The following is a 241,250-nucleotide window of genomic DNA, read 5'->3' on the forward strand; positions in this document are numbered from 1 at the left end:
GTGTAAAGGGAATCCTAACTCCACGGAGAAGGGAAACGGGCGCAGGAGAACAATGACTAATGGGGATTAGAACCCAGGTCTCCTACCGTGGTATCCCCGCCCTCTCGGCGCCGGCTCGGAGCTCCCCCCACGTACCCGCAGCCCTACCCGGGGCCAGGTGAGGGCTCTCCCCGCCTCCCATCGCGGGGGCAGAGATGCCCCCCACCTGGGGCCTCCAGAAGGCTGAGGGGTCCCAGGTGCGGGGCGGGGTCCGAGCGCGCCCGCGATTGGCGCGCGGGGCGGCGGGGGAGGTAAAGGCCAGGGGCAGAAGGGGGTGGGAAGAACCCGGCCGCCCCGCGCGCCCCCGCTGCCGGGGTGAGCGCACGTGGGCGCCGAGCGCGGGGCCGCGCGCCCACCATGAACTCCAGCGGCCCGGGTTACCCGCTCGCCTCGCTCTACGCGGGCGACCTGCACCCCGACGTGACTGAGGCCATGCTCTACGAGAAGTTCTCGCCCGCTGGCCCCATCCTGTCCATCCGTGTGTGCCGCGACGTGGCCACCCGCCGCTCGCTGGGCTACGCCTACATCAACTTCCAGCAGCCGGCCGACGGTGAGCCCCTGGGGGAGGGGGGCGGACCGACCCACCTACAGACAGGCAGACAGCATCCCAGCCACCCGCGCGCGCTTTCATCTCTGGCTAATCCTGCAAAATCTTCCATTTTGCAGCCAGGGAAACTGAGGTCCAGAGATACAAGGCCTTGGAAGGGGCTCCGAAAGGCCCCGGGGACAGGAACTAGCAGTTAGTGTGCTCCTACTGTGTTTTACTGGTGCTCCGTTTTCCGGAAGAGCTGTTAAGACAGTGAAAACAGCCAAGGGCTTTGGGGTCAGCCAGACCTGGGATTAGAAAGCCGGCAGCTGTGCGGTTTTGAACAAATGAATCATTCTGAGCTTCAGTTGCCTGTCTGCAAAAGGGGGGAGGTACCTGCTTTGTAGAGTGATTGGGAGGATGAGCAATTGAAAGCACCCGGTGAGGAAGATGCCCGAGAAGACACGGGTGATGAGCGGGGCAGCCGGGAGAGCTCAGCCTCGGGCTGTGGCCTTTCCCGGCAGCCGGACCCGAGGTCTGCACCAGGCGCCTCCACCTTCGGGAACCGAGAAAAGCTGCCTGCGCTCCAGGCTCCACGACCCGTTTCTCGGAGCTGATAGGTTTAGATCAGAGCTTGTCAGCTAGGTGTTGAGTGGAGAGGAGAGAGATTAGAGCGCAGGGTTTTGTTGGAGCTCTGCCACTAGGGTGCGAGCTTGAGCAAGATTTCAGGCTTGGCATCTCTTCATCTGTAAAGTGGGGCTAAGCGTTATTACCCAGTAGCATGGAAGGAATGGAGGGCTTTGTCTATGAAGTAGCACCTGTAACACGTGGTACATTGTAAGCCCTCGGTAAGTACTAACCCAAGAAAAATCATAATAACTATAGCGTTCAGGTGTAAGACTCCAGAAGTATAACCAAAAAAACCTGCCCCAGCCAAGTCCAAAAGCGGGTGCCTTTACTCTGAGTCTCCTGGGAGGATGGGGAGGTTCCCTGATCTGGGAGTTTGCTGTGATGGTTCTGCCGGTTTCCCAGCAGGTGGTAGAGCTGGATTCCTGGGAGCCTTCCCCTCTGCTCTGCTTTACCCACCCACTGCCTCTTGCCATCTTCCTCCAAGCCCTGTGCAACCTGACCTTTTTGCCAGACTTCATAGATGGAGAAACTGAGCTCCAGACAGCAGAAGGATTTTACTCCTGGATGTTTATGGCAGGACTAGGTGGAAAACCCAGACTTCTTGAAACTTGCCCACTGAGTATTCCACAGTTCCCCTCCAAACCCTCTGAAACCAGAGGTGTCCCTGAAGCAGGGGACAGCATACCACCTGACAGAAGGGTGGGCATAGGCTGTTGTTTTTAGACATACTACTGTTTACCAGACACCTATTTTGTGCCAGGCACAAAGTACAAGGCGCCTTGCACACCTTATTTAATTTTCAGTCTGTCTGACAACCTGGAGGCAGGTGGTATTCTCTCCCTTTGTTAGATGGAGAAAGGTGGGTAATATTGTCATCATCCCCTCTTTACAGGTGTAGAAGTGGGCTCAGAGAGGTGATGTTCACTGCCCCGAAAGCCATATTTCCTTGGGATCAAATCTCAACTCTGCTGCTCAGCACCTCTGAGCTTCAGTTTCCTCAAACTGCTGCCACCCTTGTCATAGGGACCCTCCTGATCTTTCCCCTTTCTGAGCCTCAGTTTGCTCTTCTGTAAAATGGGGATAGGAATTCCTGCTCACGTCATTATGGTGAAGAGTTGAAGGAGATCCTACCTGGAAGGTGGGAGGAGCACCACACACATGAATTCTTTCTGTTTATCCCTCCTGAGGCTTCAAGCTCTTATCCCAAGTGAGACCCAGACAGTGGCTCTTTTCTTTTTTCTTTTTTGGCTCAGTTCCCAACTACGCTCCTTGGGGCTCAGGGAAAGAAAATCCCCTTCACTAGCTCCTTTCTCTCCTCTTGTCCAGCGGAGCGGGCACTGGACACAATGAACTTTGAGGTGATCAAAGGCCAGCCCATCCGCATCATGTGGTCCCAACGAGACCCAGGACTTCGCAAGTCGGGTGTCGGCAACATCTTCATCAAGAACCTGGAAGACTCCATTGACAACAAGGCCTTGTACGACACCTTCTCCACCTTTGGGAACATCCTCTCTTGCAAGGTGGGTGTGCCTCTTGGGGGGGGGTCTGTGTTAGACACCTGTGTGGTGGTAGAGGGATACCAAGCAGCACCTCATCGGTAAAGAGCCAGGTTCAGCAAGCACCTGAATGGTAGTTGTTCTCAGCTGTAGCGGTCACCTACGTATCAGCTGGCTCTTGCTGTGTAACCACCTCCTAACTTCGTGGCTGTCAACAACTGTGATTTATTCCGCTCGTAATTCAACCGTTGGCGGTTGGGGCTGAGTTCAGCCGAGCAGTTCTTCTGCTCTTGGCTGGGTTCCTTTGTTTGCCCACTGACAGCTGGATGGCTTTGCTTCTAGGGAGTGGGTGGTTGTCAGCTGGACCGACTCGGCTTTCCTCCCTGTGGGCTTTCATCCTCCAGCAGGCTAGCCCAGGCTATTCTCATGGCAGTAGCAGGGTCCCAGGAGACAGAGTGGAAGCTCACCTGGCCTCTTGAGACCTAGGTTCAGAACTAGCACACTGTCATTTTGTTGCGTTCTACTGACCAAAGTAAGTCATGAGAACAGCCCGAATTCAGAATGAGAGGGCAGTAGAAATTATAGGAGAAAGCAAGTAGATACAGGAAGGCCATGATGGCAATGGACCAGACCTTGTCTGTAACATTTCTCTTATAATAGAATGGAAGTTTCCTAGGAGTAGGGATCTTGTTCTTATTCACCACTGTATCCAAGTACCTGAGATGTGAAAACATAGTAGGTGCTCAATAAATATTTGTTGAGCTAATGGCTGTATCATCATTTGGGAAGGGCTGTGATCATTTCTCTGACTTTGTAGTTGAGGGTCAGGGGCCATGCAGCAGATCAGTCTGTCCTGACAAGGCTTAACCCTGGGTGTTTTGCCCGCTAGATTTTATAAGGGTGGCTGGTCAGTTACCCTGCAGCCTTTGGCATGTCCAGCCTTCTGGGGAGGCAGCAGGGGGGATGGGGAGTGATGGCATCCTCTGTGTTAGAACTCTTCCTTGACTCCTACTATGTGCTAGGCACAGTCCTGCAGTTCTCAAGTGAGGCCTCACCACCTCCCTGTGAGTGAGGGGATATCCCTGTGACTCAGAGGGGCAAACAGACTGGAGGAGGTGCAGCAGCTGCGAAGGGCATGCCATGATAGACAGAAAGGGCTGTTTCCTTTCTTTGAGGATCAATGGAAAAGAGAGAGAGTCTTAACTGTGTGCTAGGTTCTTACAGTGATAACAGCAGATTTATCCAGAACTTTCTATGTGCTAGATTTTCTGCATACACATCCTCACAGAATTTCCCAAAATGTCCTCTTAAGATGCAAACAGGAGGATCCCGGAGTTACCCTGGAGGGCGGAGAGGCTCAGAGTTGGTGTTACTTGTTCACAGTTATATATTATAGGGGTGGGAGGTCAGTGGCCAAGGCAGGATCTGAACCAATGGGTTTGCTGGCTTAGGTGAAGCTAACTTAACAGGGAACAGTATGTCTGTTCCCATTATCCAGGCCTTGAGGCTTCCTCTGGGCCACTGAGGATTGGACAGAAAGTTCTGTGAGACTCGGGCAAGTCTTTGCAGGCCTAGTGAAGCCCTGTTATGGGCCTGGTTAGGTACAAGGCGTTCAGTGTGGTCCGTTCCCCTGGTGTTTGCTTTTAGGTTTTATGAGGATGGCTGGTCGGTTACCCTATAGCCTCTGGCATGTCCACCCTTCTGGGGAGATGGCAGGGGTAGGGGGAGAGGTTGGGAGTGATGCCTCCCTCTGTGTTAGAACTATTCCTTGCGTGCTACCAAGTGCTCTCAGACTGGTTGGAGATGGTGAGACTTTTAGGAACAGCTGGACATTGGGCTCTGAGGGGAATGCATGGGGATCCGGGGAGTCAAAGACCCAGAAAGGAGAGTGCCCTGGGGCTGAGGAAAGGTTTCTGAGGCACTGTGGAACTCCACTAGGCTTGGGGTCACGCCACTCAAGTTCAAAGATCAGCCCAGCCTACCGAGCAGAGAGTCAGCATGACATAGTCAGCCAGACCTTGGACTTTGGGGCCAAGTGTCCTGGGTTCAAATCCTGCCTCTTCCACTTCCTGGCAGTGTGGCCTTGGGCTGGTTGTTTAACCTCTCCATACCTCAGTTTCCTCTCTATAAGGGGGGCAGTGGTAGAACCTACCTCTTAGGGTGGCTGTGAATATATATTAACTCACATAATCTTCACAATATAGATAGCCCTCGAAAGAGTAGCGAGCATCTCATTAGGCATCTACAGGAATCAAATAGTTACTTCTGCTGGCTGGCCGACCTCGGACAAGTCATTTTTTCCCATTTTCCCCAGTCGGGCAGCTGGGGCTCAGAGGTTAAGAACTGCCTGGAAGGGTTCTGATGACAAATATAACAGTATGTGATGCCCTTAGCAGGTGCTTGGCACAGAGTGGAACCCAGTCAATGTGATTAAATCTGAATGACAGGCCTGGGCTTGAGTTGAAAGCAGAGGGACCCTGCTTGGGGCTGGAGGGGTGCGTGTTGGGTGTGGACTTGGAAGCAGGACTCGTGAAGGGCCAATTGGAGAGCCTCAATGCCACGTTGGTATAGTTCTGTGGATTGTAGGAGCTACTGGAGATTATTCCCAGAGGGACATGATCACAGTTACATTTTGGAAAAAGCGTCCCAGTGGTCAGCCCAGAAGCTGGGTTGGGAGGCTGGGGTGGTGGTCGAGGCAGAAAATGTCACTTAGTTGAGCCGGGGCGGTGGCTGCAGGGATGAGTGGAGCCGTGGACCCCATGAGATGGTCATTAGGGGTCTTAGTGCAAGTTCAGCCAGAGGGACAGGAACTCTGTGAACTGAAGATCTTTCCCATTCACGAGGTCTGTCCTAACTTGAGTTGGGAGCCCTACAGAATGGGGGTAGTATGTTTGTGGGTCTTTTCAAAATTTGAAACAAGTTTGCTGTTGAAATAATAGATTAATTGGTAAAGTTTAAACAACCTGGAAAGGAATAAAGTAAAAAAGCTTTCGTCGCTTTCAACTCTAGTTCCCGGAAATAATTATTAACAGTTTTGTGTGTGTCTGTTTTAAAAATTTCCCTGCCAAGATATGGAAGCAACCTAAGTGTCCATCAATGGATGAATAGATGAAGACAATGTGGTTTATATATACAGTGGAATACTACTCAGCCATAAAAAAAAGAATGAAATTTTGCCATTTGCAGCAATGTGGATGGACTTGGAGGGCATTATGCTAAGTGAAATAAGTCAGACAGAGAAAGACAAACACTATATGATATCACTTATATGTGGAATCTAAAAATTACAGCAGACGAGTGAATATAATTAAAAAAAGAAGCAGACTCACGAATACAGAGGACAGATACAGAGAACAAACTAGTGGTTACCAGTGGGGAGGAGGACGAGGGGCAATATAGGGGACGGGGAGTGGGAGGTACAAACTATTGGGTTTAAGATAGGCTCCAGGGCTTCTCTGGTGGCGCAGTGGTTGAGAGTCCGCCTGCCGATGCAGGGGACACGGGTTCGTGCCCCGGTCCGGGAAGATCCCACATGCCGCGGAGCGGCTGGGCCCGTGAGCCATGGCCGCTGAGCCTGTGCGTCCGGAGCCTGTGCTCCGCAGCGGGAGAGGCCACAACAGTGAGAAACCTGCGTACCGCAAAAAAAAAAAAAAAAAAAAAAAGATAGGCTCCAGGATGTATTGTACAACACAGGGAATCGAGCCAATATTTTGTAATCACTGTAAATGGAAAGTAACCTTTTAAAAATGGTATATAAGTGAAAAATAATAATAACCATCCCACACTTTCTCTCTTCCTGCTTTCCTTCCTTCTTTCTTTCCCCTCTCTTCCTCACTTTCTCAATCTTTCTCTATTTCTTTGTCTCTCTCGCTCTCACTTTCCAAAAGTTTCCCCTAAATATGTATTTCTTGTGTTAGCGGAAACACAATTGAATGTTACCAAAAAATGCCAAAAGGTTTCTCAAAAGCATAGATGCCCACTTTAACCCAAATGGGCTTGATTTTTCCCCCCACTTAACAGTATACCTTACAGGTCACCCTGCCAGCCGTGAAATCTACCACATTCTCTTCAACTATGCACATACAGCAGACCAAGATGAATATACTGTAATTTACTTAACCAGTCTCCTCTGGATGGATCTCGGGTTGTTTCTAACTTGCAGTTAGAAACGAAGATGCAGAAAGGGGGGAAGGTGGCTGGAATCTAATCCTTTTATCCATTGCTTTAGGAAGATCATTAAAAGCTGGTCTGTGGTATAGATGAGATCTGTGTTCAGTTTGAGGACTCTATCCCTCCTTACTGTGTGATCTTAAGCAAGTAGATTGACCTCTTTGAGCTTTCGTTTTCCATCTCTAAAATAGGGCTGTTGTGCGAGATAGGATTGTCTTCACAGGCACAGAGCAAGCACTCAGATGTTAGTCGTTATTGCCGTTGCCATTCTTGTTCTCTGTTGGATGCTCTTCATGTCCTGTTTCCCTGTGGCCCAGGTGGTGTGTGATGATCATGGCTCCCGAGGCTTTGGCTTTGTGCATTTTGAGACCCACGAGGCTGCACAGAACGCCATCAGCACCATGAACGGGATGCTGCTGAATGACCGCAAAGTGTGAGTGGTGGGATGTGGGTGGCGCCAGGGCTAAAGGAGCAGAATCACGGTACCACCAACTTAGGACCCGCCCACCGTCTAATGGGCGCCTGGCACTGAGCAGCTGCTGGTACTCTTCCTGGCAGTATGACCTCGGACGTGTTGCTCCATCTCCCAGGGACTCCCTTTCCTCAAGTACAACATGGGGCTGCTGGGATGCATTAGAGGAGTTCTGAGTGGCAAATGGGGCGATGCTTTAGAAATTCTAGCAGGAACAGCTAATGGCCACATCATCAGTGGACAGAGTGATTTTTGTCTGTTTTCCAACCTTCTCAGCATGGCTGTGAATTTTATTAAACCTTTTGTTTCCTGAGATCTGGGGACAGGAAGGAAGGTTGGCATATGCTTAGCCTGCCATTTTCATGCCTTTAAGTTTGGCATCATCCCCACTTTATAGATGGGAAAGTTGAGGTGCAGATGCTGGAGAGAATCTGCTCTGGCTGTTGCCTCCCCCAGTTCTGATTCTGCCCATCAGATGGCCCAGCCCCATGCCCGAGACTGAGCAGTGGAGGAAGCTTTGGGGTGGCAGATGCACCCAGAGTCATTTTGTCCAGAGGTTCTCAGGGTAGCCTCCTGTCAGTGAACCAGAACTTTGATGGGCTTTTCCCAGTTCTCTAGAAGTGTGTTTCTATCTTTGTCAGCTTTCAGTTTGCCTGTTTTCCTTTGTCACTCAGTTTCCTTCAATTTTTGGTGTCATCTATCACTCGTTTGTGCTAAATGTCTTATATCGGGTCCCCAACCCCCGGGCCGCGAACCGGTAGTGGTCTGCGGCCTGTTAGGAACCGGGCTGCACAGCAGGAGGTGAGTGGTGGGTGAGTGAGGGAAGCTTCATCTGCCGCTCCCCATCGATAGCATTACCACCTGAACCATCCCCCCATTGCTCGCATTACCGCCCAAATCATCCCCACCCCTGTCCGTGGAAAAATTGTCTTCCACAAAACCGGTCCCTGGTGCCAAAAAAGTTGGGGACCGCTGTTTTATAGGTACCATCAAATTTTCTTATGCTTGCTTTGTTTTTCTTAATCTAGGATACTTTCCTAGATGTGTTTATGTGGACTTGGAAATTACAATTTTTAAAATTCATAATGTATTTAAATGATTTCAGTGCCCCCCTCCCCCACCCCAGCAATACTGGCATAAACCACATCTGGTTCTCTCACAGCCACTGCACCCAGTATGTGTTAAATGAATAAGCAAATCCCTGTGATGTGAGTTTGATCCCCAGTTTTACAGGAATGAACACTGAGGCTCAGAGAGGTTAAGTAACTTGCCCAGGGTCACACAGCTTGGTAACTGCAGACCGAGGATTCAAGCCCTTGTCTGTGTGACTCCCAGATTTGTGCTCTTATCTCCTGAGCACTCAGCTGCCTCATTTGCAGTAGGAGATCCTGTGCATTTGCCCCAAGAATGAAGTCATCTTAACCTTACGCTGGAACATAGAAGCTTGGCTGTTGGAAGTGGTCAGTCCTTAGATGTATGCCATCTAAGGAGCATTGCCCTGCCCAGTCCCTTGATGAGGGGTACAGAGATCCTGGAGGCCAGCGGCAATTGACTCAAGCGACCCAGGCTTACTGGGTGGGCCGGGGCAGGGATGGGGGTGGCCGACGGCAGCCATAGGCAGCTGCCTACCCTGTTGGCGTGTCCACAGCTTCGTTGGCCACTTCAAGCCCCGACGGGAGCGGGATGCAGAGCTGGGAGCTCGGGCCATGGAGTTCACCAATATCTACGTGAAGAACCTCCACGTGGACGTGGATGAGCAGTGCCTGCAGGACCTCTTCTCCCAGTTTGGTGGGCGTGTTCCCCAAGGGAGTTGGGGATCACTTCTCTTCTACTCCCAGCTTGGGTGCCCCCTGGGGCTTCCTGAAGACTTGGGAGAAGGGAGGGGACATCTCAGGGCTTGCCCGACTCCCCTTTGAGACAGGTTGCCCTTCCTAGGGAAGATACTGAGTGTCAAGGTGATGAGGGATGACGGCGGCCACTCCCGCGGCTTTGGCTTTGTCAACTTTGAGACGCATGAGGAAGCCCAGAAGGTAGGAACCTCCCTATGGCCCTGTTTCTTGGAGGAGGTGCGGAGCCAGGACTAGGAAGAAGGGAGATCAGGAGCAGAGGGCTCCAGCTGCCTGTGGAGGAAATAGTCCCTCCCCAGCATGGGTCCACACAAGCCAGGGCCCTTCCTGCCTGGGGTGAAGGCAGACCCTTCAGCCTCCTCCGGTTGCTTCCATAGCCTGAGGCTGGCTGGCTTTTCATAGAATCTTGCAGCCTGGGAGCTACTAGGGGCCTTTGAGACAGCCATCACCCTCTTGTTGAATTGATCGTGGGATTGAGGCCAGGGAGGGGGAGTGCCGTGTTATTTCTTGCTTCCAAGACTTTGAACATATTGTTTTCTCAAAACACTTCCCCTCCCCTACTCTTTAGACCAATGCTGTCCAATAGAAATGTAACATGAGCCACATGTGCCGTTCAAAATTGTGCAGTAGCCACATTAAAAAGGGTGAAAAAACCCCTGCAACTTTAATAATATATTTTATTTAACTTATTCAAATTATCACTTCAATGTGGTATAATGTTGGTATAATTGATTGTGATGTAATATTTACATTGATAAAAACTGAGATTTTTACAGTCCCTTTTTTGTACTGCGTCTTTGAAATCTGGTGCCTCTTGTCCCTGTCCGTGCAGACTAGCCGTTTCTCAAGTGTTCAGTAGCTGCGTGCAACAAGTGGTTGCCATGTTGGACACGCAGCTGTAGATAATTGACGGGTCTCAGCTTATACTTTTCCCTCCTTCAGGAAGCCACCTCTTCCTGTCCTCAGTGCTTCTGACAAGGTGCCCCTCCTGTCTGTCTCCATCATTAGCTCAGATCTCCACGGATAGAACCGAGGGCAGGGGCTGGGTCTCATGTCACCATTAAATCTCTAGCATTTCACTGCTGGTAGGTACCAGATACATATCTACTGAGCAAGGGAACGGTACAAGGTCACCGCGTGAGTAACAAAGCAGGGATAATGTCCGATCTTGCCTCCCACCGTGAAGCTCTTTCCGTAGCTCCTGCCCCATTAAGATCACTGGTCATGGGAGAGCTCAGCTCATAGTGGATTCTGGATGGAGACCTGGATCCTGGGGCCACCTCGATAGCAGCCACTTCTCACTGAGCACTTACCACAGGCAAGGTGCCACCTGATTTTGCAGACACTGTCCTGTCTCCTCCCACCAGTGTGGGCTCTACTGTGGTTATCAGGTTCCACCAGCTTGTAGCTAGGAGGAGAGAGCACTGGGATTAGAACCAACTCTTTCTGGCCCTGAAGTTTCGTTCTTAAGTAAAGGGCTCCTTTGAAAGGTAACTTCTTGTGTCTCCTTGGACATGTCCCACCCTCTCTGTAGACTTTGGTTGCCCCAACTATAAAATGACAAGTTGGAGTAGAGCAGTGAAGCTGGCAGGGGAAACCGTAGACTCCAAGGTCTTGGAGACTTCGGTAATGACCTGTTTTTTGCGGGTTTTTTTAAGATTTATTTTTTATTTATTTATTTATTTTATGCTGTGTCGGGTCTTAGTTGTGGCACACAGGATCTTCGTTGAGGCATGCGGGATCTTTCGTTGCAGCACGTAGGCCCTTTGTTGTGGCGCACGGGGTCTAGAGTGTGTGGGCTCTGTAGTTTGTGGCACGCGGGCTCTAGTTGAGGCGTGCAGGCTCAGTAGTTGTGGCGCACGGGCTTAGTTGCCCCACTGGCATGTGGTGTCTTAATTCCCTGACCAGGGATCTAGCCCACGTTCCCTGCATTGTAAGGGAGATTCTTTACCGCTGGACCAGGGAAGTTCCCTGCCAATGACCTTTAAGACTGCTACGGATCAGGCAGTTCTTGGGCCCCCAGAGTGTTTTTACATATATTTACATACGTTTGCATGTTAAGTAGGGAAGCAAGTCATTATATGAAAATATTTACTAATGAACTGACCACTTAAAAAGTCAGTTCCCTTTTAAATATTTCTCCTCCCTAACACCAATGTCTAATCCAAACCTTTGAGTCAGTACTCACGTGGGTCTGATTTTTGCAGATAAGTCAATGCCGATTCAGTTCATTATTAGTGGATTGCAGAGAGACATTGCACGTCTGTTTTTTTTTTTTTTATGTGACACCAGGTTGGGTCACCGCCCCTGAACAAATTTAGTAAAAATTTCTCTCTCCCTCCCTTTTTTCTTTTATAATTTATCTTTATTTTTATAGTGGAGTATAGCTGATTTACAATGTTATGTTTCTTTCTGGTGTATAGCAACTTGATTCACTTACACAGAGACATCTATATCTACATATTCTTTTTCAGATTCTTACCAGTCTTATACATTCTTTTTCGGTGATTACAGTGTGTTGAGTCAAGTTCTATGTGCTATACAGTAGGTCCTTATGGATTAAGACATTGCACGTCTTGCAGAAGATGTAGGAATTCATGCAATCAAAGCAACTGACGGTTTGGGGTGTGGCAGGCTTAGGCCAGTTAACTGAAGAAAAGAAAAATCAAGGGTTAAGAAGCAAATGTTTCTAAAGTCCTCATAGCAAAAACGGTTCTCTGTGCTGTGAAACCCAACATGAAGGATCTTGATTACGCCATCACGCCCTTTGGAAAGAATTATGCTTGTTGCTTTGTTCTAATCGTGTGTGTAGTTACAGTTAGAACCTAAATGTTAAATCATGGGAAACTTTGCAAGTTTCAATTTCACTTTTTCAAGTAGAACCCAAATCAATTTTTTAAAATTCTATAGTTTACTCTGAAATTCTGTCCCATGTTTTTAAAAAATGAATTCACTTTAAATGGCCTGGATTCTGGTACTAATTATTCTCAGCTAACAAGGCCAGCCTGGCTTGCAGGTGGCCCCGTCTGGGCCCAGAAGATGGGACTGGAGGACAGGGCTAAGGCCAAGGCCTCATGGGGGTGGTTACCAAGCCCCCTGGCTGCCTCTTCTCTGCACAGGCTGTGATGGACATGAACGGGAGGGAGGTGAGTGGACGGCTGCTCTACGTAGGCCGGGCCCAGAAGCGGGTGGAGCGGCAGAATGAGCTGAAGCGCAGGTTCGAGCAGATGAAGCAGGACCGGCTGACCCGTTACCAGGTGAGGGACAGGCTTCCTGTGGGGCAGCTGCTTCGATGTGAAAGTGTCTGTGTGTGGGCAACCCTGAATGCGACTCCCTCCTCCAGCAATCCCGCTTCTGGGAACTTGGCTTTAGAGATGCGGGGAGTGGGGAGGGGCTGCACCTTCCAGGTGATGGACTCGCTGAGTGATGGGTGAGGTGCAGGGGTGCTGCATGAGACTGAGAACTGGAGGCGTGGTGGGCGGGGCTTCCAGTGCCCCCTTGGCCCATGTAAGCCCCTCCCCCCACCCCAAGTCATTCTGGGGCTTGGAGGGGGAGGGGCACATCTAGCAGGTATCCTTTCCTTCTAGGGCGTGAACCTATATGTGAAGAACTTGGATGACTCCATCGATGATGAGAAACTGAGGAAAGAGTTCTCTCCCTATGGAGTGATCACCAGTGCCAAGGTGAGGGCCGGGGGCACCCACAGGGGATCGGTAGCCTTCCCCTCCCATCCTCACTGCCCACGCACACCCCCATCCCCGCCCCGGGGCTTCCAGGGATTTGGTGCTGCGCTGCTCCTTCTGGAGTTTGGGAGCTGGGTCTGACCCCATTGGAGTCTGTCGTCCATCTGCAGCCTTGTCTGGGCTGGAGGGGAAGAGGGTAGAAATACAGTCCCAGTCGCACAGCTGGACTTGCTGGGGCTCGCTGTAACCGAGGTTCATGCAACAAGCATTTATTGAGTGCCTACTGTATGCCAGATTACAGATGTTTGTGTCTCAGAATTTCCATTGACTTTTGTTGTCTGGCCTTGGCTGGTGACATAACCCCTTTCCGGGCCTCAGTTTCCCCATTTGGAAAATGAGAGGCTTGGGCTGCATCATTCTTCACTCATTCTTCCCCACGTATTGAACAGCTACCGTGTGCCCTCCTAGCACCAGAGATGTGATGTTGGCTCTGTGACCTTGAGCAGATGTCTTCCGAGCCTTATCTATAAGATGAGGGTGGGCGGTGGGCTCCCTGGATGGTTCTGAACCCTGGCTTCTCATTAAAATACCGCGGAGAGCTCTTAAATAGACACCCGAGTCAGAGAAACTGAATGTAGAGCTCTGGGCATCTTAATTTTAAAAGCTCCCCACGTAATTTTAAGAAGACCTAGTGTTCGTTCATTCCATACTTGAGCACCTGCTGTTTTGCCAGGCCCTGTGGGAAGCATACAGGAATAAGTCAGACGTAGTCCTTGCCCTTGAGTAACTTATAGTCTAGTGGGGAAGTCGGATGCATCACTAACTCAAATCTGCTGTAGGGTGGGGTGGGGTTGGGGTAAGTGGAGGAGGCAGAGCTGCGGGAGCTCAGCAGAACAGGAAGGAGGGCTTCCTATAAGAAGTGGCAGTGGCAGCAGCGTTTGACTTGACTGTGAGGAGGTAGGGAGCTGCGGGTGGGAATGAAGGACTTTCCAAAGAGGTCAGTGTGGGTGACGGGGCTGAGGACCTGCACGTGTGGTGTGATGGTTGGGCTCTTAGGACGTGGTCTAGAAGTTCTTTTGCCTGTTGAATTCAATTTAAAATGTCCTTCAGGGAGCCTGGTATTTGGGGAAGAGGTTCTAATAATTTTTGAGTTAAGGACGTTTTCCCCAAAAAAGTGACAGAGAGCTGTGGGACATGTGAATTAAGCATCAGGAAATCTGATTAAATTTATCAATCAGTAATTGATAAATCTGATTTATAAAAAGCTCTGGGCCCTCTTTCCTGGCAAATGCATACTTGGTGTAGTATTATGGTTGGAAGCTGGGATTTTAAAGTTAATCAGAAGTAGGTCTAAATCCCAGTCCTACCATTAACTACCTGTAGAGCCTGAAGGAAGTGACATTGCCATTTGGACCCTTTTTACCCATCTGTAAAATGGGAGCAACATGATCTACTTCTAGAGGTGTCCTGAGAACTAAAAGGCCTGCAAGTGGAGCACCTGCCCACGATAAGTAGTGAAATAATGATCTAGTTGTTCACATACCTTGCATATAATTTCAGGAGATTCACTGACCTCCTTGAGGACCCCTTGAATGAAGGGAATTGTACAAAATCTGGATTGCTTAAGAGTTGACGCAGAGTGGGGTGGACCATCTTGTTATAAAATGGGAATTTTACATAAGTTTATATGTACTTATAAAATTTAATATATTTTCTATTTTATAAAATAGTGATTGAAAATGAGATAATAGTGTTATAAGCACTTTGTAGAGATTAAGTTCATAGTAAGCTCTGCATGAGTATTTTTTATTATTTATTTTATTTATTTTCTATTGTTTAGGCTGCATTGGGTCTTAGTTGCGGCACGGGAGATCTTCACTGAGGCATGCAGGCTTCTTTCTAGTTGCGGCGTGCGGCTTTCTCTCTCTCTAGTTGTGGCGTGTGGGCTGCAGGGTGCGTGGACTCTGTAGGTTGTGGCACGTGGGCTCTCTTGTTGAGGCACGGGCTCTCTAGTTGAGGCGTGTGGGCTCAGTAGTTGTGGCATGTGGGCTTAGTTGCTCCGAGGCATGTGGCATCTTAGTTCCCTGATAGGGCTCGAACCTGTGTCCCCTGCATTGTAAGGTGGATTCTTTACCACTGGACCACCAGGGAAGTCCTTGCATAAGTATTAGTTGTACTAATTTTATCTTCTTTAAAACTACCTAACAGAAGTTCTTATTAATTTGCTAAGACAGTATTTTTTTGCCAAGAAAATTTGGCTGTCTCATAAAGCCTATGGACCCCTTATCCTATGGAGGATATGTTTAAATGCATAAAAGAAAACTCATAAGATTACAAAAAACAGTTGGATTGAAATATATTTGTTAAAATATGTTCTGCTTTATTAAGGCAGCAAACTATAAGATCTAGGGGAATTCCCTGGCAGTCCAGTGGTTAGGACTCCGTGCTCTCACTGCCGAGGGCCTGGGTTCAATTACTGGTCAGGGAAGTAGGATCCTACAAGCCACGTGGTATGGCTGAAAAAGGTAAAAAAAAACAAAAAACAAAACTATAAGATCTAGTGAAGTAGTGATGAGCCTAAAAGATTTTGAGATCAGCAATAATTAATGTGATATGAAAATATTCTTCTTGACAAAGTCACAAGCACAGCTAATGCTACTGTATTTTTTCTTTGCCTATATTCAAAATAGAAGGAAATGCTAATGTAAAAATAAAGATGCCATTTTCCCCCCATCTGAGTTCACAGGCCTCCAGAATTCTATCCATTGACCTCCCTGAGGGGATCTGTGAACGCTCAGGTCGAGGCCCCTGTATGAGTAGCAAAGTGCAGCTGAAAATCATTGATGTTAGAGCATGGGCTCTAATAGAGCAGATTTAAAGTGTTCTCAGCTCAAGTCCTCATGGAGTCAGGCCAGTGTCTCAACCCTAAAAAAAGATCAAGAATCGTATATGCAATATGGATGGGATCCTTGAAGAGAAAAATGTTAGAAAGTCCAGTAAAATCCAAATGAAATCTGCAGTTCAGTTAATAGCATCGTAGATAATAATAGTATTGTACCAATCAGTCGGTACTGTAGTTCTGTCCCACTGTTAACATGGTACATTTGTCAAGCTAGGTGAAAGATATACAGCAACTCTGTACTATTTTTGCAACTTTTCTATAAATCTAAAGTCATTCCACAATAGAAAGGTTATTTTAATAAAAATTTTTTTTAAAAAAAGGCTAAGAACCTCTTCCCCAGACTCCTAAAGAATGTGGCTCTGTGCCTTGCCGAGGCAGTGGAGGTCTACCAGCACCGTACATTAGGTTTGAGCTGTGGCTAATGTATGACCCACTGCCTAGGTGAGTCATTCTTTTTTTTTTTTTTCTCCATAATAGTAAGGAATTTTGTTTCTATCGCAAAGAAAATTAACACAATAAAGCACCAAAAATACAAATTCAAATTATTTTCCTATTCCATACAAATCTCTTTCATGGAGTCTCTAGGAAATACAACTCTTAAGAGCATCTTACTTTGTCCATAATTCACAAATAAAACCCGAGGAGTAGTTGAAATGCAGAGTTTTCATTATAGTGACCCCTACAGAAAGGTTTAAGATTGTAGCCTGGCCGAAGAACCCTGCCCCTAGATATTAACCTGTCCCAAACTACCATCCCACTTCCTTTTAGCCGCACAGGCGAAGGCAGATACAGTAACGATTTAAGCCGGCTTTCCATCACCGCTTAGGAAGATCTTTTCAGAAGGAAAATTTAGAGATCAAAATTAACTCTGAAATGCAGCTGTTCTCCCTGATTTTGGGGAATGGTCTAGTAAACGATGAGCAGCCCTCATTAGCAAGTGGACCGGTCTTGGACAAGTCACTCTGAGCCTCACTTCCATCACCTGTAAAGTGGGCGTGGCCATGCCTCCCTGCTCAGGTGGCTGCACCTGTCGAGTAAGAAGGCGTGTCACATCTTCTTTATCCATTCATCCGATGATGGCATCTGGCATACTGTGGGCCTCAGTAAATGTGTGGGTGAGAGAGGACCCCCCCCTTAATCGCAGTTTCTCCTGGGTACCCTCAGTACTGGGCTGGGCCCCCCAGGGGGTGGGGAGCGTGGCCCCGGGAGTCTTCCTTCTCCACCCCCAGCAGCCCTTGTCTTGTCTTGCTTTTAGGTGATGACAGAGGGTGGCCACAGCAAAGGGTTTGGCTTTGTGTGTTTTTCCTCTCCAGAAGAGGCGACGAAGGCCGTGACAGAGATGAACGGGCGCATCGTGGGGACCAAGCCACTGTACGTGGCACTGGCCCAGCGCAAGGAGGAGCGGAAGGCCATCCTGACCAACCAGTACATGCAGCGCCTCTCCACCATGCGGGCCCTGGGCAGCCCCCTCCTGGGCTCCTTCCAGCAGCCTGCCAGCTACTTCCTGCCCGCTACGCCCCAGGTGACCTCCTGTCCGCATCCCTTCCCTGACAGCCAGGTGGGGCAGGAAGATCAGAGCTTCACAGGCAGACAGAGATTCCCAACATGCTTCAGCTGGAAGCTCACTCGGCAGGCGGCCGTTGTCACCCCATCTCTAACAGGGGTAATTTTGTCCCTGTCAAGCAGTGCTTCCCGATCTGGGAGAGAATCGTGAATGTTATGCTGAAAGATTCTCTGCAGTCAAATACGTTGGGGAAATATTGCATTAAGCCAAAGAAGCCTTGATTTCTTTACTATGTACCTTCTTCTATCCTGATATGCCAGTAGGCACCATGACTTTCCCAAACTGGCAGAGTACGTAGCATTCCCCCAGCTTAGATGATCATTTTTGTGGGACGCCTGCTAACATCTCTCCTGTATGCTAATGTTCTAAGGGGCCTGGTTTGGGGAAGGAGCTTGTGTGACCTGGAGGGAGTAGAAAGATGTCTGTAGAAAGATGAATGGCTCCGAGGATGGGAACATTCCTCCCCCTTAGCAGTTCCTCAGGCTGGCACAAGTAACAGTGGGATTGTCGCCCTTTTATCCAGGTCACTGGGCTAGTAGTACTGATCATCAGGGGCAAGGATTGAGCCTGAGATCTTGCCCTGAAGGGGTCAGGGCTAATGGACCTCCTGATATGGGAAGCAGGAGCCTTAACCCCAGCTTTGTGGGTCTATAATGACCAGTCCCCTGTAGGGGACAGTGGAATTCCCATAGTGGTGTCCCTGAGGGAATGCAGTTTCTCACCTCCCCTGCTGCCAGCCCCCCTCACTCTAGGTCTTTCTGTCCCACACAGCCTCCAGCCCAGGCCCCATACTATGGCTCTGGCCCACCTGTCCAGCCTGCCCCCAGGTGGACGGCCCAGCTACCCAGACCCTCGTGTGAGTGACCCAGCCCCTGCCCTCCACATGGGTCCCGTGGGGCAGCGTGTAACACGGTGGGTTAAGGACACGAGCTTGGGGGTCAAGCCTGGCTCTGCCACTTCCCAGGGTGTTAATTTGGGTGGGTCACGTCACCTCTCTGAGCCTCGGTTTCCTTTTGTGAACGTGGGCCTGAGTGAGATGTGTGTAAATCACCAAGGACAGGGCCGAGCCCGTAAAAGACACAGACGCCTGTTACCTTCCGTGAGCTCCGAAGGCTCTCCTGATGTGTGACGGTGAAAATTCCTGCAAAGCTGAAAAAATAATACTCCTTTGGCACTACTGTTGATGAATGGTCCTTCTCTAAGAGTGACATTCACCCTGACCTGAAGCTGCCCTGGGGGACCAAGCTCTGTGGTCCTGGTACCTATGCTTCTTGGGGTCCTGGGTAGACAGAAGTTGGCTTTGTAATTGCAGATTTCCAACGCCCTCCCCTGGAGTTCTGGGTCTGCCAGTGAATTCACTCCTCTTATCTGCTGCAGAATGTTCTGGTTCCCCTTCCCATCCCCTTCCTCACCCCAGAACTGTCAGGGTGCAGTGCCCGCCTGGTTGTCCCCCTCCACCTAAACTTTCTCCATGTTCTCTATGCCGCAAGCCGCCTACCCGCCTGCGGCCTCGGTTGTCCAGCCAGCAGCCGTGTCTCGGCGCCCCTCGTTCCCCATCGGCAGTGCCAGGCAGATCTCCACCCACGTGCCGCGCCTGGTGCCCCACGCCCAGGGAGTGGGTGAGTGTGGGCAGGGCTGGGAGGAATGGAACAGAGGGGGGGTGCGGTGGTGGGTAGGGGCTTGCTCCTGGCAGGGAGTCAGAACCGGCTTCCACGGTGACCCTGCCGCTGGCCCCCTTGGAGGGCAGTGCCGGCATCTGAGGCCGTGCAGTGGGCTCCGGGGTCAGGGTCCTCCCGACCCAGTTCCGGGGCTGACTCTCTGTGGTCATGCTACCTACTGTACCTGGTATCCTCTTGTCTAAAATCTGGGTGAGGGACTTCCCTGGCGGTCCAGTGGTTAAGACTCTGAGCTTCCACTGCAAGGGGCGTGAGTTCGATCCCTGGTCGAGGAACTAAGATCCCACATGCCACGCAGCACGGCCAAAAAAAAAAAATCCAGGTGAAAGCAGTATTCCCGTCGTGTTATGCGGGTGAAAGTGATCATACGTGCAGGGGCGCAGCACCAGATCTGAACCTAAGTACTGCGGCAGCTGTGAACGGGGGAGCAGGTTTGGGCTCTAAGGCAAACATCCGTTCCTTCATTTGGCAGGTGTTTGCACGCCTGTGTGCTGACCCTTTACTCGGTGCTGGGGATTCTACGTGAATGCTGCTTTTGAGGTGTCATGCCTTTGGGTTGCTGTCGGCCTTACCATCCCTGCTTATCTCTTACAGCCAACATCGGTACCCAGACCACAGGGCCCGGTATGGCAGGATGCTCTTCACCAAGGGGGCCTCTCCTGACACACAGATGTTCCTTGGCAACACACAACACCCACCGGGTAAGGCTGGCCCAGCTGCCCACTGAGTTTGGGCTCTGGGGGTGCTTGGCTCAGAACCCTGTCTAAGGTGCCGGCCCTGTCTGGGCCTTGGTTTTCTTTCTATCCTTGGCTTGTAAAGTTTCCTTTATGAACATGTACCATCAGAAGAGATATCCCCACCCACCACCCACTAACAGAGGGGAAAAAAGACCAGGATCACATTTTGTTTGTTCATCACAATTTGCTTCGCCTGGGTTATTACCAAAATTAACTTGGGTTTCCTTAGTATTTACTTAGTAAGCAGCGAGGATGTGATCACTCTGCAGAACAGAACTGAAAATATCTTCTGTAATTAAGAGCTGTGTATTTATCTTCCTGCCCCCTAAAACACTCTCCGAGTCAGCATTTTCAGATCCTGTCTAGAATTTCTGTGGGTATACTTCAAACTATTTCTTGCAAAATGAACAAGAGGAGGCTTTAGAGAGCAAAATGGTTTTAAAGTTGCCAAGATGCGAAAGGGTCAGAAATGATGCTGGGGATGCGGCCATAAAGCTACCTGATTAAAAAGTGCTTTCTGTAGCACCAGGTGGTCAGTAACGTGTGGCTTTCACTTGACAACACGCATAGGGTTCCTAGCACCACGGAACACGTCTGCACTAGGACGTCACTTTGTCGTCTAGTCCACTGTGCCCTTGTTAGGGATTCTGTCCCGCCCGATTGTCCATACCTTGCCCCCTGCTCCCCCTCTTCTAGAGCCTTCCTGGAGGCCTGTGCTCACCCGACGAGGGTAAGTGTTTTGAGGCCTTGCCCATCCATGTGGTTAAGGGATGTGTCCCCGGCACCATGTGCAGGTCCAGGAGCCTGCTGTGTGTGTCCCCGGACAGGAGCCCCTGACTGCGTCCATGCTGGCCGCAGCGCCGCTGCACGAGCAGAAGCAGATGATCGGTGAGTGGCTGGTTCCTCGACCCTGGAGCAGGAAGGGGGCGCCACCAGCCGGCTTACCTGGTGGGAAGTGCCTTGAGTGGAGGCCAGACGTGGGGACGAGGTTCCCAGCCTCGTGCTGACCCACCTGCCGGGTGGACTTGCCCAAAGGGCCTTTACTTCCCAGGACCCTGTTCATCTTGTCTTAAGACCCTGGTCAGACCAGATGGTCCCGAGATCTCTTCCAGCTCTGCTGTTGTGTGGCTTCGACTCAGGCTGGGAGAGACCCCAGACGTGGGGAGATGAGGGGCCAGGAGGGGGAGCAGAAGGGTAGGGTCTTGGGTTTCTGCCAGGAAATGGCCTCTAAGGTGGGTGCTGTGGTACCTCACACCTCTCGTGATGGGAAGAGGCTGTCACCGAGTTTCATCGGTCTCCCAGTGCCCACGGCAGGGAGGGAGAACATAAACGTGTCCTGGGAAACAGACATTGTTCCCCCTGGCCCCTGATCTCCCGTGCAGTCCGTCTCCACCCCGGCCTCTGTAGCGGGCCCCGCTTAAGGAGGCCGCTACCTGCTGAATGAGTGAGCGAGCTTGCTCTGGTTCCCAGGCTCTTTCCTTCACCTAGACCTCCAGACTCTTCTCGGAAGGCCCCCAATGCCACCACGCCATTGTTTGCTCGGCTCGCTTGGGGTTTTGCCACTTTACTACCCACCCCCAGAGAAAAATTCTAAATGGGCTTCATGGCGGTAGAAGGCTCTGTAAGCAGTGCCCTGGAAACATCTTCACTCCCCTCGTGGGAGAAGCCCTCCCCCACCACTGGAGGCACCTCCAGCCCCGGCTGCACCCTCCACACGTTGCCCAGATTGGCTGACCACCACCACTAGGCCCCGTCACTCGAAGTGCCCAGTGGTGGAAGGGAAGTTTATCTTGTGTGCTTGGCTCCCCTGTCCCTCCAAGAAGTCAAGTTCAGCATTATCGCATCCCGTCTAGAATTTCAATGAGATCCTTCAAGTGATTTCTTGCCAAATGAACAAGAGTAGTCTTTAAAGCAGCAACCAACCTCGTGTCAGAGCCTATGCAGTGTACTTTACATGTACCGTCAAATTTGATTCTTTACACTAGCCTCCAAGGCGGGGTTGGCTATGCTCACTTGGGGAAGAGGCCCCCAAGAGTGTTCAGTGACACGCCTGGAGGGAGCAGTTCTGGGACAAAAACCCGGATGCCCCCTCTGCTGCGTTCCACAATACCACCTCCGCCCTGGGATGCCCGGGCTGTCCGCCAGGTGTGTGCATAAGCCTCAGAGGCTCTTCCGCACAGGTGAGCGTCTCTACCCCCTCATCTACAATGTCCACACCCAGCTGGCTGGCAAGATCACGGGCATGCTGCTGGAGATCGACAACTCGGAGCTGCTGCTCCTGCTGGAGTCCCCAGAGTCCCTCAGCGCCAAGGTGGGCTGGAGCCTGCGAGGAGCGGGGAGGCCTGGGGGCAGAGGAGGGTTACGGATCAAGGCCTCTCCTAGGCGAGCTGGTAGGCTGCTGCTTAGACAGGTGAAGTGTATCTTCTTGCTGAAATCAGCTAACACCCGCAGAATGTGGAGGTGGCAGAGGGCCTTAGTGAGGGGCCGGCTACTTCAGCCCCTGCGGCCTCCCTGCAGCTCCCCAGGCAAGACTGTGCGACAGGGCGCTGTGTTCTGACCCAGCCCAAGGGTTAGGGTTCCCCCAGCCGTCTGGCAGTGTAGAAGGTGGCCGTGGGTTTCTGCCATGGGAGCCAGTGAGCACAGTCAGAGGGGGCGGCGGGGCTGGGCGCGGGCCTTCTCGTGTCCGGTGGGCCAAGGCGGGGAGGCAGGGCTCTCCCAGGACCCTGCTGGGGCAGCTGCACCAACCCCTCCCCCGTGTGTCCCACAGGTCGAAGAGGCCCTGGCGGTGTTGCAGGACCACCAGGCCACGGAGCAGACCTGAGTGCACGTGCGCCGGGACCAGGTGGGTGGTGGTCAGGGGAAGGGTGCCGAAGCAGCCGAGCCCAGAAGCTGTACAGAGCTGGGAAGGGACGTTCACAGACTCCCAGAGACCGCTGTGGTGTCACTGGCTTATCTCGGAGGCACCAAGGGGTTCAGGGGAAGCTGTGACGATCAAAGGCAAGGAGGACAGACTGCGTGATGGGAATTGGCGTGGACTCCAGTGCCGAGTGGGCCGGCCGGCCGCCCGCCCTGGCGGCCTCACTCAGAATAGGCTGGCCTTCCCCCGGGCACCGCCTGGCCCCACGCAACCTGCCGGAACGCCTGGCTTGGGCTCGTCTGTGTCCTTGCTTGAAGACTGGGTGTCTGCCATGCTTTAGAAACATTTATTTTTTTCATCCCCAGAAAATGGACTCCTTACTCCCTTGGCTGACAAGAGAACCGCGTTTCCTGCTCTTGGCTCTAAGGCCCTGTGAACCGTAACTTCCCAACTGGGCTGTATCTGCACTTGAGCTTTTTGTGGAATGAAGGCTGGTCGCCCAGCCAGCCTCTTACCTGTTGCTTTGTGCATTAAAAGTGCTGCAAACTCCGTCTTGTCTCCCAGGAGGTCTTCTTGTGTCAGAGGGAGGTGGGCAGAGCAAAGGGTAGCCTTGACTGGGCTGGGGCTTTGGCTGTAAGAAACAGGAACAGAAACCCAAAGGCGCGCTGCGCTAACGCACACAGAGGGCGTGTAAACCGTGCACCAGACAGAGCAGAGCTGCCAGGAGCTGAGCAGGACGACCTGTAAGGGCCCCAGAGGAGCAGCCGCCACCCACCAACCGTGCGGCAGGGGGCCAAGCGGTCGTCACACAGCACTGAAGCTGCTGGTGCCCACGTGTGCACGGGGGTTCTGGGTGCCCGGCCCGAGCAGCCTGCAAGGCAGGGTCCTCTGGAAGCAGTGACCGCTTCTTCGCTCTGGGCCGGCTGACCAAGGCGTTGTGTCACAACTCCACTCTTGTAGAAAGGCTTTCGGTTACCTTCCCAGGTTGTGATTTCCAGGTTATGCTGGTCTACCTGCCTCCTGTGTTTTCATGAGGAAATCAAGCTGCTTGCCTTGCGGGCCTCAAGAAGAGAAAGTCAGTCTGTTGTGACTAGATGGCATCTCTAAACCTGCCTAAAATCGGGTGAGCGTCATGCCTGCTTGCGAGGCAGCAAGAAAAGGGGGTGCAGCTGCTCGCTTTGAGATGGTCCCCAGGCCGGGCCCCTGGAGTTTCTGTGACTCTAAAACCTGCTTCAGCCTGGAGGTCTGGTTGCTCAGAGACTCGGCCCTTGGAGGGGGCGGAAGCAGCGTGCTAACAGCTGAATGTTGCCCAGAGCCGAATGGGATGGGGGAGCAAAGGGACAATACGAACCCTGTCTGCCCGGCTTTCTGGAGTCAAACTTCTCCGTTAAGATGAAAACAATTTAAGCTAAGACGCAGTCCGGGCAGGCAGGGGAGGCGCCCCAGCCTCACCCATACCACACCTTGTGAAGCTGAAGGGCGCTCCCTGGCCCGGTCCTCCCAGCAGAGGCCTTCCCCAGTGCTGTTCCGTGTGCTTGGATTGGTCTTCCCTCCCCTCTTCACCTGCTGTGATCCCCACATTAGAACTTAATTCAAACTTGACTTCCTCAGGGACCCCTTTTCCTCCACGGGGTCAAACCTCCCTAGTTGAGGAAGGTGTTGCGACCACTCCTGCAGAACACTTAAGCCGGCCGCGGTTTCACTCTTGTGTGAGTAACTTCCTGCGTCCCATGGGACAGTCAGCCCTCCGAGAGCAGGGACCGTGTCTATTTACTCACCGCTGTTTCCCCAGCACTATACGTAGGGCCTGGCCCATGCAGACATTCCAGTAAATCTGATCAAAGAATGGATGAGTGCTCCATAAGCAGTCTTTTTTTAAAATTATTGCAAAGTTCCAAAATGAACCAAAACTGAAAAAGCATAAATGAAAGTACAACAGACGTTTATGTAGAAAACATTAATGCAGTAGCTTCAACACAGGGTTCAACAGAATCAGTCAGTTCAGTTCAGATTAACGTCAGCATATTACAAGGAACTAAGAAGCCTCGAGGGGTCCCTGCCCGGGACGGAAGGACACTGGCTTCCAGGGGGCCTTTCTCCCTGTCTCGCCTTCCGAAGTGGCAGCCACACCTTCTGGCTCTTGAAACAGCTCAGGCGCCTCCACGCAGGGGGCGGCAGCACAGAGCCACAGACAAAGCCGGCCAAGGGCCAGGTCCTGCATCCCCACCAAAGGAGGGCTCGGCCAAAAGGCACTGGGGCTTAGAACACAGAGCGCTGTGCCAAGGACCGGGCAGGGACAGCAGCGCTGGAGACCAGCTCAACAGGCTGCTTTGGGTGTAGGCGGGTCAGGGCTTCCCGGTGCCCCCCACGCCCCAGCCCAGGTTGCTCAGGTGGACCACGGTGAGGGTGCCTGGTGACGCTGGAAGGGCAACTCGCTCTGGAGCGTGCTGGGCAGAGACAGAGCCGAGGGCTTTGCCTATGAGGACCTGTCTGTGTGACCCGCTCGCTGTCTGCAGCACAGGGAGTTCGGAACAGGGAGAGACCTTTCCAACAAAACGTCTTGTTTTTGACTACACTGAGCTTAATGTGAACAGGCAAGTCCTCTTGAGGGGTGGGAGGCCACCACATCTCCGAGGGGCAGAGGAGGGTGCTTCGGAGCTTGCCCTGGGGCATGCCGGGTCCCGGGAGCAGGCACGGAGGAAGGTGGTCAGGCAGAGGTGTCCTGCTGCCCCTCTGGGTTTTCAGTTTAAGCTCCGGTTAACCTCCTGCCGCAGCTTCTGTGCGGGACCGTTCCTGGGCTCAATCTGCAGGAGGTTGTTGATGTCCGCAAAGCTGGCTTTATAGTCCTGAGAGGAGAGAGAGGGTGTGGGGATGGAGCCCTGGCCCAGGGAGACCAGGCGGGTGTGGGGACCGCTGCTGAGCCCGCAGAGGGTTTCTGCACCCCAGGCTGGAGGCCTGCCTGGAGCACCCGGGCCCCTGGACCAGAAGGCACGTGGCAGGTACGCCTCACCTTAGCCGTGCTCTGGAGGTGCCAGCACAGACACAACTGGCTGGAGCCCTGTTGGTGCCTCCGGCCAGAACCTCTTTACCTTGAGTGCCTTGTAGGCTTGAGCCCGTCTGTAAAACGCCTTCACGTTCTTTCCGTCCAGCCTGAGGGCTTCCGTGCAGTCCTTCACGGCCTCCTTGTACTGCTTCAGCACCAGATGGCAGAGCGCCCTGAGGGGAAAGAGCGGGCCACGCAGCGGTCTGAGGAGCGCCCTGCGGCTCCCCGAACGCACCGTGCTGGGTGCTTCCTACCTCCCTCAGTCCTCACAGCCACCCAGCCCCCTTCTGCAGAGGTGACGCGGCTCAGAGGGTTGAAGGGACGCACCAAGCTTCCACCACTACAGAGGGGCAGACCTGGGACTCAACCCGGGCTCGAATGACCCGAGATCCTGACCCTGTTCGGTGCTATTGTTCTCTCCGCCTTACACTCCCACACTGTACTCTTTCAAGCTATAAAAGGCTTCCCGAAACGCTCCCCTTGATAAAAAATTATCTACCTCAAGAAAAAAAACAAATACACAGGCTCTAAGTAAATAGCAGGCATGCTGACGTGTTAGGGGCGAAATGTAAAGATGTCTACAACTTACGCATCAAAGATGATAAAGTGGATCAATAGACGGCTATAGTGACAAAGCAAATATAACAATATTCTTTTTAACTGAAGCGTACTTGATTTTATAACAATGTTTATGAATTTAATTGGGAAGTATATGGGTGTTCAATACATAATTCATTCAACTTACATTTTGAAAATTTTCACATTCTGCATCAACTGGGCGGGGGGAAAGTATATATTTGTATCTCTCTCATTCAATTTTAGTCCTTTCCCCCAAAGATAATCACTAAAAACAAAACAGATATCCATTCCACCTCACTTTTGAATGGATACGTAGTATTCACTTGTATGTACCATAATTTATTTTATTAATTCCTTATCAGTAGACATTTTTCACTGTTTCCAGTTTATAAATAAACGATGCTACCATGAACATCCTTGCGCATAAATCTTAGACGCCTATGAGGAGGGACTGCTGCATCAAAAGGTACATACATTTACATTTTTGATTATTACCAAAATGCTCTCCAAAAACCAGCTGACCCTTGAGGAACACGGGTTTGAACCGCGCAGGTCCACTTATATGCAGATCTTTTTCAGTAACAAATTCTACAGTATTACACCATCTGCATTTGGTGGACTCCATGGATGCAGCAGAACCGCAGATGCGAGAGGACGACTGTGAAGTATGCTGAGATTTTTTGACTGCAAGGAGGGTCAGTGCCCCCAACAGCCGCCTTGTTCAAGGGTCAAGTGTACTTAAGAACAGTTACTAACAGAGACTATTTTCCTGCAACTGTACCAACCCTGGGTCTCAACCTTTAACTTCTGCCAATATGAAAGAAAATAGCATCTGTTTTAATGTAGTTGCTTTAAATACAGGTAAAGCTGAGTGTCTTTATATAAGATTTTTAAATCTTATGAAATAAAATTTATCCAACTTCTTTAATGACTTCTGTGGGTCCCCCTCCACCACCACCAAATACCTTCCCCACTGCAAGACAGTTAACCCACACACTGTTCTAGAACTTAATGGTTTTACTTTTTACATTTGAAACTGTGATCCACTTAGAATTTATTTTAAAAAAAGGAGTGAGGGTAGGGATTCGGGTTCCTTTTGAACTCTCTCCAGCCAACCCAACACCATTTATTGGATAATTCCTCTTTTTTTCCCACACTTTATCATATCTAAATTCTCTTATGCTGTTATTCTTTTCCTGACAAATTATGGAATTATTACCAAAAATGTAAAAAAATTCTAGTATTTTCACTGAGATTGCATGGAACTTATAAATCAACTTAGAAAAAGCTTCTCCTTGTAACCATTTAAAAGCAGGCACAAATTCTGTGGCATTCTTCCCATTGAAGAGGTCCTATGTTCTTTCCTCTTGAATGTAGGCAGGTTCTGTGACGGTTCTGACCAATGAGTACAGAGGAACGTATGAGTCCCAGTGGTCGGCTACAGGGGTCTTGTAGCGTCAGCCTGTTCTCTGGGAACACCTGCTCTTGGAGCCTTTAGCCGCTATGCGAGAAGCCAACTACCCTGAGGCCACCATGCTGTGAGGACACTCAAGCCAGCATATGCGACAAGGCTGCCAGGAGAGGAGAAAAAAGGCTCCAGCTTGCTCTATCAGTTCCATTCCCCAGCCATTTCAGTCATCCCAGCCCTGGTGCCAGATATGCAGGAGAAGTGTTTAGATGACTCCAGTCCCAGCTACCATCTTGTTGACCCTGAATGACAGACCCGGAGTAAGAACTGCCCTTTCCGAATTCCTGGCTCACGAATCATGAGCAAAATAAAACAGCTGTTGTCAGCCACTAAGTTTTAGAATAGTAGTCCCTGATCTAAATTTGAACATAGAAGAATTCTAAGGAAACTAAAGTGTTCTCTCAATGGACTCTGGTAATTTAAAGAATTAGCCAAATTTCTGGGAAGCAGAGGAACCACAGTATAAGCATTAGGTACTATTTGGTGACTTCCGAATATAAATGTTGCAATGAAAATAACATATGCACTCCAAAGATTATATTCAAGATGTGAAAAACGCATAACTTTGGCCTATAAAATAAACACCCTTGGCTTTTGGTAAACAGAATGATTTTGTATCCAATCAGAAGGGTTTTCATTATGAAGGAGACAAGACAAGTGAGTGAAAAGGAACTCAGGCTTTGGAGTATAAACACCTGACTTAAATCGCAGCTCCACCATGTATTAGTTGTTTAACTTTATGATCATTTAATTCTAAAATTAAATGATCTGGGACCATGACCTAACCTGAAGGACTAACCTGAAGGACTGCTGTGAGTACTAAATGAGACTCTTCGGAGGTCCATTCAGGGCCTGGCAAATTGTAGGTGCCAAGTACCTGACAGTGATATCCACTCAGGTATCAACTGTACAGACAGAACCGGAGCCTAAGATGATGCACTGGTCCATACAGATGCATATGTACGAAGTGGAGCATTAAAATGGCATCCAGGATGTGGTATATTCCGCCACAATGGATAGGAAATTGATCTGTATAAAGTTTTCAGTCTTCTAAATTAAATTTATACAATCAATGTAATTACATTCAGTCTTCTAAATTAAATTTACACAATCAATGTAATTACAATGTAATTACAACCAAAAGCCCAACAAGATACGGTTTGGAATTTATCACAGTGAACCTAAGGTTTAGCTAGAAGATCAAAGCTGGGAAAATAGCCAGGGATACTCTGATTAAGAAGATTAAGGAAAAGACCAGCCCTACAAGATATATTGCAAAGCAATAGTAATTAACAGTGTGGCACAGACATATTTGCATGAAAATCAGTATTTAAATAAAATCAGTATTTAAATAAAACACTGTCCTGAATGTGGTAAAAATCCAGGAAAATGGGTTAATAGAGGTCTCCAGCAACATGAGGTAATAAGCAAGGCCAGAGAGCCCACAGAAAGAGGAGTTAGAAGATGATGCTGGACTTCCCTGGTGGTGCAGTGGTTAAGAATCTGCCTGTCAATGCAGGGGACACAGGTTCGAGCCCTGGTTCAGGAAGATCCCACATGCCGCGGAGCAACTAAGCCCGCGCGCCACAACTACTGAGCCCGCGTGCCACAACTACTGAAGCCCGTGTGCCTAGAGCCCATGCTCTGCAACAAGAGAAGCCACCGCAATGAGAAGCCTGCGCACCGCAACGAAGAGTAGCTCCCGCTCGCCGAAACTAGAGAAAGCCCGCGCGCAGCAACAAAGACCCAACACAGCCAAAAATAAATAAATTAAAAAAAAAAAAAAAGATGCTGCTGCACAAACATGAACAAAGGGGCTGCAGCCCTTTTTCCCGAGTTAGCCTGGCTGACTGAGGCACCTGGGTCCAATTGGCCAGTAAAACCACAGATCCAAAATGCCAAAATCCATGCTTTAAAACTAAAAGTTCCCTTTTCAACTCATTTGGCAGCAAAACCTGACCTGAACTTACATGAGGCTGCTTAGGCTTTCTTTACACCATTCCATGTGATCCTGGAATTTCCGTATGTTTCACTGCAGAAACACTTAACGATGAACTTCCGCGAGATGCCCAGACCCTGCTGGAGTGTTATGGGACTCAGCATATGCACTATGATACCTTCCTAAAATCGGAAACACATTTTATCCCAAGAGTTTTGGGTAAGGAACGGTGAGCCTATAGGAGACCCAAGATTTCTGAAATAAAGAGTAATGATGGGAAGGAGAAACAGACTCACAAGATTTATTAACGACTTATAACAAATGTTTGGATCAGATCTGGTCCCTTGCTGAATGTTTCAAGCTTCTGACAGTAAAACTAACAGATCTCACTGGAGCCAGGTTCCAATTGTGTCTCCGCCATTTACCGGCTGGGTGAGCTGAGGAAAAGCCCTTCCTGCTCTGAGCCTTGGTTTTCTCAACATTAAAACAAGATGAGCATCTACTACCAATACCTTTGAGGGCTACTGCTGAGCAGGGACTCCTACACAATAAAGAGACAGTACCCTGGCTCCCAGGCTCTCACTGTTGGTGGAAAGAATCACCGACCACTGGCAGCAGCTCAGGGCGCAGGCCCTTCTATAGCGCCGCAAGTCCAACCCCTCAGGCTAGACTGGACCCTTCTCTCTTGCTCAGGCCAGGCAACAGTTAATCCATACCCTGGGTTCTGCCCTGGTCCTCGCAGACAGACAGTGCCAAAACTTCTAACCAGAGGGTCTTGGAGAAGCCCACGGGGTGAGAGTCGGGGAAGGTGCAGAGGCTTTGATACTTGTGTTGGGGGTGTGTTTGCATAGCAAGCCCATAGCTTTTACTCACATCCTATGTTTTTCTGGTTAATGAAAATTTGGGGGGTGGGGGGGCGAACAAAGCCCAGGCTCCCCATGGGCACCCCTCAGTTTCTGCCCTTTAAGAGAGTGAGCGCCACTGGCAACGCCTATCCCAACGTGACCAGAGTGTGAATGCACGTTTTGAGCTGTAACACACAGGCATACCTCGTTTTACTGTGCTTCACAGATATTTTGCAGATATCAAAACTGAAGATTTGTGGCAACCCTGCATCGAGCAAGTCTACTGGCACCATTTTTCCAGCAGCATTTGTTCACTCATGTTGATAATTCTCACAATATTTCAAACTTTTCATTATGATTATACTCGTTACAGTGATCTGTGATCAGTGATCTTTGATGTTACTACTACGACTTGCTCACATGATGACTGGCAATTTTTAGCAATAAAGTATTGTTAAATTAAGGTACGTACGTTGTTTTTTAGACATAATGCTATTGCACATTTAACGGACTACAGTATAATGTAAACGTAACTTTTAGATGCACAGGCAAACCCCAAAACTCGTGTGACTCGAGTTATTGCGATATTTGCTTTACTGTGGTGGTCTGGAACTGACCCTGCGATATCTCCGAGGTATGCCTGTAACTGACTAAATGCTGGGATGCAGAGCCCATCACAGTCTAAGAGAAGACTACGGGAGAATGTTCAGTGTCCTGAAATCTCCCAGGCCAGCCGTGTGGAAGGTACCTGTTGCTGTACGTGGCGGATTCCAAGTTACTAAACCAGAGGCTCTCATTGTACTTCTCAATCGCTTGCTTATGGTTCCCCTTCTTTACAAGCTCATTGCCTTCCTCCTTCAGAACTCTGGCTCTCTCCACATCCCCAGCAGAAGGCACTAGATACAAATTCAGAAGAGGAAAAAACCATGGAGCAGGTGCCCAGCTGAGCTCCAGGAGATCTCTTGGGCAGCGTCTCTTCTAAGCCGTCTACAACACTCTCTCCCCAGAGCGTTCCTGCACCGTGTAAAGCATCCTGCCTGAGTAATGAGACCCCCGATCAATGGCTTCTGGGATATTAAACAGTTTTTCCTTTGGAAGAGATTGGGATTCCTGATATAAACATACTTTTACACACACAATGATAAATACACAATAAAAAGTAACCCAGGTTCTGGCCTCAGCACTGCCACTCAGTAGCTGGAAGTCCTGTGTGACCTACCTAATGCTTCTGGACCTCAATTTGCTCGCCAATACATTGGGGGCAATATCTACTCCACACAGGGCTACTGTTAGGATGAAATGTGAGAAAACAGGAGAAAGTGCAGAGCACCCTATAAACTTAAAGTAGGAGAATAAGTGAGAAAGTATTTAAATAAACAAGCATCTGGTAAAAATGGGTGAAGATCCTGCGCTCCCAGAAAAGGGCAGAGGTATCTGCTACTCCTCAGTTGTTTTGGTCTGAGCCTGTGAGTGTTCTCCCCAACTCGACACCTGCAGCTGTGCCCCAGCCTTCGGGGTGGCGGGGTGGGGAGAGGGAGAAAGGGAGAAAAAGAGAGAACAAGGTGAAATGCCAGCTGCTCCACCTGGCCTTGGGGCCCTCCACTGCACTGCCCCAGTTAATTATTCCAGCCCCAGCTCCCATATAACCTGCTTTTTCAATTTTTAAAAACTATCTTTATAAAATACTCAATACTTATGACAAGGGTAAGGTTTTAGGAATAAAACTAATACCCTTGAACTCATCCCTCACCTTAAGAAACAGAACATTTACTAAGACCTTTGAAATCCTGTGAGCCTCTCCCACAATCAATCCACCCCAGGAGGAAACCATCGTCCCCAGTTCTGTGCACACCAACCCCCCCGTTTTCTTGGTTAGTTTAACTATATATACAATCGTATCTATAAACTGTTTATTGTTTACGTTGTTTTAGAACTTCACATAAAGGAATACATAGTTCTATGTATTCTTTTTCCCCTCAAAATTATATTCCTGAGATGCATCTGTGTGGATGCACACACCTGTAACTCCTTCATTCATTCCCACTGCTGCAATGCAACTGACTTATCCGTTCTACTGTTTATGGAGACTTGGGTTATTTTGCTTTTCGCTCTTACCAAATTTTTTTAATTAAAAAAAATATATTTATTTATTTATGGCTGCGTTGGGTCTTCGTTGCTGCACACGGGCTTTCTCTAGTTGCGGCGAGCGGGGGCTACTCTTAGTTGCGGTGCGCGGGCTTCTCGTTGCGGTGGCTTCTCTTGTTGCGGAGCACGGGCTCCAGGCACGCAGGCTTCAGTAGCTGTGGAACGCGAGCTCAGTAGTTGTGAGGCACGGGCTTAGTTGCTCCGCGGCATGTGGGATCTTCCCGGACCAGGGCTCGAACCCGTGTCCCCTGAATTGGCAGGAGGATCCTTAACCACTGCGCCACCAGGGAAGTCCCTCTTACCGAATTTCTGCTCTGAACGTCCTTGTACATGCCTCCTTGTGCACACGTGCAGGAGTTTCTCTAGAAGCAGAGCCAGTGGGTTGCGATGTGCACACACCCTCAGCTTCACCTCGGCTCTGCAACGCACCCCGCGCTGCCCCGCGCTTGTCCCCGCTAGCCACCAGCGACGCCCCACCACTTCATTCTCTCACTCCTTCCACTGCCTCTGCCAGAAACCCCCTTCCCTTCGCGCCTGAAGAGCTCACCCTTTCAGGCCCAGCTCAACCTGTCACCTCCAGGAGCCTTTCCCCAGCTCTCCCAAGCACACTGATGGCAGTTCCCAATTTGAATTCCTCAAACATTAGAGACTCTAAAGCACCTGTTCTTCCTCCTGTATTTTATTATTTTTTAAAATTTATTGAGATACAATTTATCTACCATAAAATTCACCATTTTAAAGTGTACAAATCACTGATTTTAGTGTATTCCCAAAGTTAGGCAACCATGACCACTACCTAATTCCAGAACGTTTTCATCACCTCCAAAAGAAACCCCATACCCATTAGCAGCCCCTCCCATTCATTCCCCTACCCCCATCCTCGGTAACCACCAATCTACTTTCCGTCTTTTAGGATTTGCTACCGTGGACATTTCATCTAAACGGAATCATACGATATGTGCTCTTTTGTGACTTCCTTCACTTCGCATAGTGTGTTCAAGGTTCATCTGTGTTGCACCATGTATCAGAATTTCCTTCCTTTTTATGGCCAAGTGATGTTGCACTGTATGGATATACCACATTCTGTTTATCCATTCATCATCTGAGGGACATTTGGGTTGTTTCCACTTTTGGGCTGCTATGAATAATGATGCTGTGAACATTTGTGAACAAGCTTTTATGTGAACGTGTGTTCGATTCTCTAGGAGTGGGACTGCCGTCGCGTAGCTCTTAAGTGTATGTTCGTTTTAATGCATCTCGTGTGAAGCCCTTTACACACATAAAGCTTTCAGCCCCGGCTTGGGACTTGAGTGAGCAGATAGGAACCTATCTCACCAACAACACGTGGTGGGGTCCAAGTCAGCTGGAAAGCCCAGCCAGAGTCCCACTGGCAATTCTCTTTCCTCTCTCCCGTGCCCTGAGAGGCTCGATGGCTCCTTCAATTCAAGATGCTGTGTATTTGATGACAATTCAGAGGGCTGGCGTAGGGGAAGTGGTGGCGGGAAAGTTTCTGTTGACACTGATTGTAAGATACCTCCTGATTTTAAAAAGTTAAATTGTTTGGGGGAGGGGAGAGGGATTATTGCATTTTTAGACTTGGGGAGATTAGTCTTACATTTAAAGGTTACCCCCAGAGGCCAACCCAGCATTTTTATAGAGGAGGAAAAGGAGGGATGGCTCCACAGCTTAGACAACAGTGCAGGCCAACCCGTACTGCTGAGGCTGCAGAGAGAAGGGGGGTAGACACAGAAGCAGCAGGCAAGGCTGGGCGGTGGTCCCTCTACTGAGCATCTCTGATGTGGCCTCCGGGGGCAGCCCGTGGAGAGAAAGGTTACTCTGTGCTACGTCAGACACTAAGCAATAGGGACCTGCTCCTTAATTCTCCACACCATGGTGTCACAGGAAAGGCTGAGGAGCTCCAAGGGGCAGAGCCCAGAGAACCCTGGACTCCGAGCCCAACCCTGTTCCTTCCATAAAGCCACGTATTACTTCACCTCCCTGGGCCTTGGTTTCCCGATCTGTGCCGTCAGGAGAGTGATCCCTTCCCTGCCTGAGTCACTCTGTCATTATCAGGACCAAACGAAATGAGTTAATAGGGAGGTGAGCATTCTTTAAAATGACGGACACGTGGGTGATGACGTATCATGGGCCTGCATTCATTTAAGCTCATTGGTCTATTCATGCCACAGATATTAATAAGCACCTGGTTAGAGTTCAACCTCAACTACCTCTTAAAGTAACTACCACTACATTTTTATTACCTACTGTACGCTTTGTTTATCTAAGTCACTCTAACCTCAGAAGAAGCTCCTTAGGCTTCCCTCCTAGTACTCATGCCTCCTACTCCCTGCCCAATACTCACGCCTTCCTGAAACCTGGGTCTTTACAGTGGTCTCCTTCTCGGGACTCTTTCGACGCATTAACGTTTTGGCCTTCCTCCTGTATTTTAAATTGCTCTGTTTAGGCGTCTCAGTCTCTCACTGGGCCGAGAGCGTCCCGAGGGCCTCTCTGGGCCACACTGCTCAGCACAGGGCCTGGGACACACCTGGCTGTGACTCCAACAAAAGAATGAAGTAAATGGTAGGTGCACTGAAGGCGTCGAGTTCATTAGCGCCCCACGTTCTCGTTCTAGGGAGGGAATTCTCCCCACGGCCAGATAGGTTTCCTCCTGGGAAGGGGAACGACTCCTGCCCTCCTGTATACCCGATGCAAGGCTCCAGCCCCGCCTCCTCAATACCTCACCTCCCATCCTCAGTACCTCACTTGCTGGGCTGGGAGGACTCCCCTGGAGCATTTAAAGAGTTTCCAGTTGCCCCTGCCTGAAGAAGGGCCTCTTGTTTTTATAGAGCTGAGGTGGACAGTCTCCTGTTTGGGGCTACCTGGCTTTGATCTTCCGTCTCTTACTCATCCTCCTCCAGGGACTCATACAGTGTGTGCGTTCCTCTAGCTATGGAGGTGGAGCAGATGGCATAGAGCTGAGCTCATCACAAAATCTCAAGCCCTGGTCACAGTGACTAGTGTAGGGAATGGCCTGTGACCACATAAGGCCAAAATGAATTAAGAAAAGAGGAGCTAGGGATTTGGGGGAAAGAAACCCTCTCTTAGGTAGCTATCAGAAAAAGAACTCTTTCTCTCCCTCTGGGTCATGAGGCATGGCACATGGATGCGAGTCAGTGAACTGCTACAGCTGTTGTACTACTTTGGAGGGAAGACTGCCTGCAGACAAAGACGATACACATTAGAGAAGAGCGCAGACGGAAGTGCAGAGAAATGGAGCCAGAGTCTGATGATGTAGTGAGCTGCTGGAGCAAGCCATGCCTGAACCTGAACTCCAGGCCTTTCAGTTATATGGGCCAATAAATTCTCTTTATTATTTTTACCACATGAAGTTTTTCTGTTCTTTCAACCAAAAACATCCTACATGATACATCCAAATGCTGCCGGAGGGATGAGAAGGGAACGAACACCGGATACCTGTGCGCCAGGCTGGGAGCTCAACGAGCCTCACATCACCTAATCCCTACACCTGTGGGGTAGGCTGTCTCATCGCCCACTGTAGAGCAGAGGAGACAATCTCTAGGAGGTTAAGGCCTTTTTGTTTTGTTTTTTACTTTGTTTATAGGATTTTTAAAAGAACTCATCTTACACGAGGCCAATTTTTACAGGATTACTCTAAAGAAAGTGGCTCTGGGGAGACTGGACTCTCTCCGGGCAGGAAGTCACAGCTTACCTCTGCTCTTCGTAGCTGTGGTTTCTTTGGATTTGCTTTTAGCTGTCTCTTTGCAGTCTCCCGAAGGCATACACTCCCACCTCTTCTGAGCGGAAACAGGCACCAAGGGGATAGAGGGCAGCTTCTGGCGCCACTCGGGCCCAAAGGAGTCCATAAGAGCTCTGGTCATTCTGGAAAGGCAGGCAGGATCACAGAGAGGTTTCCAGCTGGGTCAGGAAGATATTCCTCCTCTCATAAGCCCAAAGGAGGTATACGAGAGCCAGTTATCATCTGCCCCTGGTTTGAACCATCTCTTTGTACCCTTCTGACTCGCAGCAGGAAAGGAACAGGAGCCTGCCACCATATACGTCTTCTCAGGTCTGCCACCACGACACCCCCTCCCTGCCTGGCCCTCGCTTGTCACACTATGTTAACTTCAAAGGGATGATCTGGTGCTTGCTAAGGTAACTAAACCTGACCCCCAAGGGACCATGCATGCCCCAAGAACCACATGTTTTATATTTTCTTAATGCATCTATTACAAGGCCATGCAAAAACCTGACATTTGATTAACGCTCAGAGATTTTTTTTTAAAATGCAAATCTTACGTCATTCAAATTTTAAAATCTTTCAGTGGTTCCCATTTCACTAGGCTGGCAGGGCCTGAGGCCTGGTGCCCTCCCACCCCTCCGTTTTTATCGTGTGCCACACTGCCTCTCAATCCTCACGCTCAAGCCTTTGCATGTGCTCTCCCCTCCCCCCAGAAGAATCTCCTCCACTTCCCATTCCCCACTCCCACCTTCTAGGCTCAGGGACCATGCTGGTTTTGTTAACTGAACTCCAGCACCTGGCACATTACCTGGCACCCACGAGGGCCCATTAAGTAGGTGCTGAGTGAGTACATGAAGCTGACTGTAACTTCTGCTCCTACAACAGTGTTCCTGTGTTACTAGAATGAAGAGCTCACAGACTGGTATCACTAAATACTCAGGGGCTCTAAGCCCCCAAAGCTGTTGTTCTGATCGGCCCAGCTGCTTCAAAACTCTACCCTCCTCCACCGTTCTCCCTAACCCTCCACCTTGGACTTCCTCACACCCTAAACACAAACCTACCTGCACGGGCACACAACAATTCCTATTTCTCTCCCATCAAAACAGAAGAGCCGACAGGGCCAATCCCTCCACCTCGGCTCGGGAGCCATCTTTCCCTGCCTCTCTTGGGCCGCACTCGGCCGGCACCGCCCTCTCCCACACTTGCATTCTTTCTCTCTACCGACCCCAAAGCTCAGCAGCTAGCTCCCTCCTCCCGGACGGACCCCTGACGCGGCAGCTACACTGCTCTGCCCCTTCCCAGCCAGGCTCCTTAGGCCCACTGCCATTTGGCTTCGGATCCCATTGAACTGCTTCCATCAGAATCACCAGTGACTTCATTCCTAAACCCCGAGTCTACGTAAGCTCATCGAAACACCTGATCTGAATGACGTCTTCATCCCCCTGAAACGCTCCTGCCTCCGTGATGCTAAATGCTCCAGTGTCCTCCTCCCGCTCCCGCTGCTGTTCCTCTGTACGGCCCTCAAATGCTGGATTCCTCAAACTCCATCCTCTTCCCCCCACACACTTGCTGTGGTGCTCTGTTTTTTCCCCACAACCTCAAGCCGCCCCTATGCTGATGACCTTCAGATCTCTATGTTCGGCCCGTATTTTTCCCCCTTTGCTCTGAATGCATGTAAATGCCCAGCCGGCTTCTTGCTTCTCTGGTCTCTGCCCCACAGTCACCTCCCACTCAGGGTGTCAACCACCTGGACGCCTCCTCTCTTCTTCCCTTCCCCCCACCCTCCAACCGCCAACACTTGTTGAAATACCACCTGAGTGTCCCTGAATTGGTCCCACTGTTCTCTATCCACCATCTCTCCTGGATTACTGCCCGCCCCATTCCTATTCTGTTCTCCTTCATGGTCGACACAGCGGGCAGCCACTCAGCTTTTCTCTCAAATCTGCTCATGCTGCCCCCCTGCTAAAGACCCTTTCACGATGCCTCACTGTCTGGGTTAAATCTAAGCCCCTGGACACAAGGCCCTGTGTGATCTGGCCTCACCATCCTTCTTGAACCGAGCCGCTCGCGTGCAGCGCCATGAGCAGTGGACTTCTCGCAATCCCTCTAAGGCCTCCTACTCACCCACCTCGCACACGCGGCCCGTGCTCCTTGCTGGCCCCTGGCCCAGAGCACTACTCATCTCTCTGTCACAGCTCACCTTCTCTGGAAAGCCCTCTCTGGACTCCCCCTGGCTGTTAGGTGCCTTCTACCACAGCACTCATCACACTGCAGGTTTGCCTATGACTGACTGCCGTCCTCCTGGAGACCAGGAGCTCTACTAGGGCAGGAAGAGGTATGTCTCAGTCATCGGCCCAGGCCCTAGCGCAAAGTCTGGTACATAAGTGGCAGATTTTGTTGAATGACAGAGACTAAAAGGAAGCAGAGAGAAAACAAGTCAAGCCAGAAAGGACGCACTAAACAGATACCATGGAGTCCTGTTCAGGGTTTCTGTTAGTGTGGTGTCTGGCTTTCTAACAGACCATGCAAAGAGGGGAAACATGACCAGTTACCCAAATGAGGGCATCTGCTCAGAAAACCAGAAAGACATTTCACCTGACGGGCCTTGTGAAGGGGTCACAGTACAATATACTGAACCATATCCACAAACAACAGCCCTACAGCCTGGGGTGACAGCTGCTTGTTCTGTGTCTTACTTTCCCCACTCTAGTTAGCTCTTTGGAGCAAGTGGGGTCTACCTCTTTTTTATATTGGTATTCCCCACTGAACCCGGCTGAAACAGAGCTCAATTAAGTACGACTGTGTGAACGCATTTGAGCATCTAGGCAAAAAAAAAACACAAAAAAACCCCCAAGACCCCCACAACTCAGTAATTCTGACCCCTTAAAAACCTGCTAAAATACAACAGCAGACTGTCCTTCCACACTTTCTGCACATGCTCATTAGGAGTTTCTAAGGCTAGCCCAAAGGGATCCTCCCAGAAGACGACCAAAGCAATGGTTCCAAGCTAATCAGGGAGGACAGGACATCTCGGAGAGACTGACCACAGTGGCCCAGGCTCACCTGCTGCTGCCTTCCAAGGCTGACGTCACACGGTCATCAATCTGCAGCACGGTCAGGTAGTCCATGTAGGCCAGGGTGTACTTCTCCAGGGCCTCGTAGGCCGACGCTCGCCGCAGCAGGGGCTTCATGCCAAAGGGAACCAAGGCCAGCGCTCTGGGACAGGAGGCAGAAATGTCATCGGGCTGCTGAGTCACCAGGGCTCCCCGCCGCAGTTCCTGCCAGATAGGGCATCTGCAGCACTCAGTACACGGGAGGTCATTTCTGACAAGACAATGCTAGACGGTGAAGTCTTAGAAGAGGGACTTTTCAACTTAGACTGAAGTGGAGTAGGGAAAGAGGGCAGAGAACCACTACTGTTGTGAAACGTGTGCGCGTGTGCATCGATCTTCATAGCTGCAATCCCCCGAAATCAAGAATAAGTGTCTTGTAGCTTTCATGCTTCTATGTTTCTATAGAGCGTGGCCAAGTGGGAACGACAAACAGGCTTTGGAGTCAGACGGAGCAGTGTCTGAATTCCACCTCTGCCACTAACCACGTGACCCCAGGCGAATCACTCTACAGCCTCAATCCTCCACAACCCAGTTCTAGCCTGGGAAGGATGGCTGACTTACCCCACAGAGTGCTTATGAGCGCTCCACGAAGGAAACCTAGCACAGGGCCTGGTAAAACCAACTGAGCACAGGCTCCACGAGCATGCTCACCCTTCTCCTCCTCTCCCACCCATCACCAGGGCATGAATCTAAGGCAATGTCACAGGATATCAGATCTGAGAACACATTAAGGTACATGTGCTAGTTTAGTGATGACCACGCAGGCAATCTCAGATTGGCTTGAAGAAGAAAGTATGAAAAACTGTTTAACGTCCTCTACACCTGGTCATTGCTTACTTCTTTCGAGGCTATCTATTAAGCTCCATCCCTCTTTCTTTCTCTCCCTCCCTCCCTCTCTCACCCACATCCACCCCAGAAAAAAACCTGAGCAAGCCAGTCACTAGTCTGCAACTCCACCTCATTCCCAGGTCCCAGATCTCACAAAGCCTTAAAGGCCTACCTCTAACTGCCCACCCTACTCCTTTCAGCAGCAGAGCTGAGGCTCCAAAGACACAAGTCAGGGGCCACAAGGACCAAAGACAGCTTCCTATTCTCAGTGACCTGCTGACACTTAGTGACAGTTCCTAATATCTGTCGCAGAGGTAACTTGGTGGGACCAGAGAAGCCCAGCCTCCCCTCCCGAGCCCCCAGCACCCCAAAGTCAGCCCTGCCCGCTCACGAAGTGCAGTCCTTGATGCAGTCTATGCAGTTCCCGTCCTTCAAGTGGCATGCTGCTCGGTTGGAGTAGAGAACACTTTCTTTTTCTCGGTCTGAAGAACCTGCCCAAGTGGAAGCAGAAAGTGCACTATTAACAGGCTGGGAAATGGATGCCTCAGGATATCCGGAGTGCATCCACACCCTGAGCTCTCTGGGCTTTAGTAAACGGCAGCAGAGATGACTGTAACCCCATCAGGCTTGGTGGTCTGATGGGCTGGCAAGTCTGGCAAGGGAGTGAGAACACCCAGCTTCCTGCCATTCACAGGGCATCAAGCATCTGCTCACTCACTCAGCTCAGCACTGAACGTGGTACCAGGCCAAAGATCAAAATGAAATAGCTCAAAGAAATCCACACTGTAACTACCTGGTGTGTGTGTGTGTGTGTGTGTGTGTGTGTGTGTGTGTGTGTGTGTGTGTGTGTGTGTGTGTGTGTGTGTGTGTGTGTGTGTGTGTGTGTGTGTGTGTGTAAATCCACGTTGTAACTACCTGGGGTGTGTGTGTGTGTGTAAATCCATGCTGTAACCACCTGGGGTGTGTGTGTGTGTGTATGTGTGTGTGCAAATCCATGCTGTAACTACCTGGGGTGTGTGTGTGTGTAAATCCATGCTGTAACCACCTGGGGTGTGTGTGTGTGTGTATGTGTGTGTGTAAATCCATGTTGTAACTACCCGGGGTGTGTGTGTGTTAATTTTAGTACAAGAAGCGTGTAAATCCAATAAAGAAGAAAGAGACGAAAATGTCATAAATGCTATGATAAATGGATCGAACAAGTGTTATGGGGACACAAAAAACTAATTCTACCTTCGCAGAGAGGACTCTGCCAAGTCCTCTGGGTCTGGCAGGACTACAGAGAACTTAATCAGCAGAAGGGCTCAAGCTATGCCATGGGGAAGAAATCATTACTGCCTTTCCCTAAAGGCAGTCCTTACCCTTAGGAATCTCAGAAAGCTCTAGTCCTTTACTGTGGCCACAAGGATTTTCATTTCTAAAAATAATTTTTCAACCACTTCATACCCACTAGCATGAGCCATAATGAAAACAAAAAGTGGAAACTGTCAAGTGTTGACCCAGTGATTCCGATCCCAGGCACATACCCAGAACAGAAAACAAGCTCTCCTTTGAAAATTGTGAAACATATGGAAACCAGTATAACAGACAGTTGATATTCATCACTAAACTCAGCATACAATCTATTTGTTTCCACCTTTTTGTTTTTGATATGACTAAAGCTCCACTCATCCCCACCCTTTTCCCTTTGCCCGCTTCCCAGTCCCCCAGAGGTTGGCATAATCCTGAACTTGGTATGTCACATTCTCATGTATGTCTATCTTTATTACATAGGTATTCACAGGCAAGACACAATATCACTTTCTTTCTTTCTTTTTTTTTTTTTTTTGGCCATGCCGCACGGCATACGAGATCTTAGTTCCCCGACCAGGGCTCAAACCCTCACCCAGTGCAGTGGAAGCGCAGAGTCTTAACCACTGGACCGCCAGCGAAGTCCACTTCCTTTTAAAGCTTTCCCTAAGTGGCATAACCACTGGACCACCAGGGAAGTCCCTGTCCTTTTAAAGCTCTTCCTAAGTGGCATCATATTGCCTCTCCTGCAGCTTGCCTTTTTCACTAAGTATCATGTTACCATACTGATGCATGATCTCTTTCATTCAATACCAAATATAATAAAATTATCTTCTTTTTTCTCTTATTTTTGCCAGGCCCCGAGTGAGATAGCAAAGTACAGAGATAAGTAAAATACATCCTTGCCCTTAAGAAGCAAGCACAAGTATTCAAAACTTGCAATCCATCTCAAGTTACCAGAGCACGGTTGCTCAGAAAACAGCAGTGGTGTGGTGGAAAGGGCATCAGAACCTACAATCCAGCCTGCGATCCTGCACAAGTCATTCAATCCCCCTGATCACATGTGCTCACCTATCGGATGAAGGTATCATTTCACAGACTTGCTGGAAGGGTTTGTTGTATTAGGTTGCTGCCTGCTCTCCTTTCAAGATCAGGGAAACTGATGAGAGAAATCAAGGGACTTGCCCATAAATTACCTAGAAAATCAGTAGCAGGATCAGAACCAAATTCTGGTCCCCTGCTGAATCCAGACATCAGGCCACCTCTTCTTGGGGCCCAGAATAAATCCATACAAAAAGACAAGTTTTTCCAGGCCAGCTGGGGTAGGATGAAAGAAGAAGGCAGAAATATCAATACCTCACATTCCTCAACAACTTTATTAAGTTGAGATGAAGAGCTGGGCCTACAGAGAAGTGTTCTAGAAAAAAAGACAGGGCAGTGGAGCAAAAGAGTGGCTTGAAACTGCAAAAATTCAAACAAAAAAGACTGAAACTTAGAGAGGATTTGGAAAAAAGTCTAGCAAAATGATTAAAAACTTGGACTTGGGAATCGGAGAGACCCACATTCAAATTCTGCCTCTGACATGTCTTCACTGTGTCAGCCCAGAAGAGGCAATTTAACTCTTCTGGATCCCTCATCTATAAAGCGTCTTACCCATAAGTTAGTATGAAGATAAAAAGGGGTAATGTCGGGCTTCCCTGGTGGCGCAGTGGTTGAGAGTCCACCTGCCGATGCAGGGGATGCGGGTTCGTGCCCCGGTCCGGGAGGATCCCACGTGCCGCGGAGCGCCTGGGCCCATGAGCCATGGCCGCTGAGCCTGCGCGTCCGGAGCCTGTGCTCCGCAACCAGAGAGGCCACAACGGTGAGAGGCCCGCGTACCGCAAAAAAAAAAAAAAAAAAAAAAGGGGGTATTGTCTATAATGTCTAGCAGGTACTCAACAAATGCTAGCCAAGGAAATGAGAAAGAGGAGGAAGGCAAAGGGAAAGAGGTACCAACGAGGGGCTGAAAGGGGTTCCAATGAGGCTCTGGGATAAGACATTCTGGAGAGGCTTTGGGCAAAAGGCTGTTGTTGGCTGAAATGAGCCGGAGGCTGGGAGAACTGGTAACAAAAGGTTACTCCTCTGTTGAAAATCCTCCAGTAGCTTCCCATCAGGAAATAAAACCCAAACTCCTTATCATGAACTGCTATGTAAAATGCCTACACAATAAGGTTCTTCCTCTGTAACTGACCAAGTCTTACTACTTCCTCCACTGGCTCCCTGTGCTTTGGCTCCTGGAACACACCCGCTGATTCTGTCTGAGGCCTTTGAAATTACGGTTCCTTCAACCTGGAATGCTCGGCACCCAAGACTTTGTGCAGTTGGCTTCTTCTCACCATTCAGATATCACCCCAAATGTCACTTCTGCAAAGAAGTTGTCTTTGACCTCCCATTCTTCATAAAGGAGTTCCCCAGTCAAACCTATCACAGCATCACATCTGTCTTCTTCAACAGCCCTGATCATTATTGCACAGTTGTTGTTTGCTATTTACTAGCTTAAGATCACACCTGTGGCTCCCTCACCAACAAGGATGTATGACCCTTGAGAGGAAGGACCTTCTCCATCTTATTATACACTCATTACATACAGGTGCTGAACAAATGTTAATTTAAGTAAAGACTGACCCGTTGAGGAGAATGAGAGTTGCCTCAGGGATCAGAATGAGGCCTAAATATCAGAATGGGGTCCAATAGGACAATTAAAAAGCAGGCAGCTCACACACCTATCAGGATGGCCACTATTGAAAGAATAGAAAGTAAAATGTGTTGGTAAGGATGCTGAGAACTTGGAATCATTGTGCCCTGCTGGTGGGAATGTAAAATGGTACAGCTATTATGGAAAACAGTATGGAGGTTCCCTGCCCCCTCAGATTAAAAATACAATTACTATCTGATCCAGCAATCCCACTTCTGGGTATGTATGCAAAAGAATTCAAAGCAGGGCCTCAGAGATATCTGCACATTCATGTTCATCATAGCCAAGAGGTGGGAGCAATTCAAACGTCCATTAACAGATGAATGGATAAAGACAATGTGGTATATCCACACAATGGAATATTATGCAGCCATAAAAAAGAACGAAATCCTGTCACATGCTACAACATAGATTATAATGTCATAGAGATTATTCAGTCACAAAAGACAAATACTGTATTATTCTACTCGTTTGAAGTACCTAAAGTAGTCAAAATCATTGACATGGAAAGCAGAAAGGTGGATACCAAGGGCTGGGGGGAGAGGGGGAATTAGTGTTTAGTGGGTACAGAGTTTCAGTGTTGCAAGAGGAAAAAGTTCCAGAGATTTGTTGCACAACGACGTGAATATACTTAACTCTACTGAACTCTACACTTACAGATGGTTAAGATGGTAAATTTAATGTTTTTTTAACCACTGTAAAAAATGTTAAAACATCTATTAATATGGAAATATGTTCCTGTTATGTCATTAAGTAAAAAAGAACCAGGAGGTCTTCCCTGGTGGGGCAGTGGTTAAGAATCCGCCTGCCAATGCAGGAAACACGGGTTCGAGCCCTGGGCCGGGAAGATCCCACATGCCGCAGAGCTACTAAGCTTGTGTGCCACAACTACTGAGCCTGCAAGCCACAACTATTGAAGCCCGCGCTCCGCGACAACAGAAGCCACCGCAATGAGAAGCCCGCGCACCACAACCAAGAGCAGCCCCCGCTCGCTGCAACTAGAGAAAAGCCGGCACGCGGCAACACAGCCAAAACTAAATAAATAAATTAAAAAAAAAATCCAACAACACACAGACACAAAGAACCAGTAATAAAACCATGTTACAATAATAATAATAATAAAAGTGGAAAGAAAGGCTAAGGAAGTTTCTCGTAGGATGCCCAAGCTGGGGGAAGGGGCAGGAATGGGCAGGTGGTGGGAGGGCCTGGTTGGCCAGTCGGCCTCGGGGTAAGGAAGCCCTAGGCCGACAGGGCCAGAGCGACGTCTGGGTAGCTGGGGCCGGGGGAGACAAGAGGGAGAAGGAAGCCTGGCGGCGAAATGGGGGGCCGGGGTCGCACCTTGCGCCTGCAGCATCCGTAGCGCGCGGCTGTAGAGTGTGGCGGCCTCGGCGAACTGGCCATTGCGGAAGCTCAGGTTGCCGGCGGCGCGGAGCTCCTCCACAGAGTCTGGAAGTTTGGGGGCCATCCTGGCGCCGGACAGGTAAACTGGGGGCTGGGCCCCGATTCCCGGCGCCGAGGCGTGCCCAACCGCGTCTGGGCGGAAGCACCGGCTGCGACTATTTGGGTGCAACGGCTACCCTGGCGAGGAGAGGGCGGGACGGAGCGGGGCACGGGCGGGGCCTGCGCGAACCCGAGGCTCCTAGTGCCCCTCCCTCTGCGCATGCTCAGTTCTGACCTAGCGCGGAGCTGCATTGGGGTCCCCGGAGATGCGCTGGACGTTTTGGCTTGCTAGAACCCTAAGGATGAAACCGTGAACAGGTCCCTACTTGCCTGGTGTTTACATTCTAGGGGGGCCTGACTTGTAGTTACCTCATGAGCAGATGAGGGCGATAATCTCATAATGTGTTTAGTGCTATAAGGAAAGAAAACAGTAATACCATAGAAGGTGACCACGTGGAGACTTTATAAGTAAGGGGGGTGGGGAAGGCGTCTCCGAGAGACTAATAATTGAGCCGAGACCTGAGACTATTTAGGAAATGCTGTTTCAGACAAAGGGTTAGCAAGTGCAAAGGCACTTAGGCTGGAAACTGGCACCTAGTTATCTATAGATACTGATTTTATAAATGAATGCAATGATAGATTGATGTAAATCTTTCGCTGACGGAAACTAGCTTATCTTCAGACTCATTTGACTTCACTCTATGCCCCACTTACAGCTCCAATTTTTTTTAAGCTGCTTGTTGCTACCTGTGCATATTAAGCTGTTTCTTTTGCTTCTTAACCTTTGCTTATGCTCTCCTCTTCCTGGAATTCTTTTCCACTTTTTTCTCTTCCGTAATCCTGACTCAACCACTAATCAACTCAGACATCATCTCCTCCATAATCTCCCTCCTCTGCTCGTATTGCTCCCGGATTTTACTCCTAATTTAGCTCTGATTCTGTGATTGTCAGTGTCGATGAAAATTAATCAATAGTCAATCTGTGAAAAAAGTGGAAAATTTTATTTGAGCCAAGTTTGAGGCGCAAACCTGGGAACAGCACCTCAGCTCTGAGAACTGTCCCCCCATTAGAAGTCAAGGCACAGTTATATAAGTTTTTTGAGACAGAGGGCAAGTGTCATTGTGACCCCCTACAAGATCAAGAAGGAATGTTATCTTTTAAGAAGTTGTCTTTATGCTAGGAGAATGTTGCTGTTTATGGTTGAGCAGGTATTTCTGCTGATGGGGAGGTTTGGTTGATGCATAATGCAGATACACAATGCTCAGTAGCGGGGAGAGAGGAGGCCAAAGGGCAGAGAAAAATTTTTATGTTCAAATTTTTGTCTTGCCATAAAATATGAATTTTATTTCACATCAGTTTACAGTTTTTCTCAGACTGTGAGGTCTTTAAAGGCAGGAAGTAGGTCTTCTTTATTTTTCTCTCCCCAGACCTAATAGGATATGGCACCCAACATGCACTTATAAAGGTTTGTTGACAAAAACCTGGTCTCTGCCATCAGGTATTTAGTTATACAATTGACCCCTGGACAAGGAAGGAGTTAGGGACAACCAACTCCTGCACAATTGAAAATCCGTGTGTAACTTCACTTGGCCCTCCTTGTCCAAGGTTCTGCAGCCTTGGATTCAACCGACCTTGTGTTGTGTAATACTGGAGTATGTATATATATATATATTTGGCTGCATTGGGTCTCCATTGCTGCACGCAGGCTTTCTCTAATTGTGGCGAGTGGGGGCTACTCTTCGTTGTGGTGCGCAGGCTTCTCATTGTGGTGGCTTCTCTTGTTGTGGAGCATGGGCTCTAGGCGCGTGGGCTTCAGTAGTTGTGGCTCACAGGCTTCAGTAGTTGTGGCTCGCGGGCTCTAGAGCACAGGCTCAGTAGTTGTGGTGCATGGGCTTAGTTGCTCTGTGGCATGTGGGATCTTCCCAGACCAGGGCTCGAACCCATGTCCCCTGCGTTGGGAGGTGGATTCTTAACCACTGCGCCACCAGGGAAGCCCTGTGGTACATATATATTTTAAAAAATCCGCATGGACCCATGCAGCTCAAACCCATGTTATTCAAGGGTCAACTGTAATTATTTGTGTAAACTCATAACCCAACCAGACCTTAAACATTCTGAGGGTAGGGTGGCTCTTGCATCCGAATCCCCTTGCAGTCTGAATTTTGCCTGAGATTCTCCTGGCCCAGAAAATGGATCAAGATTTCTGTAAACCAATCACAATAATCTCATTCTTTTGCCAGTGATTGGGCAAGGGGTGAGCATGTGACCCTGATATAGCCGAGGAGATAGGAGGATGTGTGCTGGGTGCTTATGGGAAATTTTTCCTTCCCTGATAAGATAGAGACACAGGACGTCAAAACAGCCTTTTTTGCTCTTTTTCTGTTGGGTTAAGGACATGGTACCAGGAGGTGTGGCAGCCATTTTGCAATTGTGAGTCAATAAGCCCAAGTATGAAAAGCCAACATGCTGAATCAGGCCAGAGAGGAAAGATGAAATCGATGTGCTTGTGCCCCTGAATCAACCCTACAACTGCTGACTTCTGGACTTCTTAGTTATAAACAAGATATGCTGTAAGGTCAGGCCACTCAAGATGGCTGTTCTCTTGCTCTCTGTACATCCCCTGGCGGACCAGGGCCTGCTGCACCTATACCCTACTCACATGACTGACCTTCCTCCGTACTTGTCCTAGGCCCCGGCTAATCATGGCTTATCAAAGGGGTGGTGAGGGGCATGCCCCTCTGCTGGTTTCCCCAGTAACTAATGAGCCCACCTGACATCAATTCCCCTATAACTGGTAATCCCCCCCCACCCCCCCAGCAAAGACTGCCACTATGTCCTGCCTGCCGTGAACTGCACACGGGTGGGGTGTCACTCCAGGACCTTGCTTCAGGCATGTAAGCTCCCCCATCCATCAAACCATTGATGTCTCTGTTGCTGATTCCAGGTTCTTTCTTCGGTCTTGAAGCTGGGCAAGCACAGGCCTTGTAGGCCTGTGGGGTGCAGCCCAACAAATGCCACTGTGCCTTAAACCACCATTTAGATCGTTCTTTCTTTTTCAGTTGCTTGAGGCTGAATATGTTCTAAGTGGTATACCAGACAAGTACACCTGAGGCAAGTTGTATTTTCCCTAAATGGCTGAAACAGTATTTCCAGTTCTCCATGCTCCTCCAAAACCTTGCCACTCCCCTATCAAGAGATGGAATCATATGTCCACTCTCCTTGAAACTGGGTGGGTCTTTGGGGGCCCCTTCAACAGGGGAAATGACATTATGTACCTTCCAAAGCTATGCCATTGAAAGGCATTACAGCTTCCTCCTGGCTCTTTCCAGAAATATACATTAGAAGCCAGCCTTTATTCTGTGAGGAGGCTCAAGAAAAATGGAGTTGGACCCCCATCCCTGATCACCAAGTGGGCTTCCAGCCAACACTAACAGCAATTTGTCAGCCATGTGAGTGAGCCATTTTGGACAGGGATTCATCCAAATTCTGACTGCCGCTGACTGACACAATGGAGCAGAGGAATTATGGGTATAATTCTTCATAGGGTCTTTTGAGGCTTAAGTGGTAGCTTAGAATTGTGCCTGGCACATAGTAGATTCTCAGTAAATGTTTTCCTCCTGTCAGGAGAATGGCTCCATTACTCCGCTTTTAACATATGGGGTCCCATACCTGGGTGACCCTGAAAGGTGGGTGATCAGGTGTTAGGTTTTGTAGATGGCATATCTTTGAGAAAAGCAGGACAATTAAAACCAGTGAGAGGCTGCTCTGGGTAACTTTCTCTGTGAGTAAATTAGGTGGAATCTTCCACTTTCTTAAACACTTGCTGATGGTGGTGGCAACTGAGGATTTATGAACTTCCACAGCTGTAACTGGATCTCTGAGTGGAGGGGAAGCTCTGTCTCTCATGCCCAACCAGAGGGTCCAAGTGGTTGTCCAGTTTGGTGGTGCAGGCTCTGGAATCAGATCCATCTGGATTTAAATCCCCAAACCTATACTTTTAGCTATGGGAGCTTCACCTCTCTGGCCTTACGAGAATAATATTACCTAACTTACAGTGTTTAAGAATATTAAATGAGTTAATAGTAGAAGAGTACCGCAAACGTGATAAGCAGTGTCAAATAATTAATAGATAAGATTGGAGATAACGTTACAGGCTTGATATAAGGATTAAATGAGATAATATATGAAAGCAAGTACATGGTAGGAGCTTAATAAACATTAGCTATTTTTATGTCCTCAAACTGACCGAAAGGTAAGGCTCTTAAAAGGATGCGGCAATTTGCAGGCTGATGCTATGTGACATCCAATGAGAGGTCATGCACGTTCCAGCCTCCACCTGGAACAAGAATTCAACCAGAAAGGAACGGTAGGAAACCACAAATACCTCCCGCGTAGAATTTGGCTTGTTAAGAATCCACAGTTCTTATCAAGCCGGTGCTTCGCAAGAAGCCTTAGTATCTCCGTCTGAGAAATGAGCGGCCGGGCCCGAGGCACAGATGGGTTCTTGGTTTCGAGACCGAGTGTCTTGGGCGAACAATGTCGCAAGAGACAAGGACGCCGTCCCGAGCTTGATTGAGGAGGCCTCCCCCGGGAGGAGGCTCCAGTGCTCCGCAGTTCCGGGTCCGCGCCTCGGCGCTCCACGTGACTCGGGTCCACACCACGTGGTCCAGGCCCGGACCTCGCGGCCCCGCCCCGCTCCCGCCCCGCGCGCCGCTTCCGGTAGGGGTGGAAAGCGGAAGTGTGGGAGGGTCTGCGGGGCGGGATCCAGGAGGTCCCGGGGGAGGATGGATCAGTGAGCGGGTCTGGGCGGCTGCCGGCAGCGCCATGGAGACGGTGCAGCTCAGGAACCCGCCGCGCCGGTGAGGGGCTGCTGGCCAAGAGGAAGGGGGTGGGGGGAGAGGGAAAGGCGGGAACTGGCAGAGGGGAGACACTGGCGTGCGAGACCCCGGAGGGGACGGACCTGCGGGGTGATCCGGCTGATGGGGCACCTGCTGAATCAGGGACCTCTGGCTGGTGGGGGTCCGGCCGAGGGGGATAAACATGGGGCTGGTTAGAGAGATCGCTTGCTGGGGTAACATACTGGCGGAAGTGGGGGACAGGTGGGGGGAGCAGCTGCTGAGGAACGTGGGGACAAGTTAGGGAGAGCACCTGCTGAGGGCGGGGGCCGCTGGGTGAGGACTGTCCTAGAAGGGACTCACTGAGGTAGGGAGCATGCTGAAGCCAGATGAGAACCTACGAGGGGTCTGGCTAAGGGATGGGTCGGGAACTAGCAGAGAGGAGAGCTGGGCAGACTTTCTAAGGGAGGGAGTCCCACCCGAGGGGTGCAGTGGAGAGGATCTGCTGAGGGGAAAAGCTTTGCGCCTGAGGCTGAAGATGTGCCAAGGCAGGTGGACGGTCTGGCAAGGGAGGCTTCGTGGAGGAGAGCATGTAAGAAGATGGTTTTGGTCCCCACTCTAGATGATGGCGCCTTTCATCCCTGATATCCAGGGTCCTCCAAATTTTCCTCATATCCAGCACTGGGAGGTAGAGAGGGAAATAAGAGACCATTTTCAGGACGGGCAAATTGAGGCCCGGAAGAGTTGAGACACAGTCCTGTATGTTGACTTCTTTGCTCTAGGTCTGGGTCACTGGACGTGGCCAGACTGTGCCCTTTTCAGGTCTGTATTGTTTTATATCAGCTCCAAATCCTCTTGCTCCCTGGAAATTGTTTTAAGTCAAGATCTGGGGGGTGGCTGATCCTGCAAAGTCTAATACCCTGAGTTGGTTGCAGTTGTATCAGTGATTTGCTCTGTGGACACCAGGGTCTTCTCTCACTCTGCCACATCTGGAGAAAAATCGAGAGTAGAGACTGAGGTGCCAGTGCAGTTCGCTTCAGTTTCACAGAGACCTCTGACTTCCTGCAGCAGAATGAACTCTAAAGTAGGAAGTGTTCAGTGTGTGGGAATTCGGGGCAGTGGAGAGGTGAAGGGAAGGGATCGACAGCCTGGGCTGCGCCCTTGGCTTTGTTTGAAGGCACAAACACTTGCAGAAGGCAAATAGCTGGTTGGGATGGACTCAGCTCACCCTACTGTAGTGTGCTGAGTCTGAAATAAAATCATTATTGCACTCATCTAGCACTTACTGGGCGCCAGACACTATTCTCAGTGCTTTCCATGTTTCTTGTTGAACCATATGAATTTGCTGATATTTGACCATTTTTGATCTATAAAAATAGAAGTTTCATATGGTTCAACTTATCGTTGACTCATTTGACCCTCACATCAATCCCATCACCTGTATCTCTATTTTACAGGTGAGGAAACTGAGGCCCAAAGAGGTTAGTGATCAGCCAAAAGTCCCACAGTTACTAAGTGACAGAGCTGAGATATCTTTTAAAATTAATTAATTAATTAATTTTTGGCTGAGTTGGGTCTTTGTTGCTGCGCACTGGCTTTCTCTAGTTGCGGCGAGCGGGGGCTACTCTTTGTTGCGGTGCGTGGGCTTCTCGTTGCGGTAGCTTCTCTTGTTGTGGAGCATGGGCTCTAGGCGCGCGGGCTTCAGTAATTGTGGCACGCGGGCTTCAGTAGTTGTGGCACGCAGGCTCTAGAGCGCAGGCTCAGTAGTTGTGGCGCACGGGCTTAGTTGCTCCGTGGCATGTGGGATCTTCCTGGACCAGGGCTCGAACCCGTGTCCCCTGCATTGGCAGGTTGATTCTTAACCACTGCGCCACCAGGGAAGCCCCAGAGCTGGGATTTTAATCCAAGCAGTCTGGTCCAGAGTGCATGCTCTTGGCTGCCTCAGTCTGATGCCTTTCTGGAAGTATCCCTGTTTCACAGGGCCTTGTGTATGTTAGCAGATATATGCTATAGCACCATAGATCCAATTATAAATGGACACTGGTTATAAATCCTTCTGAAACGTGTTCGTTCTCTCCCTGAGGCCCTGGTTTAATTGAAAAGAGAATTAGGAATCTGCGTTTTATTTCTGCTTTTGCCTTGTGCTGTATAATCTTGGGCAAAAGAGTAAACCTTTTTGGTTTTGACACACTCATTTCCTGGGCCTTTTGGATTTTAAAAATTTTATTGAATGTGCAAGAGAAAAGCATTGCAGGGCTGAATTCTTTTTTTTTTTTCTTTTTCAAATTATGTATAATTTTTAATCAACATACAGGAGTACAACTCCTCTCATGAAGAGGGCAAGTACTCTGTAACACCTATAAGGTTGCTCCAAGCTTTTCTAACCTTACAGTGTGATTCTCAACCATCTTCAAGATCACTGAGATTAAATAAGTGGAGTATTAGTAAACTCTTGCTGGTCAGTATTTCAAAAAAAATCATCCAGGAGGGCTGAATACTTAAATGACTGGTGCTTTCCTGCTCACCATAGCTGGTGAACTGCCGGGACTTGCAGCCAGTTAACTTTATTATCATTTGTATCAGTTTGTTAGGCCTGCTGTGTCAGTTTCACAGACTGGGCGACTTAACAGCAATTTATTTCCTCACAGTTCTGGAGGCTAGAAGTCTGAGATCAAGCCATCAGCAGGGTTGTTTTCTGTTGAGGCCTCTCTTCACATGGTCTTCCCTCTGTAACTGTCTGTGTCCTTATCTTATGAGGACACCAGTCATGTTGGATTAGGGCCCACCCATTGACCTCATTTTTACCTTAATTACCTCTTTAAAGGCCCTATCTCTAAATACAGTCACATTCTGAGGTACTGGGGGTTAGGACTTTAACATGAATTTGAGGGGGTTGGGAGAGGGAAACACATTAATTTTATTTTCATTAAAAAATTTCATCCATTTATCTTATATATTTGTTGTAACCCACAACAACTTCTGTGTGGAAAGAGGGATGGGTATATATAAACAAAATGGACCTGACAAGAGTTCTAAGATGGGAGAAAGAAATTTGGGAATTAGCCAAACCGGTGAGTAACTACTTCATAAACACCCTTATTGTGTTTGGAAGATACAGGTGTCTTTTCAGAGATTCAGATGGCATGTGTTTCCAACAAGGGAAAGCAGTCCCAATGCAGGAAGTGTTCTTTGTGTCCTTGAGTTTGACATTTGTGTGTGACTAAGTGAATGATGATAGATTAAAGTTGACGGTTTATGTAGGAGTTTATGATTTTAAAAAGTGAGTTGCCATTAGATACAAATAGTGTGGTGGAATGTGTAAGTACATTTCTGGGATGCTGGCCGTCCACGTGGCCACCTGACTTAAGAGCGGAGCATCCCCCTGTGTTGGATCCATGGAGGCTGTGTTGGCCAGGTCTGTTAAGTTATGAGCAAGCAGTGAAACTACCTAGGACCTGGGGAAGTACAACTGAGAGGGCTGAATCATCAGAGTTGGGCTGTTTGGTTATAGTGCTTCTTCCATGAAGACTCATGTAAAAAATAGCATTGAGTCCCTTATCAAAAGATTTTCCATAGAGATCTTATTTGTCGATAACACAGTAATACTTTTTCAGGGTGATATTCTTTTAGTTTTGAAACCTCACAAGGATTGCTGAGAAAGGTTTATGATTCTCATCATTGCATTCATTAATCCATTTAACAAATGTTCTTATTGACCACCTCTGGATTCAGGCACCAGAGATAAAAAGATCCCTTAAGACCAGACCAAAACCAAACAAAAACCCCACTTAGATTGTTTTAAAGAAGTATCTAGCACTCATATAAAGTTTGTCTGTCACAGTATTATCAGAGGCCTGCAGCTGTCTCTCATGGCAGTGGCCGTTTCCTTTGTTATGCTGTGTTCTCTGTAATAGTTGAAATAGTGAGTTTTGCTTTTTGTAAACCACGAAGTCACCACTTCAAAGGAACACATTTGATCTTCCTTTATATGAACTGTTTATAAAACTGTAATTATACTTGAGAAATGAGGTATTGTCCATTGTTTAAACAGTTATAAATTCAATGCTTCACCCCCCCTCCCCCGGGTTATGGGATGTTCATTCTAATTTCTGAGTTCATAGAAATTTCACTTCTGACATTGAAGAGGAATTTCACTTCAGTCCTTCTTGTTTTGAAACTGGGAGTTTTTGTGATGTCATTGGAATTTAATTCTTAGAACCTTTTGATTTTCAAAGGTCGGTGTGGTCGTGTTTGTTAATTTTCAAGTTATGGAAGTTACTGACTTGGAGCAGTTCTCCATTTCTCTAGTCTTTGACATTTATAAAATCCTGTTAAGATTGTCTTTTTGAGATCAGCGTTTATTGGTGGATACACTTGATGTGTTGAGGTGTGTGGGTTTTTTTTTTTTCTTTTGTCTCTTTTTTGGCTTCTTTCATGGTTTTGCCACTTTATCTAGGAAGGTACACATTTATGTGTATGTGTATTTTTTTTTGTTCAAGTCTTTTCTTGTAAAAATTGGTATTGTCCAGCTAGTTTAAACATTTTTCTTTTCAAAGAAATTTTCAGTGGACTACTTCCATATTTCACCATTTCCTGAGCTCTCCTTTCTTTGTTGTCCTTTGTAGTTTCAGGAAACCATTGTGTAGAACCCACACACGCAAATAGTCATTAGCAAACTCCTCCTTTAAGCCTGTTAATAATTTTCAGAGGTCTCAGAGTTTTTTTTTTAAAAAACCCAACTCTTAATTTATAACCTCCCATGTTTGTCATAGTCAGAAAAATCCCAATTATCTGGAAGTTGTGAGCAGCACCTATCTGATTTCGGGAAATAGTCAGGTATACAACTGCCCATCAGAGAGTCTTGGTGAGACTATTTGAAACTCCCAGCTGCCTGGTTAGTTTTTACTTTTGGTCACGTCTGAGTGTATACTCTCCACTTTCTGTTTCTGTGATACCTACAGAATCCACATACTTCGACAGAAGTACCAAAGTCTTGCTAATGGAGGGCAAGACTCTTCTATGTCTTCCTTGGCCTCTAGTCTAAGACCATGTTTCAGTTCATAGCTAAGCTTGCATTAAACATCTTTTCTGAACAGAGAGTTATGCCATCTTAATTCATGGAATCTCAAGATTTAAATGGATTCTGAAGGTTATAGCTAATGCTTAAATCCACTCTATAACATTTCAGCCACACGAGGACTCATTTTCTGTTTAGATGCTCCAGTGATGGGAATCTAGGGACTTCTTAAGGCAGTCTAAACCATTTCGTAACAACTTTTATTGTTAGAAAATTCTTGCTCCTGTGGAACTGAAGTCAGCCTCTTGGTAGCTCTTCACCCTCTGGTCCTGATTCTGCTGATCAGGGTGACCAAGGACATGTGTAACATGTCCATAGACCAGCCCTTCAGCTTCCCTTAAAGTTCTCTTAGCTTGCCTTTATGGTCATTTACCAGTGAAGACTGTGTAAAGAAATCCCTAAGATGCTAATTGTAAAATAAATAATGCATTTTGTATTCTAGTTGCTAGCAAGTAAAATGTATTTTATGTTTAAATTCTTCGTCCACAGGCAGCTGAAAAAGTTAGATGAAGATAGTTTAACTAAACAACCAGAAGAAGTGTTTGATGTCTTAGAGAAACTTGGAGAAGGGTGAGTACACAGAAAATGTAGGTGGACTAAGTAGGTCCCAGTCTTTTTCCTGCCCCAACACCAGAAGGATGTGAACCTTTCTCGTGGCAATAATTTGGAAAACTAAGGAAAAGAAAGGGGAATGTTGCATATCACCACTGCTCTGGGTAGTGTAGGAGGTAAATTTAATACTTGAAATGCCCTTTCCCTCTTCCCCCAATTAGTTCTATAGACAGATTTAGTGATTCCTGATCTTTTCAACACCATGGACATCTATTGTTTTCTCTCTTGTAAAATCTGTGGTTTGCATGATTTTATCTGTTTAACAGATAACACTAATTAGTTTTTACTTCATTTAAATTTTTTTTATTAATCAGACATATTTTAATTTTCTGTTCATAGCTTCTGAGAGATATGCAATAACTTGTTTCATGAAAAAAACACTGGAGGGACTTCCCTGGCGGTCCAGTGGTTAAGGCTCCACACTTCCACTGAAGGGGGCACGAGTTCCACCCCTGGTCAGGGAACTAAGATCCTGCATGCCACACAGAGCAGCGAAAAAAAAAAGGAATTCAGCATTTTATCAATAGTTAATGTAGCGTTGGGAAATACAGTAAATAAGTCAAGGACTGTCACTACCTTTACATCTTTCCTAAGAGATCCAGAATTACAGATTGGGAACCAGAGGACTTCTTGAAACACAGATTGTGAATGAGTTTATAAAATACTGGTGAAATGATATTTGGTAGTAGATAGTGGCCATCATTGGCTTTCCTGATACAATAAACGTTATATCATAAGTTTTTATACTTTTACATATATTGATACTTTTAATCTTCGTATGTTTATTTCTTTATCTTAAGGACCAAGACATTAAAATATTAGAGACACCCTTTCTTAAGTTTTTGTTGTTCATTTTTGAATAGGTAATCAAGTCACATGATCCAGAATTTTAAAAGTGTAAAAGTGTTAAAATGAAAAAAATTTGCCTCCTGTCTCTCTCTCTCAGCCACCCAGAAGCAACCAGTATAGCAGTTTTTTGTGTGTTCTTCAGAGGTAGTTTATGCATATATAAGCAAATAAACATGTGGGTGTGTGTTTGTGTAATTTTGTAAAATCTCTTGGGAGTACTTCTGGTTCAAGAGAAGAGCTGAAATGTTAACTTATAAAAATGTCAAATTAATGTCTGTTCTTTAAAATCAGCTTTTTTATGTCATTAGATTATTTTGGAGTTTAGTGTTATTTATGCCTAATATAGATATGCAATGTTAAACCCAATCCTGGATTACATGGAAAAGGTTTCCATGGATTACCTCCTTGTGAAAAACATTAGTCATCATCTTTTTGTAAGTTGGAAAAATACTCTTTGGAATCAAGCAAGAAGTCAAGCAGAGAAGGGAAGTAAAAGATGACACCACCTGAGCTGCTAAAAGACAAGTACACGATGAATCTGAAACCACAAGTTGACTTGGCATTGTTAAAGGTATGCGGGGGGGAAAAAACCCAGTCCTTCTATGTCTCTTGCTTGCCATTTTCAGCTCTAACTTGATATCCTTGGTATTTCCTCAAGGCAGTGAGTCAAAGGCCCTTAATCTAACCATGCTCACAGGTTATACTTAGAATAAGATCAAGAGTGGTAGGCATAGTTGACTATGTATGTAACTAACTTGTTTCTTTCATTTTTAATGAAGGTATATTACAGTTGTAAGAACATAGACTCTGAAGTCAGACATATCTGGGTTAAAACTTCCTCTACTGCTTATTAGTCATAATAAACAAGTGAGCTCGAGCAAATTGCTGAATATTTTGAAGCTTTGCAAACCTCAACTATAAAGTGGGGATATTTGCATCTCCCTCATAGGGTTATGTTGAGTGTTTCATGAGATGGGACTAAAGTACTTAGTACAGTGCTTGTCACCTAATAAGACCTCGTTAAATGGCAACTATTATTATTTTATTTTTAAATATATCAGTTGAAGCATTTTTTCAGACCTTATCATGACAAATCAAAGTTAAGTCTTAAAGTATGTTTAGGTGTTTTTGAAGGGAGCTCTGTTTGGGTTGTTTGGTTTTGAGGAATGTCAAAAGAATACTGTAGACAGAGAGTGATCAGGAATGTAAAATAAGGAGAAACTAAGCTAATTATGATTATTTTAAATTATGTTTTAGATCTATGGATGTCTTCATTAAGGACCTTGGAAATTTCCCTGTAAAGACATCACCAGAGAGAAAACAATTAAAACTTCAGATCTTCCCATGTTATCCTCATATTGTCTTTTTAAATGATACCACAAGTGCTTGGATTTCTGTCATCCCGACTGAATGAGCCTGAACCAGCTTCATTTAATGAGCAAAATCCCAAAGGAAAACCCAAACTGTGCTTCCTTCCTAAACACAAATGGCCATGCCATCCCTAAATAGTTCTGGAAAATGAATGGATTGTGAACTCTCACTGACATGGGCCTTGTGAAATGAGCTCTGGCTAAAAGATTGTATCGGATTCCCAAGGCTGCAGCTATTCTGCATTTTGAGGAAATCATGTGGATCTGTGGCAGAGCAGAGCCAAAGCTCCAGACCAGGATGGATGGACAGCACTTGGAAAGTGTTTTGAATTAGAGCCTAGTGCCTTTTTTTTTCCTCTTATACTTAAAGTTTTACACATTGACTCATTTAAGTTTTTAATCCTAGGATAATAACAAAAACATCTTGCCCATGGTTTCATAGCTAGTGAGTGGTATTAAGACTTATGCCTGGTTAATTTGGCCTCAAATACTGTATAATTTCTATGTTTCTGCATTGACCTTTGCCTTGCATAACTTGTGGGAAGCACTTCCATCCCCACCATCTTTGTTCTCTGCCAGTTAAAATTCATTGAATCACTGTAGTTTTTGTTGTAGGGAATTAGGTCTTAAGGGACTTGCCTATAAGGAAGCATGACTGCTAAAGCCTTCTAAGTCCTCTGTACTGTAAGTGTGATCTGTGGAATCATGACTCTTAATCGTACCTATGAGCTCTTGGAGTTTTCTTGGCTGTTCAGATAGCATAGTGAGGCGTGGAGGGTGTTCTGGTCAAGACTGCTGAGTAAGTGCACGTAGGAACCTCTCCATTTCAAATATATAAGAATAATAAATGAAAAAAAATTTTTTTAATATAAGGATACATAGCCAGCTATAGACCGGGGGTAGAAAAGATAGCTGTCATCGTAAGAGGAGAGTAAAGCATGCCTTGTCCTTGTCGGGAGATTGTGGATGGGCTTCCTGTATGGAGTTGTGGTATCATTTGCCTGTGGCCTGGGGGAAAAGCAGAGGGACTGGCCTGACTATAGGAACTGGGCCTGGACTGTATTCAGGTATGGTGTCTTGAGGGGCAAAACCCCTAAATCCTAGTGCAAGACCTGGTTTAAATTGTACAGCCTAGATGACTGAGCTAGGGGAACCATGAAACCATCCTGACATCATGAAACACTCATGACAGTGAGCACTGTGTAGAGAAGAATCATTCAAAATAAAAGGAAACCCATACAAGGAAATCCAGTGCCGTGAGATAATCAACAGACCTAACAAGTGGGAGAACTCCCACCCGAGGAAATAGAAATAATGGAGCCATCTGAAACAGGATTTAACGTTTGTTTACGATTTTCAAAAAGGTAAAAGGAGGGAATAACATCCTTAAAAGGAGAACACGAAATTATTAACATGAACAACCCCATGAAAAAGAAAAAGTTGGGAATCTTGACAATGAAAACTACAATAATTGAAGTTCTAGAGCCCAATAAATTGGATAAACAGTCAACTAGACAAGCTGAAGAGAGAATTTGTGAATTGAAAGCTAGAAGTGAGACTGATCACCAAATGCAGGACAAAAATATAGTGTTGGAAACTAGGAAGACAGCATGGATTGAGGAGGTCCAATATAGGTCCAATAGGAGCTCTAGAAGGAGATTAGAAGTAATAGAGAGGAAATAAAGAGATAATACTAAGAATTGTCCAGACTTGAATAAAGCCTTCAGATTGAAGAAGCTTATGGAGTGCCAAATAAATCAACTTCTAGTTATAGTAAAATTACAGAATGTTAAGGATAAAGAGAAATCTGAAAAGCTACAGAAAGAGAGATTACCCATGAAAAATGATAACCTGATGACAACTGACTTCTTTACAGCAATAGAAGATGAAAAACTACAGTAAACGAGCTGAGGGAAAGCTATTGTCAAAGAATTCTATATCCAGAAAAACTCGTTCCAGAATGAGGGTGAAATAAAGACCTTTTCACATGTATGGGACCTAGGGTATCAAGAATAACTTTGGATGAAGTTACAGAATACCCAACTAACAGTGGCTAACCAATAAGAGCATTTAATAACTAAGTAGCAAAAAATCGGGGTGAAAGATTCCAGAATGGCTAACTGGCTTGATAATGGTTTAGCATTTGTGTAATTCTCATAGTCTCAAGATGGCCATGTTAGTTTCAAGCATCATGCCTCACATGACAGTAACCAAAGCAGGAAAGGAAGTGGCAGGTGAAAATGGGCCACCTTGTTTGCTTCTCTCTTACCAGGGAGGAAAGTTTTTCCTAGAGACCCTTCAGAAGAATTCCCCTTAAATTTCATTGGCTGGAACTAGGTCATATGCTTACTACTAGTTCAGTCACTGGCCAAAGGGGATAGAAATCCTGCAACTGGCTTGTACCACCATGCTTTAGCCCCAGGGACCAAGCATTTGCCACCCTCACAAGTCAGGGCGTTATCGTATCAAGGAAGAAGGGTCAGTGGTTGGATCTTCCACACATGGTCAGCAGTTGCCTTTCCCTGGCAAAAAAAAATGTTTTAGGTAACACTTAAGTATCATTATACTAGCTTTGCCAATATAAGGGATTCTGATGGAATGGAAATTTTTTGTGTGTGCTCTACATAGATTTTTTTAAAAAGTTTTCTGTGACTTTCACATTGAAACAATCCTTGAGCGTCATTTTGTTAGCTAGAGCACTCAGCTACTTTGATGTATTAGGTGGCACTGTTATGATCTTTTTTTTCACGAAGACAGTATGAAGAAACAGGTGTGTTTGGGAAATATGAAAGAATTTACTCATTATTTCCCTGACAGCCATCCAGAATTGCAGTGAAAATGTAATCTATGCAAGATGATATCTCATTTAACCATCACAATTGTCTCGTAGTAGTATTGTCATTTTATAGATGAGAAAATTGAGGCACAAGGTTAATAATATGTCTGTAAATGAGAGCTGATATCTAGTGGCGGTAGGACTCCAATCCTGGGTCTTTAGATTCTAAATCTACTGTTCTTTTAGCCCCCAAATTGAATAGCTACATAACCTTTTATTTATCTTGATAATAAACTCGTAAGGGAAGATAGAGCAAAAGGCAAAAAGAATTTGTATGTGCTCTGTTCACCTGATACTAGCATTTAAGAGGCTTACATTTTTAGTTTCCTTAATGTTTTAAGTATTATTGCAAATAGGAGGAGAAAGGACTAAAAGACCTCATGGTACTAGAATGAGTGCAAGAAAACCAAGACCCCCATTTTTGTACCCCAGTACAGATGTGGAAAGAATCTAGGCTTTGTATTCTGACAGACCTAGATTCATATCCTGGAATGACTACTTATTTATCACTTATGTGACCTTGGGCAAGTCATGTAACCTCTCTGAGCCTTTTCACATTTGCCTGTAAAATAGGGATGATGACCCCTTCATGACCCCCTTTTTTGTAAGGATGAACCTCAGATGATGCAATTTCTGGCAGACATCAGACATGGTAGCTACTCTATCACTGTTATTTCCTACTAATACATTCAGTAAAATTTAAATGTGAAGTTTCTAAGATGCCATTTTGTGGTAAGTTCTCTTAAGGACAGTTTTTCCCTGAAGTACTTTAGCTGTCTCAATTTTGCAGGTGTAGCTAAGTATATATGTCTTGGGCATGTAGGGATATAAATTAGAATGGGGAGTTGCTTGTGTTTTACCACTTTTTATCTCTTGGCTTGCTTTGACTTTGTAAATGTTCTCCTTCCCCCAATTATAGGTCCTATGGCAGCGTGTACAAAGCTATTCATAAAGAGACAGGTCAGATTGTTGCTATTAAGCAAGTTCCTGTGGAGTCAGACCTGCAGGAGATAATCAAAGAAATCTCTATAATGCAGCAATGTGACAGGTAAAGGCATCCGGTGTTATTTTGGAGATAACATGGTTTCGAATATACTGTGATTATATTTAGAGTTTGACGCCTAGAATTGCATTTACTTAGATATTTTGCAAACGGAAGAGTTTAGTGGAATCACTACGAATGTTCTTTTCAGAAAAAAAAATGATGAAAAAGTTTCTGTGTTTCAGCAGCTAAACTTTCAGAGTTTCTGTTTTTGCATTGTTTTGTTTTGTTTCAGTTTAGCCCTTTTCAAAACTAGGAAGAAGAGGCAAAGAGGCAGAAGGTGGTGGTGGCTAGCCTTTTTTTTTTTTGATAATGATCTCTCTTACTTCCTATTGAGAAAACATTTCTACAGAGACAGCTAAGAAGAGAGAATTCAAATGGTTTTCGCTCCAGAAACCTTAGAATAGCAAATGGACCTATAAAAAGAGAATACTTATTTATGTATTACTGTTCTGTTCCTTCCTTCACAATTTTAAGAAATGGTTCCAGCTGAGAGTAGTTAAGTATTTTATTTTTGAGGAACTAAGATTTGTCAAATGCTGCAAGCAGGAAGTTGGGCCAGCAGGTGACCGCAGAAAAGCACGTGGTTTGCCCTGAAGCTCCATGACAACATGGGAGGTCACTGTGGTGGAGCAGGCTTCCTCAGTTTCGATTGGCGAGAAACACAAACTGAAGGGCAGTGGCAGCTCTAGGGAGTTGAAAGGAGAATGAGAAAGTCTTGCAGCTCGAGGCTGCCTTCATCTTTCTGAAGCTCTTTTGGTCCGCAGATCAACTCAGTACCTCCTGTTTGTAAAGCTTGTACCTTAAGGCAGGTGGGGCTACTTGCTAGGCATTTTGCCCAGGAGCCCTTAAGTCTTGTAGACTTGTGAATGCAATCACTTCTCTTCTCCCTCCCTCCCTTTCTTTTTTTCTTTATACTTTTGTGGTTACTTTGTACTGGCTAAAACCCTCCTATTTCTTGATTGGAGGCACCAGAGTAAGGTAGCAGTTTTTCTTTGCCTCTTGCATAAGATATATTACAGGAGCTCTTTCCAGTGGGCAAATTGGAACTTTGCCACTTTTGATAGATTGTGTAAGAGCTGTGTTCCAAACAGGGTGTGCAAATGTGTCTAATTAAAGATGAGGGATTTCAAAGAGCCTACTCTGTGCTAAGAAATACAAAGAGATACAGGGCAGAGTGCTGACCCTCTTAGAGTTTATAGACTTTAATTGGACAGGACAGGCTTATAGATGAACAGGAGAATCTAGTCGACAATACAAGATTGTATAGGACATACTCCAGCAGTGTACCTGACAGTAATTGCCTTGTAGAGGCATTAAATACTATAGAAATTCAGGGAAGGGAGAGCAGGTGTAGTGATCTGTATCTTAAGAGGTTTATTCATCCATTTCTTCATTAATATTCATTTTGTGTATGTGTATATTTTTTTCCCTGCTGTCCTTGTCATTGGCATGTTTCCCAAGGATGAAGGGGCGTTTGAAATTTTGAGAGTTAATGCAGCTGAGTTGGTTTTAGCATCTTCCGTTACTATGTTATGCAATATTATTTAGCCCTGATAATGATCTAGCTAAAGCTGGTAGCTTCAGAGGACAGATTATTTCATTTTAAAGGGATTTTGACATTTTTCTGAAATCTGTCTTCAAGACCCAAACTTTCAAGTCTGATTCTGAATATTTTTCCTTTACAATAGATTGTAGTATGATTTTATTTTTTTCCTTGTTACAAAGTATATGTGACTTCTTGGAAAAACGCAAATAAAAAAAGAAAGGAAACCACTTTTCTCTTTGGAGAGAGAATCGTTGTTAAATACTACTTGGTGTACATATCCTTCCATATCTCTTTTTGGAGTTTCACCGTGCTTGCTATTATGTAACCTGCGTTTTTGTTTGTTTGTTTTTTGGTAAACAGAGTGTCGTCTCGTATTATCAAGTATTCTTCTATAACGTTTTCCATGGATTCATGGTTGTTGCATTAAACGGATATATCATTATTTCTTAGAGAAACTTCCTAATGTCAGACATTTAGATGGTATCTGAATTTTCACTTTTATAGACAGTACTGTGATGTTACCTATTTCTTTTTGAACATCTGTAATTTTCTTAGGATGAATTGCAGACTTACAACTGCTGGGTTGAGACCCACACAATTTTTGCACTATTATTGCCCTCCAGAAATCTGTACTGTTTTACATTCTCATCAAGAGGGTGCGTGTTTTAACCTTAAATATGAATAATTGACCTCTTGAGCTGAGAAATTAATTTTCATGTATTTAACATCATGAATTCATAGTGATGTTTGAAGGCTGCTCCACTAACTCATTGTCTCTCTCTAGCCCTCACGTAGTCAAATACTATGGCAGTTACTTTAAGAACACAGACTTGTGGATTGTGATGGAGTACTGTGGGGCTGGTTCTGTGTCTGATATCATTCGATTACGAAATAAAACGGTAAGTTCACCTTCTGGAATAGTAGGTATTTCCCCCTTTCCATGGTTCTTTCCCCCTCTGCTTTTTTTTTTGTTTGTTTTTGTTTTTGTTTTGTTTTTGCGGTACGCGGGCCTCCACTGTTGTGGCCTCTCCCGTTGCGGAGCGCAGGCTCAGCGGCCATGGCTCACGGGCCCAGCCGCTCCGCGGCATGTGGGATCTTCCCGGACCGGGGCACAAACCCGTGTCCCCTACATCGGCAGGCGGACTCTCAACCACTGCGCCACCAGGGAAGCCCCCGCCTCTGCTTTTTGATGTCGCTTAAATGTGGCAATTTTGATACCAACCAACCCAGTCCAGTGAAGTGCTTTGCTTATTTCTAACTGGGGACAAAAATGACAATCAAATCTTGGTTAAGCAATGAGTTCTGAGTGTTTAAATTTGGTTGGGTTTTCTCCTTCTACCCAGTGTGTTCACAGATTAGCTTCCTAATCAGAGAAAACTCTCTGTGAAAGATGATTTGCTGTTACTGTGATTGCTGAGAGAAAAGCTAGGAGCCATGGGTTCTAGTTTGGGTTCAGTTGCTTAAGCTCTTTGTTTATTCGTTCAGTAAGTATTTCTAGAACACTGGTCTAGGCCTTCGGGATCCAGTAGTAAATAAGACAAGGACCGTGCTCTCGTGGTAGTGCATTTTCTAGTAAGCCAACAAAAAGCAAATTAGTGGTAACCAGAGAATAAATACCAGATAGAGAGAACTGCTGTGAAGACAGGGAGTGACAATAAAGTGATAGTGGGTGCTTGGTGGGCTACTTGCGAGGAGATGGTTGAGAAACGTTTAATTGTCACTCGGGGAGGCGACATTTGAAGTAAAACGTGAATGACAAGAAGGAGCCATGAATTCTAAAAGAACATTCTAGGTAGAATGAATTTGGCACGTTTGAGTGCTGGAGAGAAGGCCACTACATGACTAGAGAGGAATAGGTAAGGGGGAAGCTGTAGGAGGTGAGGTGAGGCAGGGGGGCAGGGCTAGATTATGTTGGGTATTATTGGCGGTGATAATGAGTTTGATTTTTTTTCCATGTACAATAGGAAACAGTTGCTGGGTTCTAAGCAAGTGAGTGAGCCATCTGATATAAAAGATAACTTCTATAAACAACAAGGTCCTACTGGGTTGGCCAAAAAGTTAGGTGGGGTGTTTTTGTTTTTTTAATTTAATTTAATTTATTTTTTATACAGCAGGTTCTTATTAGTTATCTATTTTACACATATTAGTGTGTACATGTCAATCCCAATCTCCCCATTCATCACACCACCACCACTTTCCCCCCTTGGTGTCCATACGTTTGTTCTCTACATCTGAGTATCTATTTCTGCCCTGCAGACTGGTTTATCTGTACCATTTTTCTAGGTTCCACATATATGCCTTAGTATACGACTCATGTTATATTTCTGTTGGGCAGTGCTACCTTAACTGATTAACTCAGTTGGTTAGAATAAAGAGTTAGTAAGTCATGAACTTTGTTCTTTGGCCACAGAAGGTACCCCAAACTCTTGCTTGCCACTGTGCCAATAGTGTTTGCTTGGATTGTAATGAAACCTCTGTCATTTATTAGCTCTGTGACCTTTGGCACAAATTACTTGTCTGTGCTTCACCTTCCTTATCTGTGAAACGGTGATGATAATAATAGTACCTACCTCATTCGATTTTTTTTTTAATTTGTATTTATTTATTTATTTTTGGCTGTGTTGGGTCTTCATTGCTGCACGTGGGCTTTCTCTAGTTGCGGCGAGCGGGGGCTACTCTTCGTTGCGGTGCACAGGCTTCTCATTGCAGTGGCTTCTCTCATTGTGGAGCATGGACTCTAGGCGCACGGGATTCAGTAGTTGCGGCCCACGGGCTCAGTAGTTGTGGCTCATGGGCTGTAGAGCACAGGCTCAGTAGTTGTGGCACATGAGCTTAGTTGCTCCGCGGCATGTGGGATCTTCCCGGACCAGGGATCGAACCCGTGTCCCCTGCATTGGCAGGCAGATTCTCAACCACTGCACCACCGGGGAAGCCCCTCATTCGATTTTTATAAGGATTAAGTGAGATTATAAAAGTAGTGCGTAGCATAGATGAAATGCTTAATATTTTTTAGTTATTTTTAATATTATTAGCATAATGCCTGGCTCATAATAGATGCTTATTAAATATTTGGTGATTGTCTGATTGATTCTGTAATAGTTATTAAACAACATGGTTTCTTACATGCCTTACTATATCATTTGATTTTCATGGCGATCTTGAAGAAAGGTGATTCGCCTATTTTATAGGTGGAGCAACTGAGACTAAGAGACATTAGATAACTTGCTGAAGTCACACAACTAGAAAGTAGAGCCAAGAGTAAAAACTAGGTCTTTCTAATCCCAAATTGCATACTTTTTGCACCACAGCATATTCCCTTCTAAATATGAGTTGTTCGTCAGAAGGGGACTGATTGAGAGTCTGTTGATTGAGTTTGTTTAGGACTGGGGTTGGATCAGCACAAAGTCAGCATTGCACCGATCAGATATTCTGTTAGTCTCCCGCATTCTTGCTTACGTTTACTCATCATCATTCAGCAAATATTTTTTCAGGACCTACGGTGTGCTAGGTGGCTTTCTTGGTGCTAGGGATTCAATAGTAAGCAAATCAAAGACATTTTAAAATGGAGCTTATGTTTCTAATAGGGAAGATGTCACATAAATAGGTATACAGATAATGTATAGTATGTCAGGTGGTGATAATGCTGCAACGACCAATAAGTAGGATAAGGGGATAGAGAACGGTCTAGGAATGGACGGAGCTAGCAAAGGCCTCTCTGATTTTCTGATGAGGTGACATTTGGGCAGAGACAGTGAAGTAAGGGACCAACTCATCCAGAAATCTAGTTGAAGGGCACTGAAGGCAGAGAGAACAGATAAAAAGGCCCAGAAGTGGTAGTGTATTTAGAGTGTTCAAGGAATAGCAGGGTAGCCTATGTGGCTGAAACAGGATGAGCAAGGTAGAAGGTGATAGAAGATGAAGGTAGCTGGGAGCCAGATAAGGTAAGACCTTGGTGAGGACTGGCTTTAATTCTGAGTGACTTAGAAAGGCACTGGACGATTTTGAGCAGATATGGCTTATATTTTAAACGGTTCATCATGGCTGCTGTGTGGAAAATACAATGTAAAGGGTCAAGGGCAGAAGCAACAAGACCAGTTAGGAGATTATTAGAATAGTTCTGGCAGGGCATTATGGTGGCTTGGATCTGGGTGATTACAGAGGATATAGTTGCATATATTTTGAAGATAGAGAAGAGCCAAGGATGACCTCAAGGTTTTTGGCCAGAGCAACTGGAAGAATGAAATTGCCTTTTACTGAGAGAGAGATGACCATGGGAAGAATAGAGTAGGTGAGTGGGTGGTAAAGAAAGGGATAGGGTGGTGGTAAAAATAAAGAATTTGATTTTGACATGTTATGCTTGTGATGCTTGTTAGGTATTCATTTGGAGGTGTAGTGTGGGCAAATATATGCATCTGATATTTGGGGAGAGATGTGGGCTGGAAATAAAACTTTGGGAGTGGTCAGCATAGCGATGGTATTATAAGCTATCAAATGCTGTTCACACGTTGAATAAGATTGTATATTCAGCATAGCGATGGTATTATAAGCTATCAAATGCTGTTCACACGTTGAATAAGATTGTATATTCTAGGAAAGGAGTTTGGGTCTTATTTATTTTTTTCCTTTTTCAAATGTGCTGATGTAAACTAATAGCATTTTAACTTCTCATTCTTTTTTCAGTTAACAGAAGATGAAATAGCTACAATATTACAGTCAACACTTAAGGGACTGGAATACCTTCATTTTATGAGAAAAATACACCGAGATATCAAGGCAGGAAATATTTTGCTAAATACAGAAGGTCATGCCAAACTTGCAGATTTTGGGGTAGCAGGTCAGCTTACAGTAAGTAAAAATGTTACTTGTGTAGGTAACTTCCAGGTTTTTCTTGAGAAAGAGTTCCTTTTATTTATTTATTTAAAAATATAATATTTGATGTAATTGAATTGTAAAAAATTTTAAAATGTACCAATAGGTTACAAAGGAGCTGGTAGGTTATTTTAGATCCTTTCCTGGATTCAGGTCCGTAATTTAACTTTGTTTAGCTTTGATAAAGATAAAAACAAAAACAGGAAATAATGGAGTAGAAGTTTAAATTCTACTGGGCTACATCATCATATTTATAAAAGGAAGAAGAATTAAATCTAAATGGCTTTCCTTGAATAAGACAGAATGTCATCTCATTCAGCCTCCAGGTAGCAGTTGGCTTTACTGAAAACACTCTCCTCATTTGCTTCCAAAATACAGACTCTTGATTTTCCTCCTACCTCAGTAGTGCATGGCAATGAAATAAACCTTGCTTTAAAACAGGAAGTCTAAAATTATCTGATTTTGTAAAATCAGATAATATATGTAAAATATGTGTAGAAAAATAGAAGGAGTTCTGGACAGATATATACTAAAATTTGCAACAATGTTATCTGTCATTTTTCTTGGGTAGTAGAAAAATATATACATATATAGTTTATTTGTTTATAGCTGGTACTATATACAGGTTTTATTTTTAAAAATTTTAAATCTGCCTGGAACATGTTAGGGACTTTCATAGGTATTGCAACAGCACAAAAATTGCTTTGATATTTAAAAAAAACTCAGGAACTTATTCTATACTGTGATTTGTGGGCCCTTCCAAAGATTTTGTTGTTAGTACATAAGTAAACAGTACTAAACAGTATTATCTAAATTACAATCTTAATAAGGAAACCAAATTGAAAAAAAAATCTCCTGGTGCTGTGTAAAAGATACTACAATTTAAAATATCAATTGCATTTAGTAACTGAGACTTTTTCCACAGAAATAGAAAATAACAATTTAAAATTCATATGGAACCACAAAAAGCCCCAAATAGCCAAAGCAGTCCTGAGAAAGGAGAACAAAGCTGGAGGTTTCACACTTTTTGATTGCAAACTCTATTACAAAGCTAAAGTAATCAAAACAGTATGGTATTGGAATAAAAATAGACACATAGACCAATGAAAGAGAATCGAGAGCCCAGAAATAAACTCATGTTTATACGGTCAACTAATATTTGACAACGGAGCCAAGAATGCTCAGTGGGAAAAGACGGTCTCTCCAATAAATGATCTTGGGAAAACTAGATATTCATATGCAAAAGAATGAAACTGGACCCCTTTCTTACACCACTCACAAAAATTAACTCAAAATGGATTAAAAACCCTAAATATGAGGCCTGAAACCCAAAAACTCCTAGAAGAAAGCATAGGGAAAATGCTCCTCGGCATTGGTCTTGGCAGTGATTTTTTGGATATGAGAGTAAAAGCACAAACAGTGGGACGTCATTGAGATTTTGGTTGGGATTGAATTGAATTGTGTTGAGGTTGTGTTGAATCGTAAATCAATTTGGAAAATATTGCCATCTTCATGATGTTATGCTTTAAAAGTCCTTTTCTGCTTCAACATTGTATAGCTATTCATCTATACTTTCCTTTAGTACTTTTTGGATTTTGTTCTTTGTATTTAAATTTTCATCCTATTTGAACTTACTTTGGTGAAAGCATAAGGTAGGAATTTAAGTGTAGAATCTTACAAATGAATAGACAGTTGCCCAGTGCTTTTTCCCCCCCATAATCTATCCTTTGCTTGCTGATTTAAAAATGATGTTTTAATCATATCTTCAAATTATACATTTATATACATATAGGGGTGTGTGTGTGTTTCTATACCATAATCTGTTTCTGGACTTAATATTTTCCATTGCTATGCTGCTATACTAATATAACTTTGTAATACAGATCTAGTTAGGTTAGTGTCTACTTATTACTCTTAATGTTCAAAAAACGTTTAGTTATCCAGATATCCATTTCTAACTGGAAATAAACCTTGACAACAACATTGACTGTCACCACTTGAATGGTGCAAATTTGAAGTTTCAGAGCAAAGGAAATGACTTAAGCAGTAAGTTAGTTCCTCTGTTAAATTTTTACATAGGACTGACAAAGTGAGATCAATTTAAAAATATTACCTGTTGTTTGCTCCTGACTGGCATGACCTAACTTAAGTGATAGACATTTTAGAAGGAACATGGGTGATGATGATGGGAAGTTCTGTTGTCTATTTAGTTCTGTTTAAAATCCTTCTCTTCCTAAAACACAGGAATTCTAGAAAGGTTCTCTTTCATTAGGGCCATGCTATTCTGGGAAAGTATGCAAGTAGTTATTTGCCCATGTGTACTATATTCATATATTATTTAAGCCCCAAAGTAAGACTATATATATATACAGTATAATATTATATAAAATATATATATATTATAAAAAAGAAAATCATATTTGTACTATATGTACACACATATTTTCTCTTTTTTAAATTTTCTCTTTTTAAAATTTCCTGATTGCACATGTAATATACACTCACATAATCCAGCTGAGTGTTACAAAAGTATACGGGATGGAAAGTAAAAGTCTTTTGTAATTCTGTCTCCTAGATATGACTCTTGTTAATAGTTTGGTGTATATTACTTGGAGATTTTTTTTTCTATCCATATAACAGCAATGTTTATTATTATTGGTTGTTGTTTTATTGTTGTTTTGATCATTGTTTTTCTTTTACAAAGACAAGGCTGTATTATATATAATTTTGAACGTAAGTTTTTTGCTTCACAATGTGTCTTGTACATTTTTTCCATGTCAGAAAAGTGTATCTAGGTCCTTTTTTTCCATTGTATGGATATGTATTATATTTAACTTACTTCCTTTAGTTGGAAGTAAGTTGTGTTGTTTCCTTTTCTTTTTTCTCCCCCTTCTATTACAAATATTTCTACAGTACTTGTGCATATATCTTGGGGTACTTACATATAGGATACATTTCTAGAAATAGATTTGAATCAAAGGATATGGACATATAAAGTTAATAAATATTGCCAAGTTGCATACTAAAACATTGTATCAGTTTATGCTCCTATAACATTGTATTTTAGTGCCTGTATTTTAATCTATGCTATTATCAGCAATAGTTAATAGTAATCAATCTCATTTTAGTGTTTCATTAATTGATTATTATTTTTTAAATTAATTAATTAATTAATTTATCTTTGGCTGTGTTGGGTCTTCGTTTCTGTGCAAGGGCTTTCTCTAGTTGTGGCAAGTGGGGGCCACTCTTCATCACGGTGTGCAGGCCTCTCACTATCGCGACCTCTCTTGCTGCGGAGCACAGGCTCAGTAGTTGTGGCTCACGGGCCTAGTTGCTCCACGGTATGTGGGATCTTCCCAGACCAGGGCTCAAACCCGTGTCCCCTGCATTAGCAGGCAGATTCTCAACCACTGCACCACCAGGGAAGCTCGATTGATTATTTTTTGTGTTTTAATAATTGATTGAGAATCTTTTATGTTTCTATGTCATTCGAATTTCTTTTGTGACTTGATCAGTCATGCTTGAGTATGGTTTGTGTATGTATTTCAAGTCTAAGACATTTCTTATTGCTGGAAGGGACTCTTTTTCTCAACAGTTTTATTGCTTAGTGTTGATCTCTCTCCTTTCTATTTTAGGATACCATGGCCAAGCGAAATACAGTGATAGGAACACCATTTTGGATGGCTCCGGAAGTGATTCAGGAAATTGGGTACAACTGTGTGGCAGACATCTGGTCGTTGGGAATAACAGCCATAGAAATGGCTGAAGGAAAGCCCCCATATGCCGATATCCATCCTATGAGGGTAAGGAAATGGACAGAAAACCAGTGGGGTGGTTAGTTACCGGTGATCATTAGAAACTTAGTTAAATGACTTACTTGGTTGGGTACCAAACAATAAATGAATTAATTGTAAATAATTGATAAGTGTCAGTCTAGACTCCAGGTGATGATACAATTCCACTAGTTGTAGTCACTAATGAAGTCAAGTGTAATCCACCCCTCTCCATTCTAGAGGTTGTGTATTAGTAGCCCTCTGGTAGGACGTGGGCCAGGACATGCGTGGTTGACTTGTGCAGTGTGTATGTTTTTAATAGTTCAGGTGCTCACAGTTTAACATAACAACACTAACTGGAGCTGAGCAGCAGTCCTCTCCTTTATACGGGGCATGGTCTTTCCACTTTATCAGTCTCCATGATTCTCTATTCGCCAAGTATCACTTACTGCGGTGTTTTCTCTAATGTTTTTTATAGTAGTATTAAGAGGAAAGTGGACTATTTTTTTAAACTTATGTCCCTGACACCCAGTCTGATTCATTTGTTGTCTTTTTCCTGCCTGACCCTTATAGGTATTTACATGTATAAGTTCTGAGGCTCTGTACTCTCCAACTTCCATCCACCTTTAGACTATGAAGGGCCCGTAGGTTCAGTCTCCATTGAAACTCCTTCAGTGTAGCTACGCTAAGCAGTTTCCAGGCTTTCCCCACCCCTAGAACCCCTCACGATAGCACTGTTACAATACTTTGACCCTACCTTCTTCAGCGGCTCCGTAGTCTTCTCCATACCGTCCAACTCAGCCCCTCCTCTCTTCTGATTAAATAGTCCTTCTATTAATAGACTTAACAGTTATTTATTTATTAAAATTTATTTTATTTATTTATTTATTTTTGGCTGCATTGGGTCTTTGTTGCTGCGCACAGGCTTTCTCTAGTTGCAGCGAGTGGGGGCTACTCTTTGTTGCGGTGCACGGGCTTCTCATTGCAGTGGTTTCTCTTGTTGCGGAGCACAGGCTCTAGGCACGTGGGCTTCAGTAGTTGTGGCACGTGGGCTCATTAGTTGTGGCTCGCGGGCTGTAGAGCACAGGATTAGTAGTTGTGGCGCGTGGGCTTAGTTGCTCCATGGCATGTGGGCTCTTCCTGGACCAGGGCTCGAACCCGTGTCGCCTGCATTGGCAGGTGGATTCTTAACCACGGCGCCACCAGGGAAGCCCCCAGTTTTTAAAAAAGTATTCATGTGCCCAAAGATAAGCTCCTGTCTTTTTGGGGGGGCAGAAGTGGAGAAGGGTGGGAAGATTTACTCGTTATATTTTCAGATTTAAAGAATATAATTTAAGCTGATTATTGCAAAGAGTTTTATGGGTTTTTGTTTGTTTTTAATTAATTAATTTATTTATTTTTGGCTGTGTTGGGTCTTCATTTCTGTGCGAGGGCTCTCTCTAGTTGCGGCGAGCGGGGGCCACTCTTCATTGCGGTGTGCGGGCCTCTCACTATCATGGCCTCTCTTGTTGCGGAGCACAGGCTCCAGATGCGCAGGCTCAGTAGTTGTGGCTCACGGGCCTAGTTGCTCCGTGGCATGTGAGATCCTCCCAGACCAGGGCTCGAACCCGTGTCCCCTGCATTGGCAGGCAAACTCTCAACCACTGCGCCGCCAGGGAAGCCCCAAGAGTTTTATGTTTTTAAAAAACTGTACCTCTTTTATTGGAAACTTAATAAATAATACAGACATACCTCATTTCATTGTGCTTCACTCTGTTGAGTTTTTGACAAATTGAAGGTTTGTGGCAACCCTGTGTTGAGAAAGTCTATCAGTGCCATTTTTCTTTTTCTTTTTTTTTAAAGACTATTTTTAAAAATTAATTAGTTTATTTGTTTGGCTGAGTTGGGTCTTAGTTGCGGCATGTGAGCTCTTCGTTGCAGCGTGCGGGCTTCTCTCTAGTTGTGACACGCAGCCCTAGGGCACGCGGGCTCAGTAATTGCGGCGTGTGGGCTTAGTTGCCCCGCAGCATGTGGGATCTTAGTTCCCTGACCAGGGACCGAATCCACGTCCCCTGCATTGGAAGGCGGATCCTTAACCACTGGACCACCAAGGAAGTCCCTATCAGCGCCATTTTTCCAACAGCATTTGCTCACTTTGTGTCTCTGTGTCACATTTTGGTAATTCTCGCAGTATTTCAAACATTTTCACTATTATTATATTTGTTATAGTGATCTACTTTGAGATACCTGGATTTTTGTTGTAATTTGGATGTGCTTTAGTGGAGAAGAGAAAAATCATTTTATCAAACTCCAAATGTATTTCCAGTCATATTTTTATTGGAGCATCACTTTTATTTTGCCAATTTTTTTTTTTTTTAAACTAGGCAATCTTCATGATTCCTACCAACCCACCTCCCACATTCCGAAAGCCAGAATTGTGGTCAGATAGCTTCATGGATTTTGTGAAGCAGTGTCTCATAAAGAGCCCTGAGCAGAGAGCCACAGCCACTCAACTCCTACAGGTATGAATCACCCTGGGGTGCTGCCTCTTCCTGTTTCATTCACAGGCTGACCAAAAGATGCTGTTAACCCACCTACATGGAGATGGTAAAGAGGTATAAAATATTCCCTTTGAATGTAACTGCTTAGAAAAGACATAGAGGATAAAGTTAAATCATTGAACAAGATAATAAGAAAATACAGGGCTCTATGGGATTAGAGAACAGGAACTGACATTTATTGAGCACCTACTGTGTGCTAGATACTTTGCATGTTATGCCATTTAATCATCACATACACCCTGTGAGAGAGGGGTATTAATTTACTTTTATAGGTGAGAAAATGAAGATTTAGAGAGTTAACTCATTTAGAGCCACTTAGCTGGTAAACAGCGAAGCCAGGATTAGAACCTAAGTCTTTTTGATCCCAAAGCAGGAGTTCCATTAAAGATACCCAGTTCTGACAGAGAACTGGGATCAATGGTAGGTGCTGTTGTAGCTCAGCGTGGAAAGAGGCCACTTTGGACTAAAGATACCAGGACTGCTTTCCTGGAGGAGGTAACCTGTGTGCTTGGGCCTTGAAGGATGGGTGGGGTTTGGCAGGCAGTGTGCTTAATAGTTAGGAGCTTGGGTTCTGGAGCCTGTCCTGGGACTTGAATCATAGCTCCCTGTTTGCTAGCTCTATGACCTTGGGCAAGTAACATAACCTCTCTGTTACTTTAGTTTTCTTATCTATACAGTGGAGATCAAGTACCTGCCCCATAGTTGGTTGTGAAGATTAAGTGATATAATGTGTATGACTTTGAACAATGCTCTACACATATTAAAGGTAGTATATAATGGATTCGACAAATACCTGCTATTATTACTGAGCTAGGCCAATGGTTTTCAGTCATGTCAGATCCAATGCCCCCTTTTTATAACCAATGCATATTTTTTTTAACATTTATATAACATTTATAGTCCTTTTGGAATGAAACTCATAGATGCTAAAGTCTGTTTATGCCCAGAGTTTAAAAAGGATCAGGGTAATGTTGGTGCTATGATGGAGAAATATAAGAATAATAATTTATAATAATACAAATGTCAATATAGAAATGCTCCAGCTTTTCAAGTTATAGACATAATGAAGTAATGAGACAACTGTATCTAGCATCATGAATGAGTTTAGATTTAAGAGCAGTAAGAAGAACAGAAACCATTCCATTCAAGAAACACAGGAAAATGAGTGTATGGACACTAACAGAAATCTAATGTTAAGTAATAACAGGGCAGACTCATTTATATATAAGAGGAGGGAAATGATCTTACAGACTTGCCCAGTGGAGAGAACAAGGAAATACGATATTCTTGCAAATGAGCTGGGTCTTATTTCCAAGAGCAGTGGCAAATTCTTTTCCTGCCTGGATGGGGTACTGATGCAGTTTTATGGACAAGATATCTTCTGTATTTCGATCGTACCACACGTTGAGGTATACTGTCCGCTTCTAGAGTCCTTGCAAAGACCTTGGAGCCCATATCCTCTGGTGGGTGCTGGGGAACAGAGAATGGATTACAGATAAACACTGAGGGCAATGTCAGAATAAGTTTGGAAAACAATAGGCAATGCTCCCCCCCCGCCAAAAAAAAAGAATTTCCACATGTAACTTTCACAGTATAGATTTCTTACTGTGTTACAAGGGCAGACAACAAAAATATAAGATGGTATTAACATTAAAAACTTTAAACTATTTCTATGAAGGAAAGTCAGCAATATCCCTGTGTTTCAAGTATCTTTGCAGATTGAATAATATTGGGGCCTACATCTGTTACATATTGGTGACCAGTTTTAGTATTTCTGTAGTAACTACACTTCGGCACTAGTTGGAAATGCTATAGGACATTGAATAGAAAGAACAAGCAGGAGGAGTAAACTATTCAGTGATTTCTGAACAATGTCTTTATTCCGCTTAAGCCCCCTCTCCAGAATCACCTCCCAAATTACTAGACTTTTCGCTTATCTCTTAAAGAAGTTCGTAGGCATTATTTATCAAAGTGTATATGTACTCTGAGACATTTTAAAGATATGGAGAATTTGCTGTGGTTCGTTGTTGTATAAGACTGTTCCACATGTTACGGGATTACTTGTGTCTCTGCCCCCTTTCCTATGTCCCATGTAGTTTGTGTTCTCCAAACATTGTAGCAACAAGCTCCCAAGATGTTTACAGAACTTCCTCTAGGGGGCAATGCCAGCCTGTTGAGAATCTCCAGAGTTGGTAGAGAGAAATGGAGGAAACATTCCAGCCAAGCCAGAAAAGGTGGGCCAAGCCTGCATGCACCTGCTCACCGTTATAAAGCAAGTGTGGGTTAGCTGTAGTCCAAAGCATAAAGAGAAAGATTAGATTCACTGATTGATTCAACAAAGATTGTCAAGTGCCTACTGTGTGCCAGGCAGTGTTTTGGCACTGGTGCCATATAAACCGTCTTCAACTTTCTTGCTAAGCACCCATTTGTCAAGAGTGCCAAAGGAGTGTCCATACTGCGGGATTTAATTAACGAAGCCATGGACGTGAAGCTGAAACGCCAGGAAGCCCAGCAGCGGGAGGTGGACCAGGACGATGAAGAAAACTCAGTGAGTGGCAGTGGCAAGCGTTGTGGTGGGCCTCGGGCGTCAGTGCTTGTTATTTCATGATTGCCAGCCAGGTAAGATGAGTTGGAGATGTGGGTTCCACCTGGAACTGGAGGCTCTTCTTGCTGACCGTGTCCTGCCTGGGACCAGGGCTTGCTAGAGGCTTGCTGGGTCTGTGTCTGTTCGTCTCCCAGTGCTTCCTCAGACACTTCCACATTTTATTCTCTTGCCTCCTTATCTTTTCTTCAGTTTAACTTTTTATTCGGGAAAGAGAATGCTCAGGTCTGAGACTGGATTTTCCCAGGCCCTTTTGGGGAGTCTAGGATCCATACTAAATATGTAGACTTTACATGTGTGTGATCTTCTTTGGTTGAATAAGAGCACTGTCAATGGGGTATAACCTTTAAAAATCGTGACCCAATGTCTTTTACACCTGTAACATATATAATATTGTACATCAATTATAGTTCAATTAAAAAAGAGTGCTCTTGGTTCTAGAGAGTTGGGTTTAGAACCCAGGTAAGCATCAAATCCAGAAATATTTGCACCAAGATAGTAAGAGTAATTCAGAAAACTCAATCTTTTTTTTTTTTTATTGGAGTATGATTGCTTCAAACGGTGTGTCAGCTTCCACTCCACAACAAAGTGAATCAGCTATGCATACAGAAAACTCAATCTTTTGATCAAATTCGCCCTCATTTGAGATTTCGTCCTTTTCCAGGAGGAGGATGAAATGGATTCTGGCACGATGGTCCGAGCAGCGGGGGACGAGATGGGCACCGTCCGAGTAGCCAGCACCATGAGTGACGGGGCCAATACTATGATCGAACATGATGACACGTTGCCATCTCAGCTGGGCACCATGGTGATCAACTCAGAGGAGGAGGAAGAGGAAGGCACTATGAAAAGTAAGGCTCTGATTAAACAGACTAACTTCGCAGGCAGACCACGCACATTTCCAGAGAGAGCAGATTCTCATGGTCCACATGGACTCAGTCTTGAAGCTCCCGTCTGTTGTCACAGTCAAAGGAGTAAGAGTGTTGGAGGGTTGGGGCAGCAGTGGAGGGTTCGGGGAGGGAGGAAGCTGGCATGTGGAATCAGAGACAGGAAAGCATAAACAACAAGAAGGGATTGACTTTCAAACCTGAACGGCCATTCTCTCGTTGAATGTTGTCACTTTTTCCTTCTTTTCCTTGATCTGTGGAGGTGAGCACATACATTTGTTTTTTGTTTCTTTTTTCCAAAGTGATTGTTTATTTTATTTTTGTTTAATTTATACTGATTGTTACTGATTTAGGTGATTACGTGACTGTTTAATTTATATTGCCCAGATCAATGTATGATGGTTCCAATGGTTCTACATCTGGGCCAGCACTTGGTATGGGCAGGCTTTGTAAATGTAGACGACCTAGTAGGTGTGTAGTGGTATTTCATAGTGGTTTTAACTTACATTTTCCTAATGACTAATGCTTTTGAGCATATTTTCATGTATTTCTTGGTCATTTGCGTATCTTCTTTTGCTTCTCCCTCCTCTCCTTTGTGCTTTCATTATTATACATTTTACTTCTACGTAGCACATACGTTGTTTTAATGCATAATTCAAAGTGTAGTGAAATTCTGAGCTATTTATCATACATGTTATCTTCAGTCTGTTTTCACGGTACTCTGTGTGTCTAAACCAGACTTACCAATTCTCAGTCAGTCTGTTAAGGATGAATGTACAAACTGAAGAGTCCTATCCAGTCCCTTCTAGTGTAAGCCCATCTCTGCTGCTTTTCTTATGCTGCTGATCATTTTTACTTGGCCTGTGACTGAGGCCTAACACCTGTGCTCAGTTCCCGTTGAAGAGGGCCATCCTTTCCTCTCCCTTCAGTTGTTTCCTTTCCCTTTACTCTGTGCATTACAGACCAAGCCATGGAGAAAAGGAATTTGGGAGTACAAAGTGGTAATAATAATTGGGTTCTAAACGTACAATTTAGCCTGAGCTTTGTGTAGGTTTAAAGCATTAAGTCTCTATGATCTTCTCATCATCTTTTTTTTCTTTCCTTTTTTCTTTTACTTTATTTTTAATTAATTTTTATTGGCATATAGTTGATTTACAATGTTGTGTTAATTTCTGCTGTGAATCACTTATACATATACTTATAACCACGCTTTTTTAGATTCTTTTCCTGTATAGGTCATTACGGAGTATTGAGAAGAGTTCCCTGGGCTATACAGTAGATCCTTATTAGTTATCTATTTTATATATTGTAGTATGTATATGTCAATCCCAATCTCCCAATTTATCCCTCCCCCCTCCTTTCCCCCTTGGTAACCAAAAGTTTGTTTTCTATATCTGTGACTATTTCTGTTTGGTAAATAAGTTCATTTGTACCACTTTTTTAGATTCCACATATAAGTAATATTTTCCTTCCTTTTTTTAAAATTTAGAGTTTCTTCCTCGAAACCAGGGACTGATTGGCAAACTATGGTCCACAGGCCAAATCTGGCCTGACACCTGGTTTTAGCAATAAAGTTTTATTGGAACACAGCCATGTCCATTCATTTGCTATTGTCTATGACTGCTTTTGCACTACAAAGGCAGAGCTGAGCAGTCGTGACTGAGACCATGTGGCCCCCAAAGCCTGAAAAGTTTACTGTCTGATCCTTTACAGACAGAAAAAGTTCTCTAACCACTGCCTTAGACCAACTGCTTTGTGATTGATTAATTCATTCAATAAATTTCTCTTCAGTATCCCAGGTACTTTGCTAGATGCTGAGGATACAGCAGGGAATGAAGAAACAGTCCTTGCCCTGAAGGAAGTCACTGTCTAGTCTGTGGGACAGACCATTTAATTACACTTCAGCATATGAAATGGGCTTTAAAACAGAGGTAATCTGAGGGTGTTGGCGAAGCAGAGTGGAAGAGTATTTAATTTAGGCTGGGGATTACTGACAAATTTCTGGAGGAAAAAGGCAGGAAGGTTGGCAGTGAGTAGGGTGGGTGGAGATGTTCCAGCAGAGGGAGCCGTGTCCACAAAGTCCAAGTGGCAGTGAGTTCAGGGCAACTGCAGCTGGTTTATTGCGGCTAGAACACACGGTTCCAGGGCTTTAGATCTCAGGCAGCCCTCTTGAATTTTCACCTTCCAGGTCTGTGTATTTATAACCAACCCTTTGTTTTTGAAGGGAAAAGGTTTTCTTGTTTTCTTTTTTCTATTTTGGGGCCAAGGCTCATCATCTGTGTTTGGCTTCAGGTCAGAATTATACAAATGGTGAAAGAGTAGTAATACTACTGATGGATGTGTAAATAGATCTAACTTTTCCGGAATGTAGTGCATATCAAGAGTTTAAAAAATTCAAGCCTTTCACTCAGTAAATTCCACTTCTAGGAATTTGGCCCAAGAAAATAATTGAAGATATAGAGAAATTATATTCTAGCTTTACAAAAGTAAAAAGATAAATTAACATGTTAATATGTACATAGAAAAAAGACTGAAAAAACCAATCAAAAGGCCAGAGGAAAATAAACCAAATATTAAAAGTAGATAATGGGATTATAGGTATTTTAAATTTTATTTATTTTCCAAATTATTTTCTAGAGTTATTATCAGAGAAAAAAATCCCACCAGAAATACTGCCGATATCATAGTGTATCCTGTAAATTAGGACTTTGAATTCTGCATTGCCTTAAGAATCATTTTTTTCTCCCTTCTTCCTCCTTGCACTGTTTTCTATGGCCTTAAAAATGGATATTTACAAAGAGTTTATTAAAACATTGTCACTACCTGTTAGTCTCTCTTTAAATCCTTATCGAAAATGTGTTCTTACAGTATGTTTCATTCCCTGGACTCAAGATTTGGTGTTACGTAAATTATCGAGTGAATGATACGTACTAAATTTATTTTTTCTTTTGCTCTTTTAAGTAGCTAGCCCGTGTGATTTGTTAGGAAGTTTTGTTTTGCAGCAGTGAGCTGCTGACTTCTTTTTGTTGACTCGGAATGCTATATCTTCTGCTTGTTTTAAGGGCTTTAATTATGCAGATGATTGTAATCCCTGTGTAACATAACTAGACTGACCCATTAACATGTGTTGTGCATGTACGTGTTATGGGAAATCCACCTTTTTAAATTTAAAGAATTAATTTTGTTCCAAATGTAATTTTCGTATTTTAAGTGCTCATTAATTCAGTGGGTTGTTTGTTCAGTTTCTGAGCTTGGATAGTTTTAGCATGTCTAATGAGAAACATGAATCTTTTATTATAGTCATGAGGGAAAAACCCATTTAAAAACCTCAACAGTCACAGCTAAGTGACGTTAAGTAAACTTAGTTCACAATCTGTTTCAGGTCTTGTAATTCAGTTTTGAGTCACAAGTTAGATAGATTCGCCACTTAATTCTGAGATCTTTACTCATTATTTTAGGAGCTATTGAAGCTTTTCATTATGGAAGATGAAAATATATACAGTTACACAGAATAATATCATGACCCCTATTGACATGTAACCAGTTTCAAAAATAACTCACTGCCCATCATATTTCAGCTCTCCACCAAAGAGAATAACAAACTGAATTAATTTAAAGCAGGTCTCAGACATTAGACCACTTCTTCATATTGATTTCTAAACATTTAAAGGAGACTATCTGACCGAGCTTGGCTTAGATAATAACTATCTGTGTTACATTGGACAATTTCTTTCCTTATATGGGCCTCAGAGCCTTAATCAATAAAAATAAAGAGTTATTAATCGTCTTTATTTTCCTTGTCCCTTGTAGCTCTAATTGTTTATAAAAATGATATAACTCATGACTAATATAGAACTGAAGTTTCTACAGGTTAAAATTTGTGAAAATGAATAGGGTTTCACCTAGTACCTTAGAAAAGTTAGATATTTCAAATGCCTCTGTTCTCATTTACTGTATTAAAAATTATTTATACCAACAGTATTACAACAGTATTAATGCACTGTTACAAAAGAAAGTAGTTCACCCCTAAGTCCTCTCACTCCAGCAAAGAACTCCTTTTCTTGACCATATGCCTGTATAGTTCCTATATGGTAATAATTTGCTTAGATATTCTAATTTCTGATTAATTTCTCCTGAATAAGCATATACATTTTTCATGTTGTTGCATAGTCCTTTTTATATTTATCACACTTAACAGTGTTTTTTGATCATTTACCCATTGCTGGGCATTTTGGTTGTTTCCAGTTTTTCACTAGTACAAATAACTCTGCAGGGAACATCCTACATACAAATTTTGCCTTCCTTTTAATGTTTCCTAGGAAAAATTTCCAGAAATGTTTGAACAATTTAACGTGCAGGTGTTGCCATATTGTCCTCCAGAAGGTTTGTACCAGTTTACCTTCCACAAGGATTAGTAGCAGCTGTCAGTATCCTTAGTTTCTTCCCTTTACAGCAATTTCTCCTTTATATTTTCCATTTTTTAAAATCTCTCTGTGCTACTTTCTGGGTGTTAGCCCTGGATTCATCTTCTAATTCTATAATTCCTTTTTGAGCCATGTCTAATCAGCTGTTTGACCCAGACATTGCGATTTTTTTGGTGGCTAACATTTGCTATGGTCACATGGCTAGTAAACGCGGGAGCTGGGAATTCAAAGAACTCCAAAGTCTATGGTCTTTTCATTCTACTGAACTTCTGATTTGTTCTGGAAGCCTACCCTTATGTTAATGGGCATTAGATCCATAATATAAAACCCATGAAAAGTCATGGTAAGACTGGTGCTGGCTTTTGAGGGGATTCCAAAGATAACCTTTTTTTTTCTTTTTAAGAAACAGTTGTTTTTTTTTCTTTTTTTTTTTTAACGTATATATGTATCTATTCTTTTTCGAATTCTCTTCCCATTTAGGTTGTTACATAATATTGAGCGGAGTTCCCTGTGCTATACAGTAGGTCCTTGTTGGTTATCCATTTTAAATATAGCAGTGTGTACATGTCAAACAATTGTTTTTATATATAAATTATTTATTATACCCAAGAAGATAGACATTATAACGTTAATAATAATCATTAATGATTAGGCACTTAATATCTACCAGGTACAGTGCTTAATCCTTTATAAGCATTTCATATATTTTAATTATTACAACCGTGATGTGTGGTGTTTTCATAGCCCGCCCCCGGCCTCTTACAGAAGCAGAAACTGAATTGCAAAGAGACTAAGTAACTTGCTCGTGATTACATAGTGAGTAACAGAAGAGCCAAGACCTGAAGCCAAATACGTTTGATTTCAAAGCTCATGCTCTTAACCATTATATTATCCTGCTCCTCAGCAGAGCCCCTTTATTAAGTTGTTAAGGGACAGGACTAAGGCTCATGTTACAAGGACATCTGATGGCAAGTCTCAGCTTGCAGTGTCCCTTGCTGGTTGTTTGAGTACCTAGCCTCGCTCTGTGTCTGCCCAGGATTTCCAGACACAAAGGGCACAAGGTTTTCAAAGGGAACCTGCCTCTGATGATTTTGTTACATCTGAGGGAGTATGTTTTGGTTGTGTATATCTGAATCTACCATAAAGAATCAGATTGCGGTTGGAGGGAGGGTTAGAGTGGGGTGTGATTTGATTGCTTTATGAGAGACCCCAAGAATACCTGTCAGAACCATAGAGGTAAACCATTGTCCACACTACTTTGAAAACCCGTGCCTGGATAAGCTATCAGTTTGGGGATTTTGGAAGGCTTCTCCTGTTTGTCTGTGTCACTGGGTTTTTTTGCATTAGGACCATAGAAGAACTTTGCCCTCACTATTTGAAGGGCACATTCCTGAGGTGACTTGAGAGGTTCTGTGTCAGTGTCAGGGTCCTTGTACTTTCTCTGGGCCGGCAGAGGGAGCTCTGTCATAGGTTATGAGTTTAAATGGTGTTCCCACTTGTGTCCACAAATCCCCTTTCTATGGAAGGCTTCATTCTAGATCAAGACTGTTATTTATTTATATTTTAACATCTATTTTAAGTAACCACAGCAGCACTAGGGCAATGTCTTTATTTTAGGTAGGAGATTGGATACCTCATACTTGGCAAAGTTCAGATAAGACTGAAGTCAGTTAGAACGTCTCAAAATAGTTTAAACTTTTCCTTTCTCTTCCCACATTTCTCAGTAGACCTTAACCAGAACTGATGTTTTCTTTCTGCAGCGTGGTACCACGCATATAGTTTTGAACCTGTCATCAGCTAAAATGGCCCTAACAAAGTAATTGAATACATTAAAAAAAATAAAACTTAAAATTCTTGTGCAGAACTGACTTGGGAAAAGTTTTTATTTTGTTGTTGTTGTTGTTGTTTTTGTTTTTTTGCGGTACGCAGGCCTCTCACTGTTGCGGCCTCTCCCGTTGCGGAGCACAGGCTCTGGTCGCGCAGGCTCAGCAGCCATGGCTCACGGGCCCAGCCGCTCCGCGGCATGTGGGATCTTCCCGGACCGGGGCACGAACCCGTGTCCCCCGCATCGGCAGGTGGACTCTCAACCACTGCGCCACCAGGGAAGCCCGGGAAAAGTTATTTTATGTATGAAAATAAACATTAACGATGACAGTTTATAGCTTTTTTTGTGTAGCCTCTTTAGTTTTCGTTTAATTTATTTCCATGTTGACTATACAAGTCTGATACTTTGCGAGTAGCCTTTGCCCTTTTTCTTTTCTTTTTCTTTCTTTTTTTGTTATTGGTTTGCAGTGGTTCTTTATATGTTGGATACTAATTTTTTATTAGTTATGTGCATTGTAAATATTTTCTCCCAGCTTGTGACTTGCGCTTTTAATTTTTCAGGATATTTTCTTAGAGAGCAACTTTTGTTTTCATGAAGTCACATTGGTCTGAATTTTCTTATACTGTATGTTTTTTGTGCCTTCTTTAAGAATTCTTAATAATATATTTAAAAAATTTTTGTTTTATATTGGAGTATAGTTGACTTACAATGTTGTGTTAGTTTCAGGTGTACAGCAAAGTGATTCAGTTATACATATAAATATATCTCTTCTTTTTCAGATTCTTTTCCCATATAGATTATTACAGAATATTGAGTAGAGTTCCCTGTGCTATACAGTAGGTCCTTGTTGATTATTTTATATATAGTAGTGTGTATATGTTAATCCCAAACTCCTAATTTATCCCTTCTCCCTACCTTTTCCCTTTGGTAACCAAGAAATTCTTAATAATATCGTAATAACTTTATATGGTGATAGATATTTACTAGACTTATTGTGGTGATCATTTCATAATGTATGCAAATGTCAAATCATTATGTAATACACCTGAAGCTAACATAATATTGTATGTTGACAATATTTCGATTAAAAAAAGAAATTCTTTCCTACCCAAATGTCTTAGAAACAGTCTCCAATTTTTTTTTCTAAAGGTTATAAAGTTTTACTGTTCACATTTAGGACTTTATTTAATATATCAGGAATTTTTTTTTAGTTTACAGTATGAACTGTAGTCATCTTATTTTATTCCTACCATCTGAAAGACTCACTTTCTCCCTCCATTCAGATCTTTGGTCCTGTTACCTTCTCAGGCCTTCCTTGACCATCTATCAAAAATAAATTCCCCTTCCCCTTTTTATTTTTCTTTCAATACAGATTACTCTTGAAATTTATATCATTATTCTTCCATGTAAATTTTAGCATCGGGGGCTTCCCTGGTGGCTCAGTGGTTAAGAATCTGCCTGCCAATGCAGGGGACACGGGTTTGAGCCCTGGTCTGGGAAGGTCCCACATGCCGCGGAGCAACTAAGCCCGCGAGCCACAACTACTGAGCCCGTGTGCCACAACACAACACTGAAGCCCGCATGCCTAGAGCCCATGCTCCACAACAAGAGAAGCCACTGCAATGAGAAGCCAGCTCACCACAACCAAGAGTAACCCCCACTCGCTGAAACTAGGGAAAGCCTGCGTGCAGCAATGAAGACCCAACGCAGCCAAAAATAAATTAAATAAATAAATTTATAAATTTTAGCATCGGTGTATCAAATTTTGTAAAATACCACTGGGATTTTGACTGAATTGCATTGAATACACAGATTAATTAGGCAGAATTGCCATCTTTATGATGTTAATTCTTTCTGTTCATGAACATGGTTTATCTTTCCATCTGTTTGGCTTATATCTTTTTTCGTAGATAACTTTATAATTATATCTATAAAGATGTTTTAGACCTTTTGTTAAATTAATTTTTATGGATTTTTTTTGTTCTAATAGGTTTTCTGGAGTTTTTTTTTAATGAAGACAGTCTGTGAATTAGTCTTTCCTTTTGATCTTTATACTTATATATTTTTCTATCTTACTAAGACCTACAATAATAGAGGTGGTAATGGGCATTCTTGTCTTATTCCTTATCTTAAAGAAAATTCTTCTAATAATTTACCATCAAGTTTGATTTTGTAGTAGGTTTGGTGTAGGTACCCATTATCAGGTCTATTTCTAGTTTAAGAGATGTCTTTTCTAATCAAAATTGTTGTTAAATTTTATTCTTTGATTTTTGAGTTGAACACTTAGCTGTTTAATTTTCTTGCTTACTAATGTATTCAGGTAACGTAATTTTTTCTCTAAGTTCAGTTTTCACTGCATCCCATAAGTTTCATATGTGGCACGTTGTAAATACTTTTTCCCAGCTTGTGATGCTTTGTGCTTATTACATATTTCTTTTTTAACCCATGAATTATTCAGAAGTACTTTTTAAAAACCAAATTGTATGAATTTTTTTAACTGCTTATTTTTAATTTTCAATTTCAGAGAATTGTGGCTAAAGAACACAGTCTGTGTGATACCAGTTTTTTTTTTTTAAGATTTTTTGATGTGGACCATTTTAAAAGTCTTTATTGAATTTGTTACAATATTGCTTCTGTTTTATGTTTTGGTGTTTTGGCTGCTAGGCATGTGGGATCTTAGCTCCCCAACCAGGGATCAAACCCACACCCCCTGCATTGGAAGGTGAAGTCTTAACCACTGGACCGCCAGGGAAGTCCCCAATACCAGTTTTTTGATATTTTCTTGCGACATTTGTGGCCTAATATGTCAGTAATTTTTAAGTGTTGTTTGTGTGCCTTAGAATGTGTGTTTTCTAATTGTTTGTAGGAATCTATATATATACAGTAGATTTAGCTTGTTAATTGTCTTCAAATATAGCTATTCCCCACTAATTTTTGATACTTGATCTTTTGGTTTCTGAGGGAGATATGTTAAAATTGTTACTCTGTGGTTGTGATTTGTCAATTTTTGTTAATTCTGAGACATATTTTGGGGGGGAGGACTTTTGTATTTTGAGGTTGCATTGTCTGATGCATATAGATTTAGAATTGTTAACTCTTCCTGGGAGTTGTTCCTTTTATATTTGACTTTCACACCTTCCCTGAGATATGGGTCCACTAGTTATGAGCTTCCTGCCATACAGAATGAGGAAGTTCAAGTTAAAAGTTCAGCGTCTTGTCTAAAGTCACCCTAGATGACAAACCTTTGACTTCTAGTCCTCATTGCTACAGTGGTGGAGGGCTTCTTGTTAAATATTGTGAAAAGCCTGCCTTTCTTGTCTTTTGACACCTGTTTCTAGGATCTTCAAACCTAAGGCTTTTGTGATGTTGGTGTTTGGATTATCAAGACTCATAGCTGTGATAATAGACAAGGTTTTATAGCTAGGTAGATGGACTGAAGTGTGATAATGCAAATGTGATAAAATGTTAACATTTGAGGAATCTGGGTGAAGGTTATCTGGATAGTCTTTGTAACATTGGAAGGTTTTGTATATCTGATATGTCCGCATAAAACATTACATGATTTTTAATTCATGATTTTCAGTTTTTAGAAATAAACCTCAAGAGGCTAACTTGGGATAGTTCATAAATTTGAAAGAGTTTTACTTAAGAGTTGCCTAATAAAATAGTATCTTGAGGTTGTTCGTTTTTACTGATTCAGCTATTACATGTCATTAATATTGACAGAAATTTGTGCTTTAGAAAACCAAGCATATCACACAGGTTTAGGAAAATGTTAATTTTTTAAATTAGTAATCCTTTTATTGAAAAAAATTATATTGTGTCCATTTTTAAAATTGAGGTATAGGTATTTTATAATGTGTTTCAAGTATACAGCAAAGTGATTCAGTGATATTAATTATTAATAATGTCATTCAAAGTAGTATGTCGGACACTGAATATCATTAGTAGTGCTATGTTGGACACTGAATATCATTAGTAGTGCTATGAAAAGAATGAAATTTTGTGCATATTGCCATCCGTGTATTTTATACTAAATTATATGTGGGGTTTTTGTTGGTGTGTCTTAATATGCAGAAAAAATTATTTCACCATTTCATTATCAAGTGAACATTTTTTTTTGAAAGGAAGAGAATTTCTCCTGTTTTAGTTGATCATTATCAAATAAGATATTTAGCAGCAAAAATGAGAACTTCTATAAGTAGAGAGAGAATCCAAGCTTTCAAAACATATTAAAAATAGGTTGTCAAATAAACTACATTATTATACTTTAATAATACTTTAAATATCAAGTGTCTTTGAAAACAACAAAAAAACTTCTTTTTTCAGAGGCAGAGATAACAAAAAAATCCTGGAGCAACTGATCCCAAATTGCATAAATTTGTAGTTTAGCAGTTAAATGCTTTTGCCCCAAATGAGGAAATGACAAGTCAAAGGATGGCCACTTAAAATATGTACCTCATCTACTAAAGATTTGACAGGCAACAGGTCTCCCTTCCAAGACTCATTGGCTATGATATGGTTTTCTTGTCCTCACTGCCTTCCCAAGAGATACATGGCAGCCGGTTCCCCCTCCTTATCTCATGGCTTATTAGGCCACCGGGGATGCAGAACTTGGACCACTGAATTGAAAGATTGTTTCCACTGACTCAAGCCTTTAAATTAGATTCAGTGAACTAAAGGGAGTGAGTGGATGATTTCTATTTCAAACAAATTTCTAATTGTATTCTAATGAATCTCTTTGAAATAGAATCTTAAAGCATCGTGGCATAAGTAAGTTAGAGCAACTCAGAACCATGTTTTGGGTAAACTGCTGTGATAGTATTATGTGTTAAAAACGTTATGTATTTATAGTTTCCCAGAAAGTCCTAGGTCTCACGAAGGCACCTATTGTTCCTGTGAGTTTCCTCATGTTAAAACCAAAGTCCAGGATCTTGTTAAAATGATTTTATTTCAACACCATCGGTCAGATGCTAATTTCAGAGCTGTGTAAGATGGAAATTCTTGACTCACAGCCTATCTTCTTTCCACCTGCAGTTTTTTGAAGGGGATTATTATAACAGTGACTCCCTTGTGTGTTCTCTATCTCATTCTCTCTAACTCAGATTATAACATTTGCAAGGACAGTTACTAGGACGTAAAGTACTACAGGTATTTTAATGCTTCTTTTACTACAATAACCTTACTGTCTGATTTCAGATCCCCTCAGGATGTTTAAAACTATCATCAGAGAATATTAAGTGTCCATGTATCTTTGTCACTCACCGTCAGCATCATATGAGAATTTCAGATAGCATTAGTGTGCTTATACGTACCAAAGCTAAAACTTAAAACGTAGTTTGGTTAGAAACATATCTCTCAATAAGCGTAGGAGAAAGAAAAAGGAGTAGCGGAAAGAACATTAATTTTAGGAATCAGAGTCTTTGATTTGAAACTTGGCTCAGAATTTTATAAACTTTGTCAGCTTTGACAAGCTATTTCCTTTTATTTTATTTTATTTTTTTTTTTGCGGTACGCGGGCCTCTCACTGCCGCAGCCCCTCCCACTGCGGAGCACAGGCTCCAGACGCGCAGGCCCAGCGGCCATGGCTCACGGGCCCAGCTGCTCCGAGGCATGTGGGATCCTCCCGGACCGGGGCACGAACCCATGTCCCCCGCATCGGCAGGCGGACTCTCAACCACTGCGCCACCAGGGAAGCCCCAGCTATTTCCTTTTTTGAGCCTCAGTTTCCTATCCTGAAAAAGTGAAGCATAAAAGTTCCTATTTTGTCAGGTTGTTAAGATGATAGGAGATAGATATGGAAAACGCTTAGCATAGAAATGCTTAAAAATGGTAAGTAGTATAGTAAGTATATAGTGAATAATGGGTCTTTTAGTGTATGACAGTGGTTTTTTTTCATTGGACCTAAAAATTCCTTCAACCTGAGCTACATTTCTACATCCTAACTCCTTTTCTCTTGCTGGTCATGTTTTTTACTTTTTTTTAGTTTGTACCCTTGGTATTAACAGGTGTTTTGTAAGTTCCACTTCTGTGTCTAAGCACTGGCATGAAGATGGTTGATCTAAAGGAAGGTCACTTGTCAGTTTCAGTAATATTTTTAAAATGTGCTGAGGAGAGAGAGAGAGATTGATTCACATTCCTTGGTAACAGGATAACACGTTTTGAGAATCTGTTAAGCAGTAGCTCAGAATCTAAGATGGTAGATTATAAAGAAGGCTAGACTTTGAATCTACGTGAGCCTTCCTTTGTGAAGTTTCAAACTGTTATCTTAAAACTGTGAAATTTATTACTGACTGGATTTTTTTTTTCCATCCCTGAAAGATAATCAGTGGGGTTCACTGTGCATTTATCAGAATCTCCCTCTAGGGTGGGATTTACAGCAGAAGAGCAGAGATCTTGGTCCTCAGACTTTTCTCACAGTTACACAGATAATTCAAGGTCATCCTGCCAGAGTGGAGGCTAAATCCTAATTGTTTGTGCAGTTTTTCTAATTATGTCCAGATGCTGGGCTCACTTTTATCTTTGGAAACCGTTAACATTCTTGATTCTTTTGGGATAAGCCAAAAAGCACAGACATGTGGTGCCTGAAAATTCATTCAAACCACCTGCCAGACCACATGTTAGGATATGAAAGTACCAGATCTCAGTGTGACATGGCTGAAAGGCTCAAGGCCTGTCTTTTGAGGAAGATAAGGTGCTGCTCCATTAGAGTTAAATTGGTAAAAGGAGAGCCAAGAATAGCCATGGGGGAAATCTATTTTCCAAAAGAGAGCAGTGGCGTGGTAGTGATGAAGAATAAAGGAAAAAGTCCAAAAGATATACTTTGGCTCTTATACCTAAGAAGCAGATAAATCGGTTTTGACCAGTTAGGGGAATATATTTTTCTAGTGCTCTCAGCTGTTCTGACCTGCTGACTCTTGCTCAGCAAGAAAATGGAGATACATTTTGATGAATTTAAATGAGTCCCAAAGAAAAAGTAGATGATTCTCTTAAGTGTTTATGCTCTAAAAAAAATATCAGCTTGGAACCAGTATTTGTTAAAAATAAATATTTAATACCCACCAAAAAGTATTTATTAGGTAGTCACTATGTGTCGTTACTGTGTAGTGTACAGAAACCAAATGACATGTTTACTGCTGACCAGGAATTTGTAGATTAAAAGGGGAAGATGACATTTGTCATCATCTAATATGTATGGAGTGCCTACTGTACTATTACCGTTCTTTCTAATTCCTTACATGCCTGGAACATTACTCCGGGTGCCTCAGATAGTGGTATTTGATGTTGACATAACTTAGTTGAGGAGCTAGGACCTCTACATATAAAGGTGGTAATATAATAATAAGACAAATGCTGGGTAAGTGGTTCAGAAAAATGGTGAAGGATTTGTGAGAACTTAGATATACAGAAAAGCTGGGGACGATATTCCAGGCAGGTACAGAGTCAGAAAGGAGGGGATATATGTTGAACATTCAGTTTGGCTGAAGTGGGTGTCGACCAGATACTGGAGGACCTTGAATGCCAAAGTAAGAAGTTTGAACTTGACTTTGTTGGTAATAGGGTAATAGAAAGACATTTTGATCAGAAAAGTGATGTAACAAAGTGGTTTTTTAGGACAGTCAGTTGGATGATATGGAGTTTGAAAAGACTGGAAACGGTGAGGCCAATTAGGAAATCGTTGCAATAACCAAGGTATGGATCGTTCTCACCGGTAAACCTTTTGTATGTATCTTTTTAGGTGTGCTGCCTCTATTGCTCTAGTTAGTAACCCCTTGAAATCTGGATTTAGATCCCTTCGAATAGACATATGGTAGCACACTAGACTTAAAGATCCAGAGCTTCATTGCCCAGAAGTCAAGTCAGTTTACACAGAGGCAGAGTTACCAAAACTGGTTCCTGGAAGAGTTATTCAAAAGTTAGACTCTGGGGAACCTTATAACTCATGGTTCTGGCAATTCTTAGTGGTTTCAAAGAACATTCAAAGGAATATTTATGGCCACATACAGAAACTTGGATAGTAACTTGCGTAATTAAATGAATTAATACATGTAAAGCACTTAGATGCCCAGTCACAAAACCAAAACCAAAAACCACACACATAATAAATGTTAGATTAAAAAACAAAACAAACAACCTTATGATAAGGCATATTATTCCAAGCCAGAAGAAAACATGTGAGGGATTATTTGAGTTGTTTTCTTGCAAGTATTCATGCTTGAAACAGAGAAGAAAATGTAGGCTTTTCCGAGTTCTCTACTTTGAACAGGTAGAAAAGAGTTATTGTAGAAATTAAGGAAAGAGTAGGTTGACCATTGTGGTTTACTTGGTGACAGTCTTGAAAATGAACATTTAAAATGGAAGGGCATAAAGTTTAATGTCTAGTGGTTGGTCATTCCAAAGGAAAAGATGGACCTCAGTCTTTGGTCAAGCTCCTGGCCAATTATGACTACCTTGGCATTGTGTTATAGTTCATGTGAATCCAGAAATAAAAGTAAATAGTAGAGAAAAGGGATCTTTCTGTTTTTTAAAAAAGAATTATTGAAATATAATTCACTCATTTAAAGCATACAATTCAGTGTTTTTTAGTATATTTATAGAGTTATGCAACCATCACCACAGTCTAATTTTTTTAATTTATTATTTTTAATTGAGATATAATTCACATATAAAATTCACCGTTTTAAGGTACAGTTCTGTGGTTTTTAAAAATACATTAGCAGGGTTGTGCAATCATAACCACTGTCAAATTCCAGACATTTTCATCATCCCCCAAATAAACCACAATCCTGTTAGCAGTCACTTCTCATTACCCTTTCCTCCATCCCCAGGCAGCCATTAACATGCTTTCTGTCTCTAAGGATTTGCCTATTCTGAACATTTTATATAAATGGAATCATATAAAATGTGGTCTTTGTATTTGGCTTCTTTCACTTAGTTTAATGTTTTCAAGGTTTATCAGTGTTACAGCATATATCAGTACTTCATTTCTTTTTATGGCTGAATAATATTCCATTGTAAGGATATACCCGATTTGTTTACAATCTAGTTTTAGAACTTTAAAAACAATTATTTATTTGGCTGCGCCAGGTCTTAGTCGCGGCACACGGGATCTTCGTTTGCGGTGCATGGGCTTCTCTCTAGTTGTGGCATGTGGGCTCAGTAGTTGTGGCATGCGGGCTCTCTAGTTGTGGCATACGGGCTCTAGAGTGCACGGGCTCAGCAATTGTTGCGTGTGGGCTTAGTTGCCCCACGGCATGTGGGATCTTAGTTCCCCGACCAAGGATTGAACCCATGTCCCCTGCATTGGGAGCCGGATTCTTAACCACTGGACCACCAGGGAAGTCCCACATAGCATTCTTCAAAGAAAAATAAATATAAGATACAGTTGCTTATGAATTTGCCCCTTTGTGGACTTTGACAGATTGTCCATTTAGCTTGCCAGTGCTGCTTACAAAGAAGAACGGGCCAGTCATAGTACAGGAATTCATGCATTCCCTGCATCAGATAAAAGAATCAGAGCAAGACATGGTGTTTTCAAAGTTCGACTTTTCTGCTGAGTTCATTCTCCCAACGGCTTCAGGTTTCTGGTATTATCATTCAGTGGAACGTCTTCATTTCCTGGGATATGTCTGAAAAAAAATACCCTGGCTCACATTGAAACAGAAAGCCCACCAGCCAGCAGAAGCCCTGGGGACAGCATTGCCTTTAGTCAGCTGGGAATGATTCTCTCACACTTTTCAGCACCGCTTGATGGTCTCGCTCAGGAGTGCCGAAAGAAGAGTCCAGGGATAAGGTTACTGGGAAAATTTCATTCCCCTAGTCTTTCTATGCTCAACCTAACGGCAGTTTGGATATGTCAAGAATTCTCATTTTGATTTTAGACAATTTGCAGTATGAAAGGCAGCTCACCAGCCTTAAAGCCTGATGATCAGGGTTCAGATCCTATCCTTGTATAACCGTAAGCAAATTTCTCATCTAGAAAGTGGAAATAATAGTACATACCTCAAAAGATGGGAGGATGAAATGAAATGAAACATTGTTGTAGCACTTGGTAGGTGCCAACAAGCACAGATCCTCCTCCCTCCTACTTTATTTACATGGTGTTCATGAAGTGTGGATGGCAACATCCTGTGGAAGCATCTGGTGGAAAACCTGAAACTTAGAAAGTATTCAATCAATGTTAGTTGAATTTGAAACCTGAGTTCCTAAAGACTGGAACTCTTTTTGTAGATATAGGTTGGTGTGTGTGGGTGTGATGGAGAGAGATTGAGACAGATCTCAGATACTGTATCAGTTAGTTTTTTCTGTGTAGCAAACCACCTCAAAACCTAGTGGTCAGGGACTTCCTTGGTGGTGCAGTGGTTAGGAATCCGCCTGCCAATGCAGGGGACACGGGTTCGAGCCCTGCTCCAGGAAGTGGAGCAACTAAACCTGTGCGCCACAGCTGCTGAGCCTGCGCTCTAGAGCCCGTGAGCCACAGCTACTGAGCCTGCATGCCACAACTGCTGAAGCCTGCGTGCCTAGAGCCCATGCTCTGCAACAAGAGAAGCCACCGCAATGAGAAGCCTATGCACAGCAACGAAGACCCAAAACAGCCAAAAATAAATAAGTAAATTAAAAAAAAAAAAAACTAGTGGTCAGCTGGAGCTGGCTGACTCCTGAAGGCTTCAGCTAAGACCACCTGGTCAAAGTCTCTCTCCACATAGTATTCTGCCATCTAGCATGCCCACTAGGTTTATTTACATGGTAATAGGATGTGCAAGCACTTTTCAAGTCCCTGCTTGCAATAAATTTGCTATTGCAGTGGCCATAGCAAGTCACACGGCCAGGCCTAGAGTCACTGTGGGAGGGCACTAGTAAAGGGCGAGGATACCAAGGCTACTTGGAATTATAGAGGCCGTTTTTGCAAATATGCTATTGTAGATACTAATTGTGATAGTAATGCAGATCTGTTCACTGAAAATTATTATCAGTCTATAAAGTCAAACTGTGAACAGGTGCTCTAATTAATTACAGTGTTATTAAGAAAATGTAGGTCACAATAGAAGTGCTATTTCCTCCAATAAACTAAGTACAGTGGTGAAGCGCCCTCCCATATAAGGAATCATTGTGGTGTAAACAGTTAACTTCTGGAATCACTAAATACAGGGATCAAAAATACACCTGTTTTTGAATGCATGTTGTTTCTTGCCAGTTGAGGTGTCTTCCCCTCTCAGTTGATTCATTCATTTCTTCAGCTTTAGTTATATAAAACATTTTAATAACCTATATCTATTGATGATATTTTTATTACAGTTTTGGGCCAAGGAGAATTTAGTCACCTCTTCCATCTATTTTTAAAAAGCCCCCCAAACACCACTAACAACAACAAAAAGAAACTCAAAGAATCAGAGACAGTCTTGTCACAAATATTTGTTGAGTAGGTCTGGTCTTTGGTTTATGTCCACGCACATCTAATTTGCGGCATATTTTAGATTAGAGACGATCAAGTGTCATCATCCCTCCGGAGTAAGAATTCCTTTTGAATGTTTATCAGTACCTAGGCAGAAATATGCTGTCATAAGCCACTGGCAAGTGATAGTATCATGGAACTTTCACAGCTGCAATGGGACACTAGAAATAATATGGTTCATGGCTTCTTTTGTAGATTGGAACCTATGGTTTAATCAAGATCATATAGTCAGGACCAGAATCTAGATCGTTGAACCCCAGGTTAGGGATTTTTGTAGTGTATTGTGCTGCCTCCAAAATCAGTTTTAGCTATTCTGTAATCCTGTACACGTAACCATTTAACTAATCATTTCACTATAATTAAGTTTCTTATATGTGTGTCCATTTTACTCCTGGGTTATACCTGAATGTGTGATTAGATTAAAAACTTCTCTTATTACAAAATTCACCATAGTTTTGGGAACATTGATTTCTAATAAATATTAGGTATAATCAGGTCCCTGATACTGATATCAAAAGGTGAAACGAAAGGCATTTTAGATAGAGTTTCTTATTTGTGACCCTTAGTTGTTGAGAGGGACAAAGAATATTAGGTATTTTAACTCCAAAAATATTAGAGATCTTTAAGTGAGTTGCAAAGGGCTATTGTTATCAAATATAGAGGAATTCAAATATGTAGAAAGCAAATGTTCTCATTTTCTCATCTAAACAGTGATAGAAATTAGACAAACAATTATACTCTAGCTTAAGAGATGTTTCTTTGATCTTTATGACATAGTTTAGATTTAGACCATAGAAATGTTATTGTTAGTGTTTCATCTCCAGTTTAAAGACTTGCATTTCTAAAATCCACCTGTATTGCAACTGAAGGGAATTACTGAGGCATCATAGAAGTATATTGTACCAATTATACAATTTTTATTGTTGGATATGATGTTTTTTTTTAAATTATGTCTTTATGGTTTTTGTAACAGTTCCACAAAAGAACCTATTTTAAATTATCTGTTATTTCTCTCCAGAAGTTACCATTTTTATTGATGAACACATTTCAGTCATTTCTTTGTGCATTTATAGAGAAGGCTGTGTAAACAGACATGAAATGACAGAAGTAATGAGGAGAGATTGATGCATGATATATACAACTTACCCTCAAATATTGTGTGTATCTTCAAAAAAAGGAGATATTCTGTTTTGTGTGTATTTCCTAAGAAAGAGGATAAAGTTGTTCCTTGGTATAGGTGGGGGATTGTTTCCAGGACCCACCACGGGTACCAGAATCCACAGATGCTTGCAGATGCTCAAGTCCCTTATATGAAGCAGCATAGTATTTGCATATAACCTTCCCATATCTTCCTGTATACTTTAAATCATCTCTAGATTACTTATAATACCTAATACAATGTAAATGTTATGTAAATAGTTGTAAATATAATATAACTGACATGTAAATAGTTGCTGGCTTGGAGCAAATTCTAGTTTTGCTTTTTGGAACTCTCTGGATTTTTTTTTTTTTTAATATTTTCGAGTCCTGGTTGGTTGAATCCACAGATGCAGAACCTGCAGATACAGAGTCAACTGTACCCTCTTTTATTACCACAATACAGTTGTCAGGTGGTGATTTTTCTAAAGAAGAGCTTTTCCCTTCTCTCCTAACCCCCTTCACTTTTAGATTATTACTCTGAGCTCATGGACTCTTTTTATTCAGTGTTTTTTGTTTTGTTTTGTTTTGTTTTTGATGCTCAGTGTCCCAGAATTTACCGGTGGGAGCCTCTCAAGGTGGCTTCTGTGTCCTATTGATATGTCCGCGTCAGTTTGTGAGTACTTGTTTTTTTTGGCACAAAAAGATATTCCAGGCTCGCTTTGTACTTTTCCTGCCCTAGACCTGGAATCAGCTATTTCTCTTAAGAAGGCTTAGCTCCTTGTGGTGGGGAATGGTATTTGGAAACCAAAATCTGAGTGCTCATTGCTAATGGGGTAGCCATCGCTTCAAGACCTTTTAATAAAAAAAGCTCAGCAAAAATTTTTTTAATAAATCATGAGTTCATGTTGATACCTCGGTTTAAATTCAACACACCAGCATTTTTTGTACCTTCTTCAGTTTCATATTTTGATAATTAAATATTGCCAGATCCCCTTCATAGGGCTTGTACTACTTTGCATCCAAATTCAGCAACGTATGAGAGTGCCTGTGTTGCCACATCCTTACCAGCAGATGGGGTGTTATCAAGCTTTTGACTTTTGCCAAATTGAAATGTAAGAAATCGCATCTCCAAGTAATTTTGATTTGAATTTCTCTCATGAGTGAACCTACACGTTTTTTTCATGTTTAAGGACTAATTGGGTATCTTTGTGTGTATACTATCTTTAGCCCATGTTTCTACCTTTTTTTGGGTCTTCTTTTCCTTAATTTTTGGAATTCTTTATATATTTGGGAGCTTATCTTCCTAAGATATAAAGAACTCTAAAATTTATTTTTAAAAGAAAATTTTTTTAAAACCTTTATGGTTACTTGTTGCCAATATTCGAGTTCGTCATTTGTCTTTCATCTTGGCTTATAGTGAATGTGTGCTTAATTTTTATTTTTTAATTTATTTTATTTTTGGCCGTGCGTCAGATCTTAGTTGCAGCAGATGGGATCTTCGTTGAGGCATGCATGATCTTCCGTTGCGGGGTGCGGGCTCTTCCTTGTGGTGCGTGGGCTTCTCTCTAATTGTGGCACACAGGCTTAGTTGCCCTGCGGCATGTGGGATCTTAGTTCCCCGACCACGGTTCGAACCCGTGTCCCCTGCATTGGAAGGTGGATTCTTAACCACTGGACCACCAGGGAAGTCCCTATTTGTGCTTATTAATTTTTAAAAATCTGTGATATTTCCTTCACACAAAGAAAACATCCTTTTTGTTTTTTTAATTGCATCTGGGTTTTTGTCATGGTATGTTAAAAAGCCTTTTTCCTCATTCAGGTTTTAAACACATTGCATTCACACATGTTTTCTTCTAGTACTTATGGTTTCCATTTTTACAGTTAGAGCTCTTATCCATTTGGAGTTTTCCTGGTTGAAGGTATGAGGTGTGGATACAATTTAATCTTTTTTCAAACAAGCTATCCAGTTGTTTGGATATCGATTTGGGCTTTCTGCTTTGTTTCTAGACTTTCTATTCTCTTCAGCTGGTCTGAACCTAGTATCTGGTCCGGATTTGTTTTATGGCTGCACCGTGTGGCATCTTAGTTCCCCAACCAGGGATCGAATCCACACCCCCTGCATTGGGAGCGTGAAGTCTTAACCACTGGACTGCCAGGGAAGTCGCAGAATATTTTGTATAAAAGTACACTGCATACTGCGTATTTCAGCCATCTATAGCACTGTCACAGCTGCTCGGCTCAGGAGGCCCTCTAAACGCCCCTTCTGATGTGTAGGATTATGGGTAGGTTTGCTACAGAGTTGTCTCCAAGCCAGCCTTCTCCTCTGGTAGTCCCAGAGGAAGGCACTGATCAAAAGGACTTTCCATCCGAACTTGTCAGGAAATTCAAAACACCCCCATTTTTACAAGTTTTGTTGCATTTCCTTCAGAACTGTATTATGAAATAATACCTTAAATTTAATTTAAAAAGTAAACAAAATAAGCGTGAAAAGCACTTAACATCGTACCTAGAACAGACAAAACAAAACAGACATTCAGCACATAATTGTTGACTGGTCCTAGCACATGTTGTGTTTGATCCCTAATAAATGAGGGGGCAACAGTGAAGTAAGCTATTGGCAGCATCTGGAAGTGGGCAAATCTGAGATTGGCTGCTGTTGAACTTGGCAGTGGTGATGGTGAGTAAGATGACAAATATCTGAGAGGCAGTCAGGGCGCTGGCTCGAAACTGGGACTAGGCAGATGTCAAGAGATAAGACTGCCTGGAACAAGCGTTCTTGGAGAGGAAATACTTGCTGTTCTTTATCTCCTGGACCATTACCCATTCACTTCTTAAGGCTCTGAACCTTCTGGTCCTTTTTTCTGGTTCCTGGGGGAAAAGGCAGTATAAATCCACATGTTCATGCAAAGTACTGAAAAAAAAACTTCTGTACTTCCCAGTATAAGACTGCCGTGAAGTAGGTGCATTCAGCTAACTAGGTTTTTAAGTCATGCCAGGTAAAGTTATTCTTTCGGTGATTGTTACTAGTTCTAACTAGTAACTGCTGTATTCTGCTCTCATATGGTAACTGCTGTTACATAACTACTGATTCTGCTCTGCTATATAGCTACCCTGCTATGTGACTGCTAACCTAAGCCCTTCTACCAGTCTTCCCTGACCACCCATCTTGCAAGATTTCTTCATCTCCTGGGCACATGTAACTCTTACAATCAGTTCTATCTATTTAATATTTATCCTATACTGTCTTCTTTTAAAAAATATTTAAAAGAATTAAATAAAATCACCTATAATCCTACTATCAGAGACAAATCCTGTTAACATTTTGGTATATTTTTTTCTAGTCTTTTTTTTTCTCTTATGTGTATGGTTTTACAGAGTTGAGATTGTACTGTATATATAATATCTTATTTTTTTCTCCTTTATCATATTTAAAAGTTATATAGGGCTTCCCTGGTGGCGCAGTGGTTGAGAGTCCGCCTGCCGATGCAGGGGATGCAGGTTCGTGCCCCGGTCCGGGAAGATCCCACATGCCGCAGAGCGGCTGGGCCCGTGAGCCATGGCCGCTGAGCCTGCGCCTCTGGAGCCTGTGCTCCGCAACGGGAGAGGCCACAACAGTGAAAGGCCCGCACACCGCCAAAAAAAAAAAAAAAAAAAAGTTATATAATATTTCATGGAGTGGGTTGTGATTTACTTAGATTTTCTTTTTCATGCCTATTTTTCTCATTATTCAAATTAGATTATGATTTTGCCAAGGGAAATCAATCACTATGATATCATCCCCCCTTCCTGACTCTAATTCCTGTAGAGCATATTATATATGTAAATGATTAATAAATATTTTGGCTTGCTTCTCAGTTTTCGGTCTAAATGTTATAGGAACTCTTTGCTATAGGGGATCCAAAAAGTATTACTTGTAGCTGATGTAGAGTTATTGCATCACCAAGTCTTCCCATTTAGAAAAAGGGACCCTGGGGGGGGCTATAATCCTCTGAAATTCTATGAAAAGTATTTTGAGTGAGCATTTGTGCTTTTTCCTATAGTTTTCACTAGAATCTTGAAGGACTCTTTATCTAACAAAAAGCCACTGATTCCATGACCTTAGCCCATCTGGAGACAGATCCATTTACTAAACTTATCTGAAATCTGAGATACTGTATTTCATCTTTTGTTTTTCTTGGTTTTCAGGAAGGGATGAGACCATGCAGCCTGCAAGACCATCTTTCCTTGAATACTTTGAACAAAAAGAAAAGGAAAATCAAATCAACAGCTTTGGCAAGAGTGTCCCTGGCCCACTGAAGAACTCTTCAGATTGGAAAGTTCCACAGGATGGAGACTATGAGTTCGTAAGTAGACTTGGAAGCAGATGGTCATGTCTGCGGGGGAAAGTTGTTTGAAATATCACACATCCAATTCTGTCATTTCACTGAAAGTGCAAAGTGCTTGAGCATTTTATTGTGCAGCTCACAGCTCCTCTAAACGCGCCTGGCGGCAGCTCCTGGGCTAAGAGCCTCAGGAGTCTGAGACAACATTTTGACTGACATTTGAGCTGTTCCGAGGGCCCCCAATTAATTAGTGGCATCTTTTTTCGTTTAGTAATTATTTATTCACTTGCCATTTTTCCTTTTATTGAGTTTGAATTTGTTAATGGTAAAAGAAATATTTAGTCATCCAGTGAAGATGCACTGTCTTTACTAGTTTATCTGGGATTGTGATTTTATATTTAAGAATTAGACTGGAGGGCAGTTAGCGCTATTTTGTAGTGTCTTTGTTGTTTGGCTAACGATTATCCTAATTTCAGTCTCTCTGAGAGGATTATTCTGGATTTTGTCCGAGGCTGGATATTACATAATTCCAAAGTTTCATAGGAAAAACAGGGTGTGTATTTCCTCTTTCTGCTGTGGAACGTTTCTCCCTCAACCACGGACACTTGTTAATGTTCACAGAGATTTAATGTGTAGAGGCAGTAAAAAAAAAAAAATGTGCAAAAAAAAAAAAGCTAAGGAGTCTGCATTCCTTTTCTAGAAAAGGATTTTCTCTTTAGGAGTATTTAATTTTTACACTCTTAAATTCTGTCATAATTCTGTTGTTTATAAGAACTTAGTTTGCACATTAGATTTGGATTTGGGGAGGCTCTCTAGTCCTGGCTTTCTCCTATCCTACTGACCGGTCTAGAGGAAATGATGTCATTCTTCCATAACATAGTTTCTGCTTTTGTTGAGTAACAGGAATGTCATAGTTTATACAACTAAACTGGTCCTTTTGAGGACCAGAATAATTCACCTGAGGTTATTTAACCGATTGGTCCCTGAACCCATGTTAGGACCCAGGTTCATTCGTTTTATCATCTGTTTGTTCACTCATTTATTTATTAGCTCTTTGAGTGCCAGTATGTGCTTGACACTCTTCTAGGGATATAGTAGTGAACAGAACAGTCAAAAACTTATCCCTCTTGGAGGTTTCATTTTAGAAGAAGGAAAATAAGGAAGTAAAATGTTTAGTGTGTCAGATAGTGGTAAGTGTTGTAGCAAGTTTGAAGCAGGAAAAGGAGATTGGTGGGGAAGGGAAGGAGAGGGAGAGGGAGGGAGTGTGTGTGTGTGTAAATTTGTAGCAATTTAAAATAATGAGTTAAGGAAGTTCTCATTGGTAAGAAGATGAGAGAGTGAACTTCGTGACTACCCAGAGAAAGAGCTTTCCAGGCAGCTGGAATAGCAAATGTAAAGGTCCTGAGGCAGGAAACATGCTTAGTGTGTTTGCAGAACAGTGAAGTGAATAGTATGTTTGGAATGGCATCAAGGGGATGTGTTGTAGCAGGAAATGAGATCAGAGATGTAATGGGGAGTCAGACAACGTTAGGGCTTTTGTGTAATAATAAGGACTTTAGCTTTTAGTCTGAGTAAAATGGAAAGCTACTGGCAAGATGTGACTTGATCCTACTTATGTTTTGAAAACATTGTATTGGTTGCTATATTAATGCACTACAGGAAGACTAGATTTTGTGAACACAGGTGTAGTGTTGTTACCTACTATATAGAAGAGGCCAAATATGGGGCACGTCTGCTGCGATTCCTCTCTTCTAGGTCTTTGGCATTCATATTTTCCACTGAGTCAGGATCCACCTTCAGAATCCTTCTTAACACTGTGTTCCAGGCTGACACTGTTAATCAGAGTAGACTCAGAGATTTGAATCTTCATGTTTGCGATTCCATGTTGCCTCTGGAGTTGTCGTGGACATCTTTGTAAGGACTGATTTTCTCAGTTTAGTGAGTCTTTAGGTAAAGATGAAACAACTTCTGGGTACCAAATCACATCACCATTGTGATAGAATGCTTAAGAATCCTCAAATCTGTATTCCCAGGTCTAGTTAATGATCCTGAGATTCCAGTCACTTTAAGCTAATCATTAATTTGGGATCAGCAGTTCCAGTGTTTGAAGAATTCACTTCTCTCTGCCATAGCCTTCCCATACTAAGATCATTGCCAGAGAACTTATTTTGATAGGCAGGCTACTTATGCAAAGGGGCTTTAGTAGGTCTTTAGAGAGAGAGCTTTTTATCTGGGAAGGAGATGACTGTTGGAGGGAGTGGGCCCATGAGCACAGTGACTAGGTTAGCACATTGCCCAACCTGTATTATTCCTGGCTGGTGCAGGAGAAAGGTCCTGAGACTTATCAGAGGTTATAAACTAGCATCATCCAGCCCACAGACCGTTTTTGTGTGTCCTCCACAGTGTTTAAAAGTTTTAAATTAGTTGCCTATGTTTAAAAATTGAGAGCTTCTACACGAAATGTCGGAACTCCAGCTGATTTTGAAAGCTTGGAAGAGCTGACCGTAAAAGACCTGCATTTTTGGTTGATGGCTGTCTGGAGCTGAGTAGCAGCTGCCTCTTCGGGTCTGACCTCTCTAGTTCTCCTCAAGATCTGATCGACTTCACTCACTTGCATTAAGTATCTAACCTGTCTGGCATTTTTAGGACATTTGATCTAGGGACTTGTGCTCTAAATCATTTGGATTTGTATATGTCCACAGTGTGTCTGAGCCAACCCATCCTGACATATGAAATTTTATTCTAATTTTACCTTGAAAATTACAGGAGAATTTATTTTAAAATTCTCTTTTAAGAGAATTTCAAGATAAACAATGAAAGACAGTTGAGGTGGAGTATATATGAGCTACTACACCAAAAAGTTCCAAAGAGCAGATGAAAACTATTTTTAATGCCTTGATATTCTTGCTGTATCACCTTCATCCCAAATCAAGCATTTACAATAATAGTCTCAAAGAGTGTTTCCCAAAGTGTGATTCCCAGGCCAGCAGTGTCAGCATTACCTGGAAACCTGTTGGAAATGGTTTCTCAGGCCACACCCGAGACACACTAAATCAGAATCTCTGGAGACAGTGCCCAGTAATCTGTGTTTTAACCTACCTTATGCATGATCCTAACCTGCTAAATTCACATAAATTTCTTCTTTCTTTCCTGTTAGGTACTATAGAAATTCTAAAATCACATGTATTCATATTTTATTAACATTGCATGACTTTAAAATTTCCTTTTTACTCCCCTTTTGAGTCTCCTGTACTCTTATTGGAGGTACCAAAGCAGTACCTAAAATCAGGAAAATGTACATTTGAAAGTGACATCTGGCATAGAAGGAACCAGTTTGTTGAGTGAACAAAGTGTTCTGAGTAACCTCACTAAGCTTGAAGAAGGATGTGTGTCAGACTAGCCGTCCTGTTCCCCCCAACCGTCTCTTAGAGACTTTCTGATTTCCCAGCGGGCAGTATTTAGTTATAAAGAAGATACTCTCTTTCTTCCTGTGAAGGCAATTGCTATTTTGAAATGAAACTTTTTGCCCAAAATGGCAAATGGGAAGTAACTAAATCATCAACAGTGGCAGAACTTGATACTGACAAAAAACTTCATATTTTCATCTGAAACTGAATTCTTGTTGCATTTCTAAAATTGAATTGCCTTATTTGCCAAATTGAAAAAGCAACAAAGATTTCCTTTAATTTTTGAGGCATATTAAAGTGTAAATAAAAAGTGCTTGCAAATGCAATATTCTCTCCAATTAGTATTTCATAGTCTATAAACAGATGCATTTTTGGAAATGAATGTTGCTTTTATGAGAATTCAAACCCTCCCATTTTGCCATCGTAAAGCCACAAAAAGCTGTCAACTTAAACCCACTTTGGCTCATAGATCTTCCAAAAACACACTGTAATATTTTCGTCTAAGAAGGCTTAGTACCAAGAGGGTGAACAAGACAGACAAGACCCAGGCTCTCCTGGAGTTGACTGTGGTGAGGGAAACAGACCTTAAGTCAGGTAATATACCAGTTCAGGTAATAGTGGCTATTTAAAAAAAAAAGCACAGTAAGAGATAGTGTGAGAGAAGGCCTTGCAGAGAGATGGGACATTCAGCAAGACCTGAATAAAGAGGGGAAGCCAGGCATGGGAAGGGGGAGGGAAGAAGTACAAAGTCTGAAGCAGGACACGGTGAGTGTATGTAAGGAGCAGAATGACACACAGGGTAGCAGTCCATCATAAACACATCAGTAATCCCAATACACACGAGTGCATTAAAATCACTGCACTCGTGAATGTGGAGACTGGATAAAATAACTCTGGATAAAAATAACAGCCAAAATTCAGCGAAATACTGTTTATAAGAGATATAGCTAAAAGAAAATATCACCAAAAAGTTTAAAACAGAGGAATGGAAAAAGATACGGTAGGCAAATATTCCTAAAAGAAAGTCGGTGAAACAATATTAATATCAGATAAGATAGAATCCAAGACAAAGGAACATTACCTGGGAAAGGGGCATATTTTAAGTTGCTAAAAGGTGTGCTTGATCCAGAGGACAAAAGTCATGAACCTATACAAAGCATATATATTTATCCCAAACCAATAGAAATACAAGGAACAACGAGAAAACTGCAGTCATAGTTGATGGCTTACATATTCTTCTCTCAAAATTTGACATTTCTGTTAGATAAAAAACCAAAACTAACACAATGAACACGGTTGATAAAACAGAAAATAGGAACACTTTTCAAATATTCGTGAAAATTTTAAAACATATATGGAATATTCACAAAATTTGACTATGTTTTAAAGTGCTTGAAAAAAATCTCAGTACAGAAGTCATCCAGGCCACATTCACCAACTATAATAAATAAAATTGGAAATTAACAAGAATAAAGTAGCCAAAGCCACTTTATTACACTTGGAAATGTAAAAGTATATTTCTGAATAATTCTTGTTTTAAAGATAAAATCAAAACAGAAATTATAAAATGTTGAGAAATGAATTATAAGAACCGCACAAAATCCAGATCACTGTCATTTAAACCTGTGGGATGAAGCAAAAACGGTATTCATAGGAAGATTCATAGCCTTAATTGTATTTTCTTTTTAGAATACAAGGAAGATTGTAAATAAGACAAAAATAAAGATAAAAGCAGAATTTAATGAAATAGAAAACAAACAAAATTTGGGTCAGTAAAACCAAAAGTTGGTTCTTTGAAAGGAACCGACATTTCGCAGAATTGATCAAATTAAAAAGGAAGAAGATACCCTAAACTATAGTAGAGGAAAGGGGAGAGAATGTTACTAGAGATAGAACAATGTAAGAATGGGAAGAGAATATTATTGTTTAAAATTTTATATCATTATATTTGAGAACCTAGATAACTAGATGTTTAAACATTATACCATAGTTAGTTCCTATATGGAAGTGTAATTGCGTAAAAATATCCAAGATACTTTTGAAAAAGAAGACAATGAGGTTGGATTTATATGTACAACACCACAATAACAAAAGCATTGCGATATTGCCAGAAGAAAACACAGATCAATGGTAAGAGGATAGAGCTGAGAAAAATACCTGTGTATATTATAGGAATTTATTATATAATAATGATAAAATGCAGAATAATGCAAGCTGTGTGATACCATTTGTGTAAATTTTTAAAAAACTGCAAACCATGCTACATATTTCTGTTACGTACACATGCAACTGTATAGATAAAAAAGATAGGATGTAAAACTACTTGATAGGGCTTCCCTGGTGGCGCAGTGGTTGAGAGTCCGCCTGCCGATGCAGGGGACGCGGGTTTGTGCCCCAGTCCGGGAAGATCCCACATGCCGCGGAGCGGCTGGGCCCGTGAGCCATGGCCGCTGAGCCTGCGCGTCCGGAGCCTGTGCTGCGCAACGGGAGAGGCCCGCGTACCGCAAAAAAAAAAAAAAAAAAAAAACTACTTGATAAGAGTCACTGCCTTTGAGGAGAAGAACTTCAGTTTTAACTGTTTTTAAAGTGGGAATGTATTACAATATTAACATATTACTCACTTAAATTAAAAAAAATAGAGTGAGATATGGTTTTTTTTAATTCTATCAATACTTAGATTTCCCTGGTTTTAGTCTAAATGGAATTAGCCAGAGCTTCTGCAGACCTAGATGAACCACAGTACTTTTCAATCTTACTAACTTTGCAAGGATTGCTGATTATCAGCTCTTGGTATATTAGGTTTTGGAGCAAGTTCCCTATTTATTCAAATAAAGTTGTCTCCAGATTTCTTATGACTTATTCTTTAAAAAGAGTTGGTAATAGCTGGCCCCCACTTACTACTTCAACCTCTGGACACTGAAGTCCTCTTTGTGTGAACAGCCAAGACTAAGATCCTTGACGGCTGGGATTTTTACTCATCTCTGTATTCCTAACACCTTGCAATTGCCTAGCTTATTGTTAGTACATACTTTTCAGTTAAACTCAGAGGCAGTCTCTGGATTAATTCAACATATTTAGTCACGACCCTGAGAAAGTACATAGCATAGCAGAAAAGACCATCAAATAATTTTGATACCTTGTGCTAATAATAGCTTACATTTATTGAGAACTTACTTTGTGCCAGGCATTGGTGTAAGATTCTTTAAGTATATTAGCTCAGTCCTTATAACCATCCCAGGAGGTAGGCAATATTATTGCCATTTTATGGATGAGAACACTGAGTCTTAAAGGGAGTAAGTACTTGAATAAAGTTATACAGATAGTAAATGGCACAGCAGGGATTTGGCTCTAGAGCCTAGACTCTTAACCACCTACACTTTATGGCCTCTCTCTAGGCTATTCTGGTAAATTCTGTCCATAAAGTACATATAAAAACGTGTAGTAGGAGCCCAGAAGAGAGAGCAAGAACTTCAGTACAAAGAACCCCAGGGGAGGCATCAAGAAGTCTCATTTGAAGTGTATTTTGGGTTTTTTTGTTCGTTTTTTGTTTTTTAAAATTTAATTAATTAATTTTTGGCTGCGTTGGGTCTTCGTTGCTGCGTGGGGGCTACTCTTGGTTAAAGTGCAGGGGCTTCTCATTGCGGTGGCTTCTTTTGTTGTGGAGCATGGGCTTTAGGCGTGCAGGCTACAGTAGTTGTGGCTCACGGGCTCTAGAGCGCAGGCTCAGTAGTTGTGGCACATGGGCTTAGTTGCTCCGCAGCATGTGGGGTCTTCCTGGACCAGGGCTCAAACACGTGTTCTCAACCACTGCGCCACCAGGGAAGCCCTTGAAGTGTGTTTTGAAAGATGAATAGGAATTCTCGAGCTAGAGAAGGAGGGAAAGGACATTGTAAGCACAGAGACAGAGAGAGGGAAGTGTGTGTGTGGAGGCATTAAGGGGTGTGGAATGGCCAGGAAGTCCTAAGTAATGGTGTTTGGACTCTAGGGGCGTGGGTGTGCGAGGAAGGGGGGAGGGGGCGATGGTGAGCCCTTCAGGTGAAGTAAATTAGTGCCCAGTGTGCCCTTATTTTGGGGGGGGAAATATTTAGTACACTTTTAGATTTTTCCTTGATGTATCAGAGAAATTAAAAATAGAATCCTAATGCAGCACAAAGAGCTAAGCTAACATCCCCCTGAAGTTGTGTGATAATGGGTCCATCAGGATATAAAACCACCAAACTGTTAACTCAAAATTAATTTGATAAAAGTAACAGAACCTGAACAAGATTGATTGTTTGGGTTGCGTGGATAGTTACAAGCCATTCAGATGGCTTTTTGTGGTAGGGAAGGATAAACTTTAGCACTGAGTTTTTCCCTGGAGGGAAAAAGCCTATGATTTTATGAGACTTTATCGTAACCATTCTTTCCTAGATCAGGGCTCCAAACAAGATTTATTTGGGGGCTTCCCTGGTGGCGCGGTGGTTGAGCGTCCGCCTGCCGTTGCATGGGACATGGGTTCGTGCCCCCGTCCAGGAAGATCCCACATGCAGCGGAGCGGCTGGGCCCGTGAGCCATGGCCGCTGAACCTGCGCGTCCGGAGCCTGTGCTCCGCAACGGGAGAGGCCACAGCAGTGAGAGGCCCGCGTACCGCAAAAAAAAAAAAAGGATTTATTTGGGTTTTTATTATGAAGCTTTACTGAATTGTCAGGGCATAATCAATTACTCATTTTTTATTAGATGACACTTTTTGCTTTTGGCTGTACACTTTAGAAAGTAGATATTTGGTGGGAGATGAGAATTATTGCTACCTTATTTATAATTTAAACTCACGATTGATATGGTGGCAGAAACGTTTTATTTACTCATGTTTACATTACTACTCTTAAGGGTGCATCTTATGCTTTCAGGGAACCCAAGTATCTACAACTTGAAACTTTATCTGCCGTTTTGTAGAAACAAAAGAAACACTTCCCAAACGTCTGTCTTTTATTGTCCATTTATTTCAAGATGAGTTTTAAAAACGCACATCCTTAAATATCCCAGCCTCCGCTAGTAAGATAGAATGTAATGAATTCCCATCACTCGGCTATAGCAATCATCAACTCGTGGCTATTTTTATTTTATCTAATCCTCCTCTGCCGCTGTTCACCACTCCTACCACATGGTTATTCTGAAGCAAATCCCAGGCATATTTCATTTTAAATATTTCCATACATACCTATAAAAGAGTAAAGATCCCTTTACAAAAACATAACCACAATACCATCATCATACCTTTAAAAATTAAGAATAATAATTCTTTAATCCCATAAAATACCTTGTCGATGTTCAGTTTTCCCCAGTCATCTCATGCTATTTTCTCATTTGCTTTCTGATTTTAGATATTGCTTTTTATTGTTTCTCTTTATAATTATACAGACTAATTCGTTCCAAAGGCAAACTACAAAACAAAGTTATTCAGATTTGGCTTCTGTCCCTATTCCCTCTGCTTTGTTTCCTCCTTTTTTGTTGTTTCATTTTGGTTATATGTATACAGTCATCCCTCAGCATCCGTGGGGCATTGGTTCCAGGAGCTGCAACACATGGCAAAATCGGCGGATGCTGAAGTCCCATAGTTGGCCCTCTATGCCTGTGAGTTCTGCATCTGTGGATTCAGCCAACTGTGGATGATCCGTGGAGGGCCAACTGTATACAAATACATGTGTGTTTGTACTCCCATTCATAGGTAAGAAGTGTGCTGTACACACTTTAATCTGCCTTTCTGTTTTCACTTAACTGTATGTCCTAGGAATCACTCCACAGCAGTATATAGGGGTATTCATTACTTTTTTTCCTGATGCTTAGTATTCTGTTGTGAAGATGTACAGTAGTTTATTCAGCCAGTCCTCTGTTGATAGACAAGCAGGTTGTTTGTAGTGGTTTTAAGGTTGATCACTTCATAAACCTATTCATAAACAGAGATTGAAACTTTTTATAATTGCTACCTTTGTTTTTTAACGTAGCTGTAGCCTTTCAGTTTTGAGAAGCAAGTTACATACTTTAAGTCTCTGTAGCTTTTTTTTTTTCTTTTTTGTAGTTATGTTGTCTTTTGTTTCACTAGCAATGAGTAGATTGATTCAGTGGTATCCCTGTGCTACAATCTGGTGCTGGCTATATAAACTAACTAGGCTCTGATTTAGTCATAAACCCTGTGTCACAGGAGTGTGCGTAATCATATCCCCGCAAACATTGTTAGATGCTCCAGGTATGCAAATGTTGCCAGGTTGGTATTAAGAACCAAAAGAATCCCTGGAGGCCTGGGATTCCTAATTGCTGTAATCAGAACCTGAAATTGCTTAAGTTTGAATCTCATTACAACTGAAGCCAGATTTGGGTCAGTTACTTTAATTTTGCTAAATTTGAAGTCAGAAAAGAAAAAGAAAAACAACTCTAAGTTTAGTATTATTTACTCATCATCAATCAGAAGCTTCCAAACATTTTGAAATGTAAATTAGTTATTAATCTAGAAAGCAGAGTTTTCCATTTTCAGTTGAGGTGAGCGTAAATTATTTTTCTTACTGCCCAATCCACAGCCATGACATTGAATTGTTGTCTCATTTACCTAGACCTATCTTTTTTCACTCTTCTTCCTTTGAGCTGTCAGATTCTTTCTTCTTCGCTTCCCCTCCCTTTTTTTTTCTCACACGGACTCTCGGCAGGTCAGTAATCTATATTCCTGGGACATGAAATGTTGAGAAGACAGGGAAAAGGTTTATGCCAGTTTTCTCACCCCCATCCAAAGGCAGGATCTCTATTAGAGTTTTGAAAGTAGTATTTGCTTTTGTAGCCTAGTACCTCTGAAAGAAAAATGATGATGTAGGACTCTTTTCATTCCTTGAGATGTAGTACTTATATCATTTCCCTCCCCAAATGTCACCATATTTACTTAAAAATCCCGATGCTTCATCACTCAAGCGAAATACAGCAGAATTGAGCATCTTTTGTCTTTGATGACATGTTCACTCCAAGCACCAATAATTCTGAATGGAACGCGTGTCTCTTTTTCTTTCTTCATCTCACTATTGGAGTTCGATGCTGATGTTACTGAGATTTTGAGCTGCCAGTGTAAGGAAGAAGAGGTATTGAGAAGATGATTCAGTGAGGAGAAGGCTGATTGATGGTAATTTACTGTATTGTAAAGGCACAACTCATTGGGTGTATTGATTGTTCTCTACGTCCAAGTTTTTGTAAAGGAAAATATGAGATTTCACATTTATTTAGAGGGTCTTATAAGGTTGTAGTCGGGTCTATTTCTAAGGAAATATATTATGCCTGTGTGTACTAAGTGACTACTGTTTTGGTTGAGGTGGTGTGTATGCCTGGGTAGTTTAGATCACTACAGTCAGACTGTTAGGTTTCTCATCCTGACTTTACCATTTATTGAGTACTTAAGGGCCAGTTTCTTCTCCCTGTGCCTCAGTTTCCTCACTGTAAAATGGAGAAAATACTGCTACCTATAGGATAGATTTTGTGTGTGAGTGAGAATTAAGTGTGGTAATGCATATAAAGTGCCTTCAACATAATAGGCATTTCATAAACGTTAACTTCCCCTCCCTTCTCCCTTCCTTTCCTGAAGCACCGTCGATGAAGTAAATTTCAGTAACCTAAACCCCTTTCCCCACTGATTTGCCGTTGACTTTCATTATAAAACCAGAGGTACATTCCCAAAGAAAACTTGCTCCCAAAGAGGCTGATTTAAAACTGCTCTAAAAGAGAGGAATCAGAACTATTACAGCTGGAAATTGATTACCCAAAGTGGTCATGGGTATCATTTTTAGAACTTCTCAATGCTTTCTTTTTTTTATTATTTTATTTATTTATTTATTTTACATCTTTATTGGAGTATAATTGCTTTACAGTGTTGTGTTAGTTTCTGCTGTATAACAAAGTGAATCAGCTATACGTATACATATATCCCCATATCCCCTCCCTCTTGCATCTCCCTCCTACCCTCCCTATCCCACCCCTCTAGGTGGTCACACAGCACCGAGCTGATCTCAGTGCTTTCTTGCTTTCCCTTACTTCTCTGTTCCATATGGCTTTCCTTTGTACCCACCCCCCATTTCATAAACTATTAACATTACTGATATTTTTCAAATCACACTGACTACTTCCACTGCAGCACACACTTTTCACCAATAGATGCCACCCTCTCACTTCTTGTGTGCCCAGCTTCCTGGGTAGAATGATTTCCTTGTGATACAGAGAGGTTGCCAGCTGTGTAAAATTAATGATAACATTCCTTCATCAACCTGAAAGTTGGACGTTGCTTGAAAATAGGTGTACCTTGTAACTTAGACCAGTAGAATGAACATCAGATTATGTCAGAAGAGGGTTGAACGGCCCTGGCTTTAGCTGGGAGCTGGGATGAGTGACTTTTCTCTTTCAGGTTTGTGTTTCAGGTTTGCGGTATGTAAAAATCAAGCATAATTCCGACTGTCCTGCTTTTCCTCCATGGTTAGAGGAAGGATCAAATGAAACGTCAGTTGGGGTTATTTGAACCAAGTTTATTTTTAGAACGATGATAGAATTCTGTTAGCCGAGGATTGTAAAGCTGTTTATGTTTGCTTTTGGTTCATTGTGTATTAGTATTGTGGCTTATTTTATTATTATTTTACTTTTTATTTTACCTTTGTAAAAAAAAGAATTAGATCTTTGAACAAGAACCGATAATCCAGAGACAAAGCCAAAGGAGCCGTTAAGCCCGTTAAGCCCAGACTCCTGGAATGCGTCTGTTTGCTGATGACAGTAATGCCATCACATTAGGTTAATACAGCATTTAATATAGTTAAAGGTGCATTCGTATTTTCCTCTTTAACTTGGTGATTCGTACAGTGTACCTGTGAGAGGGGCAAGAGGAGGGTCTTATCCCATTTATAGTTTGAGGATCTGAAATCCAGACATAAAAAAAAGGCAACTTTCCTCCTTTAATGCCAGAATCAAGTCTAGAACCCAAATCCCCAGGTTGCTTCCTGTCTCTGTTAACTCTTGGGTATTTTCTCACAGGAAAAACAAAACAAACTGTGCGCTCCAGTGACATACTAGATACTTATTTAACTTTACAAAGCAGGTGAAAGAATCTTCTTTCAGAAAATACGTGACGGGGGTTCTCGTGACCAGGAAGAATGGTTTCAGGTTTATCGAGTCTTAATGGGAATTTTGTAATAGTAAGAGAGTACTTCTTATTGACCCAGATGGTTTTTTTCATGCTTATTCAGAACACAGTGTAGATTGACAGGCTTTGCGTTTCATCAGTTATTTACATAAGTAATTCCCCTTGTCGGAACAATGTCATTTTTACCTTCTTTTGATGTTCTTTATTATTTACTTTGTAACCGTGGGTTTTACAGTAGTTGTGATGTTGTTCAGGAAAAGTCATGCTCACTATAAAAAGGCATTATTATTTTAAGAACACTTTGAGTTTTGACCAAATATGACCTCTGTGAAAACAAAGGTATCAATTGTAGAGGAGTCTTAATGGCTACAGCAAACACTTGATATGTCCTCTGGTGATATCTCTGTCACAAGGTGCCTATCGGTCTCATTCAGGCACTTATTCCCGAAATTTTCCCCCCTCATACCCTGTTATCTATTCAATATTAGCTTTTCTGTAAATTTACTCTTCTTACCTTAGTGGTAGACATTGAATATTTTTAGTAATCTTTTTTATTAATTTTTTTAAAAAAATCTATACAATTTTTAAAGGTTCTACTTCATTTACAGTTATTAAAATATTGGCTGTATGCCCTGTGTTTTACAATACATCCTTGTAGCCTGTCTTACACCCAGATGGTTTGTACCTCCCACTCCAGTAATCTTCATGTTGCTTGCTCGTTATCTTGTCTTCTTTTCCCTCCCACCTTCTGTATTTATTTTATTATTATTATTTGTGTGTGTGTGATAAGAACTCTTTATTAACGTAAGAGCGACCCTACTGGCAAATTTTTACGTATATACAATACAGGATTGTTTGCTGTAAGCACCGTGCAGCATGGTAGATCTCTAAGACTTATTCATCTTGTATCCCTGAACTTGGTACCCTCTGACCAATACCTCCCCATTTCCCCATTTGTCTTATTTTAAATTTTACTGGCAGGGACACTTGCTCTTTTCAAGTCGTAGAATTTGAGAAGAACTGATGAAAATAGCAGTTACTGGGTGCTAACCGTGTGTTGGGTTCCTGCAGAAGTCTTGTCCCGTTTGCCTCTCACAGCATCCTGGCGCAGAAGCTCCCACTCGTTGACAGAGAGGCTCAGAGACTCTGACTTATGGGTACCCGCCCGCCCATCCCCCCACGGCACGTGATTCATGGGTGACGAAGCTAGGCTTTCGATTTAAGTTTTCTGATGGTCAAGACCATAGTTTTTCTCAGAATAACACACTTCTGTGGTGAGAAGTGTCACACACGTGCTGATGGTGAGTGATCATCTGATTCAGGGCCTGAATTGTCTTTCCCTGAGGGGCCCAGCACTTGGCAAATCGCCGTGGTACACAGGTACTCAGAATGTGTCATCTGATTACGTTGTTCGAACCCATTGTGCCTTCTCTGACAACCTTTCCAAATCTCTTCATATTTTCTTCCTGTGATATCCATTCATCCGTGTGTATAGGAGCATGTTAATCACCTTGTAAAATTGTTAGATGTGAAATTTAAGTTTTGTTCCCCTTCTGTAGTACGTGTTAGTAGAAAGCATTGATTGGAACAGCAGTGTGGGGAATCCCCTAGATCAGAGTTGGATGAAGAATGCAAAGCATCTAGCAAAGTGCCTGGCATTCCTGCTCTATAATTAATATGTTGGTTCCTTTCAGAGCGAGAGCTTGGATATCATTAAAGAGAGCAGTGGGCTGGTAATCAGATCTCGGTTCTGATAGTAACTAGCTTTGTGTCCTTACACAAGCCACCTAATCTTTCTGGGGCTCTCGTTTTTTCATCTACTAAGTAAAAGTGAGATGAAAAAGTCTTCAAGAGCCCTCAAGTTCTCTCAGCCTTTGTTCACTAATCTTTAAAATGGAAACAATGCATACCTGTCAGAGGGTTTATTTGAGCTGGAAAGAGATAGCCTGTGTAAAGCACATAAAAGATGCTCAGTGTATGGAAATTTTTTTTTCCTCTGTCCTTTTACAATGTGGGGAGGTGCTCTGGACACCCTGGAGACCAAAATGAGCACAGGAGGCAGGATAACATGCTGACCGAGAGCCAGACACACCTGGATTCAGTCCTGGCTTCACTGTTTAGGGGATCTTTAACTCTAGGCCAGTCCCTTAACCTAGAATGAAGATACTAATCATACTTACCTCGGGCTTATTGAGAAGATTAAATTAGAAAAGGCTTTTAAAGTGTTTAACAGAGTGCCTGACCCATAGTAGGCATTTGGTAAATTTTGTATTCGTGTGTAAGACTTAGGTGGGAGAGATGAACTACCAGGGCAAAAGAGTTAAAACTGACGAGGTAGGTCGCCCCAGACAAGAGAGGCAGGAGGCAAGCCCAAAGCTCCTTTCACAGCTCTGTCGAGGGCCCTGCTGCTGTGGCTCCCCCCTCCTAGTTAAGTGGTGTTTGCTTCAAAGTATTTATTTAACACCTGAAATGAGCTTAATTCTGTTGAGGCTTTCTTGTTCATGGGGTTTAAATATCAAACTTACTGATTCCTACAGACGTTGTGTGTTTTCTCTAATGAGATTTCTCCCCTTCTGTGCCTACCTGGGAGCTGTAGGACCTGGAAAGTCCTCACATCGGTGTTCTTTTTCAAAACAGTTTTGATCCGGATGGGCGTGCTTGTTGGTATAAAATAGCTCGTGTGTGTGTGTGTGTGTGTGTGTGTGTGTGTGTGTGTGTGAGAAAGAGAGAGAGAGAAAGAGAAAATGAGATGAGAAAGACGCAAGACAGACCAATAGAGAGCCATTATCTGGGAGCCATCACCTGTCCAGTGCTCCTGCCTGTATAGCTGAATTTGCATTGCACACATCGGATTAGAGGGTGGCCAGCTGCTGGAAGAAGAGCAAACTCGTATCTACTTTTTTTTTTTTTTGCGGTACGCGGGCCTCTCACTGTTGTGGCCTCTCCCGTTGCGGAGCACAGGCTCCGGACGCACAGGCTCAGTGGCCATGGCTCATGGGCCCAGCCGCTCTGCGGCATGTGGGATCCTCCCGGACAGGGGCACGAACCCGTGTCCCCTGCATCAGCCGGCAAATATGGATGTATCCCTTTAAAAAATCTTATCTATATTCCTTTTTTTAAAACTAGACTTTTTATTTTGAGATAACTGTAGATTCACATGTAGTTGTAAGAAATAATACAGAGAGATCCTGTGTACTCTATACCCAGTTGCCCCATTGGTAACATCTTGCAAAATCATAGCATAGTTTCACAACCAGGATATTGACATTCATCCGTCAAGAGTGAAAGAACAGTTCCATCACCACAAGGATTCCTCCTGTTGGCTTTTATAGGTACACCCTCCCACCCCATTTCCTAACACGTGGCAACGACAAATCTGTTCTCCACTTGGTGTATCTGAGAGTTTAAAAAATCTTGGGGGAGCAGTGTCTAAAATGAAGTAAATCGAGGAATTGGTTGTCTTCTCCCAAGTGTTATTATTCCCAGATACGGCAGGACCAAGCATAAAGTTGTTTTCGCTGGGAAGAAATGTTCCATTCCAGATTCAGATGGACATTTTCTACTTTTGACATGCTGCTGAGACTGTAATTATAAACTACAACCATTCTAGGATGGATTTAAACCAGTTCCTGGGATGAATTAAGACCTTGTGATAAAATACCATATATCATCTGTCACATTATCTGTGGCAACCCTTCTCTGTGCCAGATTGGTTAATGAGGGCAACAGCTGCCCAGAAGTTTATTGCTGAAGGAATGCTTAACCGTGGTACTGTGAGCTCAGCACTTTACACGAGAATTTTCAGAAATCGCGCTTGAGTTCCCGGAATTTGATCAGTTTTACGTACAGTTATATAGAAGGTATGTGATTTGGAGGAGTTTGCCTTCTTTCATTCGCACGACCTCTCCTCCCATCTCAGTTTTTTTCTTGTGGAAAATGAAAATCCCATGGGATAAGCCTTATTCCCTGACTACTGGCCTTCCACCCATCCGTGCCTTCCTCTTCTCCTGGCTACCTTCTGTTCCTGGGCCTGTTCAACGAGGCGGAATGACCGTATCCTCAAGGAAACGTGTAGACTAGATGACCTTAAAGGTTTTGTCTTATCCTGGGAGCCAGTGATGCTGCATCAATGAACTCTTGTAGCTCCTCCAGTGTGATGGGTAGGTGAGCATCCCGCATTCACAGCGAGGGGAGAGACCAGGCTGTAGTATGTACCCCGTGGCCGTGGATTACACATCTAACCCTGAGGGGCCATGGGGACTGGGGAAAGGAGAGCCAGTTTGGCTGTGGCACACATAATTTTTACAATTTGAATTACCGAAAAGGGTCTGAGCTCTCCAGTTCACCACGGACTGCACCACTTCCTGTTTCCCTGTATCAAAACTGGCCCATTGAGCTCATTTACCTTGCCTGTGCTGGCCCCTAAAAACAGCTGCGTTTATGACCTCTGATTTAAGCAATCCCCAAATCGTGGACCTTTAGGTGGCTTCCGGCTTTTTAATATTAAACATTGTTTTAATGAACCACCTTTGCACAATACATATGTCCTTAGAGTTAATCCCTGCAAGAACACTTGGGTCAAACTTTGGGTCAAATTTAAGACTGTGATACCGATGGTCAAATCCCCCTGTCGTTTTGGTGTCTGAATTGTCAGTTTGTGTTATTTATCTAATTATCCTTGGAATTCTTATTTTCCTATTGATTTCAAAGAGTTCTTCATATATCAAGTGAGATTATGAACCTTTAAAGATATTTTCCCAGTTTTTAAAAACTTTATATAACGTGTCTAACTGTCCAGGTAGTTTTAGTTTTATGTGTTTTGATTTAGCAGCTTTTCCTATGGTTTCTGGAACTTAATGCCATGTTTAGAAGTTTTTCAGATCCCAACATTATAAAAATATTAACCCTTACTTTCTTTTAGAATGTTTCTTTTTTTTTCATTTTCATTATTTATCCTCTCTGGAATGTGTCTTGGTGTAAAGAGTAAGGTTGCAATCCAGCTTCATCTTTTTCTAAACAGTTAGCCAATTTTACCTCCAACCAATGATTTTTAATATACCTGGTGAATTTGGAATCACCAAATCTCGAAGGCTTCTAATATTTAAAAGTGACTTGTTTTTACAGGTAGCAAGTTTCCACTTCAAACTTTGAGTTTAAATATTTTTCTGCTTTTACAACCTCTGGAAAGGAGCTGTGAACAGAACACCAGATTGGTTTTGGCATTAACTTTAAAGCATCTCAAATAGGCTGATTCTACAGAATTTGATCCAAAGCATTTCTATGCCTTGATGCTTTTTTTGCCAAGCAAAATTGATTATTTCTGACCAAAAGGCCTTCAGTGCTGGACTGAAAAAGGAGTCAGGGGTCCTCTTAGGCTGGTTGCAGGTTATATAATTTGGCATCAAGTACAGTGCTTTTTCTTTTTCTCCTAAGTTTCTTTCTATAGCCTCCAATGGTCAGTGATCCTTGTTGCCGGGGACTTTATATCTGGGGGGCAAATTCAGACCCTCTCTAAGTCCTAGTAATTATAACTTTAAAATGCTTTTATTTTTTTCTTGGAAGTCTGATGAATAGGTATCTGAGGTCTTTCTTTGACAGTGATTCCCAGCTTTCTCTTGTATTGTAGAATTTAGCTGTGGGTTGAATTTGTTGTGATGGTATATTTTCACCTGCAATGATGATTCACTCTTTCACATCGGTTCTCTTTATAGCTTTAATTAGAAATGCTTTTAGTTCTTGTAGTTTGAAACTTACTTGAGTATCTTAGTGTCTTGGCAGGTTCCTCCTTTGTAGTCATAGTCTCCTAAATTATGATAGTGTCTTTTAAAGATTTTATCATCGATGCTTGTTTTTAGGTTCACCTTGCAGGCAAAAAGGCAGATTCTGCTGCTGTGGTCGAAAGACGGTGTAGGTCTGGGTTAAAACCACCAGTCTTAGAGCAGAAAATTTCTTCTACTGTTCCTCCACCCCCAGCAATAATCACAGTTCACATTTTAAAGTATTTGTTTCCATATTCCTTATACTTAAATTGTTGTACACAGCTGAGATCATTCTGTATATATAATATGGCATCTTGATTTTTTTTTCACTTAACATATCAGACATTTTCTCATATCATTAGAAACACCTATAAAATTATCATTCTGATGGTTACGTAATAGTCCGTCACATCATGTTATTATTATTATTTTTTTTTTTTGCTGCATTGGGTCTTTGTTGCTGCGTGCAGGCTTTCTCTAGTTATGGTGAGCAGGGGCTACTCTTCGTTGCGGTGCGCGGGCTTCTCAACTGCTATGGCTTCTCTTGTTGCGGAGCAAGGGCTCTAGGCGCATGGGCTTCAGTAGTTGTGGCATGTGGGCTCAGTAGTTGTGGCTCGCAGGCTCTAGAGCACAGGCTCAGTAGTTGTGGCGCATGGGCTTAGTTGCTCTGCAGCATGTGGGATCTTCCTGGACCAGGGCTGGAACCTGTGTCCCCTGCATTGGCAGGCAGATTCTTAACCACTGTGCTACCAGGGAAGCCCCACATCATGTTATTTTGATTGACTTCCTCATTCTCCTTTTATTTGGTGTTTGGTATTGGGAGCTTTTTTGGTTGGAGCGAGGTTACTCTGAGATCATTCACACTTACTAAGCCAGGCTTTCTCTTCTTGTCAGTGAGAGGTTTAGGAGTTGAGGCTTTGTGTTTGCTTTTTTTGTTTTGTTTTTTCATTAACTTTATTTTTTTTTACTCTTTTTATGTATAATTTTATTTATTTTTAATTTTTAAATTTTTTTAACATCCTTATTGGAGTATAATTGCTTTACAATGGTGTGTTAGTTTCTGCTTTATAACAAATTGAATCATCTATACATATACATATATCCCCATATCTCCTCCCTCTTGCGTCTCCCTCCCACACTCCCTATCCCACCCCTCTAGGTGGACACAAAGCACCAAGCTGATCTCCTATGTGCTATGTGGCTGCTTCCCACTAGCTAGCTGGGACATATATACAGTACCAAATGTGTTTGCTTTGTTGTTGGTATTTTGTCTGTGGAGTGTGTGAATGAAGCCAGGATTTTAAACCTCAGATGCTACTCTCTCTGTCTCTGGCCACCATCTTTCCATCCTGGACTAACTCCATGCTTGTTTACTTGTTAACCTTTCTTTGATGAGTTTCTTTTCATAATCCTGTGCTGGAAGAAAGGTGAATGGAGACCATGATTAGTACTCTGGTCTCCGATGCTGCAGTGCCTTGTGAGTACCCAGGAGCCAGCCAGGATAAACACCAGTTGCACATTAATGGTCTTTACTAGGGTAACCACGCCGAGTGGTTCCTGGTGAGAAGACTGTCCTAAATTGTTCCTGACAAGGTATACTGTTTTTGTTTCAGATTTCTTATTTTTCCTGTAAAGCCGGGCTTTGAGGCTGAATTAATTTGTACTTGGGAATATAATGAGATCTTGTACTTTTACTGTCAGAAAACCAGCCAAGAATATCAGTCAGAAAAAGAAATATGTATCCAGAATTGCCAGGGCAACCTGCTGTTTAGATATGCTTTCTGAGAAACCACATGGCAGATGAATGTCGTCTTTGTCCCGAGCCACAGCAGCCTTGTTCTGCTGGGGAATCGAGCAGCCAAGGGAGGCTTGGATTTTAACTCAGTTACTGAAATGACACCAAGAACAAGGCTTTAGTGCCGCAGCGCGTGACCCCAGAGGGTTGTTTAGAGCGATATCAGCCTGTGTGAGCTTGACACTGGTTTTCATTGCCTTTGTTTGGTTCTGAGGCAACCTGATCTGTGGCTGCTTGGCTCCTTCTTTCAAGTACATTCTTCGTGGCCAGTTACTCTCTGTTTTTACAGTGTAGGACGGTTTTTAGTTCAACCACATGGTGAGCCAGAGAACAGAGTCCATACCATGGGTTTTGTGAATTTGGGTAGCAGCAGTGTGAATAGGAGTAAGAAATAATTTAGATCTGGATGACTTAGAACAGAAGAGCAGAGGGACTTCCTTGGTGGTCTAGTGGTTAAGACTCCACACTCCCAATGCAGGGGGCCTGGGTTTGATCCCTGGTCAGGGAACTAGATCTCACATGCCGCGACTAGAGAGCCCGTGTGCCACAACTAAGACCCGGTGCAGCCAAATAAATAAATAAACATTAAAAAAAAAAAGAACAGATGAGCAGAAATGGATCCTAACACTGCAAGCAGTATCTTGACAACTCAGGTCCTAGGAAGGGCTGTCCCGAGGTCACTTCCACTTGGCTTCACTGAAAGCACAGGTAACAAATGGCCTATGTCTTGAATTCCTAGAAGCCATCGCCTCTCTCAATAAGCTCTCGTGGCATTGTGTCAGTCAGAGTGCTGGGCTTTCAGAATGGACAGGGGCCTTAAAGGGCGTGTGTTCTAGTCCTGCTACGTCTCCAACAAGAGACATCGTCCAGCGTTTTCTTGACCACTTCTGGTCATCTCTGAGAAGGGGGGATTCCACAGCTGGGAAATAGTACATACCGCTGCTTTCAAAGGTCTGCCTGAAGATACTTTGTTTTCTGATTTCAGCCAAAATTTGTCCTTAGGGATCTTCTACCCTCATGTTTATTTTGATTATTCCTCACAGAAACTTTCCAGGAGGTTAGTTGGGATTATCTAGCTTTTCCATTTCACAGACGGAGACAGAGTACATTATCCTGCAGACCTCAAATTCTCCATCTAAAGAATCAGGTTAACAATTAGAGCTGTAAGAGTTAATGAAGATCAAATGAGATAATACACAAAAAGTACTCGATGTAGTGACCTGCTAATAGTGAGTAATAAATGTTGGGTTGGTTTTTTTTGCGGTATGCGGGCCTCTCACTGCTGTGGCCTCTCCCGTTGCGGAGCACAGGCTCCGGACGCGCAGGCTCAGTGGCCATGGCTCACGGGCCCAGCTGCTCCGCGGCATGTGGGATCTTCCTGGACCGGGGCACAAACCTGTGTCCCCTGCATCAGCAGGCGGACTCTCAACCACTGAGCCACCAAGGAAGCCCAATACATGTTTTTAAAATGCTGGCTTATATTATCGTAATTGTAACTATAATCATTATACAACAAGTTCCTTAAATCCTACCCTCTCACCAAGGCAACCCCAGGGGGGGCTTCTGCTTATCCTTCTGTCCTACCTTTCTGTATGCTTTCTTGATTTACCAGGAATAGCATTGTTAGTATTATAAGAAGGTGGGATTAGTATTATAACAATGGTTCTGGCCCCCGGAGATTTCCCCTCTTCTACAGGAGGAAGCTTCAGGAGTTGTATCAGTAGTCTGCCTTGTTGGGAGAACTGGAAATTGAGTTAACTTTTCTTTTTCCTGCTTATGGGGAAGGAACTTTGCTCAGGAATATCATGGTTATCTCTGTGTTCAAAGATTGCTTCATCCTCTGTGTCTCTATTAGTTAAGTATACATTTTTTCCTTTATCCTTGTGGTCCAGATTTCTTAGTCCATCGTCTTTTTGGTTTTCTTCCACGTAAATCTAGGGCTTTTCCCCCCCTAGAAATCTTGATTGCATATAAGTTTTTAAATTTTTTGGCATCAAGTTTTGGATTTTAAAATTTGTAGAATATGTAGTTCCAGCTTGGTTTCATTCCTAGTGTTTGTTTCTTGTTTTTTTTTTCTTTATCAAATTTATCAGAAGTTTTCTGGGCTTTTTTGTTTTGTTTTGTTTAGTCATTTGAAAGATTCAGCTTTTGGTTTTATTGATCCTTGCCATTGAGCATTAGCTTTTGAATTCATAAATGTATATTACCTTTATCTACTTTCTTTGGGTTTATTCTGGGTTTTTTCCTTCTCTAATTGGATAATTAAGCTTAATAATTTTAAATCGTCTCTCTTTTCTAATCTATGCATGTAAGGCTCTAAAATTCCCTTTAAGTATTACTTGAACTACCTTCCACAATTTTTTATATGTAGTTTTTGCTTTATAAAGTCAAGTTTATTGAGGTTAAATTTATATACCGTAAAATTGGCTTATTAAATTAGTGTACAGTTTGCTGAGTTGTGACGGATGTGTACAGTTGTGTAAACACAACCATAATGAGGATATAGAACATTTCCATCACCCCCAAGAGTTCCCTCATGCTGTTTTTTGTTCTGCTAGTTTTTTCTTTTCTACGATGTCTGTGCATGGAGTCAGTCGTTCAGGGCATACTCTTCTGTGGAGGGTTCTTTCATTTAGTGTGCTGTTTTGCAGTTCATCGGTGTTGTCGCATGTACCTGGAGTTGTTCCTTTGACTGCTGAGTAGTTTCGATTGTTTGGCTAAAGCACAATTTGTTTATCTAGTCACCATTAGTACAGGTTTCAGTGGGAGGAAATAAGAGTATTTTAATCCTACACTTGGGCTGTAAATAAACATTCTCGACTATTCTGCATTTGAAATTGCCTGGGCATTTTTCAAATTGAAATTTTTCTTCGGGGTTTGGCATTTTGGACGTTTTTCCATTAGTGGGCAAGCACGTGCTCGTGTGTGTCCTCACCGGCACCCTGTCTCCCTATAGCAGTCTGGGTCCAGTCAGGAGATACAAACCACATTGTAGGTTAAACAGGGGAGGTTTACTACAAGGAGTTATTAATCTAAAAAAAGACAGAAATAGAACAGAGTCACAGATGCAGAAAACACACATGGTTACCGGGGGAAAGTGGGGGGGAGGGATAAACTGGGAGATTGGGATTGACACATACACACTACTATATGTAAAATAGATAACTAATAAGGACCTACTGTATAGCACAGGGAACTCTACTCAGTACTCTATAATGGCCTAAAAAAGAGTGGATATATGTATACATATAACTGAGTCACTTGGCTGTACACCTGAAACTAACACAACATTGTAAATCAACTATCCTCCAATAAAAATTAAAAAAAAAATACAAGGAGTTATTACCTATGATACAAGAGGAGCTGTAAGGTATAGGGAAACTCTCTATGGTTCCCTAGGGCTGACGGAGTGTCCCCAAGGAAGGACAAACTACCAGGGGTTCAGACTTCAATAGAGGAGGTGGGGTTCAGCCCGTGGCCTAGCAGAGGAGTTTGCCGGTTTGGCCAGACCTGAGCTGGCCCAAAGGCTCTGGGCAGACCATGGGCATCCATGGCCCTCTGGAGTGCAGGCAAGGAGCAGGCAAGGAGCGGCCAGTTCCATGGACGTGCATGGAGGGTCTGGGTACCGGTGGGGCCAGGAGACCTTCAGAGCCTGCAAACCTCGTGGGAGCTCTGGTGTCCACGTCGACAGGACTGCTGAAACGTTATTACCAGGCTGAGGCTGCAAAGTCACACAGGAACCAGGTTCTGGGCCGTGGCTGGGCCACACGCCACCAACTGTCCTCACATCCACACTGCTGGCCCCAGTGCTGGACGCTCAGGGGAGCTGCCTCCTCCCTGCACTGTCCCCCCAGCCTGTCCTGAGAAAAACATCACGTACACTTCAAAGGAGAAGCACTCAACATGCATGTTTATCACAGAGCATTACACAGAGAAGGGTGCACTCAGAGCTGAGAGGTAATAAATTGGTAACTGATACACTCTCCCTGTTCTTTTTAAAAGAAATACTATCAAGTCAAAAGCAGTACTAACTATATACTTGTGCTATTAACAGTCAGATATACTTGTGCTATGAACAGTCAGACATTTCACAAGGGGAAAGGTTTTAAGAAAATTAGAACTTATAAAGACTATGTTTATAGACAGATATAAACATCATCTTAATCATGAAATATACCTTCCCATGGTATATTACCGTATACATCGTCTTATTATCACCATTCTCCCCTCTCCCTGTCATTATAGTTTCCAAATTTTATGCCAGAGCCCAGGTCGAAGACAGTTTCTTTCTTCATGATGCTTGCTCACTATAGAAAACATATAGGATACAAATTGTAAAGAACAGTTTCATACCAGAGAAGCTCAGTGTTTTTAACTCTGAGCTCGGATGAGCTTACTACTGCTAGGAATGTGGTGATCATTGTTCCTGAGCCAAAAAACTAGGACACATGATCTTTACAAAGAATGTTTTCTGGTTTGTGAATTGATACACATTTGAAAAGTATTACCATGGCATAAATTAAATCACATTTGATTATCCATACTGATTAAACATTGGTTGAAAAGAATAAAGAACTATCTCAAAGTATCTAGGACACATACATATTAATGCTTTTATTTTTCTAAGTTTCTTTAAAAAAGATGACTTTATACAGAAGTCTTAAATCAGAAAAAGAAAAGGAAAATGGTAAAAATCCATATTTAGCAGTTTTGTGGTTTGGGCAGAGTAAGTCTGACACACCCCTCTATCTAGACCTAATTTTTTCTTTCTGACACTGTAAGGAATTTAGGTCCCAAAACTTGATGGCCATTGCAGAAAGATGCTGACATGCCTTGCAGATAGAACTTACCTGCTTTTGCTGCAGATTTTTTTTTTTCCTCAAAGGCTATTGTGAGAATACTTCTCTTGGGGTACTTAGGTTGTAAATCTCTGAGCCTTCATTACATGGGAGTGCCCAGCAGTAAGGCTTATAGAGGTTTTATATGCTTTCCAGAAATCGAGTGCTGTTCATTACTCAGAGAGTTTGTACTTTCCTTCTTGACTAGTTTTCTGTAAACGTTTTGTTCTTTTAGTGTATTTAGACTGGATCCTATTTATGTTTGAAGATACCTTTTAATACTACCTTTATTAAATAAAGTGAGATTAATTTGTATTTCAGCCTTCCGATTTTGCTTGGGATTCTTTGGGCTTCTTCTTATTTGGTAAGATAAGGGAGAAAATAGCCTGGACTTTTTGTTACCTTGGAAATTTCCAGCCCAAGAAAGTGTGCAAAGGCACAACTTATAGGGATTCTTGTGTGATTAGCTAGCCCTTTTCCCGAATTATTCAGCTACATTAAAACTGCAGCTTGGTGCAGTTGGTGTTTTAGGTTTTCATATCCTCTGAAAGATTAATATCCCGCAAGAACGATGATACTGTTGATGTCTCCCTTTAGTGCTTTCACATATCGGGAGCATCATATTCAGCTCTATTCCTCTACTTTGCCTCCTTTAGACATTGACAGTTATTTTAGGACATTTAATTATTCTAGGAGGCTATGTGTTTGCTAACTTCCTGAAAATTTTCCTCTCATAGTTTGGCTTCCTTAAGTGTGAGATCTATAAACCAATTTAGAGCTACTCTTAAAATAGAATTTTTCTTACAGAGCAATCAGCAGCAGTCAAGACCAGCGTGGATTTTCCTGTCCCTTCTCCCTTGTAACTTTATTGCAGTCATTACACTGGTCGAGCCGTTCATTTGACTTTGGCACGCATGAGTCAGTTTGGAATAACTGACATAACCTTACTTAACACACTTATATTACGCTCTTAGGCTTATTATTGATTACATATTTTCAAAGCTTCCGAAAAGCCCGGTGTCTTACTAGTCATTGAGGGAAGCCAATAAAAAGTCAGTATCATTTTCAAGCAAAGGCTTCAAGATTGAAGGATCTATTTCTTTATTAAATATTCATTGAGAACTGTTTTCTGCTGTCCTGACTCTCTGAAAATATATTAAAGGTAGTTCCTACTCTTAAATAGCTCCCACTTTAGTAAAAGGAAAAGGGAGCTGGGGAGAGAGAGGAGTGGGAGCTTGAGCGGGGCTGCAGGGTCGAATGGGCATCTCCTAATCCGAAGACAGGGAGGATTCTGTTCTGCAGAAGCATGGAGGAATGAAAAACCATGGAATTGGAAACCCAATGGAAAAATGACATTGGAAAACCATGGAAAAAACCCAAAGGAATTTTGAGTAGCTATTAGTGATATTGATAAGTGAACTTGTAAATCCTTTCATTTACTTAACCTAATTTTATTAGCTCCCTGTACCTCATATGTGATAGTTACTTGAAATAACAAGATTTGCATTTCATTTTTGAAAATTCTACAATTCAGACTTTCTCTGAATTAGAGTGAGTACCCCTTCTTTGCACTATAAATATATAAAAAGGCAAGCTCTTTCTCTCAGAGACTCTGACCACAGAGATACTTCCTTCTCTCAACTGTAGTACATGTTGCCTTGACACAGAGTTGGCTTGGCTTTGCACTCAGACATGCAAGAGCTCATATCCTAACCCAGCCACTTACATTTGCTGGCTCTGGGGTCAGGGGAACAATTCCTGTATCTCTCTAAGTCTCAGTTTCCATCTCTGTAAAATGGGTACCACTACTTATTTCGTGGACTCTTCTGAGGATTACATGAGATGATGCATGTAAAGTGCTGAGCACAATGCCTATCTAGCACATAGCACTCAGTTCAGAGTAGCTCTAATTAGCAGTCATTGGGCACTTAGTAATGCCTCATACTGTAGCTTGGTTTCATGACTTATCTACCTCGTTTATTTCTACTTCTAGTGTGAAAGGACCCTGCCATACCCTTTCTGTCCCATACACACCCTTACTTGGCCCACACGCCTCAATCATCCCTACTCCTGCCCAGTTCAGGCCAAGCACAGGTGTCTGACAGAGCCAGTACTCGCTAAAGATGTAATGTTAAATATTAGCAGTGCAATGCCTCTTGAGGTCCATTATTCTTTTATATTTGGGGTATGAAATTTCTTTTTGGGTTCTTGCTGTGGAAAGCCAGAATCATGATTGCAGTGAAAAATCTGGGTTTGGTCAAAACTTGACTATCTTTGGCCAACGGCTATTATAAAACTCACAGACAAAACCAAACTGAAACAACAACAAAAAGCAGGTGCCTTGTGATTTTCAGAGTAAGTTGTAAAAGTTCACGCCAGAACAGAGTTGGAGTAAATTCTAAGCATGTAAAAGTACTTCTTCAAAAATTCATTTTGTCACGGAAGTTTAAGGATGACTTTCAGTAAATCACAAATAACCAAGAGAATGCAAGTACTATTCTTTCTTTCCCCCTTCCTTCCTTCCCTTCTTTTTTTTATTATGTTTTATCTCCATAGAGTTTGCTTTGTTTTATTTATTTATTTATTTATTTATTTATTTATTTATTTATTTATTTATTTATGGCTGCGTTGGGTCTTCGTTGCTGCGCGCGGGCTTTCTCTAGTTGCAGTGAGCAGGGTCTACTCTTCGTTGTGGTGCACGGGCTTCTCATGGCGGTGGCTTCTCTTGTTGCAGAGCATGGACTGTAGGTACGTGGGCTTCAGCAGTTGTGGCGCGTGAGCTCAGTAGTTGTGGCTCACGGGCTCTAGAGCACAGGCTCAGTAGCTGTGGCGCATGGACCTAGTTGCTCCGAGGCATGTGGGATCTTCCCAGATCAGGGTTCGAACCCGTGTCCCCTGCATTGGCAGGCGGATTCTTAACCACTGCACCACCAGGGGAGTCCCCTTCCTTTCCTTCTTCCTCCCTTCCTTCCTTCCTTCCTCCCTTCCTCCCTCCCTCCCTTCCTTCCTTCCGTTCTCCCTCCCTCCCTCCCTCCCATCCTTCCTTTCTTTCTTTCTTTTCTCTCCTTCCCTCTTTCTCTCTTTCTCTCTCTCTCTTTCTCTCTCTCTCTCCTTCTCTCTCTCTTTCCCTCTCGCTCTCTTTTGCTGCACCACTTGTGGGATCTTAGCTCCCCAACCAGGGATTGAATCCACACCCTCGGTAGTGAAAGCTCAGAGTCCTAACCATTGGACCGCCAAGGAATTCCCTATTCTTCATATTATAGTAAAACCCCATTATTTAAAGAAAAAAACCCTTTTGCTTTTTGTCTTTTTGTTTATACCATTTATCAAATTACATCCTTCATACGCACACAGACACACACACATACACACACGATTCATACTGAACCCTCTCTGGGTAGGGGGCTCTCTGGATGCAGTCTTCTGGTTGTCTGAGGCCAATCTTCTGACCCCTGTTGGAGCTCTTGTCATTATATCACTGTGCCTGCTTGAAGCCAGATGTCTTTGTTTTACCTATGCTTAAAGTCTACATTTCATTCCAGTCATCTTGATAAATATTTTATACACGTGCAGTCATGTTTGCTTTGACTGGAATTCTGGTAACCGTTCCATGTATTGATTTGAAGTCATCATAAGCTCAGAATGGGATTGAAGTAATAATTCACTGATAACAGTTTTGCCACTTTTCTTCCTTATTGGAGAAGCATGAGGAAGAGTTTATAAGGGACTGATGGAAACATGATTTGGCATGACCACAATTTGAATCAGAGGAAATCTCTCATTAAAATTCTCAGAAGGCTTATTTAAGGAGCAAGATCTTTTGAAATCGAGTAATCTAGTGCTTACTTTTCCACACCAGCTGTGATTTGGGTGCAGCGTCCTTGCTTTTCTGCTTGGCTATCCTCTCCCTCATCTGCTGAGAGGTGACTGCATCACTGGAGAGTCTTATCTTACTGGAGTCACCTCTCCCCAGTCTTGAATCCACCCCTAGATAAAGATAAGGTCACATCAAGAAAGGGAATGTATCTTTTTTTTTTTTTTTTGCGGTACGCGGGCCTCTCACTGTTGTGGCCTCTTCCGTTGCGGAGCACAGGCTCCGGACGCGCAGGCTCAGCGGCCATGGCTCATGGGCCCAGCCACTCTGCGGCATGTGGGATCCTCCCGGACCGGGGCACGAACCCGTGTCCCCTGCATCGGCAGGCAGGCTCTCAACCACTGCGCCACCAGGGAAGCCCAGGAACGTTTCTTTGGTGGAACTAAATCCATGTCTTAGATGCCTTTTGCCTGACCTTTATATGTTTTCTCTGTTGCGCTTTTGCTAACCTTCTAGTGGTGGGTGGTAAAGGAATGGGGTGGCCTGCTGGTAGTTTCGCCTCTATCAAGCTTCCTTGTCATCTTGCTAAATTCCAAAGGTGTGTTCGTTCTTGGCTGCAATAAAACATCACCTGTGACAGGGTATCAGCCTGACTTACCTGTCCCGAAGGGATGATGTGTTTGAATTTTTATTTATTTATTTATTTATTTATTTGCGGTACGCGGGCCTCTCACTGTTGTGGCCTCTCCCGTTGCGGAGCACAGGCTCCGGACGCGCAGGCTCCGGACGCGCAGGCTCAGCGGCCATGGCTCACGGGCCCAGCCACTCTGCGGCATGTGGGATCTTCCCGGACCGGGGCACGAACCCGCGTCCCCTGCACCGGCAGGCGGACTCTCAACCACTGCGCCACCAGGGAAGCCCTGAATTTTTTTTTAGGGACGTATCATGACACCATTCTCATGGTAGACTTCTGAGGTAAGAGTTTCTGGCAGCAGCGGAGCAGGACTTTGAAATAGGTCTAAATCCTATACCTTGGATTGTTTGTCCACCATGGGCCTCGTTGCCACGGCAGGATGAAACTCTCCTGTATGTTCTGATGTGTTCAGTTTAGCTTGGCCCTGCTGATTCAAGATGGGCTCACTGTCAGTGTAATTCCTGTGACTTGTTGCTTGTGATGAAACACCAGCCAGATCTTCTCAGTTGTTCTCTAGGCCACTTGTGCAACTGACGTGGACACGCCATCATTCAGAATCTCAGGGTTGCTAAGGCCATTTGAGAAGAAATCAGTTCCCATCATTGGCTCCGTCCTAATGCCGGCAATCTGAGGACCTTACTGTCGTCTGGCCCAGAAGAAACAAGCCAGGTCCATCTGATTCGGGGTTTCTCACACAGAGTTCACTAGAGACGCCTCTGTGAGTGGGCGTGTGTCCTGCACCACACTGTGAGCTCGTCACGTTCAGCTCTTACAGCAGCAGCAGCAGCTATATTACTCACCTAGTTCCTCCATTTGCCAAGAAAGGACTTAAGGTGACAGCTTCCATTTATCTACTTTCTTTCTGCGCACCAGGCGCTCTATTTTATACTTTACCAACACCTCTAAGCCTCACAACTTCCCTCGTAGGTGAAATACTTTTGTGCTCCATTGAAGAAGCAGGCAGGTGCGGCACACATTAAAGACTTGCCCAGGGCCATCCAGCTCCCAAAGGCAGGGCACCCGTGGAACCAGGGCCATCTGACTCAAAGCCACTGCTCTCCCCCTAAACCCAGCTGCTCCTCCAGCAGCCTTTCTAGATAAGACGGGCTTGCTTGCTTGCAGGAGAGGGCTTGCTTGAGTTCTCTGAGGAGTTCACATCTGAGCTAAGGCCAAAAGGATAAGGAAGAACTGGCGACAAGCCATCCAGGCAGGAGGATCATTAACTGCATAGCTGTTGAGGCCAGAAAAGTGTGGCCTGTCTGACGATCTGAAATAAAGCATAGCTAGAGGGTCCTGAGCAACAGCAGTCATGAAGTTGGAGGGGATGACAGGCCAGAGACGTAGGGCCATTGTAGCCCCTGGTGAGTTGTTGGATTTTATTCTAAATGCAGTAGGCAACATACGGGCGGCTCATTTCTGTATTTTTAATTGTTTATTGCTGGGAGATGATGGTGGCCTGAATTGAGGGCTTGGAGGCAGAGATGAGAAAAGTGGTTGGATTTGAGTTATACCAGTATTTCAGAGACTAGATCGAAGGACTGTATGTGGTCAAGAGGGTGGTGACAGAAAGGGGAAAATCGGGGATGATTTTGAGCACCTGGGAGGATGGGGGTACCATTCCTGAGATGGGGAAGACCAGGGGGTAAGGAGAAGAGGTTTGGGGATGAGGGAGGATGGGACTCAAGAGTTTTAGTTTGGATGTGTTAAGGGATGGAGGTAGCCAGTAGGATCTGATCAGGGTGTGTGAGTCTGGAGTTCAGAGGAGAACTCTGGTCTAGAGATGGAATTGTGGGAATCACAGTGTAGAGAGGAAGTTTCAGTCCTAGGGTTTAGATGAGACACCAAATGGTGATATTCCCTTTAGCTAGTGAAAGCCGCTCAAGCTACCTGTGTGGCTGGTATGAGCATTTACTCCATCAGGATGCTGGCTGCAGCGAACTGTAGGACCAGAGCTGTTCTACTGCAGGATATACATTTGAAATTTATTTATGCCACCAAGGACCAGGAAGGTGAAACGCTACACTTGGCGCCAGAAAACCATTCTCTGAGCTTGTTTTCAGAAAAATCCATATCTGGATGGTGTGACTGGCTGGCTGTGTTCTAATAGGTCAGTTGTAACTTAAGCCCCAAGGGCCTTAGGGCAAGTAAATTAGCCTGAAGGTAGCTGAGATAAAGCCAGGGTGCTTGTTGTTGCCCCCAGATTAGAATCAAGGGCAAAAGAGCTGCAGAGAAATTGGAAACCTAGAAGAAGCCTTGACCAGAGACAGCGATTACTTTGTGAGAATTTCACTGCCAGGAAAAGGAGAAGGAAGGTGTAGGATCACGCTGATCCAGTTGAGGGCTTATAAGAAATGCCCGAATAGCTTCTTAGCACCTGAAGTCCTGCGCCTCCCCTCCCAGGGGGCCTGATCCAGTAGCTCTGGCTGGGGGCTCAGGAGTCGGTATTTTCAACAAGTGGTTCTGATGCAGGTGATCCACGGATCGTACTTTGAGAACCACTGAGTTTCAGGAGACCTTTGAGATCATCTAGGCAGCCCTCTCTTACAAGTGGGGAAACTGAGGCCTAGGGAGGAGGTGGTGCTTGCCTGAAGTGGCAGGACAAGTTGGCAAGCTAGTGCACTTCCACCGACTTCCGTTTCTTCATCTTGCAGTTAAGTCTTTATCCAAATGGATGGGTCAGAAGCTAGCCTCCCGTCCCAACTCCCAGCTCGCCTTCCTTCACTGTATTTTCTTTCTTTTCTTTTCTGTAACACCTTCTAATCTAAGAGTCATTTACTCATTTACTGTGTTAATTGTCATATGTCTGTCTCACCTCACTAAGATGTAAGCTTCGTCAGGGCAACGATTTGGGGAGCTTTTTGTTTCTCTTCCCCCTGAAGGATCCTATGTGCCTTCAGTACACAGTGCCTGGCCTAGGGTAGGTATTCAGTGAATATTTGATGAATGGTTGGATGAAAACTATTTTGTTAAACTATACAGACGTTAACGGGCATTGTGGGAAAGTGCCAGCCCTTAGGCATTGTTAACCCAAAATAGAGTAGAATGTTCTCTTTCTTGCTCCTTTGACCCTGGTTCGGATCCGAGGTTACAGGAACAGCTTATTGATGAGAGATTAATTAGCGACTTCCCAATAATATTAATAATAACGATAATGTAACAGCAACAACAATAATGGTTATTTTTATCTTTTTTTGCGGTGCGCGGGCCTCTCACTGTTGTGGCCTCTCCCGTTGCGGAGCACAGGCTCCGGACGCACAGGCTCAGCGGCCATGGCTCACGGGCCCAGCCGCTCCGCGGCATGTGGGATCCTCCCGGACTGGGGCATGAACCTGTGTCCCCTGCATCGGCAGGCGGACTCTCAACCACTGCGCCACCAGGGAAACCCTACAATAACGGTTATTAATAACAACAGGAATAGCTATCATTTATGGCATGTTTACTGTCCACCAAATACATACGACATGAAGTCCTACACTAAGAGCGCCACACCTATTATGAACTCGTCCAATTCTCTTTTCACCCCAAGGGTGGAGGAACTGAGATTGTCTGTTTTCCAGAGGAGAAAAGTGAGGCTCAAAGAGGGCAAGTTATTTGTCCAAGGTTACACAGCCAGTGCAGTTAGGATCTGTCTTTAACCACCAGTTACATTCAGTATTCGGTTTGGGGTGTCCTCTCTTTGGAGAAGGAATCGAAAAAGCTAAAGACGAGGCAGGCATCACCCTCCGGGGTGTCCCTGCACCAAGGACACCAGCCTCCAGGATGGTGTCAAACCACACAGGCTGGAAGGCAAGATGGATTTTTTTAGCCCGACTTTCCAGCACTTCCACACCCTCTCAAGTCTTTCCATTCTCACATTACAAAGAACCTTCCGTCTTGAACTGTGAGGCTTTTCTCACTTCTGAGACCACCTCCCTGAAGCGGACCAAGGGACATTCCTGTGGTGACAGGTCACTAAGCCATTTCTAGGGAGGCCACTGCAGTGCTTCCCTCTAAAGGGAAGAGGGGGACAGAAAGAGGCTCCTTCACCCACCTTTCGATACCCTTTCCCTGGTGAGGCTTCAGGAAGGGGCTGAGGGGGCCAGTGATTCTATAAATCTCCTGTGATACTTGAGTGAGCCTTTTGAGCTCCTGAAACACTGTGCCTGTTACACTGGCTGTGAGCTCACAGAATTTCTCACCACCTGCTGTGGAGAATGTCGCCATACATTCCCACCCCTGCCAGCCTGGCCTGGCCTCGCTCGGATGCAGTGAACACTCCACACATACGGCAATGGCCACAAGGCCACTTGCCCGACAGCTGCAGACACAGGTGGAAGATGGGCCCCCCTGGGCTGTAGCCAAGGTTGTGTGTTGTCACACTCATTGCCGTCTTTAAGCACACAGGGCACCAGGCGCTGTGCCGACCACCCGACAGCCACGGTCTTATTTGATTCTTATAATAAACACGATGAGGCCCTGTGGCCCTACTTCTGTAGATGAGGAAGCCCTGGAACAATCGGTCCCTGGCGTGAGTCTCACAGCATCTGCAGAGGCAGAGCCACGTTTCCAACACAGGTTGAGTTGGTTCTCAAACCCGTGCTTTTGTGAGTCTGCCTGTCCCCAACGCTGGTTAAGAGCAGGGCCTCTGGGTTTGAATCTTGACTCTGCCACGTCTCGGCCGTGAGACACTGGCAAATCACTGAGCCACCCTCTTCCTTGGCTTGTTCTTCTGTGACATAGGGATAATAATATACTGAAATCACAGGATTGTCATGAGGATTAAATTAATTGACGTATAATGTATGCCAAGCACTTGGTGTCTGGCGCATGGAGAGCGTTGTGTAGGTGCTTGCCTTTAGTATTAACTTAGATATCAGGGCCTCTTTTTCCTTTCTGCAGGACGGAAACTTCATCTCAGAAGTTTCAGGGCTTCTCCAGCTAGCCCCCCGTCCCACCACCCCCACAAAGGGCTTGTGTCTGTATTCCCAAGACACTTAGGTAGATCATCCGTGTAAAGTGCTCACTTAGAGTGGTGCTCCCAGTAAGTGCTAGCGGTGACAAGGATGACAGTGCCGAGACTCTGGGGTGTGGGGAGACGGGGGCCGGGGGAGAGCATCTGATCCTCCGCGAGCATCTGTCCTCCCTGGTGTAGGGTCCCGAAGGAGACATGGCCACCGTGCAGATGCCCACGTCACGGGTAGGACGAGAGCCAGGAGGCAGTCATTATGCTGCATATACCAAGTTACTCTTACTTTAGTGCCCTAACAATGAATCCAATGTAATTAATTTACAAGAGAGGGGAGATGAAAGTCTCATTCATTAAGTTCCTGGTCAAGGAACAGTAAATCAAAGAGATTAACACTTAGAGCTCTTCCCAGGGGAATTCCTTGGCGGTCTAATGGTCAGGACTCTGCACTTTCACCGCTGAGGGCGCGAGTTCAATCCCTGATCAGGGAAGTAAGATCCCACAAGCCGCATGGCACGGCCAAAAAAAAAGAACTCTTCCTGGGGTAAGTTGTCTCAAAAAGCCACTGACCTGGATCTTGTCATGACTATACTTTCTACCTCCCTTGTAGCTGAAGAGTTGGACAGTAGAGGACCTTCAGAAGAGGCTCTTGGCCCTGGACCCCATGATGGAGCAGGAGATTGAAGAGATCCGGCAGAAGTACCAGTCGAAGCGGCAGCCCATCCTGGATGCCATTGAGGCCAAGAAGCGGCGGCAGCAAAACTTCTGAGGGAGGCCAGGCCGGCAGGGCCCCAGGCCGACAGCGAGCTCTGGCTCGCTCGCCCCTCCAGCTGCCTCCATCATCTCTCCAGCCCCTCTGTGAACTCAGGAACGTGCGCCAGTGGCCAGGGCTGCCGTGCCGGTCAGCGCGCCGCCCTGATGTGTGCATTTAAACTGGGCAGTTATATCATTTCAGAGGATTCATGTGGGCGCTTTGAAACTCAGAGTTTTCAACCCCAGAAACAGAGACTCCTAGTTGAGTGAGAGCTGGGAAAGTGTCCCATTGTCTTTTGTTTTTCTTCTCCCAGTAGCTTTCAGTGGTTCTTTCTGGAAGACTTTAAAAAATATATATAAATATGCATATATATATAAATTATAACTAGATTCCCCACATGGCGTGGTGGCATCTCTGTATAGGTACAGTTTTAAACAGTTGCCTCTTTTCTGTAAGATTATGGTACTATGGGACATGAGGGCAGAGGACACCAGGAGACTGCTGGGGGCACTCCACCCCCTGGAGCCAACCCCACCCTTTTGCAGGGCTGCACTGACAGGTTAGGTTGGGGCCTGTTCCTTTACCACGCTTTCAGCCTTGTGCAGGCCATCCCTGGCTTCTGGAGCTATCAGTGATGCCCAAGGGGAAGCCTTGAGCACCGGTGTTTACTTTCTGAGTCCCAGGAGAAGCCTGGCACGCTCCTTGCAAGACTGGCCTTTGCAGTTTCAACGCCTTTCATCCACCTCCACTCTCCCAACTGCCTAGAGTCACAGCAAAGACACTGCCCAGTGCCTTAAGAGGAGACGTGATCCAGCAAGGGGACAGGCCTGCCAGGAACTCCTAGCAAAGTGGAGCTGTGTTCAGTCTGCAAAAGGGAAAAGGTTTTTGAAGTTCTCATCATCCATGTGAAGATTACACACGTGGCATTTTGCTCCACGTTCCTTACAGACAGGGGTAGAGGGCATTGCTTTTGAGACCCACATTCCAACATGTGACTGTTTTCTTTTCCATTTTACTGCTACGGGGTCTGGAAAGGGTAAATGAATATCAGACTAAGATTTGTTCTCCAGGAGACTCAACCCAGACCCGTAGAATGCCAGAGCTGGAAGGGACCATAGACATCATCTGGTCTAACAGAGGCTTAGAGAGGAGAGTGACATGGCCCAAATCACAAAGCAAATTAAAGTAAGAGCTGGAATTGGACTTCGGGGCTCCTCACTCCTGCTTCACTGAACCAAGCAGCCCCTTCTTGGAGGGAAGACACTTGTGTCAGTTTTGGTGAAGTTGTTTCAGGGAATCCTGCTAATGGAAACTTGCTCTTGCTTTGTCTCTTCAGTAGGGGACTAGCTGTGAAGAGATTCCCAAGGGGAGCCAGATCGTTCAGTTTCAGCCATTCCACGAGCTCCACAGCATCTGCCGGACAGCAGACAGGCATCACGCGGGCAGATGTAGGGCCTAAAGCAGATCAGAGGGCTTTGCAACAGACAGCACTGAGCCATCCGTCTGGAGCCTTGGTTCAAGCCCACATGTCACTTAGTCACACAGCCAAGAGCAGACAGTTGGGAAAGACAACTGTCTTTTTGTTTTCTAGTACCTCTTCCCCTCAGATAGGGGAGCTGTGACTAGGTCGCACCTAAGGATACTGTAATTTGATTCCATTATTGCTTTTGCTACCCAAACCTGGGGATCAGTGGAGAGTCAGGGAATGTTCCTCTTCTGTGGCTGGATTCTGTTCTTTACAATTACAGCAAAAATTACATTTTTTTAAAAATGCAAGAGGTTGTTGTCGGTCTGCAGGGCTTGGCCAGCTAAGCAGCCTTGTGGCAGGTACAGACAACAGAGGACAATTCGAGGATCCCGCTACAATAATAAACGGCAGCTAGTGACCATGACCACTTATTATACGCCAGGCACTGCGCTAGGTAGGTAGGCTCTTCGTGGCAGCTCCAAACTTCCCAATAACTCTGTGAATTAAGTGCTTTATCTCCATTTCATAGATGAAGAAGCAGGTTCAGAGAGAAAAAAGTTCTTTCCCAAAGTGGTACAGGTGGTAAGTGGTAGAATCAGGATTCATAGCATCACCATGTGGGACCAGTATTTACAGGGAAAAGGAAAGTCACAAGTCGTCTTTTTTTTTTTTTTAATTTTATTCAAGTATAGTTGATTTACGATGTGTTCATTTCTGCTGTACAGCAAAGTGATTCAGTTATACATATATATACATTTTTTTTCACATTCTCTTCCATTATGGTTTATCACAGGATATTGAATATAGTTCCCTGTTTATCCAACAAGTCTTTGCAAAAATGAAATGACCACTTTTCTTGCACAGACTAAAAAACTCTAGCTGGCATTCTCAGGTTGGGAAACCACTGAATTAGTAGTCAAGCCTGACAGCCAAGTGAGTTTTAAAACCCAAAGTATGGAGCATGAATTTTCCTACACCATCTGCTGCGCTAATTAACAGTCCTGCCTCAGTCTCTCTCTCTTTCTCTCTCTTTTCTTTAAAGGATTTTGCACTTGGCCAGACAAGAGGGGAATGCCCATTATTCTCCCTTCCTAAGCTAGAGCCAAGTAAAAGAAGGTTCAGTTTTCCCCCCATAAATATTCTTGGGAGATGAATCTCTATCTGAGGTTTATTTTGTTTCAAGCATGTGTGCATCCAGAATGCTGGTCCAACAAAGTACATTGCTTTCCAGTCCAGCTAGGCAGAGCCCTTTGGCCAAAAGTCAGTTTATTTTGGATGAGATGGATTTCCTGACAAGGTGTGTTTGTTTTCTTGTGACAGGAAGGCAGAGAAGCAAATCCTAGTCATTTTTTTCCTTGAATACTAAATTCAGGATAGGTCAGCTGGCTTCCATTGAGCCCTGAGTGTCAGTCGTTGCTTGAGCATTTGCGACTCAAGCTTCCAGGGGACTCTGGGCCTCTCACTTGTTCGCTCCTAGGAAACAATGACCCAGACCTAACTGTGTCTTTTAAAAATCTCAGATTCTCCAGGAATATCTTTATTGCTTCCTCACCAGTAATTTTGAAGCAAATTTCCATTTTTCTTTTTCCTTGTCCCTTCTCCCAACCACCAAGTGGATGGACGGATGGATTCGTGGACGAGTGTTTGGCTTGATGGATACATGGTTAAATAGATAGATAGACGGACACACAGACAGACCCAATACTCCAAAGCAACTTAAGAACTATAGCCTTGACTCCTCCAGACTGTAGGTTCTGATCCAGGAAACATTTATTTAGCACCTGCTGCCAGAGATGTATTATTTATACCATTTAAAATTCAGTTGTGCTTACCAATATCAGGAATGAGAGAGGTGACATCATTACAGATCCTACAGATATTAAAAGGCTAATAACAACTTTATGAATAACTTTATGCTAATAAATTCAACAACTTAAATAAAATGGACAAATTCCTTGAAAGATACAAAGTACGTACCATACCTCACTCAAGAAGAAGTAGATGATCTGAATAACCCTTTATCTATGAAAACTTAATGGCTCTGGGTGATACACGTATTACTGTCCTCGTTTGACAGATAAGGAAACCGAGGCTCAAGAGAGGTAGAGTCTGTTGCTCAAGGTCAGGTAGCTAGAATATGGCAGAGCCAGAGTTCAAATCCAGGTCTTCTGATCCTCATTCCAGTGCCCTTTCTAGCATACCATGTTGCCTCTAAAGATTGCAGCTCCTTTTTTACTGGAAAATTGTTCCTGCCCAGTCCACATCCTCTCACCCCATCCTTTCTTAAGCACTATGTCTGTATTTTCACCAGGATTACAGTCATTGTATTTGGAATCCATGTTCTCTTTTGTGTTTGGAAAAAGAAAATCTCTTCTACCAGCTTGCACTCAGACCAACTTGGAAAAAAAAAAAAAGCTTAAATGCTGTTGCAGACGTACAACTTAAAAATGTGAAGTTTGTAGCTTTAACTTTTTGTAACAAAAACTAATAACACTGGCTTAAGAGCCGACTTGAAATGCTATTTTATAAAGTTTGGATGTAAATAACCAATCGAGGTCAGCAGTTTGTATATGTATGAGACATAGCTTCCTCCACTGCCTTTTTTTAAAAAAATTGAGATGCTTCCTATGTGCTTTTATGTTAGAATTGTTGTTCTCCCTCCTTCCTCCTTCCTCCACCTTGTCACCGTTGTTTTAAATAAACTATCATTTGGACCAGAGTCTATCCTCTTTTTAAAAATGAGAGCCTCCATCTATAGCCTGGATGGTGGTATTGTGAAACTTTGTGACATCGACTCTGTGGTGTGTTTATTCTGGAATCCAAAGCCAGGGGTAGAGGTAGGTGGCGTAGGAAGTAAACTTTTGTTGGACACCTACTGTGTGCCAGGCACTGAGCTGGTTGTCAGGGAGTTAGAGATGAACTAGGCACAGCTCTTGCAGGCCACCTGGGGAGTCGGTTCAGCCCACAAGCATACAACATTGGAAATACTATGGTAGAAGAAAGTACACAACCTGTGGACACAGGAGGGAGCAACAGTCGGTTCTGCTAGGATGTCCAAGGAAGCTTTTCTGGAGGAGGTAATACATCCTGCACTTTAAAGATGAGGAAGAGACGGCAGGTGGAGAAGGGGTGAGAAGTGAGGGAGATGAGGCATCCTGGGCAGAGGGACCAGCCTATACAAAGGGTCTGGTGTGAGAGTCTGGACATAGGATCACCTTGGCATCCTTCATCTCTGTCTGTCATTGATGAAGCCAGGACATGCACTGCCCAGCATTCAGAGGGGATCGGCTGGGTCCTGCCCATCCTTATCCAGAAACAATTCCCTAGCCTGAGCCTGGGTTCTCTTAGTCTTAAAAATTTACTCCAGGGCTTCCCTGGTGGCGCAGTGGTTGAGAGTCCGCCTGCCGATGCAGGGGACACAGGTTCGTGCCCCGGTCCGGGCAGAACCACATGCCGCGGAGCGGCTGGGCCCGTGAGCCATGGCCGCTGAGCCTGCGCATCCGGAGCCTGTGCTCCGCAACGGGAGAGGCCACAACAGTGAGAGGCCCGCGTACCGCAAAAAAAAAAAAAAGAAAAGAAAGAGGCCCTGGGAGATGTGACACACAGAGGAGAAGGCGACGTGATGACAAAGGCAGACACTGGAGGGAGGAAGCCACGTGCCAGGAAATGCTAGCAGCTGACAGAAGCTAGAAGAGGCAAGGAGAGGACTCTACCCTGGAGCTTCTAGAGGGAATGTGTTCCTGCTCACACTTTGATTTTGGAATCTGGCCCCCAGAACTGTGAGAGAAATAAATTTCTCTTGTTTCAAGTTTGTTTCATCGTTTGTGGCAATCGGTTACAGCAGCCACAGGAAACGATACACCTTCCAATAACTTAATTTTTTTTCTTAAGGAAGTCAGTTTCTGTTGCTTGCAAACAAAGAACTCTAACTGTAACCGTTGTTCATCATTTCACTTATTTATTCTAATGAATTACCCTTTTTGATTAACTTAGTAACCTGCTGGATTCCTATCACTTACAACCTGTGCCTAATCCAAGACTGGAACCCGAGAACGTGGATTCTGAGTCACTCCACGTATCACCCACCATCCCCAGTCACCCAGAAAGCACGCCAGGCAGCCAGCTTCACACAGGCAGAAACAGGCCCCTGGGCCCAGTCTCTCTATTTGCAGAATGGTTTTCACTGATACACGGGAGTGGGAGTGCGTCGTTGCCTTTCTACCAGGGCCACACACAGCCTCATGATGGATGCAGGTCAGATGATTTTTCCCTGAGCTTTCCTCACACCAGCTCTAGGGACTCAAAGTCTGGAAGCTATCTGGCTCCTTGGTGTATGTCCAGCAAGACCACAAGGGTGGTGCATGCAGCCCTTCTGGTCTCTGTGCTCCGACCCGAGCAGAGCTGGGCCTAGAAGTTAGGAGGTGAGTGTGCAGGAGGGCTGGGGTGTGTGTGTGGTGAATTCATAGGCGACCCCTTGGCTTAGCTCCAGTCTCTGCTCCCATCTGGAGACTCAGAATCCACCCACATGTAGGGGCCTCCTATGTACCAGGCCCTGTGTATGCCACAAGGCCTCTGCACATGCTGTTCCCTCTGCTTGAAACACTTCCAGGCACCCTCATTGCCTAATTAGGTATTTATCCCTAGGATGAGATAGTCACTTGCTCAGGAAAGTCTTCTCTGACCTTGGTTAACGGTCCCTGCTCCATTACGCGCTTATAGTTTCCTTTACTTCATAAAGCTATTACATACTTATGGGGTTATTGAATTAAAATCCATCTCCCCCACTAGTCTGACGCTTCATGAGTATAGGAATATATATATTTTGTTCCCCACTGTATCTCTGAAACCTAGTAAGCAGCTGATAAATAGGAGGCCAGGTGGGTAAAGTAAATCTGAGAAGTGGCGGGGCTCACACCGTGGGGTCTGTGTGTATGAGGAGGTGGGTGGGAGGGGGACGCTGTGGGGAACTGGAGAGCCTGCGCTTCGCCCAAAGGCATTTGAATTTTAAAAAATACACTAAAAATACTGTTCAGCCAAACAAAACACGTCTGCAGGCCACACGTGAAGCCCCAGCTTATGCCTCTTCTCAAAGATATTTGTTGAATGATTGAGTAAAGAATTTACAAGGAAGTCATTTTTATTTTTTTATTTTATTTTTTTAAAGATTTTTTTGATGGGGACCATTTTTAAACTCTTTATTGAATTTGTTACAATGTTGCTTCTGTTTTCTGTTTTGGTTTTTTGGCCACGAGGCATATGGGATCCTAGCTCCCCGATCAAACCCGCACCCCCTGCATTGCAAGGCAAAGTCTTAACTACTGGACTGCCAGGGAAGTCCCAGGAAGTCACTTTTAAATCCTCAAAGAGCAAGGAGGAGGAGAGAGGCAAACTGAAAGGATCTCCTTTGCGGTCTTGTCTCTGTCCTCTTAAGGACAAGGTCTCTCTATTTCCTCTTTCTCCTCAGTGCTCCACATGTAGTAGGCTGTACAAATTGGTTGATCTATTCAACGTTTACTAAATACCTGCTCCACGCAAAGCCAGGCTCAACCAGACAGTGTCTTCCATCTTGGAGCTCAGTGTGGTGGGACAGAGCTACAGTCCGGCAATGACACGATAGCGATGGCTGTCCCAGCCACAGTATGTGGAAAGGGCTGCAGGACTTTCTCAGCAAATAGAGAGAGTATTCAGCAGGCGAGTATAAAACATGTGGCCCCAGCAAGGATGAGAGGGCTGGACCTGGCCACAAGGGACAGGAGGCTCAAGCGTTTGCCCGGATGGTGACCCAAGGTAGGGCTGGAAGTCTGCGTCATGGGCAGAAGGGAACTGCCAAGATCAGCCTGGGGGGATCTAGGGAAGGGGCGACAGGTGTCGATGCATGGCAGCTCCTTGCCACCAACACTTCAGAGCTGAGCTGGCTTTAAATCAGTGCTCCATTTGGCTTTCATCTCCCTCTGGGGCACAGATTGTGACCATCTAATAGATGGGCTGAACTGTGGAAATGGAGTAGGTCCTAGCATAGCTGGTCTAGACCTCAGGCCTCAGGCCAGGGCCCCTTCAGATTTTCTGTATCTTAAGCCAGCCCTGGGAGGAAGCTTCAGGACTATTGTTTAGCAAGTCTTGCCCATCCACTAAGGGGGCAGCCTCCTACCTAGTCCTTCCTTTAAGACCTCATCTTTGAAAGCTGACTCCTGTTGGAAGCTCCTGGAAAAGAACCACAGCTGAGGTCCAGGAGCCTACATCTGAATCCCCTGCCTGGTCCTTTCCCTAGCTCTAACAGAAGGTTCTAACTCTATGAACCAACTCTGGAGGTTCCATGAACCCCCTACAACCACATGCAAATTTTGTGAGGGCAGAAGAAAGACCAGTGGAAGGAACATTGCCTTGGCAGAGACCCACGAGCTGGGATTCCAACCCTGGCTCCACCACTTCTAGTTGTGCGACATCTGGGCAAGTCATTGTGCCTCTCTGAGCCTGTTTCCTCATCTGTGAAATGGGGACGATTCCCATCCTCCAACAGAGGGCCAATGTGACATGGCTAACAGACAGAAGGCGCTCAGGAATTGTTAGCGTCCTTTTGACTTTCCCTCTTTGGCTCATGCCTGCATTGTGGGTGGCTTGGAGGTTCGTCTAGAAAGGTCTCTGGGGTGCTCCCCAGGCTCACAGAATCTAGGGTAACACTGTGCTGCTCTGCGCCTTTGGAGGAAAGGACCCGGCCTCCAGGTGTCATTTCTGAAGCCAGAGTGAGTGATACTGAGAGGCCATGCCACCAGGAAGAACTTAAGCAGGGGAGGAATCTCTGCTCTGTTTCAGCTCACTGCAGGGGTGTGGGAAGGGGGGCACGGAGCCCTGGCTTTAATAAACCTGAGAGTTTGGAGGCCCACTAGTGGCCTGAGCCTCCAGGTCTTCAGATCTTCCCTCCTGGGAGGTCTCTCGGGAGGTCTCCAGAGACGCCTCCGACACTCCGTCAACGCTGCTCAGCAAGTCCTCAAACTCCCAGTGGTCACTGTTGCGCACGGCAGCCTCCAGGGCCTTCTGGCGTCGGTAGAAGTGGGAGAACTTGTTGAAGATGATGGTGATGGGGAGTGCCACCACCAGGATGCCCCCGAGGATGCAGCCCGACGCTGCCAGCTTGCCGGCCACTGTCACCGGCACCACATCCCCATAGCCCACGGTGGTCATGCTCACCGTGCCCCACCACCAGCAGGCCGGGATGGTGTCAAAGCCCACATCCTCCTCCTTCTCGGCTGTGTAGGCCACGCAGGAGAACACAGACACACCCACGGCCAGGTACAGCAGCAAGATGCCCACCTCACGGTAGCTGTGCTGGAAGAGAATGCAGGAAGTCAGAGTTGGTGAACTTACAGACCCGGTATTGGGCACATGGGGAAACTGAGGCCCAGAGAGTAGAAGGGGCAGGTCCAAAGTCACAGAGCAAAGTGGAGCTGGTGCCAACACCCAGGTGCCCTGCCTGCACACTAAGGTCGTTCAACTACAGTAGCCAGCAAATCGCCCTGAGACTGAACACAGGCCTGATTTCTGTTGTCCAAAGTGCCTGCCTGCTAAACCATGGCTGTTTCTTCTAATGCAGGGGCCACTGGTGGGGCCAGCCAGTTGATGGAAAGCTGGTGATTTTTACACTGTTGCAGAACCAAGAGAGAACCGCAGTTTATATGCCACAATGTAGAGTTGGTTTCATGTCCTTTTGACTGGTCTCTCCCATTTCTGTTAAGTACAAAAGTATTTTCTGCCTCTCGAGGAAGCTAAGAGGATATATGAGTTCCCTGGACCACCCACTGGATGCACTAGCCTGTGGGTGTGTATACTTGTTCTGCCCCCAACGCCTTACGGCACTGATGCTCGAATAGGGCAGTTCTGTCCCCCAAGGGACACGTGGCAACGTCTAGAGACATTTTTGGTCGTCACAGCTGGGAGAGGTGTGCTACTGGCATCTAGTGGGTAGAGGCCAGAGATGCTGCTAATCACCCTACAATGCACAGGACAGCACCCGCAACCCAACAAAGAATTATCTGGCCCCAAACGTCAGTAGTGCTGAGGCTGAGAACCCCTAGTCTGGAACAGGGCCTCCCAAACTATAAGGTGCAGAGAAATCATGTAGGGGGAACTAACTGAGTAGGTCTGGGGTAGGGCCACAGGTTTTGCAAACTCCCAGGTAATTAGGAAGCTGCTGCTGGCCAGGGGCCTGGCTTTGAGTAGCAAGGCTCTCATCCAAAGTCTTACACCCGTGCCTTGGACGCTGCAGCTTTGATCAGCACTCTTCTCCTTCCCTGCAGAAAAAGCTAGCAGCATCAGGCCCTGGCTTCCTGCATGGTGGAGGCAAGGCAGAGTTCTGGGGTGGACTGTCCCTGGAGAAATGCTCAGTTCAGGGGTCTGGCTAATGGAATTCCCTCTACCTGCCCTAGCAGTCTGCCCAGGTCGCCCTGCCTGCACCCAGCGTCCTGGCTGTCCTGCCGTGAGAGCATGCAAACGGCTTTCCTAAGCCACGGGTGGAAGGGGTCCTCCAGCACCTTTTAGGGATTCTTAACAGGGTTGCATGGAGCTTTGGGAGAAAGCGGTGCTAGGGTCAGGACCAGGTGGATGCTTCTCTGGGCTGCACCACTTATTTGCTGAGGAACCTCTGACAAGTCCTGCCACCTCTTGGAGCCTCAGTTTCCACATCTGCAAAGTAGTCACAAAAATACTTGACCCTGTTTAAACCTCTCACAGGATCCCCTATTCCCACGGGGAAAAGACCAAAATTGCGGGCCAAGAGTTGACGACCCTTCAGTGCCCTGTGCCCCACTCACCTCTCCAACCTCCTCAGTGGGCACACCCTTCCCTCCATGTCCCCCTCCCAGCATCATCCTTTTCCCTCTCCAGGCCTTCTTCCAAGCTGTTCACGTTGCCTCCCTCCCCAAACCAGGCTAATTTCACCCCCTTGAGGGTAAGCTTGCCAGGGCAGTGATTCACCCCCAGTGCAGGTCCTGACACGGGGCGGGTGCTCAACAAATTGCAACCAGGCTTTAAAAAGGCAACCCTCCAACCTCAGCTTCTTCATCTACGGGAAGGGAATAAATAATAGCATGTTCCTGAGGAAGCTGTCCTGAGGATGAAATCGATGACGGATGTGAAATTGGCACAGAGTTAGCAGTCAGTAAGTGTTAGCTCTGGGGCTATTGCTAGACTTAGCCTATGAAGGGTGACCTATGATACCCGTGCTCCCTGATAACGCCAGCACGAAGGCTCAGCAGAGAAGCCAGTGAGCATCCTGCTTGGCGTATTTTTGTGATGTCTGACAGATAGATCCAAAGTAACCTTTGTCTTGTTTTTGTTATTGTTGTTTGTTTTTGTCTTTTGGTTTGGTTTTGGAAAGAAAGACAAGCAAAGCTCTGCCTCGGTTTTCCGTTTCTCTCCTGGGAAACAGGTAACAGAAAGACCCTTCTTACAGGGCTATTGGGAAGGTAGGACTGGATGTGAAATGCACACCTGGTGCCTAGCCCCGTGTGTCTGGACACCACAGGCTTGGAAGTTCCCCTGCTAACCTGCCCCATGGTTACACCCGCCTCCCCGAAACCCCTAACCCTACCTTGAGCGTTGCACCCAGCGAGCGCAGCCCAGTGGAGTGGCGCGCCAACTTGAGCACGCGGAAGATGCGCATGAGACGGAACACCTGCACCACCTTGCCCAGGTCGCCCAGCTCGTCGCCACCCGCTCCGCCCTGGTCTCGGAGTGCCACGCCAGCCAGCAGCGTGAGATAGAAGGGCAGCACGGACACGATATCGATGAGGTTGAGCGGGTGGCAGAAGAAGTTGCGCGTGCTGGGCGCTAGCAGGAGGCGCGACGACACCTCGAAGCTGAACCAGGCGATGCAGAAGTACTCGAGGTGCCGCAGCACCGGGTCGTCGCGCAAGCCTTCCGCCCTGCGGCCCGCGGCCACCGCGGCCACGGCGGCCGCTGCCTCGCGGGCCTGGTACTCGGGCAGGCTGTGAATGCACATGGCGGCGATGGAGGCGAGCACCACGCCGATGGAGACGCAGCTGAAGAGCTTGCTGGGCAGCGAGTAGCCCGGGTTCTCCATGGTGAGCCAGAGGCGGCGGCGCAGGCGGCCGCAGCGCACCGCCCGGTAGTGCGCTAGCTCTCGCTGCACGTCAGAGATCTCTTCGGGGCACGGGCCCACGCTGCTCAGCGTGTCGCTGTCCTCGTCCCAGACGCGCGGTCGTGCCACGCGCCGCTCCAGGTAGCGCGCACGGCAGCACGTGGCCAGCGCGCTCTCGCCCAGGCCCCAGTAGTCGGCCTCCTGGCCGAAGGCGAAGACGCACTGCTCGTCGAGCACGTGCAGGCGGCCGGTGCGGTAGAAGTGCAGCAGGCTCAGGAAGAAGCCCGGGTGCCGATCGAAGTAGAACTCGCGCGCCGCCGCATCGTAGTCGTCGCACAGGCGTCGCGCCTGCTCCTCCGACGCCGCGGCCTGCAGGCGGCCCAGCCGCGTGCCCGGGAACCGCGCCAGGGCGCGGGCGCTCAGCCGCCGCCGCACGCCGCCCACGTTCACGCGCAGCGCCTCGTCGCTTCGCCGCCAGGGCACCCGGGCTCCGGGCCCCGGGCACTCGCTCACCATGGCTGCCGCGCGCTGGCCTGCGGACAGGGGATGGGCACGCTGAAGCGGGCGTTCCCGGACGGCCTCCCTTCCACGAAGACCAGGTCTAAATCCCCTCCCTGCTCCATCCCCAGCCAGGGGCGTTGGAGGCGCTATGTGAAGCGTCTGGTACGCCATAGGCACACAGTGTCAAGTGCCCTCCGGACTCAAGAGTCAAGCTTGGGTTTGAATATCCCTCACTCCCCACTCCCCCACTGGGGTCCTTGGCCAAATCACTGAGAACTCCCCCCACCCCTTCATTTTCATAAAGTGGATGCTGAGATGTCCCTTGGAGGACTATGAAAGCTGTAGGACGGCAGGATGTCCTGACCCCCGCTGGCCGCTCATTCAGGACGTCTCCTTGTCCAGACTGGGATTTTCGCATTCCAGAGGCTTCCTATGGGACCGTGCGCAAGCTGGCACTCTGAAGCTGGGTTTCCTCCTCTACACAGCGGGATAGTGAGCATTACTATCTAGGGTCGTTGAGAGAATCCGTCTAGACCAGAAGTTCTTAAGGTGTGTTCCCTGGACGAGCAGCTTCACCGTCACCTGGGAGTTTGTCACAGATGCAGCGTACTCTCAGCCTGCTCTGGACTTGCTGAATCAGAAACTCAGGGGATGCGGTCCAGCAGTCTGTGTTCCAACGAGCTTGGAGGGTGATTCTGATGCCTGGTCAAGGTTGAGAGCCATTCGCTTAGCCTATTTAAAGCATCTGTAACGTCAGCCTGATTGAAGTTTGGCACTCTCGTGTGACCATAAGCAAGTCATGTCACCTCTCTGAGCTTCTGTCAAGCGGAGCTAAACATATCCCCCTCCAAGTGTGGTTAGAAAGATGAAATGACCTTGAATGCCTGGCTCCCAGAAGGGGTGTCGTAAGTCATGCAGCTGTTTGTCTCCTGGCGTCAGGCAAACCCGGGTTTAGAGCCACCCTTGATGCACCTGGAGCCTTGAGGAAGATGCTTTTCTCTAGGTCTCAATTTCTGGCACGATGCACAGTTCACAATGCGGACAGTAGCACCTGCTCCCGAGGAAGGCGGGAGGATTAAGGTAGGCTATGGAAGTGCTCGGCCTTAGTGGATGCTCAGGAAATGTCAGATCCTTCCGCTGCTTACTGTCTCCAATTTCTGCTGGAATTGAGGGCTAGTGACTCACCTCCTGTGCCTCAGAAATCTCATCTGTGCTGTGGGTTCAATAATGCCTGCTTCCCTTGGGTGGACGGGGGACTGAGTGTGTATCAAGCAGCCGGCCCAGTGCCTGGCAGGGAGCGGGCAGGGTGCCCTTCACTTACCCTGGGCTTGGTGTTTAAGGCGGCCAGGGTTTCGTCCTTAGCTCTGTCACCTGTGTGACCTCTGGCCAGTCTCCTCCAGCTCTCGGTTTTAGCTCCCTTATCTCCAGAATGGGGATAGCAGCACTTCTGGTGAAGGGTTATTGTGAGTGTGTGTGCAAAGCCCCCGGAACACAATGGGTGCTCAATAAATGTCAACCCCTTGCACTTCCCTCATCAGACGTAGGCTCAGATTCTGAGTCTGCCACTTACTAACTGTTGACCTTGAGCAGAATCATGCCCCTCTCTGAACTTCGGTTTCCTCATCGGTAAACTGGGGAACATCATACTTTCCATAAGAAGTTTTGAGGATTAAATGAGGTAAATTGTTTATCGGCAGCACAGTCTCTGGCACATAATTTGTGCACAATAAATACATACGTGAGGCAGCTCCACGCCTTCCCCCCCTGCTTGGACTTGGTGTCAAAGATGGAGTTTCTAATCTAGTTCCATCAACCATTAGGTGCAGGACTGTGGGCAAATCGCTTTCTCTTTTTTTCTGGAACTCACCTCCCTGCTCTATGAAATGGGATGATTAATTTAACAAACCTTCCCTGCCTAGAATCTGAGGATCAGTAAGAAAGAGTAAGTGATTTGCTCAAATTACCCCGCTAGCCCATGGCACAGCTGAGGTTGGAAACTGGGCTTTTTGAGTCAAGACTCTCTCCACACATCTATTTTGAGCACCTGCTATGTGCTGGTAATTTCGCTGGGCTCCAGATACACTTCGCGGGTTTAATCCCTCCACCAACCCTGCCAGGGAGGTTTTCGAATCCCATTGTGATGATGAGCAGACAGGGCAGCCCAAGCCCTGCCAGCCCCACGTTGCTCCCTCCTCGGTCGGGGTTGGTGGGGGGGTGTCTCATAGCGGGGACACGGGCACCGGGACCCAGGGCAACCTGGCCTCCCATTCTCGCAGCCCCCGCCCCTTCCCCGGACCTTGCCTCCCCCCCACCCCCAGGGAGGTCCCTTACCTGTCGCGGCCCCTGTAGGGCGTCCGCCGGCCGCGTGGTCCTGGAAGGTGCCGAGGCTGGGGAGCCGCTGGCCGCGCCCGATGTCTCTGCCCGGAGGCCCCGCTGACTCCTCCTTCCCCGTTTTCCTCCGTCTGTCCCGGCCGCATCGATCGCTGAGGCCGCATCGATCGCTGCCCGGGGAAGGAGGGAGGCCGCGGGCTGTCGGAGGCGGGGGTTTCTATTCCTGACTCAGTTGGGGAGAGGGGGGATGTCTGGAGACGGGACCCAGCCAGGGCATCCCCCCACAAGTCAGGGGCCAGGGGATGAGGGGTAATTTAAGGGGCGGGGGTCCCTCTAGAGAGGGATTTTGGCCGGAGCTTCTCTGACAAAGGAACAACAACAACGGCAGCAGCAGTAATAATAGCTTCCTTAACTGAGTCCTTAGTATGGGCCAGGCACCAGGCTTCAGGTGACTTATCTAAGTTATTCCTGACACAAACGACATGCACAGCGTCTTCTGTTACCCATTTCACAGACAAGCCCCAGTCATTTGCTCAGGGTACTTAGCTAGGAGTTGTGGACCTGGGATTGGAACTCACATCTTCCAAGATTTCCGCAGGGAAATCTTGAAACAGATCAAGCCTGAAACAGATCATTTTACCCCTGAAGTTCAGTGTCATCACCTGCCCATAGATTCCTGATTCGTGGTGCCGAGGGGGAGAGAGAACTGTGCCAAAGAGTTTTGTCAAGGTTGTGTAAACCACAAGCATTTATTAAGCACCTACTGTGTGCCTGGTTGGGGAGAGGGTCCTGAAGATTAGGACCTGGATACAGGAAAGGATCCCTACCTTACAAATATGGTTAATAATAATGATTTATCTATTGAGCTCTTACCTTGGGCTCAGTATTCTACAAACCTCATCTCTTAAACTGCAAATATATCTGTGGCATAGGTGCTATTATTGATATTATTCCAATCTCACAGATAAGAAATGTAAGGCTTTGAGAGGTGAGGTGACTTGCTCAAGGTCATACGGTTGACTTCTGAGTCCTCTAGACCATCACTGTCCAATAGATGTAATGTAAGCCACATATAGAATTTAAAATTTTCTTATAGCAACATTTAAAAGCAGTAAAAAGAAACGGGTGAAGTTAGTCTTAATAATGTATTTTATTTAACCAAAATATTATAATTTCAACATGGAATCAATAAAGAAATTATTAACGAGATATTTTACATTTTCATTTTTGTGCTAAGTCTTCAAAATCCAGGGTATTCGTTTGTTTGTTTGTTTTTTAAATAAATTTATTTTACTTATTTATTTATTTTTGGCTGCGTTGGGTCCTCGCCACCGCGCGTGGGCCCCCCTCCATCTGCGGCAAGCGGGATCCACTCTCTGTTAAGGTACACAAGCCTCTCACTGTGGTGCACCCCCCCGTTGCGGAGCACGGGCCCTAGGCGCACAGGGTTCAGTAGTTGCAGCACATGGGCTCAGTAGTTGTGGCTCATGGGCTCTAGAACGCAGGCTCAGTAGCCGCGGTGCACGCGCCCAGCTGCTCCACGGCATGTGGGACCCTCCCGGACCAGAGCTTGAACCCGTGTGCCCTGCATTGGCAGGTGGACCCTCAACCACTGCGCCGCCAGGGAAGCCCCAGGGTATTAGTTTTTTATTGCTGTGTAACAAATTACCACCAACTTAGCAACTTAAGGCAATACAAAATTTATCATCTCATAGTTTCTGGGGGTCAAAAGTCTGGGTGTGGCATGGCTAGATTCTCTACTCAGGGTCTTACTAGGTTGCAGTTAAGGTGTCAGCCAGGGTGGTGGTTCTCATCTGGGTTTGGGCTTCTCTTCCAGCTCACAGATTGTTGGCGGAATTTGTTTCCCTGTGGTTGTAGAACTGACCTCCCTCTTTCCCTGCTTGCTGTCTGCTGGGGATACTCTCAGCTCCTAAAGGCTGCCTGCGGTTCCTGGCCACGTGGGCCCACAGGCAGTTGCAACATGGATGTTTAAATCCTCCCAGGCAAACCGGAGTGCTGTGTGAGCAGCCAGAGAAGATGTTCTGCTTTTAAAGGACTCCACTGCTTAGGCCAGGCCCATCCAGGACAGTCTCCCTTTAACCTACTCTCAAAGAGGAGGAGAGTATACAGGGGTAAGGGTCACTGGGAATCATCTTAGAATTCTGCCTACTACATTCACCTACAGTAAATCCCAATTTGGGTTAATCACATTTCACGTGCACAGTAGCCACTTGTGGCTAGTGACTACCATATTGGACAGTGCATCTCTGGGCTCTGCCACTTCAGTTCTTCCCTCAAAATAAGAGATTATGCCTACAGCCCGTGCTCCGCAACAAGAGAAACCACCGCAATGAGAAGACCACGCACCGCAATGAAGAGTAGCCCCTGCTCTCCGCAACTAGAGAAAGCCCGTGTGTAGCAACAAAGACCCAACACAGCCAAAAATAAATAAAAATTTTTAAAAAAAGAGGTTAGAGCAGGAAGATGCTCTTGTCTGATTCCCTCATTTTACCAATGAATAAACAGAGGCCTCCTAGGGAGGAAACAAATTTTTAAAATTTTAATTTACTTTAATAAATTGAAGTATAATGTTCTTATAGTGAAGTGCGTAAATCTTAAGTTACAGCTGAATGATTTTTTTTTTACATATCTATGCATCTGTGTGGCAGCCACCCAGGTCAAATATAGAATGCCACCAGCACCCCAGTAACCTGGGGGTGGGCAAATATATCTAACTGGGGACATTACTGTTGGTGTCATACTTGGTGAATTCTTACTAAAACTCAACGTCTTGGCTTGACTCCCCCTCCTTCAGGAAGTCTTCGCTGGTCTCCAGGCTGAGTTAGGTCCCTCCTGGCCTCCCGTGGTCCCCTGGATTCCTCCAGTCTGATGCATAACATAAACTCTGTAGCTAGGGCTCTGTCTCAGCCTCCAGTGCGGGAGCTCTGTGAAGGCACAGCCTAGAGCCTGTACTAAGTGCTCAGCAAATATTTCGTGGATGAGGGAGGGAGGAAAGCGAGATTGGAGTTTGAAGGCCCAGGCTCCCGGACACAGGTGTCCAGCCTCCCACCGGAATTTCCAGAAGGGCAGTGGAGACAAGCAGTGGAGATGCAGCTGGATGGGCTGGAATTTGGTAGCTGAGGACAGAACTGACACTGCAGAGACCAAAGCACAGACCTTATGGAACAGTAGTAAGTTAGGCAGGAAGCTAAGCAGGTGACTCTAGAACGGTCTGTATAGTTGCTGCCACCTGTAGCCAGAGAAGCCGTGACCTGTGATCTGCTGCCTGCAGCTGTTCCAGGCGACTAGCTCAGAACTCAAAGCCTCAGGACATGGGGCCCTTGGCAGCCAAATCCTAACTGGCTCGTGTGGGAGTCTCTTCCTCCTGATGCCTTTCAGGAAAGGAACCCAGGGCAATGAGCGGCACATCATCAGACTCAGGCTCTGAGCACCTAGAATTAAAGCTGGTCACTCATGCTTCTTGGGTCTTGGGTCTTGTAATCCCCATTTTTCAGATGTGGAAACTGAGGCTTTAGCGCCAGAAGGAATTTTCAGATTCCTTCTTTTCAATAATTACAGAATGTAATTATTGTGGTCAATAAGGTTGTAAGCTTTGGTGTCAGACTCCCCGGGGTTGAATCCCGGCTCTACTAGTTATAAGCTGTACAACCTTGGCCAGATTAACCTCTTTGTGCCTCAGTTTCCTCGTACATGGCATGGGCAAAAATGATAAAGCCTACGTAGTAAAGCTGTGAGGACTTAATGAGATTATACAGGTAAAGTAATGAAAATGCCACCTGGTCCAGGGTAAGTGCACCGTGATTTTAACTGTGGCTGATTTTATCAGTATCTGAGGAGGAACATGATACGGTTCAGTTCTGGCTGTTTCATGTCTTAGATCAAAGCTCGGCTCCTTCATTGTCAAATGGGAATAACGACACCCACCTTTCTTGGGCTTATCGGGTGGATGAAATGATCTTTTAAAGTGTGAAGCATACAGTGGGCGTTCACTAAAGAATAATAATCATTATCTGAATTAGACAAGCTCTTAGTGTGATAAATCTGTAAGGAACACCCCCCAAATCTCACTGACTTCCTATCACAAACATTTATTTCCCTCTCACAAGTTTGAAGATTGGCTGGGACACCTCAAGTTCAGGCCTGCCCCTCCCTACCAGGTGTCTTTCATCTGAGACCAGTGGCTTCTAGGCAAGTTCTTCTCATGGCAGAGGGTGGAAGCCCCAAGAAGCCTGGTGCCTTGCCTCGAAACTGGCACACTGTCACCTGCACCCCTGTCCCATTAGCCAAAGCAAGTTCCAGGGCCAAGCCCCAGATCACTAGGCAGGGGATGTATACTTTCCTCCACAAAAGCCAGGGTCAGGCTGGGGAGGGAAGGGGAGACTATGGGCAAAGAATACAATGTACCATATTCTCTGCATTAACCACATGAGTTTATAGATGGGCAAACTGAGGCCCAGAAAGAGGAAGAGAAATACCCAAGCTCTTGGCAGTCAGTGACTCCCTGATTCTTCTCCATCTTCTCCCCTCCCAGGTCTCACCTTGTATCCATATAATTAGCATTTGCTACTTTTGAGTCAACCGTTCAACCATTTGAATCCCGTGAGAAGGACTGTGGCAGTGAGGAAGTAGAATCCTTGCATCTTCCAACAGGGCCAACAGAAGCCCAGAGCAGTGACTCACCTGTGATGACACCGCAAGGTCAAAGGAACAAGAGGAGAAGACCCAGGATCCCCAACTTCATCCCCAGATTCTATCAGGACACAAATGGAGACCCAGCAGATAAAGCAGGGAGGAATCTGCTCGCCTCCTTTCCCACCCCAAAGTGAGTCCTGGGGAAGAGGGAGAGTCAGAAATCCAGCTCTCTGGGTCCAGGAATGTCCCTTGGGGTGGCTCTCATTCCCTCATGGACACCCCCACTCATTAAGTCCTGACTATGACCAGGCCCCCAAGAAATAGAGGCCAATGATGTATCGTCCAGTGATGGAGACTGACCCACCCATAAATAATGTGTATACACTTATATGTCTCTCTGTTCACAACACATATGCTATACACTTATGCATATATGACTGTGTATGTATAATTATGTGTGTTTATACTTATGTGTGTAGGCATGTGTTTATAACTTATTTGACTATGTGTATATGTCCCAGGTCATACATCCCAGTTCATTATACATGTATGTGTATGTCATTTACACACACCCAGAGCAACACAGACACAGATCTATTCACATAACCATTGAAAACATTGGTCAGTCACTTACTGTTTACCAGGGACTGTGCAGGCTTTTTACGTCCGAGATGCCCAGATGTTTGAGGGGTGGGAGTAAGGGGGGCGGGGGGAGGTGTCTTTTAAACAGAGGTGTTTGGGCTTTCACAGACAACACTGTGTCTGTCTCCATTGTCTGAAATCCTACTGAGTCCCGGGCCGATGTCTCATGGGAGAGAATCAGGGGAGAAAGGGACGTGTGAATTAGGGGGAAACCAGCGTGTCCCACTGAGCCGTGACACAGGTCCAACGTGGGCTCAGGTTCTGCGGGCGCCAGCTCTCACCTCTGTGCAGCTGGGCTGGGTTTCGGGGTGTCCTCTCCCAGTGCCCCCAGAAGCTCTCCTGAAGTGCCCACTTAGGCTGCACTTACTGGATGCCAACACCTTGTTCCTCAAGACATTGTTTACTCCTAGGAGAGAGTCATGCGACCTCATTTTCCAAGGAGTAAGTTGGGAGGGTGAGTTTGCCTGATTCCGAAGACCTGCATCCAAATGCCACCTGTGACACTAACTCAGAGTCCTGTCCTTGGCCTTGCGCAAGTGGTTTCCCGCTGAGCCTCAGTTTCCTTATCTCTAAAATGGGGCTAAAGATAGTCCTGACCTCACAACATGGCCATGAGAGGAACGTGGTGATGGTGCCTGAATCACAACCAGCGCGGCCCTGGCCTTGGAACTCGCCAGCATCCTTCCCTCGTCAGCCTGGGGGCCTCTGGGCACTCTCCTTCTCAAAGCCGCTCACAGCTCTGAGGAAGGCTCGAGGGGCAGAGAGGATGCAGAGAACTGCTCCCCAGGGCCCTGTGGAGGAGGGAACCTGCCCCCACGACTGTCTCTTTCCCCCAAAGCAGGGCCAGGGCTGCCCGGGTATATGTAGGTCAGAGTGTTACAGCCCCAGAAGGGATGGAGGTGGAGGCATCGCCCGAGCTGGGAGGCACCTGTGTAGCTACCCCAGCAGCCCCAGCCTCCCGCGCCTGTTGACAGGTCAGACCCAGCCTTTTGGAGGAGGCGGAGGAGAAGACAGGTAGGGGTAAAGCTTCCTCCAGACAGATCCCAGATCCCAGAAACCACACCCCCTAGTCAACTCTGGAGGCCCTTACACAGATTGGGCTGGGAGACAGAGAAGGCTGGAGAATGACAGAAACAAGATGGACAGGGGGCCAGACCAGGCCTAGCTGGCCACAGAAGGTGACAGAAAGAGTCATCTCCCTGCCATGTGAACCCACAGATCCAGACACCTCCATGGAGACAACCAGAGAGCAGGGACCTCCGGTCCATCTCCTCCCCTCCCCAGAGGCACAGGGAGACGCGTGTTCTCACATGGACAGGCACACAGGCTCAGGCACACATGTATGCGGTCGTTCCTAAGGATACATGTGCAGATGCAAACCACGCAGACAAGCAGGCACAAAGATACACGTGTACATAGAGACAGACACAGGTGTGTAAACACCATCTTACACTCAAATGTGTAGACAGGCACAGACAAGCACAAGGAAACTGGCAGGAGGACATTTACAGCCACCCATGCAGGCAGGCTTACAGGCACAAAGCTAAACAGACAAAAGGCAAGCTGCTGGAAGCACTAAGAAACAGGCACACTCCACACACACACACACACACACACACACACACACACACACACACACACACACACACACACACACACTGCACTGCTTGCTTTCCCCCAAACACTTATTCTCCCCTACGAGGTAGAAACCACCTCTATGCCTGGAGCAGAGGAACCTACCCATACTCACCTCCCTTCCTCCTGCCCAAGGTAGCAGGCAGCTGGCTCTCCAAAGCCAGGAGGGCCACCAGGAGAAGGAGGCTGTGGGCCCTCATGTTTCTGTTGCCAACACCTAATGAGGTGGAACCCAGAGGCCCCTAAATTAACATCTGCAGCCTCAGGGAGGCTAGAGCAACTGAGTCAGGGGAGGAAGGAGAGGGGCTGGATGGAGTGGCATGTGTCTGCCTCATCCTGGCCTCACCCCCTGCTCAAGAGCCTCTGTGCAAGGGTGCTTGTGCAAGAACTGATGGTGGGTGGGACAGGCCCTGGGCGCCTGGGGCTAGGATCCAGTCCTGCCTGTATCACCGACTTGGGCTGTGATTTGGAGAAGCCTTGTTCCTCTTCGGACCTCAGTTTTTCTCATCTGTATAAAGAGCGAGGATTGTTGAGTCAGATGCTCCCTTTCCTGGTTCTCTAAGACTTTGAAGCCCCAGCAATGACTTAGGCAGAGGATGAAAGTCAGCTCTGAATGGCCAGGAGGGGTTTGCAGAGTTCTGGGTGCTTAGCAAGCATTCGAGTTAGGGTCAGAGCTCTCTGCTGGAGAAGGCTGGCCCAGGCTGGCACGGTGATTGAGGCCAGCCCTGGCCTCCCCTCTTGGACTCCCGTGGATGGGAGAGTGAGACCTCCCCACCTTCGGTAAGGTCACCTTCAGTGGCATCTGGTAGAACTGCCCTCCGCCTGGGGCTGACGGAGCTGTCGGGGCTGGATGGAGCAAGGGTTTAGGTTTGGCTGCGGTCGCTGGTCACAGCAGATGGAGGTGGCCTCTGGGACCCCTTCTCTGGCCCTAAGGGATCCTGAGCAAAAAATCATCTCAGCCAAGGCCCCCACCGTACATTTCGCATCATCTCGCTCCTGCGTTTGGTGGAAGAGAGACAACTAGGGCTCAGGGTCCTAAGGGGCCCCAAGTAGAAACCCCACTGAACCTTAGTAACTTACCAGGACCGGATGAGATCAAGACCATCCTCCCCACCCTCCCATTGGAAAGATAAGGAAACTGTAGGCTGTCAATGGGAGGGGACTGGCTCAAGGACACAAAGTTAATTTCTAACTAGGCTGGGACATCTATCATCACCTCTCCATGAACCCCATCCAGGTCCTTGGAAGTGAGGCAGTACCTCATGTGACCCTGAGAAAGGAAGAGCATGTTCCAGTCCAGGACAGCTCCCACATTCAGGAAGTTCTTTCTTGGGTTTAACTTGAATCCCTCATGCTATCTTCTAAGCTCTCAGGAAAAGAGGAGCCCTGTCGTCTACGATCTGATGTGACTTTTGGAATTCTAGCATCCCCTTGGCAACTTTATTTAGAAGGAGAATTTTATGAGGCTAATTTTTCTTCCTGATTACAAACTACATGTACATTGAAGAAATGCTTTTCCGATTAAGATGATTTTGTAGACATTTTCCGGTGTCATGAAGTGTCCTCCAATATCATCATTTCTAATGGTTATATGGTATTTTGTAAGATTGATATGCCAAAACATATATAATTAGTTCCTTATTGTGAAACACGTAAGTTTCCATTTTTTAGCTTTCATACATAAAGCTGTGAAACAATCTCTATACATACATTTTGAGTCACATCTCTATTTTCTTAGGGTAAATTTGTCAAAGTGGAAATGTACAAGTACAAACTTCCAGTTATAAAATATGTAAGTCCTGGGGATGTAATGTACAGCATGGTGACTATAGTTAATAATACCGTATTAGATATTTGAAAGTTGCTAAGACAGTAGATTTTGAAAGTTCTCATCACAAGAAAAAATTTTGTAACTATGTATGGCAACAGATGTTAAGTTTTATCGTGGTGGTCAATTTCACAATCTATACAAATAGCAAATCATTATGTGGTACACCTAAAAGTACTATAATGTTATATGTCAATTATACCTCAATATAAAACAACCGGTAGAAATGTAAATTGATACAGCCACTATGGAGAACAGTATGGAGGTTCCTTAAAAAACTACAAATAGAAATACCGTACAACCCAGCAATCCCACTACTGGGCATATACCCTGAGAAAACCATAATTCAAAAAGAGTCATGTACCAAAATGTTCATTGCAGCTCTATTTACAATAGCCAGGACATGGAACTAACCTAAGTGTCCATCAACAGATGAATGGATAAAGAAGATGTGGTACATGTATACAATGGAATATTACTCAGCCATAAAAAGAAACGAAATTGAGCTATTTGTAATGAGGTGGATAGACCTAGAGTCTGTCATATAGAGTGAAGTAAGTCAGAAAGAGAAAAACAAATACTGTATGCTAACACATATATATGGAATCTAAGAAGAAGAAGAAAAAAAAGGTCATGAAGTACCTAGGGGTAAGATGGGAATAAAGACACAGACCTACTAAAGCATGGACTTGAGGATATGGGGAGGGGGAAGGGTGAGCTGTGACAAAGTGAGAGAGTGGCATGGACATATATACACTACCAAATGTAAAATAGATAGCTAGTGGGAAGCAGCCGCATAGCACAGGGAGATCAGCTCGGTGCTTTGTGTCCACCTAGAGGGGTGGGATAAGGAGGGTGGGAGGGAGGGAGACGCAAGAGGGAAGAGATATGGGAACATATGTGTATGTATAACTGATTCACTTTGTTATAAAGCAGAAACTAACACACCATTGTAAAGCAATTATACTCTAATAAAGATGTTAAAAAAAAAAGCAAAGGAAATTTGTAAATCTGTCACTACAGCTACTCTATCAGGCATGAATACCTTGCACATTTTGCAAAATACCTTTTAGTCTTTCATCAAAAATGCAGTTTTTATGTGGATGTAGGATTGCTGTAAGAAAGGTATACCTGTAGATTGTCCTAGTATCATTTAGTGAATGATTCATACTTTTGCCATTGATTGGAAATCAGAACTTTATAAAAACTCAAGTTTTATATGTAACAGGGTCTGTGTTTGGGGTTTCTGTTCTTCTTCATTGACTGTTTATTCTTGTGCCATCATTGCTTTGGTAATTGTAGCTTCACAATACATTTTAGTGACTGGTGGTGCCCATTACCCTTCATTAATCTTCATTAATCTAATTGTCTATGTCACAAGTGTTTCATTCTTTCATGTGGACCTAACAATCATTTTTTTAAATTTCAAAACTAAATTCATTGTTTTTTGTTAAACATTTTATCATAAAAATTTTCACACACGCACAAAAAAAACAGCAAATACTTTTCTGAGGCCGTGTATACGTATCAGCCAGATTCAATAATCAACATTTCTCCCAGCTTTGTTGATATATTAATTGACATATAACATTGTGTAAGTTTAAGGTGCACGATGTGATGATTTGGTACACATATATATTACATATCACCATAATAAGGTTAGTTAACACATTCTTTTTTAAAAAATTTATTTTATTGATTTAACAGTTGATTTACAATGTTGTGTTAGTTTCTGCTGTACAGAAAAGTGATTCAGTTATACATATATCTACATTCTTTTTCATATTCTTTTCCATTATGGTTTATCACAGGATATTGAATATAGTTTCCTGTGCTATATAGTAGGACCTTGTTGTTTATCCATTTTATATATAATATTTTGCATCTGCTAACCCCAAACTCCCAGTCCATCCCTCCACTGCTTTCCCCCCCAGCAACCACAAGTCTGTTCTCTATGTCTGTGAGTCTGTTTCTGTTTTGTAGATAGGTTCATTTGGGTCATTTTATATTCCACATAGAAGTGATAGCTTATGGTATTTGTTTTTCTCTTTCTGACTTACTTCACTTAGTATGATAATCTCTAGACCCATCTATGTTGCTGCAAATGGCATTATTTCACTCTTTCTTATGGCTGAGTAATATTCCATTATATATATATATATCTCACCTCTTCTTTATCCATTCTTCTGTCAATAGACATTTAGGTTGTTTCCATATCTTGGCTATTGTGAATAGTGCTGCTGTGAACATAGAGGTGCATGTATCTTTTTGAATCAGAATTTTGTCCAGATATATGCCCAGGACTGGGATTGCTGGATCATATGGTAACTCTTGTTTCAGTTTTTTAAGGACCCTCCTTACTGCTTTCCATAGTGGCTGCACCAATTTACATTCCCACCAACAGTGAACACATTCTTTAACTCACACAATTACCATTCTGTGGTAGTTGTTGTTATGGTGAGAACATTGTTTTTTTCTTTTGTATCTGGGGTGATGAATGTTAACTAAACTTATTGTGGCAATCATTTCATGATATATATAAGTCAAATCATTACACTGTACACCTTAAACTTACAGACAGTGCTGTGTGTCAGTGATCTCAGTAGAACTGAGAGGGAAAAGAGTGAGCAAACTCCAGCAAGAACAACAAAAAAAGCTCTAGTCTTAGCAACCGTCAAGTGGACAATACAGTATTGACAGCTAAAGTCATCATGCTGTACATTACACCTCTGGAACTTATAAGCCTCAGCAATTAACATTTGACAACACTTCCTTCTCGTATAGCCCGCCCCTTTTCTGGTTGAAGTATTTTAAAGTAAATCCACTGCATCTCTCATTTTTATCCTTCAATACTTCAGTTTGCATCTCAAAGAAATAAGGACATGTTCTCATGTAATCACATTACCGTTGTCATACCTAACACAATTAACAGTATTTCCTTAACATCATCTAATAGTCTATTTTTCTCACCATCTCAGAAAGGACTTGGTACACTTCGTTTGTTTGAATGGAATCCAAACAAGTCACACACATCGAGTTGGTTGTATGTCTCTTAAGTTTCTTTTAATCTCAAACATTTCTTCAACTCGTACTTCTCTTCCTTCCCGTCCTCCTCTTCCTGCTTCATGTTATTTATTTGTTGAACGAAACAGAGGAATTTTTCTTTAGAGTATCCCATGTTACTTCCCTGTGATATCTTTCAACTTACTCCTCTATCCTTCGTATTTCCTGTAGATGAGTTTTGTTGAGGTTCAAGTTCGGTATTTTGACAAGAACACATCACAGCCATGCTGTGTGTTTGTATTGCAACATCTCAGGAGGAAGACTTTTAGTGCAGTGAAGATAGATGAATGCTTTTTAGGTGAAATCCCCTCATACTCTCTTTGAAAAGTGGTGCTTTCCTACTTACAAACTGCAGATAAACTGTGAGGTGAAGACTTGGCCCCCTGTAAATATCCAGTCCCAGTCAAACTTTTACCAAATGATTTTAGAAGCCATGGATAATCATCACCTGAATCAATTACTTTATTAGAGGTTGGAAAACCCACTGGGTTTTGATTTTGATTATATTTAAGGTATAAATGATGTTGGTCAAGAAGGACATCTTGACCTTGTAGAGGCTTCCTGTTTGGGGAAGAGCATATCTTTTTAGAATCTTTTTTTTCCTCATTATGGAAAATTTCAAAATCAATGTATTCATATCTTTTTAAATGTCATTTAGTAAAATTTTGTAGGTTTTTTTCAGAAAATTTGTGTACATTTCTAGATGCATTTATTCGTAGGTATTTTATGTATTTTGATAATGCTCAATAGTAACTTTTTTTACTCATATTTTTATCTAGTTTTTGCTAGTATTTAATAATATGAATTATCCCTACTTAATTACCAAGAGAAATTTGAGAGGTTTTTTTTTTTGAATTTTTGAATTTTATTCTATTTTTTTTAGAGCAGGTTCTTATTAGTCATCCATTTTATACATATTAGTGTATATATGTCAATCCCAATCTCCCAATTCGTCCCACCATGAGCACCACCACCACCACCCACCCCGTCGCTTTCCCCCCTTGGTGTCCATACGTTTGTTCTCTACATCTGTGTCTCAGTTTCTGCCGTGCACACTGGTTCAGCTGTAACATTTTTCTAGGTTCCACATATATGCGTTAATATACAATATTTGTTTTCCACTTTCTGACTTACTTCACTCTGTATGACAGTCTTTAGATTCATCCACGTCTCTACAAATGACTCAGTTTTGTTCCTTTTTATGGCTGAGTAATATTCGATTGTGTATATGTGCCACATCTTCTTTATCCATTCGTCTGTTAATGGGCTTCCATGACCTTGCTATTGTAAATAGTGCTGCAGTGAACATTGGGGTGCATGTGTCTTTTTGAATTATGGTTTTCTCTGGGTATATGCCCAGTAGTGGGATTGCTGGGTCATATGGTAATTCTACTTTTAGTTTTTTAAGGAACCTCCATACTGTTCTCCATAGTGGCTGTATCAATTTACATTCCCACCAACACTGCAAGAGGGTTCCCTTTTCTCCACACCCTCTCCAGCATTTGTTGTTTGTAGATTTTCTGATGATGCCCATTCTAACTGGTGTGAGGTGATACCTCATTGTAGTTTTGACTTGCCTTTCTCTAATAATTAGTGATGTTGAGCAGCTTTTCATGTGCTTCTTGGCCATCTGTATGTCTTCTTTGGAGAAATGTCTATTTAGGTCTTCTGCCCATTTTTGGATTGGGTTGGTTTTTTTTTTAATATTGAACTGCATGAACTATTTATATATTTTGGAGATTAATCCTTTGTCCATTGATTCATTTGCAAATATTTTCTCCCATTCTGAGAGTTCCCTTTTCGTCTTGTTTGTAGTTTCCATTGCTTTGCAAAAGCTTTTAAGTTTTATTAGGTCCCATTTGTTTATTTTTGTTTTTATTTCCATTACTCTAGGAGGTGGAGCAAAAAAGATCTTGCTGTGATTTATGTCGGAGAGTGTTCTTCCTGTGTTTTCCTCTAAGAGTTTTATAGTGTCCAGTCTTACATGTAGGTCTCTAATCCATTTTGAGTTTATTTTTCTGTATGGTATTAAGGAGTGTTCTAATTTCATTCTTTTACACGTAGCTGTCCAGTTGTCCCAGCACCACTTATTGAAGAGACTCTCTTTTCTCCATTGTATATCCTTGCCTCCTTTGTCATAGATTAGTTGACCATAGGTGTGTGGGTTTATCTCTGGGCTTTCTATCCTGTTCCATTGATCTATATTTCTGTTTTTGTGCCAGTACCATATTGTCTTGATTACTGTAGCTTTGTAGTGTAGTCTGAAGTCAGGGAGTCTGATTCCTCCAGATCCATGTTTTTCCCTCAAGACTGATTTGGCTGTTCGGGGTCTTTTGTGTCTCCATACAAATTTTAAGATTTTTTTGTTCTAGTTCTATAAAAAATGCCATTGGTAATTTGATAGGGATTGCATTGAATCTGTAGATTGCCTTTGGTAGTATAGTCATTTTCACAATATTGATTCTTCCAATCCAAGAACATGGTATATCTCTCCATCTGTTTGGATCATCTTAATTTCTTTCATCAGTGTCTTATAGTTTTCTGCATACAGGTCTTTTGTCTCCCTAGGTAGGTTTATTCCTAGGTATTTCATTCTTTTTGTTGCAATGGTAAATGGGAGTGATTCCTTAATTTCTCTTTCAGACTTTTCATCATTAGTGTATAGGAATGCAAGAGATTTCTGTGCATTAATTTTGTATACTGCAACTTTACCAAATTCATTGATTAGCTCTAGTAGTTTTCTGGTGGCATTTTTAGGATTCTTATGTATAGTATCATGTCATCTACAAACAGTGACAGTTTTCCTCCTTCTTTTTCAATTTGTATTCCTTCTATTTCTTTTTCTTCTATGATTGCCATGGCTAGGACTTCAAAAACTATGTTGAGTAATAGTGGTAAGAGTGGACATCCTTGTCTTGTTCCTGATCTTAGAGGAAATGCTTTCAGTTTTTCACCACTGAGAATGATGTTTGCTGTGGGTTTGTAATATATGGCCTTTATTATTTTGAGGTAGGTTCCCTCTATGCCCACTTTCTGGAGAGTTTTTATCATAAATCGGTGTTGAAATTTGTCAAAAGCTTTTTCTGCATCTATTGAAATGATCATATGGTTTTTCTTCTTCAATTTGTTAATATGGTGTATCACATTGATTGATTTGCATATATTGAAGTATGCTTGCATCCCTGGGATAAATACCCCTTGATCATGGTGTATGATCCTTTTAATGTGTTGCTGGATTCTGTTTGCTAGTATTTTGTTGAGGATTTTTGCATCTATATTCATCAGTGATATTGATCTGTAATTTTCTTTTTTTGTAGTAACTTTGTCTGGTTTTGGTATCAGGGTGATGGTGGCCTCATAGAATGAGTTTGGGAATGTTCCTTCCTCTGCAATTTTTTGGAAGAGTTTGAGAAGGATGGGTGTTAGCTCTTCTCTAAATTTGCAAATTTTACTTGCATTCACAATGTGAGCTTTTAATATGTAGACTCAAATCTATTATTTCAGAGATATTTTCCTCAAATACAGTTTTAAATAATTCTTCTATTTTGTTGTTTTGATTTTCTTCTTTGTGGGACTTGATTTATGTGTCTGGTGAATCTCCATTGACTTTTTAATATTTAAGACTCTCTCTGTATTTTTAAGCTACTTCTTCATTTTTATTTCTTGTTCTTTGCTTTTCTTATGTTTTCCATTTTCTTCCTTACTTTACTTAGTCCTTATTTATGAAATGTTTTTGACCTTTTCTTCAATTTCTCTACTGTCTTTCAGATTCCATTTCACATCTCCCTGCTATTTTGCTATCTCTTCTTTGAGTTTCTGTATTTCTGCTTTATGATGGTTCCTCATACCTTTAATTTGCTTTACTAATTTTAAACATTTATTTTAGAATATCAGTTTTTCTCAGCTTTGTGGTGACATTGTACTGGGGATTTTAAAAATCCTGTTTTAAATGCTTTTAAGCTTTGCTACTCATTTCTGTTTTTTAAAAAGGAGTATTTTTGTATGGTCTATGATTTCTAAATTTCTTTCTTATTTTAAAATCAGTAGATTTTCATGGACCAGTTATTGAAAGGAATATCTTACTGGAGTGGGATGGGTTGGAGGTTAGAATAGTTTCCTTAGTTTCTTAGCTCAAGGGCTCCCTCCTCTGTTGCTACAATAACGGACAGTTTTCTTAATACAAGTGTGGACTTCTTTGATTGTTAAGTACTCATCTGAAATAGGAGGGCTTCCGCCATCAGCCATGGCCACTAAGAGATATTACACCAACATTTCAAGGTAATAACCTCTCTCAATACTCCATATTCTTTTTCCCCGATGCATTTTCTTTTATCTTTCTTTTTTTTTTTTTTATCTCCCAACACTTGTGTCCGACCTTTCTTGTTCTCAGACCCGTTCACTTCAACGCCCACGTAAGGTGGGTCCTTTGTCTTCTGGGAGGTGAATATTTGCTGATGTTTGGAAGTGTAAGTGTGGGAGGGTGCAGGAGTATGGCAGGTACCTGCAGTGTCTTCATCAACAAGCATTTCAACTGATCCCAAAATGCCTTCCTGCAGGGGTTGTAAAGCAAATGTCTATTTTTTCCCAGACTCTTTCACATCCAGGATTTCACGTGTGATTTGGGTTCTTACAGTGAAATGTGCTCGTACAATAGCTGAAGTTCTTTTTCTGCTTGAACTACCTAGAGTGATTTCTTTTGACTGCATCAGAATAACGCATTATTATATTTTTACATTATGACACATAATTTAAGCATCTCTTCTTAACACTTGCATTAATGATTACATGTATATAGGGACTTCCCTGGTGGTCCAGTGGGTAAGACTCGGTGCTCCCAATGCAAGGGACCTGGGTTCGATCCCTGGTCTGGGAAATAGGTCCCACATGCGTGCCACAACTAAGAATCTACATGCCGCAACTAAGAAGCTCACAAGCCGCAGCTATAAGACCCCACATGTCGCAACAAAGACCCTGTGCAGCCAAAATACATAAATAAATTAAATAAATATTTTTAAAAAGTGATTACATGTATATAATCACTTCTTTAGATACAACTCTCAATTAGCCTTTCTCCACTCACATGGTTGCTTAAGTTCTTTATTCTTTATGAATTATAATTTTCTTTATTTGATATGTTCAGATCACTTTTGCTGTGATGAAATAAAATTCATATTTTCAGGCAGGACAAGAAAAAATTAAACATAAAATTCTCTCTCTGCATTCGTTTGGGTCTCTTCCCTCCCTCCCTGATAAGCAGTGTGCATCTGCATTACACATTAACCAAACCTCCTCAAAGATAAGAGTGTCTGTTTGACCATAAAGATAATTTTTTCCCCTTTCTTTTGACACTAGCAGTGCAACTTCTTAAAAGAATAGCATTCTTTCCCAACTCTGTAGTGGTCATGGACTTGCTGCTCTCTTTGTATGTGCTTACCCGGACTATGTATCGTTGGTGAACTTTGTGTAAAGTATCAGTATGTCATTTTGATGTATGATCCTTTGTCTCGAAAATGTATATGACTGTGCCTTCAACTTCCACCTGGTGGAACAGTTTCTCAGAGCTTCCTGAGAGTCTGTATTCCGGATTATAATTCTCAGTTTGGCTCAAATAAAATTCCCTCTTTTCTTCTTTTTTTTTTTTTTCCAGTACTTGGGCCTCTCACTGTTGTGGCCTCTTCCGTTGCGGAGCACAGGCTCTGGACGCGCAGGCTCAGCGGCCATGGCTCACGGGCCCAGCCGCTCCGAGGCATGTGGGATCCTCCCAGACCGGGGCACGAACCAGTGTCCCCTGCATCGGCAGGCGGACTCTCAACCACTGCGCCACCAGGGAGCCCCCCTCTTTTCTTCTTAACTTGACTGTTAACTGAAGTTTCGTCGACAGTTGTGACAAGCAAAAAAATTAGAAACTAATACATATAAAGGAAAAACTACTCATACTTGTCCCCTCCCATCATCATCATGTAACCAATGTTCACAGCAGAGTGTATTCCTTCAAACTCTTTTCCTTTTTCATACATAAACATTGTCAGGAGTTCTATATTCGACTGAAATATTATCAAAACACATATATTACTCTCCTACTTTTTTTTTCTGTTGGTAAGATTTCATGGACATTTATACTTATAAATGTAATAGGATCACATCAGACTTGATGAGTTCTTTGGTAAAGCAATATTTATTTATTTATTTGTTTGTTTTTATTTGCCTTCTTCTTCCTTCTATCCTACCTTTTTAACCTGTATCCTCCTATCATCCACTCAGGGAATGTATATTAATATTATGATGTGCAGCCTTCTTAATATAACCAAAGTGATATTTGTTTACTACAGCCAAGTTGAAAACATACTCTCATTATGTGCAATCATCTGTTTTTGGACTCTCTATTCTGTTTCATTTACATATCTATCATTGTTGTAATACCACTTTATCATAATTATTACAGCTTTAAAATAAACCTTGATATTTCCTATATCAAGTCTTATTAAATTATTCTTCAAGAGTATCTTGGCTATCTTGTCTTTTGCACTTTTTGTATGCATTTTAGAATTATATTGCCTTTTTTTTTTTTTTTTTTTTTTGGTTTACTTTTACAAAAACCTTTCTGGGGGTTTGATAGCATTGAGACTAAAAATCAGTTTGAAGAGAATTGGCATCCTTATCATATTCAGTCTTCCAATCCATGAACATGGTATACCTTTCTGATTTGAGGATGTTAAAAAATGTCTCTCACTAAAGTTTTCTAATTTCCTCTGTAGTGGTTCTGCACAAAATTTATTACATTTATCCATAAGCTCTTCATATTTTATATAATTATATATATCAATAAAATTTCATTTACTGATTTGTATTGTTGATGTATAGAGTACCATTGATTTTTGTATAGTTCCTTTGTATGTGTCTGTCATAATAAACTCTCATGGATTCTAACAATTTATCTGTAGATTTGTCTGGAATTTTTTGAACACAGTTGCATCATCTTTGAATAATGACAGTTTTGTTTTTTCTTTCCAATACTTACTTGCACCTTTTATTTCTTCTACTTGTCTGATGCTATAGAATAGGTTATCCCGCATAATATTGAACAGAATTGGGAATAGTTCCTGATTTTGTAAGGAGAGGTTAAAACCTTTCACATTTGTGTATGATGTTTGCTATGGGGTAGTTTTTATCACTTTAAAAGAATTATTCTTCATTCCTAATTTGCTATTTTTATATTGCAACTGCATCTTGAATTTTATTGCATGCTGCTCTATATCTAAGCTTATATTTTTTCTTTAATCTGTTAGTGTGGTGAATTACATTAATTGAGTTTCTAGCATTAAACTACCTTTGATAGCTAAGATAAATTAAAATTAGTCACAAAAAATTGTCCTTTTTGCATATTACTGCATTCAGGTGGTAAGTGACTTATTTAGGATTTTTGTGTTCATGAATCTATGTTCTATGAGTGAGACTGGCTTAGAATCTTCCTTTTTCATAGTATCCTTGTTGAGAATTTTATTTATTTATTTATTTGTTTATTTTTATTATTATTTTTTGTGGTATGCGGGCCTCTCACTGTTGTGGCCTCTCCTGCTGCGGAGCACAAGCTCCGGATGCGCAGGCCCAGTGGCCATGGCCCACGGGCCCAGCCGCCCCGTGGCATGCGGGATCCTCCCGGACCAGGGCACGAACCCGTGCCCCCTGCATCGGCAGGTGGACTCCCAACCACTGCGCCACCAGGGAAGCCCCAAGAATTTTATTTTTTAACAGCTTTATTGAGCTATAATTGACACAAATTCTTATTAAGTTCTGGTATCAAGATTATGTTTACTTCATAAAACGTGCTGGAAATTGTGTCTTATTTTCTATTTATATCATATTAGAATTAGTTGTTCCTTGATTGCCTTTTCTTATGAAGAAATCTGATCCTAATGCTTCTTTTTGGTCAAATAATTGTTGACTGTTGATTCCATCTCTAGGATAGTTACAATATTATTCAGATTTTCTACTTTTTCTGGTGTCTGTTTCAATTTAGAAAGTTTTTTTTTCTATGATCCCTTTTGTATCATTTAGATTTTTTTTTTTGGCACATGAATTGAAAGAAAATAATGAACCAATTTCACCAGTTTAAGGATATCATGAAGCAGAAATGCAGAAGTCCAGAGCAGAAGTAACCAAACAACAGGAGGCAATATCTAGATAAGAGGAGGAAAGGGTGCCACCCTGAGCTGTTTTGTGCAGGTCTAAGAATGAGTTAAAATTTTTATTTAGGCGGAGGAGGGGGACGCGGTGAGGGGGGTGGTGGTCAGCTTTGGTGTATGTGTTGGCCAGTTCTGAAATCTCCTTGAAAGATTCCTACATTGAGGAAGATCAAAGCAACAGTCTTTGCCAACTGGGAAATGGACCGTTTGAGTTCCTTTAGCATGTTTCACTCGAGGATTTGAGTACAAGAAACATCAAAGTATTCACACTTACGAAGTAATGACCTCAGATTTTCCTGTTCTTGACCCCAGCTGGACTGCTCAAGAAGAAATGGCCCTTTTAGAAGCTGTGATGGACTGCGGCTTTGGAAATTGACAGGATGTAGCCAATCAAATGTGCACCAAGACCAAGGAGGAGTGAAGCATTTCATCAGTAACCATCTGTTTGCATCTACCCTGCTGAACCTGAAGCAAGCAGAGGAGGCAAAAACTGCTGACACAGCCATTCCATTTCACTCTACAGATGACCCTCCCCGACCTACCTTTGACTCCTTGCTTTCTCGGCACATGGCATATTTCAATGAGGAATTTGACAATTATTCAGAAGAGGACTTGAGAGACATTGATTTTGTTGAAGATGACTCGGACATTTTACACACTCTGAAGATGGCTGTTGTAGATATCTATCATTCTAGGTTAAAGGAGAGACAAAGGAGAAAAGAAATTATAAGAGACCATGGATCAATCAACCTTAGAAAATTTCAGTTAATGGAACGGCGGTATCCCAAGCTAGTCCAAGACCTTTCTGAAACAAGGAGGCGATTTGCAAGGATAGTGGTGCCGGTGGAGCATGACAAGTTCATTGAAAGCCATGCATTGGAATTCGAACTCTGAATGGAAATCAAGAGGCTCCAGAAATACAGGACAGCAGGCATTACCAATTTTTGTAGTGCCAGAACCTAGGATCACCTCAGAAAGACTCCAGAAGAGGAACGTCTCAAACGCCCTATGCTCCCAGAGGTTCTCCAGTACATCCAGGACCGTAGCGCCTGCCAGTAGTGGCTCCGCCGGCAGGCTGACGTTGATTCTGGCCTGAGTCCTTCCATACCAATGGCTTCGAATTCAGGTAGACGAAGTGCACCGCCCTTGAACCTCACTGGCCTCCCTGGTACAGAGAAGTTGAATGAAAAAGAGAAGGAGCTCTGTCAGATGGTGAGGTTGTTCCCAGGAGCCTATTTGGAATACAAATCTGCTCTACTGAACGAATGTAACAAGCAAGGAGGCTTGAGACTGGCACAGGCAAGAACACTCATCAAGACAGACGTGAACAAAACATGGGAAATCTATGATTTCCCCATCTGAGAAGGACACATCACTGAAGCCTGAGGCTCTCTGGGCCTAGTGGGCCAAAGGACAGTACGGGCATTCTGGAGTTTGTTTCTGAGCTGAATTCTCCTTGTAAAAAGAGGGGAAGAAACAAAGGAAACCTTAACTTGTATGAATGTCTAGTTTCTTCTCCACCCTGCTTTAAAATACTCCTGTTGTTGGTACTGTGCTGCAGAGTTATGTGCTAGATAAGCTATTATTAATTGTGTGTGGGCATTCTTTCCTAACACCTCTTGTAACGAAAACAAGAACCATGGTACCTCACATCACAGTGTTGGTAGAAATAGAACTAAACCAGTCTTTCGTCCCAGGAGTCCAGCTCAGATCCTTGTACTTGCTTGGGAGGTTGGTTTGCTGATTATCTGTTTTGCCTTCAAACATTACAGACAGATTTAAAATAAAGAGGTTATAGAGAGAGAAAGCTTTCTTCTTATGTCTGAGGATTTTTTTAAAGCTGACAACTTATGTTTATGAGCAAAGAGGAGGAAAATCTCCCCATGATGGTCTTGTCCCAAACTGCATCTTCAACTTTAATGTCTGGCTTTGTAACTTGCAGTCTGGCTGTCTAATCTGCAGTAGACTTTTGAGGAGGCAGCACTGGATATAAAATGTCTCTGTTAGTTTTAGAATTAATGGATTAAAATGTTTTGCTACTTAATTTGTGGGTGTGTCAAATATTCTGGTAACTAAAGCACACTTAGGGTGTTGGATGCACACCTCATCATGCTGCACTGTCTCTGCTAACATGTGTGTCCTGGGCTCACTCTGTTCTCACCCTTGGCTTCCCTGGGTGCCAGACCCCTGTGGATGGAGGTGATGCAATTAACCTCAGTGTTGCTTAGATTAAGACCTAAACCCTAATTTCTCAATGGTGAAAGGCTAGCCTACAATAAGGAGTTACTTGTAAAACAAAAGGAAAGCCTTTTCATATATGGAACTCACTAGATATGAGGGTGAGTGACCCCACCATATCTGAAACTTGGTCCTCAAATCTTTCTGCACAATAAGAAGCCAAACCCTGAGTCAGGGTTTTCCCTTTTCTGTTAGAAGCAAAGTTGTATAGAAATACTTCAGAATCCGCACAAATTACCTCCAGTAGCTGACTGATTCTTTAATTCCTTCAACATTCAAAATATCTAATTCACATATTACATGCTTTGTTGGAAGTATCTGTTCAAACTTCTTGACTGATGTAAATATGCATGCAGTTTGCTAATAGATTTCATCTATGGGGTAACAAATGAAATGGAAACTCTTAGGATCTGAGGGAAACAGAATAAAAGACTTCAGTGTTTAAAAAAAATATTTTAGGACATCCCTGGTGGCGCAGTGGTTGAGAGTCCGCCTGCCGATGCAGGGGACACGGGTTCCTGCCCCGGTCCGGGAAGATCCCACATGCCGCGGAGCTGCTGGGCCCGTGAGCCATGGCCGCTGAGCCTGCGCGTCCGGAGCCTGTGCTCTGCAACGGGAGAGGCCACAACAGTGAGGGGCCCGCGTATCACAAAAAAAAAAAATTATTTATAAACCGTATCACAGACAAAGGACCTTTCTCTGTAATAGATAAAGAGTGCTTAGAAATTAAGAAGAAAAAGGTTAATGACTATATAGGAAAATGAGCAAAAGAAATGAAGTTTTCAGGTAAAGAAATATAAGTGGCTTTTAAAATATGAAGAAATGCTTGAAATAATTCATGATAGAGAAATGCTAACTAAACACTTCAGCAATGTATCACTTCTCACCCATCAGATTGATAAAAATCTCAAAGATTTTGCTCATGTTCAATTTTACTAGCTGATCCAAATTTACTTTCAAATAGGTTGCATGAATATATACTCTCACTAGTAATGTGTGAGGGTTTCTTTTCTCTACAGATCAACAAGAAAAAGATAGACCACCCAATTAGAAATGAGCAAGATGCTTGAATTAACAGAAAATTAGAAAATCCAAGAAAGTGTTGCCTCTGTGGAGGATGGAGAGGGAAGAAATTGGATAGGAGTAAAGGCTATTAGGGTAATAGGCTGTAGAGTAAATAGTCTCCTTTCTCACCTGGCACGTGAGTACAGGCTTCCATTGTAATGCTTTAATTCTTTAAAGAATATAGGTATGTTCTACACAATTCTTTTGTTTGTATAGCTTACTTTACAGTGAGCTTTTTAAAATTTTTTTTTAAAGTAGCCTGCAGACTCTAATGTTCTGACATTTGTTTATATCTCCTTAGTGTTTCAGCATTGGTAGGCATGTGGTCCGAGTCCAAAGAGACAAAGGTGAAGATTTAAACAACTGACTTACTATAAAATAATTAGTTTGCTTCAATCGCTGTCTCACCCAGAACTCAACTGTCATTTCCACAATTCAGGTTCTGTCCCTGACAACACCCAACTCACCCAACAACACCCAATTCATTTTTATTACTCTGAACTATGGTAGCAATGACAAAATACCTTCTCAGACTAGCTTAGGCAGAAAGCCAATTTATTGGGTCATAACTGAACTAGGGGAAGGGTGTGGGAAGAGCTGCTCTCAAGATAAAGGGGAATGAAGGGCTGGTTTGTGCCTTCCGATTCCTCTCTCACCATCATTTCTCTGATTTTCTAAGTGAATTCGTTTCCTTTTTCTTGCACAGTTAACCTACTCCCAGACTGGAACCATAGCTTCTGGAGTTCCCAGGCTCATCTCTACCACCTTTACCAAAAGGAGGGACTTCCCCCTTCCCCTTAGTGTCTATTCAAATAAAGGACATCAGTAGACCTGAGACACACACACACACACACACACACACACACGCACCCTGCTGTGACTGGGGGTCAGGCTTTCATGATCAGCAGTCCCCATTAGATTCCTAAGTTGACGGTACAAAGAAACAAGAGTTCTTCAGAAGAAACAGCATGCTGTTCTAAGAAGGAGGAAGCCATGTTGGATGTATGCACTGTAGATGTCCACCTTATAGATGATTTATATTTTCTTCCTTTTATTTTATGGGTGTTTTCTCTCTTCTGACTGTGATTTCAAGGGCATCATGCCATTCCAGATGTCAAATTCCACCTTCCCTGTTACTTTCTTGGGGCATTTCAGAGACTACCTGTGAAATGGAAAAGTACACTGATTAGTCATTAGACGTCCAAGGCAAACATGCCTTTGAGAGTTTTTCTTGGGGTTAGGGGAGAATGAAAGAAAAGCCCAGCTTGATGCTGGGAGGGGTAAACTGTTAGGGTAGGTCTGGGTGGGTCTTGCAGGAACAGGGAGTAACTGGGGAACACCTTGCCTATGAAAACTGAACACCAGACCTACCACTGACTTGTTAAATGACCATGGGTGATTCCTTTCTCTTCTTTGGGCTCCATATTCTTTCTATTCTAAGTATGAGGAATTTGGCTGTAATGGTGCCCAAGGGGAGGCAGCCCTGCTTCTTTGTGAGAAAGTGAGGTAGCTATTGGGGCTATGAGAGATGATGCAGCAGTAACTGCCATTTCTCCCTGTAAATAATCCTTGGGGAAGGGTCCAAGGTGCTTTCCAGGATGGAGGTGGATATTTCCTGGTAGAACTAAGAAAATGCACCCCTTGTCCCTTGTGAAACCACAGACCCACCCTTGGCACCCGGCCAAGCTGGAGCTGCATAAAACTAGGTTTGGCCTCAGCTCTTAGCCATTCACCTTCCTGACAACATGAAGTCCAGAAACTTCTTGATCCTGGTGGTAGTGCTTCTTGTCCTTGGGACGCTGGTGGCAAAGGCAGCTGTCGTAAGAGGTGAATAGGGAAGTGGCCTGGGTGGGGCTGGGTTGGGTTGAGGAGAGGATGTTGGGGGCAGCCTGGGTACTGACAGGGGGTACTTCCAGAGCAGCAGGCAGGGCTAGAGCCCACTCTTCAGCCTGGACAGTAGGTTTCCATTGTATCCAGAGAAGTAGGAAGTTGCCTACTAGACTCTACATGCTTTCCACCCCAGGACTGAGATATCAGGGCTGTTTGTGGAAGGAGTGTTGTTACATGACCTTGGCCTCAAGTGTTGATACTTGGACAGAACGTTCAATGAAGTGAGGGGTCCCAGGAATCTGGTCGCTGGGTGTGGGGTCTGTCCCCTGCCTGTCTGTCCCGTAAAATCACCTGTCATCAGTCCTCTAAGAGAAGGTTAAGAACCAACAGGGCCTCAAAAATCATGTAGTTTGAAGACCCCTATTTTCCAAAGGAGGACATTGAGACCTAGGGAGGGGTGAGGATTTGTCAAGACAGTCTCCAGAGCCAGGATGGAGCTCAGGTCTCCTGGTAAGTGTCTCACGGCTCCTTTCCTTTCCATTAAGTTTCCTCAGAGATGCCAAAGTGACACCTCTGAAAGACACTTCAGTCTGGCATATCCTCGTGAGGACCCTAAGACCCAGAATGGAGGGTGAGGGGAAGAAATGGACACCCGAGGAACCCCGGTCCCAGACTTCCAAGAGCACAGACCCCAGCTAGCCCTTGAGATAGCTCCCCTATCTCAAGTCACATTTTGAGGGACACTGCAGTGAACAGTGGCTGGACCTGGAGGAAAGACTAGATAGTTAAAGCAGGTACACTGTTCTAAATGTGGGGATATTTCTTTGTTGTCCTAAAGGTCAAGGCACTACGAAAGGCAATGTTCTGATCAAAGGACAAGATCCAGTCGAAGGTCAAGATCCAGTCGAAGGTCAAGATCCAGTCGAAGGTCAAGATCCAGTCAAAGGTCAAGAAGATCCAGCCATGTTCCCATGGATAACTAGGCGTGGCTCCTGCCCCAGTGTTAGTCGCCAGTGCCTCATATTCAATCCCACTCACGAATGTATGACAGATGCTCATTGCGCGGCGGACAAGAAGTGCTGTGTGGGCTATTGCGGGAATGTCTGTGTGTATCCCCGGTGAGGTGAGAACTGGGTGGAGGAAGAGGTGGCCTGTGAAGGCACAGAAAGGCTGAGAGGTGGAGAGTGATCCTAGGTTGGTGGGGGAGAGGACATGGGGAGGTGATGGAGAGACCGAGGGGTCTCGTCCTGAGAGGGATGACAAGTGGACTTGGTCCTGCCTCCCACTGCCTCTGAGTCTTTGACCTGCTGAATCACATCTCTGATTCTCTTTTCTCCTACCAGGTGGAGTCTGTTCTTGCTGCACCGGTGAAGTCCCCAGGGATGCAGATCCTGGTGCCTGTAGCACTACCCTCTCCCGCACTGCCCATTCTTCCTTTCATCCGGGTGCCCAAACCTGGGATGCCTCTCTCATGGACTTTCCAATAAAAGACCACTTTCTACTCCATTTGTTTCTGGCTCCTATGACTTCTGGGCCCCTGGAAGCTCTGGGGAGATGGGTGTGGAGTTGGGACTTCCAGTCCCCAGTGGCGAGTGGAGAGGGACCCACGGCAGATGTTACTGTTGTGTGAAGGAGAGCGGGGGCAGGAACGAAAGGCCCATTCCTAGGGTTCACTTTAGAAATCCAATAATCAACCCAAGAACTGCAGCCTCTATTTCACCAGGAAATGGAAACCTAGACATTTTGCCTTTGACCTTGGACCGGGGAAATAAAACCTAAAACCTTCCCAATTGACCCCTACTTCTGACCTGGCTATGATCAACCCTGTCAGTGTGACTAGCCAACCCTTGTGGCTAAATCTATAGCTCCCTCCTTCTTTTCCTTTCATGTTTCCCAGGGATCTATGTCCTCCCAAGAAGACATAGAAACACATGCTGGGAAATCCCTGCTCATGAAGCATTTCTCCTATTCATGCCTGAGGGGCCTCCAATAACACATAATTCCTTTGGGTTAAGCGATATCCTCTCCCAGCTTTCTATTTGAAGATGTGAACGAGGACGCAAGACACACTGAGTCTCTGATCCTTTCTTGTGATCGCTGATTAATATTCTCTGGAGATGTACAAGTTGGGGTAGAGCAGACTCGAGGAGTGAAGACAGCAGAAGGGTATATGTTGGGCAAACTTGGATGACCTCGTGGCTCTGCTGTTGGCTCACCTGCCCCACTGTCCTTGGGCAATGAAGTTCTCAGGGAAGGTCAAAGCCACAGGGGGAGGAGCATTTGGGGTGAAGTGGGCAGAGCACAGGCTTAGGCGTCAGGAGACCCGAGTTCTAGCCCCAGCCTCCTCCCCAGTTGTTGGATGACCTCAGACAAATCTCTGAGCCTCAGTTGTCTACTCATTCTGAGGGGGGTTGAATGAAATCATTCTGGAAATATAATAATGAATGTCAGTTCAGCCCTGACATTATGGCCCTGAAACACCTCTTCTTTCTGTGTGTGTGTTGGGTTCCTGCTAGAGGGGAGGTGGGGAGCAGAGGCTTTGTTGAGGGTGAGAGAACAGAGAGCCCGCTGCCCCTTGGTCCCTCCCAGGGGCCTACAAGCCAGGGTTTTCCTCTCATTCTCCAGGGGATGGACTGGACTGCACATCTTGGAGCACAGGTGAGAGCAGTGGCTAAACTTCTGGCCTGACAAACACATAATACACCATTGGTGGTAAGAACAGTTTCTGTGTTTTAGTGTTTTCTCTGTTCCAGATCCTGTACTAAATATGTTATCTGTATTGTCTTATTTATTTTTCATTAGAACTCTCTCAGATGGGTAGTATACACATCTTTAATTTTGTTAAGAGTTTGAAGCCCATGAAAGCTTCACTTAATCACCCAAAGACACACAGTGAGTATGTGATGATAAATCCTATTTAAAAATTAAGCTAAATCCTATTTTTATTTTTAATTTTTTTGGCTGCACCATGTGGTTTATAAGATCTTAGTTCCCCAACGAGGGATTGAACCCCAGCCCACGGCAGTGAAAGCGCTGAGTCCTAACCACTGGACTGCCAGGGAATTCCCATAAATCCTATTTTTATTATAAACTAGCAATAATCAGAAAATGGAATGGAAAAAAATTCCCACTTATAATATCAACACAATTAAACCGCTCAACAAATAAACTTAATGAGAGACAGGCAGAACTTTAAAAAAGAAATATAAACAAGTGTTCATGTAGCACATAAAAAAGTCTTGAATAAATAATTAACATGCTCCCGAATGTGAAGATTCTGTATGGTGAAGATAGCAGTATTTACCCCTTCGATTTTGTCTCTTTTGCCCCAGCTTTATTTATTTATTATTATTTTAAAATAAATTTATTTATTTTGGGCTGCGTTGGATCTTCCTTGCTGTGCACAGCCTTCCTGTAGTTGTGGCGAACGGGGGCTACTCTTCGTTGCGGTGCGTGGGCTTCTCATTGTGGTGGCTTCTCTTGTTGCAGAGCATGGGCTCTAGGCGTGTGGGCTTCAGTAGTTGCTGTGCGTGGGCTCAGTAGTGGTGGCGTGCAGACTTCAGTAGTTGTGGCTCGCAGGGTCTAGAGCACAGGCTCAGTAGTTGTGGCGCACGGGCTTAGTTGCTCCGTGGCATGTGGGATCTTCCTAGACCAGGGCTTGAACGCGTGTCCCCTGCATTGGCAGCCGGATTCTTAACCACAGCACCACAAGGGAAGCCCCCCTCCCCCCACCTTTAATGAGATAAAAATTGACATATAACATGAATGTTTGAGGTGTACAATGTGGTGATTTGATACATGTATACCCTGCAAAATGTTTACCACAGTAAGAATAGTTAAATCCTTCACGTCATGTAATTACCATTTTGTTTTTGCTGTTGTTATCATGAAAATATTAAAGCTCTACTTTCATAGCAACTTTCAAGGATAAAATACTTTTGTCCCTGCACACCCTCCCTTGGTGATTTTGGCACCGGATTTACAAAACAATCCAAGCAAGGGGTTAGGGACAAAGAAAAGTCTGTGGGTAGATGTACTTTCCCCCCCACGCTTTTTTTTAACATCTTTATTGGGGTATAATTGCTTTACAATGGTGTGTTAGTTTCTGCTTTATAACAAGGTGAATCAGTTATACATACACATATGTCCCCATATCTCTTCCCTCTTGCAACTCCCTCCCTCCCACCCTCCCTATCCCACTCCTCTAGGTGGTCACAAAGCACCAAGCTGATCTCCCTGTGCTATGCGGCTGCTTCCCACTAGCTATCTATTTTACGTTTGGTAGTGTATATATGTCCATGCCATTCTCTCACTTTGTCACAGCTTACCCTTCCCCCTCCCCGTATCCTTAAGTCCATTCTCTAGCAGGTCTGCATCTTTATTCCTGTCTTGCCCCTAGGTTCTTCTGACCATTATTTTTCTTTTTCTTTTTTTTTAGATTCCATATATATGTGTTAGCATATGGTATTTGTTTTTCTCTTTCTGACTTACTTCACTCTGTATGACAGTCTCTAGGTCCATCCACCTCACTACAAATAACTCAGTTTCGTTCCTTTTTATGGCTGAGTAATATTCCATTGTATATATGTGCCACATCTTCTTTATCCATTCATCTGTCGATGGACACTTAGGTGGCTTCCATGTCCTGGCTATTGTAAATAGAGCTGCAATGGACATTTTGGTACATGACTCTTTTTGAATTATGGTTTTCTCAGAGTATATGCCCAGTAGTGGGATTGCTGGGTCTTATGGTAGTTCTATTTTTAGTTTTTTAAGGAACCTCCATACTGTTCTCCATAGTGGCTGTATCAATTTACATTCCCACCAACAGTTCAAGACGGTTCCCTTTTCTCCACACCCTGTCCAGCAGTTATTGTTTGTAGATTTTTTGATGATGGTCATTCTGACCGGTGTGAGATGACATATCATTGTAGTTTTGATTTGCATTTATCTAATGATTAATGATGTTAAACATTCTTTCATGTGTTTGTTGACAATCTGTATATCTTCTTTGGAGAAATGTCTATTTAGGTCTTCTGCCCATTTTTGGATTGGGTTGTTTGTTTTTTTGATATTGAGCTGCATGAGTTGCTTGTATATTTTGGAGATTAATCCTTTGTCAGTTGTTTCATTTGCAAATGTTTTCTCCCATTCTGAGGGATGTCTTTTGGTCTTGTTTATGGTTTCCTTTGCTGTGCAAAAGCTTTTAAGTTTCATAAGGTCCCATTTGTTTATTTTTGTTTTTATTTCCATTTCTCTAGGAGGTGGGTCAAAAAGGATCTTGCTGTGATTTATGTCATGGAGTGTTCTGCCTATGTTTTCCTCTAAGAGTTTGATGGTGTCTGGCGTTACATTTAGGTCTTCAATCCATTTTGAGTTTATTTTTGTGTATGGTGTTAGGGAGTATTCTAATTTCATTCTTTTACATGTAGCTGTCCAGTTTTCCCAGCACCACTTATTGAAGAGACTGTCTTTTCTCCACTGTATATTCTTGCCTCCTTTATCAAAGATAAAGTGACCATATGTGCATGGGTTTATCTCTGGGCTTTCTATCCTGTTCCATTGATCTATATTTCTGTTTTTGTGCCAGTACCATATTGTCTTGATTACTGTAGCTTTGTAGTGTAGTCTGAAGTCAGGGAGTCTGATTCCTCCAGATCCATGTTTTTCCCTCAAGACAATTTGGCTGTTCAGGGTCTTTTGTGTTTCCATACAAATTTTAAGATTTTTTTGTTCTAGTTCTATAAAAAATGCCATTGGTAATTTGATAGGGATTGCATTGAATCTGTAGATTGCCTTTGGTAGTATAGTCATTTTCACAATATTGATTCTTCCAATCCAAGAATATGGTATATCTCTCCATCTGTTTGGATCATCTTAATTTCTTTCATCAGTGTCTTATAGTTTTCTGTATACAGGTCTTTGGTCTCCCTAGGTAGGTTTATTCCTAGGTATTTCATTCTTTTTGTTGCAATGGTAAATGGGAGTGATTCCTTAATTTCTCTTTCAGACTTTTCATCATTAGTGTATAGGAATGCAAGAGATTTCTGTGCATTAATTTTGTATCCTGCTACTTTACCAAATTCATTGATTAGCTCTAGTAGTTTTCTGGTGGCATTTTTAGGATTCTCTATGTATAGTATCATGTCATCTACAAACAGTGACAGTTTTCCTCCTTCTTTTTCAATTTGTATTCCTTCTATTTCTTTTTCTTCTCTGATTGCTGTGGCTAGGACTTCCAAAATTATGTTGAGTAATGGTGGTAAGAGTGGACATCCTTGTCTTGTTCCTGATCTTAGAGGAAATGCTTTCAGTTTTTCACCACTGAGAATGATGTTTGCTGTGGGTTTGTAATATATGGCCTTTATTATTTTGAGGTAGGTTCCCTCTATGTCCACTTTCTGGAGAGTTTTTATCATAAATGGGTGTTGAATTTTGTCAAAAGCTTTTTCTGCATCTATTGAAATGATCATATGGTTTTTCTTCTTCAATTTGTTAATATGGTGTATCACATTGATTGATTTGCATATATTGAAGTATGCTTGCATCCCTGGGATAAATACCCCTTGATCATGGTGTATGATCCTTTTAATGTGTTGCTGGATTCTGTTTGCTAGTATTTTGTTGAGGATTTTTGCATCTATATTCATCAGTGATATTGATCTGTAATTTTCTTTTTTTGTAGTAACTTTGTCTGGTTTTGGTTTCAGGGTGATGGTGGCCTCATAGAATGAGTTTGGGAATGTTCCTTCCTCTGCAATTTTTTGGAAGAGTTTGAGAAGGATGGGTGTTAGCTCTTCTCTAAATTTGCAAATTTTACTTGCATTCACAATGTGAGCTTTTAATATGTAGACTCAAATCTTTTATTTCAGAGATATTTTCCTCAATTATAGTTTTAAATAATTCTTCTATTTTGTTGTTTTGATTTTCTTCTTTGTGGGACTTGATTTATGTGTCTGGTGAATCTCCATTGACTTTTTAATATTTAAGACTCTCTCTGTATTTTTAAGCTACTTCTTCATTTTTATTTCATGTTCTTTGCTTTTCTTATGTTTTCCATTTTCTTCCTTACTTTACTTAGTCCTTATTTATGAAATGGTTTTGTCCTTTTCTTCAATTTCTCTACTGTCTTTCAGATTCCATTTCACATCTCCCTGCTATTTTGCTATCTCTTCTTTGAGTTTCTGTATTTCTGCTTTATGATGGTTCCTCATACCTTTAATTTGCTTTACTAATTTTAAACATTTATTTTAGAATATCAGTTTTTCTCAGCTTTGTGGTGACATTGTACTGGGGATTTTAAAAATCCTGTTTTAAATGCTTTTAAGCTTTGCTACTCATTTCTGTTTTTTAAAAAGGAGTATTTTTGTATGGTCTATGATTTCTAAATTTCTTTCTTATTTTAAAATCAGTAGATTTTCATAGACCAGTTATTGAAAGGAATATCTTACTGGAGTGGGATGGGTTGGAGGTTAGAATAGTTTCCTTAGTTTCTTAGCTCAAGGGCTCCCTCCTCTGTTGCTACAATAACGGACAGTTTTCTTAATACACGTGTGGACTTCTTTGATTGTTAAGTACTCATCTGAAATAGGAGGGCTTCCGCCATCAGCCATGGCCACTAAGAGATATTACACCAACATTTCAAGGTAATAACCTCTCTCAGTACTCCATATTCTTTTTCCCCGATGCATTTTCTTTTATCTTTCTTTTTTTTTTTTTTTTTATCTCCCAACACTTGTGTCCGACCTTTCTTGTTCTCAGACCCGTTCACTTCAACGCCCACGCAAGATGGGTGCTTTGTCTTCTGGGAGGTGAATATTTGCTGATGTTTGGAAGTGTAAGTGTGGGAGGGTGCAGGAGTATGGCAGGTACCTGCAGTGTCTTCATCAACAAGCATTTCAACTGATCCCAAAATGCCTTCCTGCAGGGGTTGTAAAGCAAATGCCTATTTTTTCCCAGACTCTTTCACATCCAGGATTTCACGTGTGATTTGGGTTCTTACAGTGAAATGTGCTCGTACAATAGCTGAAGTTCTTTTTCTGCTTGAACTACCTAGAGTGATTTCTTTTGACTGCATCAGAATAACGCATTATTATATTTTTACATTATGACACATAATTTAAGCATCTCTTCTTAACACTTGCATTAATGATTACATGTATATAGGGACTTCCCTGGTGATCCAGTGGGTAAGACTCGGTGCTCCCAATGCAAGGGACCTGGGTTCGATCCCTGGTCTGGGAAATAGGTCCCACATGCGTGCCACAACTAAGAATCTACATGCCTCAACTAAGAAGCTCACAAGCCGCAGCTATAAGACCCCACATGTCGCAACAAAGACCCTGTGCAGCCAAAATACATAAATAAATTAAATAAATATTTTTAAAAAGTGATTACATGTATATAATCACTTCTTTAGATACAACTCTCAATTAGCCTTTCTCCACTCACATGGCTGCTTAAGTTCTTTATTCTTTATGAATTTTAATTTTCTTTATTTGATATGTTCAGATCACTTTTGCTGTGATGAAATAAAATTCATATTTTCAGGCAGGACAAGAAAAAATTAAACATAAAATTCTCTCTCTGCATTCGTTTGGGTCTCTTCCCTCCCTCCCTGATAAGCAGTGTGCATCTGCATTACACATTAACCAAACCTCCTCAAAGATAAGAGTGTCTGTTTGACCATAAAGATAATTTTTTCCCTTTCTTTTGACACTAGCAGTGCAACTTCTTAAAAGAATAGCATTCTTTCCCAACTCTGTAGTGGTCATGGACTTGCTGCTCTCTTTGTATGTGCTTACCCGGACTATGTATCGTTGGTGAACTTTGTGTAAAGTATCAGTATGTCATTTTGATGTATGATCCTTTGTCTCGAAAATGTATATGACTGTGCCTTCAACTTCCACCTGGTGGAACAGTTTCTCAGAGCTTCCTGAGAGTCTGTATTCCGGATTATAATTCTCAGTTTGGCTCAAATAAAATTCCCTCTTTTCTTCTTTTTTTTTTTTTTTTCCAGTACTTGGGCCTCTCACTGTTGTGGCCTCTTCCGTTGCGGAGCACAGGCTCTGGACGCGCAGGCTCAGCGGCCATGGCTCACGGGCCCAGCCGCTCCGAGGCATGTGGGATCCTCCCAGACCGGGGCACGAACCAGTGTCCCCTGCATCGGCAGGCGGACTGTCAACCACTGCGCCACCAGGGAGCCCCCCTCTTTTCTTCTTAACTTGACTGTTAACTGAAGTTTCGTCGACAGTTGTGACAAGCAAAATAATTAGAAACTAATACATATAAAGGAAAAACTACTCATACTTGTCCCCTCCCATCATCATCATGTAACTAATGTTCACAGCAGAGTGTATTCCTTCAAACTCTTTTCCTTTTTCATACATAAACATTGTCAGGAGTTCTATATTCGACTGAAATATTATCAAAACACATATATTACTCTCCTACTTTTTTTTTCTGTTGGTAAGATTTCATGGACATTTATACTTATAAATGTAATAGGATCACATCAGACTTGATGAGTTCTTTGGTAAAGCAATATTTATTTATTTATTTGTTTGTTTTTATTTGCCTTCTTCTTCCTTCTATCCTACCTTTTTAACCTGTATCCTCCTATCATCCACTCAGGGAATGTATATTAATATTATGATGTGCAGCCTTCTTAATATAACCAAAGTGATATTTGTTTACTACAGCCAAGTTGAAAACATACTCTCATTATGTGCAATCATCTGTTTTTGGACTCTCTATTCTGTTTCATTTACATATCTATCATTGTTGTAATACCACTTTATCATAATTATTACAGCTTTAAAATAAACCTTGATATTTCCTATATCAAGTCTTATTAAATTATTCTTCAAGAGTATCTTGGCTATCTTGTCTTTTGCACTTTTTGTATGCATTTTAGAATTATATTGCCTTTTTTTTTTTTTTTTTTTTTGGTTTACTTTTACAAAAACCTTTCTGGGGGTTTGATAGCATTGAGACTAAAAATCAGTTTGAAGAGAATTGGCATCCTTATCATATTCAGTCTTCCAATCCATGAACATGGTATACCTTTCTGATTTGAGGATGTTAAAAAATGTCTCTCACTAAAGTTTTCTAATTTCCTCTGTAGTGGTTCTGCACAAAATTTATTACATTTATTCATAAGCTCTTCATATTTTATATAATTATATATATCAATAAAATTTCATTTACTGATTTGTATTGTTGATGTATAGAGTACCATTGATTTTTGTATAGTTCCTTTGTATGTGTCTGTCATAATAAACTCTCATGGATTCTAACAATTTATCTGTAGATTTGTCTGGAATTTTTTGAACACAGTTGCATCATCTTTGAATAATGACAGTTTTGTTTTTTCTTTCCAATACTTACTTGCACCTTTTATTTCTTCTACTTGTCTGATGCTATAGAATAGGATATCCCGCATAATATTGAACAGAATTGGGAATAGTTCCTGATTTTATAAGGAGAGGTTAAAACCTTTCACATTTGTGTATGATGTTTGCTATGGGGTAGTTTTTATCACTTTAAAAGAATTATTCTTCATTCCTAATTTGCTATTTTTATATTGCAACTGCATCTTGAATTTTATTGCATGCTGCTCTATATCTAAGCTTATATTTTTTCTTTAATCTGTTAGTGTGGTGAATTACATTAATTGAGTTTCTAGCATTAAACTACCTTTGATAGCTAAGATAAATTAAAATTAGTCACAAAAAATTGTCCTTTTTGCATATTACTGCATTCAGGTGGTAAGTGACTTATTTAGGATTTTTGTGTTCATGAATCTATGTTCTATGAGTGAGACTGGCTTAGAATCTTCCTTTTTCATAGTATCCTTGTTGAGAATTTTATTTATTTATTTATTTGTTTATTTTTATTATTATTTTTTGTGGTATGCGGGCCTCTCACTGTTGTGGCCTCTCCTGCTGCGGAGCACAAGCTCCAGACGCGCAGGCCCAGTGGCCATGGCCCACGGGCCCAGCCGCCCCGTGGCATGCGGGATCCCCCCGGACCAGGGCACGAACCCGTGCCCCCTGCATCGGCAGGTGGACTCCCAACCACTGCGCCACCAGGGAAGTCCCAAGAATTTTATTTTTTAACAGCTTTATTGAGCTATAATTGACACAAATTCTTATTAAGTTCTGGTATCAAGATTATGTTTACTTCATAAAACGTGCTGGAAATTGTATCTTATTTTCTATTTATATCATATTAGAATTAGTTGTTCCTTCATTGCCTTTTCTTATGAAGAAATCTGATCCTAATGCTTCTTTTTGGTCAAATTATTGTTGACTGTTGATTCCATCTCTAGGATAGTTACAATATTATTCAGATTTTCTACTTTTTCTGGTGTCTGTTTCAATTTAGAAAGTTATTTTTTTTCTATGATCCCTTTTGTATCATTTAGATTTTTTTTTTTTGGCACATGAATTGAAAGAAAATAATGAACCAATTTCACCAGTTTAAGGATATCATGAAGCAGAAATGCAGAAGTCCAGAGCAGAAGTAACCAAACAACAGGAGGCAATATCTAGATAAGAGGAGGAAAGGGTGCCACCCTGAGCTGTTTTGTGCAGGTCTAAGAATGAGTTAAAATTTTTATTTAGGCGGAGGATGGGGACGCGGTGAGGGGGGTGGTGGTCAGCTTTGGTGTATGTGTTGGCCAGTTCTGAAATCTCCTTGAAAGATCCCTACATTGAGGAAGATCAAAGCAACAGTCTTTGCCAACTGGGAAATGGACCGTTTGAGTTCCTTTAGCATGTTTCACTCGAGGATTTGAGTACAAGAAACATCAAAGTGATCACACTTACGAAGTAATGACCTCAGATTTTCCTGTTCTTGACCCCAGCTGGACTGCTCAAGAAGAAATGGCCCTTTTAGAAGCTGTGATGGACTGTGGCTTTGGAAATTGACAGGATGTAGCCAATCAAATGTGCACCAAGACCAAGGAGGAGTGAAGCATTTCATCAGTAACCATCTGTTTGCATCTACCCTGCTGAACCTGAAGCAAGCAGAGGAGGCAAAAACTGCTGACACAGCCATTCCATTTCACTCTACAGATGACCCTCCCCGACCTACCTTTGACTCCTTGCTTTCTCGGCACATGGCAGATTTCAATGAGGATTTGACAATTATTCAGAAGAGGACTTGAGAGACATTGATTTTGTTGAAGATGACTCGGACATTTTACACACTCTGAAGATGGCTGTTGTAGATATCTATCATTCTAGGTTAAAGGAGAGACAAAGGAGAAAAAAAATTATAAGAAACCATGGATCAATCAACCTTAGAAAATTTCAGTTAATGGAACGGCGGTATCCCAAGCTAGTTCAAGACCTTTCTGAAACAAGGAGGCGATTTGCAAGGATAGTGGTGCCGGTGGAGCATGACAAGTTCATTGAAAGCCATGCATTGGAATTCGAACTCCGAAGGGAAATCAAGAGGCTCCAGAAATACAGGACAGCAGGCATTACCAATTTTTGTAGTACTGGAAACTAGGATCACCTCAGAAAGACTCCAGAAGAGGAACGTCTCAAACGCCCTATGCTCCCAGAGGTCCTCCAGTACATCCAGGACCGTAGCGCCTGCCAGCAGTGGCTCCGCCGGCAGGCTGACGTTGATTCTGGCCTGAGTCCTTCCGTACCAATGGCTTCGAATTCAGGTAGACGAAGTGCACCGCCCTTGAACCTCACTGGCCTCCCTGGCACAGAGAAGTTGAATGAAAAAGAAAAGGAGCTCTGTCAGATGGTGAGGTTGTTCCCAGGAGCCTATTTGGAATACAAATCTGCTCTACTGAACGAATGTAACAAGCAAGGAGGCTTGAGACTGGCACAGGCAAGAACACTCATCAAGATAGACGTGAACAAAACATGGGAAATCTATGATTTCCTCATCTGAGAAGGACACATCACTGAAGCCTGAGGCTCTCTGGGCCTAGTGGGCCAAAGGACAGTACGGGCATTCTGGAGCTTGTCTCTGAGCTGAATTCTCCTTGTAAAAAGAGGGGAAGAAACAAAGGAAACCTTAACTTGTATGAATGTCTAGTTTCTTCTCCACCCTGCTTTAAAATACTCCTGTTGTTGGTACTGTGCTGCAGAGTTATGTGCTAGATAAGCTATTATTAATTGTGTGTGGGCATTCTTTCCTAACACCTCTTGTAACGAAAACAAGAACCATGGTACCTCACATCACAGTGTTGGTAGAAATAGAACTAAATCAGTCTTTAGTCCCAGGAGTCCAGCTCAGATCCTTGTACTTGCTTGGGAGGTTGGTTTGCTGATTATCTGTTTTGCCTTCAAACATTACAGACAGATTTAAAATAAAGAGGTTATAGAGAGAGAAAGCTTTCTTCTTATGTCTGAGGATTTTTTTTAAGCTGACAACTTATGTTTATGAGCAAAGAGGAGGAAAATCTCCCCATGATGGTCTTGTCCCAAACTGCATCTTCAACTTTAATGTCTGGCTTTGTAACTTGCAGTCTGGCTGTCTAATCTGCAGTAGACTTTTGAGGAGGCGGCACCGGATATAAAATGTCTCTGTTAGTTTTAGAATTAATGGATTAAAATGTTTTGCTACTTAATTTGTGGGTGTGTCAAATATTCTGGTAACTAAAGCACACTTAGGGTGTTGGATGCACACCTCATCATGCTGCACTGTCTCTGCTAACATGTGTGTCCTGGGCTCACCCTGTTCTCACCCTTGGCTTCCCTGGGTGCCAGACCCCTGTGGATGGAGGTGATGCAATTAACCTCAGTGTTGCTTAGATTAAGACCTAAACCCTAATTTCTCAATGGTGAAAGGCTAGCCTACAATAAGGAGTTACTTGTAAAACAAAAGGAAAGCCTTTTCATATATGGAACTCACTAGATATGAGGGTGAGTGACCCCACCATATCTGAAACTTGGTCCTCAAATCTTTCTGCACAATAAGAAGCCAAACCCTGAGTCAGGGTTTTCCCTTTTCTGTTAGAAGCAAAGTTGTATAGAAATACTTCAGAATCCGCACAAATTACCTCCAGTAGCTGACTAATTCTTTAATTCCTTCAACATTCAAAATATCTAATTCACATATTACATGCTTTGTTGGAAGTATCTGTTCAAACTTCTTGACTGATGTAAATATGCATGCAGTTTGCTAATAGATTTCATCTATGGGGTAACAAATGAAATGGAAACTCTTAGGATCTGAGGGAAACAGAATAAAAGACTTCAGTGTTTAAAAAAAATATTTTAGGGCTTCCCTGGTGGCGCAGTGGTTGAGAGTCCGCCTGCCGATGCAGGAGACACGGGTTCGTGACCCGGTCTGGGAAGATGCCACATGCCATGCCGTGGAGCTGCTGGGCCCGTGAGCCATGGCCGCTGAGCCTGCGCGTCCGGAGCCTGTGCTCTGCAACGGGAGAGGCCACAACAGTGAGGGGCCCGCGTATCGCAAAAAAAAAAAATTATTTATAAACCATATCACAGACAAAGGACCTTTCTCTATAATAGATAAAGAGTGCTTAGAAATTAAGAAGAAAAAGGTTAATGACTATATAGGAAAATGAGCAAAAGAAATGAAGTTTTCAGGTAAATATAAGTGGCTTTTAAAATATGAAGAAATGCTTGAAATAATTCATGATAGAGAAATGCTAACTAAACACTTCAGCAATGTATCACTTCTCACCCATCAGATTGATAAAAATCTCAAAGATTTTGCTCATGTTCAATTTTACTAGCTGATCCAAATTTACTTTCAAATCGGTTGCATGAATATATACTCTCACTAGTAATGTGTGAGGGTTTCTTTTCTCTACAGATCAACAAGAAAAAGATAGACCACCCAATTAGAAATGAGCAAGATGCTTGAATTAACAGAAAATTAGAAAATCCAAGAAAGTGTTGCCTCTGTGGAGGATGGAGAGGGAAGAAATTGGATAGGAGTAAAGGCTAATAGGGTAATAGGCTGTAGAGTAAATAGTCTCCTTTTTCACCTGGCACGTGAGTACAGGCTTCCATTGTAATGCTTTAATTCTTTAAAGAATATAGGTATGTTCTACACAATTCTTTTGTTTGTATAGCTTACTTTGCAGTGAGCTTTTTAAAAATTTTTTTTAAAGTAGCCTGCAGACTCTAATGTTCTGACATTTGTTTATATCTCCTTAGTGTTTCAGCATTGGTAGGCATGTGGTCCGAGTCCAAAGAGACAAAGGTGAAGATTTAAACAACTGGCTTACTATAAAATAATTAGTTTGCTTCAATCGCTGTCTCACCCAGAACTCAACTGTCATTTCCACAATTCAGGTTCTGTCCCTGACAACACCCAACTCCTGGGTATTCATTTTTATTACTCTGAACTATGGTAGCAATGACAAAATACCTTCTCAGACTAGCTTAGGCAGAAAGCCAATTTATTGGGTCATAACTGAACTAGGGGAAGGGTGTGGGAAGAGCTGCTCTCAAGATAAAGGGGAATGAAGGGCTGGTTTGTGCCTTCCGATTCCTCTCTCACCATCATTTCTCTGATTTTCTAAGTGAATTCGTTTCCTTTTTCTTGCACAGTTAACCTACTCCCAGACTGGAACCATAGCTTCTGGAGTTCCCAGGCTCATCTCTACCACCTTTACCAAAAGGAGGGACTTCCCCCTTCCCCTTAGTGTCTATTCAAATAAAGGACATCAGTAGACCTGACACACACACACACACACACACACACACACACACACACACGCACCCTGCTGTGACTGGGGGTCAGGCTTTCATGATCAGCAGTCCCCATTAGATTCCTAAGTTGATGGTACAAAGAAACAAGAGTTCTTCAGAAGAAACAGCATGCTGTTCTAAGAAGGAGGAAGCCATGTTGGATGTATGCACTGTAGATGTCCACCTTATAGATGATTTATATTTTCTTCCTTTTATTTTATGGGTGTTTTCTCTCTTCTGACTGTGATTTCAAGGGCATCATGCCATTCCAGATGTCAAATTCCACCTTCCCTGTTACTTTCTTGGGGCATATCAGAGACTACCTGTGAAATGGAAAAGTACACTGATTAGTCATTAGACGTCCAAGGCAAACATGCCTTTGAGAGTTTTTCTTGGGGTTAGGGGAGAATGAAAGAAAAGCCCAGCTTGATGCTGGGAGGGGTAAACTGTTAGGGTAGGTCTGGGTGGGTCTTGCAGGAACAGGGAGTAACTGGGGAACACCTTGCCTATGAAAACTGAACACCAGACCTACCACTGACTTGTTAAATGACCATGGGTGATTCCTTTCTCTTCTTTGGGCTCCATATTCTTTCTATTCTAAGTATGAGGAATTTGGCTGTAATGGTGCCCAAGGGGAGCCAGCCCTGCTTCTTTGTGAGAAAGTGAGGTAACTATTGGGGCTATGAGAGATGATGCAGCAGTAACTGCCATTTCTCCCTGTAAATAATCCTTGGGGAAGGGCCCAAGGTGCTTTCCAGGATGGAGGTGGATATTTCCTGGTAGAACTAAGAAAATGCACCCCTTGTCCCTTGTGAAACCACAGACCCACCCTTGGCACCCGGCCAAGCTGGAGCTGCATAAAACTAGGTTTGGCCTCAGCTCTTAGCCATTCACCTTCCTGACAACATGAAGTCCAGAAACTTCTTGATCCTGGTGGTAGTGCTTCTTGTCCTTGGGACGCTGGTGGCAAAGGCAGCTGTCGTAAGAGGTGAATAGGGAAGTGGCCTGGGTGGGGCTGGGTTGGGTTGAGGAGAGGATGTTGGGGGCAGCCTGGGTACTGACAGGGGGTACTTCCAGAGCAGCAGGCAGGGCTAGAGCCCACTCTTCAGCCTGGACAGTAGGTTTCCAGCGTATCCAGAGAAGTAGGAAGTTGCCTACTAGACTCTACATGCTTTCCACCCCAGGACTGAGATATCAGGGCTGTTTGTGGAAGGAGTGTTGTTACATGACCTTGGCCTCAAGTGTTGATACTTGGACAGAACGTTCAATGAAGTGAGGGGTCCCAGGAATCTGGTCGCTGGGTGTGGGGTCTGTCCCCTGCCTGTCTGCCCCGTAAGATCACCTGTCATCAGTCCTCTAAGAGAAGGTTAAGAACCAACAGGGCCTCAAAAATCATGTAGTTTGAAGACCCCTATTTTCCAAAGGAGGACATTGAGACCTAGGGAGGGGTGAGGATTTGTCAAGACAGTCTCCAGAGCCAGGATGGAGCTCAGGTCTCCTGGTAAGTGTCTCACGGCTCCTTTCCTTTCCATTAAGTTTCCTCAGAGATGCCAAAGTGACACCTCTGAAAGACACTTCAGTCTGGCATATCCTCGTGAAGGCCCTAAGACCCAGAATGGAGGGTGAGGGGAAGAAATGGACACCCGAGGAACCCCGGTCCCAGCCTTCCGAGAGCACAGACCCCAGCTAGCCCTTGAGATAGCTCCCCTATCTCAAGTCACATTTTGAGGGACACTGCAGTGAACAGTGGCTGGACCTGGAGGAAAGACTAGTTAAAGTTAGTTAAAGCAGGTACACTGTTCTAAATGTGGGGATATTTCTTTGTTGTCCTAAAGGTCAAGGCACTACGAAAGGCAATGTTCTGATCAAAGGACAAGATCCAGTCGAAGGTCAAGATCCAGTCGAAAGTCAAGATCCAGTCGAAGGTCAAGAAGATCCAGTCGAAGGTCAAGATCTAGTCGAAGGTCAAGATCCAGTCGAAGGTCAAGAAGATCCAGTCGGATTCCGACAGTCCACTAAGCCTGGCTCGTGCCCCAGGGTTCCGTTCCAGTGCGGCTTAAAACCTCCCACTAACAAATGTGTGACAGATGCTCAATGCTGGGGGCTCAAGAAGTGCTGTGTGGGCTATTGCGGGAATGTCTGTAAGAATCCCCGGTGAGGTGAGAACTGGGTGGAGGAAGAGGTGGCCTGTGAAGGCACAGAAAGGCTGAGAGGTGGAGAGTGATCCTAGGTTGGTGGGGGAGAGGACATGGGGAGGTGATGGAGAGACCGAGGGGTCTCGTCCTGAGAGGGATGACAAGTGGACTTGGTCCTGCCTCCCACTGCCTCTGAGTCTTTGACCTGCTGAATCACATCTCTGATTCTCTTTTCTCCTACCAGGTGGAGTCTGTTCTTGCTGCACCGGTGAAGTCCCCAGGGATGCAGATCCTGGTGCCTGTAGCACTACCCTCTCCCGCACTGCCCATTCTTCCTTTCATCCGGGTGCCCAAACCTGGGATGCCTCTCTCATGGACTTTCCAATAAAAGACCACTTTCTACTCCATTTGTTTCTGGCTCCTATGACTTCTGGGCCCCTGGAAGCTCTGGGGAGATGGGTGTGGAGTTGGGACTTCCAGTCCCCAGTGGCGAGTGGAGAGGGACCCACGGCAGATGTTACTGTTGTGTGAAGGAGAGCGGGGGCAGGAACGAAAGGCCCATTCCTAGGGTTCACTGTAGAAATCCAATAATCAACCCAAGAACTGCAGCCTCTATTTCACCAGGAAATGGAAACCTAGACATTTTGCCTTTGGCCTTGGACCGGGGAAATAAAACCTAAAACCTTCCCAATTGACCCCTACTTCTGACCTGGCTATGATCAACCCTGTCAGTGTGACTAGCCAACCCTTGTGGCCAAATCTATAGCTCCCTCCTTCTTTTCCTTTCATGTTTCCCAGGGATCTATGTCCTCCCAAGAAGACATAGAAACACATGCTGGGAAATCCCTGCTCATGAAGCATTTCTCCTATTCATGCCTGAGGGGCCTCCAATAACACATAATCCCTTTGGGTTAAGCGATGTCCTCTCCCAGCTTTCTATTTGAAGATGTGAACGAGGACGCAAGACACACTGAGTCCCTGATCCTTTCTTATGATCGCTGAATAATGTTCTCTGGAGATGTACAAGTTGGGGTAGAGCAGACTCGGAGAGTGAAGACAGCAGAAGGGTGTATGTTGGGCAAACTTGGATGACCTCGTGGCTCTGCTGTTGGCTCACCTGCCCCACTGTCCTTGGACAATGAAGTTCTCAGGGAAGGTCAAAGCCACAGGGGGAGGAGCATTTGGGGTGAAGTGGGCAGAGCACAGGCTTGGGCATCAGGAGACCCGAGTTCTAGCCCCAGCCTCCTCCCCAGTTGTTGGATGACCTCAGACAAATCTCTGAGCCTCAGTTGTCTACTCATTCTGAGGGGGGTTGAATGAAATTATTCTGGAAATATAATAATGAATGTCAGTTCAGCCCTGACATTATGGCCCTGAAACACCTCTTCTTTCTGTGTGTGTGTTGGGTTCCTGCTAGAGGGGAGGTGGGGAGCAGAGGCTTTGTTGGGGGTGAGAGAACAGAGAGCCCGCTGCCCCTTGGTCCCTCCCAGGGGCCTACAAGCCAGGGTTTTCCTCTCATTCTCCAGGGGATGGACTGGACTGCTCATCTTGGAGCACAGGTGAGAGCAGTGGCTAAACTTCTGGCCTGACAAACACGTAATACACCATTGGTGGTAAGAACAGTTTCTGTGTTTTAGTGTTTTCTCTGTTCCAGATCCTGTACTAAATATGTTATCTGTATTCTCTTATTTATTTTTCATTAGAACTCTCTCAGATGGGTAGTATACACATCTTTAATTTTGTTAAGAGTTTGAAGCCCATGAAAGCTTCACTTAATCACCCAAAGACACACAGTGAGTATGTGATGATAAATCCTATTTAAAAATTAAGCTAAATCCTATTTTTATTTTTAATTTTTTTGGCTGCACCATGTGGTTTATAAGATCTTAGTTCCCCAACGAGGGATTGAACCCCAGCCCACGGCAGTGAAAGCGCTGAGTCCTAACCACTGGACTGCCAGGGAATTCCCATAAATCCTATTTTTATTATAAACTAGCAATAATCAGAAAATGGAATGGAAGAAAATTCCCACTTATAATATCAACACAATTAAACCGCTCAACAAATAAACTTAATGAGAGACAGGCAGAACTTTAAAAAAGAAATGTAAACAAGTGTTCATGTAGCACATAAAAAAGTCTTGAATAAACAATTAACATGCTCCCGAATGTGAAGATTCTGTATGGTGAAGATAGCAGTATTTACCCCTTCGATTTTGTCTCTTTTGCCCCAGCTTTATTTATTTATTATTATTTTAAAATAAATTTATTTATTTTGGGCTGCGTTGGATCTTCCTTGCTGTGCACAGCCTTCCTGTAGTTGTGGCGAACGGGGGCTACTCTTCGTTGCGGTGCGTGGGCTTCTCATTGTGGTGGCTTCTCTTGTTGCAGAGCATGGGCTCTAGGCGTGTGGGCTTCAGTAGTTGCTGTGCGTGGGCTCAGTAGTGGTGGCGTGCGGACTTCAGTAGTTGTGGCTCGCAGGGTCTAGAGCACAGGCTCAGTAGGTGTGGCGCACGGGCTTAGTTGCTCCATGGCATGTGGGATCTTCCTAGACCAGGGCTTGAACGCGTGTCCCCTGCATTGGCAGCCGGATTCTTAACCACTGCGCCACCAGGGAAGCCCCCCTCCCCCCACCTTTAATGAGATAAAAATTGACATATAACATGAATGTTTGAGGTGTACAATGTGGTGATTTGATACATGTATACCCTGCAAAATGTTTACCACAATAAGAATAGTTAAATCCTTCACGTCATGTAATTACCATTTTGTTTTTGCTGTTGTTATCATGAAAATATTAAAGCTCTACTTTCATAGCAACTTTCAAGGATAAAATACTTTTGTCCCTGCACACCCTCCCTTGGTGATTTTGGCACCGGATTTACAAAACAATCCAAGCAAGGGGTTAGGGACAAAGAAAAGTCTGTGGGTAGATGTACTTTCCCCCCCCCACCCTTTTTTTTTAACATCTTTATTGGGGTATAATTGCTTTACAATGGTGTGTTAGTTTCTGCTTTATAACAAGGTGAATCAGTTATACATATACATATGTCCCCATATCTCTTCCCTCTTGCAACTCCCTCCCTCCCACCCTCCCTATCCCACTCCTCTAGGTGGTCACAAAGCACCAAGCTGATCTCCCTGTGCTATGCAGCTGCTTCCCACTAGCTATCTATTTTACGTTTGGTAGTGTATATATGTCCATGCCACTCTCTCACTTTGTCCCAGCTTACCCTTCCCCCTCCCCGTATCCTCAAGTCCATTCTCTAGCAGGTCTGCATCTTTATTCCTGTCTTGCCCCTAGGTTCTTCTGACCATTATTTTTCTTTTTTTTTTTTAGATTCCATATATATGTGTTAGCATATGGTATTTTTTTTCTCTTTCTGACTTACTTCACTCTGTATGACAGTCTCTAGGTCCATCCACCTCACTACAAATAACTCAGTTTCGTTCCTTTTTATGGCTGAGTAATATTCCATTGTATATACATGCCACATCTTCTTTATCCGTTCATCTGTCGATGGACACTTAGGTGGCTTCCATGTCCTGGCTATTGTAAATAGAGCTGCAATGGACATTTTGGTACATGACTCTTTTTGAATTATGGTTTTCTCAGGGTATATGCCCAGTAGTGGGATTTCTGGGTTGTATGGTAGTTCTATTTGTAGTTTTTTAAGGAACCTCCATACTGTTCTCCATAGTGGCTGTATCAATTTACATTCCCACCAACAGTTCAAGACGGTTCCCTTTTCTCCACACCCTCTCCAGCATTTATTGTTTGTAGATTTTTTGATGATGGTCATTCTGACCAGTGTGAGATGACATATCATTGTAGTTTTGATTTGCATTTCTCTAATGATTAATGATGTTGAACATTCTTTCATGTGTTTGTTGGCAATCTGTATATCTTCTTTGGAGAAATGTCTATTTAGGTCTTCTGCCCATTTTTGGATTGGGTTGTTTGTTTTTTTGATATTGAGCTGCATGAGTTGCTTGTATGTTTTGGAGATTAATCCTTTGTCAGTTGCTTCATTTGCAAATGTTTTCTCCCATTCTGAGGGATGTCTTTTGGTCTTGTTTATGGTTTCCTTTGCTGTGCAAAAGCTTTTAAGTTTCATAAGGTCCCATTTGTTTATTTTTGTTTTTATTTCCGTTACTCTAGGAGGTGGGTCAAAAAGGATCTTGCTGTGATTTATGTCATGGAGTGTTATGCTTATGTTTTCCTCTAAGAGTTTGAAGGTGTCTGGGTAGTAGAGTCATTTTCACAATGTTGATTCTTCCAATCCAAGAACATGATATATCTCTCCATCTATTTGTATCATCTTTAATTTCTTTCATCAGTGTCTTATAATTTTATGCATGCAGATCTTTTGTCTGCTTAGGTAGGTTTATTCCTAGATATTTTACTCTTTTTGTTGCAGTGGTAAATGGGAGTGTTTTCTTAATTTCACTTTCAGATTTTTCATCATTGTTTTATATCAATTTTATGGAGAGAAATTTAGGAAGAAATGCCTTTCATAATTTCACTCAGCAAATCAGGGCCACCAAGATCTGGTTCCCTGTTTGCTAGACCAGTGTTCATTCTACCTTCCCATGGAACTGGCTATTTTGATTAAATTGTTACAAATGTAAATTTCTCTGATTCCAGCTGATGCCTAAACAGTTGTCTCCTGGCAGCTGGAGCCCACTAGTATTTTTAATCATTTATAGTGTCAAGGGGAGTTATTAATTCAAAGAAATAAGGGGTTCATGGCATGATAAGGGGCCCATTTTGGGAGACATGACTTTGGACCAGGTATCCATTGGTCCCATGTCCTCATTTGGGCCAGGTTCTGCTCATCTGGGAATCTGTACCTGGGCAGGGAAGAGAGTCTTTTCATCCCCATTCAGACATCCAGCCTCACATTCTGTCCAGGTACCCCCTGTTCTCTGATTCCCTTCCGGATTTCAGAAGCAGGCAATACTGTGTTGTCACCCAGACCTCTGTTCTGATCCACTTAGACTCAGAAAAGTTCCACACACTCTCTGAACCTCACTGACACCATCTGTAAAAGAGAAGGCCAGAGCACATGGAGGTTTTCGAACTCTTTGCACTAAAACTCCACAAACGACCTAGAACCTAATACAGGCATATCTGACCATGTGAGTAACTCTGGGGAGGAAGTCAGGGGGAGGGTAAGAAAGTTGATTTGTTATTTCCAGGCACTATTAAGGTCACACACACACAAAAAGCCATTTGAGCTACTCACAGTGGCTTGGTGAGAAGAACAGACATCAAACGTTCAGTGCCAGTGGAAGGATTCATATTCCTGCTCCCTACTTCCACCCACTGGATCCAGTATCCGCCAAACTTGAGCGCCCCCCTGAGGCTGGGAGCCCTCTGCCCGTCTCTGAGGTTTCATGCTCAGTCCCGGGGGCAGAACAACTGAGCAGTCACTGCAAAGTTTACAGAGAACTCTAAGTACTTCTTATGCCCTATCTAGAACAGGAGCAAGGACACGACACTCTCTTCCCACTGGACATATGTGTCATCCTTCTCAGGGGTGCCAGTCCTCGGAGGCAAAAACATGCACCCACTGGTTATCAGCTCTTGGCAATTCCTTGATCACACAGCCTTCCATCTAGTTAGAACAGACAGTACGCTCTGAGGTTATCATGAACCGCTTCTTTACATTGAACATGAAAAACCTGAGGCCCAGAGAGGATGATGAATGGCTTCCCACAGAGTGCTCCCCCGGCCATGCCGGGTCCAAAATCAAAATGCAGAGCTAACTTCTTAATAAGGTCACGTTGATGGTTTCACACGATTTGGATCTTGAAGGGTGGTCCCTAAGATGAGATCGATATTCTTGAGTGATGGAACAGTACAAGGAAATACGTCGATGGAAAAGTACAGTTAATGGGGAAGTTGGTTCATATGGAAGCAATTTGGCCAAGATGATCCTCTACAAATCTGTCAAGTCAGCTCTTCTCAATGTCGAGGCAGTTATTCTCAATGGGGTCTTCACCCACTTATTCTTCCTTTTCCATGGTCTCAACTCCCTGTGTTTTCTACTTTTATCTCACAATATTCAGAAAAATGGCTCTGATAGAATCTTTCAGCCTCTTTCATTGTGGAAGGGACTGATGGAGCCCTTGGCAACAATCTCTCCAGCTCCCTCATTTTACAGTTGATAGAACTGAAGCCCAGAGAAGGGAAAGAATTATCCAAAGTTTTTAGCGAACTAAATATGTTTCAGTAAAATGCAGTGGAAACAAAATGCTTTTTGAACTGGTGTTTTATGATCAATGAGATGGTACATCTTTCATATCGATTCAGGTGTTAACACTTATTTTTTTCCCTCTGTGAACTGCCTTTTCATGCACTTGTTGCCTTTTTTATTTAGCTGTTTTGATAAGTTTAATTGCTTTGTCACAGCTCTTCCTTTTAAATTTATTTAATTTATTTAAAAACTTAGGGCTTCCCTGGTGGCGCAGTGGTTGAGAGTCTGCCTGCCGATGCAGGGGACACGGGTTCGTGCCCTGGTCCGGGAGGATTCCACATGCCGCGGAGCAGCTGGGCCCGTGAGCCATGGCCACTGGGCCTGCGCGTCTAGAGCCTGTGCTCCACAACAGGAGGGGCCACAACAGTGAAAGGCCCCCGTACCGCAAAAAAATAAAAATAAAATAAATAAAAATAAAACTTATTGAAGTATAGATGATTTACAATGTTGTGTTAATTTCTGCTATACAGCAAAGTGACTCAGTTATACTCAGCTATATATATTCTTTTCCATATCCTTTTCCATTATGGTTTATCACAGGATATTGAATATAGTTCCCTGTGCTATACAATAAGACCTTGTTGTTTATCCATCCTATATATAATAGTTTGCATCTGCTAATCCCAAACTCCCAATTCATTCCACACCCACTGCCCTCCCCCTTGGCAACCACAAGTCTGTTCTCTATGTCTGTGAGTCTGTTTCTGTTTCATAGATATGTTAATTAGTGTCATATTTTAGATTCCACATACAAGTGATAGCATACGGTATTTGTCTTTCTCTTTCTGACTTAGCTCACTTAGTATGATAATCTCCATCCATGTTGCTGCAAATTTCATTCTTTTTTATGGCTGAGTAATATTCCATTGTACATATATATACCACATCTTCTTTTATCCATTCACCTGTCAATGGACATTTAGGTTGTTTCTATTGCCTTGGCTATTGTAAATAGTGCTGCTATGAACATAGGGGTTCACGTATCTTTGAATTATCGTTTCGTCTGGGTACCTGCCAGGAGTGGGATTGCTGGATCATATGGCAACTCCATTTATGGTTTTTTGAGGAACTTCCGTACTGTTTTCCATGGTGGCTGCACCAATTTACATTCCCACCAACAGTGTAAGAGGGTTCCCTCTTCTCCACACCCTCTCCAACATTTATTATTTGTAGAATTTTTAATCTTGGCCATTCTGACTGGTGTGAGGTGGTACTTCACTGTAGTTTTGATTAGCAAAATTGAAATATATTTGACATATAACACTGTGTAAATTTAAGGTGTGCCACATGTTAATTTGTTACACATATATTGAAATATGATTGCCATTGTAGTGAAAATTAGCACCTCCATCATATTACATAATTTTTTTTTTAGTGGATGGAGTAATTACGTTCTAGTCTCTTAGCAAGTTTGATGATTATAATACAATATTTTTGTATATATTCACTCTACTGTGCATTAGATCTTTAGGACTAATTTACTACTCTTTACAAGTTTTTACCCTTAAATAACATCTCTCTTATCCCCCCTGTACCTTAGTAACCACCAATTTGCTCTGTTTATATGAGTTTGGCTTTTTTAGATTCCATATATAAGTGATATCATACAATACTCATCTTTCCCTGTCTGACTTTTCTCACTTAGCATAATGTGTTCAGGGTCTATCCATGTTGTTGTAAATGGCAGGCTTTCCTTCTTTTTCATGGCTGAATAATATGCCATTGTATACATGTATTTACATATACCACATCTTCTTTATCCATTCATCTGTTATGGGCACTCAGGTTGTTTCCATTCCTTGGCTATTGCGACAAATGCTGCTATAAACGTGGGAGTTTATATAGTATTTGTCTTTCTCTGACTTATTTCACCTAGCATAGTGTCCTCAAGATTCATCCATGTTGTCACAAATGGCAAGATTTCATATATATAACATTTATATATATGAATAATAAAAATGAACTATTGAAAAATCTGGAATTTAATGTAAAGAACTAAAAAAGGACAGAGTAAAACAAAGGACAACTAAAGAAAAATAATGATAAAGATAAAATCATAAAATTTCTAAAGTCAAGAATAGGAAAACAGTAAATCTAATTAATAAATCAAAATCCTATTTAAAAAAATTACAAAATAGTGAAACCATGAGCTACTTAACCTAGATTTAAAAAGGAAGAAAATATAAAATGAAAGGAAGCAGAAATAAATATAATTAAGTATAATGGTGGAAAGCACCACGGTATGAGAAAAAAAATGATCCTGAGACTACTTTGCAGACTGGCTTCTTTTCTCACCCTTTTGGCTGCTCTCCTGGTCCCATGGTCCTGAGGACGAGGAGTCTGCGAGAGGGATGAGGCAGCTGGGCGACACCCACGTGCTTGCTGTTTGGGTGAGTTTCTATCTTTCCTGAAATAAATTTGAGCTGTTATTTTCACGGCTCATGGTGAACAATGTTTCAGTTTTACTAATTGGGGCTGCAAACAAAGTTCATGATATTTAGAATACAGACCCTTTCAGTAGCTGCTCTGCCAAACCAATCAGACAGAATTTTTCTAAACTTGAACTACATCTCAGAGAGGATAGGCCAGGCAGAACTGGAAGACAGCAGTGAAGAGGCACAGAGGAAAAGCACAGTATCTTGGTAATACCTTCCCTGTGTGACCGTGAATGGACAAGTGCCACCACTGTGGCCTGAGAAGGGTGTGGTGATGCTCAGGAAAGAGGGTTTGGGTCACACCACCAGGTAAGCCACGGAGAGTCGCATTGATGGTAGCCGAGGTCAAGGAGACTAGAATGGGGTGACGAGAAGCGGGGTGATGATGACGAGCAGTTGCAGCCCTGACACCAATCGCAGGGGCTGGGGCTGTAGTTTGCCCCACTGATCTTCATCCTCTATGGTTTCCTGCAGGAAGAAAGCCCACCAGAGCTGTTCCCAAACGCGTACGAAGATGTGAATCCCCGCAGCAGAAGGAGATGTGCAGCTCAGACCCCCTTCAGGAAGCACCTCGCCACCCAGCTTCGAGGAGTGTGTTAGCTGATCACGGACAGCAAGTGCTTCTCAGCCACAACCTGGTAATTGAGCTGAGGTCACACGATACCCAGGGGACCCCTGGCCAGGGACAGAGTAAGGCTGTGGTTCAAGGGTCTCTCTTTTCTGCCTAAGGGAGGACCTCTCTAATGGAAAATCCTTGCTCCAAAGCTTCCCCAATGGGCTGGCAGGGATGAGGTCAGGTCAGCACAGTGATGTTCCTGGTACCTAGTCCTGCTTCCACTCCTTCCCTTTCACAGGTGTTACTTTGCCATGAAACTTGTACTCCTAATTCTGTCTCAGCTCCTGCTCCCCTGAGAATGCAATCTGCAAAACGTGGCTCATGGAATTATCAGGTTCAGGCTCAGGGCATTGTGAGAATGAGTGTCGAGGCAGCGTGATCACAGCCAACAACAGCTCAACGACTGTGTGATGTGGACACCTCTGCTGTGGTCCTGGACACTCACCGCAGCCACCAATGCCCCTGGTTGGGTGCTGCTGTGGATGACAATACTGCATTGCCCTGGGAAAGGCTGCCCCTCGGTCCTCGCTGCTTTGGGTCACTCAGTGGAGATCTAAGTGTCGGGTGGGAGCATCACATTTGCCAAGCATCTTAGCGCAGCCCGAGGTATCAGAGTGAAGGAAAGTGACCCTTTGCAATGGGAAGCCAGGATGTCCATCCAGAGTCAAATATGAACTCAAAAGGGAGGTACCAAAATGCAGTGGGCAGTCAACAAACGTCAAATACCCTCCATGAAACTCCAGAGGCTTTTCACATTGGCAGTTACAAGGAGAACAGCACAAATGTTGCCACCTCTGAAACAGAAGGCCACACTCCCTAGTCACCATGGAAATGTCCCTGGGAAAGTACCTTCTCTTATCGGACCAGACAGCAAGACACCTTTTCTATCAGTTTCTCTACGAGCAGTAATTTCTTTCACAAGGTCACTTTTAATGGACCTGAATCATTTTTCTGCCCCTATTTTAATCCCAGGTTATCTTCCCAGCTTTTCCACACTAGATGGTACTTGGTCTTCCCTAGTCTGCAGCTGAGTGTTTTTAGATACTAAGGCACTAATTCTTCAATAACACTTGTCCCAGAGTTGTTTCCTCCTGAATCACGCTAGAGCACCCCACCGCTGCCTCCGGTCAGAATGATGTCACATCTTGTCCAGCCAACATTGCCAAAGCCTTGGACATCCGTCGCGCTTCTCTCCCTGGAAGTAAGATGCTGCAGCCATTGGCTGCCAGGAGAAATCCTTGCTTCTTCCTTTCTCTGTGTCTGCTTCTAACAATCACTAGTCCTCACATCCATGATGGCGTTTGTGCTTGGGTTCTTAAAACAAGCACTCCTGCATATGTGGTGGCTGAAAAGAAGGAAGAGGGAACAGGCATCTGGACTTTCCAGCTTCCACGGGGAATGTGGCCTCAGCCCCCCACTCCCAAGACTGACCTGGTCCGATACTCCCTCATTATAGGAAGGGTGTGTGTATGCTTAGAAGTCAAGACATGAAAGTTGTCTAAAGCATTCTCATTCCCACTGTGAGCATGGGAGCCGCTGCTCTGCAGCCTCCTCTTCGTTCTGTGCTCTGGTCCCAGCTTCTGGCCTGTAGTTTAACCAGCTGTTAAAAGGAAAGGGGATTGGATGGAACAGGAGGTCTCCAACATTCTCTAAACCACCTACTGCCTCATCACACTCTGCACGTCATGGTGAGGAAAGAACAGGGATCACGGGAAAGGTGAGAACTTCTGGGGCTGCATGATATTAGTGAAATCATCAAGAGATGCTCGCTGAAGTTCCCAGAACGGGCAGTGCAGCCAGAAAACTCGTGGTTAATTGGGAACAGCTCAACTGCTTCAAATCTGACTTAAAGGTAAACTAGTTAGCCTGTAGTTGAGTTTTTTGCTCTCATGGAGCGGCAGCTTCCTCCTAATTGCTTACCACCAAAATCTCCACTGTTTTTTAAATTTTTTTAATAAATTTATTTATTTTATTTGTTTATTTTTGGCTGTGTTGGGTCTTCGTTGCTGCATGCGGGCTTTCTCTAGTTACGGGCGGGGGCTACATTTCGTTGCGGTGTGTGAACTTCGAATTGCGGTGGCTTCTCTTGTTGCAGAGCACGGGCTCTAGGCCCGTGGGCTTCAATAGTTGTGGCGCATGGGCTCAGTAGTTGTGGCTCGCGGGCTCTAGAGCACAGGCTCAGTAGTTGTGGCCACTGGCTTAGTTGCTCCATGGCATGTGGATCTTCCTGGACCAGGGCTCAAACCCATGTTCCCTGCATTGGCAGGCGGACTCTTAACCACTGCGCCACCAGGGAAGCCCCTCTCCATTGTTTTTAAGAGTACCTTCCAGCTTGAACTTTCCCACACTCTGTTCCCCAAAAAGTGGATTCCTTTGGGGAGAGCTTTAGAGCTTTCTGTTGTTGAAGACTGCCTCTTAACCTGGGCAAAATCTCTGAGCTATGTCTATGGAGCTGTGATAGAGATAGTGGTTCACTTCTCTGGAGGTGACACCCCTGTTTTACAGACAGGGTTCTGTGCATGGGCGGTAGCCTCTGGTCTTACAGACATTCATTTCCTGGCATGAAAACTCCACCCGACGAATGAGCCATTCCAAGGGCTGCTGTGGCCTCAGCATTCTTGACCTTCAGTCTGTGGGGTAGAGCCTCAACCCTACAAGTGGGGTTGGGGTGGAAGAATGGAGCCCCCTATCTCTTGGCCACACTCAGCTGGAATTTAGGTCCTGAAACGTAGAGCTGGGGGCCGGGGGAGTTTGAGATATATTGGCAGCTTATATCTCCTGGGGAGACATAATCCTTGATAAGGACGTGGGAGAATGAAATCTTGCATTTGTGACAACATGGATGGAACTAGAGTGTATTACGCTAAGTGAAATAAATCAGATGGAGAATGACAAATACCATATGATTTCACTAATATGTGCGCTCTAAATAATAAAACAAATGAACAAACAAACAAAACAAGAACAAACACATAGATGGAGAGAACAGATCAGTGGTTACCAGAGGGGAAGCTGGTTGCAGGGAGGGTGAAATGGGTGAAGGGGATCAATTGTATAGTGATGAATGGTAACTAGACTTATGCTGGTGATCCCTTTGTGGTGTATACAAATATCAAATTATAATCTATATAATGCCCAAAAGTTTGCTATATAACAAATTTACCTCAATAAAAAAAGAACTTTCATTTGGAGCTCAACTCTAAATTTTTTAAAAGGGCACGTGCAGTGCTGTGGAAAACCAATTGAATGAGATCTGTTGTTCTTATTGTAAAATGCCTAAAATTGCAGCAAATATCTCTAATAAAATCTTCTTTAAAGAAGGAAAGAAAGAGAGAGCGAGAAAGAGAGAGAGAGAGAAAGGCAGGTGAGAAGTTGGCGGACAGAGTTGCTATGCTAGGGAGTCATCTTTTTCCTCAGCATCTCTCTGCCTCCCCCCAGGTACCAGCTCCTCTATGTGCATCCATAGATCTGTTTCTCACCATTGCTTAAGATAGATACTCTCTTTGCCACCAAGCAAGTGGGAACAACACACACTTTTACAGGAGTGCAGAAAGAGTTAGAAGGGTTATTTGGCTTGGGGTTCACATTCCGAAATGACCTCAAGTTAGACTTTTGACCTTAGTAACAAACAAAGTTTATACAAAGTAATGGAGACATAAAGGCAGGCATTAAAGTAGAAAACATTCATTAGACCACTTAAACTTACGCAGTGCCCAGTGCACGATATTCTCCATATTATTTTGTTAACAGCTTACTATCTGGCCTTGTCTTTGTACCTGGGTGGGTTCCAAAAGTTAATTTGTTCAAAGTAAACTCTTCAAATGTATGCATTTCTGAAATCTGCTGGGAGGGTTGGGGTTAAATTGTCCTGGATACAAAGTGAGAAGGGGGGAGTTTGTCAGACCTGATAAATACTCTGGCAAAGACAATTCCCTCCCATTGCTTCCGAATCCACTGCATAAAGCAAGAATTAGTAAGGGCCAGGCCAGCCCTGCCACTCCCTGAAGAAGAGTGAGGACTTGTGGGCTTTCAGAAGTTACACCCCAGAAGTTATTACAGTGCCTTTTTCAGGGGTGAGAGAGCTGATATCTCCTGGTCAAATTCAGGCGCTTTTGACCCTGGGCCCTAGGAACTACAGCTCCCCCTGCTGGCGGTTGCCTGCCAGCGTCGATATCAACCGAGATCTAGTAGCCTCCACGTTCACCCACACGCTTTTCTCGCATCATGAAGCTGAGCGGCCTCCCGGCGCCCACTGTGGTCTTCCTCTTGCTCTTTCTCCACATGGCACAGCCTGGATTCCGCAAGGGTGCGTGGTGGGCGTGGAGGTCCTAGGTGTGGTTGGGCGGGGGGAGGGGGGACGCTTCCTCCTCGGAGGAATCCATGAGACAAGCTGGCGCTGATGCCCTGGTATTCCCACCTCACCCCGTGGCGTTTTTCCCCCAGCTATCAGGAAACCTGGCTATTGCCCAGATTTTTTTCTTTCCTGCCCTTTCGTCTTCTTACCTGTGTGCCGGCGCGATAGAGGTTGCAGTGGGTCCAAGAGGTGTTGTGCGTACAACGGCAGTCGTCAGTGTACGGAGCCACGGCCGACTTTGGACTGAGGTGAGAAGCCCCATCTACCCCGCTTCACTTTGCCCCTGAAACGTTCCAGAAGAACCAGGTGTCCCAGAAGGAGTGGAGGACTCTCGGTGCCCTTAGAAATCATTGAGATAAGAGCTTTTAAATTGAGATGGCCCTGAACCTCGCCTCAAGGACAGTAAAGAAAGAGGCCCAGCAGACCTCCTTCCTCAGAAAATACAATTTTTTTCGTGTTATGGGCCTCATTCTTCTGTGAATTGATGAGGAAGTTTGGATAAGATAAGCGGCTCAACCGTTAGTGAATTTTTATCATGACTGTTTTCCATGGCCGTTGTTTTTTCTAACGGCTCGTAATAAGGAAGCACTTTCCTCTTCACATTTAAACGGTCAGGTAAGGGATTCTGAGATTATAATTCTTTAGCATGGCTCACCTAGAATTCCTGAACCCTGATTCCTCGGAAGCACATCTTAGCACCCTTGGGAGGAGAGTACCTAGCAAGATTCAGACCACAGTGGTCTTGGGACTCAATCCGTGTTCCCCCCACGGTTTGCATCTTTCTGTATCTGCTTCTCTCTCCTCTCCTCAGGTAGAAACCCCTCCTTCACCAGGCTTGAGAAAGTGCTGGGGAGTCCAGTCTCAGACGTGGATAACTGAGCTCCAGTGCTTCCCTGCTTACCTCATTCCCAAGACTTCCTTTTATCAAGAGTTAAATGCTTCTTCATATGAAAATGACACAAAGAAATAAAGTGTTATGTATTTAAAACTACGTGAAAATCTATGACTCCTGAGTCTGTCTCCTCTCCCCCGCCCCCTTTCTCTGTCTTCAGCCTTTGGTGGGGGACACTTTAGGGTTTGTAAAAAAGAATGGGGGGCTACTGTTTCACATTTAGTCTTGACCAGTTCCTGCGCTTCTGTTTTTCTGATAGGTTTTTTTTTTTTTTTAAGATGTTGGGGGTAGGAGTTTATTAATTAATTTATTTATTTTTGCTGTGTTGGGTCTTCGTTTCTGTGCGAGGGCTTTCTCTAGTTGTGGCAAGCGGGGGCCACTCTTCATCGCGGTGCGGGGGCCTCTCACTATCGCGGCCTCTCCTGTTGTGGAGCACAGGCTCCAGACGCGCAGGCTCAGTAGTTGTGGCTCACGGGCCCAGTTGCTCCGCGGCATGTGGGATCTTCCCAGACCAGGGCTCGAACCCGTGTCCCCTGCATTAGCAAGCAGATTCTCAACCACTGCGCCACTAGGGAAGCCCTCTGATAGGTTTTTAATGTCTCCCGACCCTCAGATTCTCTGTTCATTAAATTCCAAGGGCATTTTTGAGTCATGGTTTCTGTGTTTGGATGCTATGAAAGACGTACAGTCTTATCCTGAGGCTGAAGGGCAAATCTCTTTGCTCCATTGTCTCTGGTTCAGCTGCTGTTGGCCTTTCCACTTGTGGGAGTATATGATCGAGGACTAGGTTTGGGACTTTGGGGTTGGAAATGGAGCAGGACATGGCCTTAGTTCTAGGCTACTTTAGGGTCTAAAATTTAGGCCATTATAAATCAGGAAAAGGAAGTCCTGTCTGAGGCCCTGCTTAGCAACCTTGAACTTAGTTTGGGGTTTAAGATCCTTTACCTAATAATGAAGTGTTATCTAGTCATGCGTTTCCTCACTTTCTGCTATGTGATTCCGTCTTGATTCGGAATCACACAGGAATTTCAGGTCTTGGAGAGTGGTGTTCAAAAAAATGTATTTTTCTTCGACACGTGCATCTTACATTTTTGAAGAACTGCTGATTTCCTAGAATGTTTTAAGTTGACATATATTTTTCATCAGGCAAGTGATAAAATTTTTGGTGTATGATGAATATTGTCATTTAAATAGAATGGGAAAGATAAATAAATTAATTAAATGGGGACCTCACTCTTTTTAATGGTTTCTAATGGACTCCAATTACCCTCTTCATTTGATAGTAATATCTGTAAAAACAAAAACAAAAACATGTTCTTTCTTTTCCTAATCTTCTTCTGCCTCTCTGCTTCCTTTCCTTTCATTGCCTGAACAATTCAAACCAAAACAAATAGGTGAGTGGGTGAGCTTGGGTCCTCTGGAAGGCAGATGTCAGAATAAGATTAGATCACCAAGAGTGTATCGGGGAAAAGGCCTGTGAGAGGTAAATGGGTGACAAGGAGATGAGGATGGCCATCAGACCAGATGCAGGGCTGACTCCTAGTGACGGAGGAGGGAAGGACGGAGGGTTTAGGAGGGAGAGTCTCAGAATATAGTGCAATATTAAGAAAGTGTTGGCCTGGCTGAAAGAGAGTGCTGGAACTAAAGTCACCTACCAGGAGTCCCATGTCTCTCGGAAAGGGCAGAGAAGGAGGGGCGTCTGGCTAGCTTGGGGGTAAGCTCCTCTTTCTTTCCACGGGTGGGGCTCAATCCAGTCCTTCCATTGGGCATCCCAGGAGAGAAGACCCTGACAAATAGGGACCAAGTTCTCTGTGAGGACTTCATCTGGGAGTGTGTCTGGACCACCTGAAATGACCCTTTGGCTACACAGCTCTGTCTGCCACATTCTTTGTGTGTGTGTGTGTCTCTCCACCTCCTTGTCTCTCTCTTATACTTCGTCTCCCTCTCATTCTCCACATCTCCTTTGTTCTCTTGCTCTTCATCTCATTTACCCTCTGTATCTGTCTGCCTTTCTTTTTTTTTTTTTTTTTTTTTTTTGCGTTACACGGGCCTCTCACTGTTGTGGCCTCTCCCGTTGCGGAGCACAGGCTCCGGACGCGCAGGCTTAGCGGCCATGGTTCACGGGCTCAGCTGCTCCACGGCATGAGGGATCTTCCCAGACCGCGGAACGAACCCGTGTCCCCTGCGTCCGCAGGAGGACTCTCAACCACTGCGCCACCAGGGAAGCCCAGTCTGCCTTTCTTTTCATTTCTGGTTCATTACTATCTTGCTGTCTCTCTCTCTTTCTCTGTCTGCCTGTCCTTCTCTCTCTCTCGATGTTTGTCAAATGTTTTTATGTGTATGTTTATTTTCTCCTCTTTCTGTCATACTTTGTTCCGTGTGTCTGTATCTCTCTGGGCCAGGAACACCTGAATGGGGACGCCGCACATCCCCTCATGAGCCAGCGATGTCTCATGGCCCCTTGTCAGGCTGTCCTTAGCACCCACCCCTTGCCCACCTCATGGTCATGACTGCTCCCCTACAGCCTTCCTTTGGTTTCTGGGGACTCCTTTCATCCTCCTGGGAAGATGGTGTCTTGGGCCCTTGTCAAATCCACCTCCTTCCTTGTCTGTGTTGTTTCTCTTGAGGAAGAGAAAGCTGAAACCTGCCTTGCACCCGCCATAACACCCTACTGGGGCCAAAGTCTGTCAGCCCCCGCTGTGCCAGGAGGACCCGCAGTGTTCGGAGAAGAAATGCCACCCTCGCAGGCTGCATGAAGGGCAGGAATCCTACAGATGTTCTAAATCTGTGAGAGGGTTTTATCTGCAAGGAAGGCGCAGAGACTGAGATGCAGGGCCTCTAGAGGGTCTTGGGATGCTGATGGGGACTCCCTCTCGATCTGGCTGGGGACGAGGGCTAGCCGGGTCTTTGCCACTGCCAACTTTGTAAATCTTATTGGTCGCTTGATCAGATAGTGGAACCAACCGTCAGCCAGACTGGAGATGAGCCACCAGTCAGTCCAGCAGGGGGCGCACTGGATTAAAGGAATGGGGCCTGCCTTCATGAGATGCTTAGGCCTCGGTTTGGGGGCTGGGGCCGACTGGCTTCCGTGGAGCAGGGTAAGGCTGTGCAGGCTCTGGTTCTGGACAGCAGGAGGGTCTCAAGCTCTGGACCTGCTCTCTGAAGGTGAGGTGAAGCCTGGGAAGTGTTCAGTGGTGAAAGGCACTTGGAAGATGCCCAACCCTCCAAACTCGCAAAAATGATGCTCGGCGTTGCCACAGCCCGCAGTGCTACAAGGGCAGGTGTAGGAAGTGGTGTATTGTCCCTAAGGAAGTAAGAAGACGGCCAGGCTCAGATCTCAGACCCACCTGCCATCACTCTCCCTCAATGTGGCCTAAGTCCCCTGAAGCTCTGCCCTCTGTGGCAGGGGGGCTGCCTCAGCAGAACCTCTGCCCTTCAACACCATCTCCCGCTGTCTTCTGGGTACAAAACCTCAGAGGACCACACTGCCAGTGCTTCTATGCCTGACCTCTCACCTAGGCCCCAGGAGGGAGAGGGCCTGGAGAAGCTTAGAGAAGCAGCCCTGGCTCAGGGCTCATGAGACCTCGGTCTGAATGTCAGCTTTGCCTCTGACTGACATATTGCCTCGGGAGGGTGACCGTACCTCTCTGACACAGTTGGATGAAAGCCGAGAAATGGACCCTCACATATATGATCCATTAATGTTTGATAGGGGAGCCAAGAATGCTCAGTGGGGAGAGGATGGTCTTTTCAGTAAATGGCACTGGGAAAACTGGATATCCACACGCAAAAGAAAGAAATTGAACCGCTATCTACACCACTCACAGAAATTAGTTTGAAATGGAGTTAGGGCTTACACTTAAGACCTGAAATCATTAAGCTACTAGGAAAAAACATAGAGAAAACGCTCCTTGACATCAGTCTTGGCAATGATTTTTTGCATACAACACCGAAATCAGAGCAACCAAAGCAAAAATCAATAAGTGGGACTACATCAAACTAAAAAGCTGCACAGCAAAATCAACGATCGACAAAATGAAAAGGTAACTTACGGGATGAAAGAAAATATTTTCACATCGTATATCTGATACGGGGGCTAATATCCAAAATCTATAAAGAATTCATATAATCAATAGCAAAAATAAAAACGAACCATCCAATTAAAAAATGGACAGAAGACTTGAATAGTCTTTTTTCCAAAGAAGATATACAAATGACAAGTACATGGAAAGGAACCCAACATCACTAATCATCATGGAAATGCAAACCAAAGCCACAATGAGATATCGCCTCACATCTGTTACAATGGCCACCATAAAAAGACAAGAAATAACAAGTATTGTGGAGAAAAGGGAACCCTCATGCACTGTTGGCAGCAATGTAAGTTGGTGCAGTCACTATGAAAAACAATACGGAGGTTCTTCAAAAAATTAAAAACAGAACTACCATATGATCCAGCAATCTCACTTCTGGGTATATATCCAAAGGAGATAAAATCACTATCTAGAAAACATATCTGTACTCCCATGCTCATTGCAGCAACGTTCACAGTAGCCAAGACACGAAAACAACCTAAATATTCACTGACAGATGAATGGATGAAGAAGTGGTACACATACATGATGGAATATTGTCCAGCCAAAAAAAAGAAAGAAGGAAATTTTGCCATGTGTAACAACATGGATGGACCTAGAGGGCGTTATGCTAAGTAAAATAAGTCAGACAAAGAAAGACAAATATCTCACTTAAACGTGGGATCTAAAAACATCGAACTCACAGAAACAGAGCTTAGAATGGTGGGTGCCAGAGGCTGAGTGGTAGGGGAAGTGGGCGATGGTCAAAGAGTACAGACGTCCCGTCAAAAGATGAATAAGTTACCCCCAAAAGATGAGTAATTTTCAGGGATCGATGTACAGCATGGTGATTACAGTTAACAAAACTATTGTACACTTGAAAGTTGCTATGAAAGTAGAGCTTTAAGGTTCTCACTGTAATAAAATGGTAAAATTACAATAAAATGGTAATTATGTGAGATAAAGAACGTGCTAACTAAACTTATTGTGGTAAGCATTTTACAGTATATAAGGGTATCAAATTATCCCATTGTACACCTTAAACTTACACAATGTTTTATGTCAATTATACCTCAATAAAGCGGGAGGGAAAATCAAAATTACATAAAAAGATACAGTCATAGAAGTCTTTTCCCATCCCTATCCTTCACTCCACTTCCACCCAACCCTTATAGATAACAATTTTATTCCTTTCTGGTTTATCTTTCTTATATTTTCATTATATATATATATATATATATATATATATATATATATATTCTTATTTGGATTTGTTTCTTACATGAAGGATATCTTACTTTATACATCGCTGTCACTAAACAATATAACTGACAATTACTCCATCTCAGCTCTTAGAGAACTTCCTCATTCTATAGTGCCCCAATATTCTATTGTGTGGTTATATCACAGTTTACTCATCCCATTTCCTTGTCCTGCACAGATAAGCAATCCTTTGCCATTATGAATGACGTTACAAATTATGTTAGCGTGATGGTTGACATATGTTTTCAGGGTAGATTCCTAGAAGCTAGACTGTTGAAAGGATAAAAACATGTAGTTTTGTTAAACATTTGCTCAGTTCCCATCCCCAGGAACTGCAGTATTTTGGATTCCTACCAGCTATGTCTGAGAAAGATTATTTCTTCATAGCCTTGTTGATGGAGTTTGTTGTCAAGCTCTTGAATTTTTGCTAGTCTGGCAGGCAGGAAACAGGATAGTTTCAATGTGTAATTTTCTATTCATATACCAATACCACAGTGCTTTAACTATAGGGGCATTATAGTGTCTTCTAACATATGGTACGGCTAGTCTTTTTGATGATTTTCTTTTTTAGGGGTTTCCTACTTTTATATGAAGTTTAGAATCAACTCCTCAAAAATTATTGGTACTTTATTGACATTATATTAACGAAGAAATTTGACATTTTTATTATGCTGTAATCACTCCATCCAACAACAAGGGATGTCTTCCCATTTAAGTATACTTTTGAGTCTTTGAGAAATATTTTAAAATTTTGATATTTTCCCATGGCATTTATTTCTAGTGTTTAAGTGTTTTGTTGTATTGTAAATGGGACGTTCTCTTACATTAAATCTTCTAACTTCTTGTTTATGTGTAAGAACATCAGTGATTTTTGATGTTAATATAAAATATTATTAAATGATTTTATCATTTATACACATTAGACTTAACATGGAATCTCTTGGCTTTTATAGATACACGATCATGTTATCTACAATGATAATTTTATTTCTAATTTTTAAAATCCTGTGCAATACATTGGCTATTTCTTCCAATACAATATGAAATAGTAGTGAAGTTAGTGGACATCCTCACCTTCTCCTTAATCTTAATGGAAAAGCCTTTGAGATTCTCTATTGAGAAGGTGTTAGCGCATTTTTTAGTTTATCAAATGCACATATGGTTTTTAAAAATAATAAATGGGGCTTCCCTGTTGGCGCAGTGGTTAAGAGTCCGCCTGCCGATGCAGGGGACACGGGTTCGTGCCCCGGTCCGGGAAGATCCCACATGCCACGGAGTGGCTGGGCCCGTGAGCCATGGCCACTGAGCCTGCACATCCGGAGCCTGTGCTCTGCAACGGGAGAGGCCACAACAGTGAGAGGCCCGCGTAGCGCAAAAAAAAAAAAAAAAAGGACCAGAGGAACCAGAGGTTGTGCAAGGAACAGAGGAGAAGAGATACTGCTGCAACATGAATGATAGTTTTTAAAAAGGACAATCAAAGAATGAGAATAATGACAGATGAGGTTAAAAATTCTAAAAAGAGTGGGGGAAAATAAATATGAGGAAACCATTCAGAGACTAGAATTACAAGTTAGAGAGATGGAAGTAAGATGGAAAAATAAGAAATTTAGAGAATCAATCACTGAGATCAAATCTGGCTAATGAAACTTTCTGAAAAGGAATCACAAAAATGGTGGTGGTAAAATTATTAAAGAAATTATTTAAAAAAAAAGAAATTATAAAACATCCCAGAATTGAAATGCTTAGTGAGTACCCAGTTCACAAACATAAAACAAAACAAAACAAAACAAAAACCACCTACATTAAGGCTAATCATTGTGAAACAGTACATCAAGGATAAAGAGAAGATTCTATAAGCTATGAGATGGGTGAGAAAGAGAGTCACATCGCATTCAAAGGATGGGGAATCAGGATGGCATTTGACTTCTCAGTAGGAACACCCCAGAAGTCAGAACAAAAGCAATATTCTCAAATTTTTGAGTGAAATTATTTATAATCTTATTCTAAGCCAAAATATCAACCAAGTGTGAAGGTAAAATACAGATGTTTCCCAAAGTGCAATGTCTCAAAATATTTTCTTCCTAGGTACCATTCCTCAGGAATCTACTGGAGAATGTGCTCCAATAAAATGCAGGATGTAACAACAAAGAGAGAGAGAGAGAGAGAGAGAGAGAGATGAAACCCAGGAATAATATAGGAAAGGAGCCGAGATAATAATTGCCAAGATCATGGCAAAGAAAAGCCCAAAACTGGAGCAGAAGAATGGAACACTCCTGGAGAGGCATCTCATAGAAAACAAAATGGAAATGACTAATGGGCCGAATAATGGCTCCCACAGAGGCTCACATCCTAATCCATGGAAGCTGTGAATGCTCCCTTATACGGCAAAAGGAGCTTTGCAGATGTGGTCAAATTAAGCGTATTGATTATTGATATGGGAAGATTATCCTGTATAATCTGAATGAACCTAAACGTCATCACAAGTATCCTTGTAAAAGGGGGGCAGAGAGAGATTTGACAACTGAAGACAAATTAGGAGATGTGACAATGGACTCCCTGGATCACTCATACCAGTAATCCTCAGCTTCACCACATGGGCAATAATCCGTCTGCAGATTCCTCACCAATGATGCCATATGCTGGGCAGTGCCCAGGGAGAAGAGGCACCGCCCTGGCCTCTGTTGCATCACTTGGGAATTCTATAGACATCTCATATTCCAAAGAGAAGGTCCTGCCCAGAAAAAGTAGTTCCCGCTGGATCTAGGTGTCCACTTCAGTTGGGAGTTAGTCAGTTGGTGACCCAGTCAGTCATTTAGACAATCTGTCCGTCAGTGCCACATGCCACCAGCCACCAGCACTGCTTGCGGGGACCCTAAAGGAATCGGTTGCTCTTCCAGGAGGTGTGTGGACCTCCGTTTGTGGTCTGAGATGTGGAAAGGGTTGAATTCTTTGCTAAAGCACAGACCCAGGGCTGGAGTTTTGCAGCATGAGGAGATCAGGACCTCCTGTAACCTGCACCTCTGCCTTGTCCAGTTGAGGCGGAGCCTGGGAAATGCCCAGGAGTGTCTGGCAAGGGCAGGAGACTCTATCCGCTTCACCAATGTAAGAAGGACAGTTAGTGCCGGGGTAATAACCTCGAGGGCCACAAGGGCAGGTGTGGGCACATGTGTGTTCCCTCGTGAAAGCTAAAGAGGAGATCCAGGCTTATTTCAACGTCCCCAATCCATCTTCCACTTGGTCCAGACCCACAGGAAGGGGCTCTCTGCCCTTTTCCCTCTGCTAGGCTTCCCTGTCCTTCAGTATCATCCCCACTCCCAGTCCTTCAGCAAGAGCCCCCCCCAGAGTCAACATCTCAGCTGTGTTCTCTTAGGAGCAAACTTAAGCCAAGGGCTCGAGAGCACCCAGGAGAAACTCGTAAGGGGTTGAGGGGAAGAAGCAAAGCAATGGCATGATTTCAGAGGAAGTCCCAGCCTCAGCCTGATCCCACAGGGATCTTTGAAGCATTAAAAACAGGGATTTATTACATTTTTTTACAAACTCCCATACTGGTCAGACATTGCCTAGGAGCCGAGGCGAGATCACATAAAGTCCCAGGCATTTTTGGTTCTTCCTCTGGGCAAAGTCTCAGAGTGAGTCCTTAGCAGCAAAACACTAATCTGGGTCATAGCCATATAGAGACAATCAAAGGTATTGAAGGAACCTGGGCATGGCAGCAACAGTGTTCAATGCAGCCAGTCACCTGGGGCAGTGCTCCCATCTCAGACATTTTTGGCATGAGCCCTGGAAGAGAGAGCAGCTTTGATGGGTCAGGAGGTAGCTTTCAGACTACAACCTGCAGCCCTGCTCTATCAGTTAAGGAGAAGGTTGGAAGGTGTCTTGTGGAGCCAAGCAACTGCAGAAGGTCCTCCTGCCGAGATGAATGTCAACAACAGCCAGTGCAGAAGTGTTTCTAAATGTTGCAACGTCCTGTGTAGGCAAGCAATGTATTTACCCCATAGAGGGCAAGGAGGAAGTCCAAGCTCAGATCAAAGTCCTTCGATCCAGTTGGCCTCAGTATCCCGGTACCCCAGACCTATGGCGAGTGGCCGCCTGCCTAGTTATTTCTGGCAGAGCCTTTGCAAGGCCTACCTGCAATTAACACCACCCTTGCCCCAGGCAAGGTTTCCCACAGGGTTACCTGGCATGGTGCTTTCTCCCCTCTGAAGGCCCTGGAAGGAAGGTCATCTTGGACTGGAAAAGAAGCAGGCAGCTGTGGTCCAGGGCACAGGAAACTTGAAGTGGAATAAAAACTGCTTCTTGTTTACAGTATGATTATGGAGGATAACTGTATCTCTTTGAACCTCAGTTTTTCCCTCTGCAAAATGGACATGACCACATTCATCCGTATGACGTCCTACACAGGGCTTTGTCATCCATAAAGCGCTGTGGGCACTGATTTCCTCCTCTGGGTTCTGGGTGATTAAAGCCCAGCAGCACCACCAGAGTTGGGGGCCCCTCAAGACTCCTCCAGCCAGTGTCCTGACTTTCCTGATGAGAATCCTGAGTCAGTGAATAGCTAGGATTGACCCCAAGACCAGGGATCCTTTCATTTTGCCACGTCGTGCCTCTTCTTTCCTGCCCCAAGTGGTCTTGGAACTTGACGGCCAGAGGTCCCCCTTAAGGTGGAGGATCTGGAGGTAAGGTGGCTGTCCCACAGTGGAAGCTGTCATCGAATGTTCTTTTTGCAGACGGATTATTGCCCATGTGGTGAAGCTGAGGATTCCTGGTATGAGTGATCCAGGGAGTCCGTTCCTACGAAACGTGTAATACCGGGCATTCCAAACTGAAGCCTCGGTTCTACCATGAATACTTCCTCTGTGTCTGGTCTTTTGTGTAGCCCTGACACCCAAAAAAGAGCTGAGCACAGAAAATCTGTTTTGATCAGAGAATGAATAAAAAGCACATGGTTCTCTCTACATACCCAGCATCTGTGATTCATAGAGTCTGCCCTGGTAGCTGGGAGTGGGTGTTAACATAGAGCCTCTCTCCTATAGCGTGAATCCTAGTACCAGTGGGCATGCTCTTCCCCTAAGCTATGCATACTGTCGGCAAGCAAAATTTGCCACCCCAAATCGTGCCTCTTTGGCATGAAGATTAATTTAGGCTGATTATTTTTAAGGCCCAAAAGACTCAGGAAGAACCTTTGACCTTCCCTCTAATTGCCTAAAAGACATGTAGATAACATTTTTTTTTTAGATTTCACATATAAGCAATATCATATGATATTTGTCTTTGTCTGACTTACTTCACTTAGTATGATAATCTCTAGGTCCATCCATGTTGCTGCAAATGGCGTTATTTCATTCTTTTTTATAGCTGAGTAGTATTCCATTTTATATATATATATATATATATATATATATATATATACCATATCTTTAAAAAAAATGATACAAATGAACGTATATACAAAACAGAAATAGATCCACAGACATAGAAAACACTTACGGTTACCAAAGGGAAAAGAGGGGGAGGGATAAATTAGGAGTTTGGAATTAACAATTGCACACTACTATATATAAAATAGATAACCAACAAGGACCTACTGTATAGCACAGGGAACTATAGTCAATATTTTGTAATAGCCTATAAGGGAAAAGAATCTGAAAAAGAGTAGACATAGATACATGCATAACTAAATCATTACTTTGATGCACACTCAAAACTGACACAACATTGTAAATCAACTATACTTAAATAAGTAAATAAATAAAATTTTAAAAATAAATAAAAGAAATGTAGATAGAGGACCTGTTCCAGGAAGGGAGATATCACCGGAGAAAACTGTAGTATGAACTAAGTGTGTAGACAGGGAGGAACCTAGCAAGGTCTGTTTGTTTTTTTTTAAATTCCTCTATGTGTCCATTATTTCTGTACGGCCCAGCAAACATTTGTTTACCAAACATTTGCTTCTCCATCTCCATATGAATTGCTTTCCTCCTCTTTGAAATTCCAAACTGCTGTCCCCAACATCCTTCCTCCTTTGTCTTTAGCTGAAGATGGTATTTAAGGTGAGGGCTTCAGTCATTCTGGCGAGTTACTCAGTTTTCCTGGGTCTCTCCCATGTGTACGTGTTATTAAGCTTTTGTTTGATTTTCACCTGTTAATCTGCCTCATGTCAATTTAATTCATAGACTAGCCGGAAGAACCTAGAAAGGGTGGAGAAAACTTTCTTCCTCCCTGACAATACTTAAAATTCAAATTGCTTTTAGGTTTTTCCTTTTGGCAAGGCTAGGTTGTTCTTGTAGAAAAAAACAAGCAATTCTGCCAAGTGGATGAACCGATTTTCCCTTCTGCCAGCAATATATGTCTCTGTTTCCCCACAGCTTAATAATACATTGTCAGACTGTAAAACTCTGGCCAATCTGATATCTGAAAATGGATATCTTATTTCAGTTTGCATACATGATTATATGAGACCAAATACATATCCAAGCGCACACATAATCATGTACTTCGTGCTGCATTAACAAACAATTGTGAAGTCTCAATGACATAACATTGTACAAGTTTATATCCACAGACTCAACAGAATTATGGGGATGTTTGCGAGGACATTCCAACCTTACGTAAATTTCAAAAGATCCATCTGGGAAGAGCTGGAGAGGAAGAAAACCCTGCAGGAAGAAATTCACCTGTGAAGCTCATTTCTGATGGGAGGAGATCTGACGGCCACAGTTGTCATCCAGTAGATGACGGGTAGAGAAAGGGTGTGGTTGATGTTACCCTCCCTTGTTTTCACCATGTTTCCCAGTCTCTATCTTTTGGCCCAATTTGGCAGGTTTCAGCCCTGCTGCCCACCACCAACTTGTTGGCATGAGACCACTATCTCAAGTAGCCAGCCTCATGGCGAAGTGGTCCTCCATTCCCCTTAGAGATTGTTGGAATATTTCAGAGAACCTTTTCCAAATGTGTGAAAGGAACACTGTAAAAATCTGGACACAGATGACTGTCCCCAAGGACTAGCATGAACTGTGAGGGAGGGATTGGAGCGTGGCTAATAGCGCTTCCTTCATGGGTTCACTCAATGAATCATTTATTGTTTCATTCATTCAACACACATATCATATGTCAGGTTCCCAAACTGTATAGCAATCGTCATCCTTCTGACGACAATTGCAGTCTACACAGGCCTGTTACTGAGCTAGATGCTGGGATTTATCTTTGGTTGAGTTCTCCTGGAAGCAGACCCTGAGGCAATAATTTGAGGACAAATAATTTACTTGGGAAGTGATCCAGAAGCATGTTTCAGAGAATGGGTTTGTGAGATGGGGAATGGACGGAAGCCAAAAAGTGTGCAGTGCTGAGAAGTTTACTGCTGTGGGCAACTGGGGCTCATCCTGTTGGAAAACTCTGAAAGATTTTATAGAACTTGCCTTAGAATTTCCCACCCTGGATGAGAAAGAGGAGGTATTTATCCTCCAACTCCAATCTGTCATTTGCTGATGGCTGCTCCCTGAAACCCCTCAGACAGAGTATCGCAGGATTATAGCAGATGCCACTGGCATGTACTGGAGTGGAGAGTGCCCTGAGACTATGGACAGGGCACAGAAGGGTTAATAGCTATAAGATCTAATCATCAAAAATAGCCAAAAATTTTGGCTGAAATCAAGACCTTAATTAAAAAATACTTTATTGCTAAAAAATGCTTAGAAAAAAAAACAAAAGAGACTTACTGTAAAGCTACATGTCTTAATCCACTCAGACTACTATAAAAAAAAAAAAATAACACAAACTGGCTTGATTTAACAACAGAAACTTATCTCTCACTGTTCTGGAGCCTGGGAAGTCCAAACTCAAGGCACCGGCAGATTTGGTGTCTGGAGAGATTCCTCTTCCTGGTTTGTAGATGGCCACCTTCTTGCTGTATCCTGCCAGAGGGAGAAAGGTCATCTCTCTCATATCTTTTCTTATAAATGCACCAATCCCATTCATAAGTGCTCTACCCTCATGACCTCATCACCTCCCAAAGGCCCCAATTCCTGATACCACAACATTGGGGGTTAGGGCTTCAACACAGGAATTTTGAGGGAACACAAACATTTAGCCCACAGCACTATAGTAATGAAGACATTGTGGTATTGACAAAAGGATACACACATAGATCAATGGACAGTGCAGAAATAGATTCACACATACGTAGCCAATTGACTGTTGACAAAAGTGCAAAGGGAATTCATTGGAGAAATAATAGTCTTTTTAACAAATGATGCCGGAACAATTGGACTCCCATATACAAAAATATGAATCTTGATCCATACTTCCACATCATTTGTAAAAACTAACTCAAAATGGATCATAGACATAAATGCAAAAAGTAAAACTATAAAACCTGCAGAAGAAAACATAAGGAGAAAATCTTTGCGACCTTGGGTCATGCAATAATTTCTCAGATATAACACCAAAAGCATGATGAAGAAAATATTGAGTGGGCTGTCATCAAAATTAAAAACTTCTGCTCTTTGAGAAAACACTGTTAAGTAAATGAAAAGACAGGCCACCAAGGGCTCCCAATTCAGAGTCTTTCATATAAAAGAACCCTATTGTGAGCAGAATAATGCTTAGTGCTTTGCCTGGGTGATTGTACATCTTCATGGGGAGCTATGTGAGATAACAGGCTCTCTTTTTAAATACTTTTCACTTTTGTCAAAGTTATACGTGCAAATAGACTAAAGAGTCACATAGTTTACAAAGCATGTTGTGAAGCATAGAGGTTGCTTACCACCACCCTCCCCCTAGAGGGGACCGCTTTTAGTTTATCATCTTGACACTTGTATCCCTGTCTCTAAGTAACATTCATTATTGTAATAATAATGTTACATCTCGACTTTTCAGTTTTAGATATAATCCATTGACTTCCCAGGACTGAAAACGAGATTTTTGTCCACCTCTTTGCTCCCTACACCTCCAGCACTTCCACTCCCCTCCCTCCCATCAATGTTATATGATAATTGTGATTTCATCAGCACTACTGTTTACAGTATTATGACTATGTAAACACTTGTTACAGTTGAACTATGTAGTAAACCAAACCACTTTTCCCTTCTGGCACAGCTTTTTAATTTTCTCTGATGTGAAAAAATTGTCTGGTTTTGCGTTTGCTTGGTTTTCTATATATGTATTGCCTATTCAACCACAAATCCCCCAAATCGCCTCTCCATGTATTCATATGTGTGTGTATTTATATCATATTCATAGATGTTCTATTAATTTCACCTTCCAGAAGGTGAATTTCCTGGAGCCCTCTGACTCTCTCCAATCTGGGCTGGTAGCTCTGTATTGTTTTTCTTATTTATTTATTTATTTTTGGCTGCACTGGGTCTTCGTTGCTGTGCGTGGGCCCCCTCCAGTTGCAGCAAGCAGGGGCCAACCCTCACCGCAGCACGCGGGCCCCTCCCGCTGCGGAGCATGGGCTCCAGGCTCGCAGGCCCCAGTAGCTATGGCACACGGGCTTCAGCAATTGTGGCACACGGGCCCAGCCACTCCACAGCATGTGGGATCCTCCCGGACCAGGGCTCGAACCCGTGTCCCCTGCATTGGCAGGCGGACTCTCAACAACTGCACCACCAGGAAAGTCCCTTTTTTTCCTTTTTTAAATAGCAAATTTGTAATGCTTTTATTTTTTCTCCTTAAATTTCTTTAAAAAATTTTTTTGTTGTTGAAGTAGCGTTGATGTACAATATTATATAATTTACAGGTGTATAATATAGTGGTTCACAATTTTTAAGGTTTATACTTCATTTACAGTTATTGTAAAATATTGGCTCTATTCCCCAGGTTGTACAGTATATCCTTGTAGCTTATTTTATGCATAATAGTTTGTACCTCTTAGTCCCCTCCCCCTATATTGCCCCTCCCCCCTCCATTCTGTCCACTGGTAACCTCTAGTTTGTTCTGTCTGTATTTCTGGCACTCAACTGTCATGCTGTTATTTTCTGTCACCATCATCATGGGGGCGCTCTTCTTTTCTGCTCCTACGTTCTATTTTCTGTATTTCATGCATTTTTTCCTTGGTTTCATCTTAATAGGCTTTCTTTTGCTGTTCAGAATTGTCCCATATGAATTTCTCGCCATGTAGCCAATGTCCAATAAATGTCCACTATAATCATGAAAAAGCAGTGGGGGTAATTCTAGGGTGTGGGAGAATTTTTTGAGCATGTTAACTAAACTCCTTTTTTTTTTTTGCGGTACGCGGGCCTCTCACTGCTGCGGCCTCTCCCGTTGCGGAGCACAGGCTCCGGACGCACAGGCTCAGCGGCCATGGCTCACGGACCCAGCCGCTCCGCGGCACGTGGGATCTTCTGGACAGGGGCACGAATCCGCGTCCCCTGCATCGGCAGGCGAACTCTCAACCACTGCACCACCAATGAAGCCCTAACACTCCTTTTTTAACTTGCTATTCAGCTGACTGCTGAGAAGAGCCCTGTTGGTTTATCTCAGGAAATGTGGCTTAAATGTGATTGGCTTCACATTAATTTCACTTCCAACCACAGTGCTAAGGGGTAGTGTGTTCACCCTTCAATGTCCTTCCACCCTTTTCAACTCAAGTCCCCCTCTGTGATCTAGTCAGTTACTATTATTCCTACTTCACAGCTGGGAAGGCTGAGGCCCAAAGAGGTTTTGCTTGCTGTCTCCTCTTCACCTGTCATTCAGCAAGGACTCTCTGTGTGGCTGGCACTGCAGGTATTACATCGAAACAAGTCAGGAGAAAGCAAGAGAAAATGTCACCTGCCATTCAGGGAAGAGTGATGCTGGGTAATCTGGCAACAAATGTGGCAACGCCCAAGAGTCCCAGAGTGTGGGAAAGTCAGGGCACTTAGAGACGTCCCAGCTAGCCGATTGCTTCAGGCTTCTAAGAAGCTCCTTTTTTTTTTTTTTAAATTAATTTATTTACTTTTTGGTTGCGTTAGGTCTTCGTTGCAACAAATGTGGCAACGCCCAAGAGTCCCAGAGTGTGGGAAAAAGTCAGGGCACTTAGAGACGTCCCAGCTAGCTGATTGCTTCAGGTTTCTAAGAAGCTCCTTTTTTTTTTTTTTAATTTATTTACCTTATTTTTGGCTGCGTTGGGTCTTCGTTGCTGCGTGGGTTTTCTCTAGTTGGGGGGGCTACTCTTCATTGCAGTGCTTGGGCTTCTCATTGTGGTGGCTTCTCTTGTTGCAGAGCATGGGCTCTAGGCGTGTGGGCTTCAGTAGCTGTGGTGCAAGGGCTTAGTTGCTCCGCAGCATGTGGGATCTTCCCAGCCCAGGGCTCGAACCCATGTCCCCTGCATTGGCAGGCAGATTCTTAACCACTGTGCCACCAGGGAAGCCCCTAAGAAGCTCCTTTGTAATGCCCTGTTCTGCCCTCTTTGTCCCCTCCCCTATTCCACCCTAAAGGTGGGTGGTCCTCTAGCTTGCTCCTGAATGGCTTCCTGACCAGCCTGGTGACACCTCCCCCTCCAAGTCCTACATTTCCCTTCCTAGGCCTCACACTCTTGCCTAAGGGCAGAAACAGCCAGCAACACTCGGATGACGTGGTCCCTGTCCTCACCTGAATGTTGGGCTTATGAAATAGCAGCTGGGAGGGCTCAGGGCAGTTCTGGCAGGACCACACTCGTAGGAGCGGGTATAAAGGGTGAAGCCAGCACTGGCTACCACAGCTCCACCTGCCCTCAGGATGAAGCCTAGCAGCCTTACCGTCTTCCTGGTGATATTTGCCTTTGGATTCCTGACGTCCTGGGTTGTGGAAGGTGGTCTCAGAGGTGAGTTGGACTCTCTCAGGCCATACGCAGGTGCCTGAGTCAGTGATAGCTCAGAGTGGGAATAGCCTCTTCCTTGTAGCCTGGGGGCTGACCTTGAAGTCACCATTCCAATGGTCGGGCCTATGGCCCCTAATTTCAAGCATCTCTCTGAGGACTTCAACTTAGGGAGTTCCTGCACATCCAGAAATTTACCTTTCACCAGATGGACCTGTTTACCCCAGCCCCTGTATTTCTTATTTTTCTTTCTCTATAGCTCCTTCTTTACTGTTTTGTTTGGTTTTTTTTATCTCTCTTTTTCTCTGTCACATGATTTTGGTCACTATCTTTTTTAATTTTCCAAATTGGTCTCTTTTTCTCTTAATGTTTCTTATTTTAACAGTCATTTTCTCTTTCTCTATCTCCTTCCCAGTAGATCTGTTCTCTTTTATTTAATCTCTGATGAGTGGCCTCTCCTGGAATCACTGTCCTGTGCTGCCTCCCTCCCAGGCAAACCCGGGCAAGGGATACCTGACCATGAGCTCTAGTTAGCACTTACTGGACCTGGCCTATACTGACTTGCAATGGCTGATTGTAAAATCTTCAAGACTTTTGCGAGCTAGTTGATGTCACATTGGTAGCTTGAAATTAGCCGTGATGGGAATATTTACACCACACAAATTGGCAAACTCTACAAAGTCTCCCTCTTAAAACATCTAGTAACACACCACCATCTATACCTTCTTTCTTGTGCCATTGACTCCCTCCTGGCTGAGTGGTTGGCTGAGCTAGGCACTGCCCCACACCTGCCTTGAAACTAGAATCCTAACAGTTCCCTTTATTCCTTTGGGGTCAGCCACCTGGGTTAGGTTTTCTCTCCTCTCCTGGGAAGCTGATTCCTTCTCCAGGATTGTGGTCATGACTCAGCATCAGCTTCTTCTTCCTCCTTTGTTCTTACCTTTCAGAAAACTGTAAACCTGGAGCCTGCCCCTTCCCACGCCTTAGGAAGTGCATTGGCTCTAAACCCTCTGAATGCTGGAATGACTGGCAGTGTCCACGAAGGCAAAAATGCTGCTCCAACGGTTGTGGCCGCGAATGCATGGATCCTGTATTCGCGGAAGACACAGGTGAGAAAGTAGAGTCTTGGAAATGGGGACCACGGAGATTTGAGCTTGAGGACACGCATCCTGAGGAAGTAGAGAGTGCTCCTCTGAACTGGGATGGAGGCTGGGACAGACCCAGGGATCCTCCACCCCCAGCTCTGTATGCTCAGGTAGACAGTGGGTCAATTCGTGAGCCAGTCAGCCAGCTGGCCAATCAGTTAATGAATCAGTCTGTCTGTCAGACACATACAACACTGGTTAGGGTCCCCTTGGTGGGAAGGAGTCTCCTTTAGGACATACACCGGCCTCAGTTTTGGTCCTGAGGTTGGGGAAGAACTGATTTCCATGCACAGGGTGGAGATGGGGTTGGGAGTTTGGGTGATGTGCTAAGGGGTGAAGCCTCTGAGTTGTGACTTTGTTTTTACCAGTTAAGTTCACTCCTGGGAAGTGTCCAGTGGTTACTGGCCAGTGTAAGAGACCCAACCCTCATAAACAACTGCCTGAACGACAGCCACTGCCCGAAGGGTCTCCAGTGTTGCAGGGGGGTGTGTGGGAATTCATGTGTACAGCCGGTTAAAGATAAGGAGAAGACCTGGCAAGAGCCACACCCCCCTGTATCCTAATATGGTCTCAACCTCCTGGTGCCCTTGCATGTGAAGGAGGATGTTTGAGGTCTCCCAATACTGCCCCCTCCCCCAAGCAGATCCTCTGCCCTTCAACACCCTTCACCCCTTAGAGTTCCTTAGACAAGAAGTGCCAGGGGGCACCTGTGACAGGTAATGCTGGGTCTTGGGAAGGAAGGCTTCTTGGAATAAGCCAGGAGGAAGGAGCATGTTACAAGGGGCAAAGGTTCTATCTTTTAATATCATCTCTGCCTCTGACTGACTGTGTGCCTATGAGCAACTGACTGTATCTTTCTTAGCCTCAGTTTCCCCATCTGTAAAATGGACACAATTATATCTACTGAGATACTAAATGTAAAAGTGCTTTTTAAGACTTAAAGTGCTGTGTGCATTGAGAGAGTGTTGCTATGGTTATGGCTTCGATTGTCTGGGTTATCTGGAACCAAAGGGAAGTCTAATAAGATGCATAGATGTAGATCTGGCCCAATGCCCTGATTTTACCAGAGGGGAGACTGCAGCAGAGAGCCAGTGAAAAGCCTGGATTCTTTTCTTGATTCCTAGATCAAAGACTGGCACTGTTTCGACAATTCCAGCACCATTCTCTCTCTTTACGTATCCCAAAGGACTTAGGGCCTGGTGGCAGAAGGACCCTCTTGGTAGGAAGGATATAAGGGTCACTTAAATTGTTCCTGTGCTGAGGATCCGCTTTATTTTCTTTCCACAGAGTTTCCAGCGCCATTTGCATACAATTAGCACTTCCTGGTCTGTGTGATTTGGGGATTACCTTTTTCCGCCAAGCCTGGAAAAAAATGAGAGCACCTTGGTGAAGATGTGGTTCTGTGACCAATACCTCCTTGGGGGCCAAGATTTGGCCTGTTTTATCTATGTATCCCCAGCATCCAACGTGAAGCTTGGCACACGACAGGAGATGTCTGCTGATTAGTAAATAAATAAATGTACCAGGTTTTCTCTGCGTTTCTGTCTTCCTTGACTCATTGTGTCTGGTCTAGGATATGAGGTGTGAGATGAAGAATAAAATATCTGCATGTGTGGGATTTCTCCCAAAACCTATAAAGTAGAAAAAAGAAAGTGTTTTGGATCTAAGCAGATATGGGTTTAAATCCTGCATCCATAGATTACTGGCTATGTAATTTTGGGCAATGACTTTGTTCCACTGAGCCTTAGTTTTGTCATCTATAACATGGAAACGGTAACAACAATGCCAATTTCATAAAGTTATGAGGATTAGAGGTGATAACATGTGAAAGGAATAGCTCAGTGATTGTCACATACTAGGGGTTCAATAAATGCTAGACTTACCTCAGGGTAAGCAAGGCACAAGGAGTTAAGAAAATGGTTGAATTTGATGACATCAGTATCAAAACTGACAAACACAAGAGTTGAAAGATAAATGATAGCTTAGAGGTAAATATTTGGAATGATTATCACAGACAAATAAACAGAATGAAAACTATGTGAAGAATTTTTGCAAATAAGTAAGAAAAACAACCTACCTCTTAGGATAAATGAACTATGAATAGAATGGACGATCAAATAAGAGATTATTATTGTAACAGATGGTATATAGACATATAAAGAGCTTCATCCTCACTAGTTACAAGGAAAAAGCCAGTTAAAACAACCGAACACCATTTTTCATCGGTCAGAATGGCAAGAATTAAAAGTCTACAATATAAACACTCAGAGGCTCTTAATAGTTTGCTGATGGAAGTGTAAATGGGTACAACCACTTAGAAGAGTGATTTGGTTATGCCTAATAAAACTGAAAATTCACATAAGATATCATTTAGCAATTATCTTTCCAGAGACATAGGAGAGACAAAATACCTGCCAATGGGAACCTAACACATGTATTAGGATGTTTAGTATAAGATTGTTCCAAAGAGTCAGAGATCGAGACCAGTCAAGATGGCTCTCATTTGTGAAATGGTTAAATTTTCATACTTCGATACGCTTGCTATGCTATAGAAAAATAAAAATAAATTTATATGAATCAACATGGAGAAATATCACAGAAAACTTATTGGGAAAATCAGACTGGTGATATAAATGTGTCGTATGAAGTATTCATATACGTTTTAAAATTACACATAAAATACCAAGCTGGTTATGGGTATATACCAAAGAATACACACCAAATGCAGGACGATGCCTTCCTACCTAGAAGAGGAATTAAAAATGGGACTGGTAGTGCTGAATATGGAAAGTGATGATTTATCTTCAAGATTTAATACTTGAACAAAATAATGCCATTTGCAGCAACATGGATGGACCTGGAGATTGTCATACTGAGTGAAGTAAGTCAGACAAAGACAAATATCATATGATATCGCTTATATGTGGAATCTAAGAAAAGGGTACAAACAAACTTATTTACAAAACAGAAATTGAGTCACAGATGTAGGAAACAAACTTACGGTTACCAAGGGGGAAAGGGCGGGGGAGGGATAAGTTGGGAGGTTGGGACTGACATATACACACTACTGTATATAAAATAGATAACTAATAAGAACCTACTGTATAGCACAGGGAACTCTATTCAATACTCTGTAAAGACCTATATGGGAATAGAATCTAAAAAAGAGTGGATATATGTGTATGTATTGATATAACTGACTTTGCTGTACAGCAGAAACTAACACAACATTGTAAATCAACAATTCTCTAATAAAAAATTAATTCATAAAAAAAGGATTTAATACTTGAAAACAAAATGAATATATAATGTCCCCACTCTAGGTACTTCTAGGATAAAACATGTCTTTCTCAAAAAACCCAAAACAAACAAACAAAAAAAACCTTTCTCTCTTTCTTTTTCTTCCAAAAGCCACACCCAACAACGTGGAGAGCAAAAAACAAAAACTCAAAAACCATCTTGGGTGAAACTAGAAATCATTTGTACCCACTGGCTACAATATAGAACTGGAAATCAAATTCTTAAATTGCAGAAAGGTGAAAGCTAATGGTTTGCAGCAGGAGATATTTATGGGAAGCCCTGCAGAATGTTTAAAAGGCTCTGAAATTAAGAGTGGGAAAGAGAGGGAGATTGTTTCAAGGGAGGTGTGCTGTTTTAATATCTGTACAAAGAACAATTAGACTCCCAGGTCTATGCCCATACCTTGGGCAACTCCTAAAGAAGTTAGAGGCTTTGGTCTCTGTAGAAATTGAAAGGGAGGAACCCTGGGTTCAGCCATCCCTGGCACGGGGAAGGAACCGAGACATGGTGCAGAGAATGAGAAAGATCGAAAAGCTCTTGTGAATAGTAAGGTCTCCCAGCAGTCTTCCACTCCGGCTAGAACTTACTGTCAACTAGCTTATCTAAAATCAAATATTTGGACGACAAAGTTAATTTTGCTCTGAGACCCTCCCAAGGTCTATATGGAGGAGTCCCATCTTATTGCATGTGGTCCATTAATTCTGCCTTATTGTTTTAAAAGAGCGTCTGCCCGGGCTTCCCTGGTGGCGCAGTGGTTGAGAGTCCGCCTGCCGATGCAGGGGACACGGGTTCGTGCCGCGCTCCGGGAAGATCCCACATGCCGCAGAGCGGCCGGAGCCTGTGCTCCGCAACGGGAGAAGCCACAACAGTGAGAGGCCCGCGTACCGCAAAAAAAAAAAAAAAAAAAAAAGAGCCTCTGCCCTTCCAATCCTCTTGGTAAGTTTTGAACCCATCCTTCACTGACTGACGGGGTTCTGTGCTCAAATCACTTCTTCCTAGTCACTTGATTTCTCCCTTTTTAAGAAGATTGGGGGATGGGGGGATTTTCTTTCATCCTGACTCTTCAAATAGCTCTTCTTTTAGGGAAGTTAGCTTGAGGGGGTATCTCTTACTTCCAACCAAAACAAGCCTTGACTCAGTCTCTCAAAGAACAGGCAACGTGGGTGTTGAGAAACCACTTGATCAGGTTTCAGGAACAGAGGTTGATTCCCAATTTTGCTGCTGACTCAGTCTGTGACATTGGCCATGTTCCTTGACTCCTTTGTATAATAAAGGGATGATCCAGTTGAACTGTAAGATTCCACTTTGCTCTGCTGTTTTACGAATTAATGATTCATAGAAGCACCTTTGAGGGAAAGCCCCAGTGGTATGGGCCACGTTCTTGAGTTGGATGAACTCCCTGTGTCTACAGGTTCCCCTCTTTATCTTTCAGCCTCATCTTCTCCAGCTGTTGTGGTCAGCTTCCAGGGCACCTCCTTACCTGGTGATTGTGACTTATGAGGGTCCCAATGAGTCTAATAACACCGTCTCAGTGTACAGATGGGAAAACTTAGGCCCAAAGAGAAGATGTGCCCAAGATCATAGAGTAAGTCGCTGGTAGATCTCAATATCTTTATCTCCAAGCCCCATATTCTTTTTCTTTATTTCGAGTTAATTGTTTTCAGATTACGTAGTGGATACTGTAGTCGGCCGTCAGATCCCTTTAGGATGAAGGCCGCCGAGCCATTAGGTGCTGGGGTGTTGCTGGCTGCTGACACTGAGAGCTGAGTCCCTCCCTGGGAATTTCCCTGGGCCATAGTGAGCTGTTTCAACCAAGGTTACACCCATTCCCAGGGGCAACCTGTATCCACAGACTGGCTGATGTTGGGGTACAAAGGCTCAGCTCCATAGTTTGATTAGGGGCACCTCTGAAGGATCCTCCCAGCTCCAGAGCTCCCCAGGGGATTGGCTGAGCCTTTGTTGCAATGAATCACAAGTCCACTTCTTTTTCTCCCCAGCTGTGTTTCTCTTACTTCTCACAGGTGTTGCTTCTCAGAATACTCCCCAGAAAACCTCCTACACATAAACATCTGCCCCTAAGACCGCTTCCCAGGAAATGTGACCTAAGGAAGATTATACAAGGTAATCATTGCCAAAAAACAATATTAATATGAAAAACTGCTCTGCTAAAGACAATGTTAAGAGAATGAGAAGACAAGCCACAGACTGGGGACAAATGTTTGCAAAAAAACACGCATGATAAAGGACTGTTATCCAAAATAAACAAAGGACTCTTAAAACTCAACAATAAGAAAATAAACAAGCAACTCACTTTAAAAATGTGCCGGACTTCCCTGGTGGCGCAGTGGTTAAGAATTCGCCTGCCAGCGCAGGGGACATGGGTTCGAGCCCTGGTCTGGGACGATCTCACATGCCTCAGGGCAACTAAGCCCTCGCACCACAACTACTGAGCTTGTGCTCTAGAGCCTGTGAGCCACGACTACTGAGCCCATGCACCACAACTACTGAAGCCCGCACGCCTAGAGCCTGTGCTCCACAACAAGAGAAGCCACCACAATGAGAAGCCTGTGTACCTCAAGGAAGAGTAGCCCCTGCTCGCCGTAACTAGAGAAAGCCCGCACGCAGCAACAAAGACCAAAAGCAGCCAAAAATAAATACATAAATTTAAATTTAAAAAAAATAAAATTAAAAAATAAAAATGTGCCAAAGACCTTAATAGACATCTCACCAAAGAAGACAGATGGCAAATAAGCATATAAAAAGATGCTCCACCTTGCACGTCATCAGGGAAATGCAAACAGGAAAAACAGTGAGATACCACTACACACCTATTAGAATGACCAAAATCTGGAACACTGACAACAGCAAATGCTGACGAGGTTGTGGAGCAACAGGAACTCCCATACATCACTGGTGGGAATGCAAAATGGTACAGCCACTTTGGAAGCCAATTTGGTAGTTTCTTACAAAACTAAACTTACACTTACCACACAATCCAGCAATCATGCTCCTTGGCATTTACCCAAAGGAGTAGGAAACATATGTCTACACAAAAAACTGCACACAGATGTGTATAACAGCTTTATTCATAATTGCCAAAACTTGCACGCAACCAAAATGTTCTTTAGTTAGCGAATGGATAAATAAATTGTGGTGCATCCAGACAATGGAGTATTATTTGGCTCTAAAAAGAAATAAGCTATCAAGCCATGGAAAGACATGGAGGACTTAAACACCTATGAATTACTAAGTGAAAGAAGCCAATCTGAAAAGGCTAAATGCTGTGTGATTCCAGCTATACGACATTCTGGAAAAGGCAAAACTATGGAGACAGTAAAAAGATCAGTGGTTGCCAGAGATTGGGAAGGGGGAGATGAATGGGCAGAGCACAGAGGATTTTTAGGGCAGTGAATACTCTGTATGATATTATAATGATGGCTATATGTCATTATACATTTGTGCAAACGCATAGAATGTACAACACCAGGAGGGAACCCTACTGTAAATGATGGACTTTGGGTGATTATGATGTGTCAGTGTAGGTTCATTGACTGTAACAGGTGCACCACTCTGGCGAGGGATGTTGGTAATAGGGGAGACTATGCATGTGTGGTGGCAGGGGGTGTATGGGAAATCTCTCTACCTTGTTAATTTTGCTGTGAACCTGAAACTGGTCTAAAAACGTTAAGTCTTTAAAAAAAGAATTGGAGAAACAAGGAATTTCTGAACTCCTTAAATATTATTAAACCCATTGATAAGAGTTTCGTTTTTAAAAAGCGATCATTGTCAAAAAATTGGAGAAGTAGAAAAAAAGAACCCTATCACCGCTTCTTCAGCATGTGTGTAACCTAAGAGTTTATCTCCTCTCAGGGCTTGGCCTCCTCCCCCTGCTGCAAGGTGATACATGGGCTGGACTGTATTTTCCTGAGCCCGGGGTCCTTAGTCTAGAATAACCCTTGCTGGAGGTAAGGGAAGAATACAGCAAGATGATCTGGTGAGGTCTTTGGCATTCCATGTTTCCCAAAGTAATCCAGAGTGGGCATTGACACAACATGGTTAGTGCACCTGCTGTGAACTGCAGATAATTTTCTTTATTTGTCCGCAGGTCAGGTGAATATTGGGTGGATGAGATGAGAGACAGACTGAAGGATAAACAATTCTCAGATCGCGTACAGTCTAAATCTACACAAAGAGAAACATTTTCCGAAACTGCCCGTAATTTGCAAAGCCATCCTCCCAGCCAAGTATTGGCGTTATTTCACGAAGCAGCCCTTTTGCTCCTTTTGAACTGTGGCTCTTGCAATCGATGGGGAATAAGAAGCACTTTATACAGAAGACAAACCAAGGCTTTCACAGGACCACGTGTCCAGGCTCGCCCGCGGTCTCAGGCGGGCCTCTTGCCTCCTCCCCACGCTTTGTCTAGAGGGAAGGTGTGGCTTGTTCTTTCTGATTCAAGTGCGTTTTTTCCTTGACTGTGATTACACTGTATATGTAATTTCATATCCTCTTCTCTGGTTTATGTTATAACACAATTTCCCGATGTCGTACAAACTGCATCAACATCTTGACCTTCATGAGAGCAGGGGCGTCAGCTCTAGCAACCTCAGGTACACCATGCGCTTGCCTGGGAAAGGCCACTCAGGAAACAATTGTTTAGCTGAACTCAGCTAATGACTACATTGTTATCCACTTCAAGGCTTTGTCATCATTTCTGTAACTCCACTGGACAAACCAGTCATTTCCAGTTCTTGATTTCTTTTATAGATTATGTGGATATGTAAATCCTTGTGCATGAATCATTTTTTCTTTAATTCAGATTTCTCTGTTGGATCAGATGCCTAGAGGTGGAATGTATAATCAAAGCATTTGGATATTTTTAAGGCTTTCAACACAAATCATCCCTACTCTCTGCTTCTCCCAAGGCCTTCAACAAAATCAAATGAGACAGAGGACACAAATGATTGTGTTAAGAATTTACAGGGTGCCTGGAATATAGTCAGCCCTCAGGAAATACTCCCCTCATCCCACATGTAAAGACACGCATAGGTGTGCTTGTAAACATACAGATCTGCAATCCAATGCACCCAGCCTATGAGTACTGACGCTCTCTCCTAAATAAAGTATAAGCTCTCCTGGGCAGCTACAAACAGGTATGCCAGACCTGTCAAACTTGACTGTGAATGAGAATCATAAAATGCATATTCTGATTCAGTAGGTCTTAGATGGGCCAGAGATGCTGTACTTCTCCAGCTCTCTGGTACGCCAACGCTGCTGGTCTGTGGACCACGCCTTGAGTAGCAAGCAGGTGTGCCACAAAGACACAACAGGCACATAGAAACACATATGCAGGCATAAGTGAAAACCCACATATGCACATGACTTTGCAATTTCTCAGAAATACTCTAGGTAATAGGAGTCAGATCTCCAAGGGCATGGACCCACATTTCATGGGAAAAATTTGATCTGTTGGCATCTGTCCAGAACCTAAGAAAAGTTAGGCTCTGGGAGTGCTAGGGCAGTGCTAGAGTGGGGTGGGACAGAAAAGGACAGGACAGGACAGTCTGGACATTCTGTCCCTGAAGTAAGTGCTGCTCCCATGAAATGGGGGCTTGGAGTCCTCCTAAACTGTCCGATCTAGACCTCTCTGGTACCTGGAAGCCTTCACTTCCCCTTTGGTAGCAGCAATCTCCTTCCTCTGCCCCAGCTTCCCCAGGGTCAGAAAAGCAGGGAGTATCCGGTGAACTTGTGGTTCACCTTTTCCTTTTCCTTTTCCTAACAGTATCTTTTGTTAAACAGAATTTTAATTTTGGGGGGGGGGGGTAGTGACAAGAAAGTGCCTTATTTGTTTATTTTTTTCAGCCAATCATTTAAAGTGAACAATTCAGTATCATTTACTACATTCACAGTGCTATGTAACTGCCACCTCTATCTAGTTCCCAAACATTTCCATCACTCCAAAGGAAACCCCCTTACCATTAAGCAGTAATTCCCCCACCCCCAGCCCCTGGCTACCTCCAGTCTGTGTTCCATCTCTGGATTTTTCATATAAATGCAGACATACCATACATGACCTTTTGTGTCCGGCTTCTTTATCCATGTCAGAGCATGTATCAGTATTTTAGTCCTTTTTATGGCTGAACTTCCGTCGTAGGGATACACAACATTTTGTCTATTCACCCACCAATGGCCATTTGCGCTGGCTACTAGAAATAGTGCCGACAAGAACATGTACGTGCATGTACTTTTTTTTAAAATAAATTCATTTATTTATTTAATTTATTTTGGCTGCATCGGGGTTTTTTTTTTAACAACTGTATTGGAGTATAATCGCTTTACAATGGTGTGTTAGTTTCTGCTTTATAACAAAGTGAATCAGTTATACATATACATATATCCCCACATCTCTTCCCTCTTGCGTCTCCCTCCCTATCCCACCCCTCTAGGTGGTCACAAAGCACCGAGCTGATCTCCCTGTGCTATGCGACTGCTTCCCACTAGCTATCTATTTTATGTTTGGTAGTGTATATATGTCCATGCCACTCTCTCACTTTGTCCCAGCTTACCCTTCCCCCTCTCTGTGTCCTCAAGTCCATTCTCTAGTAGGTCTGCATCTTTATTCCTGTCTTGCCCCTAGGTTCTTCTGACCATTTCTTTTCATTTTTTTTAAGATTCCATATATACGTGTTAGCATACGGTATTTGTTTTTCTCTTTCTGACTTACTTCACTCTGTATGACAGTCTCTAGGTCCATCCACCTCACTACAAATAACTCAGTTTCGTTCCTTTTTATGGCTGAGTAATATTCCATTGTATATATGTGCCACATCTTCTTTATCCATTCATCTGTCGATGGACACTTAGATGGCTTCCATGTCCTGGCTATTGTAAATAGAGTTGCAATGGACATTTTGGTACATGACTCTTTTTGAATTATGGTTTTCTCAGGGTATATGCCCAGTAGTGGGATTGCTGGGTCGTATGGTAGTTCTATTTTTAGTTTTAAGGAACTTCCGTACTGTTCTCCACAGTGGCTGTACCAATTTACATTCCCACCAACAGTTCAAGACGGTTCCCTTTTCTCCGCACCCTCTCTGGCATTTATTGTTTGTAGATTTTTTGATGATGGTCATTCTGACCAGTGTGAGATGATGATAGCAGGCAGCTTCCCAGAGCTTTCCTCCAGCACCCCTCGGACTGTGGACCAGCTCTGGCTTGGGACGACCCAGCCAACTTCTCTGCCAACCAGTGGGCTGCCACCACATCCTCTCCAATGAGTCTAAATCCTAACCTTGGAGAGGATTCACTCTCCTGCATTTTGTTCTTTCCCCGACTACTCTCCCTCAGCCCTAGGGTTTTCTTTCTTTCCTTTTTAGTTAATCCCTTGGAACCACTAATCATTTTCATATTAAACCTGCCCTGTTCACATTACTGAGTTCTTTCTGTCTTCTCATTCAATGCTTATACACTAAAGGTCTATGAATCTATCCTTGGCCAATATCACAATATTTTATTTACTCTAACTTTATAATAAATCTTAATAATTTGTAGCATAAGTTTTTCTGCCTTATCATTTTTTTAATGTTTTTTCAAAATTTATTTATTTTTGGATGCTTTGGGTCTTCATTGCTGCACGCGGGCTTTCTCTAGTTGCGGCGAGCGGGGGCTGCTCTTCCTTGCAGTGCGCTGGCTTCTCATTGCGGTGGCTTCTCTTGTTGCGGAGCACGGGCTCTAAGCGCACGGGCTTCAGTAGTTGTGGTGCGCAGGCTCAGTAGTTGTGGTGCACGGGCTTAGTTGCTCCGCGGCATGTGGGATCTTCCCAGACCAGGGCTCGAACCCGTGTCCCCTACATTGGCAGCATATTCTTAACCACTGCACCACCAGGGAAGCCCCTTTCTGTCTTATTCTTATATTCTTCTTCATTTATGTCCTTGCTATTCTTGTCCCTTTGCTTTTCCAAATAAATTTTTTTTCCAAATAAATTTTTAAATAGCTTCTGCAAGATACATACACATGCAAATAAACAAAGCAACAACAACCTATTGGGATTTTCATCCAGGGTGGCAATGAATCTATAAATAAATCTAGGGAGAAAATACATCTTTACAATATTAGGGTTTGCAATCTATGAATATGCTATATCTCTTTCTATTTAGATATTCTTTAATTTCTCTCAAAAAGTTTTACCATTTACTACATAAAGATTCTGCGCATCTTTTCTTAATTTTATTTATAGCTATTTGATTTTTTATACTACTATAAAAATTTCATCTTTAATTGTTTCTTTCTGGGATATAGAAGTATAATTCACTGTTTACTGTTGAGTGCCTGATCTATCAGCATCAGAGACCAACATTCATGCTCAATATAGAGCCGTTCCCTGGGGTGATCAGCCAGCTACCTGGTGGCAGGTTGATTACATTGGACCACTTCCATCATGGAAGGGGAATAGACACTCTGGATATGAATTTGCCTTCCCTGTATACAATGTTTCTGCCAAAACTACCGAACATGTACTTATAGGATACCTTATCCACCTGTCATGGTATTCCTTACAACACTGCTCTGATCAAGGAACTCACTTCGCAGCAAAAGAAGTGTGGCAATGGGCCCATGCTCATGGAATTCACTGGTTTTACCCGGTTCCTCACCATCCTGAAGCAGCTGGCTTTAGAGAACAGTGGAATGGCCTTTCGAAGACTCAGGTAGAGTACCAGCTGTTTGACAATACTTTGCAGGGCTGGGACAAGGTTTTTCAGAAGGCTGTCTATGCTTTCAGTCAGTGTCCAATATATGATGCTGTTTCTCCCATAACCAGGATTCACGGGTTCCAAAATCAAGAGGTAGAGACAGGAGGGGTACTACCCACTATTATCCCCAGGGAGCCATGAGCAAATTTTTGCCTACTTGTCCCCTTGACTTTGTGCACTGTTGGCCTAGAGGGGTTAGTTCTGGAGGGAGAAATGTTTCCACCAGGAGACACAACGATGATTCCATTGAACTGGAAGTTAAACTACCATCCTACCACTTTGGGTACCTCATGCCTCTGAATCAACAGTCAAAGAAGAGAGTTACAGTGTTGGCTGGGATGATTGATCATGACTACCAAGGGGAAATTGGACTCCTACTCCACACTGGAGGTAAGGAAGAGTATGTCTGGAATACAGGAGATCCCTTAGGGACCTGGTAATATTATCATACTCTGCAATTAAGTCATCAGAAAAAAATGACCCAATCCAGGCAAGGCCACTAATGGCCCAGACCCTTCAGGAATGAAAGTTTGGGTCACCCCATCAGGTAAAGAACGATGACCAGCTGAAGTGCTTGCTGAAGACAAAGGAATATAGAATGGGCAGTGGAAAAAGGTAGTTATAAATACCAACTACAGCCATGTGACCAGTTACAGAAATGAGGACTGTAATAGTCATGACATTTCCTCCTTATTTTGCTATAAATACATGTGTATGCGTGTTTATTTTCTTTCCTCTCTTATTACCTTATCATGTAACATAAGATGTATTGACCTTATATCATAGTATTTATGTATCGTTAATTTTATGTCATAGAATTTGTTACTGGATATGAAGGAGGAGAGTAAACATCACTCTAGAGCTTTACTTCCTCTTCTGGGGAAGGAATGAATGTGTTTTGGTTTGTATACAGGATAATTGTACGCTGTCTGGCAGAATTATGACCCTGTCATTGTCTTTACTTGAAGATTAAGTATGGTTTAAAAAGATTCATATAGGTGCCGAGTTGACTTGTAATCATTTATTTTATGTGTCAACTTGACTGGCCATGAAATGCTCGAGTTAAACATTATTTCTAGGTTGCCTGTGAGGATGTGTCCAGATGAGATTAGCATTTGAATCTGTGGACTCAGTAAAGTGAATTTCTCTCCCCAGTGTGGTGGGCTCATCCAATCTGCTGAGGGCAAAAGGTGAAGGGAGGAGGAATTTGCACCTCTTCTCCTGCCTCTCTGCATGAGCTGGGACATCTCACCTCATTATCTCCTGCCCTTGGACTAAAATTCACACCATCAGCTCTAACGGGTTTTTTTCTGGCTGTGCCATGAGGCATGTAGGATCTTAGTTCCCCAACCAGGGATCAAACCCGTGCCCCCTGCAGTGGAAGTGCGGAGTCTGTACCACTGGACCACCAGGGAAGTCCCAGCTCTTAGGTTCTTAGGTCTTCGGACTTGAACTACATTATACCACTGACTTTCTTGGGTCTTCAGTTTACATACGGCAGATTATGGGATTTCTCAGCCTCCATAACTGTGTGAGCTAATTCCTCATGATAAACGTAAATAAGTAAATACACACACATATACATTGCTATGAATACATTTGTGATATATATATATATATATATCTTACTGGTCCTACCAGTTCTGTTTCTCTTAGGGTAGAACCCTAATACTCTATGTTAAAAATTACTATTAACCTCAATAAAAGTTGTCAGTGTGAACTTTAAAAAATAAAACAATTGTTTTCATTACTAGTTTGAGCTTTGCCCTACCCAGTTGTAAAAATTCCTCCTTTTTATATAACAAATTTCCACAAATACACAGATTTCCTTTTAGATGTTCTATTCTATTCCATTAGACTATTTGTTTATTCCTATACCAACATCATACTACATTTATTATTATAATGTAAAAATAATATAATTAATAATATTTTGATATGTGGTCTGGCTAGCCTCCATTCCTGTACTTTTTTTTTTTTTTAAATTGCAAATACTCCTTTTTATTTTTTATTTATTTATTTTTTTGCGGTACTCTGGCCTCTCACTGTTGTGGCCTCTCCCGTTGCGGAACACAGGCTCTGGACGCGCAGGCTCAGCGGCCAT

At 43.7% G+C, this 241,250-nt stretch overlaps 6 protein-coding genes and 2 pseudogenes across 10 annotated transcripts; 6 read left to right on the forward strand and 2 right to left on the reverse strand.

Annotated features, from left to right (window-relative positions):
* Positions 1–291: 291 nt before the first annotated feature.
* Positions 292–23,142, forward strand: PABPC1L (poly(A) binding protein cytoplasmic 1 like). 4 transcript variants are annotated; one of them, XM_060285098.1, is made up of 15 exons: positions 292–589; positions 2,522–2,715; positions 7,179–7,294; positions 8,982–9,121; positions 9,269–9,363; positions 12,300–12,437; positions 12,768–12,863; positions 17,021–17,428; positions 18,101–18,185; positions 18,820–18,948; positions 19,600–19,706; positions 20,537–20,630; positions 21,923–22,053; positions 22,510–22,584; positions 22,965–23,142. In XM_060285098.1, the coding sequence occupies exons 1-14, from the start codon at positions 397–399 to the stop codon at positions 22,561–22,563; spliced, it is 1,980 nt and encodes a 659-aa protein (XP_060141081.1). In that variant the 5' UTR covers positions 292–396; the 3' UTR covers positions 22,564–22,584; positions 22,965–23,142. The 4 variants fall into 4 exon arrangements, 3 of the variants coding, with proteins under 3 accessions (XP_060141081.1, XP_030699434.1, XP_030699435.1); XM_030843574.2 differs by having other exon boundaries at positions 17,021–17,287; XR_009559081.1 differs by having other exon boundaries at positions 17,021–17,287; positions 21,923–22,584.
* A 1,314-nt stretch (positions 23,143–24,456) lies between these two features.
* On the reverse strand, positions 24,457–45,939 carry TOMM34 (translocase of outer mitochondrial membrane 34). The gene is made up of 7 exons (XM_030843591.2): positions 45,679–45,939; positions 40,711–40,810; positions 39,442–39,594; positions 36,349–36,518; positions 31,222–31,369; positions 25,689–25,815; positions 24,457–25,445 (listed from the first exon to the last, which is right to left on the reverse strand). The coding sequence occupies exons 1-7, from the start codon at positions 45,803–45,805 to the stop codon at positions 25,341–25,343; spliced, it is 930 nt and encodes a 309-aa protein (XP_030699451.1). The 5' UTR covers positions 45,806–45,939; the 3' UTR covers positions 24,457–25,340.
* A 120-nt stretch (positions 45,940–46,059) lies between these two features.
* Positions 46,060–141,100, forward strand: STK4 (serine/threonine kinase 4). 2 transcript variants are annotated; one of them, XM_060285119.2, is made up of 11 exons: positions 46,060–46,098; positions 56,182–56,262; positions 62,279–62,407; positions 64,735–64,849; positions 68,631–68,795; positions 72,455–72,622; positions 74,956–75,093; positions 77,552–77,680; positions 78,399–78,585; positions 101,648–101,805; positions 136,780–141,100. In XM_060285119.2, exons 3-11 carry the CDS (start codon positions 62,391–62,393, stop codon positions 136,936–136,938), a joined length of 1,236 nt encoding a protein of 411 aa, XP_060141102.1. In that variant the 5' UTR covers positions 46,060–46,098; positions 56,182–56,262; positions 62,279–62,390; the 3' UTR covers positions 136,939–141,100. The 2 variants fall into 2 exon arrangements, with proteins under 2 accessions (XP_060141102.1, XP_030699442.1); XM_030843582.2 differs by lacking the exon at positions 46,060–46,098 and adding an exon at positions 50,530–50,639.
* A 3,799-nt stretch (positions 141,101–144,899) lies between these two features.
* KCNS1 (potassium voltage-gated channel modifier subfamily S member 1) lies at positions 144,900–149,015 on the reverse strand. The gene is made up of 2 exons (XM_030843538.3): positions 147,975–149,015; positions 144,900–145,714 (listed from the first exon to the last, which is right to left on the reverse strand). Exons 1-2 carry the CDS (start codon positions 148,998–149,000, stop codon positions 145,244–145,246), a joined length of 1,497 nt encoding a protein of 498 aa, XP_030699398.3. The 5' UTR covers positions 149,001–149,015; the 3' UTR covers positions 144,900–145,243.
* A 22,534-nt stretch (positions 149,016–171,549) lies between these two features.
* Positions 171,550–172,706, forward strand: LOC132593518 (transcriptional adapter 2-alpha pseudogene; annotated as a pseudogene).
* A 3,662-nt stretch (positions 172,707–176,368) lies between these two features.
* PI3 (peptidase inhibitor 3) lies at positions 176,369–177,575 on the forward strand. Its single transcript, XM_060285325.2, has 2 exons — positions 176,369–176,453; positions 177,283–177,575. The coding sequence occupies exons 1-2, from the start codon at positions 176,369–176,371 to the stop codon at positions 177,573–177,575; spliced, it is 378 nt and encodes a 125-aa protein (XP_060141308.2).
* Positions 177,576–188,228: 10,653 nt separating this feature from the next.
* On the forward strand, positions 188,229–189,395 carry LOC115850844 (transcriptional adapter 2-alpha pseudogene; annotated as a pseudogene).
* Positions 189,396–193,057: 3,662 nt separating this feature from the next.
* Positions 193,058–194,309, forward strand: LOC138842351 (elafin-like). Its single transcript, XM_070043726.1, has 2 exons — positions 193,058–193,139; positions 193,987–194,309. The coding sequence occupies exons 1-2, from the start codon at positions 193,058–193,060 to the stop codon at positions 194,307–194,309; spliced, it is 405 nt and encodes a 134-aa protein (XP_069899827.1).
* Positions 194,310–241,250: the final 46,941 nt, after the last annotated feature.

This window comes from Globicephala melas, chromosome 15 (assembly GCF_963455315.2).
Source record: "Globicephala melas chromosome 15, mGloMel1.2, whole genome shotgun sequence".
In the NCBI taxonomy this organism is placed as follows: domain Eukaryota; kingdom Metazoa; phylum Chordata; class Mammalia; order Artiodactyla; family Delphinidae; genus Globicephala; species Globicephala melas.

Bases quoted from the DNA above. Each gene is read 5' to 3' on its own strand.
- TOMM34 (XM_030843591.2), bottom strand. From the start codon at position 45,805: ATGGCCCCCAAACTTCCAGACTCTGTGGAGGAGCTCCGCGCCGCCGGC. The intron at 36,519-39,441 runs GTGAGCCTGGGC...CTGCCTTTCCAG, and splicing joins GCCTTGGAAGGCAGCAGCAG to AATGACCAGAGCTCTTATGG. The intron at 25,816-31,221 runs GTACCTTCCACA...CTTTCCCCTCAG, and splicing joins TCCGCCACGTACAGCAACAG to GGCGCTCTGCCATCTGGTGC.
- STK4 (XM_030843582.2), top strand. From the start codon at position 50,605: ATGGAGACGGTGCAGCTCAGGAACCCGCCGCGCCG. The intron at 68,796-72,454 runs GTAAGTAAAAAT...TTTCTATTTTAG, and splicing joins GGGTAGCAGGTCAGCTTACA to GATACCATGGCCAAGCGAAA. The intron at 78,586-101,647 runs GTAAGGCTCTGA...CTTGGTTTTCAG, and splicing joins AGAGGAAGGCACTATGAAAA to GAAGGGATGAGACCATGCAG.
- PABPC1L (XM_060285098.1), top strand. From the start codon at position 397: ATGAACTCCAGCGGCCCGGGTTACCCGCTCGCCTCGCTCTACGCGGGC. The intron at 2,716-7,178 runs GTGGGTGTGCCT...CCTGTGGCCCAG, and splicing joins GGAACATCCTCTCTTGCAAG to GTGGTGTGTGATGATCATGG. The intron at 9,122-9,268 runs GTGGGCGTGTTC...TGCCCTTCCTAG, and splicing joins GGACCTCTTCTCCCAGTTTG to GGAAGATACTGAGTGTCAAG.
- LOC138842351 (XM_070043726.1), top strand. From the start codon at position 193,058: ATGAAGTCCAGAAACTTCTTGATCCTGGTGGTAGTGCTTCTTGTCCTT. The intron at 193,140-193,986 runs GTGAATAGGGAA...GTTGTCCTAAAG, and splicing joins AAAGGCAGCTGTCGTAAGAG to GTCAAGGCACTACGAAAGGC.
- KCNS1 (XM_030843538.3), bottom strand. From the start codon at position 149,000: ATGGTGAGCGAGTGCCCGGGGCCCGGAGCCCGGGTGCCCTGGCGGCGA. The intron at 145,715-147,974 runs GTAGGGTTAGGG...ATTCTCTTCCAG, and splicing joins CGCTGGGTGCAACGCTCAAG to CACAGCTACCGTGAGGTGGG.
- PI3 (XM_060285325.2), top strand. From the start codon at position 176,369: ATGAAGTCCAGAAACTTCTTGATCCTGGTGGTAGTGCTTCTTGTCCTT. The intron at 176,454-177,282 runs AATAGGGAAGTG...TATTTCTTTGTT, and splicing joins GGCAGCTGTCGTAAGAGGTG to GTCCTAAAGGTCAAGGCACT.